This window comes from Rhyacophila brunnea, unplaced genomic scaffold (assembly GCF_057557595.1).
Source record: "Rhyacophila brunnea isolate RB1 unplaced genomic scaffold, BYU_Rbru_1.0 scaffold_11, whole genome shotgun sequence".
In the NCBI taxonomy this organism is placed as follows: Eukaryota; Metazoa; Arthropoda; class Insecta; order Trichoptera; family Rhyacophilidae; genus Rhyacophila; species Rhyacophila brunnea.
The window spans coordinates 2,752,677-3,041,034 of record NW_028232763.1 but is presented as its reverse complement, the minus strand read 5'-3'; the positions used below and the strand labels follow the sequence as shown (position 1 = coordinate 3,041,034).

The 288,358-nt window shown below is 33.5% G+C and overlaps 2 protein-coding genes across 4 annotated transcripts; both read right to left on the bottom strand.

Moving 5' to 3' along the window:
* Window positions 1-19,362: 19,362 nt before the first annotated feature.
* On the bottom strand, window positions 19,363-140,257 carry LOC147078282 (ATP-binding cassette subfamily G member 4). 3 transcript variants are annotated; one of them, XM_085958228.1, is made up of 13 exons: window positions 139,703-140,257; window positions 116,463-116,590; window positions 75,651-75,768; window positions 48,570-48,756; window positions 47,081-47,405; window positions 45,097-45,238; window positions 34,619-34,827; window positions 34,022-34,182; window positions 32,501-32,669; window positions 29,843-29,943; window positions 27,764-27,919; window positions 25,591-25,776; window positions 19,363-23,334 (listed from the first exon to the last, which is right to left on the bottom strand). In XM_085958228.1, exons 1-13 carry the CDS (start codon window positions 139,732-139,734, stop codon window positions 23,176-23,178), a joined length of 2,073 nt encoding a protein of 690 aa, XP_085814354.1. In that variant the 5' UTR covers window positions 139,735-140,257; the 3' UTR covers window positions 19,363-23,175. The 3 variants fall into 3 exon arrangements, with proteins under 3 accessions (XP_085814354.1, XP_085814338.1, XP_085814346.1); XM_085958212.1 differs by lacking the exon at window positions 139,703-140,257 and adding an exon at window positions 118,582-118,715 and having other exon boundaries at window positions 116,463-116,798; XM_085958220.1 differs by lacking the exon at window positions 139,703-140,257 and adding an exon at window positions 118,232-118,636 and having other exon boundaries at window positions 116,463-116,798.
* A 15,286-nt stretch (window positions 140,258-155,543) lies between these two features.
* On the bottom strand, window positions 155,544-275,236 carry Atet (ABC transporter expressed in trachea). Its single transcript, XM_085958196.1, has 8 exons — window positions 274,960-275,236; window positions 232,781-233,152; window positions 172,185-172,484; window positions 169,480-170,054; window positions 163,823-164,044; window positions 161,521-161,919; window positions 158,779-158,879; window positions 155,544-156,175 (listed from the first exon to the last, which is right to left on the bottom strand). Exons 2-8 carry the CDS (start codon window positions 232,927-232,929, stop codon window positions 155,675-155,677), a joined length of 2,247 nt encoding a protein of 748 aa, XP_085814322.1. The 5' UTR covers window positions 232,930-233,152; window positions 274,960-275,236; the 3' UTR covers window positions 155,544-155,674.
* Window positions 275,237-288,358: the final 13,122 nt, after the last annotated feature.

The window sequence follows — 288,358 nt, the reverse complement described above, 5'->3', positions numbered from 1 at the left end:
CGACATTACTGGAATCACGGTTGGCGACCGCACATCGACGCGAGAAATCGTGATTCGAAAAAAAAACAATCACACACCGTTCATACGACGCTCTCCAATATCCGCTAATTTTATGGAAAGGACAAGACGGATATTGCATAAACATTAAACAACGAGATCCTGTCACAGGTAATTCATTCATTATGAACATCATTACTCATTTTAAATTGAGAAAATGAATGGTTGGTGTTTTTTGTTTTTATCGGCGGTCATCGTCTACAGCGCTCCATTCCTCTTTCTGTCATACATCCCATCCCCACACACTTACGAAACATTCGTTATTTTTTATTTAGCAACCAAATATTCACTAGAAATAATTTATATGGCAGAACAACGTTTGCCGGGTCAGCTAGTATTTTATAAAATTGACTAGTATGTCAATAATTTTTATTGGTTTTAATAAATGGTTCAAACTCTTTTAATGAACCGTATAAATATTGTTTTATCATTGTCATAATGAACATTTTTATTAAATTCATATAATATAACATGTAATATTATCTTCTTCTTTTCTTTTGACCATGTCCGATCCTAATATGATCATAATAAGGGCGCCTCCACAGAGTGGAGGTTTGTATATTAACGGCCGACATGCTCAGCGTACGTCAAAATGGAGCTTTTATGCTATTTTTAAAACATGATCCTGGACATTCCTTAAACTTTGTACATGTTCAAACACGCGCGTTACCATGATCTTACTCCCTACTTCATTAATCGTTTGTCAATTTATGGCTACGGCCGTATGTTGTAGCTTAGCTACTGGGAAATGCCAATAGAATTGGCGTATTTCAAAAAAATACTACCTTATTCTTAGATCAATAATTATTATAAAGCAAACATTATTCGTAGAATGTTTATCGCATTTGAATGATCAAAGACATAGCTTATAATAGGTATTTTGAAATGTGTAAATCTTGCCCATTTTTTGAATAATAAAATACCTAATTCTTGTCAAATTTGGGATCACAGAGATTATCAACATAATTTTTTATTGTAAATATTTCACTACAATAATGTCGACATAAATTTTACTTACGGTTTTATAAATGCTTTTAAAACACCACTTCATAAGGACGTACTGAAATATGACTATATTCTAAAACAATAGAGCGAGAGGTTTAAAATAATACTAATTTATGTAATAAAAATACTTTATGCAGCCATCAAATGTTTAAAATAAATATATAGGATAATAAAATAAGGCTTCAAAATTATGTAAATAGATTATCTACAACGTTTAAGGAATGTCCAGGATCATGCTTTGAAAATAGCATAAAAGCTCTATTTTGACGTACCCTGAGCATGTCCCCCTTTAACAGATTTTTTTACGAGAAATGGATGATAGCCACTTGCTCAACCTATTATTTCCATTTCTTCTAGGTGCCAAACCACACGAGCCTTCGTGTACCAGAAACTATCTTAATAAACGAATGAAGATGGTTATTAGCTATTCACTTAATTCATTGGACCTTCCGAGGCAGCTGACAAATACACTAAACAAATCACGTTAGATAAAATACCTTAAATCCATACATACGTACCCTTAAGTTATACAAAAAAAGACAAAACTTATATAGCTATGGAACACCAGATATACAAATCCGTCACAGGATCAATAACACAAGAAATTATTCTAAAAATAATCTACACCGTTACCTACTCTTGCCAAGAACTTTAAAACATCACACGAACTCACACATATAACCGTTGAACTGTGTTACTATGACTGAATAAATAATTATGTCGCTAGATTTCAAAATCAGCCAAGTCCATAATAGATGAATAGGGAAAAAACAGCCTTTTGTTTTCTCAAATACAGAGTCACAAGGGTGAAAGTTTATATTATTTCGAGTAAAGAATATTTAAAATTAATAAATTCCACATTTTGATAATGCAGAAATGTTAGAGAGCAGTAGTTCTTCAGCAATTCATAAAAAAGTCAAAAATACCTAAAGGTGGACTTGGCTGATTTTGAAATGTAGCGACACTGATATCTATATGACGGCAACATAACTCAGTAATATGTCATTAACAACTGCCCAATATTATAAAAGAAGCGACTCTTGGAGCTCTGTGCAGACAACATAACTATGAAATTGACCTCGGACCACAAACTTGATATGATTGGTTTGTTCACTACTATCGTGGACAAAAATTAAAACACAAATACCTACCAATTAAATTAGTACAAGGTACTTCTTCTTCTTCGTCTTCTTCCACCCTGTCACGGCCCAACATTGGGGCATAGGGCAAGCACAAGTTGGCGCCACTTCCCTCAGTCCATCGCCAACTCTTGTGCCTCCCGCCATGTCAGACTTGCAGCACGTAGGTCGCTCTTGTAGCACCGCTACATGGTGAGGGAGGGCCGGCCACGGCGACCTTGAGGCTGTGCCACAAGGGTACGAAGTCCCGCACTCTTTGGCGGCATCCGGAATACGTGTCCCAGCCACGTAAAGCGTCTCGTCGTGATAACTTCAATCACCGAAGGCTGTTGTGTCTGCTCACGAACTCGGGTGTTTGTAACGCGGTCGTACCAATGTACCCCTAAGATTCGGCGGAGACATCGATTCTCAGAGACTCTTGAAGCTTAATAAAATGCCATGTCTCACAGCCATACAGGAGCACAGGTAGCACGTATGCGTTAAACAAACGACATTTGGTCCTCACAGAATACAGCCTTGACCTCCATGCGACTCCAAGTTGGTTGAACGCAGAGCCCGCCATACACATGCGGATTCCAAGCTCACTAGAAACACCACCATCAGTACAGGGTGCAGGTATCATTAATTTAATCCCGGTTGTATCTAATAGTGATATTATTGCTCCGACTCTTCATAACCAAAGCAATCGTACAGGGAACAAAATATGCCGCGAATCATGCCAAAATTTACTAACAACTATGCGTCTGAGTTTTATCTCAAAATCCGTTAATATTATCGTAATAATATTGATTTAATTTAATAAAAATCATCTTTTTAGTAGGTACTTATTCCACTATAATAAAATAATAAATAAGAATGGAAAACTGATAATTTTTGCGAAATATGATAATTTAGTATATTTGGTTTAGTGCCCTTAATTGTTATTAGCACAGTATTATTGGATGGGTAATTCAATGTAAATATTTGTAGATTATTTGTGTCACCTTATGAATTTGTTTTGATAAATGCCTGTTTTATAAAGAATATTCAGTTGAAAAAGTCCCTCTGAGGCGGACGAAACCGGTCCAGATTTATTTATTAAAAGTAGAGTAAGAACTAAAAATATTACGTTTTATTAAACTAAATTAATAATACAATGCATTCCCACCATGAATTGACAGTTACACAATAAAAGAAATTATCGTAATATATTTTTGGGTTATAACCACGTATTCTTCCTCCTTTCCACAGCGTTCCGGGATCGTTATAGAGGCCATTCTCAAGAGATATCTATATCGAGCCCGAAACGTCGAAAAAAGAATAAAAATAATGCACACAAATTAGTCATCACAGCCAACGTAAATAATAAAAAAAAGAAAATAATTTGTTCACAATTTCATGCTCAAGGTGAGATTTATTTTCAATTTGTTTCATACCTAGTCCTTTCTTTTTGCGGAACCTGTTTCCAAAATAATGTTTCTTGTAAAAAAAACTCTCGATTATAATGATTCTATATGACTCGCTTTTTATATACATCTGGGCCAATTTCTCACAAACTGGAATATTGAAAAAAAATCGCAAACAAGCTGTAATTTCATTTTATACTGTGTTAATGAGGATGACTCTTCATTGTCGAGTGAAAATAAGTATATTATCATACAAATATTCGATACTTAACGATAAATTTTATTAACGATTACCTCGACTTGTAAAAATAATGTGATTGCGAGAACTTACAATTCTTACATTTACATAATATTACATATACCTAATCATCATCAGCCGGGGTTGATCCATTGCTGGATGAAGGCCTCCCCCAGCTCCCTTCACTCTGATCGGTCTTTAGTTCTTTACTGCCACGTACACGCATTGAAGTTTTTGAGTTCGTCTATCCAGAGGGGCTTAGGGCATCCCTGTGGGCGTTTAGTACCCCCTGGGGGTTGTAACCGAGCGAGATGTTTTTAATACAATTGCTACTTTTGAATGTATTATTTAGAAGCCCAAATACTCTCCATGACTTGGTTATGTGAGCAATTTCGTCATTCATTCCATCATATCAATTAACTATCGCATAACGATGATAATAAACTACCTTTTTTAATCTATGAGTAGGTATAAAACAATGTACTATTCTCCAGTCAACAACTACGTCTATCTCTTACGACAAAATATGTCAATTGACGGTAGAGTTTGTTCGCAGAACTAAATCGGTATGGAGCGCATTTGGATGTCTGAATAGTCTTCAAAATATACGTCTTTCAAGTGTCTCTTAGGCATAAAGCTCATTGACGCAGCGAGTGCGGCGCTCGCGCAAAATTTCTACAAGTGGCGCGTAAATCATCAAAAATACAACGTAATCAAATACGCCAGCGCCCACTGGACTTGACGATGCCTTGCGCCCCGCTTGCCGCATGAGTCACCGTTTTTCGCTTCTCGGCGATACGATTTAATGAAAATACAAAGAAGTCCATTCATTGAACACGGCTACCAAAATTACGCTGCTCGAGGCGTCGTCGATCGACGGGCGAAAAGCAATTATTTAATAACAGGGAACTCTTTGTTCCGTGTCCTATATTTCGCTGGTTGAATAATGTCGTCGTAAATATTTATTACAAGCCCCGAAATAATATAATATTTTTATTGCTTTGTTATGAGAGACGCTGTAAAAATAATTATTTTGTGCTGCTTGGGCCGCTTATTACATAGGTGAAGGGTAATGCGCGGCGAGAGACGTGTGATTATGGTTATGAATAAACACTTAATACGCCGACTTCGCCCGCTCGACGCGTTCTATGGGCACCATCGCTTAAGCGTACATAAGTGTTCAACCAGTGCGTGCTGCCAGTGCCCGTGAATGCATCTGAAATATGACCGTTAATGTAAGAGACCTCCAAACATTACGAGCAGCGCAGCGTTTCATGGAAAGGTGCGTGTTGAAAGACCGCAAAATAAATCAACGTATAAAGAAGTAGACACGAGTGCGCGATGTAATAGAGGTCACTAAGCAGATGAAATAAATGGCAATATTCTGGACATTTTGCTTGGATAGACGAACTTATAGTGTTCGGTGGATTACATAGCAGCGAAGAACTGAGCTTGGGGCAGCCTTCATACAGCAGTGGATCGGCCACAGCTGGTGATAATGATGACTATAATTGCCAGAAACAGTGCAAAGACATATTTTTCTATCCGTAATATGGGAACGGGTGAATTTGACGTTGCCCATCAAGTAGGGATTGCAATACCCAACGAATATATCAATACCGGGATTCGTCAAAACATGTTTAAAAAATAAGTAAGTACCTATCGATAAATATAACTATTTCTATATTAGATTTATTTCCAACACTATTTTATAGCAACCTAAAGTACATACCTACATTTATCATCATATGAGGCATCTAATTACAAAAAGCGACAAGTCCACAATTCAATATTTTCGGGAAACAACGTTTTTATGTTTCAAGCTTCAATTATTTGTTTTAACGTGAGATTATTTTTTCCGTTGTATTCTATTTCGAAATTAGAACCAAATGGCAATTTGTTTCAGCCGATAAACTCTTAAATGTAATAAATATAGGCAAAATAAAATTGGAAGTAGCGCTATTTGTACCTCACTTTTTAATTTACTCCGCATAAGGCACATATTTCCGTGGCACTGTCATGAGTTTACCAGATGCTACAGCATGGGAGACGCCCTTTTCAATATTGAACGTTCACTTATTGGTTGATTTAAACACGCGCGAAATCAACCAAGCTTTAAATAATATTATGAAACACGGACTTGGCGCTTTTTGTAATAAATCGAGAAAAATATTTTTTTTCGTAGGGTTATGTCGCGTTTTGGAATTTATAGATCAATACATATTGTGTAAAATTATACAAAGAATACATGCGTATTTTTTTCTCGATTTTGACCAAATGTGGATTTATCGCTTTTTGGAATTAGACGCCGTATATTGGATCATAATATCATAGAACTGCTAATTTTTACAAATACTAATACTAATAATATAAAGTCTGAATCAGGAAAATCTCTCTCAAATTCAATGTTTGTTAGATGTACTACCAACGTTTGATCAATAGTTATAGAACAATTGGAAATATTTGCCACGAATGTTTTGTTTCGAAATATGTATGTCAATTCGTCGCGAAAAGTATATTTTGTTTTAATATTATTTCACTTTTGTTGGTTTACGTCAATATATTTGCGTTTTCACAGCATGAAACTTCTATACTAAATTTAATATACGTTCAATATTACTATATTATATAATACATAAGTAATGAAAAAATAACATTAAATGCATTTTATATTATACCGGTATTTCGGTATCGATAAATAATTGAATACCGGTTTTGAAATACCGGTATTGCAAACCTTACCATCAAGGTATCGCCATCGTATAAGCATATTGGCACCAGGGAAACTGGCGACGAAAAACATGAATAGCACACGTGAATACACTGGCGTTATAATTTGAAAGAACATGTAGTTAATAAGTTTTCTCTAGAAGAAATAGTAAATTATAATATACAGCGGACATATAGACGCGTTTCATAGACATCGAATATAGAAAAGGGATTTTATTACTTTTCATCTACAACGGGGGAAAATAGGTGGTCGATAGGTACCTAATCAGAAAATATTATCGAATTGTGTCGTCTATGGTAATTTTACAACGTTTTTCTTAGCTCGTATTCTTATTTGTCCGGTACAAATCTTGCAATCGATTTTTAACTAACTTCCCGACTAGCTAGACATTTTAAACTTTTAGACTATATCAGAACACGATAACAATGCATTTTTTGTAGCCATCTTTAAGTAGAATTGAATTAATTTTCAGTTAATTCTGTTTTGTATGAAACGTTATTTCGACACTATTATTGGTTGCTATATGTGTGGGGTCGTAGCAACTAAATTATTAATATATACGTGCGTTACTATATGGAAATCAATATGACAAGTCAAAATGACATTTCAGTATTATTTCTATCATGTACAATTTTTTTTGATCATTTAAGCTAGTCAAGTCAAGTTTATATGATTCAACAGAAAATTTAAAAACGTTGTAAGTATATAAAAAAATCTTTTTTTATCATATAATTATTATTATTTATGTGTTGAACCTTGGACCCCTTTGAAGAATTTTGAAGAAGAGCTCAATTTGAGTATATTCAGTGTCTATATTATGAATAACTGAGTTTTTGTCTATTAGAGAAAAAATGCAATGGAGATTTTTTACGTGTTATTTATGCAAAATGAAACTAGCCTTGAAAGCGAAAACAGTATTTCCATATTTTGAATTTTTTTCTAAAAGCTTTTTATCTTTTGATTTTTTTAGTCATAATATTAGTTTTTTATAATGTTTTTAATTAATTTCTCTATTTACTATTATTACATGTTTATAGTATGCATGTATGGTTTCGAAACGATGCCAGAAGCAATCATTTTGATGTATTACATTGAATTAAGATTCGACGAGAAAAAACCGGTTTTGAAACTGTTCATGTTGCTTGCATTTTTTTTTGTTAAGGTCAAGATCGATGCACTTGCATTATTTGGCACGGTGAGCCAAATTCATTAATCATTGTATTTTTGTTTGATTTACAATATAAGTTCAACAAATGACCTGAAGAATCGCATTCATAGATTTTAAATAATATTCATATTTGGTTATCATGACGTGTTTGTTGATTACTTGAAAGGCTTCATGTTTGAAGTTATCACCATTAACAGTTAGGTAGTTGCTGCTGATTTCAGGTATATAATATACCAGTGATTCCTAAAGTGGGGAAAATCGCTCCCATGGGTAGGTGATTCTATAGAAACTCAGGGGCTTCAAAAAAAAAAACAATTATAAGCATAATAATATTTTTGTATTCAATCAAAATCAATGGTTCTGACGATGTGTTTTAATAGCCCTAAACAGCTGTCGACTTATAATATATTATTACTTAAATATTGTGGAATTAGTAATAATATTGTTTAAAAAAATCGTTACAATGGAGTTTTACCACGTATACACTAGTGACTAGATCAATCCTAAGTATATATATATTAGGAAAATTTTATGGGAAAATATAAAATCAGTGGGTGAAGGAGAAAAACTAATTTCAACAGAAATATCATAAAATTAACAAAAAAACTTTGTTTTAAAACCGTTTTAATTGAATTCTCCTCCGTACATGCCAATTCGATTTTTTCCTATACCTACGTCTTTATGAATACCACTCAATTACTTTCTTTAAGAACTTTAACACCCAAACTACTCTACTTGCTTCTAATTTAAATGCAATTTGTGCCGGTTGAGAAACAATTGAGCCTCCGCACACTAGACGCTCGGATGGACGCGTTTGGCCCACAGCTGTGACAGACGCCGTTGCTCGCTGCTAGCGGCCAACCTAGGGGCGGGCGGTAGGTTATATGAAAGTATGGTGAAGCAGGCTAGTATGGTGAAAAAGTATGGTGAGGCGGGCTGGTAATCAATTTGTGGCAAAATTCGAACGTCAACATTATATTATATGGGTATGTTATAATGACCAAAGTAAATCCTCTGTGATGGCCTGAATTATTTTTATCGCGTCGCTATTTCTCGTAAGTTGTCAGCTATTGTTGGCCTGCTTCATTCAGCTGTATGTGAAAGCCGATTCCTTGCCCCTCTTTTAATTTAATACCTCTATGCGGCCAACACTGGTGGCCGAGTGCTTGCACACTCTAGGCAGAAACGCCGGTGATTCTCAGTCTACCTGTGAGAGTTGAAAAGCTTAGAAGTGATACGTTGTTCTCATTTGTGTGATCGTATATTATTGAAAGTAATTCATTCAATGAGCTCATACGCATTCTGAAGTGATGAAAGAATTTGTCTGGATGCAATTTGAACTCTTCAAAAATTGGTATAAACTGACCACGTTTCTGTGCAGAAGCTATAATTGGATGAACCCAATATCGACGATGAACTGGACGTCTTTGTTTTTGGCAGCATTCTCTTTGTCTTCGTAAAATCAGTACTAACGCAAGTGCATCCATTTTCATATACGTCCACCTTTTTCAATAGTCTCAAACGAATGAACTCAGCTAGTGACCACCACCGGTGGCTCATCCCAGTCGTTTGTAGCCCCTGTTGGTGGACGCCATTAGTGACTCGACCCGACCGCTAGTGGTCGTGTTTTGTGGCTATGTGTTGTGTGCGGTGGGGCTTACGCGTCGGGTATTGCTGATTTGGATTCGGCCAGGGCCTATGAAACCGATTTGCATAACCTAGAAAATTTCTTTGTGCCTCAAGGGGGTGTTGATTCTGATGAATATTTTGTCATATTTATTTTGAAATGTAAACTGTTTTCTCAAACCTTCGATTTATAGTCGCGTTGTTTGTAGTTTTCCCGTGGAAGAAATGCGTAGGACTAAACTGTTAAGATTATTATTGTACTGCACTGAAGCAATCACTGGGTCTGAAAAGCATGAATCATTTTTTTTGCATCGTTTTTTTTGTTTTTTTTTTATTACATTCATGCAGAAATTGAAAAGCGCATCTCTTCCGGTCTCGTTGGAATGGTCCCATGAAGGTCTCAGATGTCCGCGTTTGCCATCTGTGATATTATACGTAGGAAAATATAAACTATGATCGCCTGTGTTAATAAGGGGTATGGTACAACTGGGCGCCATGGCAATTGGGCGCCGCACTGTGGAATGAAATAAAAATACGTTTGTTACGATTTTATACGGAAAGTAGACGAGGAATTTTAATCAGTTTCTATCTACTACTTAGTAATTATAATTCTTTTCTCTTAACATAGGTAATGTTTTTCATTATATTATGCACAATTTAATCATTATTTACGTATGCATATTTAAATTCTAACCAGTGGCAGATAATATTATAATAATTTAAATATAAATAATAATATTTAATATGTATTTTTAAAGCGAAACGAATGCCAATTTATTTTTGAATTTCATTGGATTGCGTGGCGCCCAGTTGTACTGGCGCCGAATCGTCCTAGACCCGTTGATTGCGTTATATCAAGGAAGTAATAAGAATATTGTATATATTTGTATATTCATATGTAACTACTATAATATGTTCATATACAGGTAAGTATCGAAAATGATATTTTTTTATATTATGGTGAAGGCCAAACCACTAATCGTAAAGTCTCGTTGAAATAAATTTAAACAGAAAACGCAAACAAAAAATGTTATTTTGAAATGATGAATAGACATAAATAGGTAACTAACTAAATATTATAAAAAATAACCTCGGTCATATTGTAATTTTGTCACGAAAATCATCATTTTTCTCTATTAAACTTACATAATACAATATAGTAAGTATATTGAGAAATATGTACTAATTGCGCATAGAATTCTTCCTACGTATCTGTAGGTACCTAAGTACCTACAAGCCCTTGAATTTTGACTATACAAGTAGTATCTTAACTAAACTTACCTGTATTAACTTCACGTATGTACGAGTGCCTAGGTTTGATGTATTCGAGTATATTATAATATCGTGTCCGGAAACTTGTACGTATGCAGTATCCGTATCACACTTCACCGTGAAATATTGTATCGGAAATATATGGCCGTATTTTAAAGACCGTCCAACCTCTTTGGGTCGTATAGTAGGTACTGACTTAAAATTAATGTCTAAATAAAACACGGTTCTTGCCGGTGTACACTTTACAGGAAGCCAGCAGCACTACCAATAGCCGATATACTGAATTATTTCTTAGGTTAGGTTAGGTTTTCAGTCAATTCATGAATTTTGCTAAAATCAACTATGAAAATTGAATTAATGTTCATATTGAATCAAATAAAATCGGAGACCGTATAGTAAACAGTCATCTCTTTCCGATAAGAAAGCTCACGGCAAACAGTGCCACGATGAAATGTTTTACGTACAATTTACATGTACCTAATCATAATATTATAATATATTATATTGTATATGTGTTTACACTGTCAGCGTATTTTTCAGCGCCTTAAACTGATATGTACACGACATATTATATGCGGTGACAATACAGTATAATTCAAATTAAAGGAAGTTCTGAGGAGCCCACATGGACTATTGATCTTAACTATGTTAAAGATAATATCCATTTTCTCACCTTTTAGAGGCACTACACGTTTGATCAAACGATGTCACATTTTTTATACCGTCTGAAAAACAGTTTTTGCCGAACTCTGCAAGGACATCTCCGAATTGGCAATTGACTTTTTGGAAAGAAATTTAACAAACTTTTCAAACTACCCTGTTTTGTCATTATGAAAAAACTTTTAAATATAAATTATGTTCTACTTTGATTAACATATTATTAAATATTGTTTATAACTAGAGTGCTGGAAGGGCTATGAATGCTATGATCTATGGCCTCCAAATTAGTAGAGCCCCCAGAACCGGAACGGAAAAATATTTTGAAATAATTCGTAAAAAAATATATGCATTAAGCTTGATAACTAGATTTCAATTATTATTGTTTTAATTAACACAGTGACCTATCTAATTGCCGGTGTTATGTAAAACAGTCGCAATTATTATAAAGTAATTAACTGAAAATACTTACCTCGCGTCCTTGGCTCGTACCGAGACAAGATGCTGACCCAATGTCAGGGTTTCTTCTAGTCTTAATGAACATAATAAACATTAATAAACATTATTAATTCAACCAATTAAATAAATAGCTCAAAAGGGCGCCTTCATCTTTATTGCTAGGTAGCTACTCGTACTTTTCATGAAGCAGAGAAGACGGTCAGGAAGTACTAAAATCACAGAACTGATAATAAATAGAATTCCGATAGGCTATAATATAACAATACAGTAAATTTTGAAGCAGGGTTTTGAATATGTGAGTGTCCTACGAAAATGAACCACGATAAGAGGCGTCTAGTTCCAAAAAGCGATAAGTCCACATTTGGTCATAATCGCGAAAAAAATACGCACGTACTCTTTGTATAATTTTACACAATTACCTTTAATAATAATTAATTTACCCAAAAAGCGACAAAAAAATATTTTAAGTTTCGATTTATTACAAAAAGCGCCAAGTCCGTGTTTCATATTATTTAAAGCTTGGTTTATTTCGCACGTGTTTAAGTCAGCCAATAATGGAACGTTCAATATTGGAAATGGCGTCTCCCATGCTGTAGCATTCGGTAAATTCATGACAGTGCCACGGAAATATGTGCCTTAAGCAGGATAAATTAAAAAGTAAGGTTCAAGTAATTTTATTTTGCCTATATTTATTACATTCAAGAGTTTATCGGCTGAAACAAATTGCCATTTGGTTCTAATTTTGACATAGAATACAACGGAAAAAATAATCTCATGTTAAAACAAATAATTGAAGCTTGAAACATAAAAACGTTGTTTCCCGCAAATATCGAATTGTGGACTTGTCGCTTTTTGTAATTAGACGCCTCATATATAGACTTACTTCTATAAAGAAGTGCAATAGTGTGTGTAATACACCAATACAATGATTAATCCGAGAGAAGTTGTCAGTATCCGACGTATGACGTTTTCTTGACACATGTTTAAATTTATCCCATATTCTTCCTTACTCGAGATCGGTCGCCTGCTTCTCCTTACCCGGTAGATATTTCAGTTCCCATTATTTCTGAGTTCCCTGACTAAAATCTAAGAACGATTCTATTTTTTCACAATCTTTCACAAAGTGTAAAACACAATTCAATAGTTATAAACCACTGGAAAGTTTAGTGGCAACATAACTAATATTTTTAACACTAGCGCATCTATTCTGTACACAAGGCTGCTATCGGCGGCTATCGAGGGTAGTTTATCATATTTATGTAGGCATTGAGATATAAAGCTGGGTACTCATTACCGAGCCGTAACTGTAACCGTTCCAGATACTGTAACCAACTTTAGATGCGAAATAATTATTTATTAGGTTCGTGAACTAATTATTTGGCGTCCATACTTTTTATTGTATCTACAATAGTCACAGTTACAGCTCACTAATGAGTATCCGGCTAGTCTAAACTGTCAAAACTGTCTATCTCGCTCTAAAAGTTTACACAGTCAAGCATGGTCCCCACAAGAGGGAGCTGACAGGGCTCTAGCCTGCGGGCCCGGGCTCATGGGGGGCCCGGCGTGGCGAGTCGACCAAATAAGTGAGATAAACACACATCACAAATTTAATCTAATATTAAAAAAGTCGCCTGCGGCGCCATTTTCCTTATATTATAAAATATATGATTGTGCGATGTAATTTTAAATTGTGTCATTATTTGATATTAACTAAATAATTCAAGTGGATGTAAGTACCTATTAAATGTACACTTAATACCCTTAATTTTATCGTGAACGCCATTTGGAAAACGTTACTGTAGAGCGTCACACTGCCTTTAACCTTGGCGATAGGTAGAGGGGGGGGGGGCGACAAAGATCCTAGCCTTGGGGCCCGCATCAGGATGTGGGGGCCATGCAGTCAAGAGAGGGGCTGTTGAAACATAGCACTTTTTGACCGTTTAGACGGCTAACTTATTGTAACAATTAACCACCTCAATACGTAAATATGATTAACTACCCTTGAAGTGCCGTCTTGTATATACAATAGATCAGGGATGGCGAACCTTTTTATGTACGCGTGCCAAAATTTCCCAAATAATATATTTTTCAACTGTCCGACGTGCAATCGATTGGTAAACATAATATTATGAAAAACTGAAGAAAATAAGCATGGCTATATCGTCATTATTTTTTAATATTACATATAAGTAAGTACTTAATTATATATTTATTTGTAAAACTTTTCTATAAAAAAACATTTTTTAAATATAAGTATATAAAATACCTAGTAATATTTCTTTTCTCTTCAAAATGAAACATTCGCGTGCCACAAGTTCGGCATCCCTGGTATAGATGGATGGTTTATTGCAGGCATGTCAGCATGCACGATTTTGATCGATCGGCCATGGAATTGAGTTGAGGTTATTTTTTTATGAAACGATACGTACAGACTTCTATGCTTCATAAAAAACTGCCACTGCTCTCAAATGTAGTAATACCTGTATTCGTTTCTTTATGTTTAATATAATGTGCCGCCCCTATGTAATGTATGACTTGCCTACCCCACGGGACGACACTGGATGTAAGTGCGTAAAGACTACGATGGGGTGATATTGAAAGAATGTCAGACGACAGGACACCAAAAGATTCTGACTATGTGGATGTCGTAACGGAACGACGTAGAGGACGACTCCGAAAGAGGTCGATTGACTGTGCGGAGGAAGATTGTAACAGGATAGAAAGGTCGAATAACTGAAAAATATTGGTAAGAGATGGGAGCCAATGGAGGACACGTGTAAAAGTAGTCTACGGTCTGGGATTTAGTGTAAAAAAGAAAAATTTGTAAATAAATTAAAATTAACCTTGGAATAGATTGATTTTTCTGAATTATGCATTACAAATAATTACTAGGTACTTTTGTATTATGCAATACATGGAGTAAGGTATAAAAATAATCTAATTATTACCTCATTCCACCTGTGATTAGACAGTGTTAATAATATCTATGTAATTGTAACGCAATGCAAATTATTTTGATTGTGAAGGTTGTTTTTAATTGGGTAGGTATTGTTATTAAAGACATTATGTTATAATTGTTTGCACATACCGTTGGAAAATGTGCATAGACTAGAATACTTACTGCAGTTTTATAATGGTTAATAATAAATGGTTACCTTTATAATAACTGCCACTTATGTGGTTCATTTAATTTAATATTTATTTAAAACGCATTAATATGTGTCTTAGTTATTCAAATCTAAGTGCCAAGCGTAAAGTATTAATAATCATTATCTACTGAAAACCTACGGAGGAATTCAATTCAAGGATAATATTGAAGGTACCGGGAGGTAGTTTTTGTGCCATATTTTATACCTTTGATTATACATAACGATCTGTCACCATACAAAATGAAATATCAGACAACTGATCTAAAAGATGGTATGAGGTATCGTCAGTCATCCATCACAAATACTCATATCCTGTATATTATTATTATAAACACAAATAATAATATTACATTATTGAAAAAATAAGACATGTTAGTCAGAGTAATATTTTCTAATAAAATATGTTTTCTTTTTCCATTACACAATTTCCACATAGAAAAGCACATTTGCCAGAGGTACAACATCATCATCATCAGGGGCGCGACAACCCGGTGTGGGTCCTGGCCTCCTCCAACAGCTCCCTCCACCTGTCCCTATCCAGTGTGGCCCCGATTTCCAATTTGGTACCCCCAGAATACGGCAGTCACTGGCAGCTCCATCCAACCAGCGAATCTTTGGCCTCCCTCTTCTTCTACGTCCTATTGGATTGCTGGACATCACTCTCTTTGCTGGTTCGTTATCATTCATACGGTGCACATGACCTAGCCATCGCAGTCTCCCAATCTTAATTGATTGAACTGCGCTGCAATCTTCGTACAGCCCGTAGAGCTCAGCATTATAGAGGTACAACATTTCCTCCTAAAAAAAATCTGTTAATATAATCGTTACTCTGTGGAGGCCTACATTCTCAGAGGTTTTTCAAAATGGTGTCTTCAAGAAGTATTTTCTGATCATGTGTATGTTCAGTAGCAAATTAAAAAAGTGCCATTCGTCATATTTAATAAATATGGTCAACACTAGGGAATCCAATCCCGAGCCAAAATTCTGATCCCGGGATTTCGGGATTACAATTTTACAATCCCGGGATCCCGGGACTGGTCCCGGGATTGGCATTTTTTTCCATTGTTAATATAAAATTTTAATATTTACAAATAACATTGATAAAATCGGTCAAAAATAAATCTAGTATAATTTATACTATTTAAGACATTTATTGTTAATATTGTATACGTTCAATCTTGGAAATACACAAGTTTAATGGAGTAAATAATATTGTAATATAAATAATAATGTGAATTTAATATGAGATTGATGTTTCTGATAGTAAAGACATAATGAATGGATTAGCGAGTTTTAAAATAGTAAAGCAAATAATCATGGCGTACTTATGGCCTTTCCGCATCATAAATCAAATTAGTCAGCCAAATATGAAACTGCCGTAAAACGTATGATATCATGGTAGAATTACTTTGTTAAAAGTGCGAAGCATTGTTTTTTTCCAATCTTTCTCATTTTTAATAATTCATGTGAAAAAACAAAATGAATCGGCATCCTACACATGGGTTTAAATCAAACTTCATTCAAACTCAGTTTATTTTTAATGTATTTATTTTTTATGTTTTATTTTCGCTTTTATTTTATTTTCCATAAAAATTGATAAAAAAATCAATCCCGAAATCCCGGGATTCGGGATCCCGGGATTGGAATCCCTAGTCAACACCTATTGCCATCTATTATAAGTCATGTTAGTAATATCATTACCTACCTTGATTTAATCACAAACCTAGTTACCTTTCATTGGTGATGTTTGAAACACCTCCATCTGAAACAGTATAGTTATTAGAATTTATTTGCACGAGTCATAGATGGGTCGATAGCTCAACTCACCCTGACAGTGAGCGATGTGAGTTTTTGATTCAATTCATTTCAAGTTTTTTATAGGATTTTTTAAAATAGATTTTTGAAGTTTTTCAAGATGATATTGTATTTTTAATCTAAAAATCTTAACAGTATTGAATAAAAAAGTGAACATAATCTTATGACTACGTTTTTAATGTTCAAAACAGTCCTTTTTAGATGTGTTGGTTTAAAATTCAAACTATGCAGAACCGAGGGCATTAGACTGTAATATTCTTCTGTTAGTTTTAAAAATACATATGCCAAAGTCACACATAATATTTGCATAGTATCAAGTAAAAACCAAATATTTACACACTACAGACTAGCACATCTCTACTTTATATGTAAATATTGCTTTGGATGTATCTTAGAATATATTATAATATGAATAAATAAAATGGCCGCGCGCTTACGCTCCAGGCTTATAATGTTGTGGGTCTTGGGTTTGAATCCCGGGTCTGGAAAATTGTTTTTTAATGTGTGTTTGGACCTAATAGGTAGGGCAAGTGGCTAATATCCATTTCGCGTAAAAAAAAAAATGTGTGTCGTCTATCTAGTTTTCCAGATAATGAAACATAATCATAGCATTAGTGCACACCGCCCTTTAATGTGTGTTGTGAAGGGTTGATAGGAACTCTGCCGAAGGTGGCAAGAGGAGATATAATAATAATAAAAAAACTTATGCTGAAATTTTAAACGGTAAATGTTTTCGAACACATTAATCTATACTATAATTTGAGAATATATTTGGATGTGGCTATGTACCGTCGCTTCGGTTTTTCTTTATACAAATCCACGCACGCAGACGGATTTCGAAAGAATTTGGACAGTAGACGGAGGCCGACGAGCCGGACTGCGTGGTCGGGGTCTCAAATTTGAGATTTAACCCGTTGCACCCCGAGGACAGTTTTACGGTCATTGCGGAGAACGCCGCCGCGTACACGGTCTTTAAACGCGGAATTTAATGCTGCAACCCCCATTTTTTTGAAAATGTCGCTTGAATGTGTATATTTAAAAAATATTGGCATTTATTTCAGCCCGATCGGAGGTCAAATGGCAAAGTCAGATGCAAATAATTGTGTTATTAGAATCGCTAATCGGCAGGGAGCCAACCGAGCCGGCGCGGTGCGGGCGACGCAGTGCTGCCACATTAGATCGGAATGCTTCACTCACGGACAATTGTATGTAGCGGCATCAAGAGTGGGGAGTAGTAAAAATCCATATATTTTCGCACCAAATAAATGGAAAAGCCACAAATATTATATATCGAAAAGCCCTGGAATAATGGATTGGATATTTATATTATATAGAAAAGCCTTAACATAATAAATTGAATATGTAGGTACTACTTTTTAAGATATTTAAATGCAATACATTTACAAAAATATACTTACTATAGTATGTTAAAAATAAAAATCTCTAATATTATATTTATTTACTTTTTTAAATTCAATCCTTTGCACTCTACCAAAATAATATTAAACCATTCCACTCCTGGGCAACGCCGGGTGATACTGCTAATATCTTATAAGGATAAGTGAGTGTATTCTTTTATAGCCCATCTGTCACAATCTTTGCACACGAAAGTGGCGTAATAAAAATTTTCTTTTCGTTTGGTTTTGATTATTTTTATTAAGATTCAAAGAGTAGTTTTGGATGAGATTGAATTGGGCACTAGAACTTAAGGGCTGATTCAACATGAACAACTCAAATATTGTAAAATTAACAAAAATCCTCTTTCAAAGTGATAAAATATATTGTTTAGAGTAGAGCGGCAAACCATTCTATTAGATCACGTGACGTAGGACATTAAAATTAATTGTATCCATTTGAAACATAACAAACTTTTTTATACCACAGCCCCCGAAATCAGAAAAAAAATCCAAGACCCCCCCACAAAAATTTTAGTCTTTAGTGACCAATAGTACTTTATTTACCATTAATTGTTATATAGGTACACTAATTTTATTAAAAATAATAGAACATTTTTCATTTACTTGTTTATAAAGCAAAAATAGAAAAAAAAAACAAACAAAAATTAACTTACTTATTACAGTTACGGCCTACAAAAACAATTTAATATGAGGGGTGACTGCATATTTTTACATAATAAATTAATATCCAGTACAATGTTTGAAATGTTAATTCGCAGGGTTTGCTCCAAAGTCTACGTTGAAAGACACGGTCAGTGTTTATTTTTTATTTCCAGTAATGATGAAAATGCTGTTTCGCATAGGTATAATATTGTCTCAAAAGGAATTATGATTAACAATGCTGCTTTTGCGATTGATGGATATTCTTGCTGTCGCCTTATCCAAAATTCTGCAAGACTTCTTTCATTAAATTCGACTTCAAGGGAATTATCTGATCTAATAATATCAATCAATTCTTGAGCTGTCCAAGTAATATAATCATATTTTAAGAATTTAGCAAATGGTGTTCTTATCCAATAAAATTGTACCTTTGGTCTTCATTTAAGATTGGGAGATATTCTTTGTTGAAAAACTGAAATATTTAGCTGCTCCCTGGCAAGAGCTCCAGGCCCCAATAGGGAGCCGCGCCCCCCAGTTTGAGAAGTACTGATCTAGACAATTAGTGTATGGAAATGTATAAAGAAAAATAGCAGTTTTTATAGGATTTTTCGTTTTTATTTCCATGTCCAAGTCTTCCAAAAATTTTTCCCACATTTACAAAACTTACCAAGTAAAATTGCATATAATAATAAAAAAAACTACATCTCTTATAAGACCACGACATTACATTTATTAAAAATGAGATATATTATTCAATCTTTCATAACAATCATTCAATTAAAAATAAAACCGAATATGAAGGTAATCAAAATAGAACTCATTAGAAACGTGTAAAACGTACAACATTATCATCCTACAATTAAGTGCAATAAAAATCTTTGGATTTACAAAACTACAGATATTTTTACGGCTGATTAATGATTGATATTAAAATAAACTATTTTTTTGTAATGAATTAACTATGTTTTATTGAATGTAACAAATTAAGTAAATAATTAGTTTTTTTTTTTTTTTAAATAATTAGGCCTCATGAAATTATCAAAGATTTAATTAATTTTACATTAATTTATGTTTGTTTGAAATTTTAAAATTTTATCAATAAGGGAAGAATACAATTAAATGATTATTTTTTATCTAATAAATTTAATGGACAAATTGTATAATATGTTGGACCATAATTAAGACACATTTAATGGTAAAACTACTCTAAAAAATATATATTTAAATTCTATTAAACATAAATGTAATTTTGGCAAGATACATACATTTTGTATTTATTTTTAAATTAATTAAAATTGATATTTACAATGAACTTTATGTGATATCCGGGGCCGAACACGTTCACTTATGAAGTCAAGAGAATTTGAAGTTATTGTCAAGCACAGAAAAGCTGCATCAGACAATATGTCTTCCTAAGTGAGAAGTGTGACCTCTTCGAAGGAGGTTTTCTTAGATACACAAGCTCACACATGCTTCAATATTCGTAATGATGAAGAAATAATGTGACTGGACTCTCGAGAACAAGCAGATGTACTGCGATTCAGTCACCAGCCGTTGATAGATGACAGCACCACAGTAAGAAGAATAACAATAATGAAATCATTAACTCTAAAACATCATATTTATTTACTATATATTTTTTTAACAGTGTCTTAATAAACATTCCATTTGGGTAATATTATATTTAAATATGTAGTTGTTTTCGTACTATATAGAAGGTATTATAAAATGATTTTTGAATGGAAAAAAAATGTTGATATATTCACACATTCGTAACGTTAAATTTGATATATATCAGTTTTTAACAAATAATGTGATTGCTGTTCTTGTAATCTAATTAAAATTAAATCAGTTTGTGTTCGTAGTACAAAAAAAACGTATTGATTTCTATAATTTAAAAAATTTATACAGTCAACGCGCGAAGTGGTGTAAATTCAATTAAATGTGTTTAAAATTCCGCAAAGGCATAAACTATCTATGTATGTGATATATGGAAGACTCAATGAGGAAAGTAAACGCTATCTAGGAATGAATAGGAATATATGAGTTACATATTTTTATAAAACTCATTTTAAAATGTTTGTTCATGAGTTAGGTTACTTTTCCACCGACAACCACAATTGTTTACTTATAACAAAGAAAAATATAATTTTAAATTTATACAGTTATTTAGACATCCTTATAACAAATATAATATATATAATACATTAAAAATCAATTTACATCAAGATGAACGTTCAAGTTATCATTTAAAAATTATTGTATTCAATACTAGGGTATTAATTTAATACACCGGTTTTTAATACGTTTAGTTCGAACATTGTGCGAAGTTGCACGTTTTGGCAAACGAATTAATTCTTTTGATTTTGGCGAATTGATGTCGTAGTATGAATGAACGATCAGTCCTCATACAGCAAGGCACAAAGTTAGAACTTTTTTTGAAGAAACTGGGTAAAAGAAATATTTAGATGTTTTTTTTTACAAAGCTGCCAGCATTTAAGTAACTACTCTTTATTTCAACCCGAAAGGCACACCGTCAGACTTAATTTACTTTAAATCAGTTTGAAATTCAATGTTTTTAATCATTTTATTAATTTAAAAAAAAATTATATCATTTCTATATTGTCAGTCCATACTTCTTGGCCGAGATATGCAAAAATCTATAAAAATCAGTACAGAGTTATTTACCGATTTACGGTTTTTTTTCTATTAAAAGAGGAATTGAATCGAAATATCATATTTATGAAACGATTCGATTATCACATTCATTATAAAATTTTGAGCAAACACGTTTAAAAATACAATTTACTTAATACTAGAAGTGAAGTGGAAAAATTGAGGAGAGAATAAAAGAGACCCAAGTACATATCATTGAAGCATTCTGCTGAATTTTTTACATTCTTGATTCTGTCTTCACCGTATCACCAAACATCAATTCGATCTGACAGCTGCGTATGCCACTTAAGATCAAAGTGTCAACATTGTATTGATAAGCCTTATTCGTAAAACAAAACTTTTCACAAAACCGAAGTACTTTTTCTTTTACTCAATGACCTATTCGCAAGATTTGAGAATGTAACAAATTTGAAAAAACCTAAAAGAAATATATAATAACTATCATAATGTAATTAAAACTTTGATCTAAAATAATAAATCCGACTACCAAAATTAAAGGAATTTGTGAATGACTTCAGAAAGGCGTATAAAAAAAAACTACTAAATTTTGTAGCAATTAAATGGGACGCATGTAGCTTATTTCGTATAGCAAATTGGCACAGATTCAAATCCTGCTGGGTGTCGTATTTTTTCAAAAAGATTTTATATTTAGTTGTTTTCAAATTATGTATATAGTTTACTATTTACGGCCCTCTTCTATCCGGTTCCTCAACTGTAGAGAAGTTAGGAAGGAATGGATAATAAATCAGGGGGGGTGGTATTTAAAACTTACGGCTAGATGAAACATTAAAATAATAATATAATTAATTAGTCTAATAATTTTTTGTTCACATACATAACGTAATAAATCACCAATATCATATCAAGACTTAACCTAATAAACTTAACTGTGAAGAACACAGCAGTCCATTACGCACATTTGCAGAAATACATCAACTATTAACTATTATAAATTCGTACAAAAGCTACGTAAAAAAAAACATTTATAACAAATAGTACTGCTTAGTTTATCAGTAATAATATCAATAATTTTGAAAAATTTAAATTGTTTCACATCAGTACGTTTTTATTACACAAACAGTTATCATATTTTTTTTTGTTTCTTGGCAATTTTGAAAAAGGGGCACAACATTAATTAATATATTATTTACACAATGACATTACGTTACACTTACAACGATTATTTATTTTATGTAATAATTTGAATATAAAAAGCTTCCTGCGCTCTTTCTGTGTGGTTTTGAAATAAATTAAAATGAAATGAACAATTACTTCAATGATACTTTTAACCTGTGTTGACCGAACATTATTTAGTATAAAAGTTTTTGCTACGAAAAACGTTACATGTATAGAGTGTAGTTTTATAATAAATTTGTTCTCTCTATGTACACATAAATAATAATAATTATAACTAACATTTAAAAATTCTAAGACGTATTTCGAGACATACACTCAAAAAGTTGCTTTGATAATAACACAATTAATTAAAAAAAAAAACTACAAAATTAACTTAAAACATTTTCGAGTTTTTAAAATTAAACACTCAATATAAAATTGATTGTATTTTACTTATGCATTAACACGCAAGTAATTATTTAAATGAAAACGAAAACTGAGTGTCATTGAGCAACTTGTTAAGTGAATGATGTATGTGAATAATTGTCTTTTGCTACAATTAAATTAAAAAATGTCAAGACAGACACAGATATTGATATGCGAGTGTCTGCATGTAAAACAGTGTCTATCTGGTAGCGCGGAGCTTCCAACTGAGGAAGAGGAATGCGGAGATCCTCAGGACCACGAAGATGACGCAGAGAGCTGCAATGTCGAGGGTGAAGTCTGAGTTCAACATGTCCAGCTCTTCGAGAGTTGTCGTCGGCGCCTTGAAGTGGCAGTATGTCTGAAATATTAAAACAATATTGAAGGTTATTCGGTAGATATGAGTGCCGTCATCCAAACCACTAATTTGAAGATGAAATACCGCATTAAAAATAAATGAATTATGAATAACAAATTGCTTCTTTTTCAGAATTATCTAAGCATAATCGTACAATGCTGCAATTGCTACGAATGGTGTAAATCAGTTATAAATATGTATAAGTAACAAAATTACAACGTGAGAAACTAGTGACACCATTAAATGTTATGAAATTATTGAGTCTATAATGGTACCTACCTAATATTTGTAAGAATATATAGTAGGATTGTTCCATTGTTTGTTTTCCCAAGGTGCAGAATTAATTTGCCATTGGTAATACCAATTGGGAAAACAATACATAACTGTGTTTAATCAAATCGCTTCAGATATTTATATATTCCACTTATGTGAGGTGAGTGTAGGTGGACATTGTTTTTAAATTGGGTTTATTTAGTTCATTCGGAGTGTTTCCGTGTACTTTTTTATTCATATTACCATGTCATTTACGGTATTAAATATACACTTATTTTTCTTTGTTTTTTATGACATGTCGTAAACGCTTTTAAATTGTAATTTATCACATATGTCATTATATGTCGAATATACTGAACATAAATGCAGTCTGAAATTTTCTAGTTAAGTTAAATATGATAGAATGAATTATCATGCGTTACCGCAGGGTTTCCCAAACTTTTTCTGCAATGGAACACTTCCAAACCCAAATGCAAACCCGGAAATTTTAACGAAACACTTAGTTTATTTTGTAGGTTATTTATTAGCGCAGCTAACCGTTCTGCCAATTTTGGCAACTGTCGTTGAACTGACAAGACTTGTCAGCCGGTCAGTTAAAAACAATATACCCCATCTTTTTCATGCGCACGGTGTGAGAAAAGATGGTCCTCCGCTTTACCTAGATCATGGCCCCCGTATCCCGAAGCGGGGCCCCTACTTATCGCTAAGGTTAAAGGCAATGTGACGATCTACAGTTGCAAATTCTAAATGGTGTTCTAGGTAAAATTAAGGGTATTTTTAGCGATTTTTTGTATTTGTAATACACATACTTTTATGTTGATATGCACAATTAGAGGGCTCGCACATCAGAACTCGCCGCATGCGTCTTACGACGAATTCGTCGATGTGACGTCATCGTAAACCAAGAAACAAACGTTATCAAATGGACCTTCGCAGATTGGCCGATGCAACTGCAACTCTGCGACCCTGCGACATTCGTCTAGTTGCAATGGCCAAAGCGTGCATGTCGATCTCGGGAATGTCGCCTCCGCGCAAGCGCACAGCCTGCGGCCATCGGCCATTTCTGTTTCTGTCTCTGTCTACACTGTCATTGCTCGCTCATCGCGGTGAGCGTTTGACGTTTGTTCATACAATCAACACAATAAAAATGGCAGACGAGAGACTTCTCTTTTTTCGTGTTTGACGTTTGCCGCTGGGCAGATGTGCGAGGATGTATGATGCAACATTCATCGAAAGTCTTAGAACTTTTGATTTATGGCCGTTAAGCACACAAGGCGAATTGTGATGTGCGAGCCGGCTTATGGACATGTCAAATATCGACAATAATCAAAAATTGTAAGTATGACAAAACCACATATTATTAAATATTGGTATGCTTGAAGTGAAACAGCGCCGCAGGCGACATTTTTTTACTATTAGTGCATGTTTGTGATGTGTGTTTATCACACTTGGATGGACGATCTCTCAGCCGGGCTAGAGGCCTGTCAGCCCCCCCCTTGTGGGAGCCATACCTATCTAGATACTTGACGTCATAAACATCAGTGGAGATTGATCATCACTCGCCTTTCAATATGAAGTAGATTCTTTGATTATTTTAGTTTTACTTATTTTACTTCTACTTAGTAGAAGATCTTTAAATGTGTTGCAGTGTATAAAACCTTTCCAAATGGTCGCGGAACACCTATTCAGGTTCGGCGGAACGCTGGTGTTCCGCGGAACATAGTTTGGGAAACCCTGCATTACCGTATACTGCAGTTATACAATAACACATTTACCACCATCTAAGATCTGTAATTGTTATTCTTTTCCTTTGTTAAAATCATTTATCTCTGTTTAATAGGTATTCCTTGTCATAGATACACACCATTTACAATTGATCAAGGACAAACATTCAGAGTAAACAAAACGAAAACTAAAGTAAAATTATTAATAAAAAAACATTTCAATAAATATATTAACAGAATAAATAATCAAAAGGCCGTTTACCTGGGAGCACTTTAGCTTTCCTCGTCCATATCCATAGGTGGCCAGAGCTGTACCTTCAAATCCGTATCGGATATATGAGAGATAAGTGATCCAGCGGAGGTACACTGGAATTGCGTCAAACGAAACGAAGAATCCGGAGAAAAGCAGGAAAGGCACCGACATCACTGGCGCCAAGAATACTCCGTTCTAGAAACATTTACAATAAAATCATGAAATACAGATTATATACGAGAGATATAAGATAAATTTCTAGGTTGACATTTATCATTCTAAGGACAATTTGTTTTAATGAAGGTATTATGACGTATAACGAATATTTTTTTCGGCTAGCAGAGGTGCGGAAGTATAAAATTTATGATTTTGACTGCAATATAACTACAGTGTACTACGATGGCCAAGCAGTAATGTGTCGGCTTATAACAGGAGTTGACTATGGACCTAGTAGGATGAGCAAGTGGCTAAGATCCATTTGTCGTAAAAACAAAAATCTGTTAATACAATGGCGACTCTGATCAAACATAGTGATGTATGTAATGTAATTATGATTTTGACACATTTTGTGAATTTAAAGTTTGAATTTATTTTGTTAATTTTTGAAATAAGAAACCGCTTCCTGAGTGCTTTGAACATCATTCTCTAATTGGCTGAGTGACATAAGGTATTCTTTCTTTCGACCATGTCCGATCCTAATAGGATCATAATATATGGGCCTCCACAGAGTAGAGGTTTACAGATTTTGTTTTGTTACGAGAAATGGATGTCAGCCACATGCTCAACCTATTAGGTCCATACCCTGACAGACACAAATTGAAAAACAATATGTGTACTTGCCAGACCCAGGATTCGAACCTGGGACCCACGGTGTGATAGTCCATTCGAAATTTTGACATTTGACATTCGAAAAGTGCAGTCATGTGGAATATGATAAAACCGTTCAAAACGTCATGCAGGTGCCGATGCAGTGCAGTTCAAAGTGAAGTGCCTCATTGTTGTTTTAGTGACTACGGCAGATTTTGCCAACTGACAATGTTCGTTTAAAGGTTCAAAATGTGCTACGGGATGGTAGCATCAGTCTGATAACATTTTAAATACCAACAACATTACACACGTTTTTTCCCGTACCGGCAGCCCGTGACAGTAGGCGACAAGCACCGTGACATGCACCTCAATTTGGGTCGCGCTTAAGAGACATTTTGGTAAAAATAACTTATTTGGAGCGGTGTCAGAGTCCCAAACAGGGCTTCGAACAGTTATTTTTTTTGTTTCGGTTATCGTTCCGGTTCAAGTAAAAAAAAATATATCGGTTCAGTTCCAGTTTTCGTTCTGAAAAAATAACGATTTTTCCGGTTTAGCTCCGAGTGATTGATTTTTAAATGTTTTTATTTGTATTAAAAAATATCTTCAACCATAATTTCCAACATTTTATGGTACTTGGTGGCCCGGCGCCACGCTCCAAAATTAATGGTGGTCATAAATTTGTAAAATGCTATGATAGCTGAAGTGGAGAGAAGATCATGTCAACACGCATGTTAGAACATGTACCGAACTGAAAAACCGATATTTTTTTTTCAGTTCGGTTCCGGTTTTTGTTCCAACAAAAATAACGGTTTTTGGTTCAGTTCTAGTTCGAAGCCCTGGTCCCGAAAGTGCATCCGAAAAAACTATTCCATGATGAAGTAACAAATTATTGCCAAAAACCAGTTACATTTGATATATTTTTTTTTAAACCGTGTTCTTCGCTCCGAGTGTAGCATATTATGTGTGGTTATGTTAACAGATGTTTTTACAAGAAAGTTGTCAGCCATTCACCCAAACCAATAGGTCGTTGCACTGAATCAAACGTAACATGCATTTTTAACTAATCGTGGCTTCAGAGATGGCTGCTATACCAACTGGATGTAAATATAACAATGACAATATTGCAAATTCTCACTTAAACTATATTGGGTTGGGAAACCCAATATACCTACAAATTAGCCCTTGTTTTTATTTTCTTCATAGGATTCCTTATAGGGCCAATTTTTCTGCAATTTAACTTAGCCAAAAGTATTTTTTAGAGTGCTATTTCTATTGAGTCTATTAATACTTCAGCCCAATTTCTTGCGCATTAGATAAAATGGTATTTGTGCACTTTACTTTCGGTATGGCGTCACTACAATGTAGCAGTAGTTACCTGAACATTCATAGCAGCGCCCACCACAAGGCCTACGCTCTGCGCCACGAATGAGATGAGGAGGCAGGCTGACAGGAACATGGAGAAGCGGAACCACTCCAGCGGCTGTGACGTCAGCAGGTACACAATCACCACGTAGATTATGCAAAATATCGCCTAAAAACAACCATTATTCAATTATTTTCAATAAAAAGGAAGAATTTTCATGACCTTACATAATTCAAAATCAACTGTAGAAAGGAAAAAAGGAGTAACCCTCAGTTTTTTTAAAATAGGTTTTATTGCATAATAACACTGTGCACAACTAAATACACGTGTCTAAAGGATGTAAGCTGCAAATGCCGATTTATTATCTAAATTTAGCTAGCAATTTAAAAAAAAAAGAAGGACGTGACGTGGGAAAAACGACTTAACTATCATTTTTGTTGGTTTTTTTTTTAATTAACTCGATAAATAATATCAGATTAGGGATATAAAAACCAAAATATTAATTATCATGCACTTCAAGGGTGTCTATTTTGTATTTTAATTTTCACCGAAAACCAATGACATTAATATGGACGAATCATCTGGAAAAATAAATGACATTCACTTTATTGTCGGGTCTGCCGAATGGCATAATCTGTTCTAACGCCATTACAATAAAGGTGATATTGCTATAAATTCCTGATGCTTTTTGTTGGGTCTGTTGAATGGTTCGGTTCGAACGGGTTCTCTCAAATGAACATTGACATTAGAAACACTGCTCTAACGCCATTACAATAAAGGTCGTATTGCTATAAATTCCCGATGCGTGATATCGCATAATGGAAATTGCGTGACGTCTACCTGTACATGCGAATTTACTTGCTAGCTACTGTATTGAGTGCGTCGTCCATTAATAATGTCATTGCCGAAAACCATAACAAAAACGTTTTTGTGCCTATTGTAAAAATTGATTTGTGTGGATTACGTCCCATTATCTTTCCAAAGTTGAAACGACTAAAAATTGAATTCTCATTATCTGAACAGTTAAGGAATTGATTGGAAGATGTCAAAAGGCAAAACACATCTGAAAAATATATTGAAATACAAATTGAGGACTTGACCAAATTAAGTAATTTACTTCAAAGTTAAGTATGTATACTAGTAAATTCTACGTAATTATTGTCAATATTCTGTAAATGGAGTCTTGTTGTCCCTTATCCTTAATCCCTTATTACTCTTCCAGGGAAAAATATTGATATTATTGTTATTAGTGCTTAAAGGGGCAAAAACGTTATAATTAGATACGTGGGAACCTTTAAACACATGAGTTTATGAAAAGTAATCAAATTTTAGGAATCAAATGCTACATACATCAGTGGCAAAGGTGGAGGTAAGCTGTTAAGTCATACATATTTGTTTTCATTGAAATAAGACTACAATATGCAGACAATGTTGGTTGGCTTTTAAAATTTAATTTAAAATAAACTCTGCGTACACCAAGCCATAATAGATAATAGTCAAAAAATACTCGTCTATCTATAAAATATCTAAAATTATGCAATTAAATCATACATAATTTTGAATATTTTCAAGATAGAATAATATTTTTTATCTATTATAGTTTGGTTTAAGCAGGATTAATGAATTTAAAAAAAATGAACTAACAATATGTGTAATATGTATTCTTAATCCAATGAAAACAAATAAGTATCAATGAAAAAGTATGCACAATTTTGTCGTATCGCCCAAAATATACTAAAACTATTATGGTTTGGATTAAGCAGGGTTCAACTGATTTTTAAAAGCTAACCAATACCATAATATTATGTCAATTATAGTCTTAGTCACATAAATACATATGACAAGTTTAATGTGCATTATATAATAGCCTTTCTCCACCCTACTGACATACAAAATAACGTTTCATACCAAGGAATCTTGTACATGTTTGAATCCTATTTTATGCATAAAATGTGGTGATGTGAGAAATATGACTTGTAATCCTTTAATTTTCAGCACCTCAAGAATTTCATTTAAACATTTTAAACAAAACACAAAAAAATAAATATTCTGCAATACAAATTTAAATTGAAACATGGCAACAAATCTCACCTGGAAAGGAATGTCTGAAATGGTAATGGCCAAGTAGTACGACCGTAAAGAATACCATCTGTTGAAATTTTCTTTTAGTAGCACAGGCATTTCCAATGGAACTGAAATAATACAAATACATTGGTGATATTGTGGGTAATAAATTTACAGTGCAATATTGTTACAGTCTTGCCATTACAGGCATACACATACAGTATCAATTATTATCTTTGCGAAACTAAAAATATCGTTAGCTGAAAGAAACAGTGAGACAACATAAAAAATTCAATTCATTAATGACTTTATGCTTCATATTTTATAAATAGTTAATTCAAGTATTTTAAAAAAAAACTTACTAAGACTAATGAATAAATTATCTGCAAGTTATTTTGAATTAGAAATTCAATTCTAGTAAGCTTCTCACTTGTATTTTGAGATTTATTTGCAAGGGTCGCGTCGCACTGAGATAAACATTAGTGTTACAAGCTTAACCCTTTCTAAGCGTTACGAATCCCGACTTAGTACAACAGTGCGCGTTGTTATTTCAAGCATCAATAAATCTTAATAAATGTCAGTCAAACATACACAAATAGAGTAGTAAAAAATCGGAGTCAAGTTCAAAAATGATTATGACAGAACCTAATATTTTATGTGACTCTAAAAATAAACATTCGTCGCCTAAAACTGATAAGAAATCACGACCAAGATTTCTTCATTGAAAAAATGCCGGCTTACTCGAGCGGCGCCATGACACTTACGAAATGGTGCTGGACTAATGCGTCGATGACAGATTAACAAGTGTAAGAACAGTTCAGTATTATAGTCTACGGCTACGATTTCGACAAATATGTCATACACATAATGAATAATAATATGGTTTATGACTTTTATGAGCATTTTTGTTGAGTGTGTTAAAAAAATATCAGTCATAAATAGCTCATTTTTATAGCATCCAGGACATCTCAAACTGTGTAACTTTTATTTGAACTCCCATACACATTGCAGCACTGCAGGTCGAGTATAAATAAATCATCCTTGAGAACTACTGGCTATTTGAGAGTAATGTACTTACCACCAGTGCCTGGTTTGTACCTACCATTGACCCCGAACTGAATGGAATCGAATGACACATAGTTTATAACAAAACGGTTTATTTTTCGAATACCTATTAGGCTATTACAATTCGTAAAATATTAAATTTCAAACACTTTTTGCACTTCTAAATGCTTTATAGTCACCACAATTTTATTTTCAAGTTCATTTGTTTTTTTTTTTATTATATTACTTCAATAACCTGTGGGTCTATTCTATACTTATCGAACACTAAAGTGATAAATAGTATCAAACTTAGGGTAGGTTTGTATCAAAATATTAGCACTTATTGTAACAATTACACGAAGTTGGTTTTTATTGTTGCAATAAGTGCGATATTTCAACAGCAGCAAGATAGGTGCTGTTAAAATATAGCACTTATTGCAACAATAAAAACCAACTTCGTGTAATTGTTACAATAAGTGCTAACATTTTGATACAAACCTACCCTAAGTATGATAATATTTATTACTTTATCACTTTAGCGGTCGATAAGTATAGAATAGACCCACTGGTACTAGAATAGGTAATCTCTTATTTTATTATAATGACATGATAGTAAGTAACTCGAGTTATTTTCGACTATAAATATAAGAAGAATTCTCCATAAAAAAAAATAGTAGTCATGAATCAAACCCTTTTGAATAGTGTTACGAAAAAAATAATTCTCAAGTGTCTGTCTCACACCAGCAGACGATGATTTGCCGCGCAGTGTATAAAAATTCAGTAGCGCGGGACCTGGTGTAGCGTAATACGACAATTTCCGCATTTATGCGGGAACGGGCATCTGATTGTTTGTGTCTTTTCTTTATAAATGGCTGATAACTAGGGTAAATAAATAATTTTTGTCTGTTTCACCTAATTCTATAACCAGAAAATAGTATTTAAAAATGTTAATCAATGATAAACAAAGAGACATATTGAATCGCGGACTCCTAGGTATATTTAAATGACACCTTGTTCAAATTATTTTCCGAAACTATTTACTCGCGGATAATATAATAGCAGATAGGCGAATGAATGCAATCTCCAAAAGCATTCCTTTTGTAAAAATATTTTGTAAATTCACTTTGATCAATGTAAATTTCGAATATTCTATTTAACAGTTTACGCACCAAATAGTTTTTCAATCATTAAAAAACAATATAACTTATTATATCGCAAACTCGTATCGTTACAAACACGTCAGTCAAATGTCTTCGACGCACATGCACTAAGAAGCGATAAGACACTATATACGCGGCAAATTTGAATTGGCCCGATGACTGATATTTTTTTATTCAAGACACGCTCCCGAAAAATATTTATTTAAATTAGATAGAACAAAAGTTTAGGCTATCCATTGACAGATGTCAAGAGAAGGATGATTTCTGAATAAATTAAATCAATGTTCGAATTATTCGCGCCTGGCCGAAAGGAGTACTAGGCAAACGAAAATCGAAATGACTTTAGTCAGCTGACGCGCGGATGACTCGCGCGTATAGGCTGACTAAAGTCAGTTGCCGCGTTAGAAAGGTTAATAAAAGTTCTTTATACAGTGAACTATAATTATTCAAAATGTTACAATGGTATAAAAGAAGCACTCACAGCTGAGAATGGTGATGGTCATAGAAGTGTACATAAGGAACAGCATGTTGAAGAAGAGGAAACCCAAATTAGATAAGACTTTGGCACCATCGTTTCCAATATCGTAATAGAGAGCACCGATTAGGAATCCAACCAGGATGTGGGCTAGCAGTCGGAGATACATAAGAGTCTGGAAGAAGAAGAACACGAATTGATTATAATTTTATAATTTTTCTACACATATTATGTATAAATCAAAATGTGAATCTTGACCACACTTATATGTGATCAATGTGTATACATACTGCCTTTTTACTGGTTTAACCACAATGGACATTAACTTTGACAAATTAAAAATTGTGGAAAAAGCACAAAAAATCACTTTAATTTACTATTACATAATATTCAATTTATATTGTGCAGTTTTCATATTTCTATCATTGTATTTCAATTAAAAAATATTTTATTTATGGAAAATGGGAATTTAAAAAAAAATAGCAGCACTTTCTATCGCTAAAAGCGATGTTGCCATAATACAGTGGTCGGAAAACTCATTAGTCAACAGAGCCAAATATCAACAGTACAACGATTGAGATATCTTTTGAGAGCCAAATTTCTTAAACTCAAATTGTATATGTAGGTACACCGTTTATTAACTTAATAAAACTTGATATCATATGTAATAATGATCTTATTTATTGATAAAAATTAAATTGTAAGTATGATATCCATAAAATTAAATCATGACAATGACTGACAAACACTTAGTTAATGTGAATACATAATAGCCATGAAGTGAACCGATGAAGTCAAGTTTTCATCGTGTTGTTTTTAATTTTAAGCACGATTCCAGGTTCTCATCAATAAGGCGACTTCTTAATTTACTCTTGATTTCCTCTCATAGAAATTGCTTTACTAACCACAAAACTTGCAATATTGACATTGTTGGAAGATAGTAATTAAATACAGAACTTGATTTTTCTTGACTCTTCTAAAGTTCCTCAACTGTTCTCTTCCTTGCATCACCGACAGGATATTTAGTCCTAAATGACATGACAGGGCGTGTTTAGTTGTAAAGTGTCTCTTCAAATTTGACTTCTTGTTATGTGCCAATTTTTCCCGACAAATAATATAGGTCGGTAGGCCATTGAAGTTTTGAATAAACGTGAAAGTCTCAGTCATTCAACTTTAAATTCATGGTTTTCGTCTTCCGTTTTTCTTTGTAGCCATGTCAAATAGGGCAGAGAGCATTTGTGGCAGAGGGGGCACTCAAGGGGCCAAAGTGAAAAAACATGTGGCTCACGAGCCGCGGTTTGCCGACCACTGCCATAATATATTATTTATTGTTTTACTTAACCATCATATTATAGTACATTATAATTAGTTCGTTCAACATACTGTCAACATCTTTGCATTGTCTCTCTATATATTTGATAAATAGTTGTAATTTATTCTGCAATTGCTACTGTCGTAAATTTACCATTCATAATATTATTAGTTATCTTACAATTCAAAATATTAAATTATAAGCAAAATCATTACCCAATCTCTTCTACTGAACAGAAGAGTTCTCTTGAGAACAACCCAGAACTGTTTTAACTCGCTGATTGGATATCGTTTTAGAGATGTGGAGAGAGTGTCATCGAGCAGGGCAGAGCTTACGTTGTCAGGCTTTTCTAGTTCAATGGAGACAGCACCATCGCCTGCAATAAACACACAATCATAAATTATCTTTTAATATTCACAATTAATTCATATTACTATATATACCATTTATTTAATGACATGCCCTTGTCTACTTTAGGAAATAAGCAATGAGGTTGGCCTTACTGGAAATGGTTGAGCTTTGATAAACTATTTATTTTATTCAAGGAAAAAGACAAGATTTGAGAATGGAACATTCTATATATTGAACATACATAATGTGAAAACGTCTCATGCAAATATCCACTAGAAATAATCTTTTTTAGAAAAAAAATACGACAACTGACGGGACTTGAACCTGTAACCGCTGGATTCGCACCAGTGTGCTTTTTTCAATTAAGCTATGAGCATCCTACTAAATCATGACGATTTTAACTGGTAGTTCTTACATGAAATGCTTATCAAAATCTTTTAAAAAATATAAAAGAATGTTACCTTTTCCTTTGGCAATATCGTTAGTGGCGTACGCTAGGACTCCATTGGACGGTACAATAGCATTGTGCTCCTCATCAGAGAACTTCTCATACGGCAAGAGAGACATCTCATTCTTGGCAAGTCCATTGGTCTGCGGGTTGAGCGCGTTCTCCAGGGTCTTTTTATTGCTCAGTTCGAAACCTTTCAGAGCCGGTAATACCTTTCCATCCCTGCAACAACAATGTGAGGAGAAATTAAACAAAATATTGATATTATTGGATTCAATTAACGTGATATTAATGTGCATAAAACAAATTATTAAGATAGAAATGTAAAACCAATCGCCACGCACCAAGGTTTTGAAGCTCTACTACTCTACTTTATAACGGTCAAGTCATAAAACCTAAGTAAAACAAAGCTCGTCAACTTTCTTCGAATAATGAATGCGCGTTACATTTACATGACAAACTTTAATGCATATTATAATGATACAGATGTAATTATTGATAATAACGTAGTAGGTTTTTGGGTTTCCACCGTGTGTCCTTCCTTTACTTGACATTTCGGGCTCATTGCAGAGACCATTATCAAGAGATGATAATATGTTTTATGATGAAAATGTAGTGTAGGTATGTGAATGTAAACATTGCTCTAAGAATGTCAAAAGGAATCCGATTAGCTAAGAGCAAACGTTGCTCAGAGTAATCTGTCAATCGTTACGACCAGGGATACCAGCTCGAATATTGGATTTTGCTAATAATGCCGGAAGCCATGATGTTTTTAACCGTAATCCATCATCCCTATTAATATTTTCAGGGTTTCTATGGATTTCAATGGCCTCCTTTACCAATCGTGCGAAATATCCTTTATTCCGACCCAATATCCTGGTTTCAAAGTCAAATTTGTGTCCTGTATCCATCGAGTGCTCGGCAATTGCTGACATCGTGTAATGTTTAAGTCGGTATGCCCTCTCGTGTTCACTCACACGCTTCTTTACTGTTCTAGAAGTTTGGCCTATATACTTTTTTTGGGCATCCGCGACAGCTTAACTTCCTAATTTTCCTTCTGACATTCTTAGAGCAATGTTTACATTCACACACCTACACTACATTCTCATCATAGAACATATCATCTCTTGATAATGGCCTCTGCAACGAGCCCGAAACGTCGAGTAAAGAAGGAAGAAGGACACACGGTGGAAACCCAAAAATCTACTACTATAAAAAACAACCGTGAAAGCCTCAAACATTATATTGATAATAACGTATTCTTTAACATGTGTTGAAGATTATCCCATACTTTTCATACATACGACATCCGTAGCCTATTATCTATTTTTACTTTTAATCCTTGATGAAACACCATAGAAATTAAATAAACTGCACAATCCTGTATGCCTACATATAGTTTTTCCACTTCTTCCATGAAAATTGTAATCAATATCTCTTGAAAGAGAGGTCCCTGATGCCAATCACCAATAAATTCCCCTAAAGCATTCCACTTTGTATCGACGCAATAGTAGTACCATCCGTTACAACATTTCACCCCTTTTCTTAACAGTTTGATTCCGTGTATGAATGATGTGTAATAATATGTATACATTTTTCCAGTTTCAGTATGAAGTAATTGAGCAAAGTAATTTTTGCATATGACACATTTCAACTTTCATTACCCATGTATGAGGCTACCATTAATAAAATAAACAGCTCACCTTATTTATAGCTTGAAATTACAATATTTTACAATTCTGCCGGCAGTCAACATAATTTATTACCAATTTGGATAATCTCCTATATATTATTATCCTACAGATTTGCCCGTTTTTGCGAGCGATTGTGTGCCTTATTCGTCACGTCCGATGGGTTCAAACGCCAAACACACTAATTGAACGTTCGAAATTCAAATAGGTCATATAGAGTATGAAAGGAAGGGTTTTCCGAATTTAAGTTATCTTGCGATATAATATTGATGTTTCTCTAAAGCTTTCCGGCACATACGTCACATTATTGACAATATGGGAATTTATTTTTTCACAATGTTTGCAACACTCGAACCGACTAAACAAAAATGGCCGCTTTAAATTTAAAATGCGTTTTAACCGATATATACAATCAATTTTCACAAACTAATCGTAATAAGATTGATCGATAAACATATTAGAACTGATTTATTTAAATTTTTATAAATTAAGTTCTCTGTTTATGTTAAGTTTCTACACCTCTGACGGAAATCAAGTCTTTTGACACTATAAATTTATTACGCTATGTATACTAACATACGGTATTTCAATTGACTCACCACATATTTACTTATGAGATGCATTCGAGTGACTGTAAGTTGAAGTGAGCACAATTTTATATAACTTAACACAGTCACAAAAAAATCACTTTTAAAAACAAGGTAACATACGTCATTATTTGTTGTTTATGTAAAAAACGACAGGTGATATTATTTACGTCTCCTAATGATTTAAAAATGCACAGCACTATATAATAACTCACATTTATAACAAGCACCCATAGATAACTATAAATATTCAAATAAACAATAACATTTATACGAATTCCGATTAAAACTGATCATTTCATTGAAACGCGGGCGTACGACATATCGGCGTTTTACGACACCAAGGAAAATTTTAACCTTTTCCACTCGAAATTTTTTTTATAGGTACATACCACCCACTCGAGACTTTTTCCCGCACAAAGCATAATTTCAATATAAAACATTTAATTGGTGAAAAAAATGTAAAAAATTTTTTTTTTTTTTATTCTGTAAAATAAATTTATAATGAATATACTGTACTTATTTTTAGTTTATTTATAATTCTTGATTGTGTGGTATTTCACAAAGCAATCTCCAATATGTAATCCTGGCTTATCACAGAATCGTAATGAAATAGCGGTATGTAGAGAACTGGCTTAAAGTGTAAATCGTCCATTATGACTGTAAATATGATACAAATGAATTGCCTTCAAATACACTTGTAATATAAGCGGCTGTCTCGTAAATTTCCTAAATTAGTTTCGGGCTCATAACAACTCATTCCCAGTGCGGTACACATTATCAAAAGATTTCTCAAAAAATAATAAATCGATACGTAATAATTTTCATTTGACTCATTAGAGTATTTCACATTATATAGGTTCCGAATCGGCATAATATACTAGTAAGTATTGTCATCAAAAACAGTATTCAAATATAAAACTGTAAAATATACGAGACGCCCCTGCGCAAGCGAGAACCAATAAAAAATATAAACACACTTCAAAATCATGCGTGACAAACACTTCACTCTAGTCTGGGAACGTTCAATAAATAAAATTTATGTGACAAAAAACATTGCTTGCAAGCGACGACCTACGAATAAAAAAAGAGAAGATTCCGATAAAAATACTATGTTGAAATTAGGCACGCAGTATTCTTTTGCCGACTTTTTTCTCAGATAAATGTAATAACCTATTATTATTCATTCTAACTTGATTGAAATCACATTATAAAAATTTCTGAAAATATTACAAAAAATGACTTTATAGGCGATGCCGCCGCTACGGCGGCACTCGAGTAATACGGGAAACTTCTAATGCCGCCGATATGGCGGCACTCGAGTGTTAAGGGTTAAAATATGATGTCACTTTTTTTTTTTTTTTGTAAGGCTGTTGAATCAATTTTTATTTTGAACCAATGAAACTTATATACATTTAATTAGCTCATTATAACCCAAAAATATTTAAAAGGTATCAACCAGTGTTGCCAACTAACATTTTCAAAGTTCAGTAGATTTTTTGATTTTTTCTTCAAAATACCATTGATTGACAAAAATGTATGAAATTCAACGATTGTGTTTGGTGAAAGCGTGCATATTGACATAATCTCACAAGTGTCTTTTAAAAAATCATGTAAAAAGTGACTTTTGTTCATCACAAATATCATTATTTCTTCTTTTCCTGACAACAATTTCAGTAGATCTGAGGGTGGAAGTAGTCCGCAGACAGTGCAATGTGTAGATAGCAGTTAAAACCTAAAAATTACAACATTTTAATAATTCAATATTTTTAATAATCAGCAAAACACTGCCGTGAGAACGGACATATGATCACCTCCCGCCGGCTGAAGAAATGCTTAAGTGCCGGGTGTCAGTTGTCCATCACAGGAATGAACGAGTAAACAGTGCATTCCTGTCATTGTGTCGTGTGAAATCCATTGTTGGACTGATAACGTTTGTACCTTAATCAAATTTCGCAGACAAAATCCCAGGAATCTATCCGCAATGTGGGAACCAAACAATAAATTTACCCACGCTGTGGATAGCATTTCCTTTGTCTACTTTCAATATAAAAACAGACGTGGCAATCCAACAAGGAATCAGTACCTTAAATTCGCTCGTCTTAATAACACGCCGCTCGCTTCAACGTTAAAATAACTTTTATCACAAACACTATTGTCGTAATCTAATTTATAAACTTTGTATTATTCAAGCTGTAAATTGAATCTGTAATTTGTGTTAAGGGATAATAAATTTGGGGAATTACTTTTATACGCATCAAAACCTTCTGATTTTATTCATCACCTACCCCTCATCACACCATCCCTTGCCAAAGATCTAATGAAATTCCAGTAGACATGGCAACACTGACTATGCGATCAACCCAGTGTTGCCAAGTCAAAATTTAAAAATTCAGTAGATAGACATGGCAACACTGACTATGCGATCAACCCAGCAGTGTTGCCATGTCTACTGAAATTTGCCAATATACTGAATTTTTGATTTTTTTTTGAAATTCAAGAAATCTACTGATATTTGTGTTTCTCCATAATTGTAAATTAACTGATGATTCTTTCAATAATAAACTTGAAATGATTTACGCATGACCTTTTTTGATGTTATACACTTCTAAATTGACATAAAAAGCATTGTAACTCTACCCAAGAGCGCCATTATACCCATTAATATCATCATTGTTTACAGTAAATTAATATTATTAGTTATTGTTATTCTTATTAGTTTATATCATATCTAATAAACCACATTTTTCAAAATCTTCTGAAATTTTAAATTTTGACTTGGCAACACTGGGTTGCAGTGTTGCCAAGTCAAAATTTAAAAATTCAGTAGATCGACACCTCCTACGTATACTATTGTAACTAACAAAATGACGTTTTTCACTTTTTTTCATTTTTCGTATCCATAGTATGTATTACATATGATGCCATTTACAGAATTTCAAAATTTGTATTATAAGTGCGATTTTCAAGCATTGCACATTATTGTATCTCAAATATCTTGAATTTTTTCCGACGTGAAGTATGGTAAAGTATTTAGCAATAGTATACGCGGGAAACACACGGAGATCTTGCCGCGCGGGTGTATTGTTACTGCTAATTACGATACTTCACTTCGGACGGGAGGTGACACACCGCTACCAGTGTGAACTTTTGGTTATATTGTATTTTTTGTATGATTTGGTAAATATTAAATACCATAATGAAGAGATCTAGACAATGCCAATGAAAATTGCGCAATATGCCCGCCTCTACAGCACTTTAGTGTCAAGAATACAAAAATTGATAGAAAATCTATGCGTTCACAAAAATGTGTGATTAGGCCAGATGGGACAATTAATAGTACAGCGTATAATATTATAGAAACGGATAATAATAGTAAAACAACAATGGACGAAATAAATTCTACCCAGGGAAACTGTGACTTTAGAATTCAAGGTAAGTTAATATTTTTAATTTTTTTCTCGTACGACAACAAAAAGTATCGTAAGTAATACTTACCATTGTCTTCGTCGTTTCTTTGCTTGTAACTATTAGTGTATGTAATATTTACCATATTTTACGTCGGAAAAAACTGAAAAAAAATATTGTATCTATCACTTATGGTAATTTACGTCGTGCTTATTTTAGTAAAATAAATTGTATGTAGTACTTATCATATTATACGGCGACATACAATTTTAGTTGCAATAGTATACGTGTGATAACTTTTATAAATTCATGTTTATTTAGTTGTTTTGCTTTTTACAGAGTCACCACTGCCTCCAGGTGCTAATTAAAACATGATAATGGAACTTTTAGACATTATTTGTGACGATGATGAGACTAGTGCCAGCGTTGCTGATACAAACAGACTACATTCTCTCGAAAAGATTAATAGTAAAAGTAATTGGATAAATTATATAGAGCTATTATTGTGAAAAATCACCTGAAGAGGTACTGTTACCATAAGGCATGAGATTTATAATCCTTAAAAAAATCCCCCCATTTTTAATGGTTAAGGTTTTGGGTGATCGAAATAAAGTGGAAATATGTAGCTAAATTAGCGATAAATGAAAAGCAATGCAGAGTTTTTACTGAAACTCAGTCGTGGCGAAGTTTTACCATTAAATGTCATTTGACGAAATGAAAATAACATAGAATTGGTAAAAGTCTGCAAAAAAAGTTTCTAGCTACATTCTCTATTTGTAACCAATTCGTATGCACAGCTTTGGACAAGGTGGATAATGAAACTTGCGTTTTAATACCTGATCAACGAAGTCGATACAAACATTATAATGTTGTATTAACTTATGATATGAAAATCAGTGTTTCCGACCATGTTAAGTCCATCCAACCGGACGAATCATATTATGTTCGACAGCGATCAAGCAAATTTCACTTGGATGGCGACCTGGATTTTATCCCTCTGTTTAAACTATATAATGAATGGTATGAACCCACAATATACATACATAAAGCTCAAACAGAAAAGCAGTATCAATTATTCATAATCAATGAAAATTTTAAATTGTGTTGTGTAACTATGTCCCTAAAAAGGACCAGTGTGACCAATGTCACATTTTCAAAAACTTACAAGTAAGAGTAGCATCCACTGAGCAACTACCAGTTTATGGCAAGAACCTTGATCGTCAGTTCAAATTATTTGATAAACATGATGTTCAATCATCAAATGGCAGAATGCCCTTCACGGGAATTTGAGTATATTTTATTATAAACGTAAATTATCGGTTTTTAATTTCACTGTTTTTCAATTCATACAAATGGTTGCTACATTATACATGTAGCAGAAGGCTGAAGGCAAACGAGGTGCAAATGAGGACTCAAGTTGCGTACTTAATTTTGTAATCAAATATTGTGCCCAATGAGCAAAAGACTTCAGGTTTTGGTCTAACAAACAGAAATCGCATTAATTATGACTTTAACATGACTGTATGCGGTCCATAACTATAATGTTAATGTAAAGTACACATTTTTGGAATGGGGACATACGCAAAATGAAGAGGACTGCGCTCAAGCCCTGATTGAAAGATGTTCAAAAAACAAATAAATTTTTGCACCTCCAGAACGGTACTGTCTAGTTAGATGGGAAAAACAAGAGAGAAAACCCGAGGATGTGGTAGGGATCAATCACGTAGACATGTTTGATTTCAGAGCTCTATTAAAATATCATATATTATGGACTAATGCAAATTACTATAAATCACAATGATCCGTTTAAGATTAATTACAAGTGCGACTTGTCTAGCACTGTCTACTCAACCATGGTCGTGAAAAGTAACACCTAGCCCACGCAACGAGAAACTTCATTTTCTTTAATCACAAATATTGCCAATTCCAAAAGCTAAGACAGATGATTTACTGAATATGTGCAACAGTGGAATCATTCCTGGAGTTATATCGAGTTTTTCAGTAATTTCATATATGTCAATACCTACCACTGAAATTCCACCAGCAGATTCTGAGGAAGATTGATTTTATTATTTGTGAATACGAAAACCTATACCAAATTGTGTTCTCGTAGGATGAAAATAAAATCAGCTTAATAATTAATAATATGCCAGTGTAAACAATTTCTTTTTGGTTGGATGTTTTAAATTTTGCATGGTTCTTTTGTCACATCATATAATTGAAAATTAATTCCAAACTAAATATATAGTTGCATAATGATTTTTTTTCAGTTTCACGTATATTTTAACCTGAAGTGCACCCTTCCATCTAATCACCCATTGTTATTTATTCCCTTGTCTGATTTTACTTTGATATTATTGATTATATTAATTTACCAAGAATTCGTAAGAACTTTGGTTTGAAGTGATTGTAATTTTAATTTTTTGCTTTTAATTTTATTTCAATATTTACATACTTCCTTGAATTGGATTTTTGATTGAAATTGTTTCTTCTCTATTTTTGTCTGAATGTTTAATTTTTATCACGTCATGAAAGACTTAAATTTATATGTTTTATTAAGTAATTTTATTTAGAGAGTATTTTTTCCAACCTACCTGTCTGACGACCCATACCATAATTTTTAATTATTGTTATTACCGAATTATGATTTAAAATACGCAAAAAATCCTAGGTAACAAAATGTTTTTAGTATATACAATATATTTCAACAAAACTAGGACGACGTAAATTATGATAAGTATCACATACAACTAAATGCATGTAAGAGATTCCGCCGTAAACTATTGTATGTGCTTGATACAATATTTCGAACAAATTCTTTTCCGCAGTATAATGTTGTAACAGCATTTTCTGATAAACCACAAAAAATATTAGATATCCTTGAATGCAAAACAAATCTATTTATAATTGACAATAGACATCCCAAATTTGGTGCAAAACATTCAAAAGGTCGACTTACACCAAGCTTTTGTATCTTTAAACCGCTCTCCTGTAAAGTTGCGATTATGAAGTTACAATACTATACGTAGGAGGTGTCGAGATATACATGGCAACACTGACTATGCGATCAACCAGTGTTGCAAAGTCAAAATTTAAAAAAAAATCAGTAGATAGACATGGCAACACTGACTATGCGATCAACCCAGTGTTGCCAAGCCAAAATTTAAAAAAATCAGTAGATAGACATGGCGACACTGACTATGCGATCAACCCAGTGTTGCCAAGTCAAAATTTAAAATTTCAGTAGATTTTGACAAAAAATTCAGTAGATTTCATAAAATATCAGTAGATTTTGAAAAATGTGGTTTATTAGATATGATTTAAAACTAATAAGAATAACAATAACTAATAATATTAATTTTCTGTAAGCAATGATGATATTAATGGGTAAAATGGCGCTCTTGGGTAGAGTTACAATGCTTTTTATGTCAATTTAGAAGTGTATAACATCAAAAAAGGTCATGCGTAAATCATTTCAAGTTTATTATTGAAAGAATCATCAGTTAATTTACAATTATGGAGAAACACAAATATCAGTAGATTTCTTGAATTTCGAAAAAAAATCAAAAATTCAGTATATTGGCAAAAAATATCAGTTGATCTACTGAAATTTAAGTAGACATGGCAACACTGGATCAACCATAGAATATATGTCAGAATTTAATAACGTAACATTTTTTTTATGGCTGTTAAATGATAATTTTTTAAACCAATGAAACTTATAAACATTCAATTGAATTGGCTCATATAACCCAAAAATATTTAAAAGCTATTCAACAATAATTGGTGTTATACATATGAATAGGTGTATTAAATAAGGCTCTAAGTACCAAAAAGTAGTATTGCCTGTAGTTAGAAAATACCGAGTCATTGCAGTAAAATTTCATGAAGCAGACCTTTTGAAAAATGTAGTTTTACAGTGTGAAGCAATCACGGCAGCTTCTATAATTTTAGGTATTAAGAACTCGCAAGTGTCAACACACCATCGTCAGCTATTTTATATTGAATGCCGTTGACCACTGCAGTGCTACTTACACCATTATAAATAAAACACGCCAACGGACTTACAACGTCGACAGGTTTAATTATTTTGCTGTATTTTTTTGACTTGCTTGAGGCACTTAGACTATAGTTGAAGTTATTGGCGTTGGTATGTAGAACATGTTTTTATAAAAATGTCAGTTTTTATTATTTTGGTACTTAGCGCCTTAATTTATACACGTATTCATATTATTTAAATCATTATCAACTAGGATCAATCCACTGCTGGATGAAGGGTTCTCTAGCCTGATTCTATTCCTTTCTGTCATTTGAATTGCTGTATTTATCAAAATCGGTGATATTATATTTATCTACATATTAATATCGTCATCGTCACCATCGACCTGATCTAATCCACTGCTGGATGAAGGGTTTTCTAGCCTGATTCTATTCCTTTCTGTCATTTGAATTGCTGTATTTATCAAAATTGGTGATATTATATTTATCTACATACTCATATCGTTATCATCATCATCATCAACTAGGATCAATCCACTGCTGGATGAAGGATTCCGCAACCTCATTCTACTACTATCAGCGAAATGTCAAACTGACTTTGAATAAAAAATCCATCCCGAAGAGAAAACTATGGCGCCATCTATGCATACTTCACAATTATAATAAAATCCAACACCGCCAAGCCGTCTGCAAGACCTAGCGAGACAGACTGGCGAGAGCCAGCTGGCTCAGCTAGTTAATATGAATATATCAGTTAAATAATGCATATTATGATGTAGCAATGACGTGAAGAAAATATATCTCACCTAATGTCTTGCTTTCCATTTTCGATAGCGTTGACCAATTTTTTTGTGTTTTCTCCATATTCTCCGCAGGATACCTCAATGATGAATGAGGCGGGATTGTGGTACGGCGGACATTGAAGATTTAGACTACCGAGCCATTCGACTAGAAAAAATAAATACAAAATCATTAATGCATGAAAACATTTCCTACCATCGATAACCAACCATGTTCTATTATTTGAATTGTAGAACTATTTCATGATTATTTGATGATTTCATGATATTTCAAGTAATTATAAGTTGATATGGTGAGTTACAAATTTTTTTTTCAAGCACTACGATTCAGTATAGATTTGGTCTGTAGATCTTTAGTCCGTCAGATTACGCTTGGTCCAAGTTATGCAGCCATTTACTTGATCTAAATACAATTTGAAAAACGCTACGATATTAATATGCAGCCGCTGAATTAGAACCCCCCCACTGATGGTCGAGCATTTTGAAAATTGTTGTTTTTGGATAAGTATAGATTTGTGGATACTGTGCAAAGAGCAACCATTCCTTGTAACAAAGTTTGCAAATTAAAACATGACATCTGATTACCCTGTATAAGTACATATTATGGTTTTCTTTGTTCTGTAAAAAATATTATACAGTAATTATCATTTCTATGCCTCACGATATGACTATGGATGTATCTGAAAGGCTGCAGATTTTTACTGACACACGTTGAATGTAGAGCGAAGCTCTTACTACAATCGCAGCAACACCGATAATTTGTGGCAGAGTATTTCATAATTATTCAAACAGATGTCACGGTGTGTCTAATATTTTAGATTATGAAAATCAATTGACAGTGGCTAGTAATTTAAGGTTAAAGTCGGACGAGATAAGTCGTGAAATTTGTATGTACGGCATGTTGATCACGGCCTCACAGAGCGAGATAACTCGCTGAATGCATATAACAGGTTAATATTTATATATGTTACGCCGATTGTGCGAAATTGAATATTACATGAAATGGGCAAAATTTTGCCTAAATCATGAAAAATGCAAGCCCGTTACCTTATTCATGAATTAGACAAAATATCTGGAGAGTGCGTGAATTCGGCAGTAATTTTTCTGTCTAGTTCATGTCTTGGACAAATTAGATAGTAGCGCTACGGTGGTATTTTTTGCAACTAAACTAAATGTATCAAAATGCTCGTGCATTGGTCAAAATGTACATATATTATCTATGGTCAAAATAGATAATCGCGCTCCGGTGGTATTTTTTGCAACTAATCAAACTAAACAAATGTCATTGATTATAATATAAAAATATACCAATCAATATGTAACTGCAATGAATTTCATATCTATTTACTATGCGCAAAGAAATCTAGAACTATAATATGATAACGGAAGAATTTTATTGAAAAGTATTTTCGTGATTTGATTCGTGCTTGGTCGATTGAATGTTTGTGATAGTTTGTTGACACTTGATAGCTAACCTCAAAATGGACATTCAGTTGAATACATTAATTCAGAATTACAAAACCAAACCAAACCTAACCTAACCTAATAATAATAATATTATATTATGTCCAATTATAACTAATAAAACCATCCGTATTAAATTTACTTTTTCTTCTGTCATGTTGACAGTTCAAGAATTCCATACCCTGGCGAATTCATGTACCCAGCAGAAAATTTACCTAATTCATGAATAAGGCAACAGGCTTGACTGTTACATGAATTAGCCAAAATTTTGGCCATTTCATGTAATACTCAATTTCGCACATTCGGTGTAACATATATAAGTTCATCATAATAATATTATCTGTTGTTAAACTGTAAGTAATCATACTACTTATTTATATCTGATAGGTATGATATTATTAAAAATATAGATGACTGTCCATTTGCTTCCGGATTACGTTAGGTTAAACGTTAAACAAAGTGTGGATCAGAAGACATTTTTTAAATTACCATCTAATGGTATCTATACTAAATGATTTTCCCATACCTAGTCTTCCCGTGCTGCCTTGATAGACACACTGTCCTTCAGCCAACGTGTAGAGGTGATCAAACATCTCGAAAAGCCTCGCAGAAGGCTGGTGAATGGTGCAGACGATGGTACGACCCTCCTTGGCCAGTGCTTTCAATAGAGAAACGCATTGGAAACAAGAGGAACTGTCTAAACCGGAAGTGGGCTCGTCGAAGAACATGATCGGAGGATTGTTGACCAGCTCCAACGCAATTGAGAGTCGTTTTTTCTGGCCTCCGGATAAGTTCGATGTCATTGTGTTTCGATGCTCCGCCAAGCCTAAGGTGTCCAGGATTTCTTGAGTCTGAAGCATCCAAGATACATATATGATTAGTTATTTACTCTTATAACAATTCATGATAATGTGGGTAGTAATTAAGTGGGATATCGAGAATCCTAAACATATTATACAAGACCTAGCAAGACAGCTGGCTTAGCTAGTATATATAAATAGTTATACTTCGATAATTTTGTAAGGAATATCTAGAAATTTATGTGATGGATATAAAATATAAAATATTGTCGTATTAATATGCAATGTTGACCAATTGAAAATACTTATTAAAAATTAGTTAATAGTTTCAATTTTAAATGTTACTGAATATTGGAAATATAGATGAATAAGTAAAATTAATTATCTTTATCATTTATAACATTTCAATTAAACTCAAAATGGGCATTTGAGAAAGCAGTAGCGAAGGATGGAGGTAGGCTGTTAAGATCCGCCATAAACAATACACATTAAACTTTGTTAGTCATAGGTATTTGTTTTTATTGAACTAAGACTTTGATTTACAGATGGTATTGGTTAGTTTTTAAAAATCAATTAAACCCTGTCTAACCAAACCATAATAGTTTTGGTATATTTTGGGCGATATGACAAAATTGTGCACGCTTTTTCATTTATACTTATTTGCTTTCGTTGGATTAAAAAAACATTACACATATTGTTGGTTCATTTTTTTAAATTCATTAAGTCCTGCCTAAACCAAACTAAAATAGATAAAAAAATATTATTCTATCTATAAAATATCTAAAATTATGTATGATTTAATTGCAAAATTTTAGATATTTTATAGATAGATGAGTATTTTTTGACTATTATCTATTATGGCTTGGTTTTCGCAGGGTTTACTTGAATTTTAAAAACAAGGTTTATGGCGAATCTTAACAGCCCACCTCCACCCTTTGCCACTGTGAGAAAGAGATGAAGATACTATTTATTAGAAATAATAAACACTTTAAAATGTTTCACTATAAGTTTTATTAGCAAGTACTTATAATAATTAAACATTTGTAGTGTTTTTTTATTTCTAATAACAAGTCATTCCATAAAAGGAAAAAATAATATAATGACATAGTACTCCATAATAATAGTATGTTACTGATCTCGTGATTTCTGTAGTAAGTATTTGTAGTGCAGCATAAAAGCGCTTCGCAGAGGTGTATATCGCAAGTAGTTACTCACCACTTTCTCCTTATGTTTGGAGAGGTCAGAAGGCAACTTGAGGCTGGTGGCAACGGCCATGGCCTCACTGACGGTGAGATTGGCGTGCAACTGATTATCCTGCATGATGTAGCACGAAAGCTTCCTGAACTGGGACAAGTTGCGCTCCATCCCGTTCATCGTGATGCTCCCCTCAATTCCTGTCGTTCTGGAAATAGAAGAAAAGCATCCAATGAGACAAATACTTCAATGAATAACTGTTTTCATGTAATAGATTTAATTTAATTTAAGTCAGTATTAACATACTATCATGTTGAAATAATATTTTTATATCTATTACTACAGTCGAACTTTGTTAGTACGAGGAAGATGGGACCGACTGAATTTACTCATTATAAGCATTACTCGTTATATCGTTATATAACATTTTTCGCGCCACATTCTATTTAAGCATAGAACATAAAAAATCTGAAAACCATTGTAAAAATCCCTAAAACAAGCATGGCATTCACAAACTACAAAAGAAGTTGTTTATTGTAATGAAGTGCTGACCCGCCGGCGCTGGTCACACTTCACAACGCTTGGATTTTTTACATGCAATTTCAACCATATGCGCGGTTACTTTTTCAACATTGTCGGCGAAAACACCAATTAGGTACTTAGACACTTAACTAGTGTCACAAACGTAATCCGACCCCGGCGGCATCGGTCTAGTTAACTTCCCGGTCGGATTTTTTTGCTTAGGGTTGACAATGTTGTTTTTAAACGATTGACACATTAACAGTTTTGCTCAGAATACCCGAGAAGTAGCTCGTTATAAAAGTGAATAAATGTATGGACAAAATCATAAACTAAAATGTCAACGAATGTTTCCTCATTACATCTATTCTATCTATCTCTTCCTCATTGATCGTAATAACCAAGTTCGACATACACAATTATTTGTCTATGGACTCGTCTAGTCTTACCAACCGAATAAAGTAACCTGTCATTATTCTGAATTTTTGGAGGCTGATCATTACAAGCCGTTTTACTTTTACTTTTCATCCAACTATTTACAAATCCGAATTCTGGGTCTCAGATATCTTTTAGTTAGGACTCTCAGAAGAAGAATATTTGGGTAGGTTAAAAATTCCACAATGGGAAACACGTGTGATCCTATACCTTTGGTTGACTCTTAACTTAGAGAGACAGTAAAATGTTTTCTTCATTTAGGTACCTACTACACCATGGCCCCCAAATTTTGAAGCGGGGCCCCCTACCCATCGCTAGGGTTAAAGGCAATGGGACTTTTTACTTTTTACAGAATTGTTTTCTAAATGTTGTTACATGTAAAATGTTTTTTTTGTATTGTTGAATAAATCCACTTGAATTATTTGAATCACTTGAGTTGTCGAATATCGACACATAGTAATCAAAAATTGCATCACATAACTAGACATCTTAAAATTTTAAAACTCTTCAAATAAAATAGCGCCACGGGCGACTTTTTTCCCCATAATGCCAAATTTGTGATGTGTGTTTATCTCACTTATCAGGTCGAACCGCTACGTCGGATCCCCCCGTAGCACGGGCTCCCAGGCGAAAGCCCTGTCAGGTTTATCAAAATATGGTTTATCAAGAAGTGTCTGAGATAGTTACATACTTAGTAAAGGGCAGTGATCGGTCATGGCCCCCACAAAGCGGGGGCTGACAGGGCTCTAGCCTGGGGGCAAGGCGTGGTGAACCGACCAGATAAGTGATTTAAACACACATCACAAATTCTCTTGAACAGTAAAAAAAAGGCGCTATTTATCTTCAACATTATTATTATTTGAAATTATGTGGTTGTAACAATTTTTAGTTGTGTATCTATACTCGACAATTTCATAATTATATACAAAAAACACTATACACATTAATTTTACCGCGTAGGAGTAGAGTTTGGAGCTACTGTAGAGCGTCACACTGCCTTTATCTTTAGCGATAGGTAGGGGGCCCGTCAAAGATCCTAGCCTGGGGGCCCGTTTCAGGATGTGGGGACCATGTCGGTAACACAGCTGCGCGTACCGAGAGAGTTTTGGAGGACAAAGACATAAGGCCTCTATTGACAAAATTCAGTTAAAGGATATCAAAATTTAACAAAATTACAGTGTTCAACCCACTTAGGGTTTTCAAAGTATTAATAATATTACAATTAATAAGAAGTGTACAAATTCATAATATTGCTGGAACGAGTAAGAGAATGTATTCTGTCTCTATCTATACACGTGTAGTATTTAAGTAAGGGCAAGCGGCCTATCTGAATAGTCTTGATAATGGTGTTACAACCGAAATAGCTATCGACAAACCTTTTTTAAAAACCTGTAGAATTTAATATTAATTATATTTTCATTTCTTGTAAAATTCAGTTACATAATCTGCAGTAAAAAGAACTTATGAAAAAAATGTCATCGAATTAGTTCAATAATTGGTATCCCACTTTATTCGCTATTATTTGTCAACCATATTTTCCGATATTAAATACGTCCCATTAAAATTAACCGTATTTTTTGTATTATAGGTATATAAGCACATGCATATCCATATTTATGCACAAGCAATATTAAACTTCTGATTACGTTTCTAAACAATAAAAAAGGAAACAATCCAGAAGCGACCGTTTTAAAGAACAATCACATCGGTTGGATGCGCTCGCGTAAATTTGAATACACGTTACATAAAAAAGAAAATAAAATTTAGATGAAGTGTCTATAACCATCCACAATCTTGCAAAAATCTATTTTTTAAATATGTCAGTCTTCACTGTAAGATTTATGAGTTTGATAAACATGTAGGTAGAGTTAAAAATAATTGACAAGTATTATAGACGTAGGGATTCAAGCCCTGGATTTCTAATCCAAAATTTTCGTCAGGTCCCAGCAGCCTTATGTTCTAACTAGTGATATAAAGTCACCCGACGACATGACGTAATTGTGACGTCAGCCAATACACGCTCGAGGCAAGCCGCCCAACACACACTGCTCACCATAGATATTATTATGCTGAAACACCTATTTGTCTATGGGGACAATGAATAACGCCAGTATTTGACTAGCGTTATTTTCTCGAATACTATTATCACTCCGGTAGTACGTCACAATGATGTCATATGACGTCATATCGACCAGGCGACTACAACTCGCAAGTTCAAACATACGGCCCCAGGTCCTATAAATATCATGCTTTACTCCGATTTACGATTACTATATGATAACATGTAGCTACGTGATACGTAATTTTATAAAAGAAAATTTTAATCACGTGTCACAAATGCTGACGCCTGTCCATTGTGACATACAACTATTGACAATTACTTTGGATACAGAATAAAATTAGGCATTCCAATTTCAATATAATAATATAAATGGACACGTGTTAGCAGAATAATATCACAACAGTCTACAAAGATATGAACACGAATACCAATGTCATGGCCCCCACATACTGACGCGGGCCCCTAGGCTAGGATCTTTGGCGGACCCCCCCTACCTATCGCTAAGGATAAATGCAGTGTGACGCTCTACAGTAGCGTTTTTCAAATGGTGTACCTACGCGGTAAAAGTAATGTGTACCTATATTTAGTGTTTTGTTGTCTTATATTTTAATACATCCATTTGAATTATGGAGTTGTCGAGTATCGATACCAATGACATATTAAATGGACAACTCACTTCATACCCGGCGCGCACGAGAAATTGTGCATGAAAGTCATTTACAGATGTATAGGTAGATGTCACGTGACCATATGACGTATCCGTTTCCATTATGCGATACAAGCTTCGAGAATTTATAGTAATATAACCTTTATTGTGATGGCGTATTAGTGTCATGACTCATTGCGTTTGAAACAGATTCTCCTTACGACTTCTCGGAGATTAGACGCAAGTGAGCCCAGCGAATCACAGGCGACTGTCCAATGGTTTCTGTCATTCTATTGCATTGAATAAACATTCATCAATATCTTAAAATGGCATTTTATAAATAATAAATAATACTAACACATGAAAAGTGATATCCCATCTTTCTTGGAGTGTTTAGTAGATTTTTTTACAATTTTTAACTAGGCACATTGGCATTTTGTAACACAATAATAACGGTGGAGTCGAAACCTGACAGTCAGAATGTTCATTTGAGCGTAGGATACCGATATTAAAATATGACTTTCGCCATCCGGCAGACCCGACACAAAGTGAGTGTCATTTTATTTTCTAGATGCTTCGTCCATATTAATGTCATTGATCGATACACAATTAATAATGTTATCTAATAACATTGTTGAAGGAAAACAGCGCAGGCGACTTTTAAAGCGAATTTGTGATGTGCGTTTATCTCACTTATCTGGTCGACTCGCCTCGCCGGGTCCCTCCTGAGCCCGGGCCCCCAGGCTAGAGTCCTGTCAGCCCTACCCTTTCTGGGGCCATGATCAATGTACAATATACCATATTGGTAAGTCAGGTAAGTGTTAAATCTGAATTAGGTAGTATAGTTTTCAGTAGAAGCGCCTAGTTTCAAACGCCCCAAAAACGATTTTACGTAGTTCTGAGAAAAATGAGAAAAACGATTTTAGGTAGTTTTGAGAAAAATGAAAAAAAAACTCATCTAAAATCTGTGAGTTTATGTATTTATTTTTTAATTCGTACATTCTAAAGGGTAACTTGGCTTATCCATTTTAGGGATATTTGAAAGCACACGCAACCATTTTAGCGGGTTGTGAAATTTATCCTAATATTTGATCATACGTATTGACGGTTTTTGGCGTTTTTTAACGTTCAATAAGTCTATCATACAATTCCAATTTTCAAAAACCGTTTTAGAGGTATTTGAAACTAGGCGCTTCGTTGTTACTTTCAGCCACGAGTGTGGTTGTACTATTAGTCTAAGGATTGTACCTACGGTCTCTATGTAAGCATTCTAGTACCTAAGTAATGTACTCGTACTATGCATACCAGGGAACTCTGTTCTGTGATGCATACAATTTTAAACTTGAATATGCAACCGAAATACTCGAAACCGAAAAACCCAAAAACCACTGTTTCGATTAGAGAGTAGATTGTTTTATTTTTAGTTTCTTTTTTCAATTTATATGGACGTATTGCGTATTTTATATGATTTTAAAAGTGTTTTGTCAAATAATTGTTGGACGCTGATTGCGTAAAGTAATATTTAAAATGAAACACCCGACAGGGGTCGGGTGGGGTAGGTAAATTTCATAAAATAAGAAATAAGTAATCAATGAAAATATTTTAACATAAAGTATACTCAAAGTAAAAATAAACGTGATGAGAACTGATATAAAGAATTGGGTTTTTAAATAAATTGAACATACCGAACGAACAGCCATATGACTAGGGAATCCAATCCCGAGCCAAAATTCTGATCCCGGGATTTCGGGATTACAATTTGACAATCCCGGGATCCCGGGATTGGGATTTTTTTCCAATGTTAATATAAAATTTTTATATTTACAAATAACATTGATAAAATCGGTCAAAAATAAATCTAGTATAATTTATACTATTTAAGACATTTATTGTTAATATTGTATACGTTAAATCATGGAAATACACAAGTTTAATGGAGTAAATAATATTTTAATATAAATAATAATGTGAATTTAATATGAGATTGCTATTTCTGATAGTAAAGACATAATGAATAGATCAGCGAGATTTAAAATAGTAAAGCAAATAATCATGGCGTACTTATGGCCTTTCCGCTTCATAAATCTAATTAGTCAGCCAAATATGAAACTGCCGTAAAACGTATGATATCATGGTAGAATTACTTTGTTAAAAGTGCGAAGCATTGTTTTTTTACCAATCTTTCTCATTTTTAATAATCTATGTGAAAAAATTAAATGAATCGGCAACCTACACATCAAACTTCATTCAAACTCAGTTTATTTCTAATGTAGTTATTTTGTATTAAAAGTATTTTTTCTGTTATATTTTCCATAAAAATTGATAAAAAAATCAATCCCGAAATCCCGGGATTATGTTTATCAATCCCGGGATTCATAGGTATCGAAAATAGCTCGGGATCCCGGGATCCCGGGATTCGGGATCCCGGGATTGGATTCCCTACATATGACTAAACTGGGTGGATTTATAATATTATTAATATTAATCACAATATGTCGTATGTTTATTAATTATAGTACCTGGATACTCTGTAATTAGTAATTACTCAAGGTCAATGCGAATACTGCCACGTGGTAAAAATTAATTACACGTCATATAAACTAGAAACATGTTATAGTAATTTTTATAACATTAAAATTCGCTCAATTTAATATTGGGCAGGAACTACACGAATTTTATAATAATGCAATTATTTTCAGATAACCTCACTATTTTAACAATGAAAAGTAACATTTTATTACTTTTTACATTTGTGACGTTATTGCATTGTATAAAGCGTGTGAGTACAACAAAAACTCATCCTTTTCGCCTAGGTATGCGAATACCTATACCTATGTAGTTGTAATAATATTTTAATCTAATAGTAATGAGAGATAAATGTATGCCTGTGTATTATTTATTATTAGCTGCTGATTTGTATGTTGTGTTAGTAGGCAATCAATAAAATGTTTGGACTGGAATATAAAGAAAATGTCCCAGGTGCTAAAGCACGTGGAATGTGGATAAATTCCCATCACAAGGGGAAATTGAGTAAGTCTATCTATACTATCTTCCGTCCGAGACTAATATCTGGCCACACAATGAACATTGATGTCCTCGTGGGGAGAAGCGATTCACAGCTCTGCGATGAATGTGTTGTTCAGAAGGATATTGCACACATCGTGATTAATTAATGTATAAAATTTTAGTACAACTCGCAGATGTGTTTGAGAACTATAGTGCGAAAACTTTACGGTGATGGGCGGCGGCTTGGAGAACTAGATCCCCTCCTCTTGCGTTTCAGTATTCATTCCCCCCACCTTGAACGCATTTGACGTTTCTTATAAGTGCGCGGTATCAGTCATTTAGACGTGTTAATAATGGCAAAAGTTTTGAAAAGTGACAGCAGGAAGTTTATAAGTCATCTTATCTCCTGCTGTGAAGAAGAAAATCGACAAAATAACCTCATTCGGCTCTTCAACAACGTTGTCGAAAGAGTTGCCGCGATGACAGCTACAAAACACACTTAAAAATTTTGGGAAAAAAGTTATTGGGAAAAAATGTACACCATTATATGAAATTTGCGAAAATATGTATCTAATTAAGGAAGTGGGAAAAATATCTTCTAATCCTGGCAATACTCACGATACTTCTAAATCGAAAACCATAGATACGATCAACACGAGCGCCGCCGCCAGGCCTTATACTTCAAATACACTCTCTATGACGATCGGTCATATATATGTCGAAAAACCCGTTTCTTATGTTGGCGTCCTGTGTCACAGGGTGTCACAGAGTGTAAATACGATGTCATAGCTCTCATACAATATGTATGTATAATATGTCGGAATGGCATAGATTTGATCATAGACACTAAAACGCTCTTAGCATATATGTGCCCGCTCGTCATATAGTCTATTTGAACCTTAACGTTAGAGTTTTCGGTCTCTAATAGAGAAATAATAATATGCATTGGCATTGGGGCATCTCGGTAAAATTGTTAGGTTTTTTTAAACATAATCGGAGAGAGAGACAGAACAACGTATCCCCACTCAGATGAAAAGAGACCATTCAATTGAAATTGCTAGTTAATATTTACAGAAAATAAGGTAGACATTCAATTTTTGCAACCTTCAAATACACAATGAGCAATTGTCAGTATTTGACGTATTTTTGACGTGTTTAATTTTATCCCACATTCTTCCACAGTCGAGATCGGTTGCCTGTTACTCCACACCCGTTAGGTATTTCAGTTCCCATTATTTCTGAGTTCACTGATCTAGACCTAGACTCTAGCTAGAGGACCTTTTACTATTAGGTACCTACAATCGGTGAAGAGCGCTTTGAGCGAAATTGATTTTAGAATCAATTCGAATAGAGAATAATTTATTTATGGCTACACGCCTAGTACGCCCGGCAAGTGATAGTCTGATAGTCGAATTAAAAATAATTATAGATTAGGTATTTTAGAATGTTGATATGGCAACACAGGAGAGAATATAAAACCTCTATGTACAATAGGTATATAAATTTGAAATTCGAATAAGTTCACTATTACAGGGTTGGCGAACCTTATTACGTACGTACGCGTGCCAAAATTTCCCAAATATTATTTTACAACCAGTCTGACGTGCCAAGCAGTTATAACGAAAAAATATTTTTTTTAAAATTCTATTAAAAAATGATGATATTCTAGATACCACTCACAGAACATAGCACACATATAGTTTAATCACTTTTTTCAATTTCGAAACTGTTTGCCAGAAAAACTACTACTTATCTATTTCACCATTTTTTTTGTTTCTTAGTTGGTGCAGTCATTTTTTGTGGATAGTTATTTGTCAAAGTATTAATTAGTTTGGTTCTTTACGCACAAATTGGCACCAAAATCGCTCCGATCAGATGAGGCATTCTCTCGCTACATTGGTCTCAAGAATCTCAAGCATTGTAAATCGATCAAAATTAGAGGTTCGCTGCGCGGCAGTTCCCGTCGCCTGATGAGGTTAGTGCGATAATAGTATATGTAACGCATAACTTCTAAGGACCGACCTATGCAATTGTATATTTACATTAAACGTAGGTACCTGATGTTTATTTTGAAGAGTCTCCGCCTGCTATTTTTTATAAAATGTGATCTGTCATTTATTATTATTATAAGTATTTTTTCTCTTCAAAGCGTGCCATGCAAAATCATCTCGCGTGCCATAGGTTCGCGACCACTGCACTACAATCATAATAATACGCAGTCAAAACTTTCGCGGCGTCAGTTTGTTGAACCGAATGTTCAGCAAATAAATTTCAATTATTTTGGTTAGACATTTTACGTCTCATTACTTTCGTATGAACGAATTTATATGCGTCGTTTTGATACTTTTTTATACTTCCAGGTAAGCTCGCCCAACAGTTTGCAAAACTTTATAAACACAAAAATAAAATAATAAAATTGTATTTTTCTCAGAAAAGCTGAAAAGTGGAAACGATAAAAATGTCAACATGTGGATAAGTTTTCATTTAAATTCATTAATACCAATATCAATTTATTATCCCACCGCAAGAGATAAATAATATAGATCTTTTCCAAGATTTGTCGTATGTTTGCGTATTCGCAGTTCAATTAAATGTATATAAATTATATAAAATATTATATCGTCATACATAATCCAAAAGTTTGCGATCTTTATCGAATCAATCAACGGTCAATGATTGATGCGTTGAAAAAAACAAATTCTCAAAATACTTACCCACACATAATAAGAAAAATATACAAAACACAAATAAAAAATGGTTTTAGATAGAGTTATACTACAGTGTTTCCCAACATTTTTACACTTCCTGACCGGTGAAAATGGGAAAAATATTTGAGGGACCGCTAACGAAAAATAAATATTATTTATATAATATTGTATGTATGTGTTAGTTTTTAAATTGTATTTCACAACAGGTAGACATAACAAAACAAAACCAAAAACTAAGACGCGGCTCTATAAAACCGTCATACGCACAGTCGTTGCATACGGGTGCGAGTCATGGACGCTAAATGTGAAAGCAGCTGAAATGGTGGATTGCTTTGAGAGAAAGATCCTTAGGCGGATATACGGACTCATGAATGATGGTGAGGAGTGGAGAATTAGGTACAACACGGAACTATACCGCTTATACCAAGATTCAAAACTCTCCAACTTCATAAAACTCCAGAGGCTAAACTGGGCAGGCCATGTCCAGCGCATGCCTGAGTCACGGGTACCGAATAAGATCCTCGAAGAAAACACAGGGGGAAAAGGCCAGTGGGAAAGCCACGCACACGATGGAGTGACAACATTACAAAAGATACCAACCAGCTGCTAAAAATCATGAACTGGAAAAGACGTGCGGAGGACCGTTCCGGCTGGAGGATGGCGGTAGAGGAGGCCAGGGCTCGACTTGAGCTGTAGCGCCATCGAAGAAGAAGAAAAAGACATAACATAATATTGTACGATAGTCTGAATCCGAATTTAAAAAATCATGTGACATAAAAATTCTATTATTAATTGAAATAATCAGATCACGATAAGTAAATTAATAGCATTTTAAAACTTAAAAAAACTGTGAAATCTGAAGCTGCATTCTAGAATAATTTGTTTCGAAGAAACAAGCGCTGCATTGACAAAAATTAGGTTGTTATAGGTATTTAGTTTTTATTACTGAAAATGTTTATTTCATAATATGAATACGTATTGAGTCAAAAATCATATTGTCATATCAAAAACCGAGGCAATGTTTGTATTTCATGTTTGAACATCAGCGGGGTATTAGAAAAATAATAATATTTGTACTTACCTATAAGTATTTAATTTTTTTAATGACGATTTTCATGAAATTTTCATGGCATCGTATTTTAAAATGGGTGACAATACTATCTGCGGACCGACGATTGGGTAACACACACTAGTGATAAATAGTAGATAACGTAAATAATTATAATCTATGGATATCGCCAAAACCGTCAGCTTCTGAATACCAAAAGATGCAGTGATAACTTGATAAGAGGCTCAGCTGGTATTTAATCTTATTTATCATATCAAGAATGTTATCCATTATTATCAATTGAGTTAATATTGCAACATTGAAATTAACCTTGATACGCAATAATTAGGTATTATAACAATGTTATATGTAGCGATACACTCACGGTAGGATCGTAAAGCGCGAACCAAGTTGAGGTGCATGTCGCGGACTATCACGTGACGTCCCAATAAGGTGCCGCTACGGGTGTGTATAATGTCGCTAGTGTATAATGTCGTTTTTCTTGGTGTTTAAAATGTTACCAGACTGGTGCTCCCATCCCGTAGCACATTTTGAACCTTTAAACGAACATTGTCAGTTGGCAAAATCTGCCGAAATCACTAAGACAACAATGAGGTCATCTCACGTTGAACTCCACTACATCGACACCTGCATGACGTTTTGAACGTTTTTATCATATTCCATGTGCCTACACTTTTCGAATGTCATGTCAAAATCACGTTTTTTTGTTTTTAGCGGTTGGCACTATGTATTTTCGATAAGAATGTTGTCTATTATCTATGGTCTGCAGGTTGGGTTCTGTTCAAAATATTATCTATGGATGTCATGTTTTCAAATAATTTTAACGTACGCACACGTAGAAACTGTTAAAATTAGCACGAATATTAATTCAAATTACTAATACATTATAGTAGGCACTCTTCATCAGTGTCATTCTTCAGTGAATTTACAGAGATGGTGATGGTTCAAAATATTCTGCAAAATGACGAAACCATAGCCTAAATTTGTCGCCGCGACAGCGTGACAGTAGGCGACATGCACCTCAATTTGATTAGCGCTTCAGAATGGGTGCTTCATTATCGATCCTGATTCGAAAGAATCTTTACATATTATTATCATACCTAATTCACATAGTTATTAATTATTAGTATACAAAAGAAAACACAGGGGTTAAGTATTTTATATTCCCGCGTGGGTATACCTATTATATTTTTTTATTTGTATGACTCTTGGGTGACAAATGTGAGTGTTTGATTAAACAATTATTTCCAATATTTACTTTACTCCGAGATGTTAGTAATGTCATGTACTTCCCTATCCAAAATCCACGTTGGCGTTCAAATTTATCTATACAAATTAATGACACGATACGCCATGCGGTCACAATAGTATCTCAATAAAATGATTTCCACACAATACCCAACAAAAATACAATGTTCACAAATAAAAATATAAATATAGATATCGTAAATTTTGCCTGTTTTTAAATCTTTGAATTATTATTTAATTTACCACATTATTTGGATGTAGGAAATAGATCATATTATTTTTGCCTCTTATGTAAAATTTAACGGAAATTATTGATAAGTTTCATCATAATAATTGAGGACCTTGAAGGTTTTCCGTAAAAAGTCTCCAATTCACCATAATGCGTACATTATATTTTACAAGGATTTAGGTTGGGTAAACTTTTTCCCTGGGCACTGAAAAAGAAACTCGTCTCAAAATGTGCACTGAAAAAAAGCTTGTCTCAAAACGAACTTTAATATTAAGTAAGTACCTACCTGCATATAATGACAGGGATCGGGTATGTATACTATTCTACCCCCATAAGGAAAAAGGCAGCTTTTCGACAAAAATCATAAATGAAGTTAGTGTACCACTGGAAATTCTGAACCTTTTGACATAAAGTCAAAAGCAGTAAGTACTTGTAAAATTTATTTCAGTATAAAAATTGACATATTGTTTTTCATCTTTTTCACGAAAACGGTAGTTTAAAGACAGTATAAAGAGATTCATAAGCAAAAACACAGCATCGATTGAAAACATACTGGTTTTTGCTTGTACCATACATCAAAAGATTCATCCATATTCCACATTATTGATTTTTTAAAGAAAAGTTCAAAAAAACGTGAATGTCTCATTATCTCAAAATGTGACTTTGGCAAATAGCTGGCAAATAACGCATGGCAAATTTTTGCTGTTTTTATTAATTAATAGATAATAATATGTAACTATCAATTTTGAAAAAAAAATGTATTAAGAGAGTACTTAATGATTTCATTAAATTTTTGCTCACACTTCGAATACATGATTTATATTGTCATACATTCACATTATCCAAAACTAATGAGATTAAAAAATAGCATAAGTACATCAATCCTTTGCTGTACCTGTAATATCAACGTGCAAATTGTAATAGGCTTTATCACTCCCCTCCATTTTGGTAAGAGAATTTTCTCAACTGTCACTTTTATTTGTTTTCTTTTTTTATCGTCTGGGTTCGGGATTTGGAGGTAGATAATTGACACACCGGAATTGTGATGGAAGCGGCGAGTTTATTTACGTTTATTACACTATATGGTTACATTTTTTTAATAATATAATTCTACGGAGGGTGAAATGTACGCGTTCGCGATTTTGCTGCTTGTCGCGATCTCCGCGCCATCTTGTGATTTTTTCCAACGAAACCGTCGTCGAAAAGAAAGCGACGTTGCAAATCTCCAACGGTTTTACAAAATTTACGGCATTGCCGGCTGGGCTCTTTTATTATTATTTATTTTCGTAATCAGCGCCTTATTATTTGCTGGCTTCGATACCGATTCGGGCGTCTCCAGATACACAAAGACATCCCCAAATGGGGACCGTACGGGGGTGTCACAAGCGCACCTCTCCGGAAAGGCCCGAATGGGGATCGGGCCAACTAAGGGCTGATTACGATAGCGTGTGTAACTGGACAGTGCGGCGGCTTGATAAGGGGGGGTTGCATTTCTAGACGTTGAAGGATCGAAGCCCTCCCGGTACGTCGGCGGCTGGAGAGACTCGGATGCAGCACTGTAGCATAGTGGTTCGCGGTTCCCAGGCCTACCGTAAAGCTGCTGAGAGAGGAGGGCGTCGCGCCCAGCCCTCTCAACACCCTCGGACCGTCGGCAACCGGAGAGTTTCGGATGCAGCACTACGCCGCTTTGTGGGCGTAGTGGTTCGCGGCTCCCCATGTCTACCGTACGGGCGGGTGCTGAGAGAGGACGTCGCACCCAGCCTTCCCAACAGCGACCGTCCGAAAATCAGTCGATCCCTCACGAAAATGCATACCGGCGCATTACTCGACCCCCTTTTTTGCTCGCTTGCCCTGCCGCGGCTATCGAATTACACGCACTGCACTGATATTATACTAATATAATATGCGAAAACTTAATTTTATACTTAAAATGGCTTTAGAGTTTATAAAAATAATTTTAAAAATATATCAGGGCCCGAAATGGACCGGAACGCCATTCTGCCTCATACAACCGCTCCGGGTTGTAAAATTTTTCACTTCGAGCACTGAAATAACTTAAAATGCATCGCTTCCAAACACAAAACACTTAAAACTAACTAATCTATGATGCTAATGGCTGAGGATGCTGCTTGGCTGCTTTCCGCTGATGGAGGCTGCTTTGCTCAGCTGAAGAAGGCCGCTTTGTAGCTCTCTTCATCATGGTGCATCTGGGCCAGGGCTGATTGCAAGGCTCACAGACACGCTGCTGTTGACGAAGAGGGCTCAAGCGGCTGATGATGCAGGGCATTTGATGCCGTTTTCCCTCGTTGGAGCCAGGGTCTTCCTCGATACACTCGTCCGTGGGCCAAGTTCGCTGGCGGATGCAGTTGGTCGGGAGTACATCGGGAGCCATGACTTCGCAATCCGGGTGTTTCTGCTCTTTTCTTCACTGGCTTGGCTTTAGCAGCATCCTCTTTCTACTGCTTTTTTATTTTATTTTGTTGAGCGCCACCAGAGGCAAGCCTCTGGATGTTTCTTCCTCGCCGTTTCCTATTCCGGTGTTTGGATCTCAGGGTGTGTGTCCGGGTGAAAGAAATTTCACCTGCTTCTTGATTCCAGACGATCAAAATCAAGAAGCGTAGTCCCACGTTGATTGGGGCCACTTATCACTCCCCTCCATTTTGGTAAGAGAATTTTCTCAACTGTCACTTTTATTTGTTTTCTTTTTTTATCGTCTGGGTTCGGGATTTGGAGGTAGATAATTGACACACCGGAATTGTGATGGAAGCGGCGAGTTTATTTACGTTTATTACACTATATGGTTACATTTTTTTTAATAATATAATTCTACGGAGGGTGAAATGTACGCGTTCGCGATTTTGCTGCTTGTCGCGATCTCCGCGCCATCTTGTGATTTTTTCCAACGAAACCGTCGTCGAAAAGAAAGCGACGTTGCAAATCTCCAACGGTTTTACAAAATTTACGGCATTGCCGGCTGGGCTCTTTTATTATTATTTATTTTCGTAATCAGCGCCTTATTATTTGCTGGCTTCGATACCGATTCGGGCGTCTCCAGATACACAAAGACATCCCCAAATGGGGACCGTACGGGGGTGTCAGCTTGATAGAAACAAAATGAGCAGCACGTAGTAGGCGGTAACATTTAATAATGGCAACTAATATCTCATTTTTTATTCCTTCTTTCATCGTATTACAAAAATGTCCATCCACTAGCTACTTACTGCAATACTAACTATTGCGCAAAATCTAACATATAATTTCAAAATATTGTAGTGTTTTAGAATAGGCCACGTTAAACATTGTGATTTATTACTAAAAAGGTTTCAAGTTGTACTTTTTTCCGTAAGATTTTACGAATTTTCGCGGAGCCCCAGGGTTCCGCAGACACGGTTGGGAATCACTGGTCTACAGGATACACCATTCCATACAAATCTAAACAGAAAAATGGGTAATTTAAAAAAAAGGGAAATAGACGTCTGATAAAAACTATAAGAATCCCCTTAGTATAAATATATAAATGTAAAAAGCCTTTTTATTTCTTACAAACAAAAGTAAATGACAGTTAAATGACTATATCTAATGAATATATATATATATATATATATATAGCTAACCTATGAATATATATATTATGTATATACATCTGTAGTAGCGTATGTAGCGTTTTACAGAATATGTGTATGACACATCTCATAAACATAATATTATAATCACAATAATTAACTATAATAATATGTACTCATCATAAATAAAACATTATTCATCACGAACTGACACGTGATCGTGTGTAGAATTCTGGCGCTGAGTTGCTCTGTGTGAAATCATACTGTGGTTTACGATATCAACTATATTGAATTATACGCAGGACTTTGAGACTGCAAACAAAGTATAAAACAAAATTAAATAAATGAATATTTCAGATTTAATCAAGGTGAGTCGGCTTGATGTCTTGACGGCTAAACGAGATAACTCTTGACTCATTTGGCTGACCCGACTGAAAAGGTTTATTTTAATCACTTATCTGGATTGCATAGAATATTGCATAGACTACCGATTATAATTTTATATTTTAAGGCTATACCTCAGTTGAGGCATGGTCTAAAAAGATCGTGGCTAGGCGATGCGCGGATTGTGCAAATGACGCGTGCCGAACGAAATATAATTTGTCATATAACTCCAACATGCGTACATTTAATGTTCTGTTTATTGTTCTATTAGTAACAATAATAATATATTCATTGACATGTTTTCTTTTTCAAGTAAATGGGTAAAGTTTTTTAGTCATCTTTACACGATTTAAGAATTAATACCCCTGTCGCCATAACGAAACAAATTGACGTGTTCGCTCTTCGATTGCCAGCGAGTCCAAAATTTCGTCGCGCCTATAGTTGAAAATTATTTGCCGTTTTACTGAAGTACCGTCTTAAGTTTTTAAATTTTATATTATTAAATGCTATAAGTAGTTTTTTCTGGTAGATAATTATTTGATAAATAAAAGTAATTGAAATGTTATGAAATCAAGGTAAATTTATTGATTGGGGCTGTAAACCAGGTCTTCGAAGCGTTATTTTGTTTCGTTTCGGTTTTTCTTCCGGTCCTAGTAAAAATATATCGGTGCGGTTTCCATTCCGAAAATAATAACGGATTATCTGGTTTTCGGTCCAGTTCCGGTTCGAAGTTTTGCTGTTAACATACAAAACTTATATAATATAAAGGCAAGGTAACGATGTGAAGAATAAATATTTGTTAAAATTATCTTGACCATTGCTTTGAAAAACTAACTCACGTAAAACCAAAAAATCCTACAATGAAAACAGTTTACATAGTTTCAATTCCCAATTCGTTGCATTTATAATATAATTCCGGTCGGGCCTGACAAGTGAGACATTATGAATTACCTGCCAGGTAAAAACAATGGCGGATCAAGCCAAACAGAGACCAAAGGGCAAACAATACAATTACCAATGATAATTAAAAAGATTACAATAATTATTATTGACGTCGCTGGTGCCACGCGATCGAAATGCATTCACGATATCCATTCTGGTCCGTGAACTGTCACTATCCGATAACTGATATTTAACTAAACTTTAAGGCTATACCTATATACCTCAGTCGAGGCATGGTCTAAAAAGATCGTGGCTAGGCGATTCGCGGATTGTGCAAATGACGCGTGCCAAACGAAATATAATTTGTCATATAAATCCAACATGTGTCCATTTAATGTTCTGTTTATTGTTGTATTAGTAACCATGATAATATATTCATTGACATGTTTTCTTTTTCAAGTAAATGGGTAACGTTTCTAGTCATCTTTACAAGATTTAAGAATTAATACCCCCGTCGCCATCACGAAACAAATTGACGTGTTCGCACCTCGACGTTCACTCTCCGATTGCCAGCGAGTCCAAAATTTCGTCGCACCTATAGTTGAAAATTATTTGCCGTTTCACCGAAGTATCGTCTTAATAATATACCACCGCGTCTATTCTATACACGAGACTGCTTTTCGGCTTCTACGGCAGCTATCTAGGGTAGGTTTGTATCGAAATATTAACACTTATTGTAACAATTACAATAAATTAGTTGTAATTATTACAATAAGTGCTGTTTTAACAGCACCTCTCTAGGCTGTGTTAACTTTAGAGCGAGATAGACAGTTTTGACTGTTTAGACGGCTAACTTATTGTAGCAATAAAATTATAGTACCTACCTCAATACATAAATATGATAAAGTGATAATATTTATCACTTTATCACTTTAGCGGTCGATAAGTATAGAATAGAATTGACCCACTGGAATACCAAAAAAAAAATGTATCACTGTTATAAATACTTAGAGATCCGTTACATGTCGACGTCACGTTAAATTGAAATAACGTCGAAAGACGTGCATTAAATTAAGTATTATATCAAAATATAATAAAACTTAATGGAGGATTTCGGACACGGAAAATTTTAATCATCGACGAATTTTTGAAAAGGTCCAAAGGTAACAAGCATGGCCCCCACATCCTGAAGCGGGCCCTACCTATCGCTAAAGTTAAAGGCAGTGTGACTATTTCAATTCAATTTATTTATTTATTTAACATATTGCGGACATTACAAATTATAAGTTTAAAACGTTCACAACATGACATTTAGAAACAAAGATAATATATAAATATAACAGTATTACATAAAAAAGAGATAGATCAGTAGATAAATTAGATAGGTACAAGGAAGTACACCGGATGAGTTAAGCAGACCCTATTTTAAGAATTTCCAAATAGTGTTCGAGGAAAAAATGAGAGTATTTTAATAATTTTTAATGCACCCACTTGAATTATGGAGTTATCGAATATTGACAAACAATAATCAAAAATTGCATTGCACAACCACATAATTTAAAATTTTAATTATGGTATAAGTGAAATAGCGCCGCAGGCGTCATTTTTTTACAATTAATGGAATTTTGAGATGTGTGTTTTCTCACTTAGCTGGTCAATTCGCTAGGTCGGGCCCCCCTTAAGGCACGGCCCCCAGGCTAGAGCCCTGTCAGCCCCCCCCCCTTGTGGGGGCCATGGTAACAAGTGTATGTTTTTAATAAAATTTCCTTCAATATTCATTGCAGTATTACTGTATATACAATTTTAGTTTACAGTAGAAGTGACTCATGGAAAAAGTCGGGGGAGAAAGTGTCCTAAATATCTGATACAGAAACTGCTTAAAGCAAATAATTGAATTATCTTAAAGCACAAATAAAATTGAAAACATTCTTCGGTGCATTCTTACTGATAAATAAAATATGATAAAATTGATAAGATTTCCACTTTTTCAAGGTTCTGCGAAATAATTTAAAATTTATCAATCAACATAAATCATATCTCATAACAATATGATAATGCTTACTTAATGTGAGTTATATTGTTATATCCGGAATCCAGTGTTTCCATATCTAAACTTGATCCATAATCCAATCATCATTGATTATTTATTAATAATAAAAAAAAATATTCTTACACTTTTACACACCAACCGAGCTAATACCAGTAGTAATTATTATTGACTGCGTTTGTTCTCTGTCCATAATAATTAAGTGACCAACGCGCTACCGGCTAAACTCTTTACCAAACGCGACGTGTTTGAATCCCACGTATTTTTAAAAATAATTAACATTTTTTCCCCAATTTGCTGTACAATTCGGCGCGTATCTTGGCAGTCTCTAACGTATATTTGTAATTAGAAGAAATTGTTAGTCATACCCCTCTCCCCTGAATTTATCGGTTACATAGTTTGGATCAAATCATTGCCGACTCGAGAAGAAAGCCGATACATTCACAACGACTGGTCCTACCTTTTCCGCCCCTCCCGTTGTTGTCTATGGATGACCTGTCATTGTTCTATAATCTATAGAGTGCTCATTCATACTGACGCGTCTGTCGTGTTCACACAGGGAATGGTTTGATTTGGATAGGAAAGCAATACACTTTAGCATTTTGTATTGATTGCTACATATTTTTTGGAAATCGATATTACCACCGGTTTTTGTGTGAAGGACTAGTCTGTCTTTGACAGCTGATGAATAACAGGAATGTATAGTATTTATAAATAACACTAGATAATATATTTGATTTGCGAATTTTTTATAATTAAATTTGAAACGGGAAAGGGCGAATTAATACGTCATGCAATCAGGGATCTGATTTTGACAGCTGCACAGTGGACCACTCGTTGCTTGTGCAAAAAGATATGCTCAGGCTTTATTAATCTAAAGATGGCGCTGATCAAATACATAATATAGCAAAATGATATGAAAATTTGATATTAGTAACCGTATGTACCCAATAGAGTACTTAGTGGAGAAGGTTAGCCGATAGCCAAATCACCTGGGTCACGATCCTCAGTGACAAAGTCGTCACAGAAGAAAAACGGAAACGACCATGCCCTGTGGACTCGCAATACCTGAAGCCAAAGGGCTAGAAATAATAATTACATAAGTATTAATTAATTTACACGTTGAACTAATATTGTATTATTCACGTATAGCGCCATGTCTCTGAAATCGTGAGCGCGTGTTCAATTCTGCGATCCTCGCATCTGGCAAAAAATACTTACAACAGAGTTCTACGGGATTCGAATAATCAGTCTTGATAGGTGTTTTGGGCTACAAAGTATAAACCAATCTTCAGAACGACTACAAGACAGTCGATTAACTAAAACAAACCTTTAATATCAGCTTGTTAGTAACTAGTTTAATCTGTAAATGCGAAGCCATTATATAAGTACATAGAATATAACAAATTGAACCATACAATTTAACCAAAATAAAAAACGATATCCACTGATTTAAAGATACATACATTCTAGACTAGGGAATCCAATCACGAACCAAAATTTTGATCCCGGGATTTCGGGATTACAATTTGACAATCCCAGGATTGGCATTTTTTCCATAGTTAATATTTTTTTTTTATATATACAAATAACATTGATAAAATCGGTCAAAAATAAATCTAGTATAATTTATACTATTTAAGACATTTATTGTTAATATTGTATACGTTCAATCTTAGAAATACACAAGCTCAATGGAGCAAATATAATGTGATAAAAAAAATCAATCCCGAAAGTTTCGGGATTATGTTTACCAATCCTGGGATTCATAGGTATCGAAAATAGCTCAAGATCCCGGGATTGGAATCCCTATTCTAGACAACGTGCAAGAGTGTACTTGAACCAATAGTGTATATTTTAACCTATCGCGATAATAACTGTTTACACGTAAGAGTGCTGACCGTCTCGTCAATCTCATTCTTCAAGAGTAAGCGACACGCGATGTTGTCATATTATGATACTATTTGGCAGGTCGTTAAAATCGGTTAACCTCAAAATGAGTTTGCGCGATGTAGTTCGTTTTTTTACCGGAAGGTTCGCCACTATCGTTCTATTGCGCAGACGCAGATATCGCAGTCAATTGTCGCGTGACAAATAAGAAGCTTCAGAATTTTGTTAATCGTTAACCTACGTGTTTACACGTGCATTTTTTGTTATGGCGGCGATAATACGTACTATCAGCAGTAAATCCATGCACGTGTAAACGGGTATAATAGAGATAACGTGTTACATGTAATTGTCCAGTCTAATCTTCTTTTTTGATATAGGTAAGACTATTTAATCAAGTGAATAATTTCAATATTTAGATTCTAGACTTTATCCCTTTATCCTTTTCTAAGTAATGCGATATTATACCTAATGCGTAAAACCCACTTAACGCAGCGAGTGGGGCACTCGCGCAAAATTTCACAAGTGGCGCGTAAATCATCGAAAATACAACGTAATCAAATACGCCAGCGCACACTGAATTTGACGACGCAGTGTGCCCGCCCGCCCCATGATTCACCGTTGTGTGGCTTCTCAGCGGCACGAATTAACGAAAATACAACGTAGTCTATTCATTGAACACGGCAAGCAAAATCACGCTTCTGGAAGCGTCGTCGATAGACGGGCGAGAAGGCATTATTTAATAACAGTGAACTTATTGTTTAGTTATTGCGTGTCCGATATTTCGCTGGTAGAATGATGTCATCGTGAATATTAATTACAAGACCCGAGAAATTTAATAATATGTTTATTGCTTTGTTGTTATGAGAGACGCTGATAATAATTATAATTTTGTGCTTCTTGTGCCCCTTATTACATAGGTGAAGGGTAATGCGCGGGTGGGAGGGGGCCTACTTCGTAGTGAGCGCACCGAGCGCCGCTTTGGTGGGCTTTATGCCTAAGCGTGGAGGTACACTGACCAAATTTATACTACACGTCAATTTATTGAATACGTATACCTATTAGTAGGTGTCTACCTACCTATAAAAATTAACATTTTATTTTTGCTAGAGCGAACTTAACACGCTCTCAATTTGAAGTCATTAAGATTAATATCAGTAATCACTAATCACTAATCAGTAATCAGTGTAATCCTAATCACTAATATCACTATTCATGAAGAATGATAATGTTATAATAATTGCATCAAAAAATAGCTTCGTCTAAATAATATGACAACCAGACCAGAGAGGTAAGGCGAGCAAATACAGTGTGTAAGTGCCACTAGAAACATTTAGTAACGATATTACGAAACAATTTAAGTGGGTATATATGGTCAATATGATAGTGTGTCTATAAATATAGATGTTTAAACTTAAGGTTATACCTCAGTTGAGGCACTGCCTAAAAAGATCGTGGCTAGGCGATGCGCGGATTGCGGGACGCGGGTGCAAATGACGCATGCCAAACGAAATATAATTTGTCATATAAATCCAACATGTGTCCATTGAATTGTTTATTGTTCTATCAGTAACAATAATAATATATTCATTGACATGTTTTCTTTTTCAAGTAAATGGGTAACGTTTTTAGTCATCTTTACACGATTTAAGAATTAATACCCCCGTCGCCATCACGAAACATATTGACGTGTTCCCAGCTCGACGTTCTCTCTCCGAATGCTAGCGAGTCCAAAATTTCGTCGCGCCTATAGTTGAAAATTATTTGCCGTTTCACTGATGTATCGTCTTAAGTAGGTAGGTACTGGAAATTTACATTATCCAATCAATATGATAGTGTGTCTATAAACATATATGTTTTAACTTAACCCTTGAATGCATGATGGTAACCCTTTTATGTAGGTACATATTATTACGTGTCTAATCGACCACATATTATATTGTTTAATAGTAACATAAATTAACAGTGGCACTTGTGAATAAAAACTATAACTATTTTGTCAGTGTACTTTGTTCAATGCAGATAACAGCGTTTTTTTTTTAAATAAAATTTCATTCAAACAAAAAATATAAAGAACACACAAAAGAAAAGATACATGTACAATACAACAAATAAAATGACCGTTCGTTTTCATATAGATAGTCATATTTGATATTACACATGCTGTGTGATTGTTTTGCATCAGTTATTTTGAAGGTGCAGAATAAAATGTTGAACAATTCATAGAATAGAAAACAACTTTTTTTTAAAAACATAAATGGTTTAAATTTGAAATCTCTTTTCGGGAATTCGGGAATGAAATCTCTTTTTTGAAATCGGGCTTTGGAATGGTGACATTGCCATCAAATACCACAAATATAAATTATTTTAGATATTATTCTTTACATAATTAAAAAAATGTCCAAAGTTTTCAGTAAATTAAACTACATAGCAAGTTCTTTAATACGAGGGTGGGTCAATAATTCCTTAGAAAAAAGCATTAAAACAGTTTTTATTTTTGTATTTTTTTTTATTTCTCAACATAATCTCCTTGGAGCTCAATACACTTGGTTAGACGTTTCTCATTTTTTTTAAACCGTCAGAAAAATAAATTTTCGGAAGGTCCTCAAAATAAGCATTTGTCCGATCGACGACTTCTTCATTTGAAAAAAAACGTTGTCCACTTAGCCATTTTTTTAAGTTTGGGAAAAGGAAAAAGTCACTGGGGGCTAAATCTGGCGAATACGGTGGGTGGTCGACCAATTCGAACTTCAATTCTTCAATTTTAGCCATTGATCGTAAACATGTGTGAACACGGGCATTGTCCTGATGAAAGAGGATTTTTTTCCTGTTTAAATGAGGCCGTTTTTCTTCAATTTTGTTTTTTAGCTGGTCCAATAAAGATGCATAATAATCCCCTGTTATTGTTTTTCCTTTTTCCAAATAGTCAACGAAAATAATTCCACGTGCATCCCTAAATACAGTAGCCATAACCTTACCAGCTGATTTTACGGTTTTCGCCTTCTTTGGACATGGTTCGCCTTTCGCAATCCACTGCTTTGACTGTTCTTTCGTCTCGGGAGTATAGTGGTGTATCCATGTTTCATCTACAGTCACAAAGCGACGAAAAAATTCATCCGGATTGCGTTGCATGAGCGACAACAGGGCTTTAGAGGCCACCACCCTATTGCGTTTATTGTCGACTGTGAGCAAACGCGGCACCCATCTTGCAGAAACTTTTTTCATGCCCAATTTGTCATGTAAAATAGAAATGACGCTACCTTTTGAGATCCCTGTAACCTCAATTATCTCACTCAACTTTAATCTTCGGTCACTTAACACCATATCGTGGATTTTATTGATCATTTCTGGTGTAGTCACCTCTACAGGACGTCCTGAGCGTGGTTCATCCTTTGCTGATGTACGACCACGTTTAAATTCATTTAACCAGTTATAAATAGTTGCAAGTGAAGGAGCAGATATGCCGTGAACTAAATCCAACTCATTTTTTATTTCCTTTGCTGTTAACCCTTTTATATTAAAATGTTTAATAACAGCTCTAAACTCAATTTTCTCCATTTTTGTAAACAAGCAATTTTTTTTTTAAATATACGAAAATAAATAACAACAACCCGACCAATCTGATTGAAACTTCGTAGCATACTGAATCGGTAGTGCCGCTGCATGAAAACAAACCGCTTACAGTACTAGTCGCGCCACCTGTCGGCTTTTCTAAGGACTTATTGACCCACCCTCGTACCATCACAAGATGAACCTATAGGTATATATCATTATACCCCGTTTACATGTGCATGGATTTACTGCTGACAGTGCGTATTATTGCGGCCATAACAAGAAAATTTACGTGTAAACATATATTATCATGCAAGTTGCTAGATTGCATGCATGCATCAAAAAAGTTCGGAAGCTTCTAAATTTTCACGTGACAGTTGGTTTGTTTGATGTCTGCGCATGCATGCACAGTATAACGTTAGTAGCGAACCTGCCGGTAAAAAAACGAGCTACACCGCGCTGAGACTCATTTTGAGGTTAACCGATTTTCATTACCTGTCAAATAGCACTATAAAATAAAAACATCGCGTCTTGCTTACTTTTTAATGAGATTGGCGAAACAGTCAGCACTTTTATGTGTAAACAGTTATTGACAAGATAGCTTAAAATACGCACTATTGCTGCCAGTAAATCCATGCACGTGTACAGGCGCTAATAGATTGGATTGATTGTATGGGCCACGTATCAATTTTATTGAAGTACAGATTTATGAAGAAGGTTCAGAAGATATAACTGTTAAGACTTCTTCACTTGATGCCATGGCACCCACAAGGGGGGGAATGGCAGGACTCTTGCCTGGGGCCTTAATAAGATTGGCGAAACAGTCAGCACTTTTACTGGTTAACAATTATCGCGATAGTTCAAAATATGCACTATTGCTGCAAGTAAATCCATGCACGTGTACACGCGCTATTATAGTTGCGTTTCACTTCGTCATGAAAACACATCTTTTCAATAGGTGACGGAAAAACTAAATTCTGACATTCTTTTCGGTCACAATTTCTTAGTAAGTACATATTTCTGTTAAGAGCGCATTCGTTTCAAATAATAGATTTTCATATTTTTACTAATATACTAGTTAAGTATGTACCTACTACAAAATGTGCGTTTAGCACTTAACACATGTTACCTTTCGGGTCCAGATTAAATGATTATCCGTAGTTAATATCAACGGATACGTCATAATGTTTTTTTAAATGCTTGTTTCAGACTATTTATAAATTACTTTGGTAAGAATTTAATATAATTGAAAATGTCCTTACAATAAATTCCATGTAACATAATAAATAATTACATATGAAGACACACGTAGGTACAGAAAATAATTCAATTTTAATAATATTCGCAGTGAGTCAGTCGACATCATAATATTGTTATTAAAAAATGGTAACATTGTACTTTGACCTGATAATAAAATAACGTTATTAATTCAGATAAGCTATCAAACTGATTTTAATTACAAAATAATAGTCCTTGTTAAACAATGTTAATTAAAATATGAATAACTAAATCAGAAGACATTAATTATTACTCCGACTTAATATTCAATGTATTACTATGTAGACAATATTTCAAACTCTTTTTTATATATCATACTACTTACCACTATAATCTATATCAGTCTTTCTCAAAGTGGGCGATAACGCCCCCTTGTTGGCGCTGGAGGCTTTCAGCGAGGCAGTAGAAGGCTCAGAGAAAATTAGGGGGCGTTAAGGAAATCTAGAGGGGCGACGGCAGACAAATTCTATCTATAAAAATCCGACGTAATCTAGACACGACACCATTTAAAATGCGATTTACTAATCGAATGCTTGGAGTACCGTATCTTACGCATGTAATAATGTGGATGCAGCTTTATAATTCATGTACGTAGTCCATGGTTTTTCATACAACAAATTTCTGTCGATCGCGGCGATCCCATCCCTATCCGAAGATTAATCCTTCACATTAGATAAGTTTTAAATTCAAAGCCTTCTTTTAATGTTAATAAAAATACTTCTAAATATGATTAAGTATGAGTTTTATTTACTCGCATTGAAACATTGTTTGATCTCGGAAATAGGATATGGGTCACAACCTATCTATCCTATCCATATAATAAGATACGCAACAGATGGTAATGTAAAAACTAAAAAGGTAGATAAGTTAAAAAAAATATTGGGGCATTCGATTTTTTGTAAAATCCCAAAGTGGGAGGTAGTCGAAATAAGTTTGAGAACCTATGATCTATATGGAAGGATCGGGGAATTTATATTGCCACAAAAATGATGCTTGTGCAAATATTCGTGTTCTCGATATTTCTATACGGAGTCGAGTCGTGGACACTGAAGGCAAGGGAACGGAAGGCAATTGATGCTTTTGAGATGTAGTGTTGGCGCCGAATGCTTCGTATTTCTTGGACGAAGCACGAGACGAACCAGTCAATCATCCAGTACTGAAGATAGAGGAACGGCTCTCAACAATATGTCTGAGACGAATTCTGCAGTTTTTTGGAAATAGTGCAGGCGCGGACCGGACAACCTGGAGAGACTGGTGGTTTTACGTGGCCTTCAGGGAAGGCGAAGCAGAGGAAGAGCGTCTCCGCGCTGGAGCGAACAAGTGAAAGTGCTGACTGGGGGGCACCATCCATTCTGCCCAGAGAGAAGCGGAATATCGAGATGGACGGAAAGTCTTGGTCGCTCAAATGATGGCTAAATTCAAATGAGGGCACGATCCTCAGCCATGAGTGTACGACCAAGAAGAAGAAGATAGAAGATAGAAGATATATTTCATTGATTCAATAATGCATGCACAATATTTGAAAAAATCGAACCTAGAATATGTACATATTATAATGTGGCAATGCACAGTGATAAAATAGCTTACTTGTATCCCGTGAGGATGTTGAGCAGTGTCGATTTTCCTGCACCAGAAGGTCCCATGATGGCTGTCAGTTCTCCGGAGCGCAATCGCCCGGAGACTGACATCAGGATTTGTTTTTCAGCTGAAACAAAAAAAAAATACTACTTAGAAAAATAATCAATAAAAAAACCTGATCAAATTGGTTGATAGACAATATTTCGGCATTCGAAATATTGTCTATCAACCAAAGTATCCTCTTTATACATATTATAAACTGCATTCAATTTCAATGTCAAATTGGGTAGGCACTGTTATCTAGTTACTTATCTAAATAAACCTTCCATTATTAGCATCATTACCGAGGATAGTGACCACTGAGTTAAGTAAAACCAAGCAATAATATTGATCTCTATTCTAGAATAATTATATGCCTTGTAACGGGCAGAATTAAGAATATTATAATTTGTACACAATACTTATATTACATATATATATAACTAAATTTAAGAAGGTTTCTGAACATCCAAAATAATTAAAATGAATTAAGTATATACAACATATAATTCTTAATTTATTAGGAATGAATTTAGTGATTAATATTATTATGGTACGTATTATTTTTTTACAGCTAGTAAGTACCTACCTACCTACCTAAATAATATTTTTTAATAGCTTTGTCAATACATATTCAAATTTTGTTTTCAATAGTATTACAATGTTGGATATTCGATTTGATATTGCATTTATATTATAATTTTAGCATGATTTCAGTTACCCGCCATATATTATATGCATATTTCAGCAGGAAGCCAATTTTTGTTTGGTGTTTAGACTTTATCATTACATAACGCTGTAAAACTGAAGGCCGATTTCTCATTTTCACGGCCAGCCAGTGACCAAAACCTGCTCCGGTGTTCCCTGCTAATCTCGCTTTCGTTCAGCTACGGAGCAGTTTCACGAAATTGCCGCGATTTAATTCAGCGCTCTGCCAACAGTGTTAACCTTGTTACAAGCCTTACAAAATATACCGGATTGCCAGTATTTCACAAGTAATTTTGTTTTTAATTATAATATTATACTACACACGTTCTTGGTACGATACAGTTCGTATTTGCGAGGTCAGTCATAAAAAAAAACAACAACAAAAATGCAATATTCATTTGATGTTACGTTCTTGACAACGAACAAAACATTCAAAATTATCCATTTTTTTTTTTAATTTTAACAGATAATAAAAAATCAGCTAGAGTCATTGCCCTATACACCCCATCAAGCGCAGGAGGCTTGAGTATTTTGGACACGTGATATGCGCGGTGAAACATCCCATGTCCTACAACTGATTACACAGGGGGTGAAAAGTCTAAGTCAGTCTACGAACGTGGTTTCACAAGAGCAAGATATCTCAAAGAATGATTGTCAAGTTTCGCAGAGGAGACGGCATTTGAAGTAAAGAACAACCCTGTCTTCTGCCAGCCTTGCAGCGAATAGCCACGAGAGGTTTTTTTAGCGTTTACCATCCAACATCCTAGTTTTATTTTCACTGGTATTTATTTTAAGCATTTCTGACCGGAAATAAACAGTGTGCCAAAAAAACTGGATACAATAACATCGCATGTACACCCTAAGCAGGATACAGTTTATTTTGTGATGTTCAGCTTCTGCAGTATCGACATTGGTTAGTCTACAAAGTAATTTCGGAGCATGTCCGATCCTAATAGGATCATATGGGCCTCCACAGGGTAGAGGTTTGTATTAACAGATTTTGTTTTTACGAGAAATGGAAGTAAGCCACTTGCTCAACCTGTTAGGTCCATACTCTTGACTCATACACAAATTGAAAAACAATCAATGTGTACTTGCCAGACCCAGGATTCAAACCCGGGACCCACGACGCTATAGGACGACGCTTAAGCCGCGCGGCCATCGTGAGTGTGAGTGAAAGTAATGGATACTTACCACAAAATCTCATATATATCGATATAAAAAGCCTTATTGCTATATTATAAATAACTACAGTTCTTTTTTAAACATAGTCATAATTATGTATTGATCTGTTTACAGAATATAAATAGAACCTGGCAAGATTATGATGACCCGTAAGGCGAAGCCCGTTTCAGACGGGACACCGGTGTCGCGCTCGATATAATATAGGAGGCCATTGTATTCGAATAAACGAGCCTTTGTATTATCCCAGAGCTAATTAGTCAACGTCTAATTTCACGAAATAAATTACCACATAAAACTGGCTGCGGTTATAAAAACAAGTGTATCGGCGGCTCGAGAATGTAGCGGCCGACGGAAAAGTGTACCGGACACGCGTTGACTCATTAGCTCTGGGGCGTTCATAAACATAATACAAAAGCTCCTTTATTTGAATACAAAGGCCTCCTTATTATATACGAGCGCGACACCGGTGTCCCGTCTGAAACGGGCCTAAATCTTCAGACGCTGTATCCATTAGAAAGTAAATATTTATAATAAATGCTTATTGATTTAAGTTTACATCTTTCCATTAGAATCGATCTTATTGGAATAGACAATACACATTTACCTTTTGAATAGTACAAAACTTAAATCAAATGCAATTTAAATTCAACAGTCGATAGATAGTATTAGGTTGTAACAAAGTAAACTAAAGTAAGTGTGAGGCATTTCATGAAAATAGTATCCACTCGCTCGACGTTGCTGCATTGTATGCAAGCCATTTAATTGATAGACTCGAAAACGTGTTTCGCTTATCTCCGCAATAAAACATCTTTACTACCGTTAATTCTCGAAATTAATTTGCACAAAGCCGAGCCGGTAAATAAACTCAAAATAGAACAATCGATACAGTGAATAAACATTCTAGCATTTGTATCCACAAAACTCATTCTTTTCGAGAGATTCAGCGTATTGGTGGTAAATTATCACAACTTTAAAATACATACCCAACCATGAAGCACGTAATAGCAGTGGCGAGGGGAGAAGGTAAACTGTTAAGATTCAGCATACACAGTGCACACTAAACTTTGTCAGTCATACTTATTTGTTTTCATTGAACTAAGAATACAATTTGCAGATGGTGTTGGTAAGTTTTTAAAATTCAATTAAACCCTGCTTAAACCACATGAGTTTAAGTATGCTATGGGTAGGGAATCCAATCCCGAGCCAAAATTCTGATCCCGGGATTTCGGGATTACAATTTGATAATCCGGGGATCCCGGGACTGGTCCCGGGATTGACATTTTTTTCCATTGTTAATATAAAAATTTTATATTCACAAATAACATTGATAAAATCGGTCAAAAATAAATCTAGTATAATTTATACTATTTAAGACATTTATTTTTAATATTGTATACGTTCAATCTTGGAAATACATAAGTTTAATGGAGTAAATAATATTGTAATATAAATAATAATGTGAATTTAATATGAGATTGCTGTTTCTGATAGTAAAGACTAATCGAATGGATTAGCGAGGTTTAGAATAGTAAAGCAAATAATCATGGCGTACTTATGGCCTTTCCGCTTCATAAATCTAATTAGTCAGCCAAATATGAAACTGCCGTAAAACGTATGAGATCATGGTGGAATTACTTTGTTAAAAGTGCGAAGCATTGTTTTTTTCAATCTTTCTCATTTTTAATAAAGTATGTGAAAAAATAAAATAAATCGGCAACTTACACATGGGTATAAATCAAACTTCACTCAACTCAGCTTATTTCTAATGTAGTTATTCTGTTATATTTTTGCTTTTATTTTATGTTCTATAAAAATTGATAAAAAAAATTAATCCCGGGATTATGTTTATCAATCCCGGGATTCATAGGTATCGAAAATAGCCGGGATTGGAATCCCTAGCTATGGGCGATCCGACAATAATAGCGACCACCTTTTCAGTCATACTCATTTTACCTACTATCGACCGAGAGTACTTGATAGAATTTGGATTTAAATTATAATGGATTTAAGTTATGTACCTACTACTCCATCTTTTAAGACAATTTAAGTCCCGCTTACTATCTCGCCGAACTAAAAGCTCTCTTTACAAGACACTTGTAAAGCCAGTGCTCACCTACGCATCGGAAACCTGGACATTAACTCTGCGAAATGAAAGAGCCCTGAACATCTTTGAGAGGAAAATTCTCCGCCGTATATATGGACCGATCAGGGATGGCACCAATTGGAGGAGAAGATACAATGCTGAGCTCTACGGGCTGTACGAAGATTGCAGCGCAGTTCAATCAATTAAGATTGGGAGACTGCGATGGCTAGGTCATGTGCACCGTATGAATGACAATGAACCGGCAAAGAGAGTGATGTCCAGCAATCCAATAGGACGTAGAAGAAGAGGGAGGCCAAAGATACGCTGATTAGATGGAGCTGTCAGTGACTGCCGTATTCCGGGGGTACCAAATTGGAAAGTGGCCACACTGGATAGGGACAGGTGGAGGGAGCTGTTGGAGGAGGCCAGGCACACCGGGTTGTCGCGCCCCTGATGATGATGACTACTCCATTTGAAATATTACAGAAATCAAATACATTAGAATTTATTTATTTTCGTTGAATTAAGAATAATATATATAACACGTGGTGGTTAGTTTTTTTTAAATTCAGCCCAGCCTACCCAAACCATAATCGATAAAAAATATTCTTCTATCTATAAAATATCTAAAATTATGTTAGGTTTAATGGCATAACAGTATCTTATCTAAAATCTCCTGAATCCTGGAAATCATCAACGAAGACAAATGCTCAAAGACATTTTTATCCTTTGAATTGAAACCTATACAACACAGTAAAAATTAAGATAAAATGGCTCCCAATAGTTCTAATGTGAGAGTATTTTTTGTACTTGTATACTTAAATTCACGGAGCAATTACCTACTATTGTATTGCCATTATTGCAAAGAGGCATCGATCATCTGAGGCATTCGACCATTCATCACGAATGCCACAAAAACAATTCGGTAAGTGTGTCAAGAGTTGGAATAAGGCCACGCAAGTTGGCTGTAAACCAGCGATTTCCAAACGGGGAGGCGCGGAAGGTTGCAAAGGGAGGCGCGAAAAGTTTAACACAAGTAATGTAGCCACAGGTTTGCAGTTTGCAAATGTATATTTTGTAAAACGGCCGCTAGTTATAAACTACATAAAAAACGGTCCTATAAAAGGTTGTTTTTAAACCTGTCTGAACATATGGAGACTAATTTTATAATACCTCACTTCAATACTATTGTGAAGCGCACTGGCTATCTCGTGAAAACATGAAATAAAAGGGTCAAATCATAATGTTGAAATTTGAGGCAAATTTGTTTAGGAATGATAATTTTGTTGTTAAACTTGTCTATTTGGTTGAAATTTAAAAAAAATGAGTGAGTAAATCAATGCAAAAACCACTAATGCATTCACTGATTTAAAAGACAAAGTGAAGGCATTCAAAAAAATTGGAGCAAACAAAAATCTATTTACTGAGTTCTTGGTTAGTTTGCTAATGCACTCACTTTCCATATTATTTCATTAATAGTAAAAATAGTCTGTTGTTTCAGGACTATTAAATATTTTAAATATGTGGTTGTGCGTTGCAATTTAACGTGATACCTATACGATGATTGATATACTTAAATGATAACTCCCGTGTATAATTAAGGAAACACTACATTAGAGCACCATACTGCCATTAACCTCAGCGATAGGTAGGTGGGCCCGCCAAAGATCCTGGCCTGGAGGCCCGCTGTAGGATGTGGGGCCCATGATAGAATCCATTTGTCAATGAACGATGATGAATTTGGAATGACTACTATTGAAATTGTGCTAATAAACAAGCACATTAATCGCATGAAAAACAAATTAATATAAAAATGAATATAATATAAGTAGTAAAACCTTGTTTATTTTTATAATTATGTTTTTTTTTTCATTTTTGTATTAGTACATTGGTGACTATTTAAAAAGGTGTCTTGTATTATTTAATGAAATAAAGGAGGTGAGGCGCCAAGATTAGATTTTTTTTAAAGGGAGGCGTAGTAACATAAAGTTTGGAAACCACTGTAAACGAAGAAAATGTTAAACCATTATACAAAAAAAAAACATTAATTCGTAACTCGCCGTTTTACTCGCATCGGATTCATCAAAACAATATCTAATAAAATAGGCAGGCAATGGAAGGGATAATTTGCTAGAAGAGAATATAAGTTCATCCAGGATCAGTTTATACTTATTTTGTGACTCCGATAAGCATACAAATGATACGAGATATTAGTATAATAACATAACATAAAAAAGTGTTAATATGTTGAAATAAGTATGTGAAAATATCGCATAATAATATAAAAACGTATGCCGTATACAGATACCGCAATACAAACTGTTTTGATAGTTGCTAAAGGTCAGTCCGAGTCAAATGCAAGTTTACATACTACAACTTCAGGAGATTATAGGTAACTATAATCTCCGATATATGGGTGGTTCACAATAATTATGGATCAAGTCCAATTTTCATAAAATTCGATTTTTTTGGTTCAGTGGCTAGATAAAACAGATATCTATATTGTGTGTTGATATCACAATCGTACCTCTACAATTTTCCGCATGAATGGCAATACTAGTAATGATAAAACATCAAATTGAATATGAATCATGTCCATTTTGACAGTTTCTTCAGCAGTATAAAGAGGTATTTGCTCACATTAATTTGCTAATGTTAATAAAGCCTGAATATACCTACTTTACGTTTCAACTATTTATTTAAATTGATCCATGTCCTATCAGAATATCGTAAGTAAGTAAGTGTTGTCACCAGACAAAAAAAGAAAAGACTCCGGCGCGACAGTTTCAAATTCTAGATCAACAATTTAACATTAATATCGAAACGCCTCCCAACTAAAAGGTTGCACAGCCCTGCAGTACAAACGGAACGCTTCAAGCATTGTTGTTGCGAACGCATTTTTTTTACGCGAAGTCCCTTTGCAGATACCTGCATCCGACCTTGAGCAAGGCGGACGGACAGAAGTCCCGTTAGTCAGCCGAATAACTTCCCCTCACCCCACAGCCGTGGCGGTCGTCCCACGTCTCATTACCAACCAACAGGCTTTTTGGAAAAAGATAGCCAGTTGTCAACCGACCCCTAAATATATTGGAGGTAGGGAAATCGTCCCCAAAACGGACGCGCCGCTTCTGCGGGCAGCGGCGTGGTTGTTGATATAAGCCGGATAATATGTTCTCTAAATTGTGATCAGTATACCCTTTACCTATAATGTGGTAATATTAATTCCCATAATTATCGCGTCAAGTGCTCCGACGCCGACCTCTCCATTGTGTGAACACGTCCATGTGTAATAAAATGCAAAGTGAAATGTGATCCAGATGAATACCGTATGCACGCTAGCCATCGACATGAATTGTGTAACTTCGTCAATTTAACGTTACTTTATCTCACTCATGCTGAGCCCTTGTGTTCCAAACTTGTATAATTTAATGTAATTAAACGTATCCGCGGAGAATCTGTCAAATCGAAAGTTACTGTGTTATAATTTATCCTGATGTCCACACACATCTCCCAATCAAAATAATACTGAAGAAGATTCAACCACCGACATACATGTGAGTTCCTTCATTTTTCTTCTTCCTGGTATTATACTGGCGCCCAACGTGGGGCGCCAGAATGATACCGAGAAGAAGGAGAGAACTCACATGTAGGCTGATGGGATCCTTCATCAGCATCACTTAGACCAGGGGGAAAGGTGTGACATCATAGGACATAATTATAACACAGAAACTTCGATTCAAAACCTCCGCGCAGAGGATATATTTAATTACACTAAATTATACAAGCGTGGGTGGTAATAACATTAGGGTGGACATCAATTGGTTTACATTATTAATTACACTTAAAGGAGTCTTAGATTTAGCTATCGCACAGTCACTATGTGGGAGCACGTGTTTGAACACATTAGCCAAACTGGCGCGAAAACGTTTTATCGAGGACGCGACGCGTGGTTTTGAGGTGGTTATAGGGATTATTATTAACACAATAACGGGGAAAGAGATTCACTAATTTAACATATTGGGGCAAGCGTGGCTTTGCACTTCGCGTTGAGGAGGGCCGGCCAGGCCACGCTGAGCGCGTGGTCCTAGACACCTACCACTCTCCCGGGAGAATTTGTACTGCCAGCAATTATCTACGACGAACCTATGGGGGGTGAGACAGCGGGGGGGTGAAAAGGGAAGGCGTTCGGTCAAGTCAAAACCTAACGGTGATTTTTTTCTGTCACTCGGCCGAGCGACGATTTCGCCGGTAGGTACAGTTTTTTTCCGCCCATTGAGGGTGCTATTGTTTACTTAGCTTTGTCAGAGATTCTAAACATTCGTCAGGGGCAATGGTGTTTTTGATTAAATCGCTGATCTGGAATTTGAAACTGTCGGGCACCAGGGCCTTCCTTTTTCTTTTGGTGACAGTGTATACAGTAAAAACATCCCTGAAATTTACAAAACATTTTGACTTCACGTTCACATATCTCAGGATTCATTTTGATGGACTTGATCCATAATAATTACTGTGAGCCACCCATATATTAACTAATGTATCACATTTGTGTACAAAAATACCAAAAAGTAGTCTTTCTAAGTATCAATATGATGGGTCAGTCAGTGTCATACGGTAATAAGTGAAAAGTTTCTGCAAAAATATAATTCTTTGTTCGACAAAGGGTGCCAGAAAATTAACCGAGTCATAAAGGTACAACACTGAATGGCCAGAATTAGATATGTTGTGTAGTGTTCCTGTGTTATTTTGTTGTTTAGTATTTCGCGACTATGTTGTGTACAATACTCTGAGAGCCCATCGCTATTTTTCTAATATTGGGCAGTCGTTGATGACAAGCCACACTTAGACGTGTAGCCATTACATGTACAGCAGTCATCGTCCCTCAATTTAAATATGTATAATTTCAATGTTGCATTTTGTAAATACATACACGTCACAAAAAATCACGAGCGATGATGACTATGCTTGATCAAAGACAATCTGACACCTGATCGGCGAGATAAATAATGAAGTTGTTAATTACTACGTTTTTTTGCGATTCGGTACAGGTATACGAAAAAAGATAATTAAAATAAAGGTGGGTACTTAGTACAAAAAAAAAGCCAGTTGAACAGGTTTCTTAGCAAGTACTCAGCTAAACAAAAAAAACATAGGTAATTCGATAAGTATTTGATTATCGACAGCTCAAAATATGAGGCGACTGACATATTGTTTTTACAGATTAAATTCTGTATAGTAATTCAATAATAATATTCTTCAATAATATTGCCGCCTCACGAAGAGATGTATTAACATATTTTTATGACACATTTATATAGTAACCAGTAGCCACTTATTAAACCTATCAGGCCCATGCTCTGGATCCAGACACACATTGAATAACAACATATCAATTTTCCAGAGCCGGGATTCGAACCGAAAACCCACGACTACATAAGCGGACACGTTGCCACTCGTCCATCGCGGGTGCATAAATGATTTATTAATTTATTGTAAGTAATGAATAATAATGTATATTGTCGTAGGCATTAATTACATTAATGACAATATACTGGACTTGGAAACTGTATAATTTACATAAATATAAATTTATGTATGACGATCATGGCCCCCACATCTTGAAGCGGGCCCTCAGGTTAGAATCTTCGGCGGGCCCCCCTATCTATCGCTAATGTTAAAGGCAGTGTGACGATCTACAGTTGTGTATTCCAAATAGTGTTCGAGGTAAAATTTAGGTTATTTTATAGCGATTTTTTGTATTTTTTAATACACCCACTTGATTTATGGAGAAACAATAATCAGAAATTGCATCGCATAACTACATATTTTTTAATGTTAGTAAGTATCCCTACATTGTAATAGCGCCGCAGACGATTTTTTTTACTATTAGTGCAACTTTGTGATGTGTGATTATTTCACTTGGCTGGTCGATTCGCTACACCGGGCCCCCCCTTAAACTCGGGTCCCTAGGCTAGAGCCCTGTCAGCCCCCCTCTTGTGGGGGCCATGATGACGATTGTCGATATTCCCGAAAAGAATTATGTAGGTTGTTTAAAAAATAGTGGAATATTCAAAATTAACCAAAGTTAAAGTTTGAAAGGGACGAATCGACTCAACGCAATGAAATTAATAAATCTCATGCAAAAACTTCATAAATTCATAATATATAAAGGTGTCCTAATTGTTTGCATATCTACCCTTTCTTTTCCACGTCTAAATACGAGGTTAGTCATACGATGATTGTCTATTTTTTCTCAATTATTTGAATATGTCACAATATACTGGTGATTGTAGAATATAGGTGGATATTGTTTTATTTCAACCAAATAAAATTTAATAATTATTGGATACATAATTAATGTCAGGTAACACGTCAGGCGCACTAAAACAAAATAACACATAAGTAGTTAAGTTCAGAGGATATGAGAAAAATCTCATTTGAAATCTGTTAGAATTTAAAAAGTGTATTTTAATACAATTTTCTGTTTGACAAAATACCATTATTTTATCCTGAATACTTAAAACGTAAATTTAATATTGTATTCAATTGTATCATAATAAGCATTTTCAACAAAAGTGCAATAATTATCGCTGTGAACAAAGATTTAATAAATAAATATGTGCACTTTTTCAATGTACGCGGTTAACTTTACTTATTGACGTTACTATTATTATGGGCGAAGTGTGCAAATATTTTAGTCTAAAATACAGATGAAAGTGACGGAAAAATTAACACGACCTGCATAGCAATAAGGGACATTTTAATTTAAAATAAAATATACCATTTAAAATCTAAAGCGTCTTTTTAATGAGAATTGATATCCATTTATTGTATGCGTGGTGTATTCTGTAGACGATATTATACCCAGTACCTATTTCCCAACAAGTGTGTTGCGAGGATAACTAAGGTTTATCTAAAACTATAATAAGTACAAATGTGTTATTATTTCAAACAAAACTGTTAAATTTAACAACTTTGTGTGGCGCGAAATCCTAACTAGTTTCAAAGTAAGTATGTATGTCGCTAACTTAAAAAGGTTGAGAAACACTAGTTTAAACCATCAAATGTGTAAGTATAAAGTATACATAATTATATACGTAGCTTAGTTATCTATTATATATATATATATATATATTATGTAGTTACATTGTACCAGTTAGCAACAAACGAAAACTCTGCCACAATGACTACAAACATCAACAAAACTCCACATGATCATACTGGAATAATTTAAGCACGAGTGAGTGCAAAACACGTCATGTTACAATAATTTTAAATACAAATGCAGAAAGCAGATAACCTCTACAGTTTAACATGCTTCTTTGAAATGACGAAAGATGCAAAAATTCTGCATTGTATGCAATATTGTTTCGAGTAATCTTCTCTGTGTCGGTATACAATTCTGATGTTTCGTTAAAACAGACCTACCATGTCCAGTAGTGTGCAGTGTGATCAGTGTTATTTTTAAGACCATAATTAAAGCTGCCGGTGAACCAGAAATCAAAACACTTTACCTCAGAGTTGACATTTAACTGAGCAGGTATGTGCCAGCGTTTGAGACTCACGAGGAAGTGAGTCAGCCAGTCAGCTCTATCGGAAGATTAACAATAATTATTCATTGGAAAATGGCCTGGCGACACAGTTAATTTATTTAACGAGCAGTACGGTAGTCTAAAAATCAAGAACATCGTCGTCATTGGTTTAATTTTAAAGGAAGTGCAATTGGCAGCGAATGAAATGGCTTGTTTCCTTGAACTGTCATTTTTAAAGCCACTTCTAGTTGCCTTTGATTTATGAGTGAAAGAAAAAAACCACAGTTACCAGAAGTGAGAAGTAATATTATAATAATGAAATTTTTTATATCACACAAATTCGCAGTCAAAAATAAGCATGCGATTATATTAGTTTGTCAATCAAACAATATTTAAATAAATCCTTCTCTACAAGACAATATGAAGGTGAAACTGAAATAAGACTACTATGACTAATAATTAAATTAGCAATAAGTCCTTTCGCATTGCAAATTCATTTGTAGCATACTTCACACTATTACCATACATTACATAATATGCAATTTTAAAATCGCCGATTCAGTACATTCCATAAGTTATTAAATGTGCCGATTTCGCCATGATAATCCATGAAACGTGTTATAAACATACCACATAAGCGTGAAGTTCGATAATTTTGACATAACATATGACATAGTTAGAGCGATGCCGAGTTAGAGAAAACGATGCAATATGATTCATATAAGAGCAGTCGGAAATATTAATGGTAACAATATTAAAATTACCCTAGTATAATATATAATTCGTGCGCCGTAGAAGAAATCGAAATCTGAGCAAATTTCAAGATAAATAGCGTCTGTACACGTGCATGGATTTACTGGCAGCTATAGTGTGTATTTTAAACTGTCGTGCCAATAACTGTTTACGCGTAAAAGATCTGACTATCTCTCCAATCACATTCTTCAAGAGTAAGCGAGACGCGATGTTGTCAGTTTATGGTACTATTTGACAGGTCGTAAAAATCGGTTATCTTCAAAACGAGTCCCGAGTGCGCATGAAAATTTAGAAGCTCCGAAAAGTTATTTTTTTATTCATGCATGCAATCTTGCAACTGCAATATAATACATGTTTACATGTACATTTTCTTGTTGTGGGCACGATAATACGTACTGTCAGGACTCGGCAATAAATCCATGCACGTATAAACGGGGTAGAAGTTCCACTATATGACTATATGAACTGATGGTACCTACTGTTTTAATAATTGCTACGTACATCGATGATTTTCAACACGAAAAAACACGGTCAATTTGTACCGAAACCAAAACATTCACGTTATAATGCAAATGTTGATATAACTAAATGTGACGTGACAGCGTCAATTATTCTATACTTAACTATTCGAAATATTATAATGAACTCTCACAAAAACCACATGTACCTTCCATACACACATAACGACATAACACTGAAATGTCAAAACAGCTGGCGTAAAACTATTAACTGTTCTGTGACTGCCAATTCAATCATACAAAGAGATTGGAAAGTGCCCATAAAAGTTCATAAAGACTCATACTTGTTACCGTTTGGTATTGATTTTATTTAGAAATGATATCTGACATGAAAGTAGAATAGTTATAATTTATAATTTATATCATTCAAAATTTTCATTTTAATAACGCGATAAAACTCTACCAACGGGGATTCTAATTTACCAGAGTACTACGAAATAGCATCTTGTTTCACTGTGTAAACTTAAAAAATAAATAATTTTAATAATTAGGTACTTACTCCAATGTCTGAAATACATTTTACTGCAAATTGGTTTAGCTGGCAGATGTAAATAAATGTACACAAGATGTTTTTATTGCAAAAACAATTCAAAATCGATAGCTCGTTCTCAATACCGATATGAACATGTAGGATTATTATGTTTATAAAATAAAATTTAAATTAGCCAAGTCGACGATTTTTGTTTATAATAAAGTAAGTAGATACTTACGTCAATATTCCTCTTGGCGTTATTACAAAGCAAAAGTCGCTGACCGACCTCGCATTTTGACATTGATAAAATAAATGATTTTTCATTTGTTCAGTCCGAGTAATCATATTCATAATACCCATTGGCATTTTACGTAAATCGAAGAAATAATTCTATCCCGTTGATACAACCAAATTTGCAAAGTAATTGTATTCAAATTTGGCGTTTAGACTCGAAGAAAATGATACAATCAATAGGTAAGTATTTATTAATTGAGTTAGCATTTACTTGGTAGAATTCCATTTTACAAGAAATGAAAATATAATTAATATTAAATTCTACTGATTTTTAAAGAGGTTTGTCGATAGCTATTTCGGTTGTAACACCATTATCAAGCCTATTCAGATAGACCGTTTCCCTCTATCTACATGTATAGTATTTAAGCAAAGGCAAACGGCATATCTGAATAGTCTTGATAATGGTGTTACAACCGAAATAGCTATCGACAAACCTTTTTAAAAACCTCTAGAATTTAATATTAATTATATTTTCATTTCTTATTTATTAATTGTTTAATGTCGTACATACTATATGCATGGCCCAACATCCTGAAGTACCCTCCCCCCATATCTATCGCTAATGTTAAGAGCAGTGTGATGCTCTCTACAGTCTACACCTACAGTATCATCGTGAATAATTATAAGTCTATCACGAGATTCACATCTTCTCTTTCTCTCACTCCTGCGGCTTGACACAATATGAGTCAAGTGGTATCACACGAGCTTCCATATATTGAACTTGAAAAATGACTTGGTTATTAGGAATTGTTAATGCATTCACTTCAAAATCGTAACGAAATCTTTCTATACACTATATTAAAACTAAGTGTACACCAGGGGTAGTCAACCTGGTCCCTACCGCCTACTAGTGGGCGTTCCGGCTTCCAAGGTGGGCGATAGGGGTCATAAAAACATTTTCATTATTTTTTCATAAAATTCCCCATGCGAATTTAAATTTCAGACAACATACTATTTGAATCGCCCTCGCATAAGTTTAGTTCACGTTACGTAAGTGAAACTAAATGGCGCTATAGTGGGACCGCGAACAAAAGGGCCTCGTCCCAGAATCTTGTGGAACCAGGCTTTAGTGCTGTTTTTCATATTATGACCAAAGAAAGAAACCGCCTGAATATTTTCGAAAGAGTCCTTCGTTTGTTCCTCACAAAAATTGAGCCAGATATCCAGTATTTAGTTTCGCAGCATCTGGGATCTCATTAATAATTTAATTAATTAAATGTAATTTCACCAGACTTCATGCTTCTATGTATGCAAAGTATAAATAAAAAGATAGAGTTAACTGGAGTAAGTTGTTTTTTATAAAGACTTATTAAGTATTTTGTAAGTAATAATTATTATATGCCTTAACTTGCCGTACCTCTGCTTTATAAATTTTATAAAGTAAAGTTTATACCCCCTACTTTATAAATCACCATTGCTGTGGAACCGGTGGGCGGTTAGAAAAATGTACTAATAACAGAGATACAAAAGTGGGTGGTAGGTATAAAAAGGTTGACTACGCCTGGTGTACACGCTCTTTACACCAATTGTACGTCTCAATTCCTATGGGCCTATGATGCGATCGACCGGTTGTTGGGCATACCAGGTTTACATGCTCAATCGGGCACAACCACAATAACATTACGTAAGTAAGTAACCAAAGCAAGCCACCATGTTATTTTATTCTTTTCGAGCGAAGCATTCTGCAAGGTAAAATTCTACCAAACTAAAAAGTAAATGCGGTTTGGAATATGGAGTGGTGTAATACAAGAAGTTGGTGTTATTATACCCATTCAATCTCTTTGGAGATAACACTAAATTATATTATATTATGAATTATGACACAACACCGCATATTAACAGCAACGTGATAGATAATAAATTACATATGTAATTATGAGTTTTATGTATTATCGTAGACTCGCAACATAAAACAGGTTTTTTCGCTAATAATCAGTAAATTTTCCTATCAATCACGATGCGAGGGGTATCATTGTGCACTTAGTCGTCGATGAATATCACTATAAAATCTAGTTTTTATTATTATTTTAGATAATATGGAGGTTGCAGTCTAGTACCGTATAACACCGCCCACTTTAATGGCGCTAACCATCGATAATATTGTTAGTAGAATGTTACGTAGAGATGGGCGAATAAAATACATTCTTCGGGAAATAGATTTTTTGGTCTCGTTGTAATCGATATTTTAATTAAATATTAATATGTCGATTTCTTTTAAAAATGAAGAGAATCGAATCAGTTTTCAAATTCATTTACCCTTTTACTTGTTTCCCTGGTACAATAAAACTTTTCCTTTGCTTTTTGCAAAAAATATACAGCAAAGGCAAAAAACATAGGGAATTTAGATTATAGCATCTTTTATTTCAGTGTATACTGTATATTGTATGAAAAAAAACTTTCATTATTTCAGAACAGTCATTAAACTTAGCAATGCTTGTTTTGTAGAAAATACATAAGGTAACAATATGTTGGCCTGTTTTAAAGGCGCAGTGACGATACAACACATTTTTCAAGAAATCTTTATCAAATAATATGTACCTATATATTGTTTGGTAATTTAAAGAATCGATGCAATGTTGAATGGATTTTTCATTACGTGAATTGAAACGGTGACATTATATTTATAAATACTATAAAATAAAATATAACACAGAAATTATTCCACGTAATTGAATAACGATGATAAATGGTTTCATTCCGATAGCTGTTGTAATCAATTGAATCAATACAAAGTGTATGCAATATTAATACATTTTCTTCAAATGCATTTACTATCGCTATACCATATCGAGCAATGATACGAGATAGTGAATATAGGTGACGAATAGAGGTTAGGGTTTTAGGTTAGAGTCAGGAACCAGAGGAACTATAAACCTTCCAAGTTAAGGATCATGTAAAAACTAACAACTACGACTTGCAATAGTCATGAATCTAAGTATCAGACATACTTTGCTGCGGAGTTGTAAGTTTCTCACAATGTTACAATGTCACAAATTTCTCACAATTCGAGGACGTCAATGTTAAATTGTAATGACAAGACAAAATTCCTTCCGTTCGTTTCCACTGCTAGCCTGTTCCCTTCAACAAACGCGTGTATTCATTAGGGAATCCAATCCCAAGCCAAAATTCTGATCCCGGGATTTCGGGATTACAATTTGACAATCCCGGGATTGGCATTTTTTTCCATTGTATAAAAAAAATATATTTACAAATAACATTGATAAAATCGGTCAAAATTAAATCTAGTAAGTATAATTTATACTATTTAAGACATTTATTGTTAATATTGTATACGTTCAATCTTGGAAATACACAAGTTTAACGGAGTAAATAATATTGTAATTGAAATAATAATGTGAATTTAATATGGGATTGCTGTTTCTGTTAGTAAAGACTTAATGAATGGGTTAGCGAGATTTAAAATAGTAAAGCAAATCATGGTATACGTATGGCCTTTCCGCTTCATAAATCGAATTATAAGCCAAATATGAAACTGCCGGAATTACTTTGTTAATAGTGCTAAACATTGTTTTTTTTTCAACCTTTCTCATTTTTATTAATTTATGTGAAAAAATAAAATGAATCGGCTACTTACACATAGGTATAAATCAAACTTCATTCAAACTTAGTTTATTTTTAATGTAGTTATTTGTTATTAAAAGTATTTTTTCTGTTAAGTATATTTTATTTTCCATAAAAATTGATAAAAAAATCAATCCCGAAAGTTTCTGGATTATGTTTATCAATCCCGGGATTCATAGGTATCGAAAATAGCTCGGGATCCCGGGATTGGAATACCTAGTATTCATGTTGTCGCCATAAAATGTGATACACTCTTGTCCACGCAAATTCCTATATTTTCCAGGGATGTTGATCGATCGATCGATCGCTGATGTTTTGGCTCAGCATATTCATTTGGCAGATAACGTCAAGTCATTGACCATGTTTTTTCGGAAGTATTAAACCACTGGTCGATCTGTCTGCCAGTCAAAGTAGATCTTCTCATTTCAAAATAAGTATTAGCGAGTATGTTTCTCACTATTGTCGTAACCTTGGTTCTCGCAGTAGTTTGTTTACTGGCTATTTTTAGTCATATTAGGTATATGTCGAAGCATACTTTACTAGTATACTCAAATGATACGATTATTCTCCACATTATGCACCTAGAGCGGAATGCAGAAACATTTGTCATAACTAAAATTTCCTTAGCAGAAAACACTATGCAGAAACACTGTCCTTAGTTAAGATCATTTCTATTGAAAATAATACCATATTTAAAAATTCTCGTTAGGTAAATTAGGTAAATTATTTTATAATTGTTAAACGATGACAAAAATATGACAACTGCATTTTATAAATGCAATAACTATAAATACATATTAATATTTAATTATAATACTCTTATGTTTCCGTTATGTCATTATACGTGATTCCACAGGCACCACAAGATTTTTTTTAACATGGCGTCTAGTGTCATTCTTCATCTGGTATTTTGTATTTCTGCGGGCTGGCGTATAAAAATAAAATAATATTCTGCAAGTACATGCCAAACGAATTAACGCTATCAATATCCATATTGAGATACATTGTTAAATGAATTTGAGTGTATGGACTGTGTTATAGACATGCGAATTTATTTTGACAGCAGCTGTCAGTGGTAAATGGTAGTACAGAAGGGGGCGTGTTCATAACAAAAGTAGTCTATGGTTAAGGATTCCTTAACTCTATACTCAGGATTGTCTATAGTTAAGTCATGCTTTTCGGCGACTTATCCTTAGGAACGAAATCTTAGATTGTGCATTCCGCTCCTAGTCTGTTTTTTTGTTTTCAATATATACTTATTATTTGCTAAATAATAACAAAAAAATGCCCACAGCTATTTTACTGATAATACCAATTCGGTAGGTAGGTATACGATCTTCGGACATTGCGTAAACATACGATTATTGTATTTTTTTTAAATAATTAAAAATACACAATGAATAAGTGAGTGACGCGCTTATTTGACCAATGGCTGCCAGGCCGAATCGACTTTGACCAGATGACTACAAGCAAAATTATCTCTTTATGTAGTTGGTGTCACACAAAATAAAATTATTAACATGCGAACAGATTTCATCATAATTCTGTATTATCTTATCAATCATTTGTCACCATAGGGCATAGGCAATAAAACCCAATGAGTTGTGGCGACGCCTTGAATTGTCTCCACTCCCCTCTTTCTGCCGCAAGTTTCCATGTGTATTCATACCTTGTTTTAACCTTCAGGTCACTTTTGTATGAAATACAGATACTAGTCGTCAGGATCTCTTCACGAGGGAATGGGTGATAACTCATAATAGTTCACCACGGTTTTCTACACGTGGTAAGATACCACTGAATCGTATTTTTGTAAACGAATAATTTTACAGTAACCAAAAATATAGCATAAATTAAACTAAAAAATATATAATAATACAACTTTGAAATTTACAGGTATCCTTTTAATTAATAGGTAGGTACCGTAAGCCAGCAATTACGGGTAGTACATAATATTTAATTTCCTACAGTATTTACACAAATATAAATTTAATTTAATATCAGTGTTTTACTATCATATTTTTCCTTTCCAAACACACTTAAAATTTTCATAATATAATGATGTTTATGTATGTAGAATAATTTAACACTGTATTACAAGCGTAATGGTTTTTCCTGTGTTTTCCGCTTAAGTTATTTTGTTTCCAAAGACACTTATCTGGGTAATTTATACACATAAAATAGTTAATAGACAAAATATAATTGTATGTCATGGATTATATTAATCCTAAGTTCTATCAATTGTTACCTGTCAAATATTTCCACATATTTTGTGACATATTGTCAGTTGAAGTTTACCATAAACACAACACAATGGATAGTTTCTCCACCGCACAACGAACAAAAATATTTGTTGTGTTTTTGATCGCCCGATACTTGATTGATTTTTGATGATTTTTTTTTATATAGCAACTACTTTTCACAGTGCATGGAAAAAACACGTTTTTGTTGTGACTGGGAAAAAAAACTAACCCAATCGCCTTAATGACAACATCCGTAAGGTTATGGTCAAGATATAGCCCGAAATGTATGAACAAGTCATCGAAATTTGGCGTAAGCCGGTCGATATAATATCGAAATTATCGATAATAAATAAATATATTCGCAAAAAGTTAAGGTTGAGCCTCAGCTGAGGCATGGTCTAAAAAGATGCGCGGATTTCGGGTCGCGGGTGCAAATGACGCAAGCCAAACGAAATATAATTTGTCATAAAAGTTCAACATGCGTCCTTTTTATGATATGTTTATTATTATATTCGTAATAATAATAGTATATTCATCTTTTTCAAGTACATGCGGAACGTTTTTTAGTCATCTTTACACGATTTAAGAATATATTCATCTGACTCCATCACAAAAGAAATTGACGTGCGAACAGTACGACTATCCTCTCCGAATGGCAATGCGGCCAAAATTTCGTTCCACAGTGTTGAAAATTATTTGCCGTTTCACATGTCTGTTTTACTTTAAAAAAAAAACACCGGTGTGCCGCGGCGCATTTCTTAAAAAAAACACAAATAATTTTATATAAGTATAATACAATACGTACTTAATAGCCAAATTTGCGTACATGGCTGGTAATATATTTGAGCACCTGCATGAACTTAATAAAACAATGTAAGGTCAGAATAAAAATATATTGACGTACTCAGATAAATTAGGATTCAAAAATAAACTCGAACTTTGGCAGAAGAAGTGAAGACAAAGATCACTACAAATGTACTAAATGAACTACCAGACCACCAGTGAAAACAAGCAATTAATTTTGGATCCATCTCAAAAACATTTAACTTTGCTGGAAAAGAAATTTTATCATTAGGTACTTTCATACAATCAATACGACTGGATTCGAAACCTTTTGCAACCAATGCCGAACATTTTATTGTAGCGCTTTTCCATATAAATTCGACAGGAATTTGTTGAATTGAGAAACGACGGGACACTAAAACTGAACTTTGCCGATGTTCCATTGGCTATTTTCTGGATTTCGATTAATAAAGAAAATCCTCGGATTTCCGACAAGGCTACCGCATTCAACTCTCATTTTCTACGACATATCTAAGAGAACAAAGTTTTTCATCTGAAGTTATAATTAAAAATAATAAGCAGTCTCTCAGCTCTTTCAAATATCAAGTCAAAATATAGGTATAAAACTTTACGTTCATTGAAACAAGCTCAGGTATCACATTAATTGGTTATTATATTGACAATACAAATACATGGAAATATGTACATTTAGTTCTTCCTCGTGTGTCATTTATATTTAATTATTTATCGAATAAAAAACATAAACCTATGTAATTTTGGTGCATGGCAAGAGGGGTCTGGCAGGGCTCTAGGCTGCGGGCCCAGGCTCAGCGAAGGGCCCAGCGTGGCAGGTCAACCAGATAAATGAGATTAACACAAATTGAAAATTTGCTTTAATAGTGAAAAAAGTCGCCTGCGGAACTGTTTTACTACGCCAGTATTAATATTTTATAATAATATATACTTATATATATATATATTAATAAATGCGATTGTAGAATACAATTTATTATTATCGTGTCAATAGTCGACAAATAATTTATTATTATTAACAACAAACCTACACAACTAACCATAATCCATGTGGATATATTAATAAAAACAAAAAAATCGCTTGACATACAATCAATATGTACCATTAATTATACCTCAAACACCAATTTGAAAAACGCTATTTTAAAGTATCACACTGTCTTTTAATGTTAGCGATAGGTAGGGGGGCCGCCAAAGATCCTGGCCTGGGGATATGGGGTCCATGTTTTGGTGTATAAATTGTTTTACGTGTGGTGTGCCGCGGAATTCTGGTAAGACCTTTGGTGTGCCGAGGGTGAGAAAAAGTTGCGGAGCACTGGTACGATAATTCGGCTTCATATTATATACTTATATGATAAGTGATAACTTATTGTAGCTTTGAAACAGTACGTCTGACAAAACGATAGACGGAAGTTTCATTAATGCAATAAATCGATTGGTCTACAGATCAAAGGTGACATTTCAAGGCGACAGAAACGCTATGCGATCCAGGAAACTACTATTAATTGCACGTTTTATAAAATCGTAAAGAAAAACGGCTGTTGCGAAGTAATTGAATGCTATTTAAAAGATAATTATTGTTACATACGCAAAAATTTTCTTACTCAGAACAATGTATTTAAGATAATAGCCCTATTAAGTAAAAAAAAATGATAATATCGATAACTAACACGGTAAACGGTAAATAATATCTACATAGACGAAATTTATATTCATATTGATTCTTATAAAAAAATATAACAATCTTTGAATAAATTACAAAGTACCTACCTAAGTATTAGGTTTTCTTTGTAGATGGGAAATCCATAAGAGCAAAGATACTTATTTATGTACCTAATTTAGAATATTAAGTAGATGAATTTATTCAGAAACAATATTAGATTTCCCGCTATGAATGAGTTTATGAGTGTGTACATAATATATTATAATATGTATAATTATGTAGATTGTAGACGATTCCGTTCGAGCTCGTGATCAGATAAAATCATATTGTTTGTGACTTGGACATTGGTTAACTGTCCAGTAAAGTTTGTACTCTGAGGTAGGGAGCCAAAATTTGGCAAGAATATAGCCAAATTTGAACAAAAATATCCTCAACGAACTGAGTAGCGCGGGACCGATTATGGGGCAGTTCAGACCAAGGCCTGAACAAAAACGATGCATGAGTGCGAGTGAGAAAGTATTCGGCACCCTTACAATCTCTGCGACACGCGCTAGAGTAAGATAAAAGGTCTATATATCTGTAAGCTAGTTTCCAAAAATATCGCCATCAAATCGGGGCGAAACGCTTCACATAGCGTCGATAACTTGCGAGCTCGAGTTGCTAAAATTGATATTTTAAAGTCAATGGTAAATATTTTAGTTAATTAAGTAGAAAAGATGGTTCTGTGTGTTGTCTTAAAATGTGGTAGCCGTACTGATAAGCAAGAAGATGGTATTACGTTTCATAGGTAAGTTGATACATGTTCGTGATAATTTATTTGTATTTTATTATATATTTTAATATCAGTGACCTAGTGTTTCTTTAAAATAACTTAAATTATGGATATCTTTACCTAACGGTTGCATTTTGACCGCTTAAAAATACTATATAACGTAAAAAAAATAGAAAATTATATTTTAGTTCTGAGCGTCTAGTGCGAGCACTTTGGGCGAGCACTAGTGAAATGGTCTATGTTCTCGAACATTTGTAGACGAAAGCGTTCGCTCGCCCACAAACCAAACGCAAGGCACGCGGCTTCATTTAGCAATGCAACGGGTGGCGTCTAGATGTACTTATCTATAGTCTAAGGTTCAGACCCTTATTTGACGTTTACAAAATCTTACCTGATTCGGTCTGTAATCGTCCTATATATATACAGACAATCAATGTATCAAATAATTGACTTAATTTAAATGAAAATACGTTTATGTTTAGTAACAACAGAAAAAAATAATTTGGATAAGCAATTTCACGCATTCGATTTACGGCCTTTTTACATAGCAGGTTAGTATTTATTTTATGAGCACGGTATAGTTTAATGAATAATTCATTACAAAGTAGGAATCTAAAAATTGCCACTATGTAATATTTGGACTTCTATATAACGAATAATTACAAGATAAAAAGAACTTTTTATATACTTACAACATTTTTAAATTTTCTGTTGAATTATTATGCTCAATATGCTCAAACTTGTACTTGATATGAAGTAAATAAAAAACAAACAAACAAACAAATATATAAATACTGAATACTGAAATGTCATTTTGATTTCCATGGTAACGCATGTATATATTAATAATTTAGTTGCTAGGACCACCCCCTTAGCAACCAATAATAGTCTTTTACTTTTTACGGATTTTTCTGAAATAACTTTCCATGCAAAACAGAATTAACTGAAAATGAATTCAATTCTGCTTAAAGATGGCTAAAAATATTAAAAGAATGCATTGGTATCGTGTTCTGATATATTCTAAAAGTTTCAAATGTCTAGCTAGTCGGTAAGTTAGTTAAAATCGATTGCAAGATTTGTACTGGACAAACAACCACCGGACAAACAAGACTACGAGCTAATAAAAACGTTGTAAAAATACGTGAACATTTTAATACAACAAATGCGGCAAAAAGTTTTTTTAGATAGTTCTTTCGCGGGTATTGCACTTCAAACAATATAATATATTATTATAGGTACCTAATACGTAAGCAAGTCTTGTACAGTTAAATATAAGTATTTAATTTAAATTTAAACTCCATTAAGTATAATATTATGCAATATGCCATTTTAATAATTAAGCATAGCGAAAATATTACATGAAACAAAAATATTATTCATAACTTTCGAAAAGCTCGATTTCTCATGCGCAGGTTGAGACCTTCCCACCGACAATAGAATTCGACAAACAATGTAGGCCACGAGAATAATAAATCACTAATGCCTACTTAAGAAATCAATTTCAAATAACGACAGAGCACATGTACATTTGCAGAAGAGCACCACGCGCCATCAGTGGAAGAAAATTTAATAGACTTGAAAAACGATCGTGTTCACAAAGCCTCATTTTCTGATCTGAAGTTGTTAGCATATCTACGACAGCCATTAAAGCTCTGTTGCCATTGAATTTAGATCGTCATATCTTTGCAAATTAAGTTTCTCAAAGCTAATAGAAATTAAATTTTAAAAAAATCAGGAATGATTACAGATAGCACCTTCTCACAAGTATCTATTTTTCCTACCTTGGTATATATTATGTTGATGAAACAATATAATTGTATTGTTACCTATATGTTATTTTATTCATATTATATGGATGATTATTTAGTGTGCTACTGTGCTACGAAACAAATTCACTTTCCCCTGTGTTTCATCAGGTAACATAGTTTTTTACAGAATAAATAAAACACAGTATACCTATTGTATTTTACAGCAAAGATGTTTATCGTGAAAAGTTGGACAAGAACTTAGCAAATCTTGGTAGATATATTATGTACCTAAAACTCCTTGTTGGTCTAATGGTAACTAGACGAGGGCATCCGTTGATAAGGTGCAGAACTAACCCGCTATTGGTAATGCCAATTGGGAGGGAAATAACTCTGTTCAACCAAATCACTTCGGATATCGACATATTTCACCTGCGTGAGGATGAGTATAGGTGGGCATCTTGTGGGCATTGTTTTTGCTTAGCTCATTCGGTGTTACTTCATTATATACTTACTTACTTCTACTTCTTGTATACTTCATTGTATCTAATTTATATTTTTTTGTATTTACACTTTTCTACTGCTGATCAATTTTTTTATAAGTATAATGTTTTCTTAATATTTATTTGCTTCTAAATGACATGTTGTGAACGTCTTAAACCAATAATTTGTAATGTTCGCTATATGTAAAAATAAATACAATTTGAATTTGAATTTTTAGACATTAACGATCAACGTTATATTATATTGGTACGATTGACCACGTGTACCAATTTAATGGTCGAATTAAAAAATATATACCCTGATTAAAAGCGTAGAGGTAAAAGCATAGTCTCCAAAACCAAAACCTTAATAGATCAAAGATATCAATTGCTCGACAATGGTGCACTTCATTATTTTACAGAAGATGGTTGATGATTTAGTTTGGGTCTAGGACGTTTTGGCGCCGGGACAACTGGACGCCACGCAATTCGAAAATAAATAGACGTTAGGTACTTATAGATACTTTAAAAAAATATTTAATATTATTATTTATATTTAAATTATTATATTATAATTGAATAGTTGGTGAGAATTTAAATATGCACACGTAAATAATGATTTAATCGTGCATAATGTTTAAGTTCCAACGAAAAAGAGTTTTTTTATTTTTATATGAAGCCTTAGGCATCGTAATTCACAATCCGCAATAAAAAAAACATTATGTTAAGAGTAAAATGAATTAAAGCTACTAAGTAGTAGATATAAACTGATTAAAATTCCTCGTCTACTTTCTGTATACCTACGTATCTACGACAGTGCGGCGTCAAATTGTCCTGGCGTCCAGTTTTTCCCTTTAGTTCCTATATATTTTCCAGATCACGCTGAATCTGAACACCTATAAAAAATATCTTTATAGAAATCTGACCGGTATCCTAATGATATTGATTGATAGGTATACCAGAAAATTATGGAAATTACTTAATTTATTATTGATAGGCAAATAGCACTACATATTATGTAATTAGTCTAGGTCACTAATGGTAATTATGTCGACGGAACTATCTATGTTTCGGTGATACGCAATCAAAACTTGTTCTTGTGTAAACATGTTTTAATCTTACTTGAAATCAAGGTTTTATGTGTGTAGATTAAAGTCCCTACCAAAAAAGTCAATAAAAATGTATCACCTGTCAACATAACTACACGTCTTTTTTATAAGATCTTAATCGTTAAATAGAAGAGAAAAAATATCCTTATAATATAATATTGTGAGGAAAAATATAATATAAGTAGGTAGGTACCTAAGTAAATTTCTGAGTAAATTAAAGTACTTACCTAAATTTCTTAATAAATTAAGGTACACCGATCTGAAAGCATGCGGATGTGATCATTTCTTTATCTTTAAGTTAAAGTTTAAGTTTTAAACTTAAAACTTAATAATGAATACGTCGTAGGCATATATTATTAAAGTGTTATTTTATGTACGCCATTTTTTCAAAGAGTCACTTGTAGAATATGTTTAAGAAAATCAAGCTTTTGTCGATGCTTGAATGAACTTATCATAAATACATACATAAACCGTCTCGAAGCGGTACAAAACCGATTTCGTAAGTACATCAATTTTAAAGCTTACTGTTATGATTTATCTAATTCTATTTCGACCACTGCAACTTTTATGGTACCATCTTTGGAAAGTCGACGTTCTATATCTGATCATTTTTTTTCTTTTTAAAATTATCAATGGTTTTGTTGACTCGCCAAACCTACTCGAAATGGTGGGTTTCCATTGTCCAATATGTATTTCTCCACCGTTGATCCTTTTAATAATTCACATGTTTCATTTAAACGCGCTATCTCCAAAATTTTGTATAAATAGATATATATATATATATATTTTAAATGTTACTTTTTGTGTATAATTTAATTATTCAATACTATTCCTCATTTTCCTCGTGTAATTATCTTATGTAATTTCTTTATATTTATGTTATTCTTACTCTATATCTTGTTAGGCTTAACTGTATTATAATTTATACATGGAAACTTTGCTGGTTGCAATAACTTCCCATTATTATATTTTAAATTTTTGTTATCAATATGTAACTGTTTGTTTCCTTAATAAATAAATTTAAAAAAAATACTAAACGAAAAAAGTTTAACCTCTAATAAATAACAAACGTTAAAAAATATTCCAGGTCATCAAAGGACAACGATGGGTTGATGCTTTGACCAGACGCTTTAATTATTTTACTGTAGGTAGGGACACTTCCCAACCGGTTGGTAAGCGCTCAGGCTTATGTAAAAAAACGCTTATATTGTATCGGAATACTTTTATTAAAAACTTAGTTTTTAATAAAAGTTGTAGAAACTAATAATTGATAATATAATAAAAAATAGCGCGATGTTTAAATTTCATTGTCTCGAAAAGCAGATCGACGACACCAATTTTTTACATTTCTATGATGTGGAAACCGTTCACGAAGACTATTGGTTAAGATTTCAGATTAGAAATAATAGTTATATTTGTTAGAAAGCTGTAGGTATGTAGACACCAGTGGCGAAGGGTGGAGGTAGGCTGTTAAGATCTGACTTAAGTAGTGCATACATTTGTTTTCATTGAACTAATAATACAATTTGCAGATGGTGCTGATTAGTTTTTGAATTTCAATTAAACCTTGACTAACCAAACCAAAGTATGCTATGGGCGATCCGACAAAAACTGTGCACACTTTTTCTGTCATACTTATCTGTTTTCGTTATCATGTTGGCTTGTTATTTTAAATTCCTTAAACTCTGTCTAAGCCAAACCATAATAAATTTATCCATAAAATATCTAAATAATGATGTATGGTTTAATTGTATATTTGGATATTATTTTATAGATAAACTAATATTTTTTTACTATTATCTACTATGGCTTGGATTAGGCAAGGTTTAAATGAATTTAAAAAACTAACCAACACTATCTACACTTTGTCGTATAAGTTCAATGAAAACAAATACGTTTGACTGACAACGTTTAGTATGCACTATTTATGGTGGATCTTAACAGCCTACCTCCACCCTTCGCCACTGGTAGACACCACGTTCAGAGTGCCCTACTACCCCCAAATTTAATCAGAATGTGCTGTAACCGAATTACCCGGTATTATACCGGTATACGGAAAGTAAGCGAAATTTTAGCGTGTCAGAAAAAGTTCAGAGAAAAACGATTTTTCCTGGTTTTTATATTATTAGATAAACAAATCAATGTCAAAATGTTTAAACGCAGCTGCGGCCTGGTGATTTTTTTTTAATACGAATTGTGAAGAAAATACTCCACGTCGATTCGCGAGAGCAATTTGCCGGAGGGATATTCGACCGTAAACTGCCAATATCTGCAAATTCTTATTATCTATAAAGCAGTGTTTTTAATCACGTCTAGATAAATATTTCACTGTTATTAAAATACCTACATAATTTTCCGAAATATCCTAAGGCGAAGTGAAGTGCTACTATGGAAATCTAGTGCCGGAATTACGAAACATGTAATATAATAAAATCATACATAATATATTATTATTATTACTAATTACTACCATATTGAACTGGATTCGAAAGAAAATTGATGTTTTAAAATTAAATAAAAACACATTAAAACTTTGAATTATTCAATACATAATAATAATACTTACCTACATAATATATTATATTATTATTAAAAAAATATATGTTGAGAATTAACTAAAGGTGAGTAATTAATTGCTAATTATAAAGTTGCAAGGCAATTAATTCTGCAATTATTTTTAATCATTTAGTGTCATTAAATTGTTACGTCTAAACATGCTGACATTGGGAGAGATATTATGTCAATAGAGTCGATACTTATCCAATTAATAATAATAATAATAATAAAAGTATACATAGTAACTTCTTAATAGGTACCTACTGACTTCGATCTCTTTGGACTTTGTCAGCCGATATAAAAATATGCACTGTCAAATCTAATCAAGAATTGATAGTTGACATCATTAAAGGGTTGACGGTGATTAGCACATTCTATAACAATATTTTATCTGTTTAATCGGTATGGTAACTATAACCGTGATTACCCATATGACGTCAAATAATGTATGGAGAGCAATAGGTAATATGCATATTTAAATGCTTGCCTATTTCATAAGCAAAATGAAAGGAAGTCAGTACGACAGGTTAACATTGCGATAGAATAATTGATTTGCTATTAATATATATATGTATACCTATATGTAAACGAAAAAAATCAACGTGGTAAAATATTTAGTTACAAATGACACAAGAGGTTATTATTTTCCGCTCAAAAAACGGTTGACGCCCCCTCCCCAAAACACAGGTTACTAATTATTATTACTTAGAATTAGAAAAAATCTTTATGAAGAAATTACCGATTACATAACAATTTTACCTTGCAGTATAATATTATGATAATATTGTATAAGGAAATTACTTACATAATTAAAATGATATTTTCTTGCCTTGAAAATTTGTCATAATTAATTATTCAAAACATAAACTCCTAGAATCTACAATAACAGAAAATTGCAAAACAGCAAAATACTAGCTAATATAAACACACATAATTTGAAAACATCTCATGCATATATACCTACTCACTAGAAAAAATCATTTCGTGGAAAATATCTACCTTAATTTAATATACTAAAACCGATAGCCAACACTATAACGCAATTCGACAAGCATTTCATGCAACAACTGCTAGTTTAAATCGTCGTAATTTAGTAAGATGCCCGTAGCTCAGTTGGAAAACCATACTGGCGCGAATCCAGCAGATACCTCATTCGTATTTTTTCTACAAAATGATTTTTTCTAGTGAGTAGGTATATGCATGAGATGTTTTCAAATTATGTATGTTCAATATAATTATAGAATGTTACATTTCTTTTATTTTGTTAACTGTCAATTCATGGTGGAACTGCATTGTATTGTTGTTTTTATTTAATAAAACGCATTTTTTTTGCAGTACTTATTCCACTTTTAAACAAGAGATTAGGACCGGTTTCGTCCGCCTCAGAGGGACATTTTCAACTGAATATATTTTTTTAAAACAATATTTATCAAACAAAATCCAAAGCGATAGAAATAATATAACAATAGGTACATAAATAATTATCCGTCCAATAATACCTTCCCGATAACAGATTAATTTAAAACTAATGAGGTTGGGGCATTAAACAAATTATTTTAAATATTAACAAACCACAAAATATGAAACAATCTACACTTACAATAACATTAATATCAACAAATAATAATTATGATTAGTCAAAATTTACAATAAAAATTTATAAAAAATAATAAAATAAACAATATTATCGATTGTTACATTCTCAAATTGTATCGATGTTACATTCTCAAATCTTGTGTCTTATTCGTTGAATAAAAGAAATAATTTATGACAATATTGTTTTGTACTGCATCTTCTATGATGCTAATGAGTTTTATTTTAAACATATCGTATTCAGTTTTTCTCAAGAATTCTATGATTCTACTCACTACTGTATGTATGTTACGTTCTACATGTTTATTCAAATATTCGATAGCAATTAAAAACCAACTTTTTTATTTATTGCAAATTCGGTTCTAACTTACGAGGCCCGATTGAGCCCAATCAGTCAAATCACCTTACAACCGGGCCTGATTACGATATAGGTAGGCACACATAAAACTTAGTAAAGAAGTCGAAAAGTACCTACATGAGGGTGCTATTCGCTAAAAATAAACCCATGGAAGTTGGCGTATTGACGGTACTTAAAAGTCACCGACATTGGTGACAATTTCTTCACAGCAATCTTATCAAAATAGAACACAATATTGACAGACAATGTAATATATGCGCCCTCGGGGTACGGTATGATATAGATAGATACTAGTTAGTAATCATCATTATCACTATCCATTTAGGGACAACTGTGTCAAGTAATGTTTTTATGTTATTAGTAATTTAATAACCAAGTAAGTAAACTAAGAAAAACTAACAAGAATTTACTGTCGCAGTATTAGTTATCAGTGCACACATAAATAAAGAAAATACCTCCTAATGAATAAACCATAATAAAGTTAACTACTGGTTAGCACTATCAAAACGAAACAAATGATAATGTACCAACCAAATGGGACATTATATACAACAGACATAGTGCGGAACATCACTTAGTTTCTCTGGGCACATGTGTAGCCGACAAATTAAAACTTTGGACTTAAAATAGCAAGACAAACATACATATCCAGGCAAGACGAGGTTTGAAAGAATGTAAGCAAAACCAACAAAACGAAAATGTCCATTCAGTATATATCTTGTCTGTGTAAGTTGTCAAAAGATATACTCCACTCAGTAAAGAATTTAAAAGAAAAACACGATTGTTAACAGAGTTCTTAAGAGTATATTAGGTGGTGTCTAAAGCCTAGCTCAGACGATATTCGAGACTAGGGATTCCAATCCCGGGATCCCGAGCTATTTTCGATACCTATGAATCCCGGGATTGATAAACATAATCCCGGAATTTCGGGATTGATTTGTTTTATCAATTTTTATGGAAAATTATATAAAAACGAAAATATAACAAAAAAAATACTTTTAATAAAGAATAACTACATTATAAATAAACTGAGTTTGAATGAAGTTTGATTTATACCCATGTGTAGGTCGCCGATTCGTTTTATTTTTTCACATAAATTATTAAAAATAAGAAAGATTGGAAAAAAACAATGCTTCGCACTTTTAACAAAGTAATTCCGCCATGATATCATACGTTTAACGGCAGTTTCATATTTGGCTGACTAATTAAATTGATGAAGCGGAAAGGCCATAAGTACACCATGATTATTTGCTTTATTATTTTAAATCTCTCTAATCCATTCATTATGTCTTTACTATCAGAAACAGCAATCTCATATTAAATTCACATTATTATTTATATAACAATATTATTTACTCCATTAAACTTGTGTATTTCCAAGATTGAACGTATACAATATTAAAAATAAATGTCTCAAATAGTATAAATTATACTAGATTTATTTTTGACCAATTTTCTTAATGTTATTTGTAAATATAAAAATTTTATATTAACAATGGAAAAAAATGTCAATCCCGGGACCACTCCCGGGATCCCGGGATTGTCAACTTGTAATCCCGAAATCCCGGGATCAGAATTTTGGCTCGGGATTGGATTCTCTAGTCGAGACAGTCTTTCAAACAAATCAGTTTTGACTACTTAGCACATAACGCACACTAAGTCAGGTCAGTCTTTAGACTAAGATAACATTCTTGGTTAGCATGAAAATGGATGGTCACCGAGCATCGTAGTATTACATATACGTAAACGAGGACGACGCGATTATATTATATTATATATTATATCCTATGGCAAACTGCGGCTCTTTGCGTATTGGCGTGCGGCTCTTTGCCAAATTCCCAATTCACCATTTTTACAAAAACTTTTGCAAAATTAATAATTTTAATTTTTTGTCATTGATTTGTACACTTATTATATTATATTATAATGACAGTATCGCGAGCCTAATTTTTCCTTCGCGATGGTTGATGCAAAAAGGTATGATTGTTGTTGTTGTTTTAAATCCGCCCATTGCAAAAGTCGACAAATTAATTCTCCATTTGAAACAGCTCCAAATCTGTAGGTCTTGCCACCAACATTGAGGATTTGGAGAGAGAAAAAAATGCAACTTATTTCACAATACAAGTGGAGCGCTCTAAAAGATCTACATAACGTAGATACTACGATTTTTAATACATGTCCGAGTACATACATATTCGAGTCTATCTAATATGTATGTGAACAATCATTTTCAAACATGAACAATATAAATAGGTTTTAGAGAAGCCAAATATCCGATGAGAATTTGGATTCGCGCCTGAAATTAAAAACTATAAGTTAGGTACATACTAAACAATATACCTACAGAAACTCTCCGAAGAAATGCAAGAAAGGTCATTGTTCACATTAGTTTAAAGGAATGCGTGAAAATTTTATGTAATTCATATTCTGTAAAAAATATATTCGGAAAATCTTCTTCTTTTAATAAATAATTATAAAATGTGATTAATTAATTCAAAAAATTTTCTACTGGCTTATTTTCTCATGCGTGTTTTCAGAATTATGTATGTTCTGTAATTAATTTATTTAAATAAATCATATATTTAGACAAATATACGTATGGCTCTCGATTTTTTTTAAACCGTGTGCCACTCATATTTGGCTTATTTGGTCCTAGAGTTTCCCGACCCCTGTCCTATGCATTCAAATCAGGAACTTTCAAAAGACGTGCGGAGGACCGTTCCGGCTGGAGGAGGCCAGGGCTCAACTTGAGCTGTAGCGCCATCGAAGAAGAAGAAATCCTATGCATTCATTTGACATTTCACTACACTTCCCGACACCAAGTAATTTTATCCCGTTTGTTCCTTTTTGAAATTATGTCTGAATATTCTTTTTGCCATTTTATTGTAAAGAATATGCTGCTTTTCCACCTCATCGATCAATTTTATTTTTCTGTTAGTTCCTCTTCCGTAAATACAGTTCAGCAACTAGAGCAAGACAAAACAAGTGTTTTAACTTGTGGACGCTCAGACGATTCTGGCAGTAAGAAAGCGGGTCGCATACATTTATAAAATAAGCAAACATCAGTTAGACAGACCTGTCTAGGATCGGTTCGCATGGGCCTATTATCATTTTGTTTATGACACGTCCCATTGTCAGTGTGCGTATCTCCATTTTGTTCTCAAAATTCTGATGGGACACGTAGACTGTCTAATTACAGTTTTGACTATAATCTGGTGGACGACAATGCTACCAAAGTAGATTATATTTTAGTATAACCACGATAGCCAATATTTCAGACAATTTCGGGAAGCTGATGGTCATCGGTGGAAATTGGGAGCCCGTAATGCTTGAGTGACCGGAGAGAAGAACGCTAAATGATTCATTTTTCCAGTGGACCTCAAAACTGCGGATTGCATAGATATATAAACCGGTTCGCACATCAAAACTCGTCTCATCTGCAACGTGTTGAATACGTCGATGTGAAGTCATCGTTATTCACAAAACACACGTTGCAAAATGGAGATGCAAATGATCGAATGCTTTAAATAGTAAATAGCATGCCTTTCGGGCTTCGAGTCGAAGACGCCAGAACGCATACGAACATATACGAATTGGTCATTCCTAAACAAAATTCAAACCGCATCCAAATGGAGATGTTTCGAGAGGTTACGTGCGACTGTCGCTAGGTAGGTGTGCGTGGTCTTCATATGCAACATCGGATCGACGTTCCTAGAAGTTTTGATGTATGGCTGTGCGGCAGATGAGGCGAGTTTAGATGTGAGAGCCGGCTAACAATGGCGTACGATCATCGATGTGAAGATGGCGAAGTCCATTTGCTTAGCAGGATAAATGATTCCGAATAAAAACAGTGTAAAGTTGCGTAAATACTTATTTATTACTTAGTTACATTATTTTATTTCTCTGGTAATCTAATTTGACGATGTACGTGAGTATTGCAAAAACAAACTCTAATAGAATAGCAAAATACAACGACTAAGCGGATGTGATAAAGTCCGCTATCAATGTTCAACTCGCGATTGTTTTTATTAAAGTTTCTAATAAATTATATTCAATTTGCAGTACGTATTAATTTCTTCATTGTCCCATCCGATGAGTCATATAAGTCAGATAAGTTTTTTCCTGAATCACACAAAAAAACTAACAGATATTTTCATTTTAACCTCGGTACGGGTTTGTATGTAGTACTAAATTGTTAGATGCCCACATATATCGCAACTACGCTTCGAACAAAAGAACCACACTGAAAGTTCACGGTTGACAATTTTGCAGCTCTACCAGAGACCAAAATGTAAACAAGGAAAATACTCATAATATATCTAGAATCTTGAAACATTCTGCACATTTAAATGCATGTGAAAACGTTTAATAACGTTATTGGTAGAAAGCCTCAGCCAGAACGAGAGCTTTCTTTGTACACTGTATCATCATCTCTTTTTCTAAATCTTCTACAGTCCGACGACCATAGATATCAGTCACTTCCAATAGATTATTGTATAAAAGACTACCCAAAATTCTCTGTTATCGGTAAGTAATATTTAATTGATATGTCAATCGGATATTTTTATGCTGTCACCACATTGAGCGACTGATTATCTGTACATTATTAGTATATGTTTTTGCTTTCCTTGTTTCATTCTCATTTGATTATTTTAATTTAAGTATAGTTTTAAGAAAATCTTTTTCTAACTTCCTTTATCTACAGTACACTTAGGTATATCACTATAATATTAAGGGCATAAACTAAATTTAACACGAAATTCACGATACATCAAATGGGCCTGTTTTAATAGTCGTGTCAAGTGTCAAGCCTCGTGTCAAGCCTATCAGGCACCATTAGCGAGGGTTACAAGATTAGTAAATGCGCTCCCTAAAGACATAAACATTTTCAGTCATGTACTTTGCATTTTGTTTTTGAAACTTTATTTTTCTGTGTAAAATTGTATGTTTCTTCTTGTTTTTAAAATTTTATTTTTCTGTATTAAATTGTACTTAAGTATGTTTTGATTTAATCTGTTTTTCTGTTATTATTATTATTATATTCTATATTATAATAATTAATATAATGTAAATCTCATGTTGTGTACGTCTTGAATTTAGATTTGTTATGTCCACAATGTTTTGTATTCTTAAATAAATAAATAAATAATAATTCTTATTCTACATAATAAAATTTTATTTAAATAATTTACTGACGCAATAAAATACCTACTCTCCACAATTCGATTTCAATTTGGCGCCCAACGCGGGGTGTCTCAACAGTTTTTATTAATAATGCAATTGCATATTTTAAAGTAAATTAATATTACTTAATACAGTCGCCAAAATACGTATGAATTGATTATAAGAGGAGAGAATAAGAAAGACAAGTGAAGCAGAAAAGGACCACGTGTCTATTAATGTATTGTTATACAAACTTCAGAAACAAAAGAAGAAACTAATTGTGTTTTACATAATATAAAAATGGCACTTATTACAAACTGAAGCTTACTTCAGCGAGTTCGATACGGAAACCACAGAATACTATATAATATCATATTGTGTGCTACATCTTTCTTTGGTTGTGAGATATATTGTATCTACACATTGAATGCTATTGTTGCGGTTGTATAACATTCAATTTAATGTACTTTTCCTGTGCACAAATTTGAGGGTATATGAGCCACAGAGGAATAGTATTTTTTCTGAAAACAAAATATAAAAACCAATACGACTAATTAGACCCATAGGTATAATGTTGCACTTAGAGGGAAAACGTATTCCCGGCGATACACGCAGGTCTAAAGGTGGGTAAGTAAACACAAAGTAATAATTAAAATAAAGCGAATCCGAGATCTGTAAGAATTCCAAGGTGAACAACAGACATATTATTTATTATTAATTATAGCAGCGCAATTCTATTTTTATTTTATCATTTTTTTCTTCGTATTTTACTGACGAAAGCAATGGCCGCCACGATTTTTGCCCGGCTTAACAAATTAGATACCAACCTACCACAACGAGCAAAAACACACGTAACAATTAGATAATTTTGCAGCGATTTGCAGCGACACGAACAAATTAAAAAGCGGAAGGTATATATTCGTTATCTGGCCAAAAAACAGCGGCATGGCTAAGTACTTCAAGAGTATGCAATCCACCGGACAATGGTTACATGTGAATTGTACGTAAAACATTTCACCGTGGCATAATTCGCCGTGATCTTTCTATCGAAAAGAGATGACCGAATACTATACGGTCTCCAATTTTATTAGATTCAATAATATGAACATCAATTCAATGTTCATAGCTGATTTTGGCAAAATTCATGAATTCAAGAATGAAAACCTAACCTAACCTAACAAATAATCCAGTATATTGGCTATTTTCAAAATTTGTTTGCTGCTGGCTTCCTGTAAACTGTAAAGTGCGAACCGACAAGAACCCTGTTTTATTTAGATATGAACAAAGAGGTTGGACGATCTTTAATATACGGTCATATATTTCCGATATAACATTTCACGGTGAAGTGTGATACTGTGAACTGTATACGTACAAGTTTCTGGACACGCCGGACATGACGCCCTACATTAGTTTACTGCCTACGTTTTCCAAAATAAGTAAAAACCAACATAGTAGGTATATTAGAGATTTTAAAAAGATTTAACAAATGTATGCAAACAACTTCAAACAGCAAAATTAAATTTGACTTTCCAACAATCAATGCAAAGCCATCATATAACCTCAATTGAGACCTAAAATGAAGCCGAACCCATTAAAATTTACGCAATTACCATCGACAAAAAAAAATCTTAAGTAATTTTGACTCAGAAGACGAGGCTAAAGTAAAACCACGGAAATTGACAAACAAAAAATAGAACAAATACACATACAACAAAACGATTCCCAGCATTATAAAAAGAAATTGTCAAAATGTAAATATAACAGAGGAGAAAAATTAAGTAGGTTGTCAAAAAAGGCATAAAAATCTGAGAGCGGCGTTCGAATCCAAAGGACCGGGAGTAACATCCTTCAAAAGAAAACCAAAATTTGCTAAATATTCTTATATAGCTATTTTAATTTTTACAAATCTCGAAATGGAATCATTCTATTCACTTTTGTGTGTGATTGGAGCATCACGTATCGTGACTGGTCATTTGGATTTAATCTCACGGTTGCCCATTGAAATCGCCTCAATGATATTCCGAATGTTGGACAACCGCAGTCTTTACTCGGTATCCCAAGTTGACACTGTTTGGGAGAATGTTATTAAAGGCGACAAGGTTTTGAGGACCAAACTTCGCAAGCATGTCAGGACAGCGAGAGTAGATCCCTTGATCGCTAGATATGTCAAAACTTCGAAAGCTGTCGCGGGAGTCAAATCCCAGATTTCAGCTGGATTTACTGGGAAGACTTTTACTGCGGCCACATGTTTCCAGATAACATCTTCAACTGATAGAAGAACTTCAAAGAGGATGAGGTCTGATGACCGCATTTCTGCCCCCAAGAGGAAATTAATTAGATTTTAAGCTATGTTGTTATAATGTTTTTCTATTTGTATTTATTGTAAATAAAACAAGTCAAAAATAGCCAAGTTGCTTTTATATTATTAAATATCTATATCACCCCTGTTTCACATTTCTTTCGTAGATCATTATAATTTGTTTAAAGCTGAATATGTTACTAGATGCAGCAATTTGGTATCGCATATTATTGAAATTTCAACCCCTTCGCATCTGTTCTATACAGAAGACTGCTATCGAGGGTACGGATCCTGTCCGTGGCTTTATCCAACTGATTTTCTTTTAGGTGTGCTTGCATACTGCAGTCTGCAATTTAGAAGAGATCTTTATTTAGCTACGTATTTTTTTCGACTTATACGAGGTATAAATGAGAACTCTGTCATTCTGGGCAGTGTGTCCCTGATAACTATCTTAGAAATAGAGAGCGTCAGTTGTTTATTCTCCCAAGGTGCAGAACCAACCTGCCACTGGTAATGCCAATTGGGAGGGCGATAACTACGTTCAACCAAATTGCTTCGGGTGTTGACATATTCCAATTGCATGAGAGTGAGTTTAGGTGGTATAAATTCTTAAAATATGATCTCCTTAGCAAACTCGCTGTACTTCTTTGAACTTCTATACATGTATAATTGTATTTTCACTGCTTTTGTATGTTTATATTATGCTCTCTTTTTATATTTTCATTGTTATCGTTTTTATTACTTTTTTTCTTTATAATAATATTTCATGTCATGTTGTGAACGTCTTAAACTTATAATTTGTAATGTCCACAATATGTTAAAAAATAAATTGAAATTAAAATTACAACCCTTTCTCATGGCATTATCAGTATTGCATATTGATATTCTCACTCCAAAGACATATTTAATGATCTTTTATAAAACCATCAGTAACGATTGATTGATACATTTGTCTTATCCACATCCCATTAATCATTAAGTATGAAACTCTCTCCATCATAAAATATATATATATTTCAGTACGTATTTAATTATTTTTAATGTATTCTTTTAGTACAGCAAACAAACTACGTTCACGTTAGCGTTAATCGCGGCTAACTATAAGGCTCGTTTCAGACGGGACACCGGTGTCGCGCTCGTATATAATAAGGAGGCCTTTGTATTCGAATAAAGGGGCCTTTGTATTATGTTTATGAACGCCCCAGAGCTAATGAGTCAACGCGTGTCCGGCACACTTTTCCGTCGGCCGCTACATTCTCAAGCCGCCGATACACTTGTTTATATTACCGCAGCCAGTTTTATGTTCTAATTTATAACGTGAAATTGTGCGTTGACTCATTAGCTTTGGGGCCTTCATAAACATAATACAAAGACCCGTTTATTCGAATACAAAGACCTCCTATATTATATCGAGCGCGACACCGGTGTCCCGTCTGAAACGGGCCTAATACATCTGCATGTGAGCAATGTTACCCAATTGCCAGAAAGTAATTTGGTATATTGTATAACTGGTTATAAGACCTAAGTAATTGCTCGGTTAGACGTAATGTATGTAGGTATTTCGTCGATCAGGAAAACATCTAAGATTTGTTGTTCGAATCAATTTAAGTACATATTAGATAATCAATATATTTCTATAGGGAAACCCCGATGGGTTTACCAATGCACGCATTTGAAAATACATTCATTTATATCTCAAGAAAAATTGTGGATAGTTAATAAAACATTAAGTAGGTAATTAAGAAAACACTAGTCGTGCTAAGTAAGACAAGACAGAGAACATTTGATACTGATATAATGACTAGGTACTTAATTACTGGGTAGGTAGGCACGGTCGTCACAAGGGGGGGGGGCTGACATGGCTCTAGCCTGGGGGCCCAGCATGGCGGGTCGACAACACACAATGATTATCATTTTGAAATACGTGAGAGTGAGCTGCAATTTTTGATGTATGTATCGATACTCGAGCACTCGACAATTCAATTATTCAAGTGAATGTATTAAAAAATAAGTACTAAATATCGCTGAACATAAACTGGATAGGTACGAGTACTTTTAATTTTACCTCGAACACCATTTGGAACACGTTACTGTACTTAGCGATAGGTAGGGGGGGCAAAGATCCTGACCCGGAGGCCCGCTCCTGGATGTGGTGGCCATATAGGCCTTCAAATATATTTAGATCAAACGTCGGCAATAATTTTGAAGGATTCGAGTCAAAAAATGTTCCCTGTACTATAGTTTTTTTTCATAAATATTATATTTTTTACTTTTTTGTACTATAATCAACATAAGATGGAAGCACTGGTTGCACCTTTCGTGGCAATAAGATTTTCGACCACTCATTTAGATAGTTAGGAATTAATTATTATCAATAACCTGTATCTACATGTACAAAAATATGGCAAAATGTCCTCGCTCTATATCAAATTTATTACGAACGCATGAAAAAATATTATTCAAACCCGGATTCAAAAGTCGAATCCAAAGGTTTAAACTAATTATGTCAATCATTTCACAATATGAGAGTCCAGGGGTCAAATAATGGAATTGATCCTAAAATAGTCAGTATGAAAAGATAGGCGGCAATCACCGACAGAGAATTGGTAAATACATTAAAATATCTATATAAAACACAATAGGCATTAAAATATAAAAATGGTATAATTCGACGAACATTAAAACTTCATCCATTGACATTATTTGATTGTTGAAGTCTTAACTTACAGCCAAAATAAGGCTATAATCTTTCAATTAGATATTTTTTCTTCGAATTAAGTATATATTATGTAGACATCTCATTAAGATAATAACAACTGCTAGACACGAAAAAACATTTAATGAGAGTTAATAAGTACTCACTGTTTTTGCGCCCCTCCTGGACTTTGTACGTCAGGTCCGTGAAGGCCAAGTCCACCGGAGGCCTGCTGATGAGGTGAGTCAGCGCCTTGGGCTGGCTGGGGGTGATGGTGACCTTCACCGACCCCTTCCTGGAAGGCACAAGATTATCACTGGCATTTGTTGAATAGGATACGGCTCCCATCCCAGAGCTTTCAGCCTTGTCTGACACCATCTTGGCAAAAATTTATGGAGCTTCCAATTCACTATAGTATTAATTAATAGTTTAAATTATATCACAGTAACTGAGATCGGTGCACTGGTTTTTATGGGTTCAATTCAGTTTATTCTTTTATGTCCCTATAATAAATACAACACAATGAATACTATTTTTGAAACTAAGAATGAGGCGAACTTATTTTGCAGTTTCCATACAACATTCGAACATTCTAACAAAAATGTTTGTTTTCCAGTTGAAAATAAATATTTTCGCACGATAGTAATACTGTAATGCATTTATCACATACTAATATGTAATGAATACACGTATATGCGTCTTATAATACTCGTGTTTTAGCAAATATATTTAAAAAATGAGCGCGAAAAATATTGCTAAATAAAAATGACGTATGTTTTGGACAGGTGCTATATATTCTGCGTACAAGGAAAAACGACTAATTTTACAAAAAGAGATACATATAGTTATAGTAAAAATATAACATGATAATAAATGAAGAATATTTATTCTGAAGTACGGTTACGTCATGGCAACCTGCTATCAATTAATGTATCGTAAGGGGGCCTACTTATATGAAATTAAGTCTGCTATACTACATTTAAATGCGTCAGTACGTATTAGTACAGTCTTTTTTGTGACTTGAATTGATCCCAATTGTTGTTAAGTATATTGGAAAATATTTTAAAGAATAATATAGGTAGATTTGATGTAAACAATCGGCACCTATTTCTAATGAAACTCGGGTTCATTTCACTGTAGTATTAATAATAAGTATATTATATAATAACTTAATAAGTAACACCCACGATGGCCGCGCGGCTTAAGCGTTGGCCTATAGTGTCGTGGGTCCCAGATTCGAATCTTGGGTCTGGCAATTAAACATATTATTTTTAAATTTGCGTATGAGTCAGAGTATGGACCTAATAGGTTGAGCAAGTGGCTGACATCCATTTATCGTAAAAACAAAATCTGTTAATACAAACCTCCACTCTGTGGAGGCCCATACGATCCTATTAGGATCGGACATGGTTTAATAATAAAATAAAAATTAAGAGGCCGTAATTCCATTCTATTGTCATTAATTATATTTCTATATTAAATAATCTACATATTTAGTATTTTTAGATTGATTATTAATTCTGGTGTGAGAAAATTTTATTTAACAACTACTTCTTGTATGACACCGATATTTAAAAAAAATCGGCTGCTATTGTACAGGTTTCATGCGAAGTTGACTACTTAATTAACCTATAGCTGAAGTAATAAAATTAATAATTAATATACATTGGCAATTCTATTGCAAACTTTTAGCAAAAATTAAAACAATTAACGCAAACAAGTCACAATACATTTTTACACATTAACTATCGACACGAGATATTTTCAAAGTGAAACTTTATTTTTGCAATACAGTATATCTCAAGGTGTTTTAGTTTATCTTGGATATATATTTGTGTTGATTTTTAATTCGATAATAGATATTAATAAGTAGATAATTTTAGTCAGTTTTATCTCAACACAACATTCGACAAAACACTGAATATTATATACACACGAATGATTAAAGAATGTAATTAATATGCAATCGATGCACTTTTAATAAATAACTGAACTGATATTATGTACAAACAAAACAAAGGTTATTTTTGTTTTTCTGCGAGAGCACGTATGCGTGAATGTATCACAATACAAAAATGCACAATCACGTCGGTATATTATAATATTATATCGGTGTATGTAAAAAAAATCGAAAAGTGAAACACAAAAAGACTAAAAATGTAGATAATTATTATAATATTTATTTTTGATGTTGTAACAGCTGTTTAATCAGAATTTTAACACGTTATTTTTAGTATTAAAGTCGCTCATAGGATTGATTATTAATAAAATATGTGTAACAATCACAGGATTCTGGTGTCCTGGAAGGACGTGCGTCCTATCCGGTTGATAACTGTCGACTGGCGCAATTGCAATAAAAATAATGCTTCATTTGATCGGATCGGAGCAATAATTATTCAGGTGCTACAATGTCGGCTTGTGTAAAATAATGCTACGATCGACGTCACGGTGTGAACCAATGAAAAAAACGTTCAAAAGTCGCGTAGATAAAAAACAGGTTTTCGAGGCTCAGATATGAGGACCCACGATAAGACAAAGCGAAGATGATTAATCTATAACACGCAGGGTTATGTGTTAATTTGTGAAATCAATCGTTTACAAAATATTATGTACAGTTTTACAGAGGCAATGAAAATGAAAGACACATATTAATGACAATAAAAGTTTTACGAATGATTATCAAGAATTATGTGAAAGACATAGATATAAAAAAAAATATACTGGTTAATTCTAATGGATTCAAGCTCTGTACTATTCCATTTAAGTCGTTTTTTGCGACCCGGGTTTCGCCTTTCGGCATCTTCAGGCATCTTTGAATCCATTAGAATTTAAATTCAAATTCCATCAAGTACCTTCGGTCGAAAGTATTAATATATACTGGTTAATGATTAAATAAGGAGTGAGTACATTTATGATCACATGATCAGTATTTTCTTTTGTTTCAAAATTATCAATAGTTTTGTTTACTCGCCAAACCTACTCGAAAGGGTGGGTTTCCATCGTCCATGAAATTTACGCGAAACCAAGCTTTGTACCATGTCAGTCGTAGTGATTCTAATTATGTACCTACAAAACTCTTTTATTCGACGCTCTTGTTTAAATTACAATATGTATTTGTCCACCGTTGATCCTATCAATAATTCACTTGTTTCATTTAAACACGCTATTTCCAAAATTTTGTATAATATATTATATTGATCAAATTTTTAAATGTTATGTTTTTTTTCCTTTCTTATTATTCTCTTTTATCTTAGATCACCCATATTATGTATAAATTTCAATAATTCTTAACACAAATATAACATAGATATAATATATATACCTATTTATAGATTAGTATATTAAAAAAATGTTACTTTTTTGTCTATAATTAGTCATTATTCTTCCTCATTTTTCTTATGTAATTTCTTTATATTTTTATGTTCTTCTTACTTTCTATCTTGTTGGGTTTAACTATATTATAATTTATATATGGAAACTTTGTTGATTGCAATAACTTGTCACTATTCTTTTTTAAACATATTGTTGTAATAAAAATGTAACTGTTTGTTTCCTTAATAAATAAAATAAATAAATATTAATACAAATATGTTGAGCGATAGATTAAAATAAGTTTTGAGTATGCTGGATTTGCAGTGATTTTAAAACGGGAAAAACCATTTCCATCAAATACCTACCCGTCGAGTCGATAATATTTGTTTTAATTACCAACATAACTAGATCTAAATTAATATATCAGATTAGTCGCCATATATTATAGTATGTATATTATGTTATTACTAAGTCGTGTAATGTAGGTACAGGAAGGTTTCGGTCTAGTTGTTGTTTTAAATTGACCGAAAATTATGCTCCATCGGGGGATAATTCACCGGATGAAAATAAGTAAAAAATCATTAGGCTTATACTATACTTAATACAGTAAAAAATATTGTTATCGGATGTATAATAGTTTCACATCGGTGTCCATAGAAAGGTTAACCATTTTTGTGATTTTAGAAATTTAAATTACTTACCTAAGTAAGTAATACTTTGTTGTTTTTTTTTTATCGATTGTAGCACATGTTTTTTCTCTCAAATTCTAATTACTTTCACATGCATTTACCGTGTTACTATTCTATTACATAACCATTTGTTGTACGTAACCTACTGTAGTTTTTTACATACTGTGTTCATTAGAGCGCGGTGGCCAAAAACTGTAATGTTATATTTTACGAAATAGCTAAATATATCGATAATTTTCCATTGCTATGATTTACAATAATTAAATGGGTACCTATCTATTCCCGGACTAAATAAACGATTGATACAATTTAGAAAAGGAACTTTCTTGTCTTGACCTCTCGATAATAAAACCAGTACTTATATAATATATTTTAGATCTTTATGGTCGTGTATTCTGTTAAATATGAGGAAAAAATATGATGTAAATATTTATGCATAGCTACTTATAATAGATAAAGGTCCGTGTTTTTATGTTGATAAAATGTCGCCGCAATACATTTGTGATTGACATATTCATGTTTATGTGTCACATACACTAAATGTCATGATAAGTTATGAAAATGCACAAAAAAACCTTACAAATAACGAGATAGTCGTTAAAATAAATTGATTAAAAACTAGTGGGTAAATACTAAAAAAATTACACGTATGTTCGTTTTCCTATATTCCATTCGACAGCATTTCTATATGAAAACGAGGGACTTTGTATATTTACTTTTGTATGATTCAATATGTGGATAGGATATATTTATTATTGTTACCATTATTATTTCCGACTGCTCTTACACGAAGCCTATTGCATCGTTATCTCTCGCTCGGCGTCGCTCTACTACGTCATATTGTCTGTTAAAACTATCAAACTTCACTTTTTTGCGGTATGTTTAATACAAGACTAAAATAGTCTAGTAATATCATTCGTATTTCTAATTTATATATGTATTCTATTATGTTTCCTCAAAAAGGGAAATACATACAGATACTAGACGCGCTATTGTACTGGAGGGGGATGTTGAATTTCGTGTCGGTCGGAGAGGAAAAAGCTCCCCCCAGACGGACGAACCAAAAAGTGTCATGGATTTTCCACTGGCACCGCTTGTTCAGCGTGGCGCCGAAGAGGATCCAAGCCGCTGGGAAGGCTTTCAGACGACTAAATCATCCGAGCCATTATACTTATTCATGGAGACTTCATAGCTAATAAGAAGACAAGGGTATATTTCTTTAATTTTTATTAATAGCTTATTTGAAAAACGTCATCTCTGAAATAACCAAGCGATTCATGTTTACAACGACCAACCAATGCCTTCAATAAATATTATATGTAGACTGAACTTGATGAAAATATATCGAAATTACAATAAGTACCTACCTACATTTATACCGATTCTAAGTAGGATTATTTTTTTCAGTTAATTAATACGTGAGTATAATTGAATTCATTCGGTCTTCGAACAATATCGAGAGGGGATACAATCTGTATATTAACAATGTAGGTACACTTTAAAACTAAAATATTAGTCTAAAACTATCAAAAATAAATACCTACCTAACATTTGTTCAACGGTCCAACGATTCTTCCGGGGTCCAAAGTGTTTACACATTGGCATCTTATCTTAGTATGTACACAAGAAATTAAAATGATATAGGTAGGTACTCATTGAATGTATCATTATTCATTAGATTATATTTTCCGAAAAATCATAGGTAGATAGACCTGACCAAAGGTCAAAATAAATGTCTAATAATCATTAAATATACATCTTTGATAAACTAGAATGGACGAACAGTCAGTCATTTTTAATTTATTTAAGTATGTAGGTAGGTACCTGCATAAATCACTCGATTATTAAAATATGTTGAGAATGTCATATTGAAGCGAACTTGACTGGTTCTGGCCATTATTAAATTATGTGGAATAAGTATTATATTCAATTATTTTAATTAAAATCAACATTATTACATATTATGCAATTGTCTAATTTCCCAACTGTTGGGCCTATCGGGCCGTCCAACCTGGTCGTCACAAAGGCCAATTATATTGCATTAAAAAAAATTGCGGCGTCTTATTGCGGACGTGAAGATCTCTTCACATAGTTTTGTTTGTCCATATTTTTCAGCTTTTCATTAAATTCATTTATGTTTGTTAAGTCTCCGTGCCTTTCTCTCAGATGCCACTTTTTATTAAAATAAGTCTTTCAGTAAGTAAACTTAGTCTGAGCTCACTTGAGAGCGTGGCGATCTCAGTCTTGGGTATCTGGTCCTGAACATTTACAGGCGTAAACAACTACTAATGCTTCACATCAAAACGTAGGACGTCGTGATACGCTCGATTAACCGACCGATTGTGGTACTGGGTGGTTGGTTTGGAGGTCCATATTTGTGCTGTCTAATTTTCTTGCCGGCCTTTCTTGGTTTATTTCGGCATAATACTACAATTAAATTACCTGATTTTTTCTTTTCTTAGCTTTGATCAATGGTGCAAGGTTAAAATAAAAAAAATAATTATGAATATTGTCAATCAAGCCAATCAAGTGTAAATAACAAACCATAAAAAAAACAATTAATATAGATACCCGTTAGTTAAGTACATGTATTAAAATATTCAGCAACGAAAAAATGTTGACACTTCTCTACGACGGACTATTGGACATGAAATAAGTAAATAAATTGTGATTATTATAAATAACGATATATATTATATTAAATTTAGTGTGTAGTTTTAAGGATACAAAACCAATTTTTCAGGTAAGTACTAAGTAATATAGTAGATTCTCGAATCAAAATAATTAACTAAAGACGTCTGAAAAGACTTCTGACAGCTAACGATAATTTTTCAGATAACGTAAACAGTGTATGTATACCATATGCACATCGGGCAAATGGTCAGCATACTATAAACAAAATATTCATCTCGATAAACGACGTATGATGGACGTATTGAAGATACATTAATGATATTATTTTCCTGTTCAATATATATTTACTGACCACTACATATACATTGGTGATGTGTGCAATCGAGTAGAGCAGGGTTTCCAAAACTATGTTTCGCGGAACACCAGTGTTACGCCGAACCTGAATAAGTGTTCCGTGACCATTTGGAAATGTTTTATACACTGCAACACATTTAAAGATCTTCCACTAAGTAGAAGTAAAATAAGTAAAGCTAAAATAATTAAAGAATATACTTCATATTGAAAGGCGAGTGATGATCAATCTCCACTGATGTTTATGACGTCAAGTATCTAGATAGGTCATGGCTCCCAAAAGGGGGGGGGGCTAACAGGCCTCTAGCCTGGGGGCCTGGACTTAGAGAGATCGACCAGCCAAGTGAGATAAACACACATCATAAACATGCACTAATAGTAAAAAAATGTCGCCTGCGGCAATGTTTCACTTAAATCGTACTAACATTTAATAATATATGGTTTTACTCAAGCCCTCCGCATGAGCCGATTTTAGTGAGTAATGTTTCACCAAGTGCATAGCCAACACGCCAGTGTTGCCATACTATAATTTATAAAAACATCGCTTGTAAAATTATAACATTGGAATAAATATTCGATATCTGGCAACACTACGACACGCACACTGTCACACATATTTTCGAATAACCCAGGAAAGGGTCGCGGAGGAAGCGTGAAGGGGGCGAGGCATGTGCGTGAAAAGGTTCGTCATGTTTTGAAGGACAAACACTTGCAATAGCTCCATCCATATTTTTCTATAATCTAAGGTTTTACTATACTTACAATTTTTTATTATTGTCGATATTTGACATATTATAATTGTGCATATCAACATAAAAGTGGGTGTATTAAAAATACCATTAATTTTACCTCGAACACCATTTGGAATATGCAACGGTAGATCGTCACATTGCCTTTAACCTTAGCGGTAAGTAGGGGGCCCGCTTCGGGATGTAGGGGTCATGATCTAGGTACAGACGGAGGACCATCTTTTCTCACACCGTGCGCATGAAAAAGATGGGGTATATTGTTTTCAACTGACCGGCTGACAAGTCAGTTTAACGACAGTTGCCAATATTGGCAGAACGGTTAGCTGCGCTAATAAATAACCTACAAAATAAACTAAGTGTTCCGTTAAAATTTCCTGGTTTTCAAAGTGTTCCATTGCAGAAAAAGTTTGGCAAACTCTGGAGTAGAGTATTTATAACAGAGGCTGGCAACACGCAACAGTCCGTCCGTCGAGATATTACTTGAGCCCTCAATGGACCGCAATTTTCATCATCAATTGACCAAATTGTGGTATATGGAAAGGGCCTTAGGATTTCTTACAGTTTTCCTAATGAACTTAAGAAACTCAGAAAATCATAGTAATATGCAGTGATAAATAAAATTCACTATGAAAGCCTTCGCACACAATGTATGGATTGCAATACCGAATGAAAATACCAATATTACGATACTTATTCGTAAAATAATTGGAACTACCAATGTTGAATATATATACCTATATAAAGAAATCTCGTTAAAATATTAACATTTTATAGCATGTGTCTGGTCACTAAGGACGACGAAGAACCACTGAGGTAAACCAGACATCGCGTAACCCTACAAAAAATTACAGTCCTGTTAAGCTTTTTATGTTAATTAATACATTTTGTTTCCACTTTCAATGCCGAATATATCGGTATTGTCTGTTTTTTAAAATCGGTATTTCGGTATCCAAAAATACTGGGATACCGATATTGCAATCTCTACACACAGGGCCATACAATATAATTGGACAATGTATAGGCATTAAAAGTGGAACAACTTAATAAGGGAACAAATAAAGGTATCCGATGTACCTAATAAGAGTTTGGCAATGTGTAGGACACAACAAAGAGAAAATTGTTGGACAAATCTAGTCTGTCCAAACGACAGAGGTCACCAGATCGACGAAATAGTTAATCAGAGTAAGAAAGTGCGTGGTAGCGCAACGCAAAGCATTGAGAGGGATGGAATCATTATATAAAATTTTTCATCCAGGAGTGGATTGCTTCAGGCTAATGATGATACATATACTTACATGGAATATTATTTTGATTAAAGCGCGCGAATTTTTATGAAGAGGAACTGTCCAAACTACATTTAATTTGATAGCAATGTTTGCAAGTGTAGACATGTTTAAAAAATTTAAAAGTGCATTACTTTCTGGATGTGATTGTAACAAGGTACGCTTATCGAGTGTGGAGATATATGGGATACACTAAAACATGTAAGTATTAAAGAAAATGTTATTTTCAATATTTACGTCTGCATTAATTATAATATAGGTATATTAAAAATGAACACATAAACGTAACGCTATTTCATTATTGGTAAAAATATGAGAACATTCGGGCTTTTTGTGTTTGTTGCGTTTTATGGCTTTCCCCCCATTAAGTAATAACCCAAAACTACTGTCAAAGTCTTCAACTGGCTTTCGCATTTATTTCCTATTATCTGTTGAATTCTGTGGTCTGGACATAACGATGAAATTTCCTAATCGCGTGAAGGAAAAAAGCAAAAAATATCAGCCACGCTGCTTCTGCTTTCTTCTGCTTACATCTGCTTTCGGTCCGCTACGGCAGCTAAATAGGGTAGGAAAGTATCGAATTATTAACACTTATTGTGACAATTACAATAATTTAGTTATAATTGTTACAATAAGTACTATGTTTAAACATCACCTATGTTGGCTGTGATCAATTTTAGACCGAGATAGACAGTTTTGACAGTTCAGACGGTTAACTTATTGTAATTGTTACAATAAGTGTTAATTATTCGATACTTTCCTACCCTATTTAGCTGCCGTAGCGGACCGAAAGCAGGCTTGTGTATAGAATAGACCCGCTGCTCATCAAACAGTGAAAATATATAATTAGGTATTACTGATTAAATCAGATGACTTTCCCCGTATACCAAATTTATTCAAAACATAACCTAGTCTTCAGTATTTTCGTAAGTGTCAGGTCGTCAATATCAAAAAGTTCTTATTGAATTCAATTTGAACATTACTGTCTACAATGCTCCACGAGCAACGCGTCATATTTTATATTTGATCTCATTACTTACAAGTGCATGGATTTATTTGCAGCAATAATGTGTATTTTAAACTACATATCTCGATAATAACTGTTTACACGTAAAAGTGCCGACTGTCTCGCCAATCTCATTCTTGAAGAGTACGCGAGACGCGATGTTGTCATTTTATAGTACTATTTGACAGGTCATAAAAATCGGTTAACCTCAAAATGAGTCTTCGCGGTGTAATTCCTTTATTTTCCGGCAGGTTCGTCACTATCGTTCTACTGCGCAAGCTCAGATACAGTACAAATCCCAACTGTCGCGTGAAAATTCAGAAGTTTCCTAACTTTTTTCATTCATGCATGCAATCTTGCAACTTTCATGATAATGCATGTTTACACGTGCATTTTCTTATTATGGCCGCGAAAATACGTACTCTCAGCAGTAAATCCATGCACGTGTAAACGGGGTATAAAGTAATCTCTCTCCGCTACGACAGCTTATGGTAGACGTTGGTATGGCGAAATGTAATACATAAGTACCTACAATTTACAAGTAACCCCTCAATTATCAACGTATAGCCTTTATCATTCAATAAACATGGAAATAATTCGTTAATATTAATAACACACATGATTTAATAATAGTACGAATAAATTTTCCGTTATATCGCTGAGCACTACCCCGTACGAACGTAAAAATAAATTCTGTTTCGACAAGCGCAATTTTATGCAGGTAAGTTAGTAAGAACAACTACCAACGCAGCAAGGACGACCGGTCGCAGAAATCAACCAATGTGCAACAGCCATGAACGAAAACCACTCTTGCATTATTAGCTGCATACAAATGCATTTTACTAAATTGACTCAACCGTCTATGGTATAAGAAAACAGAGCTGACTCGAGGGATGGGCACATCAGTTACATTTCACGTTCTACGCGAATGATGTCCAACCTTTTTGGATCGAAGGACTACTTTGAAAATCGAAAACTACTTAACTATTCATTCCGAACATCTAAAAAATAGAAATTAATAATTCGAATAACGACAGATATAAATATAATTTGTATTTATATAGATACTAGGTAGTAGTGGCGAATCGTGGTAGGCTGTAAGATCTGACATAACTAGTGTAAACTAAATTTTGTCAGTTATTCTAATTAATTAATTGTTTTCATACAAAAAATACAAATTGCAGATGATGCTGGTTACTTTTTTAAATTCAATTAAGTAAATCCTACCTAAACCAAATAATGGTTAAGGTATGCTATGGGCCATCCGACATAAATAGTGCACACTTTTTCAGTTATACTGGACGTGCTCAGCGTGGGTCAAAATGGAGCTTTTTTTTTTAAACACGCGAGTTAACATCATTTTACTCCCTACTTCAATTATAGTTTGTCAATTTATGGCTACGGCCGTATGTTGTAGCTTAACCACTGGGGAATGCCAAAAGAAATGGCGTATTTCAAAAAAACACTACCTTATTCTTAGGTCAATAATTATTATAAAGCAATCATTATTCGTAGGATGTTTATCACATTTGAATGGTCAAAGACATAGCTTATAATGAGTAGCTTTAGAATTATCTTGAAATGTGTTAATCTTGCCCATTTTTTGAATAATAAAATGCCTAATTCTTGTCAAATTTGGTATCACAGAGATAATCAATATAATTTTTTATCGTAAATATTTCACTATAATAATGTCGATATAAATTATACTGATGGTTTTATAAATGCGTTTAAAAATTAATATATGTAAAAAATTTTAACACCACTGCACATTATTTATGTACTGAAATATGACTATATTCTAAAACATTAGAGCGAGAGGTTTAAAAGAATACTATTTTATGTAATAAAAATACTTTATGCAGTCATCAAATGTTTAAAATAAATATAACGGATAATAAGGCTTCAAAATTATATAAATAGATTATCTACAACGTTTAAGGTATATCCAGGATCATGCTTTGAAAATAGAACAAAAGCTCCATTTTGACCTACGCTGAGCATGTCCCCCCTTAAGTTGAATTAAGAATACATATTATTATTACAGATTTTACACCCAACACAATTTTGAAAATTAAAATATGAATCTTCACGCGTTTTATATTGTGTGAATCAAAATTCAACAAAATTGTGTCTTTTTTTAATAACTACTTATTATAGTTATAGTGAACGAAAATATTTTAATAGTTGTACCAACTATAAATTGTCTTAAGTCGTTTCCACTTCGGCCCAGTCATGCATAACGCGGTCCAATTGGTAATAAAGGGCAAGATTATAACATGACACACTTTCTCTCCTTAATAAAGAGCAAAATTACGATTATCTATTAAATATATGCACATTTGCTTATATACCACACAATTAATATTATGCTATGACTTTACTTAGGTATTAACTTCTTCGTAATAGTATGAACAGTTTCTGTTACCGCTAGTTGGTCATTATTATTCAACATAATTTTGTTTAATTCGCGTTTCTACAACTTTTTGCTCTAGTTAGTTAGTCTAGTTATAAACGGTAATTTGATTATTATGTTAAATAGAAACAATGTGTGAATGTTTTTAGCAGATCGTTCTATTTTAACGAATTAAATACTTACATATTAGTACATTTTAATAATATGTTATAATGGTGATGTTATTTCTCATGACGGCCCTGTTGCGATCTACAATATATTATTCAATTATTACATTGGCAATTTGTCGGGATGACGATAATGGTTTTAGCTTTAAGCTAAGAATCGGCCATTAACTCATTCCTCATACCAATTTCATCAATAATAATTGTAATGTAACCTTACATAAACAAATTAATGCATAGTTAATCAGGCCATTGGAAATACTTTAAAAAATGCGTTTACTGCTAAAGCAGAATTTAGAACCTACGTTCGCACTAGTGAAGTGTACTTTCAATGTTATACCTAAGCGAAACGCGATTCATATGTTTCACTACACCGATTTCTTTAGTTAAGAATATGTTTTAAATGTTTGATGACAGAAAACTACATTGGACATATTTTTAGAGGTAAGGTAATGTGTCAAGCTAAACGTTAAATTTTAAGGTAAGCACTGAATGATCTTTTAGTATCGGTCTTCGCCACTGGGACATACATACCTAATGGTAAATACCAACTTATTATTTATTGAGTTCACCTATTCAAGCATATAATAAAATAATAATTCTGACATTATAATACCTAATAGGTATATTCAGATAATCAGCTTAGCGATAAACCATACAAAAATAAGTACTTAGTATGTATACTCAAGTGTTTGAATAAAAAATAAACACGCCCAATTATATTGAATGACTTTCGTTATAAGTACTAAGAAAATACATAAGAAAATCGCGACCGATGACCTTTCAGAAAAGCCAAACAGTTACAACACTTTTATGCGAGTATACCAGCTAGCTGATGTGAATAAGTATGCTCGCCTTCGTCATAAAATAATATGTACTTCATCTAAATACAATGTTTACCATGTAAGAACAGCTGTATATAAGATAATATTTATTTTATAGTATTAATCAAAATAATATAGCTTCATTTAATCTTGCAAAATATTAGGAATGGAGAGAGTGAATCTCAACTGAGGTTCCGTGAGACCTGTCAGGGCTCCGCGAGAATTCGGAAAAGCTGCATCTTGAGTACATCTTGAAACCTTTTTGGTAAAAGGCTAATAAAAGACCTGCAATTAAGAAATGGAGTACCTATTTTTCAAGTTAAATTTAGTTAGGTTTAGATATCTTATATTGAAGTAGAGCGAATTTGCGAAGAGAAAATCAATTCACGGTGGTAATTCATTGTATTAATAATTACACAAAACACAATATTCCATACTATATCCATCTTTTATGTATTATTCTGGACCAATTTCTTCCGCTTCAGAGGGACATTGTCAACTGGTATTCGCGATTTTTTTACTGTTAGAACAAATGTGTGATGTATTGTCTCACTTATATGGTCGACCCGCCGCGCCGGGCACCCCTGAGCCTAGCCTCCCAGGCCCATAATAGACAGTTAACACCATAAAAGAAAAAATAAATTGTAGTTATGTCAAACCGACATAGGTACGACGATATCGAATGTTTAATACACAAAACCTAAAACAAACTAAATCCTAACACACACTTCCGAATCTTAGGAATATATACATACATACTTGGCCTTAGTGGCAGCGTTTTGGGGAGCGGGGCTTGCGGCGTGCACGTTAAACAAATTTAATGTACACAATATGCACGCTGCACGCTCCGCACTGCAAAACGCTGCCACTGAGGCCACTAGCAAGTGAATATGACAACTGCAATTTAATACATTTTAAATTTATAAACTACGCTTATAATTAAAAAAAACTTCTCCCAACCGCTTAATTCATACTTTACGTGTATTTAAAAAAAATGAAAATTTTCTAGAAGTTCAAATCTTTTTTTTATTGAAGTACCTACATCGATTCAACAAACGCACATATTAAATACATTATAACAGCCAACCATGCCACGCGTGATATAGGTTCGCAACCACTTATATAAACAATCGTTTATGTAGCTAGCATGTTTTAATGCACCAACGTACAGAATATAAAATTATATGTGGCCATCATTACAACCCAACTAAAAACGTCTCATCAAGCGTTGCAATACAAACAATTTATGAGGCTCCTTTTTGTCACAGTCCAAACTCTTTGATTATGTCTTAGGATACATATCTTAAATATTATAGTGTATTATTTAACTTTGGCTGACAATACTATCTAAATCAAGGAAATAACACGTTTCTGTGCTAATTCTAAACTGTTGTGTTTTTTTCTTATATGTTTTTAAACTGTTATCGCTTCTTCAGTTATCAATAAAACGAGTAAAAAGCAATGACCCGCTGGCCTACATTCGATGCATAATAAATTGTTGGACCAGAAATAATGAAGAATGACCCATGTGGCCCAGGGACCCAAGTTGTATTATTCCTTATCAATATGTATGTATTATTTTTAAAAACATAAGTAAGTAGTTAAAAATAAAACAATTACGTAGTAACACAAAGTTTCTATTACATTTTGATTGTATTTTAGAATACCTAGATACCAGTGGCGTGCGATCCATAGATGCTGCATACAGAAGCACCCCTTGAAATATTAGATGAATTACTTTATAAAATTTTATGGTAAATCTTACTTAACATTAGATACTTCTAACTAAAAATTCTATATTATACATTTCTTAAGATTTTCACGGTTGTTTATAAGGTATGTTAATTTTCCATAAATCATGAGTATTGTTTAAATATGTTTAGAATATCACAGAGCTGCCAAGATTCAATTAGTTACAAAACGCTAGATGCATAAATATGTAGCAAATAGTAGGTATGTAGGTAATATGATTTTTTTCAACAGAATCTCTATAAGGTAAAATCACCATACGCCAATGCTAGATAACCATTCCGATGGGGAAGAACAAGATCATAATATTATCTAGTATAATAAAAGCCAACCACCAAAATCAGTCGTCCTAGCTGTCAAAATGTACCAATTTTTAAATTCTAATTCCATCAAGTACCTTCGGTCGATAGTATTAATAGTAGGTACTAATTTTTATTGAAAATTATTCATTTTACCAGATGTTTATATTATTATTAAATCGTATGGAAGAAGCATAAAAATGAGAGTATGTTTTTAAAAGTGCATTATCTAAATTTTAACCTGATACTTAATTTAATTTATACTTAAAAAACAGAACTTTGTGTTGATTTTTGGAATAAATATGGATAAAATTGTAGGTATTGTAAGAAAAAAATAGGATAATAATAATATACACACGTAGTAATTTTCTGCTTTTGTTGTTCTATGGTCAGAACAGTTTTAGATCTTATCATCAATAACTACGATAAAACTAAGTAAGTTTTTCAGATAATCAAAAAATATGTTAATGATGTATCTATAGTCTAAGGTTAATACTAACGACTGAGAGTAGGTACTTGATAGCTGTTGATCGACGTAGAATTTGAATTAAATCAATTACTTATTGATTATGTACCTACTTTTGAAATCAAGTAATTAAATGCATTAAAAAAATAGAAGTAGGTAGGTACGTAGAGGTGTCACATATCTATTAAATTGCCTATGTATCTAGCCATCTTGTTTACAGAAGACTATACAAGTGCACTAAGTATAATACAGCGATTAAAAAATTATTGTTACAAACGAGTTACTCGTATGTAGAAGATTTTGCCCCTTGTTTTTGGTAAATTATCATGTAGAGATAAAACGTTTGTTTTTGTAGTAGAATGGAAAACAGGTTAGTAGAATTTATTATAATATAAAAAAGGTACTTGGTATTTTAAATCTTCGTCTTTATTAGTCTCGTGGAAACATTCAATAAAGTATTGCAGTGAACCGGTGCACCGCTAGCTTGTTGCAAGTGCACCGCGAAAAAAATGATAAAAGCAGAAAAATACGCGAAATTGTGAAAACCGAAAAAGTCCTTCGCGAAATTATGAAAGCCGACGAAAGATCTAATAAATGTGATTTCGATTTTGCCTAATCGTTCGCATGCGTCTTCCGTTGGCCTCACAGGCGCCACTTGTCTTGCCGGACCCTAGAATACCCCGCCAGACTATCCGCCTGTGAATTTTCGTACCAAGAAGAAGTATGCCACCTTGTCAACAGATCGTACTCTAAATATTATATTTTCTGAAATAACCATGGAGGAATTTTGGATTTCTGTATTGGACAAATATCCATCTCTCTACGTGAGGGCACTGAGAATCTTGTTACAGTTTTCAACATCATATTTGTGTGAGCTCGGTTTCTCAACAATAACTAATATAAAAACTAAAAAAACGAGAAAGACTTACGAATTTAGACGAAGAATTGGAGGTAGCTATTCTATATCAAATATTCGACCTAAATTTAGGAAATCTGCAAAATCCGACAAGCAAGCGGTGTTATTATATTAATTGATTTTCACATCAAATAAATTCCATTTTATTAAGGGTAATTTTAGTTACAGTTTTTCCATATACTATTTATATATTATCTTTTCTTTAATAATTTTTTTTCTTTAACTGTTATGTAATCTGTTTAATTTGTAATAAAACTTATGTCCGCTATTTTTCATTGTTTTCTGACCGTTTGATTTTGGTGCACCGCAATTTTTTCTTGTGATCAAAAAATGTACACCGTGACTTTCAAAAGGTTAAGAACCACTGAAGTATTGTATCGAGAATAGAATATGAGAATAACGATAGGGCTTTATCATGTCATTCACCTTGTACAGTTAACATAACACAAAGAACGTGCCTTACATGTGCCAATCATGTTCAAAATCGCTTATTCGAATCTGAATATTAAATTACATGTAACTTAACCTTATGAACCGTGTTTGTTTGAAAATTGTGATTTCCTTTATAAATATAATAATATGTAGGTGGTTGGCTACACAGATCACAGTGAATAATGTTGCAATTAGGTATATATTGAATATTACGAGAAAATGCTGGAAATAAAATAAATGAAGCTATTACAGAAGTACCTTAGTCGATTCAGGATTAATGCATGTGCCTACAATATGGTAAATGACATACATAACTGGGAAATGCCTCAGAACCGTGCAGAATAAAACAATCATATAAATTATAAAGTATCAAAATCACAAAAATTACAATTAGATTGTCCTAAATAAGTGAGATTCGAAAACACTCTTCTTTCGATTGCCAACGGTGAGTTCTGATTAAGTTACTATCTTTGCATAATGTTCTAATGCAAGGGTGCCCAGCCTTTTTGGGGTTGAAATTAATTTTCATATCGATCGACTTCTAATAAGAATCTTATAAGATCTTTTGTTGCTTTTTTTATTTTCGTATTTTTTATAGCAAGCTAGAAAGAATAAAAAAATCTTCATACAGTTTTTTATTAATTCAAATATACATATTAATATGTATCTATAATTAATTAAATATTTGACATTTGTATGTATCATTGGCAATCTTTAAATAATTTGGCTTATAATTTTTTTTTACGACCATGTCCGATCCCAATAGGATCATATGGGCCTCCACAGAGTAGAGGTTTGTATTAACAGATTTTGTTTTTTACGAGAAATGGATGTCAGCCACATGCTCAACCTATTAATATCCTATCGATATCATACCCTGACTCACACACAAATTGTGTACTTGCCAGACCCAGGATTCGAACCTGGGACCGACGGCGTGTTAGTCCAACGCTTAAGCCGCGCCGGCCACCGTGGGTGTTATTTGGGTGGGGTTTTTTTTATTACCTTTATTATTAAATAGCTATAAGTATTTCCACAATGTTGTAAAGTATGTAATGTCATGAATTGTAATGTTCACATCATAAAATCCATAGTTTATGAAGTTTTTGTTCTTACAAAACGTAAACAGTCATCAAGGTGATCATCCGTCAAATGTGTCCGATGTTACGATTATATAAATTTCACATGAGAAAATGAGGATTCACATAAAAAATATGTACTTCCAAAACATGATAAAATTCGAAGATTAGGAGTATTTTTCTGATTCAATACTTTCCATATAATATCAGAAGATTTCAATTGTGTCAACGTAACGTCATTTGGCAATATTCAATCAATTGTAATTCGAAATTCCTCACATTCATTGGAAATAGCATTGCGATGATTAATTGAGTTAGACTTTGCACATTATTTCATTCATATGAATTTAAAGGTACCTAATGATAAGAAACTGCAAATTTTATGACGCTCATTAAAATCAGTGATTTGAAACTTTTAGAATATATCAGAACACGATGCCGATGCATTTTTTTAATACGTTTAGCCATCTTTAAGTAGAATTGAATTCATTTTCAGTTAATTCTGTTTTGTATGAAAAGTTACTTCGACACCATTATTGGTCTGGGGTCCTAGCAACTAAATTATTAATATATACGTGCGTTATTATGGAAATCAATATGACATGCCAAAATGATAGTTCAGTATTATTTCTATTAAGTACAATTTTTTTTGATCGTTTAAGCTAGTCAAGTCAAGTTTATATGATTCAACAGAAAATTTAAAAACGTTGTAAGTATATAAAAAGTTCTTTTTATCTTGTAATTATTTCTTCTAATATGGTGATATTATAATCTTTGTCATTATAGTTTTTCGTGCACAGAACAAGACCATAAAACGGAATAAAACGTATTTCTAAAATCAGTCGTTACAATATACCTAGTTTATCACCGGAACACGTGTTGTGGATTAACAAATTTAAAATATGGACATCATTTTTATTTTCTAAATTCACAATCGTAATTATTGGGATCCACCAAATTTTGCTTCGCAATCGACCGGTTGGGAGCCCTTGTTCTAATGGTTACATGTAAATTGTACGTATTACATTTCACCGTAGCACAGTTCGCCGTGAGCTTTCTTATCGGAAAGAGATGACTATAAATAAACTATAATACTATAAATATGGTTTCCAATTTTATTAGATTCAATATGAACATTAATTCAACTGTCATAGCCGATTTAGGCAAAATTCATGAATTCAAGAATGAAAACCTAACCTAACTTAACAAATAATCCAGTTTAACGGTTATTTTCAAAATTTGTTTGCCGCTGGCTTTCACTAAACATACAAGAACCGTGTTTTATTTAGACATGATATGAATTTTATCTCAGTACTATACGACCCGACGACCCAAAAAGGTTGGACGATCTTTAATATACGACCATATATTTGAAGCGTGATACGGCGAACTGCATACGTAAAAATTTCCGGACACGTGTTCTAATGGGTTATCCATAAATGATCTGATTTTTTACCTTATCCACCTATCGTCACCACATCATTTACCTATTCGCCCATACAAAAAATTCGTTGAATATTGTCGATTCTACACTTCTACAATAACTCCTCAATTATATACATATTTCGAAATATCCATGTAGAATCAAATGTGCTTTATTAGCTGATAACGAATATATTACCGAAATAGTAGAATAAATAGTTTCATACATAATATGTACACATCTGTAGTTAGCATCATTTGCCTAAATTAGTAAGTAGAATACTTAGTATCTATTATTATACTGCTAGACAGGTCGAATAACTAAGTCCTACTCTACTGTCTTTAAGATACCTGTGTTATTGATAGCACAGACAAGCGGTGGTGTTGGAGGTAGAATCTTGCTAATAAATAATAAGTGAAAAATGTTTCCAATTTATTACACAATAGTTCTAACTAGTTAATAATTAGCGAGTAATAAGTAAGTATGGGCTATAAATTTATTGGCCACTTGTAAATTAATTACTGTCAGTATGTTACAAGCAATAAACATGTTTCTGAAATTACATTATGGTAGGTACTAGGTATGAACAGTATTTTGTAATATACAAGAATAATTAAGGCTAGTTCTATAAATTATAATATTATACATTGATATCATTTTGCAACTAATAAGTATCTAATTATTATTGTTTTTTAAATTGAGGGGTGACACAAAATAATAATAATATTGGTTTATTTCCCGTGTACAATTACGTAGGTATACATTTGAGTAGTCATGTTATAGGTATTTTGACGTCGAGTATTATTTTATACGCAATTTTATAACGCATCTTTTTAACATTTCGGTATAATTTAATAATGGTGAAAATGGTTTGAACCGTTTCGAGGCCCCTTTTAAATCTTCTAATGAATCGATTGCGTCATCTGCATCAAGAAAACGCGCCGGTGCAAATTGTACTGTCATCAATCGACTTATGTAAAAAAAAATGTATGTAGGAACTTAAGTAAGTATCTAAGTATATTTTTTTTATGTTTTAATGTACATAGGTGAGTACGTACCTATTGATTACCCAAGTAAAATACTTTAAGCTATTGCCGCTAGGTGCCTTAAACCAGCATTTTCTTAGATAGGGTGGTAAATAAAATAAACAGGTATATTACCACAAATATACAGCAAACTACTAATTCGCGTCATAGGGTAATTAATATAGGCAGTATTAGAAAAAAAATCAAACTGGGTAGACAAGTTGGCAGAGTAGTGTAGAAATAATGTTAATTATAATCATCATCCATTTTACATATTATGTACTATATCAAGCAGTATCCTACTTTGCTAATAAGCCCTTTAAATTAAATAATATACACTTATTTAAAAATCTAAACATAGATATAATATAATATGTACCAAAAGAGTTTCGAATACACCACAAAATGCATAATAATTATTAAATAAAGGACAAAGCATAAAGTAATATAAAATAATAGAATAACAGAACAGTGAAATGAAACTGAGTTTTAAAAATTGGTAAATTCAATTGTTGAACAATTCTTTCACTGTAGAAACATTTTTAATTCAAACAATAAATTTATTAGTTTTCCATAATTAATCCAAATGTTATAAATAGATGTTTTAAGGATGATATCAATATTTACCCTGCTTACCATAATGTCATATAAATGGTACTCCCTCGTGACAAACCTAGCCAATTATTTTAGATCTGTGAAATTATTACCCAATCGACTTATGCAGTTAATTTCTAGTCAACTACCTACCAATAATTATTATAAATAATATTGTTTACTACTGTTTATCCTTGATTGAAGGTCAAAATTATAACGAAACAAAATGTTTAATATTAGTTCCACATTTTTAATTTTTAAGGTCAGGAACTTATGTCAACGAAATATTATAAATTCATGTTAACAGAAAGAAGATTCAATAATAACCTAAATGGTGATATTGTGTATTAAGTATATACTTCGTTATATATACATAAAAGACAGTGGCATAGCTAGAAACATTAGGCCCCTATGTAATAATCAAAATAATCAAATAGACCCCCTCCCTTGTCAAGTTTCTAAAAATATGCCATAATTGGATGCAATCATTTGTTTTAATATGATTATTATTTAAAATTAAAGAACTGGCATTGAAATAAAATGAATTCATGTAACCAGCTTCATGCTGACATGTATAAATATTATGAGTGTGACTAAAACAAAGAACTAAAAACTGCTTATAATGTATATTATTATCAATTTTAAGTTGTACCTACTTATTGTCATAAAAGTATAATTGATTACAACCAATCATCGGACAGAGATTTAGGACCCTGTGTCCCTCTGGGGTAAAAATGTTTTGCATACTCTTATGATGACGCAGGCTGTTGTTAGCATTTACTTAGTAGAATCCATTTTACACAATTATATGACATTTTACAGGTTGGTTATTATAATTGGCAATTATTTATATTATCATTTTAGATACCTATTATAAACTTGCATTTTAGTATATTAGTAACGCCTACGATGGACGAGTGGCTTACGCGTCGGCTTATAATATCGTGGGTCCCAGGTTCGAATCCTGTGACTGGCAAGTACGCATATTATTTTTCAATTTATGTTCAGAGTCAGAGTATGGACCTAATAGATTAAGCAAATGGCTAACATCCCTTTTCTCGTAAAAACAAAAATCTGTTAATACAAAGCTCCACACTGTGGAGGTCCATATGATCATATATTAGGATCGGACATGGTCAAAAGAAAAATATAAAGAAGATATTATTATATGGTGGCTGCGGACATCTTAGTGACGATCTGTAAAACAATAAATCCTACCGCTCTTTCAAGTACGTACATATTTATACCCATACTCTTGCTTCTGCCCTTTACACTTCATACAGTAATACGATACTGCAGCCATGAAATTGTGGTTGTAAAATACCTAAGTACATATGTTAATATATAATACAAAGATTCAAGACAGTTATAGAATTTCAAAAATGTTTCTGTTGTATGACATTGTAATTATTTCTCAGTACAATATAATATTGGCTATGTAAATGTACGGTAATATTGAAGTAGATACTCCATGTCGTAGTTGTGGTTAAGGTCTTTTGAAACAAAAAAACCAAACCAAAACCTAATACAACCTACTTATTTTTGGGGTTACAGTAGGTTTGTGTTAGGTTTGTTTAGTTTGGTTTTTCATCTCATAAGACTATGATCACAAAAACAATATGGGGTACTATAAAATTACTATTGACTATACAAATACCTCCAAAAGTCTATGATAGGTTTTGATGGGTGTCACCTAATTCTATACTTATTTGAAAATAACCAATGTGTATGATTTGAAGTATTCTTTGAAAATATTGAAAATAGAACATTAAACCATTTGTTTTCTAGTAGGTACTTGTAGGTATACACCATATCTACAAATTGTCTATTTTAAAATATGTAAAGTACCATTTTTTCCTAAAAATTGAACCCATTGTAGTCATTAGGTGGTAAATTATTCTATATGGAAAGTTTTACCAGCAACATCATTGAAATCAAGGCTGTTTCAGCAGCATCAAAAGATAGATTACATTACACTGTTGTTGAATATAGTTACCTGTTGTTATTTAACATGTAAATGTTATCCATTTTGTGCGTAGATGAAGATCATGCAGCAAATCACTTTGTCACAACACTGAATAGGTTTTGTAACCCAGTTGACACTTCGGAATGAAAACAGTAGGGTTAGAAAATCATTTTGTCAATTATAGTTTTATTTGGCACAGATATTCGACAGCGTATTGCAATTTACCTGGCCCGCACGTCGCCAGCAATATTTGCTAAACGTTCAAACGACAATGATGGACCGCGAAGTACTTATTATAATACTTGGACATGACACAAATAATGTGAAAGAGAAATCTTCTGGAGGGGGCAATTAGATGTTTTTGCTTAGTTCTGTGAATTTTCGTATCACTTCATGTTATCGCAGAAGGGTCAATTCAAAGTTCACGATTGCCGTTTAACGTTTATTGCGTTTTCGTAAACATCGAACAACATTCTTCTGCGTGATAGAAAATAATATTATCTTTCACAAAGCAACAAAAACAATGTAATGTTTGACGTTTACATTTGTGACAGAAACCTACTACATCTGTTCGTACTTCGTAGTGACAGTAAATCTATGGTAAAGCAGGAAACTACTTTACTGCAAAAAAGTGACGTCTCTAAAATTATTATCCAAGAAAAATATATATAGGTATAGTAGGTATGTACCTAATATCTTTTCTAATAAATTTACGTCAATGGACAAATTAGTGACGCCTTCAATTATTGATTATAATGGTGACTTATATCGTCTTGAGATCATTTTACTGATTTATATTCATCGTTGAAATAAAAGATTTAGATTGTAGATTTGTAGAAAATAATATCCTATTTTTTAGAAAAAAATGCGAAAATATTACGTATTGACATCTAGCGTCCGTAATTTTAAGCTCAGTCGCAAGATATATATAAGAATAGAAAGAAAATAAGCTAGATGGCAGAAAAAAGCTAAATTTTGTCAAAATTGAAATTATCTAGAAACCAACATTTCAAAAAAATAATTATAAACTTCGTTTATTTAGTGTCATTTTTTATAGTGTATTAATTATTATAAGATAATATATATGTGTACCCCGGAGGCATAGGACATCATGTCCATTTTGACAACTTTACAGGAGAGCATAAAAACGATTTTTTTTGTGTTTTTTTTATATGTTTTTGAAATAAAACGCATTTGTTTAACTTTTTATTTTATTTACTTGTTCAATTAAGCCTACGAAGATGTTAAGAAATGAAAAATTTAAAAAAAATGTATAAAACAATTTATAATGGACATGGTGTTTTGTCCCTCTAAGTAAATATACATAACATTGTAGAAATATTGGACATGAGTAAACGAAATATAATTTTATTGTACTTCTGTAATAAAAAAAATGATTTACAATATAAGAGTTAATATGATTTGTTGTCATCAGGAATGTCACATTCAGGATAATCATGAGAATTGGCTTCATGTTTTAATTTTTTTTAATAATCATGACAATATGAAGGTCAGAAAGTCTTCTTCTTCGGCCATATCCGCCCCTTAGCTGAAGCATATGGACACCACGTGGCGCCTCCAAGAATCTTTGTCGCTCGCCAGTAGTTTTGCATTGTTCCAGCATCCCGTAGCTCCGCCATATACACTCTATAGATGGTATTTAGCGGCCTTCCAGGACGCCGAAATCCGGTTGGCTTGAAGAACACGCAAACCAGGTAGAAATTCTCTTCTGGCATCCGCAGCACGTGGCCGAGCCAGGTCCAACGCCACCTCTTCACTCTCAGCGTAATCAGAGGCTGCTTCGTGCGCTCTCTTATCTCCTCGTTGCTCCTAAAGTCATACTACAGCACACCCGCACACCCAGTATCCGTCGCAAACATCTGTTTTCGAAGCTCAGTATATGGTTGCTCTGAGCCTGCGTAAGGTGCCATGATTCGCTACCGTAAAGCAGCACCGTCAGAATGCAAGCGTCGAATAGGCAGCATTTGGTTTTGACCGACTACAATCGTGAGTCCCAGACATTCCGCATCGAGTTGAATCTTGCTCCAGCCATTCCCATTCGGGTAGCGAGCTCTCTCTCCAAAATGCCATCTTCCGTGATGTATACCCCCCAGGTATTTAAAGCTGTTGACGCTCTCGATACTTTGCCTCTCGCTAATCAGAGGGAAATCTGGATCAGGACAGGTGCTGTTGCATAAAAAGTTGGTTTTCTTCGCGTTGATTTTCAAACCAATGCGACACGAGTTGTCATGCAACATGTCGATTGTCTCCTGAATGCCCTCGATTGAGTTGTCGAATAGGACATTATACCATTATACTTTTTATTATTAATGGGTGTGGGGTATGACAATATCGATTATTACTTGTTTAGTCTTGTATGTTATGCAAAGGGTATCTTCTTCTTTTTATACCATGCCCTAGCGGAGGTCGGCCACCATCAAGGCGATCTTAGCTTTGCCATCTGCTATTCGGAATAGTTCAGTTGAGCAGCACTCGTACCAATCACGGAGGTTCTTAAGCCATGAAATGTGGTGTCAACCTCTGCTACGCTTACCATTGTTCTTTCCTTGAATGACAAGCTTGGGAATGCTGTACTTTTGTCCTCTCATAATGTGGCCGAGGTACTGTAGTTTCCTGGTTTTGATACTACGCCGAACTTCTTGGTCCTTTCCCATTCGATTGAAAACTTCAACATACCGTCGCTATAGGATTTGTTTCCCGAATATCCATTTTTGTCGAAATCGACATTTTAATGCAGTTCAATTTCTTTTATCGAACTCTACCGAAATCATTTATAAAAACAATATATTTTTATCTAGGAACATAGATATTTTTTTAAAAAACCCGAATACGCCATGTTAAGTTACAATTACTCCGTGGTGTTCTCCCGAATGTCCAACTATTCGTACCTGAATATCCAAGTTAATTTCGGTCGAAATATATCTCTGGCTGAGTGTTTATTTCCCGAATATGACTTTAGCCAATCAAACCGCGCTCACGCCGTGCATCTCGCTCCCACATTCACGCTGTCTAGCTCTAAAACAATCACGCCCACTTTCATATTTTTCGGCCGTCCGGAGACCTCTTTCAAATTTCGTCTTATTGATATTGTTTTTAACGTTACTATTGTTTTAATAGTGAATTCATCAAATTTGAAGAGATCATTTATAGCTGATATATCACCAGTTCGCCCTGAACTTACAGTAGAGTTGTGGAAGTGAGTATTTTAACCTAAATAACTGCATTTTGTTTTGATAACTGACACAAAATCCCAACGGTTATATGAATTCTACAGTATGACCCGGCAACTACTATGACGTAAAAAATAATTATTATTTCAAATTATTATTAATCAAACATTGTTTGTCTTTATTTTACTTTTAATCTAGGTATTTCTATGAAAATAAAGGCGATGCTATTATTTATTTTTGAATGCGCTGATAGTTAATTTAATTTAATATGTATGTTAGTTAGTAACTATTTATTTGGTGGATAATATATACTTAGGATATTGGTACCTACCTAATATTAGCAGCCAATGGTAATTAATTTATACATGCTATTATTTTGTGTTGTTATTCCTTACAATAGTAAATATATAATATTTATTTGGTGGTTTGTAATAAGTTTAATTGTCAATTATTATAGAAATATATAGATATAATAATATACAGATATATATAAATAGTTTTTTTTTTTTTTTTGGAAAAAGTATTAATATAAAATTGTTAGCAAGTCCGAGTAAGTACCATCATAAAATATTGGAGAAATAACCGTGACGTCGGTTAGTAATTGAAGTAGTAGATACCTTATAATATATTTTCTCAGAAGTGATTTTAAAAAATTATGTAAGTATGTTCAATTATTAGAATGGTACATTCTTAAATCTTGTGAATTATTCGTTCAATAAAAAAATAGTTATTTACTTAAAAACTATTTTATTACTTAATCCGAAAAAAAACCGAAAAAGCGATTGCCGCATGTTATTATTACATACGAACTTGGGTAATTACGATCATTAAGTATTTAAATAGTAGAGGTAATTATTAACAATTATCGTGTAAATCAATATAACATTTGAGGCGCGTACTTTTTGACCACTCAGTAATCTGTGGGCCGTGCAGCAATACGCTACGGTATTAAATCCCGAATGTCCATGTTTTGTCCCGAATATCCATTATTCTGAGAGAGCGCTAAAAATTTCCCGAATATCCACAGTGAGTACTTGTAAATAAAACGCATTTTCTGTGCATTTAATGATTTATACCAGTATATTATTCTTGGAATCTATTCTTAGATAATGTTGCAATCATACAGTATAGAAAGAATGATTGATACATCTACTGATATTAAAATATACGACAATGAAATTTGTTTTTCGTCTCCTGTAAAATTGACATTTGGTCTATTCGGGAAACAAATCCTATAGCGACGATATGTCACCCGGTCAGTCTAAAGAATTTTGAGATTGCGTCTATACAGCCACATCTCAAAAGCTACAACTCTCCGTGACATCTCTTCTTCAACAAGCTGTTGATCAAAGACTGATCGAAGCTCTCTGCATGTAACAATGTATTTCCCTCTATTGAAAAATTTCGGGTATCATTCAAATGTTCCCTAATCGTTACTGTAATAAAATAGTAATTGGTGGTAATAATAACATGTAAATTATGTATGGAGAAAAAACTTGTGTGAAATTATATATGGACTATAAATTTAAACCAAACTCATTCTAACACTTCAGTACTTACTTAAAAATATATCATTTCACAGAGCATATCTACTGTAGATAGGTTCATTATTAATGTAGACGTGAATATTTACCTGGTGGTAGACATTCTCTAGGATTTTGAGCTGATGTTGACGGCAACAATTTGCCATTCCATTTTGCACGCGAACTCATTATTTCCTTATAAACTTAAAAATGAAAAACTATAAAAATATAGTTCCCACACCAATAATACTAAATTACAAAAATATGGGTCTTTTATATGAAAGTAGCTGCTATATTTCGTGAAATTGACACTCAATAATCATCAAATATCAGTTACCATAGATTAAAAGTGAAAAAGTTCTTAGAGGCATACAACGATATGTGGATATGATGTCATTGGAAAAATAAATGATTAGAGGCATATAACTACATGTCCACATAGTGTTATATGCCCCGGAATGAAAATGGATATAGTGTTGTTTTATACACTACTATTTCTGTTAATATATCGAATTGGAGATACTGTTATATACCCCTAGATAGAGGAAAAATACTTAAGTATTCCTGTATTGAAAGTCATTTTTGGCAAAAATGGACATGATGTATTATGCCTCCCGGGTACAGATATTATATTTATATTTTTATTGACTTATCTGCTGCAGTGCAGGCAATACACACACTTATTCTGTCCTATTATAATTTACATAGAAATGCAGTTAAATGGACCAAAAAAATATTTTTTTGTTGAGCTTGTGTTACAGTCAATAAAAACCAATGACTTCCAACCAACATTGTTCGTGTTATTTGTGATAGCAGTGCTCGAAAAAGTGGCCCAAAACTGGACACCCAGAATGCGCTTGGTCAAGAACGGCCGCAGTGGCCATACACCCGAAATCATTTTCAAATGTTAATTTCATGTATTGATCTTTAAAATAAAAAAAAATGATTGAAAGTAAATTAAAGTAAAAAATACAGTTTATTAATCTTGTGTAAGTATCTAATGTACAACATTTCAAATATTCAAACCAAAAAATGTACTTGGCCCTTTACTTAGTAGGTACTAAGGTTTTTACCATTTATTGAATGAATTTATTATATAAGCAAGAATTAACTGTATTTAGTCACTGTGCATCAGACCCCCACATCCTGAAGCGGGCCCCCAGGCTAGGATCTTTGGAGGGACCCCCTACCTATCGCTTATTATAAAGGCAGTGTGACGCTCTACAGTAGCGTTTTCCAAATGGTGTCCGAGGTAAAATTAATGTGTATATTCAGGGTTTTTTTTTTATAGGTACTTTAATACATCTATTTGAATTATGTAGCTGGCGAGTATGGATACACAATTGTAAATTATATTGTACAACCACATAATTTTAAATAATAACATTATTGAAGGAAAGCGACTTTTTTTACTATTAGAGCAAATTTGTGATGTGTGTTTATCCCACTTATCTGGTCGACTCCTGAGCCCGGGCCCCCAGGCTTGAGCTCTGTCGGCCACTCCTTTGTGGGAGTCATAGTGTGCATAGTCCTGGAGATGCTGAAAGGTGAAACTCAGGTCGCATAAAACGATTCAAATGGAATAGTCCTAAACTTACAGAATTCGCGCTAAAAATATGTAATTAAATTCATGTATGTACGATCAAATTTTGACTTTTATGTTTCGAGAATTCAAATCCATTCTAACCTTTTAGAGTAAATCTGTATACATAATGCTACAACAACTTTACTGTAAATAAAACAAAAATAATTCAAACTATCTGCTTTAATAATAATATAATTCTACTTATTTCCATCTCGGTCAATGACCTTCGTACAAGTATATATACAGCAATTAACATGGGATGATTAAGTATCCCCCACAACCTCCGAGTAGTGAAACACCAGTTTTTGTTTAATTGTTTATTGAATGCAACAGTGGATGGATATTGATAGTTTGGCAATTGGACAAACACCTATCGAATACCCATCGAGTGCAATTATTATCACAAAGTTCGAACATTTGTATGTATATAAAATGTCCTACAAACTACAAGTACAATACACCTTAAATCTAATAACATTCGGTATTATAATATAAAATGAATATGAAAATGGCATGTGATTGAAATGTTTTGTTTAAGAATCATCGATTATGATTCCCAATTGTCAATTCTCTTACAAGCGGTCGTAATATTACATTTTATAAACATTTTAACTCTTGCCATTCCACTAAATATGATAAAACAGTCTTATTTATAAATGTTGCTAGTTTTTTCCCACATTTACATAAATACGTATCGTCCTCTTTCGGCAACACCAAACAAAACAAAACTGTCATCAAGATTGAGTTGCCAACGGCAACCATTATAACACACAAAGCTTCAAAATCTGCAATTAAAATTCAATAAAGGATTTATATTTGGTGAGTATTTACTTGAATAGGACAATATTTAATGTTTTGTATCTTTGTATTTAAGTTACTGTGTAATTTTTTAGCAACATTTACAATGAAGGCTTTTTTAATACAGCCCAAAACTAACATGTCACATTACATCTAGACTTCATAATTTTTAAAAAGAACACAACACACCAATGTAAAAATATTATACATACGGAAAATTTTAATAATAATACTGTAAATACGGAATCAATCACTTCCTCTCTCATTTGGATCTTTACAGTGTAGAGGTTGTAAGCCAACTCATTGTATCCATGACATAATTTCAAATACAGATATTGATTGATGAAATACTACGTGAATTTTACGCAACCGGGAGATTTGAATCCGCGATGATTCTTCAGCTCAAATTACCAACCAGTATGCGTATATTAATGTATTTCAATGGGGGTTCACAAATGGCATAACTATTTTCTTAACAGTTATCAATTCATCTGGGATTAGTGACCAGAGACACGAAATGCTAGTCGCCAGACTGCTGCAGCACTGAACTGAAAGCAACTCAAAATATCAGAACCAAACACTGAAGTATCAGTGACCAATTTTAACATATAAAATTTGCAGCACAAGTGGAGAAATACTCTTATCTGCATGATAATTATTGCACCTTGAGAATCTACTGTATTAAAATTATAAATATAATAATATGTTGTGTATAAAACAGCTCTGATATTCTGATTTCACGATTTTTTTAAAGTATGTAATAACACTTCTGTTACTGACCAGTGATACAATCAAAAACCAGTCACCTCACTTTTTGAGTATCTGCCCGTGGTCGGATGATTTAAAAGATAAGCATTTTAATAAACCACTATACAAATTCAAATGACTGCAAACATTCATTTTTACTTATATAGTAATAATATTAAAGACTCCGTTGTATTTATCAGTATTTTAATTTATTAATGTAAAAAGAATATTTAGAATAAATGAGCAAATATTTTTAGAAATTAACTTTTACATAGATGTGTTGAATAACCGATTAAAAATTTTCATATTATTAAATTTATAAAACTGCAAACAGGTGTTCTAAATTTTCGTAGAACTAATTCCAGCTGATCTAATTTTATTAATAATTGTTACAAATTCAATTTTATTTAAATTTGTCAATGTATTTTGTTATATTATAATAAAAATTATATCTGTCACAATACATAGTAAAATCGTTTTAATTTTTAAATCTGATAATAGTTATACAGTTAATTTTATATTATTCGGGGCGACTGCCCAGATTATCATAACGACGCATTTCGCCCATATCTTTTTCGTAAAATTACATTCATATTCTTTCACATACAAAGCGATAATAGTGAGACTTTTATATTCTGGCCGACACTGCCATCTAGGGAGTTAAAAAATAAAGTTAACAGTTAACAAAATAAAAGAAGTTAAAAAATCAATTCACACGTATTGGCCAAAATATAAAAGTCACACTGTATGCCATGCACTAATCTTGGCTATACATTGTAGCTTGCTACACTCAACGTGACAATAATGAAAATGATCCGTGTGACACAAACGTGAATAATGTAGGTATATAATATTATAGATCAATAAATAAAATAATCTGAAATAAATAAAAACAATACAATGTTTACTTCAGTAATAAGTATAAAAATAAGAAACATATCCCTATGAAGAATTATCATTGATATTTTGAATATTTTCAAAAAACTTAATCCTATATAAAACATAAAAAATAATAATTTATTATAATTCATTTTCTAGACGCTTTTTAACATTTTTTTTATTGTATTCAAATGTTAAAAATACTATACTTACAGAATTAAGTTTTATGTGATTGTTTAATTAGTATTTTAAGCGGGTATTTAGTCAAACTAAATTAGAAAATTCTTTAAAAAATCGTTGTAAAAGATCCAATACCGTTAACCTATATTCATATAAAATTCTAACAATACTGAATCTATTATCCAAATATTGTAATTTTTACCTGCTTGTGAAATTAAAAAAAAAACATTATTTATGCTTTATTTTTCACACTTAAGTGCAATAATTATTATGGAAAACAGAAAACTTAAGCGATGTAAAGCCTGGTCCACATTTGTCACTTGACCATGTCACACATTGCATTCTACTTTAGACCACGTCTATTTTGCTGACTGTCACTAAGAATGTCGGCGGTAGCAAGTAACACACGTCCAAAATTGTTCTAGATGTAATATGTCACTTCTTTTGAAACAGGTTACTTTACTGACAAATCACTGGAGCAGCCGAACTTGGTAACGAGCAATGGTATGAGGTAACAGGATACGTCTACATATTTTGTTATCAGATTACAGGGCTAAGAAATAGGAGCAGATAGCCGAGTGAGTTGTGGTAACAAATGTAGACTCAGGTTTAAATGTTATTTATCAACCAAGTTTATGTAATGTTTTCCACATTATATACAATGGTGTTTTACTTTTGTGTGTAATAATGCTGTCCAAAATTAATATTTTTAATAATGAGTCATATTAACAACACAAATTTGGTTTATATTTATATATTATGAAGGTGTGAAAGACACAAAATCAATTTATGAGATTACTAAGTTCATTGCGATATGTTCAAATAAATTATTATTAATGACGTCACGGAATTGTATTACTGTTATACAATCTCAGATTACCTACATCTGTTGAAAAATCTTATGAAACTAAATTCAATATGATTGTGATATAATAAAGGCAAACACTCATGATTTAGACAGAGTAAGAATATTATATATCGTCTCTGTTCTGGTAGAACACACTAACTGGAGAATACTAGTTTTTAGTAATTTGACTTTGAAGTTGTTAAAAAGTTTGAAATAACGGTCTATCATGTGAGTTTATTAAGTAATCGTAAAAAGGATGACTTTAAAATAAAGAACATTTGGATACTAACTCAATATGTCATTTTTTCGAATTAGTGTCTTCTGCCAGAACAGTGACAATATTACCTATGCGTAAAAGGGAGAATATTTCATTTGATTAATGAAGATGGTGTAATATTTATTTGCGACATGTAAAAACGAAACCATGAGATATTTTCTTTTAATTCAACACAATTTGAGGAAATATATGAATTATAAATTGCTTTATAAAAAAAAACGAATAGGGTATTATTAATAATTATCATTTATTAAATTTATAAAACTTTTCCAAAAATGATCATCGTCACAATAGCAACACTCAGATACATAGAAGAATATTAACGCAATTTGATAAGTATTTCATGTAAGAACTTCTAGTTAAATTCGCCATAATTAAGTAGGATGCCCGTAGCTTAATTGGAAAAAAACATTGCCACGAATCCAGTGGTTACGGGTTCAAGTCCCGTCAGGTATATTTTTTTTTCAAAAAAAATGTTTTCTAGTACTTGGTGTATATTAATATAATATACATGAGAAGTTTTCAAATAAATTATGTATGTTCAACATAGAAGAGATTTCAAGCTAAAAACATTTTTATTCCTCAGAAAACTTAATATTTATTTTTAAATAATAAAAAAAAATTAATACTATAAAAAATAAAAAAGTATTAGTTTTATGGAGTCAACTTATCAAACTACATTTCATGATTATAATAAATAACTAATAATTATATTTGAACATTTCTAATGAAACATCTTTTTTTAAACTGTCTTTGAATTTAATTGAATATTTCCATTGTTTTAACAGTAATTTACATGTCTCATAATTCTGTGGTTAGATGTCACTAGTAATTACTATAACACACACCTTAAAAAATCATCTTGTATTGTCAGTAACGATAATCAAAAATATAATAAAAAACCACATTAGTGTAGGTATATAAAAAGTAGTGATGTTTTTTACTGTAGCATGTACCTAGAGGTTGTACGATTAATCATGGCGTCCAGGTGATTTTGGAAACACAGGAGTGTTCGGCTACCAATCTTCAATTTTGTCAAAACCATTATAGTGCTGGTATGTGAGACAAACAGATTTGAGAATTTATTTCATGCGACGTCACTTGCCGAGGCAATCATTCACATATTTATGAAAAATCCCAGACAGCAGGACTACAGTATGTAGCTACTCTACCTTCATACACAAGAAAAGAAATTGTATGTACCATAGTGATATCAAACATGTGCTGAAAATGTTAAATTTGTGCAAATTGTGGTAAGCATGGTAATGAGACTGTAATTGGTTCATTTTAGATTTAAAAACATAGCTTCTGACTAAATAACAATTACATTATTCAATACAAAACTTGCTGTCCACTTGTGTTAAAATAAATAATTCTTTATCACAAAATAACTCTCACAGATGGGGTTGCTAGTATTATTAATAAAACTAATTGCACAATATGTAAAATACTAGAATCACGATGATGAGGATTGAACTAGTACAAATTACATATAATCGATTAGTTATAGTGGAACCATTTTAACCATGAATATCCGTAGAAATTACTACAGTTGCTATTAATTGTTGACTGTACTTACAACAAGCATATTGTAAGGCTTTCTCTCATTTGGCGCCCATTCGACTATGTCTTGTTGTGTCATGCCAAAAATATTGATCCTCACCGTAATTTGATAATATAATTATAGGAGCAGCTTTCACAACATTATACACAATTAATGTGTGTACAATTGCTATAATATATGAAAAGGTATAAACATTTTATTTCAAACATTCTATGCTGTATAAAATGGTGTTAATATTTTCATAACAATCGCTTTCAAATAAAAAATATCTTTTCAAGAGATTAAGTGTTTGCTTACAGTGATAAACATGTTTTAATAAAGAAACATCATTGTTTTTGCTTGGAATATTAATATTTAATCGTTTTCATTAATAAAACAGTTATTTACAATTGCATGTTTAAGTTAGCTCCTGTACATGTGCATGGATTTACTGGCAGCAATAGTGTGTATTTCAAATTATCGTGACAATAACTGTTTACACGTAAAAGTCCTGACTGTCTCTCCAACCTCATTCTTCAAGAATATGCGAGACGCGATGTTATTATTTTATGGTAGATACTATTTGACAGGTCGTAAAAATCGGTTAACCTCAAAATGAGTCTCTCCGCGGTGTAGTTGGTTTTTTGCAGGCAGGTTCGTCACTATCGTCCTACTGCGCAGGCACAAATCGAAAAAATCCCAACTGTCGCATGTAATCTTGCAACTGCAGGATAATACATGTTTACAAGTAGATTTTCTTATTATGGCCGCGATAATACGTACTGTCAGCAGTAAATCCATGCATGTGTAAACGGGGTATAAAGCCGATTTGTTCAACTTGGTTACCAGTACACTTGTATTCGTTCAATCCTCAGCAGCTTAGTATTAATCCAACGCAATGTCGATGAAACAGAAAATCAGATAATTTGATTCTATACCGCTTAAAACTAAAACTCTCAGTAATAGAAGCCGTAGGATTTTCTATCTGTTTTGGTTTGACTATATCTTTGTAGTTTAATGTAGATAATATATTAGTTTTTAACTAACATTGCATTGGACTTTTTTCTCATAAATAATAATAATTATCATGATTATATTAATTAGATAGGTGTCTATTTATTATAATGTTAGTGAATTAATTAATTTATTTATTACACAATCTGATATTGGTGAATATTTATTTTCTGAATACTTACTCGATTTATACAAATTAATACTTTATTTATTTAAGAATCCTTTGGTTCATTTTATGCAAAGAGATTAATTATTATTATGTAGGTGGTAATTTGATTATGATTTTGGTCATTTACGAAAATCAATTATTATTACGACAATATAATATTATGTATTAAAAATTATTGTATAATAGTAACGGCTTTCATTCCAGTGCAGCGCTATACTTTACAAATTACTCACACAATTGAATGCAAAATACTCAGTACCTACATAAATAATTCACCATATTACTTGAAGCAGTACTGCATGTATGACATGTTTTTCAAAAGTGACCCCCCTATTAGGATACTTAAAATTCTACCAGTGTGTACTTTTCATAACCACATAATATGCTGCTAAATATAGACCCTTACTATAAGTGATATTGAGAAACTTACGAGTAGCACAGTGTGGTATTGAGAGATGCATACTGGGCATAATGTGTAAGGACAAAAATAGAAGAATTGAACATGAGAATAAACAAAGTTTATTAAATAAGAAGCTGAGCACGTAGCTCAAAGAAATAATCAGTGAAAAGACAGTGGTACCAATAAAATAGAAAATATTCGAAAAGAGGATCTGAAGGCCACTGATTCAATGAAATAATTAAGGTCTGTGAAGGTAGGTAAAAATTCAATGAACAGGACAGCGAGATATAGAATCAGCTTGGAGAGATGTTCATCCAGCAGAATAAAGATTTTGGCTGATGCACATATAATACGCATAAGATTAAGAGAGCAAAACTGTGACAATATAGTCAAACAGTAAAAAAAAGGAGTTCATTGAATGTGTAATAAAAAGTTGCAGTGAATAAATCGAGTAAACACTTATTTGAAAACATCTCAGAAATATACTGACTAGAAAAAGTCTTTGAAAAAAAATACGTCGCCAGACAGGACTTGAACCTGCATCCATTTATCAATTGAGTCACCTGCGTCCCAAATAATTACGACGAAATTAACTAGCAGTTAGAAAATTGCGTTAATATTGGTAATGTAAGAATGGTAAATTCTCATTGAATAAAAAAAATAGTTTAGTGAATGGATGTTTATTGAATTAGTGATGAATTTAACACCATTCTCGATGATATTGTTGTATTTTGGCAATCTATACAGGTGGACAGGTGAGTATAATTCTAAAAGTTCAGTGCCGTACTGGAATGGAATCAGTTGTTAATAATAGTCCTAAAATGATTTATTTATTGCGTTTAGTTATAAGTAATAATTTTATAAAAACGTTTTCAGGCAACTAAATTTCCGTTTGTTTGAAGCAATGATTCAACATTATCTTGTAGTACGTAATTAGCGGAACCACCCGACTTTTAAAGGTTTCAAGTTACACATCAGTGCCTCCTTTGCATTTACATTAATAATACATTTCAGCACTAAACTTCAGACCTGAATGACACCGAATCTATTCATTGTGCTTAAACACTTAAAATCATTTATGTACCTAATTATTTTGTTCAACAAAATTAGGAAACCTATCTACTTTCTTATTTATAAATTTAAAATATTATTTAGACCCCCATGCTTTGCAAATTAATATTACATTAGATTTTATCTGTACCTAATGATTAAAATAATATCACCGAAGAAACATAACCTAACCGAACCAATATAATTTCTCACTTTGGTTATCAATTCGACACCTCCTACGTATAAAGCCGTAACTGCAAAATAGTACTTTTCAGTAGTACGATTTTAATAAATTTTAATGACACAACGTTAATTTTAAATGCTGAAATTGTAATTTTTTAGTTGATTGATTATTATATTGTTTGAATTTTTGTTATTATCTTTAAAATTATTTAATAAAAGGCAATCCAGTCAAAATAGTCAAGAACGTAGTTACGGACTTTTACGTATGAGGTTTCGAATTTTCGCGAAAGTATTGTTCCAAATATGGCAGCGTGTTTACAAATTTTGATTGCCGCTACCAGATTTTTCATAATATACTTACGTAGAGTTAAGAATAAACAAAAATGATAAAACGATTACGTTTTATGGTGTTTGTGTTTTGTGTCATAATCATAAAGTGTCACTGTTTCTTTTACCATTGATAACCTGTCGCTATATGTATCTTAATTACAAATAAATTTGTAAACATAAAGAGAGATATTACATTGGTTTGGTTTTGGTCTATTAAGTTCATTCTTACAAAGTACACACATTCATGAAGAGTGAAACTTTGATCTATCATTCTTCAAACAATTATATTTCAGTAGAATCATATTTAATTCACTGTATTTTTTTCTTGATAATATGGTAGTAATAGTGTTTCGTGGTATGTGTTTAAAAAAAATATTATTAAACCGCGAAATGTTCATTAAACGAAATAATGCTTCCACCATTTTGTTCATAATGTGGTCCCTTCAAAACTGATAGATCAAGGACACGGTGGAAAAGATACCAGGCATCTTCTATCAAAGACTGAATTTACTTACAAAAACGGTCAAGTCATTTTTATTACAAAAGCAGTCAAGTAACCGATTTCGTATGAAGAATAGTCAAGTCACATTTTAAAACAGGTTTTCTGACAATAAATTACTGAGCGTCTTTTGTTAAATATCAATTCGTGACTTGTATTTTAAAAACATGAAAGCGCAAAATGAAATACATTAAACTTTGTTAAAAGTTGGTCAAGTATTTTTTTGCATTCTGAAAAAAATAAGTAAAATATTGATAGTTCAATTAAAATGATTCAGAAATCATTTCTGAAAATAATGAGAGGTCAATATATAAATAGTAAATTAAATTTTATTAAATAATAATCATCATACTTAATTTTTAAATAAATAATTAATAGATTGATAGTTCATTGGAAAAAAAATCTTATTCATAGAACTAGAGCAGTCAATACTCTAAACTGGGTACAGCAAAGAGGGAAATAGTTCTTAATATTATTCATAATATCACTGTAAAAATTTATCCATTTAGCTTACTAAACTTATTGTTTAATTTTTAATAAGTTACAAATTAAATAAAATTGAGAATCATATCACCTTTGAATGGCAAGTATTGAAATAACTGAGCCACGCACTTGAGTATTGAAAACTATGCAATTTGCATAATATTCACTTAACGATAGAGTAATATTAAAACAGGTGTTATGCTAACCATTAATATTATATTATATTATTTTAATCTGTGTTTAAAAAATGAGTCAAGATACTGGTTATAATAAAAGGATATGAAAAATGATAATATTATAATTTTTATCGGATCATTCTGATCTTCCACCGTAGAACAAAGTACGATATTATTCTAATGAATATGAAAAATCCTGAAAGAGCCGCTACGTCAATCCAGAAGTTGGAATTATTCATGGATACCTCGTCGAGGTATTTCTTGGGACTTCTGAAATGGCAGTACGACTCCGAACAGTCCAACCTCGCCCGGTCGAACCCGTACACCGACAGCATCGCCCCTTCGTATCCGTAACGCACATAACTAACATAAGTCACCCATCGTAAATATCCAGGGATGGTATCGAACTTAACAAAGAATCCTGAGAAAAGCACTATTGGTATGGTGGTCACTGGGCCGAGGTACACGGCATTCTCGATTCGCATCGCCGCGCCCATCAGTAGGCCCAAGGATTGAGCCACGAGAGCCGTCAGGATGTTTATGCTGGTGAACATGACGACTCTGTCCACTTCCATCGGTTGACCCGTCATGTAGTATACTATCAAGACGTATACTCCGCTGAATACGATCTGAAATAAATAGAAATAATTAAAGATTATCATTAACAAAACTTTCGATTCATTTGCATTTTATCATTATTTCAGACTTAGATGGAGCCTAAATATATGAAAGTGAAGTTGAAACATGACTACTAAGGTTAAAGATTAATTTAGGTGCAAGTAATCTTGCGTTGCAGATTCATTTGTAGTAAACTTCAAACTAATATCATCTAAGTCTATTCTATAAATTATTAATTGTTCGGATATTGCCAAGATGAACCCCTGAAACTGAATTTATGAATCATTATAATACAGGATAATTAGAAATTTAGATGATCAATCACAAAAAAAATGAATCTAATACATAGATAATAATCGAGAAACAAAATTTTACAACTGCTAATAGTTCTATGGCTATCAATTCAAACACACTAATCGTGTAAAAAGACAAGCAGACTTGCAGTTTTGATGACTAATAATCAGTTGTCAACCTTAGATAGCAATTATAAGAAACAATTCAGATACCAATTTGGTCGTATTGACACTTAGTTTGATTGTTTCATAATATTCGTTATGTTGCTAGGTGTTAACAATAAAACCATCTATATTGTCCATGATTTGAGTTACCCATCTCTACCCGTCATAATATGTATGTTTGGTAGTTGGCAATACTGAAAAGTCTTTCCTCATAATATGAGGCGTCTAATTAGAAAAAGCGACAAGTCCACAATTCAATATTTTCGGGAAACAACGTTTTTATGTTTCAAGCTTCAATTATTTTTTTTAACGTGAGATTAGTTTTTGATTATGTCGAAATTAGAACCAAATGGCAATTTGTTTCAGCCGATAAACTCTTAAATGTAACAAATATAGGCAAAATAAAATTGGACGTAGTGCTACTTGTACCTCACTTTTTAATTTATTCCGCATAAGGCACATATTTCCGTGGCACTGTCATGAGTTTACCAGATGCTACAGCATGGGAGACGCCATTTCCAATATTGAACGTTCCCTTATTGGTTGATTTAAACACGCGCGAAATCAACCAAGCTTTAAATAATATGAAACACGGACTTGGCGCTTTTTGTAATAAATCGAGACTTAAAATATTTTTTTTCGTAGGGTTATGTCGCGTTTTGGAATTTATAGATCAATACATATTGTGTAAAATTATACAAAGAATACGTGCGTATTTTTTTCTCGATTTTTACCAAATGTGGACTTATCGCTTTTTGGAATTAGACGCCTCATATGATATTATTATGTTCTGACTTTAAATGTCACTGCAAACTATTGGAGATTACATTTTGCCAAGTATCACTTTGTTAATATTCAGAAGATCAGTATATTAGTCTATGTTCAAGGTAATCGCCTAGTCATGTCGTCATGGGAAGTCATTGTAATTGCACTTGTAAGTGTTATAATACAAAAAGTTCATAAGGCATGCTGCTAGTTTCAAAGTCTGTTGTCTGCCATTTTGAGATAATCGTAAAAAACTGTCAAGCACATTTAAATTTTTTTTTAACACATATTATTAATCAACTAGAAAAAAACAGTGAAATAAAAAAATGTTTTTAGTGTCATTAAAATTGATAAGAAATCATATTTAAAGTTTGTCGTGAAATATAAAAAATGGCAGCTGATGAATATAAACCACTTTGCAATCAACCTCCGGCATAATTCTATCTAACTAACAGATAAGTTGTAGTTAACATTATTATTTCACGAATATACCCTACATTTATAATAAAAAACGTATTTACAAAATCAGAATCAAGAGAAATATAGAGTAAATAATTACAAGATAAAAAGAATTTTTTATATAGGTACCACGTTTTTAAATTTTCTGTTGTATCATATAAACTTGACAATTCTGTGTATTTCAATTTAATAATTTAGGACAAATAAGGCAATAATTGTCAACAAATATTTTTTTTGCTATTTTGCAACAAACAAACAAATATAGAATACTGAAATGTCATTTTGATTTCCATAGTAACGCACGTATATATTAATAATTTAGTTGTTAGGACCACCACCTTAGCAACCAATAATAGTGGATTGAATTACGGATTTCTTCCGAAATAACTTGTCATACAAAACAGAATTAAGTGAAAATGAATTCAATTCTACTTAAAGATGGCTAAAAGTATTAAAAGAATGCATTGGCATCGTGTTCTGATATATTCTAAAAGTTTCAAATGTCTAGTTAGTCGGTAAGTTAGTTAAAAATCGATTGCAATATTTGTACTGGATAAACAACCACCGCACAAACAAGAATACGAGCTAAGAAAAACGTGGTAAAATGGAGGTTACTGACTTTGAAACTGTTTTCACAGCTGAATTATTGTTGTGGATACAGTGGAGTTTCATGATAATCTTTATTTAAAATGTTTTCAATGCCATTACTTGGAAAGGATATTATTATTTTAATAGTAAAGTTAACAATGGTTCAAGATACTGGTTATAAATACAAAACAATCAGTCTTAATCAAAAACAGGTGTTTAATTTGTTTGATAACAATCTGATAGTTTATACTTCGGTTAGGTACCTTTGCTTCATTATACAGGTAAATTTTAATCATGGCACGTGGCATGGTAACATAATAATTTTATTATAAAGAGAAACTTACCTGAAATGGTAAATCAGCTAACGTTTTCGCAAAGTAAAAGGCTTTTAACGAATACCAATAGTTAAGATGTTCTCTTATAAATACAGCCATTTCAGCGGGGACTGAAAACGAAAAGAAAAAACAATTAACATGGTTAGGCATCAATAGTATAATATCAGAAGTGAAGGGTGGAGGTAGGCTGTTAAGATTCGCCATAAATAGTGCACACTAAACTTTGTCAGTCATACGTATTTTGTTTTCATTGAAATACGACTACAATTTTATTTACAGATGGTGTTCATTTTTAAAATTCGATTAAACCCTACGAAACCAAGCCATAATAGATAATAGTCAAAAAAAACTCGTCTATCTATAAAATATCTAAAATTATGCAATTAAATTATACATAACTTTGAATATTTTATAGATAGAATAATATTTTTTATCTATTATAGGTTAGTTTAGGTAGGGCTTTAAAAATGAATCAACAATATCGCAAGTGGAGAACTACAAGGTTCTAAGTGTTTGTCCTTGGAGAAACAAAAGTAACAATGAGGCAGCTTAGAATACTACTTCATTGTTGGGTTTGTTTTTTCAAGGACGAACACTTAGAACCTTGTAGTATTCGGCTCGCGAATGTCTACATAATAATATGTATTCTTAATCTAACGAAAACAAATAAGTATGAATGATAAAGTGTGCACAATTTTGTCGTATCGCTCAAAATATACCAAAACTAATATGGTTTAGTTTAGGCTGGGTGTAATTGATTTTTAAAATCTAACCAACACCATCTGTAAAGAAAATTGTAGTCTTGGTACAATAAAAACAAATACGTATGACTAACAAAGTTTAATGTGCACTATTTATGGCGAATCTTAACAGCCTACCTCTACCCTTCGCTACTGGTATATATTATGTAATATTCTATATATATGGGGACAGCAACAATTGGAGATTGAGATATTACAGTTTGAATGAAAATTAAAGTGTGGTACGGATTGGAAAACAAAGATTAAGATAGTAGTGTGGAACGATTCCATAGAATGCAGAAGAAGCAGGCTGAAAGGTGACAGATAGAAAGCGTTTACTTTGGATAGGTATCTATGAACAGAACTGTGTTGAAGTAAGTAAGTAATCTCCTGATGACAATGATTTTAATAAATGATATGTCTGGAAACTGCATTTCGTATGAATATTGAAGTAAGATATATTTAAAGCAAGTTTTTTGATTTGCTCCGAATCAAGGTCCAATGGAAGAGATGTTGAAGCATGGACATTAACATTAGCCGGCTCTCACATTTAAACTCGTTTCGCCTAAAAACGTGTCGAATACGTAGATATGACGTCACCATTATTTAACACAAATAACAAAACACATATTGCCAAATGGAGCTCCGCAGATTGGTCGAGTGTGACTGTTTCGTTTGAAAAAAACAATGATATTGCAATCGACAAGTTGCATCCTTCTCGGGCTCTGAGTCGAAGGGTCGAAGTCACAAACAAACACCTACGAATTGGTCATTCTTATACCGGTTCGCCGATCACCGCATTCAAATATCAATACTTTTCGAAGGCTACGTGCGACTGTTGCTAGGTAGATGTGCGTGGTATTCACAAGCAACACTGGATCTCATCATTCTCAGAAGGTTTTTCGGCGGTTGAAGGGAGACGAGTTTTGATGTGAGAGCCGACTTAGAGTTAGAAATAGAAGACAGTAATAGTGGTTCCCTGAGATGTCATAATGGTAACTAGGGATTCCAATCCCGGGATCCCGAGCTTTTTTCGATACCTATGAATCCCGGGATTGATAAACATAATCCCGGGATTTCGGGATTGATTTTTTTATCAATTTTTATGGAAAATAAAATAAAAGCGAAAATATAACAGAAAAAATACTTTTAATAAAAAATAACTACATTAGAAATAAACTGAGTTTGAATGAAGTTTGATTTATACCCATGTGTAGGTTGGCGATTTATTTTATTTTTTCACGTAAATTATTAAAAATGGAAAGATTGGAAAAAAACAATGCTTCGCACTTTTAACAAAGTAATTCCACCATGATATCATACGTTTTACGGCAGTTTCATATTTGTCTGACTGATTAGATTTATGAAGTGGAAAAGCCATACGTACGCCATGATTATTTGCTTTAATATTTTAAATCTCGCTAATCCATTCATTAAGTCTTTACTATCAGAAACAGCAATCTCCTATTAAATTCACATTATTATTTAAATTACAATATTATTTATTCCGTTAAACTTGTGTATTTCCAAGATTGAACGTATACAATATTAACAATAAACATCTTAAATTGTATAAATTTTACTAGATTTATTTTTGACCGATTTTATCAATGTTATTTGTAAATATAACAATGGAAAAAATGCCAATCCCGGGATTGTCAAATTGTAATCCCGAAATCCCGGGATCAGAATTTTGGCTCGGGATTGGATTCCCTAATGGTAACGTATTGGCTAACAATGTGGTGCATCTCATGTTAGTTCTCAATGACAGATATGATCTTGAAGAGGTGCTCTAAATGCCACCTGAAAATATGATACTCCACGCCCTTGTGACTTAGCTGCACAGATTCCGTCACTGTGGCCAAACCTCCCTCACCTAGCAGCTATACTATAAAGTAATCTACATCCATAAGATACCATATGGCAGAAGGCGCGGCACTTGACTATGGATTGAGTCAAATAAAATAAATAAAAATTAAAATTAAATAATTTAAACAGTAGTACTACTTACATGTTAAGATTGTCGGCATCATCGCTGTGAACATGGTAAAAAGCACGGTGAAGAATACGCAGCCAGCATTACTCATAACCTTGGCTGCATCGTTACCGATATCATAGTAAATGAATCCAATGAGTAGACCGACCACTGCATGAGAAACCAATCGGAGGTGAGTGAGCGTCTGGTCTCTCATGATGCTGAGGAAAGTTCTCTTGAGCAGTATCCAGAATTGTTTGAAACCCGAGGTGGGGAAGCCGGGTTTGATGGGCTTCTGCATGACGCTCTCGTTGGAATCTAGTAATGATGTGGTGCAGGTGACAGGAGCTAGGCCGCCTATTCCTGGAACTGCCTTTTCGTTGCCGTTTTGGGGCCCTTGGTTGGGGATCTCGACCACAGAGAAATCTGCTTTACCTGTGGAGTATAAAATGAGATTAAAATAAAACTACATTACATATTTAAAACAAAAATGATATATTGAAGATATCAGGTTCAAATTAATAACAACATGCTATTTTGTATCACAAAAAAGGACAGGTTGATCAGAAAGATAAGATTCAGATGTTACACTATTTAAACATTGATTTTATAATCCAATACATAATTTGAAACAGGCTTTAGATTCGATTGATTGTTTAGGCCACGTCTCAATTTAATTGAAGTACAGCTTTATGAAGAAGGTTCAGAAGATATAATTGTTAAAACTTCTTTACTTGAGGCCGAGAGGGAACGACAGGACTCTAGCCTGGGGGCCCGGACTCAGGGGGGGGCGGCATGGCAGGTCAACCAGATAAGTGCGATAAACACACTACAAATTTCCTCTTATGCGCCAACTAGAGGGCAGCGACTTCCCTGCGCGGTACAGTTTGTGCAAAAAACACTTTTACAGCGCTTTTCGGCTTACGCGAGCTACAGTTTTCCCATCCATACACACGGGCTTCCTGGTACAAACCGGTTTGCGCAGGTAAACTTGTGGTAAGCATGAGCGTCTAGCCGGCACTTAATAGTAAAAAAAGTTGCCTATTTTATTTCAAGAGTTAAAATGTGGGATGGATTATTGTGTGTCCATAGTCGATAACTAATTATTCCCAAAAATCGCTAAAAATAGACTGAAAATCATTAATTTTACCTCGAACACGATTTGGAAAACACTATTGTATCACACTGTCTTTAACTTTAGCGATAGGTAGGGGGGCCCATTTCAGGATGCGGGGCCATGCTTGAGACTGTATAGATTTAGATACATACTATATGTGGCTTTATCTGACTGATTTTCTCTTGTCAATACTCATATAATATTGTAGTTTAAAAGTTAGAGGAGTTCTTAATGTGGCCATGACTTCTTTCTAACTTACGCATGTTGGAAATAGAAACTCTTGCCATTCTTCCCATTGTTAACCTGTGTATTAATGATAACTAGGGCCCGGATTTGTATGCAACAAAAAACGTGGTTATATGCATGCACGCATGCACTTAAAATCAATAAAATATGCACTAAAACCGAAGAAATATGCAGTTAAAAATTGTCATTTTATGTGGGAAAAAATTGTAAATACCCAATTTACCCAATATTACTAACAAAAAATCGAATAACTAGTTAATAATTTTTCAACATAATACGATATCAGAACAAAAAACACAAAAAAGAATATAAAGTTAATCAATTACAATTTTCAAAATAGTTTTTTCACAAGAACCTACAAATAATTGAATAATAAATGCAATGTAAACCAAACATAAGTTAAAAAACAAAAACGACACACTTAACTATTCCTAAATACTATTTTCTGTTTTTTGCCCGAAAAAAAATTACATTATTTTTTTCAATATTATGCATTAAATTTTTCCGCATAGGTATCTGTCAGTATTTTGTTTATATGCAGAAAATTACCTCTCAACGTCCACTTGGGCAAACTATAAATAATAGTGCCCGAGTTGACTTCACTTTTTCCACTGATAAATCTACAGCTCGGAGATGGCATTAAAATGCAAGTGCATCTAAACTATCTTTCTTCCTAAATTAGTTATATTTCGATAAAATAATTAAAAAAAACTAAAATTATACATTCAAAAGCTCTAAAATATGCATTTATTTATGAAATATGCACTAATGTCTCAAATATGCTCTAATGTCTCAAATATGCATTTATATGCACAATAAAATTTTATTTTTGGATTCTGTGTCTTTCAAAACAGATTTCTGTGCAACTCTCATAGCTGTGCATACACCCTAACAAAACATGCACTAGCATATAAATCCGGGCCCTAATGATAACTAATTATATCAGGAGCATCGAGAGTGTATTTATTTTCTTACCGGTATCGCTAGAGCTGCTATTTCTGTTGATTTTATCTTTGGCAATGTTGTTGGGCAAGACGGCAGGACCGTTTTGCTGGTTATTGGAATGAGCAGTGATGGCCAAGGCCTGCGTGTGATTATTCGACGCCGCCTGAACGAGATTATTGCATTTGCCATTGTTGACCGCCATCACTAGTTTGTGGACCCATTCACCGTGCTCACCACAAGCCACTTCAATCACTGCAAATGGAAGAAATATTATTGGTTACAAATAATTATGGTAGTAGAGAATGCTCATGTTGTTATTTGGAGTCTCTATGATCAATGTCATGGGTTGTCAGCCAGCCACCTTTTACCAAGAATTTTTTTTCTTTTTAGCATTACAACAATAATTCATGAGACCCAGTGACAGTAGTGTAATAGTAGTAGAGTAGCAGAAAAACAATAACAGAAACGTCTAGGCTTTGATTAAATTACTTAAATTACTATTATGACTAGGGACTATCTAAAGATAATGTACCGATCCCAGTGCATCTATTCTATACACAAGGCTGCTATTGAGGGTAGTTTATCATATTTATGTATTGAGGTATTATAATTATTGTTACTATAAGTTAGCCTTCTAAACTGTCAAAATTGTATATCTCACTCTAAAAGTTAACACAGCCAAGAGAGGGGCTGTTAAAACATAGCACTTTTTGAAAGTTCAGCAGGCTTATTCTAACATATCACTTAACATCTGAAAACAGCTAATTGTGATAAAATTATCACAATTATCACTTTACGTATTCCGACGGTTAATTGTGTACAAAAGTTAACAACACGCCAGTGTTGCCATAATATAATTTATAAAAACATCACTTGTAAAATTATAACATTGGAATAAATATTCGATATCTGGCAACACTACGGCACGCACACTGTCACACATATTTTCGAATAACCCAGGAAAGGGTCGCGGAGGAAGCGTGAAGGGGGCGAGGCAAGTGCATGAAAAAGTTCGTCATGTTTTGAAGGACAAACACATGCAATAGCTCCATCTATATTTTTCTATAATCTAAGCCGTCCGAGCTGTCAAAAGGTGATATCAGTTAACGGCGGGTCCATTTGCCGTGCTAACGCGAGAACAAGACAAAGTACGTCAATTTTACATATTGAGAATTGAGATGCAAGATGTTTCGAAATGTCACAGCGACTAGATAATTTATAGTCCCGCTTGCCGTGCTGTCATACGTCAAACATCGAGTAGTAACATATTGTTTTATTTAATATCTACCAACTGCAACAATGGAATTGTTTCTCGCGTTGACTGATAAAATTGTAGGTTTAATGAGAAATTTATCTGGAGAATTGATGGAGGAGCCGCAGTCGAAAACTAGCCAATCACGACTCACAACTGAACAGAATCTGACAGTGGAATGGCGTATTCAATATGGCGTCATTGTAATTCCATTTTTGTTCGCTCTACAGATAAGTTTGTAAGTGTAGTAGTGTTGAAGTGTCAATAACACTACATACCTACAATATGAAAAGAAAAAGTTACATTTATATGCATCGATCTTGTATACATTAATTATATTGAATAGGCATAGGTACTTCAATAGATTGCGACTATAGATTATAATATCATCGTCTCAAAACATAACCTCAATTCAATTTTTTTCAAATAATATCATAACTGTCAAATGCCCCTTGAAAGTTGAAAAGATTTTGTGCCTCAAAGAAGTTGGATAAAATAAATCAACTCTTGTAGCATTGGCAGTGATTTGGATTCTTACTTGTTGAGTAATTGTGAAGTGCTTTCAACGGTTCAATAAGTCCAAAGTGTGGGTACCTATTTCAAATAATCCTAAAAATAACTGAATAGCATTGGTATCATTGTGGTTGGGGTATGAAATGAAATGACTTTCCACTCTGACTACCCTTTAGAATAATTTAGATACTCGATGGTAACTTATAATAAAGATATTATTTGCCACTGTTATGAAATATTATTAGGTATCTATAAGATGTGAACCAATGTAATTATTTAATTATGATACAATTTAAGTCAATAACTGACCAGATTCCCACAGTAATATGTTATATTGTCAATATCGCAAGGGATGTTTTTCAATCAATAAATAAGGGAAACCTTTTAGAATAAGTACCGATTATAGTTAAGATTTATTGTGGGAGTTTATAGAGTAGGCATGTTCCCACAAAGTAATAATAAATTGTGATGTAATATCCTGGGGTCGACATTTAGGATGCTTTGTGTAAAAATCTATTGATGAGAAGGATCACCGCCATCTTTAGATTAATAAAGCCTGAGCATAACTTTTTGCACAATCAACGAGTGGTCTACTTTTCAGCTGTCAAAATCAGATCCCAGATTGCTTGACATATTGATTCGCCCTTTCTCGTTTCAAATTGAATTATAAAAAATTCTCAAATCAAATATATTAACTATCAGTGTTATTAATAAATAATATACATTCTTGTTATTCATCAGCACTGTCAAAGTTAGACTAGTCCTTCACACAAAAACCGGTGGTAATATCGATTTCCAAAAAATATGTAGCATTGATATATGCATTACATTTATTTTGTAGAAGGTGTGTTAATGCTAGTGTATTATTTATCATGTAAATTATCTATTCAAATCAAACCATTCCCTGTGTGAACACGACAGACGCGTCAGTATGAACACTCTACAGAACAATGACAGTTCATATATAGACAACAACGGGAGGGCCGGAAAAAGTAGGACCAGTCGTTGTGAATGTATCGGCTTTTTACTTGAGTCGGCAATGGTAGGATCCATTGAAGCATTGACCATATGAATATATCGCAAGTACAATAACATATTAAGTCTTTTGTGAAATTTACTATATAAGATGGTGTGCCGTGCCAATAGGACGGACTTTTCAGATGTCATACTGGTAACTTACGTATGTTAAATACCTGTTTATACAATTATTGTCAAATAAATGAATCAAATAAAGTATTTTAATAAGATAAAATCAATAAATACTTATTTTGAACTAATTATAGCAGCCCGGTCAAATCGTGCTATAACATCACCCTTCATACAGCTAATAATATTTATATGTGGTACCTAATTACAACCCAGGAGGAAAGATTGCTTATTCAGTTGCAATGAAACTGTAATATCGACATCTTTCGTAAAGACTGTACACACAATGTGTCATGTTATGATTAAATTAGCTGCAAGCCACTTCGTAAAGCAGATTCAATTGTAGCAAGCTTCGATATTGTGCATTGAGATTTATTTGATAATTTCTACGCTTGCCACATGATAAAAACGATTTGCATTATTGTTTAAAGAAACAGTGGTAGGTACTGTTAAATAAGTACTGTTCGCATAAAGTAAAACGTGTCATAAAATCACAAATAATAGATAACTTAAGCAAGATGTCTACATTTATTTTAGTCGGCTGCAAATTTATTTACAATGAATACATACTTACTGTAAAGCTGACAACGTAGAGAAAGTTAATTAATAACCATATACATATTATTACTAAAAACATTCTGATATCGTCATTAATTTTATTGTTATAATATTTACAAGAAAGTCACATTACTTTCTCCATTTTAGTTGTACAATCTCTTTTTTATATGTTTCTGACTAATTAACCAAACTATAATAATATACGATAATATTCCATATATTATCTATCTATATTAATACCTAAATTCATAAATTGACTCCGCTACTACATAATGAATTTTCGTGCAAGTAAGAATTATTTGACTGTCCTTTATTAAAAATGCTGAAGTCGTTTCACTAATATAAAAGAATTATTTTTATGTTAGCAGCAAACGCCATTATGGTTATTATCCTTGGTTACATGTAAATTGTACGTAAAACATTTCACCGTGGCACAGTTTGCCGTGAGCTTTCTTATCGAAAAGAGATGACCGTACACTATACGGTCTCCAATTTTATTAGATTCAATATGAAGCGCCTAGTTTCAAAAGCCCCTAAAATGGTTTTTGAAAATTTTTGAGTTAGATATGTATTTTGACCAGGGAACTCAGAAATAATGGGAACTGAAATACACAACGGGTAAGGCGATAACAGGTAACCGACTCGAGTAAGGAAGAATCCGGGTTAAACTTACACACGTGTCCAGAATACATTTACGTCGAATACTGAAAACTGCTCTCGGTTTATGCATTTACGCTCATTTAATGTTGGTGTAGTACACACACTATTGCACGTGCATAATGCGTGCTTCATTTTTGTAGGACACTCACACATTCATAAGCCTGCTTCACCATGCGGCGTATTGAATATAGCCTATCGGTATTCTATTTATTATCTGTTCTGTGATTTTGACGGATATTTTTGTTACCTATATGATGGCCAATGATTGAACTTTAAAAAATGCCAAAAACCATCAATACGTATGATCAAAAATTAGGGTAAATTTCAAAACCCGCTAAAATGGTTGGGTGTGCTTTTCAAATAGCCCTAAAATGGAAAGCCAAAATACTCTTTAGAATGTAACAAATTAAAAAATGAATACATAAAGTTCACAGATTTAATAGATATGAGTTTTTCTCATTTTTCTCAAAACTACCTAAAATCGTTTTAGGTGCTTTTGAAACTAGGCGCTTCATACGAACATTAATTCAATTTTCATAGCTGATTTTGGCAAGATTCGTGAATTCAAAAATGAAAACCTAACCTAATGAGATACCCGGGGTTCCAGCGGCTAGCTCAGGTGTCCATCGAACCCCGGATTCACAAAAAAAAATATTTTAAATTGAGGAGAAATTAAATGAAACCACGTCTGTCTCGTGCGTAACTTGGTATTATCTTATATTTTACATTTTCTTTACACGTTTACATAATTTGTTTTAACAATAAGTTTCGCAGGTCCGTACATGTTGGAAAAGGGACGCTCACTACTTTCTTTTTCTTTTTCAAACTTCGCGTACCCACGCCGTCCAACAAAAAGGACTCTCGTGATTGGCCAAATTTGCCTTTGAACGTTGCCGGCAAGCGCGGCAAAATTTATTATATATGAATAAGTACTTATATTTAATCTTAAAATTATCTCTTTCATCCATCATCATTTATACTTTAAAATCTATCTTAATTACACCTCCGCCCAGTAAGTGATTTTCACGCACCGGACGAAGGCCTTTACTCATGAATAAAAAAAAATAAAATTACGTAGTTGAGCAAGGAATCAGATTAGATGTTTTATGAAGCCGTTTCTAGAGGTCAGGGTTACGTTTCGACTTATGACTACTAAATGATTATTTTACACCGGGAGAAGCCCGCCTGTAACAGGGGTGTATCACTAACCTAACAAATAGTCCAGTATATCGGCTATTTTCAAAATTTGTTTGCTGCTGACTTCCTGTAAAGTGTAAATCGACAAGAACCGTGTTTTATTTAGAAATGAATTTTATGTCAGTACTATAAGAACCGTGTTTTATTTAGAAATGAATTTTATGTCAGTACTATACGACCCAAAGAGGTTGGACGGTCTTTAATATACGGCCATATTATTTCCGATACAACATTTTCACGGTGAAGTGTATACGTATACGTACAAGTTTCCGGACACTATTATTATCCTTTCAAGAGTCTAGTAAGAAGTACAGGATAAGTTTTAGATACAAATACGTAGGAAATTAAGATTTATATTTACCATAATCTGCAGGATTGTGATAAGCTGGACAATGTAGACCCATGGATGACAAAAACGGCACCAACCCCGATACACTTCCTTGGTAAATACACTGTCCTTCAGCAAGAGTGTACAGGGAGTCGAACATCTCAAATAGTCTAGCGGAAGGCTGGTGAATTGTGCAAATTATTGTCCTTCCACCTCTCGCTAGAGATTTCAACAAACAAATGCACTGGAAACAGGAGGAACTATCTAAACCTGACGTAGGCTCGTCAAAGAACATTACGGGCGGGTTGTTGACGAGCTCCAGAGCTATTGAAAGTCTTTTTCTTTGTCCGCCAGATAAATTTATTGTTTTAGTATCACTACACTCTTTCAAGCTTAGCGTTTCGATTATTTCTGCCACTACTATTTTCTTAGTCGCCGACGTCGTGTCCTTTCCCAGTTTTAGGTTAGCTGAAACTGTCATTGCTTCTTTGACGGTCAGATGCGGTAGCAGGCAGTCGTCCTGCATGATGTAGCATGACATCTTGCGGAAGCGTCGAAGACTTCTTTCTTTACCGTTGATCAATACTGAGCCACTTAAGTGAGAAGTCCTGTAATGAAAATTAAGTTATTGATTAGGGTATGAGGGCAGGGTACCAATGATGGAGACAAAGAAAACTGCACCTATATCATGATGATAGATACAAACACGAAATTAGAAACGAAAAATGTTAAAGAACCTCCTGCTCTGTCAGACTGAGCCTAATGTGGTTCCACTACCAAAAGCAAGTCAGTTTTACGTAATTGCCATTTTTCTGCAGCAACCCTTTTTAACTCGTCATAGTTTGTATGAAAATTAGTAGACCAGCGCTTTATTCTTATGCACCCACCGCAAGTGGAATGTATCGCATCGAGATACACTCCACTGGCGGTTCGTACACTGAAATAAAAGTGCTGGGGTACATTTTGTTACTTTGCTTTCACACATTTTAAGCTCCATCTTTATAGAAGAAGGTTTTCTTCAACATATTTGCGAGAAACATACTAGACAAGTGTGTTATCCCTAGATATATTATGTTAAGATAAGAAGGTGCAAATTAAGTACTCTTCAACCCATTGAAAAGGCTGTTCGACAGTTAATCGTCCGGGCCATAATCCTCAGTCATGAGGCCCTGATGAAGAAGAAATAATACTTCATTCACCTAAATATTTTGTTTTTCATTCCAAAATCCCGCTGGTGAGCGCGCCTGCTTTCTATGCATAATCGATCAGATATAATATGTAGTATTATATAGATACCTAGGTACTATGCATCTCAAAACATTTCAAATGTTAATACATTTCAAATGTTAACGTAGGAAAAAAATACCATTATTCTAATTGACTAAAATAACATAAATACAATATACCTAATTGTTATTTTAAACATACACATTGCGGAAAAAACATTTTTTTCCATAATGTTATAGCCAAAAAGTAGGTAGGTACAATGTCCAATGACTGTTCTAAGAACAACACAATGGTTTTTGTTACACAGGACAGGTTTATAAATAATTCAACAGTAAACTACGGAAATTGCCTCATTATTTTAATGAAGTGAGAATAGCAAGTGTGGGAAAAATGACATTTGTTGAAGTATTAGCATTTTGCATTTTCTATCACTGTAATAAAATGCTAATTGCATTTGGATCAATGAAAGAAATTGCAGAGAAACTATTATATATTATATAACTCAATAGAAAGATATTATGTATTGCATGACAGAAGACAGAATTATATTATGCATACAAAATACAATCACGATAGCTTTACGTTACATATTTGGCTTAGGCTTAGATTATGATGTTGAATTTCTAGATGGATCCATTTTTTTAAATTTCTAGATATCTCTAAATCTCATTAATAGTGTGTTTGGGCATTAATTTTTCTGGTATCCTGCATTTGTAACCCTAAAGTCAATCAAGGGCCTGGGATAAAATAGTATCCATGATCATTTTATTATTGTTATGAGAGTTGATACAGTGGCAATCACAAATACACAAGCGAAACACAAACGATTGTATTTTCTAGACAATTCTTTTCATGACAAACAGCTTATGAATAAAACAGAATCAAATATAAAAAATTGTTAAGGAATATTATTAGGTATACTTAATTAATTATATTAATTAATATGTAACAATGTAAGTTAATAATTGACCAGATTCCCACAGTAATAAATGTTTTATTGTCAATATTGCAAGGGATGTTTTTAAATCAATTAATAAAGAATACACTTACCTATTAGATTAAGTACCTATTAATTATAAGTTAAGATTTATTGTGAGATTTTACAGAATAGGCGTGTTCCCACAGTTTTGTTGTAGGAAATAATAATAAATTGTGATGTTATATCCTGGAGTAAATATTTAGGATGCTTGTGTGAAAATCTATTGATTAGAGGGGGATTCTCCCCTAACCATTGACGTGTGAATTTACCACAGATAAAATATGTCTATTAATTGTAAAACTTACTATATAATACGGTGCGTCCTGCCATACGAAAGATATTTTTGTTACAGATTTCATACCGACCATACATATGTTAAATACCTGTTAATACAATTGTCAAATAAATGAATAAAATAAAGTAATTTAATATGATAAATTCCTTAAGTAGTTACACTTTTTTTTTAAATAATTGTAGTAGCCTGGTCAACGCATGCTATAACAAAATAAGAAACAATAATTATTATACTTACTTATAGCCAGCAAGTATATTCATAAGTGTGCTCTTTCCAGCGCCCGATGGTCCCATAATAGCTGTCAGCTCTCCAGAAGTAAACTTTCCGTTGACTCCTTTGAGTAGGGTCTTGTATCCTCGTTTCCTTCCCTCCGATACGGAGTAGGACATGTCGGTGAACTGGATCTCCACTGGAGGCCTCTTGGGAAGATGTGTGAGGGCGGTGACAGGTCGCTTGTGGTTCTCGTCCGCAATGTTGGGAACCTTCCGCACAAGCACCCCGCTGACGGATCCATTGCAGATGTTGTTTTGAGAGCCGCTAGAAATAAAAAAAATGTTCTATTAATTATTTTATTTAATTACTGACGAGTCTAAATCAAGAGAACTGTAAATAAGTCATAATAAAACTTTACTTTGCATTTTTGCACGACACCACTCAATATGAGACCAACAAAAGCAGGGGTAGTCAAGCTTTTTATACCTACCGTCCACTTTTATATCTCTGTTAGTAGTAAAATTTTCTAACCGCCCACCGGTACCACAGTAATGGTGATTTATAAAGTAGGGAAATAACTTTACTTTATAAATGTTTTAAAGCAGAGTTACAGCAAGTTAAAGCATATTATAATAATAATTACTTACCAAATACTTTGTGTCAGACTTTCGTTAAGTTTTGCAGAATAAATCTTTTTAAAACAACTTACTGTAGTTAAATCTATCTTTTTATTTATAATTTGCATACATAGAAGCATGAAGTCTGATGAAATTGAATTTAATTAATTAAATTATTAATGAGATCCCTGAGGCTGATACTGCGAAACTAAAAACAGGAAATCTGGCTCAAATTTTGTGAGGAACAAGCGAAGGTCTCCTCTTTCGGAAATATTCAGGCGGTCTCTTTCTTTGGTCATAATATGATTAACAGCACTAAAGCCTGATTCCACAAGATATGTGGTAGGGAAAGGTATCAATAAACTGAATATCATTTTCCACATATTTGGATATAAGACAGGCATTGTTTTTATTTTGCCATCGGTCTTCATATCCACCACTATCGAATTTATGTTCATGTTTTCAAAACCCCTACCGCCCACAATGAAAGCTGGAACGCTCACTAGTGGCCGGTAGGGACCAGGTTGACTACCCCTGAACTAAAGCCTTCAAAAACGTATTAATATACTTTATCTTTCAATATGACGACCCTAAACGTACTTAATGATATAAGTAACACAATAGACCACAGTCAACAATTTTATTGTCATGGTTAATTTATTTATCTACATCGGTGTTGTTGACAAATAAAGCTATATTCCTTACAAATTGGTTGCCAATATAATAAAGTCATATTACGTCTTGTGGGTCTATTCTATACTTATCGAACACTAAATTGATAAATAGTATCAAACTTAGGGTAGGTGTGTATCAAAATATTAGCACTTATTGTAACAATTACACGAAGCCGGTTTTTATTGTTGCAATAAGTGCGATATTTTAACAGCAGCAAGATAGGTGCTGTTAAAATATAGCACTTATTGCAACAATAAAAACCGGCTTCGTGTAATTGTTACAATAAGTGCTAATATTTTGATACAAACCTACCCTAAGTTTGATAATATTTTTCACTTTATCACTTTAGCGGTCGATAAGCATAGAATAGACCCACTGGACCCCGTAAATAGAGTATCGATGCAACAGCAACTTATTCTGAACTGAGAAAGCCAACAAAAATGCTTTCCCGATGTCGCGCACAGACAAGAATTATTTCATAGAGTCAAAACAAAATCCAAATCATCAAACTGACTACCTGCACGTCATTGAATAAACAGTGAGTAAGCATCTATAATTTGAAAACATCTCATGCATATACCTACCAGTGGCGAAGGGTGGAGGTATGCTGTTAAGATGTGACATAAATAATGCACACTAAACTTTGTCAGTCATACTTATTTGTTTTCATTGAACTATGAATACAATTTTCAGATGGTGCTGGTTAGCTTTAGAAATTAAATTAAACCCTGCCTAAACCAAGCCATAATAGTTTAGCTATGAAATAAACGGTCCAACAAAATAGTGCATACTTTTTCAGTAATACTTATTAGTTTTCGTTGAATTAAGAATTTGTCATATTGCATATTGATGTTAGTTAGTTTTTTTTATTTATTTATTTATTAAGCCCTGCCTAAACCAACCCGTAATCGATAAAAAATATTATTCTACCTATAAAATATTATGTATGGTTTAATGCAGGGGGGGCAAACTGCGGTCCACGGGCCGCATTTGGCCCGCCGGGTATTTTTTTGCGGCCCGCCATCATTAATTGTACTTTAATACGAATAATTTTTTTATAATTTTTTAAACAATATTGACAATAGATTAAAATTTGAAGAATTTGTTGTTTCGTAAATGTATTATCTCAGTACGTCTTCCTTGCGTCTCGTCTCACATTATGTAACCATTATTTTCTGCGTTGAACATCGATTGGGAATGAATAGAAAAAAATTTCGGATTGTAATCTCGCTCTGGATGTAGATATTGTATGTAGATCAATAGATATTGATAGTATACTGACAGAGCTACAACTTGAGATTATTGATCTGCAGTGTGACACTGATTTAAGAAAATTGCATCATCGCGACGCGTCGTGAAGAAATCTCCAAATTTTACAATGCCCTTAATTCAGACAAATTCGACCAACTCAAAGATTATGCAAGAAAAATGTTCGTTATTTTTGGATCAACCTATAATATATGTGAACAAACATTTTCGATCATGAACCTCAATAAAAATTCTTTACGATCAAATATCTCCGATACCCATTTAGAAGCAGTTTTGAGAATATCAACTACAAAATTAACACCTGAATTTAAAAAAAAATGTACAACAGTTTCATTCTTCTCATTAATTTTTTTGTAATGTTTATTTTTCGTGATAATAAATAGTGTATATCTAAAAATGGTATTTTACTTGCGGCCCGCCGCTCATTTTGAATTGTTGAATCTGGCCCTCCATCCAGAAAGTTTGCCCCCCCCTGGTTTAATGGCATAATTTTAGATATTTCATAAATAAACGAATATTTTTTTTCTATTATCGACTATGACTTTTGATTAGGGAGGGAATTAATTGAATTTAAAAAAACTAACCAACACTGTCTATATATTACAGCCGTATATCATTGAAAACAAATACGTTTGACTGACAAAGTTTAGTATTTATTATTTATGTCGGATCTAAGCAGCCCATCTCCACCCTTCGCCACCGATACCTACCCACTAGAAATAAAAATCCATTTTATAAAAAAAAATACGATACCCGACAGGACTTGAACCTGTAACCGTTGGATTCGCGCTAGTTTGCTTTTCCAATTAAGCTACGGGCATCCTACTTAATTGCAACAATTTTAACTAGTAATTCTTGCTTATCAAATTGCAGGTTACGGGTTCAAATCTTGTCAGGTGTAGTATTTTTTGCATGCAATTTTTTCAAATCAAGTATGTTCAATATCGTGTCCGGAAATTTGTAAGTATACAATTGACCGTTGGACACTTCTTCGTGAGCCGTTGTCCATGAAACATGTGTTCGTATAGCATTTAGTCAAATGATGAGTTGTTCGTTGAATATTTCACCGTGGAGTATATTTGTACGTATGTTACAAGATGCGGCGCTAGTTTGCAACAGTAATATTATTCCAATTAGATTCAATACGAATTTTATGATACGTCTTTATTGGTTTTAAATAATTTAATGATGAAACTACATAAATATTATATACCTTATGGTTGTTATTTTAATTTAAAAAATCATATAGTTTATTAAACAGTGATTATGCAAAATAAGAATTTCGGAAATATTTGGTTCATCTGTGAATTAGAAATAATAAGATTGATGAAGTGTATCAATTTGTAGTGAAGGTATTTCGCAACACTTTGAAAGAAAAGACGTAGTACGATCTTCTGCCATTATCGTTATGAGTGTTTGACAGTATTCTGATGGCAAAGCAGCTACTTCTGGCGTCACCAGGCAATAATGGGAACTGAAATACTTAACTAGTAAAGTTATGCAGGCAACCGATCTCGAATGGTATACTATGGTATAAACCAGGGCTCAAAATGGACCGGAGCGCACCGGAGCGCCGTTCCGGTTCGTGGAATCTGTAAAGTTATCGCTCCGTCTCGTGGTTAAAATATTTTGACCGTCTGAGCTAGATATGCCATATAACAAAAAAACTAGCACACTTATGTTTATAAAATACCCATAAAATTTGATAACCATGTTAATATTCTTAGAAAATTTTCGAGCGCTCCGGTTCGTAAACTTTTCCATTTCGAGCGCTGGTATAAACTTAAACACTTGTTAAGAAAACGTCATTCTAAACTTGTGTTTCGGCCTGATAACTGCTCTCGGTTTTATGTTCATTAAAAATTTAAAATGACAATCTGCCCAGTAAAAGGTTGTGGCAATGATATGATTTGGATAATTTTCTTTAAATATTCCGCCGACTTATGCAAGTGTAGTGTCAACTAAATTGCATAACTAAAATTGACGAGTTGCGACTGCGACAGTTTTTATGTGCGAGCCCGCGAGCAATGATATCAAAATATAATGTAATTCAAACGTAGATTGTTAGTCAATTTAAAATGTGTTATATTGATAGATATTTGAGCAATGTATTATCAAAATAGGTCAATGTGGATGATAATTGAATCGATGGCGCGATTTTACAACAAAGGAATTAATATTTTAGATACTGCGATACCTACAAAATTATTTTGTGGAAAAAGTATAGGTGGTCATTATTATTATAACCTATTTATTCTAAATGCTTCGTTTTATTCTGATTTCTCTCTTTATATTTTTTTAATTAGATAAAATAGCGTAGGATGGCATAAGTAGTGGTGTATTTTATCTTCTCTTACTACCTCTTCTCCTACAGTGAAACCCCGGTTCTACGGTTTTCAAGGGACCCCTAAAATACGATAAATGCGGGATAATATATTATATATATTAAAAAAAACTCGTTTTTCTCCCGGATTTTTTTCGTTGTCTTGAATTATATTCAGTTTCACATCTAGAGTTCTAGTTATAAAAATTCGTGATACGAGATGCGAGACAAGCCTGAGCGCTGACCGATCTGTGCAAACAAAGCGACACGACTGAAAGGTCTGTATGTAACGAAAAGCGAAAGCGAAAACGGTCAATCGGGATAATATTTGTGACGGGACCATAATATTTAGACGATAGATCGAGGAAAACGATAAATCGGGGAACGGTTAATGCGGGATTATTTAACATTGTTCTTATGGGTGTTTGGCGGGACTTTCAAAAATGAACGATCCATGCGGGAAAACGATTTATGCGAGAACGGTAGATCAGGGTTCCACTGTACACAAACTAGAATAAGTTAAAATTACAAGGGAGACACAAATACACGTATTGCTTTAAATGGTCATCTTGTTCGATGTTGCTACAACCCAAACCGAACCCTGTAATCCGAGACACTCGGTTCTCCACCAGTCTCCCCTGAGGAGGTAACCTAATGCCGGTACTCAGAAGCGAGCCGTAACTGACTGTTGCAGATACAGCAACCAGTACGGACACCAAATAATTAGTTCGCGAGACTAATAGATAATTAATTCGCACCTAGAGTTGGTTACAGTAACGGCTCTCTAATGAGTACCCGGAGAACAATATATTTTACAACGTTTTTATTGGCTCGTATTCTTGTTTGCCCAGTAGAAATCTTGCATTCGATTTTTAACTATCTTCCCGACTAGCTAGACATTTGAAACTTTTAGAATATATCAGAACACGATGCCAATGCATTCTTTTAATTGGCCATCTTTAAGCAGAATTGAATTCATTTTCAGTTAATTCTGTTTTGTATGGAAAGTTATCTCAGAAAAATCCGTAAAAAGTAAAAGACTATTATTGGTTGCTAAGGGGGTGGTCCTAGCAACTAAATTATTAATATAAACGTGCGTTACTATGGAAATCAAAATGAAATGTAAAAATGACATTTCAGTATTCTATATTTGTTTGTTTGTTTGTTTGTTTTTTATTTACTTCATATCGAGTACAAGTTTGAGCATATTCAACAGAAAATTTAAAAACGTTCTTTTTATCTTGTAATTATTTTTAATGAGCTTGTGAAACTATCCGTACGTGCAATTTCCCGTACGGTCAATTGTCCGGCAATGAAATTATGCGATTCACATACCGTGTTTTGACCATAACTGGCACACAGGCTGCATTTGATATTTTTCGTCTCATTATATTATTATAGAGACAGTTTATTGCGCTTACGTGACATTTTTTCGCTTTTAAGAAATGGTAAAACAAAAAAGAAGCTGAAAATCGTTTAGCAGTAAGTCTCAGAGAGCAAGCTGTAAAAAATAAGCTTAAAAAGTCGAGTATTGCAGTGGCGTGCATTAAACAGATAAGAGGAATATATTACACCACACTAGACATGTGTTTATTAATAAATAAATTATCTGAAAAATAAAATGCCCCTCGTAACATATTGGGCTGCTTATACAAATTTCATTCTTCCGTAAACAGATGAAATATGTCATTGAAAATTAAAGTCCACTGACTGACTATCTTTCCACCATTGTTACCGTAATCTGCTATCGCGACACACAACAAAGCGCAATGAATCCGGACCGCCCCCAAAATTCAGATACTTGTATAGCTCCATCAATAAGTAAAGAGGTTGTGAATATCCTGATGGATTTTAACGTATGTCAGTGGGCGGATACAGCTAGCGTTGACAGTTGACTATAATAGTCCATTTTTACATTTGTAGTTATTTAATTAACGTATTTCGAGAAAGAAAACATTCGTGGGAAATATTTCCAATTAATCTATAACTATTGGTCGAACGTTGATTTTTTGAGAGATTTTCCTGTATCCGGACTTATAGTATTTTTTTAAATTGGCAGTTCTAAAATATTATGATCTATAGGTACATAATATTTATTTATGAAGGTCAACATAATAAATGTTGGTACGTACGGTTGCTATAACATAGTGTTTTGAATAGATTTTAATAGTTATATTTATTGATAGGTACTTCTTTTTTTCTATAATATGTTTTGACGAATACCGGTACCTATTCCATAAGAAATACCGAATACCGGTATTGATATATTCATTCGGTATTGCAATCCCTAATTAAGAGATACGTACTATAGATACCTACATGGTACGTATTAAATAATTACAAGATAAAAAGAACTTTTTATATACCACGTTTTTAATTTTTCTGTTGAATCATATAAACTTGACAATTTTATGTATTCATAATTTAGGACAAATAAGGCATTATAATACTATGTATAACCTATATACGGTTTGTATTTACTCATAATAATACCCCGTTTACACGTGCATAGATTTACTGGTGACAGTACGTATTATCGCGGCCATAACAAATATACACGTGTAAACACGTATTATCATGCAGATTGCAAGATTCCATACATAGATTAAATAATTACAAGATAAATGGAACTTTTTATATACCACGTTATTAAATTTTCTGTTGAATCATATAAACTTGACAATTCTATGTACTTATTAATAATTTAGAACAAATAAGGCAATTGTCAACAAATCATTTTTTTGCTATTTTGCAACAAACAAACAAATATAGAATACTGAAATGTCATTTTGATTTCCATAGTAACTATAAGTATATTAATAATTTAGTTGCTAGGACCACCCCCTTAGCAACCAATAATAGTCTTTTACTTTTTACGGATTTTTCTGAAATAACTTTCCATACAAAACAGAATTAACTGAAAATGAATTCAATTCTACTTAAAGATCAATACATATTGTGTAAAATTATACAAAGAATACGTGCGTATTTTTTTCTCGATTTTCACCAAATGTGGACATATCGCTTTTTGGAATTAGACGCCTCAAATATAGAATACTGAAATGTCATTTTGATTTCCATAGTAACGCACGTATATATTAATAATTTAGTTGCTAGGACCACCCCCTTAGCAACCAATAATAGTGGATTGGATTACGGATTTCTTGCGAAATAACTTTTCATACAAAACAGAATTAATTGAAAATGAATTCAATTCTACTTAAAGATGGCTAAAAGTATTAAAAGAATGCACTGGCATCGTGTTCTGATATATTCTAAAAGTTTCAAATGTCTAGCTAGTCGGGAAGTTAGTTAAAAATCGATTGCAAGATTTGTACTGGATAAACAACCACCGGACAAACAAGAATACGAGCTAAGAAAACCGTGGTAATAAAATAGGTAGGTACGCCGTACACTATGTTTTGTTAACTTTTTATGGTCTCAATGTAACGTGTGTGTCTATCTAACATCATATTATTATATTGTACAGAACACGCCACTGCAATTTATACAATACGTTCAGAGTGGGTATAATACAAATTTAAATTTATAATAAGATACTTCGGTACGCATAAAAAAATATGTAGAAACGCAAGAATGTAGAAAACATTGCTACAGCAAGAGATAAGCTGGAAAGGGGGATTCTATATATACCAACAGAGAACCTAGCGGAAAAATACGAAGCTTGCAATTTGAGATTGTTTTTTGATAATTTACAATTTCAACTGTATTAATTAATAAATATGTATCTGAAAACATTAAAGAGATTTTTTTCAAGTCAAAGATAAACTTACAATTGTAAAAAAATGTGAATTTGTTGCAGGGTCACATATTATTATTACATTATATTTTATGGTCATATTTATTATTAAATTTTTAGTTTATTAAGTTTTCAATTTTTTAACGTGTAGATTTTTGACTAATTCATTTAATATTAAATTTAATTTTACCAATATAATATTTTGAAAATTCAGTATATTGGAAAAAATAATATCAGTAGATCTACTGAAATTTCAGTAGGCATGGCAACGCTGCTCCGATTGGCGACGAGTGCGAAATTTCGTCCCACTTATTGTTGAAAATTATTTGCCGTTTCACTTATGTATGCTCTTTTTTCATCCTTTTTTAAGATACTATTTAGACATCCAAAAACATCCCATGTCAATTTGGTTCTGCGACCGATCTTGTAATATATTATGACCAGTTCGATTTGCCGTTGATAATGATTGATTGCTCTTGGGTCAACCGAGCAGGTCTTTTAGCAAGGATAGTATTCGGACATCTTTCAGTAGATAAATGTAATACCTAACTACTACATAACTACACTATTATATAATTATCATTAATATAAGATCGGACATCTCAGATGGTTGCGCCATGTTATAAAATATTATTAGATAAAGGTAAGACATTAATCAATAAGTAGATTTATGACTAACCGAATTCCCTCAGTATATTGTTAAATATTAAATATAACAAGGAATGTTTTTATATTAAAAATAAAGAATACCTTTAGATTATGTACTGTTAGAGTTGATTAAAATTTGTTGCGTAATTTTAAGAACTAGCTTTATTCTCACAATGTTGTACAGTGTATACCAGTGCTCCGCAACCTTTTTCAACCCATGGCACACCAAAGGTCTTCCCAGAATTCCGCGGCACACCACACGTAAAACAATCTATACAACATGGACTCCACATCCTAAAGCGGGACCCCAGCCCAAGATCTTTGGCGGCCCCCCCTATCGCTAAGGTTAAAGACAGTGTGATACTATAAAATAGCGTTTTCCAAATAGTATTCGAGGTAAAATTAATGGTATTGATTTTATGTTTATCGATTTTTTTTTTGGTTATATTCTATTAATATAATTATGGTTAGTTGTCGGGTTAGGAATAATTATTTGTCGAGTATTGATACAATAATAATACATTGTATCCTATAGCCTTGTCGGAAATCCGAGGATATTTTTTATTAACCAAAATCCAGAAAATATCCAGTGGACCATCGGCGAACTTCAGTTTTAGCGTCCCGTCGTTTATCAATTAAACAAATTCCTCTTGAATTTATAGGAAAAGCGCTTCTATAGAATTTTCGGCATTGGTTGCAAAAGGGTTTCGTATCCGGTCGGATTTATTGTATGAAAGTATTGATGAAATTTCTTTTGCAGCAAAGTTAAATGTTATTGAGACCGATATAAAATTAATTGTTTGTTTTCAATGGTGGTCTGGTAGTTCCTTTGGAATATTTGTAGAGATCCTTGTCTTAACTCCTTCTGCCAAAGTTCCATTTTATTTTTGACTTCTTCTAATTTATCAGAGCACGTCAATATATTTTCATTCTGACCTTGCATTGTTTTATTAAGTTTATGCAGGTGCTCAAATATATTACCAGCCATGTACAAAAATTTGGCTATTGCACCGCGGCCTACCTAGCGTCGTCTCGCGGCACACCGGTTGCGGAGCACTGGTGTATACTATCATGAATTGGGCGGCTTTCGTGGTGCAGTGTGTAAGGCGCTGGCCTTCCACCAGAGAGTTCCGTCGATTCCCGGTGAGGACATAATATTTATGTGATTTTCTCAAAGCCTGGGTGTTTGTAATTGTTCAAAATTACTAACAATTATCTGATACGAAAAAGCAAGGACATACCTAGTTAATAATAATTATAAAAAAATATCACGAATTGTAGGTAATATTCAAATCATAAAATCCATAGTTTATGAAGTTTTCGTGTAACATCTGCTATATAGATCCTAGTCCATGGGAAGATATCGCAAGTACACTGAATCCCTTTGCAGTATTCAACCTATATATTGAACATCTAGTTAATCTAAGGGCGGACTCTTGATTCAGATGCCATACCAGTAAGTTATGTTAAAGACCTGATTATATATTTGTCAATTAATTGAATCCAATAAAGTATTTTAATGAGATATAATCATTAATTACTAATTTTGGCAGGGCTCGAAATAGACCGGAACGCGCCGGAGCGCCGTTCCTGTTCGTGAAATTACAAAATATACCGTTCCGGCTCGTGGATTCTTTGAAAATTGCGTTCCGTTTTATGTTATTGAGATAATATTGCATGTAGGTATATAGTTTTTATAGTTGTAAGAACCGATTCGTGAGAATATGTAATGTTATTTATTAACGATTAGTCCTACAAGGTCTATAATATAATATAGGCTGTTCGGATTTCAGATGTGCTCCAAATTTGTAATTATTTACTCTTACAAGCAGGGCTGAATTTACAAAAAGGGCTACAGGTCCGGGACCCAAAATTAGTAGGTCTACAGAACCCGAAAAATAATGTGAAATCACAAAACAACCTTGCAGCGAAGGAATACAAAAATATACGAGCTTCTAGAATTTTGAAGATAAGAGCCCAATTCTAAGAAAATTGATGAAAAATAAGTGATTTTGCAAAAAATGAGTAGGTACCTTTTAAAAAAAAACTATATTTTAATGTTGTATTGCTGAGGGGGGGGGGGTAATGTGTATTAGCTGAGGGCTCCTTCAAGCATAAATGAAACCCTGATTACTAGGCATATCGCCCTTATAATATCCGAAAAATATTTAACCCACTTTCATATTTTAGAATAATTATTCAGCGCTCCGGTTCGTAAGATTTTCTATTTCGAGCACTGAATTTTGGACAATTATAGCAACCTGGTTAAGCCGTGCTATAGCACATGTACACAGAAGACAATAGATGAGTCACGCACAAAAAAAGTAACTAAAGCATGACAGCGAATCCTGAAGGAACCCAGGGGCCTTATGTTAGAACTTGCGAGTTGTAGTCGCCCGGTCGACATGACGTCATATGACATCATTGTGACGTACTACCGGAGTGATAATAGCATTCGAGAAAATAACGCTACTAAAATAGTGGCGTTATCTATTGTCCCCATATACAAATAGGTGTTTCAGCATAATAATATCTATGGTGTGCCGTTATCACTAGTTAGAACATAGGGCTGCAGAACCCACACAGGGTTGTGATGCCGGAAGAAAGTATAAAATTTACTATTGTTACGATTGTTTTCCTCGTCCATACTTTTGTCCATCCGCTTCCAAAATGGAGTAGGTACTCGCCTCCAAGATTTTATGTCAGTTGTCAATTGCAATATGACTAATATGAGTGATTAAACTGAAGTTTTCTGAATAAATGAGTTTTAAATATCAGCGAAAGAGAATTTAACCGAATTAAAAACGCTTTAACTGTGATGAATTGACGACGATTGGCAATTGACCTGTTTGATTTATTGACTTCCATTGACCTTTCATCTCCATTCGAAATTTCACTCACACCGTAAGTAGCACATTCAAGCCAATTATTGGGCACACTCACAATACCTAAATATATCTCCAATTCTATAATAAGATTAATAAACAAGTATAAAATATAAAATATACATATTAATATAAATTCTAATTGACTTAAGGCTATATTATATAATTCAGCTGAGGCACGGTCTAAAACGATCGTGACTACGCGACGCAAAGATTGTGCAAATGACGCGTGCAGAACAAAACATAATTTGTCATAAAAAGTCTACATGCGTCTATTTAATGTTATGTTTATTGTTCTATTACTAATAAAAATATTATATTCATTGACATGTTTTCTTTTTCAAGTAAATGGGTAACGTTTTTTAGTCATCTTTACGCGATTTAAGAATTAATTCCCCCGTCGCCATCACAAAAAAAATTGACGTGTTCACAGCTCGACTTTCGCTCTCCGATTGCCAGCCAGTCCGAAATTTCGTCGCACCTATAGTTGAAAATTATTTGCCGTTTCACTGAAGTACCGTCTTAAGTTTTTTACTATTTACTATGCATGCAGCATTAATCATTGGTGAGTGACACAGAAAAGTTCTGAGTTCCCTGGTGAGTACGTATTTCTAATTTACTTACCTACCTAAATTCTTCCGACTTTCCCTGATATTCTGGTGGTTTCTATTACGTATTATCTAGGTATTTTATTTATGCGATAATTTTATCCCAATGTTATTCGGCCATCGTTTTCCGGTTTACGTTGAACTGTGATATGACGAACTATGATATGGCGAACTGCATACTTACAATTTTCCAGACACGCCGTAACACCCGTTTACACGTACAATTTTATTTTCCGGACACGCCGTAGCACCTCGTTTACACATCTACTGCTGACGCTGACAGTATGTATTATCGCGGACATAGCACGAAGATGCATGTCTTGCAAGATTTCACGCATGGATCAAAAAAGATCAGCAGCTTCTGAATTTTCACGCAAAAATTGGAATTTGCATGGCGGATGGTAGAATGCGCATGTGGCGAACCTGCCGGAAATAATACGAACTACACCCCGCAAAAACGGTAACCAGACAAAACAGAACATGTTCTGTTTATTCATAGAACCACGCCAAACACTGTCTTACCAATTTTCACGACCTGTCAAATAGTACAATCCAATGACAACATTGTGCCTCGCTTACGATTGACTAATTATTGTATTGGCGAGACAGTCAACACTTTATTGGTGCCAGTGAATCTATGCAATGGTGTTAAAATATACCAATCATCATGGAAAAATTGTCATTTTGTGTGGCGAATTGGGCCAACAGTATGATAGTACAAAGAATGTAGCAAAGATATATTTAGAATAACTAAATAGAAACCATAAACGGTCACTTCCGGTCATGAACATCGTGATGGATGACAATGCATAATACGTGCTCTTTTATTCAGACGTATAAATTCAACACGCGATTAGCATATTATAATCAGAGCTGTTAGAGCCCCAATATTTTTAAAAGGTTCTGGTCCGGGTCCGGTTCCGTTGAATATAAATAATGAGATTCAGTTCCGTCAAATCAAAAATTAGAATCCTGGCTCCGGAGTTCGGTTCCGGTTCTTTAACAACCCAATATACCTAGTGACAAGGCCCCAAAATGTAGGCCCTCAGCCGGCATTTTTTCTTAATAAATTAGTGACGTCACAACTTTTCGATCCGATCGTGAATGTCGATTTTACCTGAAAAATACGTGCCCAATCCCTAAACAAAGCTATAGTTATTGTGTATTGAGTCCCGTAGTGCAGTCTGAGTGACATATAGCCCCTCAGAATGAACTACGGATGAATTTTTTTTAGGGGACCAAAAAATGGTCTTATAAGGTGGAATGTAAGTAATTGAAATGTATAGGATTAAGGTTAAAAATAGATAATAAATTGTAAACGACTTATGAGATATCATTTGCTAAACATTGTAAATAAATGTCCATTTCTATTTAATCTGATTTTGAATTATATAAAAATAAATTTTTTTCTTAGTGTTTTCCCCGCGGCCAAAGTAAAATAACTTAAATAAATAAATTATGATATCAAATATTGTCGTATTTAAAATCTAATGATTACGTTTTGTAAGTACTGATTACGCACACTTAATTTAAATAATAAATTAATATTTCGAATCGTAATAAAAAGGGTACCAATTTAAGTACCTACTTTTGTAAAAGTTAAATGAAGGAATTTCGAAAATAGAAATTCTGATAATGTAAGTCTGAGGACTCGGTTGCTCTCTTAATTTACGAATAAAAATTATTCTTTAGATCTGTCGATTAACCTCGACAGATCAATATTAAATTACCCAAAATAGGTAATTTTCAAACTCAATAAATAAAGACTTGTCATAGAAATTTTGATTGAAACTAATGTTATACCCTTAAGTTGGAGTGTTCCATAAATATGATTGAATAAATTTTAATCGCAACCCTTTCCGATCATCCATAATTAGCCCGCAAAAGTTCTGCATAAAAGAAACGGACAAGTTTGTTTTTCTGCCATTCTCTTTGCAAACACGTAGCCAGTCGGTAGTCTTAATGATTCACGCCTCTGTTGCGTATAATTTTTAGCGAAAATATTTTCATTTTTCTTTTCCGTTAGCTCGATAAATGAACTAACAGATATTTGGACAATTTGTGCCTAAAGCCCTATAAGGACTTTCACGATTGTTATCAAACTTGTACCGCCTATAGGTATTAATTAATTATATATTTTGATTCTATTGAATGATCATAATTTTCCGGAAAAGCCGGGAAATAAACAGCTTTTCTATGATTGGTCCGATACTCTGGCCATTAGCTCTGTGGAGGAGGTAGAACGATCTCCCATTGGTCCATATTTCGAATGACGTCAAAATCTCGGGTTTTTCCCGCCGGGAGTCTATATAACGATCCGTATTTTATGTACCGTAAGCAGTCGGTTTTTCAGTATTCCCGGAAGGTTGTGCCCGGAGGCGATCTGAGTTCGCTTAGTTTTTTGAATATTTCTCCGATATTCATTCGGGAGATATTTCGGCCGCGTCGCAATCTGACGTCACGGTGTGTCACGAGTTGAAACGTCATCGTGAACGACACGTGGCTCGAGCTGTCAGATGATATAGTAAACATATCGTCATAGTACACGTCATCTATTCGCGATCTATTATATATATAAAAGGAGCATAGTTTCTTAAAGTTTGCGGTCGGCAACTCTTAGTTATAAGTGTGTAATCGTACATTAATTAAACATAAAATAATTATAATTGATTAACTTTATTTAATAATTAATTTAAATAAGAGTATAAAATAATTATGTAATTATTCGAAATTAAACTAAAGTGTATAATTGTCGATGATAATTAATTAAGAAAAGGAATTAAATTTGTTATCGAGAATAATTTAATAAATAATTTGAATTGAATTACTAAAAGGAGTTTTCATTTTTATTTTGAAAAATAATCAACGAAACATTTCGTGAAAAGCATCTAATACTAAGAGAAGTGACAGATAGTCAGCTGTCTTTGACGCTTACGTAAACATTTATAAAAAATAAGTTCGATCTGAAAGACTATCGGATAACTAATGATCTAGGTGCTAACCTATCACTAGGTAGTGGCCCTAAATAATATAAAGTTAAATAATAATGATCAAGTGCATTCCAAAGGTGTCAATCGAGAACTTTAGTTGATCACCCTCTCCCCGAATAGTATCGAGCTAGCCGAACAAAGGTTCTTAATCGGTCCGAGGGCAGGACCGGTTGCAGACAAAGTACCTTTAGGACTATTCCCGGACCGGGGTGAACGTCAACTTGGCGCCCGCAACGCGGGACTTTTCGACGTCATATGGAGTCGAACGAACCCGCAGAAATATTGGAATTGTCCCAGTATATAAAAGAGTGAGTAACATGAAATATGAACAGTGAAAACTTATTATCAAGTCTTGAATCGACATCGGAATATATGCGCGATAATATTAAATCAAAATATTATCGAAAATGAAATATATAGTAATTACTAAGTAAATATAGTTTTACTTTTATGGAAATAAAGTAAAGAAATAGTGTCTAGGTATGATACCTGACGATACTAGATAAGAAAAATTAATAAAAATTATACTTAGTAAATTACTAAGTAAATTTTATTTCAATATTTTTAAGAAAAAAAATATAGAAATAGTATCTAGACATGATACCGGGAGGTATGGAATGAGAAAAATTGAAAAAACACTTATATAGTTTTTACTAAGTTTTTTTTTTATTTTCGCTTTTTATGGAAAAAAAGTCATTAGTTGGATGTCTAGAATAGATATTAATATGATTGGGGCGGTTCGGAACCCCGGAAAGTGGATTTAAAGTAATAAAACTGAAAATGATGATTCACCATTTCAGAAACTTTTAAATTAAGAATATTTTACGAAAATTTTTGGAATTGAAAAATTTGTGAATTTTTTTTAAATTTTCGAAATTTAAGTTTTGAACTATATACCTGGAGGTATCTATAGTCGATAGCAAGAAAAATTTTTTCGAAAATAAAATTTTTTATGACTTTTGAAAATTTTTCTTTAATGTTGGTTATGATTACCGCGACATCGTATACTGCAAGATACTCGTAAGCTGGTCTATAAACATGTTCACTTTGCGCGGCGAAGATCGGACGGTCTTTAACTAATATAGAGATTAAAACTGTTAAATCACTTAGCTGGATGATATGTTCCAACGACGATTGCAGCCGAACGGTTTGAGGTAGGAGATCCAAACAAAAGCCAATCGGAGGCCGGAATTTTTTTATGAATTTACGGTCGGGTGTTCGCTACTTTCAACTTCGAGGAACGGAGGAATTCGAAGAAATAATGCCGAACCCCATTCCTGGTCCTAGTGTCGAAGAGGACTTCGTATTGGAAGAAGGTTTGCAAAACGCGCAAGTTTTCTTGGAGGATAGCCCTCGCACAGACGAAAGTGCCATACATATAAGACGCCCGACGGTGACCCCGGATAAAAAGATGGACACACATTGCAGTTTTAAACCTGAACTCTTCGCTACATATGATGGAAACTTAAGGCAACGTGCCGATGTTTTTCTGAAACACTGTCAGGATTACTTTGAAGCGGTTAATTACCCACGAGAAAATTGGACAGAAAGAGCTTTAAAACAATTGACAGGTGAAGCCAAAGCCTGGGGAAGGAATATTAGCCCCTCGGATAGCTGGAAATCATTTAGTCTAGCTTTGACAGCATACTTCGAATCGTCCACTCGGAGACGTTGTCAAAGGATAGATTTGCAGGAGAGACCACAGAGACAAGATGAAGAGGCGTACTACTTTTTAGTACAAAAAGCTGAATTGGCGGAAATTCTTTTGCCAGGAATGCAGTCAGAGACGTTGGCTGCTACTTTCTTCGATTTGTTGACGGAGAGAGATCAATTTCGGATCGATCAAGGGACGTGGCGTACGTTGCCCGAACTCTTGAAGAAAGCTTCAATGTTACATCCCTTGAAGCAAACCCAACCTCCAGTAATGACGTCTTGGGGTAATCATGAAAGAGTATACGACGATAATTATAGGAATAACGACAGAAGGGTCGTCGAACCGAATAGGTGGCAAGGAAAGCCACGTGGGGAACAAAGACCCGAAGAACATTTCGGAAGAACACAAAATGTTGTGCAAGAGAGACCTCAATATGGGGGTAATAATATGAACCAACGTGGTGGTTCGGCTAATGGAACTAGAGGTGGACGTGGAGGCACGCAGCCGGGAGGCGCCCGACAATTCAGTGACAATCGTAAATGTCACTATTGTTCGGGACCACATGACAACAGAGATTGTCCAAACCAACAGCGCCCTCAACGGAATGGTGATCCCCGAACGTGAGGATGGTCAGCGGCCCCGGTGTCTCGTCAACGACTCTTTGATGGCGAACGCCGGCTTACCGCCGGTAAGAAGACTAGTGTGAAATCAGCGGACTCTCTTCAAGCAACTACTGGTGCTACTAGTGCTTCGATACGGACTCCCTTTTGGCGCCGTTCAAAATTAGTTTTAAGTGATGTGAACGCTCTTCCGGCGAGAAATTTTAGTGATAATAATAAAGTTAAAATGAACACTCTTCCAGTGAAGACATTTAATACTAATGTTAATTTTAAAGCCGAAGCTGGCATTGATAAGTCTGCTATTAATAGTGTTGTCTCTCTTGATAAGAGCATTAATAACGTAAGACCGGTAGAATATTGTAATGAAAATGTGGTAGAAACTACCAATGATTCGGTAGAAATACCGAACGTAAATATTAATAATGGGATATTGATTAATGCACCATCTGTGCAAAGTAAAGTAACTTCTAATTGTGGTAAGGTGAAAGGGGAGGAATTGCGAGGTATAAAATTTGCCTTGAAAATTGCCTCTTGTAATAAGAAAGTTGTTCATTCTAAAGGTAAAAATAAAATAAATCCCTTACACCATACGACATCTCAAATTAAACAACCGGCAGCCGAATTAGCCACAAAACAAGTTTTATTAGGGATAAGTTCCCAATTGAATTATTTAATATGTATGTTAACAAAACCAAAGTTAAAGGTTTATAAAAATAAACTTCGAAAGGTAGTTACCTGTGCCTTCGGTAGTTCCAGTTGTGCGGATGCCGCCCTTGCAGAGCCGAGAACTTCATTAAAGGTAGGTGCCAGTAATATCACTGAATCTAGTGACAGACATTGTGCATCCACTAACCATTTAATTAATCCTTATGCTCTTGCTAATTTGAATATGAATACTAACTCCATTAATAAATTTAATGTTGATTTAAATAATGCTAATAATAGTATTGGCGTATGTAAACGGGAAGTAAGGCCCGCGTCGAATTTGAACTTCAATGGTTTTCTGCAGTGTTTAAATTCAAGGATGGTGACTAGCCCTGAAGAGGTCGGGCCAAAAAGTGAACCTGAAGATTCTATTGGGCATTTGGCCCCAAAAAGGAGGAGTAAGGTTGCGTTTAAGTTAAATAAAATTAATGTTAAAACTATCGGTCGACTTAATCCAAGGAAGGTTAAAGAAGATCTGTTGCTATGTCAAGTGGAATATAACTACTTGAAGAAATTGAGTAAGGATAAGCCGGATACTATTAAGTGTGTTAGACGTAAATTGTGTAATCTTAGTGTTATTCTAACAAATATTAATAGTAATAAATATAGATTGCTTAATAATAAATGTAACTTTAATAAACGTGAACAGGAAATGGATCCTGAATTGGAATTTGAACCTGAGGGTTCTATCGAGCATTTGGCTCCTGTGCTAGCTGTTGACCCAGAGGAGGTCGGCCCTAGGCAGATTAAAGGGGAAAACGAGATCTCTTTAAAATCTAATAAAACCATTGTTAAAGTCGTTGGACGACTTGACAAAAATAAGATTAAAGAGGACGTCGTGGTATACCTCGAGGAGTATAACCACAAGAAGAGATTGAATAGGCTTAAGGTGAAATTAAATAAGTTTAGAATAAAGTGTGCTAATTATATTAGAGATAAAGTGATTATTAATTTTAATACCATTGATAGGTTATATCGTAAAATTAAATATCGGAGGAAATTATTGGATGTGATTTCTGTCGCTAGAAATCTATTGCCCTATAATGAGGGAGAAGTCGGTGCGAAACCGATTAATGATCATTTAAATGTTTATATGAAGAGCTATTGTAGAAGCGGTAGTATATTAAATTTAAATATATTAGATAACGTCCTACGAGATGTATGTGTTCGATGATTTGGCGATTTACTTGACTGTACCAGATTAAGTCGAAAGACTTAATTTGGCGATCTACTTGATTAATTAAATAAATTATGTAATTTGGATGCTGAGTCGTCTCCAAATTGCATTAATGTAAATGCCTTCGTTAAATTTAGTCTGAGGAACTAAAGAAGCGTTGCTGCAAGGTAAGTGACTGGATCACTACCTCAGCTAGTAATCAAGTAGGTGTAAGCCCATTAATAAGTTAGTTCGTAATCGTAGGTTAGCTAGTAATAACATTATTTAGTATAACATGTTATTGAGTTAATAGTAGTGGTGAGACCATACTATATAAGTTAGTTATAAGATAAAAGTTATGAGGTGTAATGACGATTGACCATAACTTACTACCCTCTTATGCAGGGAGAGTCGGTGTGAAAACCAGCTCAAAACAAAAACAAACGATTCTACGGATTTTTCTTGGCTTGTAAGGTGTAAAGTGAGGTCATTAATAATAGTGTTAATTAAGTGTTTCAAATATTAATAGTGTAGTATGTTATATTCGTATTGTGTGAATAATATACTGAATGTAATTGACGTTTAAGTAGTAAGTGATCAGTAAACAGGATTACTGTGAAATATATATGTTTTATGTGAAGTTCGGAGTGGTTATATGAACGTGTAGCTGGAAGAAGAAGTTTAAGCGAAACGAAGAAAGAGTTACTAGTGGCGGCATGGAGAAGTACGTTTACTTCTGCGCTAAGTCCCTACTAGTATTCGGAGCTGCGAGATGAAGAAGCTCATGAAGGAGCGGAGAATGAAGATGGATGGGTGAACAATTTAGTTACCACTCTAACACCACATACTGAGAGGTTTCCAGTCATATCGGTGAAACCTGCGAAAGAGAGAAAGTACCAGCAACTGGAACGAACCGCGTCGATGGCGGAACGAATTTCGGAACCACCGACGTCAACAGTGCCAGTAAGCGGTACGGAGACGGACTCGCGGAAATCTTACCGGTATACTTTGGATGTACCTGGATGTGCTCGAGTAAAAAAAAAATTTAACTAGTTCACCGTTAAAATAGTAGAAGGGAGAAAGGATCTTAGTGAGAGGTAGGGTGTTGCAGTCGCAGCCAAGGGCTCCTCCACCTAAACAGCGCCCCCTAAGTGAAACGTAGTGGATATATGGTTAAAATAGGACCAATGACCCTCAGAGAGAGGCAAGATGCGTTGGACGCAGTTTTACGTAACGCCCCCATCAAGACGAGGCCCCCTCAGAGGAGATATCTACGTGCAGGTCGGACGGGAAGGAGACGCATGGGTCGGTCTCTTCCTCCGGAGCTTGCGGAATAAAGAAAGTGTTGCTAAATGACGGCATGGGGAAGTACGTTTACTTCCACGCTAAGTCCTCATTAGTATTCGGAGCTGCGAAATGAAGAAAGTGTTGCTAAATGATGGCTTGGGGAAGCGTTTGCTTCCACGCTAAGTCCACATTAGCATTCGGAGCTGCGAAATGAAGAAAGTGTTGCTAAGTGATGGCATGGGGGAGTACGTTTACTTCCACGCTAAGTCCTCATTAGTATTCGGAGCTGCGTATAAGGATAAAAAGGAGGAGGATGAAGAAATGAATACTACGTTAATAATTTGTCATAAAGATCGTGGAGCGTGGGGAAGGGGACCCCTCTGGTCTTCTTATCCTACGTAAACGCTCACGAAGGGGAGGTTTAACAGTCTTCGCGTTAAGCTCTGTTGTTCTTAAATATTAAATTGAAAAATAATTAAGTTTACTAAGCGAAAGTTTATTAGTTATTGATGGTTTATGGGGCAGTTACCCCTTTAAAATGTTAGGATACTATGATTGTTCCTTAGCAAGGAGAGTGCAGCTTACAACGAAGAGGCCGGTTGTACTTCCTCTCTGATGACGAAGACAGCTTCGCGTTATGCAGCTTTCCATTTGAAGAAATGAAATATATAAAATCAAATTTTGTTTTGTATCAAAAAAAATTTTATTACTTTCTTTTAAGACTCGATGCTGGGTCGACTATGAATAAATGTAAATAAAGCAATCTATGTACATCCACCCATTTGTAGTGTGTACTTTATTATAGAAATTATACTAACTGCTTTTAACCGCTTTATATATAGTGAAGTTTAGAGGTGGGACGGACGTTATCGAGATCGGACACTCACAGTTGTGACTCTTTGAAGTAGGGACGTTTGACAAGGCCCCAAAATGTAGGCCCTCAGCCGGCATTTTTTCTTAATAAATTAGTGACGTCACAACTTTTCGATCCGATCGTGAATGTCGATTTTACCTGAAAAATACGTGCCCAATCCCTAAACAAAGCTATAGTTATTGTGTATTGAGTCCCGTAGTGCAGTCTGAGTGACATATAGCCCCTCAGAATGAACTACGGATGAATTTTTTTTAGGGGACCAAAAAATGGTCTTATAAGGTGGAATGTAAGTAATTGAAATGTATAGGATTAAGGTTAAAAATAGATAATAAATTGTAAACGACTTATGAGATATCATTTGCTAAACATTGTAAATAAATGTCCATTTCTATTTAATCTGATTTTGAATTATATAAAAATAAATTTTTTTCTTAGTGTTTTCCCCGCGGCCAAAGTAAAATAACTTAAATAAATAAATTATGATATCAAATATTGTCGTATTTAAAATCTAATGATTACGTTTTGTAAGTACTGATTACGCACACTTAATTTAAATAATAAATTAATATTTCGAATCGTAATAAAAAGGGTACCAATTTAAGTACCTACTTTTGTAAAAGTTAAATGAAGGAATTTCGAAAATAGAAATTCTGATAATGTAAGTCTGAGGACTCGGTTGCTCTCTTAATTTACGAATAAAAATTATTCTTTAGATCTGTCGATTAACCTCGACAGATCAATATTAAATTACCCAAAATAGGTAATTTTCAAACTCAATAAATAAAGACTTGTCATAGAAATTTTGATTGAAACTAATGTTATACCCTTAAGTTGGAGTGTTCCATAAATATGATTGAATAAATTTTAATCGCAACCCTTTCCGATCATCCATAATTAGCCCGCAAAAGTTCTGCATAAAAGAAACGGACAAGTTTGTTTTTCTGCCATTCTCTTTGCAAACACGTAGCCAGTCGGTAGTCTTAATGATTCACGCCTCTGTTGCGTATAATTTTTAGCGAAAATATTTTCATTTTTCTTTTCCGTTAGCTCGATAAATGAACTAACAGATATTTGGACAATTTGTGCCTAAAGCCCTATAAGGACTTTCACGATTGTTATCAAACTTGTACCGCCTATAGGTATTAATTAATTATATATTTTGATTCTATTGAATGATCATAATTTTCCGGAAAAGCCGGGAAATAAACAGCTTTTCTATGATTGGTCCGATACTCTGGCCATTAGCTCTGTGGAGGAGGTAGAACGATCTCCCATTGGTCCATATTTCGAATGACGTCAAAATCTCGGGTTTTTCCCGCCGGGAGTCTATATAACGATCCGTATTTTATGTACCGTAAGCAGTCGGTTTTTCAGTATTCCCGGAAGGTTGTGCCCGGAGGCGATCTGAGTTCGCTTAGTTTTTTGAATATTTCTCCGATATTCATTCGGGAGATATTTCGGCCGCGTCGCAATCTGACGTCACGGTGTGTCACGAGTTGAAACGTCATCGTGAACGACACGTGGCTCGAGCTGTCAGATGATATAGTAAACATATCGTCATAGTACACGTCATCTATTCGCGATCTATTATATATATAAAAGGAGCATAGTTTCTTAAAGTTTGCGGTCGGCAACTCTTAGTTATAAGTGTGTAATCGTACATTAATTAAACATAAAATAATTATAATTGATTAACTTTATTTAATAATTAATTTAAATAAGAGTATAAAATAATTATGTAATTATTCGAAATTAAACTAAAGTGTATAATTGTCGATGATAATTAATTAAGAAAAGGAATTAAATTTGTTATCGAGAATAATTTAATAAATAATTTGAATTGAATTACTAAAAGGAGTTTTCATTTTTATTTTGAAAAATAATCAACGAAACATTTCGTGAAAAGCATCTAATACTAAGAGAAGTGACAGATAGTCAGCTGTCTTTGACGCTTACGTAAACATTTATAAAAAATAAGTTCGATCTGAAAGACTATCGGATAACTAATGATCTAGGTGCTAACCTATCACTAGGTAGTGGCCCTAAATAATATAAAGTTAAATAATAATGATCAAGTGCATTCCAAAGGTGTCAATCGAGAACTTTAGTTGATCACCCTCTCCCCGAATAGTATCGAGCTAGCCGAACAAAGGTTCTTAATCGGTCCGAGGGCAGGACCGGTTGCAGACAAAGTACCTTTAGGACTATTCCCGGACCGGGGTGAACGTCACTAGCTACATAGGTGCCTACCTGACAGTGGCGAAAGGTGGAAGTTAGGTTTCTAAGATTCGACATAAATATTGCACAATAAACTTTGTCAGTCATTCGTATTTGTTTTTATTGACCTAAGACTACAATTTACAGGTGCTCGTTAGTTTTTAAAAATCAATTAAATAGTTTTGGTATGTTTTGGGTGATTCGACAAAATTGTGCACACTTATTCATTCATACTTATTTGTTTTCGTTGGATTAAGAATACATATTACACATATTGTTGGCTCATTTTTTAAATTCATGAAGCGCTGCCTAACCAAACTATAATAGATACAAAATATTATTCTATCTATAAAATATCCAAAGTTATGTATGGTTTAATGGCATAATTATAGATATAGACGATTATTTTTTGACTATTATCTATATTGTCTTGGTTTTCGTAGTGTTTAATTGAATTTTTTTAAACTAACCAACACCACCAGTTGTAAATTGTAGACTTAGTTCAGTGAAAAAAAATACGTATAACTGACAAAGTTTATTGTGGACTATTTATGTCAGATCTTAACAACCTACCGCCACCCTTCGCCACTGCTACCTAATTAGTATAGGTATAGTATGGACATCGTATTCCAATTTCAAAGCTCACAACAATATCCTAACTTTCCACAATATTCTTATTGTAGATATTCAACCATTTTAGTAAAAGAAACTCTTTTATAAAACATTACTTATTGGAGTAGGTATATAATTATTTTATTAAAGAGAATTTACTCCAGCAAAGACATAAAATAAAAAGTGGTTTCGTCCGCTTCAAAGCAATTTCCCTTCGTAGTGGTCGAAATCAGTCCTGACAAATATTAAAATAAGTGGAACTACTTCTACATATTGTGTTTTATTTTATTAACATATTATAACGGAACCTCGAGATTTTTAAGTAGTTCTGGTTCCGGTTCGAATTTCACAAGATTTAAAATTAAGGGTCCCGTTCCAGTTTCATTTCCAGCTCTGATTATAATACAATGTAAGTGATAGGTTCAGACCTGCTCCACAAGTAACAACTTGCATTGCGAAGAACGCATACAAGGGGCGTACATCATTAGGATCCTGTCGCCGATTTGATAAAATATAATATATTAAGTACCCAAGTGAAATTATCTTAGGAGGAACGATGCATATATAGGTCCAAATATGGACCTTCACAAAATAAATCTTTTATTATTTTTCAAATATACAGGTATTCTATGTTGTAGAGGTTTACTCAACTTTACAACTGGCGTAGTATTGTCTATGCTCATTTATATGGCATAGACAATAATACGAACAGGAAATGACAGTCGATAAAACAGTTTCATTTTCGCCTTTCAACAACGTAGTCAATATACGCGCGCAACTCCGCGTAACGTTCAATCTGAATTCAAAATTATAATGAAAACCTTCCAACCCAACATAAAACTAATGTGATAGTCCTTTATTAGTGCCGTGTTTATCCAAACTTTACATCTACAAAATAAAACCAAGAAAATATCACCACTGTGTAGATATTATTCATCACTGCCCGAATTTACCATATCACGCACACTCAACGCAACCTTCTAAAGAAGATAATCTTAACATCGGGGCTACATCAGCATCTACGATAACCCCCGATAAGTGGTGACACGCTTAAACCGCTGTATTATTATAATCGTGATTTATTGATCAAAGTAGAGCCAGCTTGATTTTTATTTAAAATTGGCGTCGTTTTAGCAATACGCGCTGTCTCCATGCGAAAGCCATAACATAAGCGCTTCGATTTCAGCATTTAACTATAACATGATTTAAAAAAAATACATGATATGTCATATTCAGGCAGTCAATTATTATCTCCGGAAGTTAACTGTCAGGCGTGACGTCTTACTTGATTCCAAATGCATCCGATAAGAATATCCAATTAGACAAAAAAGTTCAATTGGAGATTCTAATCGGATGAATTTGAAATCAAGTAGGTATATAAGACGCAGTGCATTGTGTTAATAATTATTGCAAATAATCGTGCTTATGGAATTGCTCCGAGTGATATCCGTGTTATTTTGGAGCAATAAAAATAACGGAAACGTGATACTGTGTTAACTATTTAGAATAGACCTGCAGCTATCCGAAAAAGGATCAGTTGCCATTACACCGTGTGCCGATTCAAAACGTAACTTTAATAGGCGTGTATTTTTTCCGGCCGAGTTGTAATTGTATAAAGTTAAAAATCGATTCTATAACGTCTATAATTACCATATAAATATGTTTGTAAGTTAATTTCCTATTGTCAATTACCGACCCCTCGAATCGTGACTATGTTCAGTTTCCTGCCATTCCCCGTAAAGTACCATAAGCCTTAGTATCACAGTACTTAAGTACCCCATAACAAAATTTACTTCGCTAATATTATGCAGCACATTTAGGTACCAATATACTCAATATAGTAACACCAACGCATCTATTCTATACACAAGACTGCTTTCGGTCCGCTGCAGCAGCTAAATAGGGTAGGAAAGTATCGAATTATTAACACTTATTGTAACAAATACAATAATTTAGTTATAATTGTTACAATAAATGCTATGTTTTAACAACACTTCTCTTGGCTGTGATAAATTTTAGACCGAGATAGACAGTTTTGACAGTTCGGCCGGCTAACTTATTGTAATTGTTGTACCCTATTTAGCTGCCGTAAGTGCCGAAAGCAGTCTTGGGTATAGAATAGATGCGCAAGTAGGTATACGGTAATTCATTCTATCACATTCGGATTAACTTAAAGATTAAATGAATTGAAAACGTACATAATATTTCTCCAAATTACGGCATATTATATGATGATTTACCTATACCAAGATTATTTAAGGTTGTAAACAAATAACTTTATAGTGTTTAAAGGTGTAGTTTTTCTCGTTTTAATTTCATTAATTAGATTATCTTTTTTTTTATTCAACGAATAATTCACAAGATTTAAGAATTCATTCAATAACATTCTTTTATTGAACATACAAAAGCCGATTGCCAATAGTAATTCAATTTGGAAAGCGCTTCAAAGAGTATTGTAAGAGCCATTGCTTAAAATTTATCGCAATTAGATAAGATGCCTATAGCATTGTGGTCGATGTGCGCGGGCGCGAATCCTGAGAGACGTAGGTTCGTTTCCTGCTGGGTGTCGAATTTTTCTTCAAAAAAGATTTTTTTCATTTGTTATAGGTATTTTTTCTCAGAAGTGTTTTCAAAATTATGTATGTTCAATAAAAGGAACCGTGTGAATTATTCGTTGAATATAAAAAAAGTTAAGAATTAAATTCAAGTAAGTTCCAACAAAAAAAATCTTGGAGTAATCCGTGACGTCAGTTATTAATTAAAGGTAATTAATAGGTACTTACCTACTTTGATTTAAAATACGAAAGCCGATTGCCAATAGTAACTCAATTTGGAATGCGCTTAAGAAAGTATTGTAAGAGCCATTTATCGTAATTAGATAAGATGCCTATAGCATTGTGGTCGATGTGCGTGGGCGCGAATCCCGAGAGCGGTAGGTTCGATTCCTGCTGGGTGTCGAATTTTTCTTCAAAAAAGATTTTTTTCATTTGTTATAGGTATTTTTTCTCAGAGGTGTTTTCAAAATTATGTATGTTCAATAAAAGGAATCGTGTGAATTATTCGTTGAATATAAAAAAAGTTAAGAATTAAATTCAAGTAAGTTCCAACAAAAAAAATCTTGGAGTAATCCGTGACGTCAGTTAGTAATTAAAGGTAATTAATAGGTACTTACCTACTTTGATTTAAAATACGAAAGCCGATTGCCAATAGTAACTCAATTTGGAATGCGCTTAAGAAAGTATTGTAAGAGCCATTAGTCGCAATTAGATAGGATGCCTATAGCATTGTGATCGATGTGCATGGGCGCGAATCCCGAGAGACGCAGATTCAATTCCTGCTGGGTGTCGTATTTTTTTCAAAAAAGATTTTCTTCTATTGGTTATATTATATTTGGTCAGAAGTGTTTTCAACCTAGGACTTTTCAGGACCTATGTTTATTAATTAGTTTTAATATAATAATATGAATTGGTGCTATTCATGGTTATAGCCATCATAAAGGTATTATGCTTAAAAAAATCCAGTATTTCAATTATTTACATAAGTCACAGAAAACTATAATTTTCACTAGTGGGTAGTTTTTGTATATAATAACAATGTTGTCAAAGATATTGTGTAGATTGTAGAAGGACGACTTGAATTGCCATTTGTATTTCTATCACAATCTGCCGCCCCCTCAAAATGTAGCACCCCCGGTTAGTGGTTTAATTGCTTAACCTTAAGAGACGTCGCCTGTTACTGCCCACGTATAAATATAATGTACTTTTCTACTATAAACGAGTTTTTAAATATAAAAAGCTCCTAAAAAGTTTTATTAAAAGATGGTTTTTCTCGGAAATTTCTTAGAAAAAATTGACAGAATTTTATTTTAAAAGTTCTCTGAATGAATTCTTGTAACTGGTGACTAAGGTCCGTGCTAATAATGATAAATTAAAAACATTATTAACGAGGTTTTTTGAATTAAGTAACCTATTGAAAGGCATTTCTAGGAAATATGATCCTATTATCTAATACCATGTCAAATAATCTCAATCCACTTTTCTTTGTTAAACATATTATTATAAAAACTACAATCACACCCTTTTCGTGAGGGTCTAGGACGATTTGGCGCCAGGACAACTGGACGCCACGCAATTCGAAAATAAATAGACGTTAGGTACTTAGAGGTACTTTAAAAAAAATATTTAATATTATTATTTATATTTAAATTATTATAATATTATGATTTAATAGTTGGTGAGAATTTAAATATGCACACGTAAATAATGATTTAATCGTGCATATGTTTAAGTTCCAACGAAAAAAGAGTTTTTTTTATTTTTATATAAAGCCTTAGTCATGATAATTCTCAATCAGCAATAAAAAAAAACATGTTAAGAGTAAAATGAATTAAAACTATTAAGTGGTAGATAGAAACTGATTAAAATTCCTCGTCTACGTTATGTTTACGTGTCTACTCCAGTGCGGCGTCCAATTGTCCTGGCGTCCAGTTGTCCCATTCCCTTTCGTGACTAATATTATTAAAGACTCGTTACTAAACGATTACATGTCATAATATATAAAAGACTATATGTACCAGTGGGGAAGGGTATAGGTAGGCTGTTAAGATCCTACATAAATATTGCACACTAAACTTTGTCAATCAAACGTATTTGTTGTCATTAAACTAAGTCGACTACAATGTGTAGATAGTGTTTGTTAGTTTTGAATGGTCAAAAAATATTCGTTTATTCCTGTATTTATAACAATAATTCTATGTTTATGCCATTAAACCATACACAATTTAAGATATTTTATAGATAGAAGAATATTTTTTATCGGTTATGGTTTTGTACAGGTAGGGTTTAATGAATTTAAAAAAAAACTCTAATCTCTAATATGTATTCTTAATTCAACGAAAACAAATAAGTATGACTGATTTTTTAGTTTTTAGCTTTTTTAAATTCATTTAAACCCTGCGAAACCAAGCCATAATAGATAATAGTCAAAAAATACTCGTATATCTATAAAATATTTCAAATTACGGAATTACATTATACCTAACTAGACCTAACCTATCTAAATAGATAGAATAATATTTTTTATCTATTATAGTTTGATTTAGGCAGAGATTAATGAATTAAAAAAAATGAACCAACAATATATGTAATATGGAAGTATTCTTAATCCAACGAAAACAAATAAATATGAATGGAAAAGTGTGCAAAATTTTGTCATATCGCCCAAAATATACCATAATTTTTATGGTTTGGTTTAGGCAGGGTTTAATTTATTTTTAAAAACTTAAGAATACCATCTATAAATAATTGCAGTCTTAGGTCAATAAAAACAAATATGTGTGACTAAGAAAGTTTGATGTGCTCTATTTATGGCGGATCTTAACAGCTTACTTCCACCCTTCGCTACTGATAGGTACACACTACAATCGGCAACATAAAAGCGGCAATCAGGCGTGAACACCTGTCGAGTTTCGGAATAAAACAATGAAATTGAAATGTTGTTTTCCCAACTACTCTCACTTGGTAAAATAAATTGTGATAACTCTATTAAATATTAAGTACATTTATGAGATTGTTAAGCTTTTCTGTATGTAACGATTAAAAATAAGAAAATACACTTAAAAATTAATAGCAGTTAATATAAACAATGATTTGTATGACGTATACTTTAAAATACCGCGATAACACTATCGACATCTATAATCTAATATTATAGTAATTTCGCCAGTCAAACAAGTTTTTTCTATCATTATATGAAATTATCGGGCAATAATTGAATTTAAATTTTAATGACACCACCTAGCGGATAACTACCAAAGCACCCTTTCAATGTACGAAGATTCACGAAGCATAGGTACTGTGGGAAACTGGATAATTTAACAATAATAATATTACGAAATAAACAGATTTTTCTAACATGTCAATTAACCGCCAAAATTTGAATGATTAAATTTAAGGGGGGTTCCTTATACCAGCAGAGGCACCTAGCGGGAAAATACAATATTTGCAATTTCAGACATTTTTTTGATAATTTACAATTTCAACTGTATTAATTAATAAATATGTATCTGAAAACATTAAAAACAAAAACAATTCTATATATATATATATAAATAAATAAAAAGGATAAGTAGGTAATACACATTTATATTTTTTATAAAAAACGATGTTTTCTAAAATAGACATAAAAATACTATTAACTATGAGTTTGTCAAAAATCTCTTAGGCGATGATTAGAAAACTTAATAAACTAAATTTTAATAATAAATATGACCATAAAATATATGTAATAATAAGATGTAGTCCGATTCAACACATTCACATTTTATTACATTTTTCACAACTGTAAGTTATCTTTGACTTAAAATAAGAAATATTTTTCTTTTTCATGTTTTCAGATACATACCTATTTATTAATTAATACAGTTTACATTGTAAATTATCAAAAAAATGTCTCGAATTGCAAGCTTCGTATTTTTCCGCTAGGTGCCTCTTTTAGAAAGGCTAGCAATTAATGCCTACACACCTTTCTAAAACATTAAAAAGATTTTTTTAATTCTAAGAAAAACTTATAAGTAAGTAAAAAAACTATTAAAAATGGTGAGGTTGTTTTTATCACTAAAATCGACTAAGAATTTTGATGGGATTGAAGAGAAAAAAAATCGATTTTTCCAGAAAATAAAAATGTGTAGTGTATCTTTTTATTCGTATCACAATATACCGATTCAAGGTACTGCATATTATATGATTACAGTCATAGTAAAACGTTTTTATTATTGAAGAAACTCCTTCTGTAAAAATATAAAACATAATAACAACGCTGTGAAACAAGAGTACAAAGCTTTTAAACTAATTTGATATAAATAAAGCAACATTTTCCTGACGTAGGCAAGAAATTTTGCGAGAAACCGTAACTCCCACGCCATCAAGTATTGCTTTTTAGGTCACCGTGGGAAAACTGAAAACATGTCAGCGTTTTTTGAAACCAGATTAAAATATCAAATATGCAAAGGTTTGCAGTCAATGAAAATGCTGACTTTCGACTAATTTATCGAAAATAGAGACAATTTCACAGGAAAGATAATTTTGTAATGCAGCGATTGTAAACCAGTGGCAGTCGTACTATTTTTTCCCAAATATTTATTCAATCATATTAATTATGGATCAAATTACATGTTTACCAAATTGATAAACTATGGAGCCCTAGCACCATACATGGGTATTACACAAATAATGAATATAAAAAATACTTGTGAGATACTAACTAAATAATGATAAATCGAAAACAAACTATTTTCAGTGGAAAATAATATTATTGTACTCAGTAAGAAATAAGTAGGTATCTGGTTAACATTTACAGATTAAATATGGTCTAAAATTTGGTGAACATTTACTATTTTTGGGAAACGAAAGTATTTTCTTGTCTGCATATTATTTTCATTAAATTCGGTAAGCAGTTAAACATATACAGTATTATGTTATACTGTATATATTGTGTTTGCATATACTACTAATTAGGAACAAATAATTACAAGATAAAAAGAACTTTTCATATACCACGTTTTTAAATTTTCTGTTGACTCGACTCGACAATTCTATGTATTAATAAATACTTTTTTTGTACTTGATAGAAATACTGAATAAATATAGAATACTGAAATGTCATTTTGACATTTCATATTGATTTCCATAGTAACGCACGTATATATTAATAATTTAGTTGCTACGACCCCCTTAGCAACCAATAAAAGTGTTTTACTTTTTACGGATTTTTTTCCGAAATAACTTTTCATACATAACAGAATTAACTGAAAAAGTATTCAATTCTGCTTAAAGATGGCTAAAAGTATTAAAAGAATGCATTGTCAGCGTGTTCTGATATATTATAAAAGTTTCAAATGTCTAGCTAGTCGGTAAGTTAGTTAAAAATCTTCAAATAATAATTATTACTGATTACAATAATTAGGTATCTACCAATTTGAAGGTTGACTTCTAAAATAATTAAATCGTTTCGAAACATTTTCGCAGAACCAGCAGCAGTTTGAAAGCAACTCCAACGGTCAACGTCAATAACTTGTTGTTTTCTTCAATATTAACAAAAACTATATTTGACCTTACAAAAATACTAATTACTTGCAAGATTAACAAAGAAACCAAACAAACGGGAATTTAATAAGAAACCTTTTTTCAATACTGAACAATGTCGTGGTTAAGCAAAAAATTTCCATAAATAGGCTCACCATAATATCTTATGTTTTTCAAACCGGGATAAAATAATATAATGATGGAAGTATATTAAATTTATGACTAGAGTTTTCCTTTTTTTGAGAGTTTTTTAAACCGAACATTGCTCAGGGTGGCGGACACCCTTTCCGGAAGAGGGCAGTAGATAATATAAAATAATATACTGTGACAAATCGACATAGATTTCGTTATTTTATTAAAATAAAACGCAATAAGTAAATAGTACTTACATACGAGGGTGGGTCAATAAGTCCTTAGAAAAGCCGACAGGTGGCGCGACTAGTACTGTAAGCGGTTTGTTTTCATGCAGCGGCACTATCGATTCAGTATGCTGCGAGGTTTCAATCAGATTGGTCGGGTTGTTGTGTGTTTCTCGTACATTTAAAAAAAAATTTGCTTGTGGAAAATGGAAAAATGGAAAATGGAGAAAATTGAGTTTAGAGCTGTTATTAAACATTTTAATATAAAAGGGTTAACAGCAAAGGAAATAAAAAATGAGTTGGATTTAGTTCACGGCATATCTGCTCCTTCACTTGCAACTATTTATAACTGGTTAAATGAATTTAAACGTGGTCGTACATCAACAAAGGATGAACCACGCTCAGGACGTCCTGTAGAGGTGACTACACCAGAAATGATCAATAAAATCCACGATATGGTGTTAAGTGACCGAAGATTAAAGTTGAGTGAGATAATTGAGGTTACAGGGATCTCAAAAGGTAGCGTCATTTCTATTTTACATGACAAATTGGGCATGAAAAAAATTTCTGCAAGATGGGTGCCGCGTTTGCTCACAGTCGACAATAAACGCAATAGGGTGGTGGCCTCTAAAGCCCTGTTGTCGCTCATGCAACGCAATCCGGATGAATTTTTTCATCGCTTTGTGACTGTAGATGAAACATGGATACACCACTATACTCCCGAGACGAAAGAACAGTCAAAGCAGTGGATTGCGAAAGGCAAACCATGTCCAAAGAAGGCGAAAACCGTAAAATCAGCTGGTAAGGTTATGGCTACTGCATTTTGGGATGCACGTGGAATTATTTTCGTTGACTATTTGGAAAAAGGAAAAACAATAACAGGGAATTATTATGCATCTTTATTGGACCAGCTAAAAAACAAAATTGAAGAAAAACGGCCTCATTTAAGCAGGAAAAAAATCCTCTTTCATCAGGACAATGCCCGTGTTCACACATGTTTACGATCAATGGCTAAAGTTGAAGAATTGAAGTTCGAATTGGTCGACCACCCACCGTATTCGCCAGATTTAGCCCCCAGTGACTTTTTCCTTTTCCCAAACTTAAAAAAATGGCTAAGTGGACAACGTTTTTTTTCAAATGAAGTCATCGATCGGACAAATGCTTATTTTGAGGACCTTCCGAAAACTTATTTTTCTGACGGTTTAAAAAAAATTGAGAAACGTCTAACCAAGTGTATTGAGCTCCAAGGAGATTATGTTGAGAAATAAAAAAAAAATACAAAAATAAAAACTGTTTTAATGCTTTTTTCTAAGGAATTATTGACCCACCCTCGTATTATATTTTATTTTATTTAATACAGTGTATTTCCTCCAAGAATTGACTATAATTGGCTATACTTAAGCTGTGGCACGGTCTAAAACAATCATGACTACGCGACGCGAAGATTGTGCAAACGACGCGTGCAGAACAAAACATAATTTGTCATAAAAATTCAACATGCGTCCATTTAATGTTATGTTTATTGTTGTATTAGTAATAATAATAATATATTCATTGACATGTTTTCTTTTTCAAGTAAATGGGTAACGTTTTTTAGTCATCTTTATATGATTTAATAATTAATTCCCCCGACGCCATCACAAAACAAATTGACGTGTTCACAGCTCGACTTTTGCTCTCTGATTGGCAGCGAGTCTGAAATTTCGTCGCACCTGTAGTTGAAAATTATTTGCTGTTTCACTGAAGTATGCTCTTAAATTCTCGACGAATTGGTTGAGATGCGTACTAAATTAACGGGGACATATTAGGTCCATCCACACAATTAAGTTGGATCGAGTCCACAATAAATTTCTTAGATTTCTCTACTTAAGAACATACGGGTTCTCTCCTTATGATAATGATAATAAAATGAATTTCCCGACTCGTTTTCTTCTGGGTATGCTATCAATGCAATCCCTGTCCACCCGAAGAGTGATTGTTCTTTTAAAGCATTTCTTTTTACTCCTTCGTCGGTTCATTTACAATCCGTATATACTGGCAAATATTAATTTTTATGTTCCCACCGATATCACTCGTAACTCTACGGTCTTCAAGATACCTCGTCGCAGGACAGATGTTATGTTTCATGATGCTGTGTATCGTGCAATTAGGTTATTTGATGGCACCATAAAGGTTGATTTATTTTTTATTAACTATATAATGTTTGTGGACGTGTTAAATAGGTTAAATTTATAATTATTGTATATATTATCATGTTTCTTTAATATTTACATATACACATGCTGTCTTTTCTACTTTCATGTTATATTAGTTGTTATTTGTAATTATGATATTTTTATAATTTTGTATTTATTATGTATTATGGCGCATTGGCCAATCGCTGTAATGCTGTAATACTCTTTTTCTAAATAAATAAATAAATATTGACAATCTGACAAGTCCGGTCAAACCCAGACGAATGGTAAGCCTGTGCATAAATAATATGTCGGCAAAGAAAAACTAGACTGCATCAACTATTTTCTTATGTGATTTTTTTGGTAGATATTTGTTACATAATAATATAATATTATATGTTTTATGTAATGGTGTTCATATTTTACGAATTGAATGTCGTGTACATTCAAATTATTAGTTATTTGACTTATACGATGATCGCACGTGAAATAACACAATCACTGCTGAATTTTTAATTACCTTTTAATTACCACATTTAAATAACACGTTAATTATATCTAATGGCCAAGTACTCCAAACGCTCCAGTCGCGGTGTTAGCACTAAATGAATTTTAAAATAAAATATAGTACCTACATCTTCTTTCACCATTGTTACCAATTTGCTGGTGATTGAGATTTAAATTAATCTATACATTCTTCTTCTTCCACCCTGTCACATTGGGGCATAGGGCAAGCACAAGTTGGCGCCACTTACCTCGGTCCATCGACAACTCTTGCGCCTCCCGCCATGTCAGACCTGCAGCATGTAGGTCGCTCTTGTAGCACCGCTGCAGGGTGAGGGAGGGCCGGCCACGGCGACGGAACCCTTGAGACTATGCCACAAGGGTACGAAGTGTCGCACTCTTTTGCGGTATCCGGAATACGTGTCCCAGCCACGTAAAGAGTCTCTTAGTGATAACTTAAGGCTGTTGTGTCTGCTCATGAACTCGGGTGTTTGTAACGCGGTCGTACCAATGTACCCCTAAGATTCGGCGGAGACATCGATTCTCAAAACTCAAATACCGAGACTCTTGAAGCTTAGTAAGATGCCATGGGTGTGAGACATGGCATCTATACATATTAATACTATATATTATGTTAGTTTTATGAATTTGTAATTTTTGGTAAAATCTCCAGGCAAAGAACACAAAAACTTTCTCGCATCCTACAGTAGATTCGGTCCGCTTCGTAACGTATGCTCAGGGGTTATAAATATGATCTTATTAGATCGGTACTCCACCTCATCCTTCCGTCTTCACAATACACGATCCTCCGTTACTCTCCGCATAATAACCAACATTCCTCATAAGATAAGTCTGTTTAGAAGACAAAGAAGGACAAGATCCACGTCGGAGTGAAGAGAAAATGATATTGATGATTGAATATGTATATTTTTAAGTTAAAATTTAACCCAACAAAGAAAAAGAATTAATTAAGAGTTAACCCTACGTTAACTCCGTAATTTTTATCTCACGATCTAACTCTAATTTTACAGCCAGTCAGCGTAGTCTGGCCCTTTTGAATTTTGATCATACCACACATGTTTTCTGTATTAAAACTAAGCACCTTACACTATCGAGATTCATTTCTAGTGTGAAGTGTGGTTATCTAGTTGTCAAATATGATACCTACCTGAACTGAACTAATTCATTGGCAAGTTCATCTGTTTATTTTGTCGAGCGAGTCATCTTATCTTGTTAATCTATTTTCATGTACCGTTTGAAGTATTCTCCGTTATTGTTGATTAATCTGGGAACACTAAATAAATATTAAAACCGGAAAAACAACTTACTTATAGATCTCAAAATTTTCTTTGCAAGAAAAAAATACTGTTAATTTAGACGCAAACTTGGAAAGATTTAAATTAATTTGTTTGCCACATAATTTTACTAAGTACATATTTTTAATTTTAAGATAAAATGTCTAAAAATAGATAACAATTATTATGTTACTGGTTGAAGTATTATTAATTTGGTATTTAACATTAAATATATTAGAAATACGACCTCCTGATTCAACGGCTCCATGATCAAGGAAGAATTCGAGATCTGATCGATTTGAGTTTAGTATAACCAAAACTACCGAACATAATTAATCATATGGCATAATATTATCCGTCGGTTACTAGATATACCTAAGTACTTATTTTTTGATAGACGTCTACATTCATTCTGAATAATTAATTCAATTACAAATAATCGCTTTGATCGATCACTGTCTCTTTCTTATAATAGTTGTCATTATCTAAAACGTCAAAATATTAAAAAAAAGTGTTGTTTACAGCAGAGATGGCGAACCCATGACATACGTGTGACTAAGTGACGTGGGCAAAGTTCGAATTTTGTATGCAAAGTTGAGTAACTACTTAGTTTTTTTTTTTTCATTTTTTTATATAAATTTAATACTAATCCGCGGTTTAAATTTTTCCAGTCTGATGAGTTCTAATGTATAAGAACGTTGTTTTGTCGAGCTTTTCTGGCAGAAAGAAACTGACTAGTAGCAAAAAAATTACTAAAGGCTTAATTACATTGGCAGACGCGCAGATCCAACCAGATCCAACGATTCACGCCGTCTGTCGTGACCAACATTTTTATACTACAGTAAAACCCCGATTCCACGATTTTCAAGGGACCCTATAAAAAAAACGATAAATGCGGGATATACAATTTTAAAAAAAAACTCGTTTTTCTCCTGGATTTTTTCGACGTCTTGAATTATTTTCAGTTTCTCATCTAGAGATCTAGTTTTCTTCATGGGGGGCATTTTAGTTGCGACTTTAAAAAATCGTGATACGATATTCAATTCAATTCATTTTACGTATTGTGGACATTACAAATTATAAGTTGAAGACGTTCACAACATGACATTTAGAAACAACGAAATATTATTAAAACAATATTAGGTACATAACAAAAGAGATAGATCAGTATTAAGTTATTCAACAGTATAAATGTGTAAATACAAAAAATTATATGGGCACAAGGAAGTAAACCGGATGAGTTAAGCAGACCCTATTTTAAGAATTTATAAAATAACGTCCACCTATACTCGTCCTCACGTGGATGGAATATATCAACATCTGAAGCGATTTGGTTGAACAGAGTTATTGCCCTCCCAATTGGCATCACCAATGGCAGGTTAGTTCTGCTCCTCGGGAGAACAAACAACTGATGCTCTCGATTTCTAAGATAGTTATCAGGGACACACAAGTCAATACTACCAAGAATGGCAGAGTTCTCATTCACACCACGTATAAGTCGAAAAAAATACGTGGCCAAATATTGATATCTTCTAGCACTTAAACTACAGTATGTAAGCATACCTAAGAGAAAGTCCGTTGGATAAAGCCACGGATAGTATCCATATAACCTCAAATAAAGGAGATTTAAAAATTTCTTCTGAACTCGCTCCACCATAAGGTCATATTTCAACTGATGCGAGGCCCAAACAATCGACCCACTCTCAAGCCGGCTTCTCACTAAGGCAATGCAAGGCAAGCCTGAGCGTCGACCGACCTGTGCAAATAAAGCGACGCGACTGAAAGGTCTGTAATAGTATGTGTCATAAATAATTCTACGAAAGCGAAATGAAAAATATTCAACCAAAACGGTCAATCGGGATAATATTTGTGACGGGACCATAATATTTAGATGATAGATCGAGGAAAACGATAAATTGGGGAACGGTTAATGCAGGACTATTTAACATTGTTCTTATGGGTGTTTGGCGGGACTTGAAAATGAACGATCTGCAGCCCTATGTTCTAACTGGTGATATAAAGTCACCCGACGACATGACGTAATTGTGACGTAAGCCAATACACGCTCCAGGCAAGCCGCCCAACACACACTGCTCACCATAGATATTATTATGCTGAAACACCTATTTGTGTATGGGGACAAAGGATAACGCCACTATTTTAGTAGCGTTATTTTCTCGAATGCTATTATCACTCCGGTAGTACGTCACAATGATATCATATTACGTCATGTCGACCGGGCGACTACAACCCGCAAGTTCTAACATAAGGCCTCTGTGCGGTATAACGATTTATACGAGAACGGTAGATCGGAGTTCCACTGTATAAGCAATTACACGCAACGATTCGATCGCGTTGGTCCTTGCTTCTGATTGGATTAAAATAAACATAGTGTTGCTATTTTTAAAAATATAGGTTGACCGAAAATTATTTCTACGTTAGATTTGTGGCTACACTGAACAGTTTTCCCTCGCAATTTTACGTCAAAACTCAGCTGTCAAACCTAACCTCGGAAGCGGGCGGTAGCTTCGGATATTTTCGTACGTTCTCGACAATTTTCGCTTGAATCTTCGTGAATCGTGGCAGATGGAAATAGGATTGGTTCCAATTTGCTCTCGATCGTTCACGATCCCGGAAAACCATAGATAATAAATTTTGTCAATCGTGGCAGACGATCTGGCCAGACGCAATCTGCCAATGTAATTTGAGCATAAGTACTGCATGTGTAAGATAAAAAAGCAATAATTATAAACTTCGATCAGAAAATTATCTTCAAATAAACAACAGCAGAATTCCCAATATGTTAGCCATTATTATTTTTTTGTCCAGCGATTTAATGTTTCAAACTAAATTTAATATTTACCCACTACTGGAAAAGGTTCGCAATTTCTGTAATAGACGTTGTGTCAGGTTGCAGGAAGTCGCAGACTATGTGATAATTGCATGGTAAGTTGAGCCCGCACATGCATTAGTTCGCAGCTATAGATATACCGTCATAAAGCGTCCGGTGTTCGAATTTTGAACTAAGCTCATTAATCATTATATTATAATAAAGTATTAAATGATTATATAATATGTCAAATTTTAGCATGTGACACCCTCACTCAGTGGACAACTTATACTGGTAGATCTATAGTACCCCCCATTATCGGTGCCTTTTTTTCTATTTCGGACGGACGCGCATGCGGAATTTACCCCTGTCTAGCGTGAAATCCCCATACTTTATCGTCCCTGTAATGGACACCTCGTTACTAGAATGCAGTATTATTCAAAGATTTTTTAGTAGAATTATTTGAAATAGCCTACATCAATTTTATCAACTGTAATCTTATACATGCATTTGTGTATTACAAATAAATACATGTATCAAATGACACTGGATAGTTTTGAAAATATTATGCTTACATTTTGTTTATTCAAATTATTTATAATTATTAAGGAATTGGTTTCAAAAAACTCTCCTGTATAATACTTAACTTTACTTTACTTTTACTGAGTGATAGTGAATAGTTATAGGTACTGTTACATTCCCAAATGGCCCCCATTTGGGGATGTTTCTGTGAATCTGGAGGCCCAAATTGGTATCAAACCAACAAATAGTAAGGGTTGATCACGAAAATAAATAATAATTAAGCCGGCAATGCTGCAAATCACGTCCGTTTAAAAATATCTTCAACGTCGCAATTGTCGCCGTTTGCGACAGCGCTTTCCGTTGAAAGCGAAACAAAATGGCGAATAATACGCTGCAGACGGCCAGACAGTAAACATTGTTAACTCGCGCTCCGCATAAAATAAATTTAAATAAAATGTAACCATTAGTATATATTAACCCAAATAAACCTTCGTCTCCACCACAATTCCGGTGTGTTATTTGCCCACCTCCAAGTCCTGAATTCAGACGAAAATCCATACAAAGAAACAAAGTGACAGCGTGTTTTTCACTTTCGAAAATGGAGGGAAGTGACAGTACCTACATTCACTACAGACCAGTGGCGAAGGGTGGAGGTAGGCTGTTAGGATTCGCCATAAATAATAGTGTACACTAAACTCTTGTCAGTCATATGTATTTGTTTTCATTGAAATAAGACTACAATTTACAGATGCTGTAGGTTAATTTTTAAAATTCAATTAAACCCTGCGAAAACCATGCCATAATATATTATAATAGTCAAAAAATACTCATCTATCTATAAAATATCTAAAATTATGCAATTAAATCATACATCATTTTGGATATTTTATAGATAGAATAATATTTTTGTATCTATTATAGTTTGGTTTAGGCGGGGCTTAATGAATTTAAAAAAAATGAACCAACAACATGCGTAATATGTATTCTTAATCCAACAAAAACAAATAAGTATGCATAAAAAAGTGTGCACAATTGTGTTGTATCGCCCAAAGTATACCAAAACTATCATGATTTGGTTTTAGCAAGGTTTAATTGATTTTTAAAAACTAACCAACACCATCTCGAAATTGTAGTCTTTAGTTAGTCCAATAAAAACTATTACGTATGAGTACCAAAGTTTAATGTGAACTATTTATGGCGGATCTTAACTGCCTACCTCCACCCTTCGCTACTGCTACAGACTTCATCATGTCATGTACTACGACATTTCACTACATACCTACTGTCATTGCGAATTATTTATATAAATGAAAATTAAAATGTCCAATCGATTGACGGAAATTGATCAAAATATATCGTGACCTTACAAGAAATAATAACAAAAAAACTTCACTAATGGCCCGATTAATTTAACCTGATTGTACGGAAAAGCATGTTGCCATTTGCGATAACTCATGGGGGCGTTTTCATCCCCCGGATATAGAATTGGACACGCCACTGTACATTTTATAACTATTACAAGAATATATAATTTGATAGTCTGTATTTCACAAAGTTGTTTTATTTCTGTATTGGTTTACTTGTTTGGACTCTTATTGGATAGTTTAGATCAGCGTTTCACAATAAAATTTTGTCGGGGAACAATATATTTATGTGATTTTATCAAAGCCTACGTGTTTGCGATTGTTTCACTTCGATTACTAAATACACTACTTTCATTGGGCCTCTAAGCCTGCTGGAGTGTTAAAAAGTATATATACGTATCAGTGGCGAGTGGTGGAATCAGGCTGTTAAGATCCAACATACATAGTGCACACTATACTTTGTCAGTCATACTTATTAATACAATTATTTGTAAATGGAGATGGTTAGTTTTTAAAATTCAATTATACTCAGTCTAAACCATGGGTGGCCAACCTTTTCAGCAGCCGGGCCAGATTCTAAAAATGAGATTTCCTACCGGGCCACACAACCGATTTTTTTTATTATACAAAACAAAAAAAAAATATTATATATTAATAAAATACAACAAATTACAATCAAATACAAAAATGTAGTCATCCAGTGGTATCCAAGAGGTACAGAACATTCGCAAGGTAGATCTAGAGGCCGCTGGATCAATTAAATGATAAATTTCTGCGTAAGTACATAGCAACGCAATGCACAGGACCGAGAGAAGTGGAATCAGTTAGGAGAGGCCTTTATCCAGCAGTAGATAGATTTAGGCTGATGTTTATGATTATGAGATATAGGTCACATAAAGTTAATGCGTTTAGTAAAAATATGATTGCCGCGATATTTACTACCCATTAGTCGATCGTAATAGGTCACAGATGGGGGGTGCTTTGGCTCCTTAAATGAAAAATGGTTCAGACCCCACGCAAAGCATCAAATTGTACAATAACGAGTCAAAATAGCGTATGTGACGCACGCGTTCGTGAAATGCGTCAGTTACCCTCGGTAAAACATTATCGATCGAATCGCAAATTTTCTAACTAAGTACCAGCTTTAAATAATCGAATAACATTGTATTTATAGGTATTTAATTGGAGCTGTTTTGACAAAACCAGGAATGATTTACGAACATATCATATCCATTTGTTCATTCAATCCACCTCTATCTAATCTAACTTAATCAGGTTACAAAAATATGTACACAATAATCTAATTTGGACCACTTAAATGCATGCACTTACATACAGATCAAACATGTATATTATCTAGCTGTAAACAAACACGGCTTGATTCATGAATGACAGCTGTCAGTAAATCCTAGTGACCTCTCTAGGCAAAGTTCTGCCAGTCAATTTCTACAATTTTTGATTATACGAGTTATAATACATTGACAGTATGGAAAAAACCTATAATTTTATTAAACCATTACACAACATTATTAATAAATTATATGAACAGGAATAGCACAAAGTACTTGGTATTATTTTAAAAAGGGTCTTTTATAATTAATAATTAGACCACATTTCGTTTCATAAGATATTCATGGTTGTTTTTCAAACTTATTATTTTTTGTCAACATGCAAGTTTAATTAAATGTTCACTTAATATCTTATGGGCAAACTATCTTTTTTATTCAACGAATAATTTAGTGGAACATTCTTTATAGAACATACCTACATAATTTTAAAATACATCCGATATATACTTACTTATCTACTATTATAGTGGAATAACTTAGCCTTAAAATTGCGCAGATTGCGATTTCTTCTACTGCGCATGATTTAAATGAGGTAAAGTTAATTATTGTTAAGTAAGTACAGTTATTATTTCCGACTGCTCTCGCATGACATCGTTTTCTCTCACTTGGCATCGCTCTAACTACGCCATATTTATTTAAAAACTATTGACTTTCACGCTTATTTTGTATGTTTATAGAACTGACTGACATCGGCTAGCAATTAAGGTAAGTACCTACCTATTATTGGAACCTTGATTCAATTTAACGCAATTCGTTAAACACTTGAGGGTGTAACTAAATACTAATACTTGTTAATTTCGTTATAATTATATAGGACGCACGTGGCTCAATAATTGGAAAAACATATTCCCGCGAATCCGGTGGATGGTGTTCAAGTCCCGATGGGCATCGTATTTTTTCTAGTTAAAAGTTCTAGTTGAATAGAAAAAATAGTTTACAATTAGTGTTGCCATTTAATTAGTAACGTCTCAGTCAAATATAATCTGTTCGATTGATGAAACATTAAGGTTCGGTGGAATTACGTGGCAGTCAAGAACAAGAACAATCGAGAAGAGTAGATTGAGCTTGACGAGGTCTTTATCTAGCATTATTGTAAAAATAAAAATAGTGATACAAAGAGTCAAACTGGATTATTTGTTTTATTTTAGCAATAACGAGAATAGGCCGAAATGATAACATTAATATCTCAAATTATTGCGGTAATACCATTTAACTTAACTATGAAAAAATTGTAAGATATCTTTTTTGTTTATAATTTTACGTTCTTTATTAAATTTCATCTCCGAATAAAATTTTGGGACAACGGTTAATGAAATATCACCCAAAAACTGTTTTCGGCTGCCTATTTACCAATATGGCGTCGTTTGTCCAAGGGCAAGAGAGTGGCATCCGGTAGATTCGTAATCAACGGAAAAACTGAGTCAGAATCAATCAAAAACCTTCTCTCTCGACAATACCAGCAGCCCTATGTTGTAACTTGTGACATGAAGTCACCCGACGACATGACGTAATTGTGACGTATGCTCAATACACGCATCGAGGCGAGCCGCCCAATGCACACGGCTCACCATAGATAGTATTATGCTGAAACACCTATTTGTGTATGGGGACAATGAATAACGCCAGTATTAGAGTAGCGTTAATTTCTCGAAGACTATTAACTCACTCCGGTAGTACGTCACAATGATGTCATATGACGTCATGTCGCCGGGTAACTTCATGTCACAAGTTACAACATAGGGTTGCAGGTGATTTTATCCTGGCGACCAGACTAAATTTAATAACAATGTGAAATGTGATAGGACTGATAAGTCACTGCTAGATTTGATATTGGATAGAAGTCTACAGTGACCGACACTAAATGAAGTAATATATCTTATTGAAATACTAAACACCTGTTAGTAAAAAGCACCTTGATATTGAAAAATGATAAAAAAAAAAACACGTATAAGCGATAGTGCCCATAGTACGCGTCGAGCGGGCGAAGTCGGCGTATGAAGCGTTTATTCATAACCATAATCACACGTCTCTTGCCGCGCATTACCCTTCACCCACCTATGTAATAAGCGGCCGAAGCAGCACAAAATAATTATTATTACAGCGTCTCTCATAACGAAGCAATAAAAATATTATATTATTTCGGGGCTTGTAATTAATATTTACGACGACATTATTCAACCAGCGAAATATAGGACACGGAATAAAATTAAACAAAGAGTTCTCTGTATTAAATAATTGCTTCTCGCCCGTCGATCGACGACGCCTCGAGCAGCGTGATTTTGGTAGCCGTGTTCAATGAATGGACTTCTTTGTATTTTCATTAAATCGTATCGCCGAGAAGCGAAAAACGGTGACTCATGCGGCAGGCGGGGCACAAGGCATCGTCAAGTCCAGTGTGCGCTGGCGTATTTGATTACGTTGTATTTTCGATGATTTACGCGCCACTTGTAGAAATTTTGCGCGAGCGCCGCACTCGCTGCGTCAATGGGCTTTATGCCTAAAAGGACATTGCCACTGCAATAAATGTAACCTTTGGTGATAATTTTAGCTTTTCGATTGTCAAAAAATGGTAGTATATTGACTGTAATCGATTGCCCGATAAAGGTAATAGGTACCTACAATGTAGTATTATAATAAATTTTCATATCTATACTTGAATGAATGTCAATGGATAATAAAGATTATGACAGGTCGGTACCTACTACCTACATTGATAACATGATAATTGATAATACATTTACGATAAACTACCGATTGTTATCCTGCAATAAACAATGCAATGGATAAGAGATGTATTTAAATCTAAAACCTGTATTTAAAACGATTATGCCCTGCATTTTTTCAACAAAATAATAAGATTTATGAAAATTTTAATTTAATCTTTTTTCTACACACACACACAAGTTGACAACATCATAAAAACGGCAACTCGGTTTGACTGGCTTATTAATTCTGGGAAAAAGTAATAAAAAGAAAACTGTCAATCGTATGGCGAAAGTGTGTATGTGACAGTACAGAAACAAACCAATAAATATACAAAACCACACCATCAGTTATCCAACTTATATTCAGTGTAAATAAGAACTCTACCATTCTTGGAAGTCGGGCAATTCGAGAGCATCAGTTATTAAATTTGTTTTCTCGCGGTAATGCAAATTGGGAAGGCAATAACTGTGCCAAATCAAACTGTTTTTGATATTGATATATGCATTACATGTGCAACGTTGGGAAAGTTGTTTTATATATATTTTTTTAAAATATGATCTACATGTACTTAGTTTACTCGGTGGCCTTCCACGTACTTTTTATAACGCTGTTTTTTATAATTCTACCGAGGCTTTGACTGCGACTCGCTGTCATATCGCCTCTTCTCATCTAGAAGAGGATCCGCCGATCAGGTCCTCAGTCCAATTCTGTTAAAGAACTTTACAATTCTGACAAACTCTTCTGCACTACCCACTGGGCACTTTTCAATTCGTCAACATTCTCAAAGATATCCGTAATGCGCAGCCGTATATTTAGGGCATTGTACTGCAATATGTACAATGTCCTCCAAAACATCACATTCTTCGCAGAGCTGCGAATCGTTTCTTTCCATGAGGACATCAAATCCTTTACCCATTTGTGTGTCCTGTTCTTAACCCCAGTATCAGCTTAAGCTCTATTACGCTGTTTAGAAACACTTATTTTCTATGTTAAGCTGCGTCCAACGCAGCTGGTGCGTTGGCCATCAGGTGGTCATTAGATATAATTATCATGTTATTTAAATGTGGTGATTAAATAGTAATTAAAAGGTCCACAGCGAATGGGTAAGCGTCTGTCTCGTAGAAAAATAAAAAAAATGCATGAAAGTTCGTTCCGATTTAGGTTTTTACTTTCGACATCTTTAGAGTCTGCGGATATATGTTTTGTAATATGATGTATGTTTTGGAATATGATATATGTTTTATAATATGTCATTACTAGAATAACTGTTTAAGCGATAGTACACAGCAGTGATATTCCGTGGGGTTGGTAAACCGTGCAGTGTTTCAGATAAAAGACGAAAAGGATATTATACAAATTTCGATACTATATTCCATTGAAATTTTTTTTTTCGCCTGCGGCACTAAGAGGTTATATCTACCTTAATCTTCAGTAATATGCATGTCAGAAGTTTATTACACTGTGTAAATATATAATGAATGGTTGTTAGAGGAATGACAGCTTCTTCTGGCATTGCGACCACTACGAAATCACTTTGGAACGGTGTCACTGTCATTTGAAAGTAACGACACCAACACATAAATTAGTTGCCTGCACTGCCACAAGAATCTGACACATTCTACACATATAACCAATAAATCGAATACATTTTAGTCAGAGAACTCAGAAATAATGGGAACTGAAATACCTAACGGGTAAGGAGAAGCAGGCAACCGATCTCGAGTAAGAAAGAATACGACATAAATTTAAATACGTATCAAGAATACGTCATACGACGAATACTGACAACTGCTTTCGGTTTATGCATTGAAGCTCATTTAATATTAGTGTATTACACACACTATTGTACGTGCATAATGCGTGTTTCATTTACGTATGACACTCACACATTCAAAACCCTGCATCAAAATGTTGCGTACTGAATATAGCCTATCGGAATTCTATTTATTATCAGGTTCTGTTCTGTAATTTTAGTATTTTCGTAAAGTTATCGAGTGCTCCGGTTCATATTTTTTTTTAATTTCGAGCGCTCATTCTGTGACAACCCATTTTTATAAATCATCACGAATTGCCTGAATTACCACGAAGTGAACGATGCATCCCTTGTAAAAATTGAATACGAATTGATTGTATTTGACCATATAGCAGATTTTTGTTTACTTATTTTATAATCCAAAGAGTTCTCAGCCGGTATGTCGGCCTGATTTCTGTAATCTACATCACATTATTCTAACTGGTCAGGAGAAAGACTAACATTTAGATTGAGTAGTGATAACTGAAGTCATTTTCCCCTCACAACATGTCAGAAACGAGATGATTAGTTACCGAAAGCAACAATAGGAGTTTTCCAGATGATACCGAAAAACAAGACATATCGATTTTTTATTTTTCAAGATGTTTTTTGCAATATTTACAATGCTAAGTTGGCACTAGTCATTCGGCGGCCGCGGGGCAAAGCAGGCCTCGAAAATACTCTCTGGTATTGATCGCGAGGGGTGCAAACGCCGAGTTAGGGCGGGTAGGGGGCCGGCTTCGGGGAAACACCCCTATCTCTCACAACTGGGTCAACTTTCTTCAGCCGAGCCTTACCCGCTTGGGTGTCGCGTGCCAAATGCACTTTGGCTGAAAGCGGTATGCAATTTTTAGGAGTTTAGTGTTGATGAGCGACGAATAAACGAACACTCAAAAATGGTCCCATTACGTAATTGTATACTTTTTATTTTGCAGTGTTTATTATTTAAATATTATGTATGTAAAAGAAAATAACCATTAACTTGATATTATTCCTATTAATTCCTATTCCTCTTCCTCTACTTGGTGTAGCAACCCTATAAGTTCTCTTTCATCATCTGCGAATCTTAATTTGTTTATTATGCAGAATGAAGATCATAGAATTTTCATAATTTGTAGAAAGCAGCCAACTATTTAAATACCAATATATCTTGAATAATTCATTTTATATCCTTCTGTCTTTAAGGTCTAGAAAATCATAGTTACATTATAATATTACACACTGAACTCCCTTTTTACACGATTTTTTTTACACGATTTCGAAATAACACAGTGCAAAGCCATCAACTCTGAATGCATGTTGGAGACCAATTTGGCCAGAATGTGTTAAAACAAAGTGAATAATTTTTGTTGCCTTTGATTTTTTAAAGTATTTTAGTGTATATTTTTTTACACGGTATCGCGTGGAACGTATCTACATATCATTCAAAAACTAAAATAGTAAATTTGAATTGTATAGGTATAATTAAATAATCACATGTAACACAAAAGTGCTTATATTTCAGTTTGTGGTTTGTGTGGACTGTCTGATTTCTGCATAGCTACGCTCAATTATACTTATTGCTATACCTATAATTAATTTAGGTATACATAATTCATAAGTAAAAATAAAGTTATTCCACGATTATGATAAGCATCACGAGCTTTTTATGACGTGTAGTTTTAAACTTTAGAGCCTGGTTTAATATATTTCTTCATTCAGTGATAGTTTGTTTATATGGTACATAGTAACCCCTGACACACATTGATTTTGAAGCATCAGATGAATTAAGCCAATCACAATAAAAAATATATAAGTAAGCTAATTTTAGTACAATTTTCGTAAACATATCGACGTACCGACGAATAGTATATTATGCACTCAGGCTCTAGGATGACAATGATGTACCTACATAATATACTCCAAAAATATTTTTTTACATAATATTATCTGTTTATTTATTTATTGCTACATATATTAATACAAGTACATATCATTTGATCTAGTTTTATGCGTGGTAATCAGGCAAAGAGGCGTATCAGTATAGTAAAGAGTGCAAAAAAGTGCAAAGTTATAAAACGTATACTCTACATACGAGAGGTTAAATAATATATAGGTACCCCATGTCTTATTTGTTGGTATTTTACGATATATTTTAGACGCCCTTGTGAAATTCTCCCTGTATGACAAACGGTCAGTAATTTTAAACCAGTACTAACTAGTAAATCACTTAAAATAAAAAATGATAATAAACAATCTGACTCACAATTATTAATGAGAGTATTGATTTTGAACTGGGTATCTAAAAACATTAATCCTTTAAGACACAGTAAGTATGGGAATGGGACAACTGGACGACAGGACAATTGGACGCCGCACTGTCGTAGACACGTATACAGAACGTAGACGAGGAATTTTAATCTTTTTCTATTGACTACTTAGTAGTTTTAATTCATTTTACTTTTAACATAATGTTTTTTATTGCGGATTGAGAATTACCATGCCTAAGGCTTTATATAACATACAAAACTCTTTTTTCGTTGGAACTTTAACATATGCACGATTAAATCATTATTTACGTGTGCATATTTAAATTATCATCAACTATTAAATCATAATATAATAATTTAAATATATTTATATAAATTGCGTGGCGTCCAGTTTTCCCGGCGCCAAATCGTCCTAGATCCGTAAGTATGCATCTAATAAGTCCACCCATTGTCTAAAGATGCAGTGACCTATCACTGTTAAAAAAATCTATGTCAGAGCACTTTTTACACCGTCAGTACTTACTATTTTTAAAATTAATAATTAATTGAGAATAATTACCTGCCTACCCACAGCAATGTAGCATTCGAGCCCTCCGCATGAGACGATTTTAGTGGGTAATGTTTTACCAAGTGCACAGCCAACACGCTAGTGTTGCCATAATATAATTCATAAAAAACATCGCTTGTAAAATTATAACATTGGAATAAATATTCGATATCTGGCAACACTACGGCACTCACAGTCACACATATTTTCGAATAACCCAGTAAAGGGTCGCGGAGGAAGCGTGAAGGGGCGAGGCAAGTGCGTGAAAAAGTTCGTCATGTTTTGAGGGACAAACACTTGCAATAGCTCTATCTATATTTTTCTATAATCTAAGGTAGCATTGTTACGTTTGTTATAAAATGTTAAATAATAGTTTAAATTTAATAATCAAAGAAATGTTTTAATTATACATATTATGTTAACCTATAATTTAATACAACCTGTATATTATTATAATAATGTTAAGCGCCTACTTAAAATAAGATTGAGATGCCAAATAAGATTTGGGTAAGATTCAGTTGTCAAGTCCGTGATGTTGCCTCGTGATAATTCAAGCAGAGACTGAGGGTTTAAGATACCGTACAACTTGTCAAGTTGTCACGGTATAATTAGTTACAGCACCCCAGGTGTAACTTAAATACATTGATATTTCCATAAGCCAAGTCTAATTTTAGGAACCGAATTCTAATAATGGATGCCTTTTACTCGGTAGTGCCACGGTTCAGATCAGTGACGTCCCGTGGGGGTAGGCAGATTGAGCGTCGCTTGGGGCGGCAGTTACTCGAAGGGCGGCAAAACGAGGAGAATCATTTGCTATATACAGTAATAGCTACCTAAACTTAGGAATAACGGAAATATCTTCCCATTAAAAAAATCAGCTCACTGGTTGGAAACAAACTGTATTATATAACCAAATTATTAAATAATTAAGGTTTGACAGGACTGTAATTTTTTGTCGAGTTCGCGATGTCTAGTTTACTTCCATTGCGCTTCGACATCCATGGTGACAAGAAACGACACGTGCACGGATGATACAAAATTCTTTTCTTTCGACCATGTCCGATCCTAATAGGATCATACGGACCTCCACAGAGTAGAGGTTTGTATTAACAGATTTTTGTTTTTTACGAGAAATGTATGTCAGCCACATGCTCAACCTATTAGGTCCATACCCTGACAGACACAAATTGAAAAACAATATGTGCACAGCAGGATTGGAACCTGGGACCCACGACGTTATAGTCCAACGCTTAAGCCGCGCGGCCACCGTGGGTGTGATACAAAATACTGTATAAAAATGGGGCGACATTTCGGCGCTGACCAGGGGCGGCATTTTGTCTAGGGACGTCACTGGTTCAGATCGACCCGTGGCCTCTCTTTCCTCCAACACATCAAGCTTAAAACTCCTCCAAATGTTATGTACGGATATTCTACACACCATCGTCCATGATTAATATAATGTATACTAAACACACTATTCAATTACTATGGAAGCATTTAAAAGGAACTCGCTTTGTTCCTTCAGTTATTAGCACATATCAGTACAAAGTGGAAAGTTCCTATTGGGGAGAATTAAGGCTATACTTCAGCTGGGGCACGGTCTAAAACGATCGTGACTACGCGACGCGAAGATTGTGCAAACGACACCTGCAGAACAAAACATAATTTGTCAAAAATTCAACTTGCGTCCATTTAATTTTCCGTTTATTGTTCTATTAGTAACAATAATAATATATTTACATGTTTTCTTTTTCAAGTAAATGGGTAACGTTTTTTAGTCGTCCGTACACGATTTAAGAATTAATACCCCCGTCGCCATCACGAAACAAATTGACGTGTTCACAGCTCGACTTTCGCTCTCCGATTGCCACCGAATTTCGTCGCACCTATGGTTGAAAATTATTTGCCGTTTCACTGAAGTATGCTCTTAAAAAAAAGTGCTCACTGACAGTCACCTTTATGAGACTTGCAACATGAATTTTATTTCAATGGTTCTAACTAAACCAAAGTTTCTTTTGGTATTTTTACTATGTCAGTAGATATATCACCAACCAGTATTTTTATAGTAAGTTTTTATTCATAATAATCCAAATATATTCAAATAATGATTTTAACTTAGTAAGCATATTTAGCTTCTAATTTTATTTTGATTTAAAAATAATACAGCAGAGTTTCAAACAAAACATTTACAACAGAAAAACAACACCGCCGTCAGCATGTTGTTATTTTCATATAAATTTCTCTTTGCAAACATGTCCCGTTTATTAAGTTGTGCAGCAAGGTGCTATAAATAAAATATTTTCAGGTTTTTAGCATAATTTTCCATATATACTTGTAGTAATTTTATTATAATGAATTGCATCTACATAAATACGAAAATATGTCCAAATAAAGCAATATTTCCAAACTTATTTAAAGATTAAACTTATTTTATATTTTTTTTAAATCTTGGCGATCCCCCTTTGTTCCAAATGGACCTACATAAATTTCGTCTAAAAAGTATACGCCCCTCAGTTTGGGAACCGCTGAAAATATTTTAAAAGTTTAATGAAACTTATGAAATCTGTATATTTATTTAGGTACATACCTATCCACTTTAAAATGGTTACATATAAATTGTATGTAAAACATTTCACCGTGGCACAGTTCACCGTGAGCTTTCTATCGGAAAGAGATGACCGTATACTATACGCTCTCCAATTTTATTATATTGAATATGAACATTAATTCAATTTTCATAGCTGGTTTTGGCAAAATTCATGGATTCAAGAATGAAAACCTAACCTAACATTACCTAAAAAATAATCCAGTATATTGGCTATTTTCATTTCTTTTGCTGCTGGCTTCCTGTTAAGTGTAAACTGACAAGAACCGTATTTTATGAATGTTATGTCAGTACTATACGACCCAGAGGTTGGAGGGTCTTTAATATACGGGTATATATTTCCAATACAACATTTCACGGTGAAGTGTGATACGACGAACTGCATACGTACAAGTTTCCGGATATGTTTTAAAATATTCAGTGTAACGCAAACGTATTGTTAATAGTGTGCTGTGACGCGAAAAATGGTTGGGAAGCATTGACATAACGAATTTAAGCACAAAAATAAAATAAAATCGTTACTTTGACATAACCCTTTCTTATCCCGGGTCTTCAAATAACACAATGGATTTATTCGATCACATTTGATTTGTAACTTGTATAAGTATAGAGCAAAACCGTCCCAAAAGTGTATCACCTTTTATTCAGATACCTCGTATAAAAGGGTAACTGCGACATTTCTCTGGAGATTACATCGGTACATTATTTTGGCACTAGCTCGGGTGGATGTAATAGATAGTACAGTAGGGTTAAAACCCCAACATAATTACTTTGGGAGCGTAAATTTAATCAAATAGAGTAGACGGTAGGCTATAAAAAGTTTCCGTGTAACCATGAAATGGAAATCCATATCAATTGCTTTAACATTTCACATTACTTTCAATTGTCTACTTCATTTCATTTTATTATGGAACAAATTTAAAATTAAGCGAAAATTAGGAGCGAGATTCTTATTCATACTTTAACTGCCACTTAACATTAGGCGGACAAAATCTTCCGTTTAGTAATTAACCACACCACTAAATAGTGGCAGAATTAAAAACTGTAAAAAATGGTAGCTGTCAAATTAATCAAGTTATCGTAGACAGTCTCAGGAAATAAAAACTAGAATTGAGATCGCAAGGAGCGCCTTTCTCAAAATGAGATGCCTCCTTAGCAATCGAGATCTTAACTTAGGTCTGAGTATGCGTATGGTACGTTGTTATGTTCTCTCATTTCTTTTCTATGGTATGGAAGGATGGACGCTAAACCAAGAGATGTCACGGAGACTTGAAGCTTTCGAGATGTGGCTGTATAGGCGCATCCTCAAAATTCCTTGGACTGACCGGGTGACAAATGTTATCGAATGGGGAAGGACCTAGAAGTTCTAAGTAGTATCAAAACCAGGAAACTACAGTACTTCGGCCACATTATGAGAGGACAAAAATACAGCATTCCCCAACTTGTCATTCAAGGAAAGATCAATGGGAAGCGTAGCAGAGGACGGCGCCGCATTTCGTGGCTTAAGAACCTCCGTGATTGGTACGAGTGCAGCTCCACTGAACTGTTCCAGGTAGCAGACGACAAAGATAAGATCGCCTTGATGGTGACCGACCTCCGCTAGGGGATGGCACAATAAGAAGAAGAAGATCGTAGACAGAATTCAAGAATGTGACATATTGTATGTCGTTTATTTGTATGTACGATTAAAGAATTAACCTGAATTTCGATTGCAATTCAAACGAAATGTAACTACTTTCTATAATTGCTTGAAATAGTAAGAAAACAGCATTCCTGTAGGTCAGAAACAAAAGGTCATATGAAAAAAACAGTATTCCAGTAGGTGTAAAGCAAAAGGTCTTCTCTCCATCACACATTGATACGCATAAAAATGACACAGTTTGTATGTAAGTACATTATAAGTTTTATTGAATTATATTAATAAAGTGATCACGCATCAGCAGTGCTTTGAATAAAAATAAAACAAGTAGTCTGAGATTCCATCCCTCTCTTCTACGATTCCTCCTCGCCAAAGGGCGGTTTGTTAGTAGATATTGATAGAAAATGGAAAATGAAATGTACGATTTGTATTAGATACATAAATACCATATCCACGAAGTTTTATTATATTAGTTCGATGTAATATTAAAACTATTAGAGACAATTTATTTGTATGTGAAGTATTTGTATTGTGCAATTTTCCCAATGTTTTTTCATGACCCATATATATAATATTCTATACTAGATGTAGATAGGATCAGCTATCTGGGACCGCCGGTTCCAGAAACGCGCAATTTTTTATTACACCGTCTGGCTCTCATATAATACAACCAAACGCGTTGAATTACATGGGTACAATCTACATACAACAATACGTTGAGTTATTGAGTTATTTAGAATCCTAACTAAATAGTTTCGTCACTGTACCTACAGGGCAATTGCCGTAACCCTCACTTTTCACTAAATTGACATTTTGATGGTAATGGACTGATTGCATAATATCATTCTTACACAAACTGGCCAAGTATCATAAATCCCAAAAAATTGTTTCATAACAAAATAATTCAAAACTATTTTTTAAGGTCATGCATTAGTTGAGGCACGGTCTAAAAAGATCGTTGCTAGGCGATGCGCGGATTGCGGGTGGCGGGTGAAAATGACGCCTGTCAAACGAAATATTATTTGTCATATAAATCCAACATACGTCCATTTTATGTTCTGTTTATTGTTCTATTAGTAACAATAATAATATATTCATTGACATGTTTTCTTTTTAAAGTAAATGGGTAACGTTTTTAGTCATCTTTACACGATTTTAGAATTAATTGACCCGTCGCCATCACGCAGCAAAGTGACGTGTTCCTGGGTCAACATTCTCTCACTGAATGGCAGCGAGTCCAAAATTTCGTCGCGCGTACAGTTGAAAATTATTTGGCGTTTCACTGATGCGTCACCTTAAGCCATTTGTATCTTGACAAAAAATATTCAAGCCAAATGCTGTAACCCCTCTAAACGTAAGCCACAGGGTACGTACAGAGTAAGCCACTCAATTTGTAATAAAATAATATATATAAAATAATAAGTAAATCCAATGCCCACAGTTTTTTTCACTTCATGAACAATTATTTGATATTTGAGGGTTACGCTACTTTGCCTGTAAAGTGACGGGATACTATTAATAATATTATGCATGTTTTTTTTTTTTTTTTTCGACCATGTCCGATCCTAATAGGATCATATGGGCCTCCACAGAGTAGAGGTTTTGTATTAACAGATTTTTTTTACGAGAAATGGATGTCAGCCACTTGCTCAACCTATTAGGTCCATACCCTGACTCACACACATATTGAAAAACAATATGTGTACTTGCCAGACCCAGGATTCGAACCTGGGACCCACGGCATGATAGTCCAACGCTTATGACTCAGTAGTTTCATTTAGGGGCGAATTATTTCTTGGTAAGTGGTAAAATCGCCCATTTGTGTCAGTCAGAATGTGGGGGCAATGTATATTCCCGCCTAGGACCATAAAATATAATTATTAAAACATAAAACACAATTCACGAATATGTCAAGAATTTTAAGTGACAATCGGAGGCGTGTGATTTACTAAATCAGCGCGAAAAACTATTCGTTTAAAACATGAGTTTCCAACCCATGTATTACGACCCCCATAGAGATCACTGACATGAAACAACATGTGCTTCGCTCACTTGGTGAGCTATTAAAAGTATATATATATATATATTATTTTGATGGATACCAAGTGATACATTTTATAAATTATCACGAATTACCACTAGAGGCTGTGATCGAGAAATAATCAGAAAACGCCAGTCTTCTTTAAGTAAAAAAACTCGACTTTGATTTTGAAACCGATTGTTTTGAATCCCTGAGTTAAAAAATATTTTGGTCGAAATGGGTAAAAAAAAAATTTCGACTGAGCGGAGTTTGTTAAAATTTCTCGAGAATTCTCGGAAAATCAAAACACCAAACTCGAATTCTCGAGAAAATAAGTATTCTTGATTTCAAGAATTCTCGAATCTGGAGAAAGGAAAAAAGTCAAGAAATCACATGCTCTAATTACCACCGGCTTCACCACGGAACTCAGAAATAAGTGGAACTGAAATACCTAACGGGTAAGGAGAAGCAGGCAACCGATCTCGAGTAAGGAAGAATACGGGATAAATTTTAACACGTGTCAAGAATACGTCATACGTCGAATACTGACAACTGCTCTCGGTTTATGCATTAACACTCATTTAATATTTGTGTATTACACACTCTATTGCACGTCTATAATTCGTGATTCATTTTCGTAAAAAACGCACACATTCAAAACCCTGCATCAAAATGTAATGTATTGGTATAATTATAGCCTATCGAAATTCTATTTATTATCTGTTCTGTGGGCTTCACAGTTTGGCTGAATTTACGGGAAGTGCACCGTACTACGAATGAAATATATCCAATTAGGCTTCTTTGACTGACAGTAGAAAGTTGTGATGATTAAAAGTGCACATGGAAACAAGTAACGAGAAAGAAATTTTCGAATAATTCACAGTTAAACAAACTAAGAGAAAATGTGAAGATCGATATACCTACTTACTTAAGTTTTTATCATGATTTTTCGCAAATGCATTTTTTTCGTACTATTGATGCAAAATTGCTAGGGGTTCGAGATTACTTACTAACATAGATGAGATATTATTAAAAGAATCAACAAAAATTCACAACTTAATAAAGTTTCTAAACTCTGTACCACGAATTCCGACCTAATTCAGTTCAATTTGATTACATCATCGTTTAACCAACTTGCCAGCGTTCATTGCGTGAAGCGAAATTAATACTTTGTGGTGTCTGGTGAGTGTCCATCTCCACATTGTCACCGCACACCGCAACGAGTGTTCATCGCTGACTGCCAACCAGTGTTGCCATATTTTGAAAGTGGAATTATAGTACAGTGACTTCAAAATTATAGTATTTCGGAAAAAAATATAGTACGCTTTGAGTGACCAATAATTTGCTGCATTTTCAAAAAATTAAACGTGGGGTAATTAACGTCTTGTTTTTTTAGACAAAATATCCATGAAGGGTAATAATTAACGTCTCGTTTTTTTAGACAAAATTCAAATGTTAAGTCAGTGGTTTCCAAACTTTATGTTACTACGCCTCCCTTTAAAAAAAATCTAATCTAGCCGCCTCCCCCCCCTTATTTCATTAAATAATACAGACACCTTTTTAAAAAGTCAACAATGTACCTACTTACGAATACAAAAATGAAAAAAAAAACAAGATTTAACTACTTACATTACATTAATTTTTGACGAATGTTTGATTAATTTTTGGCGAATGACTTGTTTATTAACACAATCATTTTCAATAGTAGTCAATCCAAATTCATCTTCGTTCATTGACAAATGGATTCTATCATGGACCCCACATCCCGAAGCGGAACCTCTTTAATAAAATAATGTGAAAAGTTCATTACCAAACTAACCAAGAACTCAGTAAATAGATTCTTGGTTGCTTCAATATATCTGGCGTAGAAATCATTTAAAAGTGGAGACATGCAGAATTTTTTTTTGTCATTTTGATTTCCTAAGCTCCAATTTTTTATGAATGCCTTCACTTTGTCGTTTTAAATCAGTGAATGCATTAGTGATCCTTGGATTGATTTATTCACTCATTTTTTTTTAAATTTTAACCAAATAGACCAGTTTAACAACAAAATTATCGTTCCTAAACAAATTTGCCTCAAATTTCAACATTATGATTAATTTGACACTTTTATTTCATTTTTTACGAGATAGCCATTGCGCACAATAGTATAGAAGTGAGGGATTATAAAATTAGTTAGTCTCCATATTTGCAGAAAGGTTTTCAAACAACCTTTTATAGGACTGTGTTTTTGTGTAGTTTATAACAAGCGGCCGTTTTATAAACTATGCATTTGCAAACTGCAAACCTGTGGCTACATTAATTGTGTTAAACTTTTCGCGCCTCCCTTTGCAACACTCCCCGCCTCCCAGTTTGGAAATCGCTGTGTTAGGTAATTAACGTCACCTTTTTTATACATGGGGATTTTTTTTTGCTTCTTACGGATTATTTTGGCGTTGTTTTTCTTCTATTGGCAACTTTTTTTCCGATTTCTCAAAATTATAGTATTTTAGGCGTACTATCCTGTTTTATATCGTACATAGTACGTAGACGAAAATTATAGTACAAATACTATAATTATAGTAAGGTTGGCAACACTACGTCGTCACTGGGCTCTCGTCCAGTGTTGCCATATTTTCAAAGTGGACTTATAGTACTGAGCCTCCAAAATTATAGTATTTCGGCAAAAAATATAGTACGCGTTGAATGACGAATACTTTTCTGCATTTTCCAAAAATTACGCGTAAACTAATTAGCGTCACCTTTTTTTTTAGACAAAAATTCAAATGTAAAGTAATAAATGTCTGGTTTTCTTAAACAAAAATTCAAATGTAAAGTGATTAACGTCTCCTTTTTTTAGACAAACAATCAAATAGAAGGTGATTAACGTCTCGTCTTTTAGACAAAAGTTCAAAAGTTAGGTATTTTAGTCCTCCCGAACAGCTTTAGCGCTATTTTTTATCTATTTTTCCGAATTTTCAAAATTATAGTATTTTAGGCGTACTATACCTGTTTTATATCGTACATAGTACGTGGGCTAAAATTATAGTACCTACAAATACTATAATTATAGTACGGTTGGCATCACTGCTGCCAACTGGTTATCAAGAGCCAGCCGCCAAGAGCGTTAATCCAATATACCTACCTACATGAATATGTATGTCTATACGTTTTGTGGATACAAGGTCATTGTTCATCAGCTGCTATTTTTTGATTGTTGCTAGCTGAATCATCAATTTATATTCATTTAAATTGTTTTTAAACATATATTTTTCACTAGTTATTAAGTTAATAATCGTTTAGTCTCAATGATTTTGATAGACAAACCGCCATTCATAAATTATTTATGAAGTTACCACTTTTTTATCTATAAGCATCTCTGCACACGACAGACTTTTAACTTTTAGTAATAGACAGTTAACTTTCACTTTAAAACAATGAATCTCGATACTTCAACGTTTTGTCGAAGGTACCGTTTTGCACAGAAAGGATTAATAAGATAAAAATGCGAAAGTCAGCCGCCATATACCAAGACTTTGGAGGCAATTTTGGTGTATGACTTAATGACGGTCGGGCCGTTAAGGCTATACCTCAGCTGTTGAGGCATGGTCTAAAAAGATCGTGGCTATCGTGGATATATAACAGTATCTAACCAAAGAGTTATTCTCATAAAAATAAGTGTAGAAAAAATAACTGATTACTTACTGCAATAGCGATCCATTATTCAAGGGTTCTAAAGGTGGTGGCGACCTCAGATGAGGAGCATATGATACTCGAGATCCTCTGTCTCCATCTTCTTCGGCTCCATCCGTTAGGGTAATCTGAACATCCTTAACTTCCGCCATCGTCAACATTTTAAACGCTCACGTCACTTTAATTCACGAGTCACTTTATTTAATAACAGATATATTTAAAATTCTCCTACGTCTGATATTGATAGAATGCTATAAAAAGCATAGAGTCTTTAGATTCATTTTGATTTTTTTCTTTAGTTTAATTCACATGCGTCACTTGTATATTTTCTATTTATTTTGAGTAGTCGTTTATGATCTTTCGTCAGTTGAACAAATTCTGCAGCTGAAAAAAAAATAAAAACAAAAGTTAGTACATATTGTAAAATCGGAAATTTATAAGTCGGTACCTATCTAAAATGTCACTATTATCATTTATTATCCCGACTGGCAAATGAATACAATATGTTGGATGTATTTTTATTTCGGCTTCTCCCACGGCTTCATAGACCACCGTTTTACTGACTCGGCTACACGTGCTGTAAAAATCATGTGAGATAACTAAACATTTATTGAAACCGAACTAAATACAAATAATACAGTACACGGATCAAATTAGCAGAAAGATAAAACCGCAGTCGGTAGATCGTTTTTTATTATAATACCGTATCTTTATTTAAAAAAAATACAGTTTTATTTTGACGGTAGCCGTAAGGAGTGGCGTCCCTAGACAAAATGCCGCTCCATTTTTATACAGTATTTTTTATCATCCGTGTTGTTTATGTTCACAATAGACGTCGAAAGGCGATGGATGTAAACTAGACGTCGCGAACCCGACAAAAAAATGCAGTCTTGTTAAACCTTTTATGTTAATTAATACATCATTTTTTTTCCAACTATTGAGTTGAATTTTTTAATGGAAAGATATTTTCGTTATTACTATTTCTCTATGATCCAAATGATTCTCCTCGATTTGCCGCCCTTCGAGTAACTGCCGCCCCCAAGCGACGCTCAATCTGCCTACCCCCACGGGACGTCACTGGCCGTAAATGAGATAATTACAGATCACAAATTTAATTTGGTCTAATACAAAAAAAAAAATTTGCTTTAGACATATTATTAACATTTAAATATATGTGATTGTGCAATGTAATTTTTGAGTATTGTGTGTCCATACTCGACAACTCCATAATCCAAGTGGATGTATTTAAAAAAACAAAAAAAATCTCTAAAAATACATTGAATAGCGTTAATTTTATCTCGAGCACCATTTGGAGAGCGTCACACAGCCTTTAACCTTTCTTTTAACCGCTAAAGATTCTAGCCAGGGGGCCCGCCCGCTTCTGGATGATTATAATAGATGTAAGATAAACTGATATGCCTCATGCCTACGACGATATAAAGCAGGGGTAGTCAACCTGGACCCTAGCGCCCACCAGTGGGCGTTCCAGCTTTAATGGTGGGAGGTAGGGGTTTTAAAAACATTTTAATTAGGTTTTCATTAAATTCCCCGTGAAAATTTAAATTTCAGATAATATACTATTTGTATCGCTCTTATATCCAAATATGTAGAAAATTATATTCAGTTTATTGATACCTTTTCCTACCTCATATCCTACGGTATCTGGCTTTAGTGATGTTATTCATAGTATGACCAAAGACCAGAGACCTTCGTTTGTTCCTCACAAAAAAATTGCCAGATATCCTGTATTTAATTTCGCAGCATCAGCCTCAGGGATCTCATAAATAATTTAATTAATTAAGAGCGTACTTCAGTGAAACGGCAAATAATTTTCAACAGTAGGTGCGACGAAATTTCTCACTCGTCGCCTGGACTCTCCAATCGGAGACTGACAGTCGAAGTGTGCGCACGTCGATTTGTTTTGTCATGGCGCCGGACGAAAATATTCTTAAATCATGTAAAGATGACTTAAAAAACTTTACGTATGTACTTAAAAAAGAAAACATGTCAATGAATATACTATTATTATTAGTAATATAACAATAAACATAAAATTAATGGACGCATGTTGGATTTTTACGACAAATTATATTTCGTTCGGCACGCGTCATTTGCACAATCCGCGCATCGCCTAGCCACGATATTTTTAGACCATGCCTCAACTGAGGTATAGCCTTAAATGTAATTTCATCAGACTTCATGCTTGTATGCAAAGTGTAAAAATAAAGAGATAGATCTAACAACAGTAAGTTGTTTTAAAAAGATTTATTCTGCCAACTCTCTACTTTATAAATTACCATTACTGTAGAACCGGTGGGCGGTTAGAAAATTTGACTACTAACATAGACACAACACTGGGCGGTAGGTATAAAAAGGTTGACTATCCCTGATACAAAGTATTATTAGTATTATTATACATCTTAACAGAATCAGACTTTAAAAATAATCATGAATACGTTGAAAATTCTATATATGTATTATAAAACAACCCAAAACTCTAAAATTCTCGGTGAGCGACCATGACTTTGACTTCATACAATGCCGAAGTATATTGTGATCTTTTTTACGATTTTAAAATATCGGTTTACTACTATGTAGGTACTAGGTGGTTTTAATTAGTTGTAAGCAATAAATTTGATAACTTACTTATTTATGTCGTAGATAAAAATGAATGTAAGTGCCACTTACATTCATTTTTATTTATTTTATAATTTTTATTTATTTTAAAACAGTATTTTCATATATTATGTACTTGACAGTTAGTTGTATTCAAACCTGTTTTGGAGGCAGTTACTCAGTAGGCCAATAATTCGATAATGGTGATTTAAGTAAGATGGTGAATTATTAAATTAAAATCACTAGCGAAGATGTTTGCAATTTAGAATTATGAAACAATAGAATAGAAACAGAAGAAAGGATACAATACAATTTTACGCGTTGTATGTGAGTTTCATTTAAACTAGTCTATATTTAAACTTAAATAATAATAATTATACTTATGTGATAAACGGTGGGTATATTTTTCAAAAGCTTTGTAGTTTTGTATGTATGTATTAAAAATATGGAGTATTAAAACGCTGTAAAAGCTTTCAATATGATTTTTTGAAAGACAGGTAAAAGCTCGTGAAAAAGTGTAATTGCGTAGATAATTAGATTTCTATCGCGACCCCCAATATAGACATAATAATAAATTAACGTGAAAGCAGTGGCTAAGAGTGGAGGTAGGCTATAAAGATCTGTCATAAACAGTCCACACTAAATTTTGTTAGTCATACTTATTAGTTGTTACACAAATTGCAGATGGTGCTGATTGATTTTTACACTTCAATTAAACCCTGTCTAAATCAACCCATCATGGTGAAGGTATGCTGTGACGAAAATAGTGGACACTTCATTGGATTAAGAGTACAAATTTTAGATGATTTTGGTTAGATTTTTAAAATTCGCGTCCCCCCTGTCTAACCCAAACCATAATAGATAAAAAATATTCATATATCTATAAAGTTATGTATATTTCACTGGCAAAATCTTAAGATATTTAGTCGATACACGAATATTTTTAGACTATCATCTATTATGACTTGGTTTACAAACGGTTTAATTGTATAAACTAACCAACACTATATGCAATTTGTAGTCTTAGTTCAGTGAAAACAAATACACATGACTAAAAAAGTTTAGTGTGCCCTCAGTTGAGGCACGGTCTAAAAAGATCGTGGCTAGGCGATGCGCGGATTGCGGGTCGCGGGTGCAAATGACGCATGCCAAACGAAATATAATTTGTCATATAAATCCAACATACGTCCATTTTATGTTCTGTTTATTGTTCTATACGGTGCATGGTTGCAGCATCAGTCCCGTGCGGCTCCGTCTCGGGACGGAATGAGCACTTAAAATCACTTCTTTCAGACACGTTTAAAGCGTCATAGAAAGCGGCCGTGCATATCCACGGTTGTGCATATATGACGGGTGGTGGTGGGCACTTTAACGTATTGTTCTATTAGTAACAATAATAATATATTCATTGACATGTTTTCTTTTTCAAGTAAATGGGTAACGTTTTTAGTCATCTTTACACGATTTAAGAATTAATACGTCCGTCGCCATCACGAAACAAAGTGACGTGTTTCCAGCTCGACGTTCTCTCTCAGAATGCTAGCGAGTTCAAAATTTCGTCGCGCCTATAGTTGAAAATTATTTGCCGTTTCACTGATGTATCGCCTTTACAGCCTACATCTACGCTTCGTGACTGCGTGATATTGTAAAATAATTAACTAAAATAGCCGTAGATAATTAGAACTTTTGTGATGTAAAAATGAAATTTTAGACAACAACTCGTTTTCGCTAAAATATTTCTTACACCATAAGTAAAAATACTAAGTGAAGTTAGTAGTAGGATTTAGCTACTCTTTTACATAGGATACTGTATTACATAGGATACTGTATAGCCTCTGGAATTTAGTTGATAGACATACACACAACATGTATTCCTTTAACCGTAAGTAAGCGGGTACTTATAATAATATAATGTATAGTATGTAATAATATTGTACGTATCAATGTTGAGATAGTAAATATCATTTCTGCAAGGTGAAAATTATATGTAATTGAATGAATTAGCTTCATACACGCGATATAAGTTTTAATTACGCTATAGTATTATGGCAAAATTATTATCCATTGCTATGTTATTGAAGTCAGCAGAGCGATGATAATACTTGAATAATTATTTTTAATAGTGCACAATAAAATAATTTATTCATAAAACAATGTCATAGGTAATATCTCACTCAATATCAAACGTGTAAGGCATAAAGCCCATTGACGCAGCGAGTGCGGCGCTCGCGCAAAATTTCTACAAGTGGCGCGTAAATCATCAAAAATACAACGTAATCATAATCAAATACGCCAGCGCCCACTGGACTTGACGATGCCTTGCGCCCCGCCTGCCGCATGAGTCACCGTTTTTCGCTTCTCGGCGATACGATTTAATGAAAATACAAAGAAGTCCATTCATTGAACACGGCTACCAAAATTACGCTGCTCGAGGCGTCGTCGATCGACGGGCGAAAAGCAATTATTTAATAACAGGGAACTCTTTGTTCCGTGTCCTATATTTCGCTGGTTGAATAATGTCGTCGTAAATATTAATTACAAGCTCCGAAATAATATAATATTTGTATTGCTTTGTTATGAGAGACGCTGTAAAAATAATTATTTTGTGCTGCTTGGGCCGCTTATTACATAGGTGAAGGGTAATGCGCGGGAAGAGACGTGTGATTATGGTTATGAATAAACGCTTCATACGCCGACTTCGCCCGCTCGACGCGTTCTATGAGCACTATCGCTTAGGCCCGTTTGAGACGAGACACCGGTGTCGTGCTCGATAATTATACCGGATTATACGAGGCCTTTGTATTCGAATAAATGGGCTTTTGTATTATGTATATGAACACCCCAGAGCTAATGAGTCAACGCATAATTTCGAGTTATAAATTAGAACATAAAACTGACTGCGGTAATAAAAACAAGTGTATCGGCTGCTTGAGAATGTAGCGGCCGACGGAAAAGTGTACCGGACACGCGTTAACTCATTAGCTCTGGGGCGTTTATAAACATAATACAAAGGGCCCTTTATTCGAATACGAAGGCCTCCTATATTATATCGAGCGCGACACCGGTGTTCCGTCTGAAACGGGCCTTACAGTCGTTACAGTATTAAATCTATTAGGTTACCCGTTTAATGTACCTATGAATGATTCAGTAAAAAAAATGTAAAAAAAACAGGCATGCCAATATGTTGAAACTTTGTGACAATATTATTTTATTACACAATCGATTAGCCCATAGACATTCTAACAGATTATTACTATGTAGGCTGAGACCTAAATTATTATTCAATCAATCCAAATGTCAGGTATATGATTAGGTAACTTAACTTAAAATAAAATATTATTAACTTCATCGTTTGACGAACATGTAACCGTAACCAATACTTGCTTTCCATGTAGGTACATATTATTCGAAAAATTTACTAAATATACTAATACTAATGGAGAGATAAAACTTGGAGGATCATTGGTTGTGCAGCCGGTAGCATGGATCCAAATCAGTGTAGCCAACCGTAATATAATTTTGATTCCGCTAACAATGTAAAATACTACGATTCTACGCGAAATAATATGCCAAAATACTATAATTTTGAATAATTCAAAACGATAAAAATGTGCATGTACTATAGCTTTTTTCAGAAATACGTTATGTTTTACAATTTTACACATTTGTACTATATAATCATCATAGCGATGTTCTAACATTTACACATCATATCTGATATTCAATATATTGGACAGGGGGGAATCAAAATGATATACAAAAACTATTAAGAAATGAAATATAAACAAATATACGCTTAGTGCCAAAATAATTTAGTTTATTTAATTTGATAACCTGCTTTTTAAAAACATTTTAATTCCCCCTATCGAAATTATTGAAATGTCAGATACGAGGTGTCAATGTTAGAACATCGACAGAAAAAGATGGCAACTTTACTGTAGAGTGTAGACAGTCGACATTGTCTGAAGAAAATACTGCACGTAATTTACAATTGTTCATGTGAGGGTTTGTGTAAACTATAAATAATAGTATGTACGTGTAAAAAGGGGCATTATTGCAGAAACATATAAAAGTAACCATAGCTGTTACTGCAAGAGAAGAGAAAAAAAATATTTCGCCCTGAATTTCGAGGGAAAATTTTCAGTTACAGACCTACAAACTTATCTAAAGAATGGATGGGGGAGACACTGTCGAAAACTACCCAATCAAGACTCGCAACTGGACAGAATCTCACGTTCGAATGACGCATTCAAAATGGCGTCCACATGGTAGTTCGTAGTTCAATTTTTGATCGTTCTTTAGATAATTTTGTAGGACTGTAGCTGCTTCGGAACATACTATTTTCAGGACGTAATAAATGGAAAGTATGAATTCCACTATTGCACAGCAAGACTAGCTACTAAACTTTATCATATCTATCCATTTGCTAGCCTTGGATTGTACAATTCTACCAAAACATTTAAAATGATAACGACAACTGGTTTACATTTCAATATGCATTCGTAAGTCATAATAATAAATGCCTGTTAGTGATGCATGCATACAATAAAAATGCATCGTGTCGTACCTCTATAAAAATATGATCATTCGATTAGAGCATAATACGTAATTATAATTACATCAATTAAATTCCATGACAAACAACTGACTACCTACCCATTTCTTCAATGTCATATAAATACGTTATCATAAATAATTAGTGATTATACCATTTATGACTGTAGGTATATAATATACAATGCAAATCTGTAATCTTTAAATTTAAAACCTTTTAGTAAAGTATATATTACATAAGAAGGTAATGATGGCAAAGTTGTAATAATAGGAAAAAAAGATGGTGAGACACATTTACAAATTTTTACCACGATATTATTGTGATTTCTTAAATTGAAAAACAAGTAAATCTTAGACTTTTTTAGGATCAGCATTATAATACTAGGTATAACCTATAGACCAGTGGTACACAAACGGTTGCTGCGGCCCAAAATAACAAGTAGTTCATCACCAAATTTTTCATTGAATATGATAAAAATCTCTGTTCGATATGTGAACAAATTATGCAGTAGCAACGGTATAATATAATCTGAATCATCACTGATAGAAAACTTAATGCATTTTTTTATTATTTAATATGATTATATTTTCATTCATCTTTTTACAATGAGTCATACCGTCTGTGGTGCAGGTGCAGTCTATTTTTAGATTATTGTTTTCAAAACGTGCATTTTAGTGTTAGTCCTCCAGGAATTTTGTCAGTGCACGATGTATGTGAATCGATATCAAAAAATCGCTTGTCTTAGCAGAAAAAATACAGTTCGATTATGAAACATTTGTTTGTGTACATATGTATGTAGGTATAGTGCGTGATTAAAGTTCTTTATGTTCTTTTATTGTTTTCTAACAAATTAATCGTTTCTGAACTAATTTTCTTCGTGCAAATATATACGTAATGCGGAGTGGAGAGTGATTGAAGTTGCTGATAAAATTATGTACCTATTAGATTAAAAATAAAACATAAAATGTACCTATATATCATCTAGTATTCTTACCCTTTGCGGCCTGTGAAAATTTAGAAAATGGACAAATTGGCCCTTCTTTCAAAAAGGTTGTGCACCACTGCTATATAAGTTTTCAATTTACTCATAATAATACCCCGTTTACACGTGCATAGATTTACTGATGCGGTGAGTGATGTGATGACTTATGACAGTACGTGTTATCGCGGCCATAACAAAGATACACGTGTAAACACGTATTATCATGCAAATTGCAAGATTCCATGCATAGATTAAAAAAGGTCAGAAGTTTCTGAACTTTCACGCGACAATTGGACTGTGCGATATATGCGCCTGCGAACCTGTCGGTAAAAAAACGAACTACTCCGCGCAGAGACTCACTTCGAGGTTAACCGATTTTTACGACCCGTCAAATAGTACCACCAAATGACAACATCGCGTCTCGCTTACTCTTGAAGAATGAGATTGGCGAGAAAGTCAGTAAGTACTTTTACGTGTAAACTGTTATTATCGCGATAGTTTAAAATGCACACTATTGGCGCAGGTAAATCCATACACGTGTGCAAGCGCTATATGACTGAGTTCTGTTGACGGAAAATTTACGGCAGAGGAAAAAGTAAAATCTATTATCTAATTCCGTTATTTCTTTTACTAATTCCTTGATTATCTTGTGGTTGTTGTATTATTCAGAAATTATAAAGAAAAATCCAATGGTGTAACTCTGTAACTCATTCAATTCGAATTATCAAAATTTCTAAAAGAAGCACTCTAATTCGTGTTATGAAATGTTATTGTTATTATGCCGGTGAATCTGTTTTACATGTTACACCCATAGTTTTAAACTATGACAAGTCAAAAAATAGAATTCTAATATAATTGGATTCAACGATACAAACTATCTTAACTACGTAAATATAAAAATGCATTTAGGTGCTAAACCAATTTTCTTTCGCAACGTGTATCAGAATTTGTATTTTTGAATGAAATAATTCATAATTAATAATACATTGAAAAAATCATACAGAAAATATAAGTAGGTAGATACCTACATATTTTTAGTGTTTATTTGAAATGTCTGTTAAAAATTTCATCTTTTGAGTAATTTTGAGGTTATATACACATTAAAAATATTATTATAAATTTAACTAGTTTAGACTTATCGTTGTCTAGGTGCCTAGAAATGCGATTTATTGCATTAGTATAATATAATTACGAAAAAAACACCCTGGTTGAGCACTTTTTTAGGTTTATAGTGGGGGGTCTCTGACAACATTATTCAGGCGACAATATGCAAATTTGTTATAAATATTTATTTTAATTTAATTTATCACAGCTTATACCTACATGATGGCCATTTAGGTTTGAGATGAAGGAAAAAGTAAATTATCATATTAGCTCCTTAGCGGAGTCATTCATCAGACCCATTCGTTCCTTTCAAGCATGCATTGAGAAAACAGCATGAATTTTTGTACTAAGCAGCGAGATCGAACCCACGACTTCGGTAACTACCGTTCTACCAACCAAGCCACCATACATAGGTACAACATTTGTGAAGTATCCACCTATTTTTGTAGCTTGATTGTATTCCTCTGAGGAAACCTCTAGGGTCCAAAAGGTTTCCCATAAATGTATGAAGTAGTAACATGGAATTAGTGGTATTGCCATTAATGCCAAGAGTAAATTAAATTGACCCGAGTTGTGTTTAAATTGAAATGATAAATTTAAATGGATCGTCATGGCGGTCATGTCCTTGCATTCTAGTGCACCGAAGCACTTTTCATTATCATCATTAAAAGGTTATTTTACTAAGTAAGGAGAACATTTGCAATGCGATTAATCAGATTGAAGACTATAGAGCATTACTTACATAAACACCTCTAATTCACTGACCTCTAGGGAAGTAGATAATCCAATCCCGGGATCCCGGACAATTTTCCATACCTATGAATCCCGGGATTAGTAAACGTAATCCCGAAACCTTCGGGATTAATTTTTTTATTGATCACAATCGATTAGTATGCATACAAAATTATGTTCGTCAAGTGTATGTACCTGCACATGTCACAGGGGGAATCACCGGATGCTCACGGATAATAAATAATATTCTATATAATATATAATAATTAATATATAAGTTCATTTAACCAGCCAAACGCCACTGACGTTCTGGCACGTAAACGGCGTCTAATCGCCAGTGCCACGGACGTTCAGACAGGCACTTGTTTCTACGCTAAATTTTATGAATGTTATCTTTTCTTAAGTGAATAAAAATAAAAACTGTTTTAATTTCACATTATTATGTATATTACAATATTATTTACTCCATTAAACCCATGTACTTCCAAGATTAAACGTACACAATATTAAAAGTCTTAAATAGTATAAATTATACTAGGCATTTTTGACCGATCTTATCAATGCTATTTGTATAAATAAAAAAAATATTATTATAGGTATATCGAAAAAACTCCAATCCCGGAATCTTCAAATTGTAATCCCGAAATCCTGAGATCAAAATTTGGCTCGGGATTGAATTCACTACTCTCGAGTGACTACGGCCATGCTAAGCATCTCTCGATCCAGATCGATTGATAATATCGTAAATATATATATATACCTACTCCATACCAAACACGATTTTTGGAATTAACAGTCTACCAATAATTAATTGATACTGGAACTGAAGAGGGTGCATTTCTAATTTAAAAAAATACAACAAAGTACATATTAAATACTTTTTTATTAAAACAACAATTTCTACAGTAATATTATTTTCTTTGACAGATCTGAAATATTGTGTTGACGTTTCGCGCAATGGCGTGACGTTGTCGCAGATTGCCAAGGACTATTTTCGCTTCGTGAATTTCGTCCTCGTTGTTGCAAAATATTGTTGTGTGACTAGTAGCCATAATTAGGTTTACCTATATTTTTTAAATGCGATAATATGTTACTTTTGTATGGTATTAACACAGAACAGAATAATAAATAGAATAATTCCGATAGGCAATATTCAATACACCACATTTTGATGCAGGGTTTTGAATGTGTGAGTGTCCTACTAAAATGAAACACGCATCATGCACGTGCAATAGTGTCTGTAATATACCAATATTAAATGACCGTCAATGCATAAACCGAGAGCAGTTGTCAGTATTCGACGTATGACGTGTTGTTGACACGTGTTTAAGTTTGTCCCAGATTATTCCTTACTCGAGATCGGTTACTGCTACTCCTTATCCGTCAGGTATTTCAGTTCCCATTATTTCTGAGTTCCCTGGGTATTATCTATTGTAAAACTGTTTTAAAAATCTTTAACTTTTTTTATTGCTGTGAATTTCGACCATCGTAATGCGCGATTGATTCCCCTAGCGTGCATTTTTTTTGTGAACTTTCGATTTCGAAGTTATTTCAAAACCAGTTTTAAACAAGTATCAAATCCTTGGGTGACGTATTTAAGATTAGAAAAGACACTTTTTATAGTTTTGTCTTCCGATCACTTTTAAGCTGTTATTAATAAACCAGTAGTTCTCAAACTTATTCGGTTCACAGTGACTTTTGTTCATAAGGATTTCTCGAAGTCGCCCAAAGTCAGAACATACCTAACCTAAAAAATATTGAAAATTCCAGTCTCATTTCTTTTATCGCGTTCATTGCCTCATGACTTTTTTTTTTATCACAGCATACGCGTGGGGATTTTATTTTAAGGCTATACTTCAGCTGGGACATGGTCTAAAACGATCGGGACTACGCGACGCGAAGATTGTGCAAATGACGCGTGCAGAACAAAACATAATTTGTCATAAAAAGTCAACATGCGTCCATTTAATGTTATGTTTATTGTTCTATTAGTAATAATAATAATAATATATTCATTGACATGTTTTCTTTTTCAAGTAAATGGGTAACGTTTTTTAGTCATCTTTACACGATTTAAGAATTAATTCCCCGTCGCCATCACAAAACAAATTGACGTGTTCACAGCTCGACTTTCGCTCTCCGATTGCCAGCCAGTCCGAAATTTCGTCGCACCTATAGTTGAAAATTATGTGCCGTTTCACTGAAGTACCGTCTTAACGAAAGCAACTGAACCTGAAATTCTACGTATAAAAGGATGAGCATTAAAGTGGTTAAAAACCGTGTGGATCTCGTTTTGGTGAAAATATTAGAATATTCCGTGGTAGGTACCCCTGTATGTCAGTAGTGGTACACGGTTTTGGAACCGCAGTCATAAGATATTAATGATATTATCATGGAAACAAAAAAATTGTAATAATGAAATACCTACCAATTCCTAGAAATAAATTAAACTCCCAGGAATGGTATAGGTACATACATTTCGTAGAAACGATGTTTTGATTTCTTTGCCAACATCAGTCAAACATGAGGTTTGTACCTACCAGAGGCACCTAGCGGAAAAATACGAAGCTTGCAATTTGAGACATTTTTTTTTGATAATTTATAATTTCAACTGTATTAATTAATACCCACTTAATTACTAATTACCACCCACGGTGGCCGCGCGGCTTAAGCGTTGGACTATCACGCCGTCGGGTCCCAGGTTCGAATCCTGGGTCTGGCAAGTACACATATTGTTTTTCAATTTGTGTCTGTCAGGTTATGGACCTAATAGGTTGAGTAAGTGGCTGACATCAATTTCTCGTAAAAAACAAAAAAATCTGTTCATACAAACCTCTACTCTGTGGAGGCCCATATGATCCTATTAGGATCGGACATGGTCGAATAAATAATAGAATAATAGTAATTAATAAATATGTACCTATCTGAAAACATTACAAAGATAATTTTTTTAAAGTCATATATAAACTTACAATTGTAAAAAAATCTGAATTTGTTACATATTTATGTCCACATTATATTTTATGGTCATATTAATTTATTATTAAAATTTAGTTTATCAAGTTTTCTATGTTTTGGCATAGAGATTTCAGACTAATTCATAGTTTTAATATTTTTTAATTCATTTTAAAAAACATTGATTTTTATAAAAATATAAATGTGTATAACTTGAAATCTATATAGAATATAGGTCTAATTACTCTAATACGTCATTCATAATATTATCATATAAGATTACTATATTTAGATACCTTGGCTAAATGCCAAAATTCTCAACAAAAAATATTCTGCCAAAATTAAGCAATATTAATTTTCTTTGAGATGTGTAGTCAACAATTGAATACAAAACAAAAGTCAAACATATTATAATATTATCCTGTTATGTCTCATCTTTATGACTTATTGCAAAAGTCAATCAACTGCCATACGTCATTTATTATTTTTATTATGCTTACCTGTCATTTTCATTTAGAACGAATATAAAAAAAAAACATTTTGATTATTAAATTGGATATCTAGGTAAATGGTAAACACATATTTTTTTACAGATGTGAATAAAAATACAGTGGGTAAAATTAATGAGATAAGTAATACACATTTTTTTCCTTTTCTTCTTCTTTTACTTCTCACGACGCCATCTTTAATCAAAGTTTAGCAACCAAAATGCAATCAATGACATTATTAATGGACAACGCACTCAATACAGTAGCTAGCAAGTAAATTCGTGCATAGTGACATTCGCACATGTATAGGTAGACGTCACGCAATTTCCATTATGCGATATCACGCATCGGGAATTTACAGCAATATCACCTTTATTGTAATGGCGTTAGAACAGTGTTTCTAGTGTCAATGTTAATTTGAGCGAACCCGTTCGAACCGAACCATTCGGCAGACCCGACAAAAAGCATCGGGAATTTATAGCAATATCACCTTTACTGTAATGGCGTTAGAACAGATTATGCCATTCGGCAGACCCTACAAAAAAATGAGTGTCATTTTTTTTCCAGATGCTTCGTCCATATTAATGTCATTGATTGCAATGCATCTCACTAACATGGGTCAGTCGTATCACTTCATAAAAAAATCGATGTACTATTTATAAACATTTCCTTGTTTACTTTATGGTTGCTGCATTATTGGCCAACTCATTAACTCGTTTGAATTGTTAAAAATTATATTATAAATGAAATTATTTATTTGTTTTGTCATGCATGTGTTTTTTTTTTTGGCTGATTATTATTTTTTTTCCATTGACGCAATGAATGGGTAATAGTTTTTTTGAATACGCTTGTAAATCTATCCACGCAAACACTCGTTCTCGCTTTAAATTGGTTTCGGTCGTATCAGTTCGCCAACGTTTTGGACGTTGAGTCAATCAAATCCCTTTCAACCTGCTAAAATGATAAATTGGGAGTATCAATAAATATTCAAATATTTATGTAGATAGATACCTACTCATGCTTTTCACACTTGATACACAAATGATAAAATACAGGTAGACGAAAGGTAACATAACAATACTATTAACTGTTGACCACAGGTAGGTATACATTCTTTTTAGTGCATCTTTTTATTAATACAAATAAAAAATTTTAAAAAAAAGTTTTTTTTTTGAAGATCCTCTTCAAAAGTAAAAAAAATACATATCGTCTCACTTCAATACTACAACTAGATAGCTTGATTTTCACTGTTTTTGAGATAGCTATTGAATATGATCATACATTAAATTATTTCCTTCTCTACAAAATGATAAAACAATGTAAGTTAATGGGATTTGTATCAATTTTGTGTTTGAAAATATTAGATAACTTTAAAACCATAAATTCATAAAATAAATAAAATATTAATAGGATATCAAACATATTTTTTCATACAATTGATTAATTGTTGCCAATTAGGCTAGCACACTTTTCCATTTGCATTTTGAATAATAATAATAACCTATATGTATGTACTTAAGTCAAGTAAAGTTTAAATTTCATTTTCCCAATAATGACCAAATCAGAGTTATCTAGTTGTAGTATATTGAGGTGACGATATGGATGAACAGGAATGATTCAAAAAAGATTATTTAAAAATTATGCTATGTGTATAGTCTGTAAAAAAATATTTGATCAGCTGACAAAATGTGTCATACCATAATAAAAAAAAAATAGAGACAATAAGTCACATACCTAATTCAAGAATGTTAACCTTTTTACTTATTTATTGATTGATTGTGATAAATGAAAAAAAATGTTCACTGAAACCTCAGTTGTTGATCAAAACGATAAAATGATCATAATATCTAAATACAATGTCTAATTTCCGAAAATCGTCTGCCAATTTTTTTTATTTATTCAAAGATGAAAAATGTTGTATATATATATATATGATTTACACATACCACGTGTGTTCAGGCCTGAACAACAAAAGATATGGACGACTACTATTTATTTAAGATTTTACTTTAAGTATATATATGTATAGTGATAACTGATAACAATATTTACCGAAGTATGTATGTACATTAAAAAAGTTACTGCATTTTTCAGGGATGCAAAATGTTATCTTAAATTCTTATTATAAAGTAGCATTTTCGTTATAAAGTGAAACATGTACGGTCTCACAAGAGCGAGTAAAGGCATTTTCATAGGTGCGGTGCGCACACAGAAAATGGTTGGGGGGTCAATTTTGAATTTTTTTTTATAGATGATGATGAGAAGATGGGGTTAATAAAATCTACTACTTATAGTTTCTCGACACTTCAATCGCTGATTCTCGTACTTTTCCACGTATATTCCCTATACCCAGACACTATATACTGGTCATAAACACCTGCGCAACTATTCTATACACAAGGCGGTTATCGAGGGTAGTTTATCATATTTATGTATTGAGCAAGGTACTTATTATAATTGTTACATTAATTATTATAATAATAATAATAAATATAATAATTATTAATTATTTTACTTTTATTTACTCCACTGGGGAATGCCAAAAGAAATGGCGTATTTCAAAAAAATACTACCTTATTATTAGGTCAATAATTATTATAAAGCAATCATTATTCGTAGGATGTTTATCACACTTGAATGGTCAAAGACATAGCTTATAATGAGTATCTTTAGGATTATCTTCAAATGTGTTAATCTTGCCCATTTTTTGAATAATTAAGGCTTCAAAATTATATACATAGATTATCTACAACGTTTAAGGTATGTCCAGGATCATGCTTTGAAAATAGAACAAAAGCTTCATTTTGACCTACGCTGAGCATGTCCCCCCTTAACGTGCAATGTGGCCACATAACAGTAATTAGTATAACACTAGCATGAAACAATCGCAAAAACAGATAATGCATTATGAGAATCGACTCCAGAATCTCTGGACGCGGACACTTGTGTATATAACGTACACATACATGATAATATAATATTTACATGAAAAATACATTAGACAACAAAAATACATAAATGTAAAACATAACACACCACTGAATATGTCAATATTGTCTGGCCGTGGGTAGAACAGAGCTTTCAACTGGCATTTCATAAGCTTGGCAAGTAGAACCAGTAGACAGTTATATAATAATATAAGCCAATGCTTTTAATTACATAATGTAGCATTCATTTTTCTTTGTAGGAAATCACTGATTCACTTGATCGTAAATCTGTTTAATGTTTATTGGATACCTGATGATATTTATCAATCATTTTCAAAAATAATATTTAATCTTAATCTTAACCCAATGCTTACGGGCCGCACAAAATTGTGTTTTTGCTAATTAATTTTCAAATGCAAATTAACACGTTAATTACAAAATTAATTAAAAGGGCCCGTAAGCATTGTGTTAAGATTATAATCGCAATACATGAATAAAAAATAAATTAGCATGCTAATCTTGTACTATCTAAATTATTGATAAAACAATGAACTTAATCAGTTGTCATCAATACAAAATAACACATGCTCGTAAGCAATAATAACACAGTAGTTGGAAGGAGATAGTACTAAAATAATGATTCAAAGATAATAATATCAGCTGTAGATGATTCATGAAATTTGCCCTGATTTTTTTTATCAACACCGGTTGTTTTAAGAAGCCCTGTAGGAACATAATATTATACTATTTTCATAACATTTGACAAAACATTTTAAACTATAAGCGATGGTGCCCACAGAACGCGTCGAGCGGGCGAAGTCGGCGTATTCATAACCATAATCACACGTCTCTCGCCGCGCATTACCCTTCACCTATGTAATAAGCGGCCCAAGCAGCACAAAACAATTATTTTTACATCGTCTCTCATAACAAAGCAATAAAAATATTATATTATTTCGGGGCTTGTAATAAATATTTACGACGACATTATTCAACCAGCGAAATATAATGACACGGAATAAAATAAAACAATGGGTTCTCTGTTATTAAATAATTGCTTTTGGCCCGTCGATCGACGACGCCTCAAGCAGCGTAATATTGGTAGCCGTGTTCAATGAATGGACTTCTTTGTATTTTCATTAAATCGTATCGCCGAGAAGCGAAAAACGATGACTCATGCGGCAGGCGGCGCGCAAGGCATCGTTAAGTCCAGTGGGCGCTGGCGTATTTGATTACGTTGTATTTTTGATGATTTACGCGCCACTTGTAGAAATTTTGCGCGAACGCCGCACTCGCTGCGTCAATGGGCTTTATGCCTAACACACCAACAACACAAGTTGAACCGATTGATAGTGTGAACATGGGTCAATGAAAAATGGAACCAGTCCCAAGAAATAAAATAAAAACATCGATTAACATAGGAAGGAGTGCCTTCCTCGTTTTGACGTTCGTGACGATTATATTGTATTAAAATAATTTATTAGATTCATTTAATTGACATAAATAGTATAATCGTGTATTTAACATACATAACTTATCAGTAGGGAGCGGATTTATATACAACAAAAAACATGATTATATGCATGCACATATGCACTTAAAATCATTGACATATGCACTAAAACCAATGAAATATGCAGTTAAAAATCGACATTTTTATGGAAAAATATTGTAAATACCCACTTCACCCAATATTACCGATAAAAAATCGAATAACAAATGAATAATCCTAAAGAATAACAAAAAGACACAAATAATCAATATAAAGTTAATCAATTACAATTTTCAAAATAGTTTGTTTACAAGTAGGTACAAATAATTGAACAAGAAATGTAAAATGTAAATGTAAACTATGGAAACTAAACACAATTTAAAAAAAAACTAAAATCACACACTTAACTATTCCTAAATACTATTTGCTGTTTTTTTGTCCCAAAAATAAGTTACAATATTTTTTTCAATATTCTCTGGCATTCAATTTTCCGCATATCTTGTCAGTATTTTGTTTATATTATGCGGAAAATGATCTCTCAACGTCCACAGAGGTGATAGCGCAAAATTTATATAAAGGTGCCCGAGTTGACTTCACTTTTTATAAATAAATGATAAATTAATGAAATGCTCGGGGATGCCATTAAAAATGCAAGTGCATCTACCTGATTTAGTTATGTTTCGATAAAATTATAAATGCAAAAGACCTAAAATATGCATATATTAATGAAATATGCACTAACGTCTCAAATATGCTCTAACGTCTCAAATATGCATTTATATACACAATAGAATTTTATTTTTGGATTCTGCGTCTTTCGAAACGGATTTCTGTGCAACTCCCATAGCTGTGCATACACCCTAACAAAACATGCAGTAGCATATAAATCCGGGCCCTACTTATCAGTATGGTGTCTGAAGCAAGAGTCTTCTTTACATTCATTAGATGCTTAATATATAGCTTGAATACTGAATAGAGATTTATTGTAGGTACTTTTGTTGTTCCCATGGACAAGGGTCAATCAAGGAGAGAATATCTAGGGGAATAACAATCTGTATAGGGGATACAGCAGAACACAAAAACATAATAGACTATCGATTTTATGATGTGAAAATTTACAATTCATATTACTACATCCTCTATAATATTGTGTTCCAGTGTGCCAGTTCTTAAAATTACACAATAAATCTAGTCTAATCCGTATTTAATCTAAAAGGTACCCCTTATTTATTCATATCAAAATATCCCTTGCTATAAATATTTAACAATATTATTACATAACATAATACTGTGGAAATTCGGTCACACCACATAAGATTGTAGAGCCAATTAAAAAAACGTGTACCTACATAATATATTTTCGTTGATATCGTAATTATCGATATTTCAGGCCAGCATACCAATTGTTATTATACATACAGTTAACTTGGAACGTGATAGTTAGACGGAAAAAATCGTATAAAATTCGCATTAGCGAAAAAACTTTTAGCAATTTTATTCCACTTTGAAAGAGTTAATGATGATTTTTTGCACTCTGTCGTGTTCACATTCATCAACCCAATTGTATGTCCGATTATAAATTAGTATACATATCAGTGTGGGTATTTACTATTATAGGAACTCCAGTGTGCCTAGTAATAATAATAATATATTATGTAACCTAATACCTACGAGTATATTAAATTAAGGCAAAAATTTATTAAGAAAATGAGGGAAAAAAATTCTGAAACCTCTAATTTTCATACAAAAAATAGCACTTGATTCAGTAGTAAAAATCAGTTAAAATCTGTAATTTCAACCAATATAAACATATTATAATAGATTGAACAGAATGATATACTACGTTTATTATAAATAACTGTATATTACAATAGGTCTATATAAACGAAACAACAAAAAAATACGTAGGTTTGGTTCTCTAAATCAGAGTTTCCCAAACAAATGTGAATAGGTGTTCCGCGAAACTTTGAAATTGTTTTATATATAAAATTTATATGCTGAAATGGTTACAACAAACACGTTTGACTTCATATTGACAGGCAAGTGAGATAGAAGGACTATCATTACTTTTTTACTCAACTTCATATTGTTTTCCCGCCTTAGATGAATGTTTGACTGAATTATTTTTTAAGTAAAAAGAAACTTCTAAAGTATTTTTAGAACACTTACATAACTTAACAACAACTACTTTGCAATATAAGCCAGTACCCAGTCGGATTAAGTGCAAGTGATTATTAAAATCTAATTGATTTAATCAGGGACTCTGATGTAAAACAAAAATACAAGATCAGCCATTAAATGATTTCTGGGCGAATTTACCAGAATAAAAACAAGCTAATATTGTTTTACTTCCCTTTATCACGACATATTATTGCAGGATTTTCTTATTATGTTACAACGAAGTCAAAGTCTAGGAACAAGCTCGACGCCACACCAGATATAAAAATTCAACTTTCTAATGTTGTGTCTGATAACAAAAAGGTTTGCAATTCAAGGATCCAAAATCATCGATGTCATTAAGATCTTCACTCTCTTATATTATTGTGTTATGTTTTAAAAATAAGAAGTAATTGTTGTTTTTTCTCATTTAAAAAATCATTTAGTATAAGTATATTATTTACCTTCCCACAGTAAACAATATTGAACAAGAAGTGTTCCATCGCAGGAAAAGTCTAGGAAACCTAACGAGTCTAAATTAATGAAATAAAAGCAAAAACCGTACATAACCGAATCTTTAATAACGTTATACTTAATAAAAATGAACTATTTTTTTTATGTATCTGGAGATAATTTTACTGCGTTGATGCTTATTATCATGCATTGCTAAATAAATATCAGCCATTTATTACTACACAACATAACTATAAGCATAAAAAATAATGTTTTATTTCGTTTACTTGTAGGAAGGTAGCTCGACTCGTTAGAACTATTGAAACTGTTTTGTTCTCATGCCTCTTTCAAAATAAATAAGTTAAGCGGTAATAAGTTTCTCTGACGCAAATAACGCAACCGATTCATCAGAAAAATAATACATCCGAATAGTTAAAACCAGTTACAAAGTCATTAAATTATACTTACTGAAATTTAATAAAAAAGATGCGAATTTCTCACAAACTACAGTGTAATATTATATAACCAAAAGCTTTACAAAATTCCTGAAATTATTATTTGGAAAATAAAAATTGATTGTTAATTTTATCGTAGGGGGCCTCTATGTCACTAAACGCGCCACTGATAACTCCAAAGCTTTATACTATTTATATATATTTAAGTATATTTATAACGAATGGTTAACTGTATTTTTTCTTATATTTACCGTTATTTTTTATTTTTAATTCTTTGAAGTGTTTTTTGTGCTCATTTTTAATTTATCTATCCATTGTTACTATTTGATTATTAGTAATTTAATTACTAAACTGCTATTGCTTTTTATGTCCGCCTGTTATTAGGACCACCAATCATTTTTTTTATTATCTTATACTCATCAACATTATAATTCTGTGTTGGGCCTTAATAAATAAAAATTTAAAACATCTAAGTGTCCAATTATTATGTATAATTATTTTAGATATTAGATATTATATTTATAGAATATGTTGACTTAGGTAGGTACTTATTCGAGTAGCTTTTGGCCACCTGAATAATGTCTTTAAAAGTGACCTCCCACTGTGCCTAAAGCGCAAAGTGCTAAACCAGTATATGCTTCCCGTAATCACAAATGCGTGTGAAACATGGACCATAAGTAAAAGAGAAATCAAGAAACTTGGTATGAAGAGGTGCATGCTGGGCATCACGCGAAATGAGAAAAAGAGGAATGAGTGGATAAGGGAAGAGACAAGGGACTGCGTTGTAATAGAGTTTGCTAAAAGCCTCAAATGGAAATGGGCTGGATACAACGCTCGAAGAAAGGACAATCGTTTCACAAATTTAGTCATCCAGTGGTATGCAAGAGGTACAAAACATCTGCAAGATATACCTAGAGGCCGCTTGATCGATAAAATGATAAAGTTCTGCGGAAGTACGTGGCAACGCAATGCATAGTACCGAGAGAAGTGGAATCAGCTTTGAGAGGTCTTCATCCAGTAGTGGACAGATTTAGGCTGATGATGATGATTATTAGGTACGTATGCCCCATACAACTAGAATAAAAGCGATTCAGATGATCAAACAAGAATTAATTTATTCACTTGTCTAAAATATATTACAAGGCTATAAAGGTGTGGTCCTCAAATTGTATACAACTTTTATTGTCTTCGATGTCCTGCAACAAAGCAACAGTTCCAAAGGGTCAATGAACTAACTCAAAGTGTCATAGCGTCTGACTCACTCACCATGCGGTCGGTTTGTACCTACTCCACTCTTTGCTGCCACTACATTGTTAATTTACAATATCAATTCGATTGCTCGAACAAAACCGGATTTCGTATGTAGACAGTAAAGTTGATATACGAGTACCTAGGTAAACTCTTCATTGCAATATTTAGCCATATGTAAGTTACAATGGAACAAATTAAAAATAAATGTTCACTTTTACATTTCCGTAATATAAATTATTTAAGGGCGGACGTGCTCAGCGTGGGTCAAAATGGAGCTTTTCTTCTATTTTCAAAGCATGATCCTGGACATTCCTTAAACGTTGTAGATAATCTATTTATATAATTTTGAAACCTTATTATCCTTTATATTTATTTTAAACATTTGATGACAGCATAAAGTATTTTTATTACATAAAATAGTATTCTTTTACACCTTTCGCTCTAATGCTTTAGAATATAGTCATATTTCAGTACATACATGTGCAGTGGTGTTAAGATTTTTTTACATTTATTAATTTTTAAACGCATTTATAAAACATGTACCTAACCGAATTTTTTTTAAATTTTTTAAAACGGTACATGTTCAAACACGCGCGTTAACATGATCTTACTCCCTACTTGTCAAATTTGGGATCACAGAGATTATCAATATAATTTTTTATCGTAAATATTTCACTATAATAATGTCGACATAAATTATACTGATGGTTTTATAAATGCGTTTAAAAATTAATAAATATAAAAAATCTTAACACTACTTCACATAGACGTACTGAAATATGACTATATTCTAAAACATTAGAGCGAGAGGTTTAAAAGAATACTATTTTATGTAATAAAAATACTTTATGCAGTCATCAAATGCTTAAAATAAATATAAAGGATAATACGGCTTCAAAATTATGTAAATAGATTATCTACAACGTTTAAGGAATGTCCAGGATCATGCTTTGAAAATAGCATAAAAGCTCCATTTTGACGTACGCTGAGCATGTGGGCCGTTAAAGAGGTGACGAATTACAGTTTACGCTTATTGATAGTCTGAGATTTATTTTTATGAGATGTATTGATAATTTATTATACTCGTATTATTATTATGATACGTGACCTATTATGAAAATATGTAAAAGTTTAAATTTATTGTTTCGCTGTTCGGTGGTTGTATGTGGCAGCAAAGATCTAGGGATATATAAAAGTGGATGGAGATAGGGGAGGCCTTCATCCAGCAGTGAATCGACCCCGGCTGATGATGATCATGCTGATGATAATATTAGCAGCAAGCCCGTGTAACCAATCCTTAATTTATATCATTGATGGGAGATGACACCATTAAGAATTGAAACGTCATCTTTATTTATTTTTTCATTTGGGAAAAATGAGTAGGTAACTCTCTCAAGCAGATATTAAAAAGTTGAGTTCTGTTTAAAAAGCGCAAGTATCTCATTACAATACGAAAAAATATGTAAATTTCACAAGAGTTTTAAAAAGTTAAGTATAGATCCGTAGTGTTCTTCAGTGTGCCGCACCACGAAAAATGTAAGGAAGCACTGAATTTATATTAATTTAATATTTCAACATAAAAATACGATGATTTCTATAAAGAATGCAATTTTATTTAGTTGTACTAATTTTAAATTTATAAAAAAATAGGGTCAATGTACGAACAAAATCTAAAAATAATATATGCATTTAAACTCCGTTACTCCTACACTGTTAGTTTGTAGTGCCGGAGGAATCCGTCATCACGAAATCCACAATCACAGAACAGAGAGTTCTGTCCACAATGCGAGTTTTTTCGTAGTAATAAAATTATTTCATGTTGCATGATGCATATTAATCGGTCATCAGTCTATCGAATCAAAACTGATGGTTGTACATATATGTACGAAATTGTTGAAATACAGTTGGAAAATTCTAATCAATTACAATGTACTCACAGATTATATTTACGGTATTATATAGGTCGTGTTTACATTGTTTCAATTTGTCATTCTGTGGTCAACATAGTCACTAATCAATGTTTTACTGGACAAAGGATTTTTACTAAAATGCTTCGTAACTCCAGGATGTTTGCAAATATACAATAAATTATCGTTTGTCGCTTTTGTATGATTACATTGTTTTTTTTTTCAGAAGAAACTACTAAAATTTTGATTTTCATTATAATAATTATTTTATCGTTATATTAAATTGTATATTTATTTACCTATATAACAATATTTTATTAAGTAATCATATTTTATTTTAAATAAAATATTAAACATCTGACATTATTTAACTTATTGAAAGGCCCAGCCCACATGATTTTTGAAGTAGGTACCTGAATGATTGATCACTAATGCAGAACTGATGGGTCGATTTGGTTACCAAAAGGTCGACGCGTTTTAATATGCGAATAATCAATAGGTCAGACTGCTCGATGTCTGTCCATAGTTAATTCAAAGGGTTCCCCAGAGAATATGTTTGAACCATGGTAAATATTGCTTGATAAGTAAGTTCAAGTATTTCTTTAAAGTGACAGTATTATAGTAAGTAGTTCAGTATTGTAGAATAAATAGCATGAATATTTTTTTCAGTCACTCTCACAAAGTTAAATTAAATTGAAATTTGGATATAACGGGTAAACGAAATATGTACAAAATGATCCCTTTAATTCATAACTAGCACACTGGTTAAAATCCCGACAGCTGGGTTATTAATAGGCTTACCATAATTATTTTAAGCAACCCGGACAATAATATAAAATAAAAAAAATAAGAATTATTTAAAGAATAAAAAAACAAATAATAATTAATAATTACCCATGTCAAAGTAGGTATTTATTTTTATTTATATATGTTTATTTTACCATTTTTTAAACGATATTCACGAAACAATGACAATAGGCGCTAAAATAGATAGTGATAAAAATAGCCGTTAGGCTTAAATACATAGAGCCTCGGGTCACGTGATAGTATGACAGTGTTTTTTTAAATTTTGTAATCGTATGTATGTGTTGTATTCATTTCGTGAAAACTTTCGAAATCACTTTTTATTGTATCAGTGCCAAAGCTGGTTACGTATTAGTGCCACGTACGCGCAAGCAAACAATCAATTCATAATACATACATACAGACACCCACGATGGCCGCGCGGCTTAAGCGTCGGCCTATAACGTCATGGGTTCCAGGTTCGAATCCTGGGTCTGGCAAGTACACATATTGTTTTTCAATTTGTGTATGAGTCAGAATATGGACCTAATAGGTCGGGCAAGTGGCTAACATCCATTTCTGGTAAAAAAACAAATCTGTTAATACAAACCTCCACTCTGTGGAGGCCTATATATGATATTATCAGGATCGGACATGGTTAAAAAAAACATGCAGACATATTATGGCATTGCCAAATTATTATATTGTTTTTGTAGAATATAAAAGAATGAAGATATTATTTAAATAGGTATGTCAAAATACAATTAATAAATAAGGCTTTAAAATAGCCTAGTATGGAGTATTCGCCAGAGACATGTACTTAAGTTCAGCTCCTTTTGGACGTCAGGAAAAAGAATACGTGCGCAATATTTAAAAGTGACAAATAATATAGTATTCTTTCTTTTGCAGGGCTTCATTTATTTTCCACTAATTCGATTATCAATTCGGCAACAAAGTTTTTCCTGTACAGGAAGTTGGCCAACCTAATTATTGCACAATACAACGAATGTGCAGGCGTTTATTCGAGCATGAAAATAAAGTTTTTAAAGGCGAAACTTATTGGGTCACAAACTTTATCCGTAGCTATCCTTTCACTTTTCCATACAATCACTTTAGTACAAATGCATACAATGCTGTAATAATATAAAAATAACAGCGAGTATCAATATTTACACGTGTTGGAGTTAGGGTTGCCAACTGTTCCGGATTGACTATAGTGCCAACAAACCTTGTTTAGGTCCCGTTATCACATTATGGACTATTTTTATGATACTCCACTGTTAACTATTCACAGAACTAGAAATAATAGAAAATGGTGGGAGAGACCGTAGCTCAGAACCCATTAATCGGGTGTAATAGATCATATATTCACTTAGAACAGAGTTGGCGAACCTTTTTACGTACGCGTGCCAAAATTTCTCAAATATTATATTTCGACTGTCTGGCGTGCCGAGCATGGGGAGCATTTCATGGGGAAAACATAGTTTTTTTTTTAATGATTTTCTAGAATCTAGATACCACTCAAAGAACATAGCACACATGATTTTTTGTTAATGTATTAAATACTTTGGTTCTTAACGCACTTATGGACACCAGAATTTCTACGATCAGATGAGGAATTCTCTCGCTACAGTGGACTCAAGCATTGTAAATCGATCAAAACTAGAGCTTCTCGCACGGCATCCCACGCCACCTGATGAGGTTAGTGCAATAATATTATATGTGACACATAAAGCTTAAATACCAAACTATGCAATTATATATTTACAATAAACGTAATGTTTACGCTTGAAGAGTATTTGTCTGCTCTTTTTTATACAGTGCGATCTGTCATTTGTTATTATTATAGGTATTTTTTCACTTCAAACGTGTGCCATGCAAAATCATCTCGCTTGCCATAGGTTTACCACCACTGACTTAGAATACAGAAATGGACATGCAGGTAATTGCTGTATGTAAACGCAGTATGTGAATAATAATCCTTTGATGAATGAGGTATATTTCAACATGTAAATACAATACTCATGATGCTAACCTAATTACCTGTACCTAATTGAACTTAATGATATATAATGTTTGCTTTGTATTTCTTGGACAGAGGACAGGATGAACCAGTCAATCATCCAAAGACTACATGTAAAAGAACGAATCTCGGCAATATAATATCTGAGACGCATTTTGCGATCTTTTTGACATAGAGTTCGGTGCGCAAAAAAGCAGAGTAAAGAAAAAGTGTCGGCGCAACCAAGGCCTGAACAAAAACGATGCATAAGTGCGACTGAGAAAGTATTCGGCACCCCTATAATCTCTGCGACACGCGCTAGAGTAAGATAAAAGGTTTACAGATGTGGAAAATGGTTTGCTTAAGAGTAGCCGCCAAATCTTAGTTTGTTGCTTAACTAAGCGTCGATAACCGTGTTGATAAAATTGCTATTTTTTGTGTTAAACATAAAGTCAGTGGTAAATATTTTTAGTTAATTAAGTAGAAAAGATGGTTCTGTGTGTTGTATTACAATGTGTTAGCCGTACTGATAAGCAAGAAGGTGGTATTACGTTTCATAGTAAATTGATACATGCTCGTGATAATTTATTTGTATATTATTATATATTTTAATATCAGTCACCTAGTGTTTCTTTAAAAAAACCTAAATTATGGATATCTTTACTTAATGGTTGCATTTTGACCGCTTAAAAATACTATATAACGTAAAAAAATAGAAAATTATATTTTAATTCTGAACGTCTAATGCAAGCACTTTGGGCGAGCACTAGCGAAATGGTCTATGGTCTCGAAAATTTGTGTACGAATGCGTTCGCTCGCCCACAAACCAAACGCACGGCACGCAGCTTCATTTACCAATGCAATGGGTGGCGTCTAGATGTATATATAGTCTAAGGGTGCAGCCTTCACTCTGGCCGGAGACAAGCAATGGATCGATATATGTGGAAAGCCTTAGTGGTTGAGAAGACGGGATTTTAGGATGGTCACGATCCGCGATCCTCAATCAATGACGGAACGACCAAGAAGAAATCTACGTAATATACGAAAAAGCATGGACATAGTGCAGAATATATTTTGTTTAAATAGGCAACCCTAGTTGGGCAAGTTTATTCAATGAATTGTTTACTATATGTGAGTACTTTGTTGCACAACGACCTTAATTAATAAATATACCTTTGAGACGAAGACATGAGAATGACGCAGATTGTGCACAAAAGAATCTTTAGTCAACAAAGACAGGGAGATAAAGCACGTTAACATTGTTAGTAAGCAGTGAGAATGAACTCAGTCGATAACACGAAAATAATATCACGATAAAGGACCCCGTTTTAGCGATTCGATAGAAATCAGCAAAAATCACTGTATAGTGTAGATACCTAAATATTATGTACTTTTTAGGGCATGTTAACCACACGATGTCAACAACATAATACTTACGGTCTAGGTTTAATTTGACAAAAATCAGTTGATTTATAAAATTTATATTTTGCATAGGTCTGTATTACATATATTATAAAAAGTTCATAAAATTCCTGTAGGGTGAGTACTTTGTTGCACAACGACCTTAATTAATAAATATACCTTTGAGACGAACACATGAGAATGACGCAGATTGTGCACAAAAGAATCTTTAGTCAACAAAGACAGGGAGATAAAGCACGTTAACATTGTTAGTAAGCAGTGAGAATGAACTCAGTCGATAACACGAAAATAATATCACGATAAAGGACCCCGTTTTAGCGATTCGATAGAAATCAGCAAAAATCACTGTATAGTGTAGATACCTAAATATTATGTACTTTTTAGGGCATGTTAACCACACGATGTCAACAACATAATACTTACGGTCTAGGTTTAATTTGACAAAAATCGGTTGATTTTTAAAATTTATATTTTGCATAGGTCTGTATTACATATATAAAAAGTTCATAAAATTCCTGTAGGTGTCTGTACGGACCGGGGAACTGAAATACCCAACGGGTAAGGAGAAGCAGGAAACGGATCTTGAGTGCAGAAGAATCGGGATAAAGTTAAACACGTGTCAGGAATACGTCATACGTGGAATACTGACAACTGCTCTCGGTTTATTTATGCATTAACACTCATTTAATATTGGTGTATTACACATACTATTGCACTCCATAATGCGTGGTTCATTTTTGTGGGACACATTCAAAACCCTGTGTATATGGCAGTGGCGAAGGGTGGAGGTAGGCTGTTAAGATCCGTCATAAATAGTGCACATTAACCTTTTTCAGTCAAATGTATATGTTTTTATTGAAATAAGACTACAATTTACAGATGGTATTGGTTGGGTTTTAAAAATCAATTAAACCCTGCGAAAACCAAGCCATAATAGTATTGGTATATTTTAGGCGATATGACAAAATTGTGCACATTTTTTCATTCTTACTTATTTGTTTTCGTTAGATTAAGAATACGTTATTATTAATTATTATTATTAAAAGTTATTATTCTATATATAAAATATCCAAATTTATGTATGATTTAATTACATAATTTTAGATATTTTATAGATATACGAGTATTTTTTGACTATTATCTATTATGGCTTGGTTTTTGCAGGGTTTAATTGAATATTAAAAACTAACCAACACCATCTGTAAAATGTAGTCTTATTTCAATGAAAACAAGTATGTATGACTGACAAAGTTTAGTGAGCAATATTTGTGGCGGATCTTAACAGCTGTAATATTAGCTATAAAATGGATTATTAATATTGAATAAAATAGAGGAGAGAATGTGTGAATAAAAATGTAAGTTGGAGAAATTGCAAGTTAAAGGTAGAGCATGATTAGATTTAAGCGTAAATAGTAAAATCGGATAATTAAATTATTCAGGGCCATGAGATCGCGCTGACAATTGTATGTGATTAACAGAGAACTAGCATCTATAAAATATGTAAAAAAAGGAATTTAAATAGACTGAGAAAACTATGTATAAAAGAGACTTATAAGTGTGTGATAAAATTGAATTGATAAAAAGGGCGCCAAGTGCTGTCTAAGTGTGTACCATAATTAAATACCATGTAAATAAAGAAAACACTAGATTTAGAGATAACAATAGTTGTTTATTATAGGCAAAAAAAACATTAAATTTATTTTGACAAGTATGACAATTGAAATTAAGGAGACTCGGTGATCTTTGTTATGCGAAGACATGCTATTCTACAAAAAAAACATTATAAATAAAAATAATAGGGTACTCATCTGCTCTGCATCCCTTCAAATTGTAGACACTGAATTTTAGAAATTAATGTTAATAAAAGTTCAATAAAGTGAAAGAAAAACTGATTTTTATGTGGCCGGCGTCCGTCCGGCCATGTACAAAAAGTAGGTTAAGTTGAAAGATCCATCCAGTTGAGAAGTCAGGGTAAAAGTGAACGAGATCGATAAAGGTGCAACCCTCCTGTCCGCCAAAGTACAAGTAGGAATCAGCAACGGCCGCAGGGTGGGGGTTTGTGTGAAAGAGAATCGATCTTGCTTCTTCTTCTATCGGTGAGAATTTACCTACTCTCAAATTACGTATAGGTACGTATCCACAACGTGACACAGCCTACCTCCACCCTTCGCCACTGACTATATGGAATATAGCATATCGGAATTTTATTTACTAGTCTGTTCTGTGGTACGGACTAATGAGGTTCAATTTTTTTGGTGCGCTGTGGAAAATGGTACAGAATCCACTTTGCAACATAATAAATACATGATACGAGTTATGCCTTTGAATTTTATACTATACTTATGTGAAATTGAAAATATAAGACAATTTTTCGTTGTTAAGTCATTTTGTTCATGTCATTAAAATAAACAGTAACAGTTTATAACCATTTAGTATAAAAGTGAGTGTTCTTCATTCACGGTATAAAATTTTGGATTCTGAAAGCAATAGAGCACAAGGAGCAACTCCGAAACGAGTTGCATCAAGTCAACACACGTTACAAAGTTTATGCGGACATCCCATCAAAGCCTGTTGTACTCGTATATTATAGTCCACAGTAGGGAATCCAATCCCGAGCCAAAATTCTGATCCCGGGATTTCGGGAATACAATTTGACAATCCCGGGATTGGCATTTTTACCATTGTTAATATTATAAAAAAAATATATTTACAAATAACATTGATAAAATCGGTCTAAAATAAATCTAGTATAATAATTTATACTATTTAAGACATATATTGTTAATATCCCTTTACTGCATAGTGTCGCAAATTTGCGACATTTCAAACTATTTTGATATAGCCAATGCCATCTGTGTAAATTATCAAATAATATCCTTTTTCGCTGCCTAGAAAACTGTTTTACCATAAACATACTACTTTACCGATTTTGTTTGGACATTTCAAGAAATAAAGCATTTCTGCATTATAGTCTCTGCATTTCTGCTTTGACAGTTGACGAATTCGTATGTACGCGAAAATCCGCATTTGTAAATAAATAAAAAAAAATATACGGAAGATCGAAATTGGTTGAATAAAAATATCTACACATCAAATAAGGTGTGTACATTAGTTTTTTATAATTGTTTTCATTTGGTTTTGTATTTTGTCATACTAAAATGTAAGTTTTCAAAATGTCGTAAATCTGCGACACCACGCAGTAACATACAAAATTTAATGAAATTTTCAAAAAATATTTTTTTTATTATTTTTCCTTCATTCACAAGGCATTTTGACACCAAGAAAAAATAAAAATTTTCAAAAAAAAAAAATCATGCAGTAAAGGGATATTATATATTATCTACGTTCAATCTTGAAAGTACATAAATTATATTGTAATATAAATAATAATGTGAATTTAATATGAGATTTCTCTTTCTGATAGTAAAGACTTAATAAATGGATTAGCAAGATTTAAAATAGTAAAGCAAATAATTATGGTGTCCTTACGGCCTTTCTGCTTCATAAATCTAATTAGTCAGCCAAATATGAAACTGCCGTAAAACGTATGAGATCATGGTGGAATCACTTTGTTAAAAGTGCGAAGCATTGTTTTTTTCCAATCTTTCTCATTTTTTTAAATTTGTGTGAAAAAATAAAATGAATCGGCAACTTACACAATATGGGTATAAAAATCCAACTTCATTCAAACTCAGTTTATTTCTAATGTAGTTATTTGTTATTAAAAGTATGTTTTCTGTTATATTTTCGTTTTTATTTTATTTTTCATAAAATTGATAAAAAGAATCAATCCCGAAAGTTTCGGGATTATTTTTAACAAGCTATTTGGCAAGAAAAAAGCTAGATTTTTAAGTAAATTTACTTACTTAGTATACCCCCACATACGGTACATACTAAGTACATAATAACCAATATTATTGTATAAATTGTATGGGACGTACAGTAATAATAGCATTGTTTGCCCACCACCACTGTGGAGTAGAGGTTAGTTAGGTAACAATAAACTTTACTATAAGATGCTGAGTATCTTGATAAAGCTTAATAAGTAAGTATTACAATAAAATCCCAGTTCCTTTACGTGAATTGATCTGTCATCGCTTTGTATTTCAACCGTGTTCTTCCACCGAAGCTCGCAAAGGCGATATTATTTATGTGAGCTTAAAAGCTCTGAGCGCAAAAAAGCACGCAACCCAGGAATAAAATAATATTAACGATTCACGCGATGAAATAGCCTCAAACACGCAATCACTGGAAGCACAGACGATACGGAACCTTTGATTTTTTTATATAATTTTTCCACCTTCAACTGTCACGGCGCGGTTTGATACAAGCGTAAAATCAGAAAGTTTACTCAAAAAATAATACAATACTAATGGGCAACTTCACAAGTTTAGCGAAGTATATTTTTTATCAGTTCAAGGTTAACTGTAGATCTTATTTCGGTACAGCCAGCACGTGAATTTTTAAGTGGTCTATTTTAACGTATCGATTATACATGAAATTATCACACGCAATAGGGTTAGCTTTTAATTTATGGATTTATATTTAGAATAATATAGATCATTGTCAGTAGTTACGGAGAAATAGAAATATTTTGTATTGATATAAACCATTGCATACTACATAATATACCAGCCGATACTCATGGATACTTGCCGATAACGATTGGTCCTGCCTCTCCTAGCCTTTATGCTGCTGTCTATTATCATACTATAGAGCAGGGGGGGGGCAAACTTTTTGGATGGAGGGCCAAATTCAAGAATTCAAAATGAGTGGCGGGCCGCAAGTAAAATACCATTTTTAGATATACACTATTTATTATCACGAAAAATAAACATTACAAAAAAATTAATTAGAAGAACGAAACTGTTTTTTTTAACATTTTTTAAATTCAGGTGTTAATTTTGTAGTTGATATTCTCAAAACTGCTTGTAAATGGGCATCGGAGATATTTGATCGTAAAGAATTTTTATTGAGGTTCATGATCGAAAATGTTTGTTCACATATATAGGTTGATCCAAAAATAACGAACATTTTTCTTGCATAATCTTTAAGTTGGTCGAATTTGTCTGAATTAAGGGCTTTGTAAAATTTGGAGATTTCTTCACGACGATGCAATTCTCTTAAATCAGTGTCACACTGCAGATCAATAATCTTAAGTTGTAGCTCTGTCGGTACACCATGCCCCCACATCTTGACGCGGGCCCCGAAGCCAGGGTCTTGGGCGGGCCCCCTACCTATCGCTATGGTTAAAGGCAGTCTGACGCTCTCCAGTATTGTTTTTCAAATGGTGTTCGAGGTCAAATAAAATTCAGTGTAATTTAGCGATTTTTTAACACAGTATTTCTCAACACGTCCCAACAACTATATGTTTTAAAATGGTAATAAGTTAGAAGTAAGCTAGCGCCGCAGGCGACTTTTTTTTGCTATTAGAGCAAAATTAAGATGTGTGTTTATCTCATTTATCTGGTCGACCCGTCACGCTGGGCCCCACCTGAGCCCGGGCCCCTAGGCTATAGCCCTGTCAGCTCCCCCCTTGTGGGGGCCATGCGGTACACTATCAATATCTATTGAAAATGGATTGCGTACTATTGCTAAACTTGTCTCAATTTTTTGGAAGTCACCAAATCTTTGTGAAAAATCGTCATTCAGAGCTTTAATAATTTTTCCATATTATTCAAATTTATATTCTGGTATATTCAGCAACTTCAAAGTTGGAAAGTGGTCCACGTGTTTATTCGATATTTGTCGAAGGATTAACTTGAGTTTTAATTGAAATCCAATCAAACTTTTTACCATATCATGGGCATATATTTTTTTTCCTTGCAACGCGGAGTTAAAAGTATTTAAATATGTCACGATGTTCAACGTCGAAAATATTGGTTACATAGTGTGAGACGAGACGCAAGGAAGACGTACCTACTGAGATAACACATTTACGAAACAACAAATTCTTCAAATTTTAATCTATTGTCAATATTTCTTAAAAAATTATAAAAAAGTTATTCGTAATTAGAAGTACAAGTAATGATGGCGGGCCGCAAAAAAATACCCGGCGGGCCACATGCGGCCCGCGGGCCGCAGTTTGCCCCCCCCTGCTATAGAGTGCCCGTTAGTGACGTGTTCACTTGTAGGAGCATTTTTTTCATTGTTATCGTTAAAAAAATTATTATTTTAATGTATCTTGGAGACCTCCTAGTTCTTCTGATTTAGTGTACGAAATACAAATTTTAAAATCTTACAAATTGATATTTCCAGCTGTATTGACATAGAGAATTGTTTTATTTTGATGGATGAGTTTCATGATAAATACAATAATATTAACACACCTTTCACGAACGTAATGTATAGCTCAATGCTGCATAAGACAATTTTTCGAAATCAATATCACCACCGGTTTTTGTATGAAGGAATAGTTTGACTTTGATTGCTGATGAATAACAGGAATTTATATAACACTGATAATATATTCGATTATTTAATTTGCGTAATTTGTATAATTCAATGCGAAACGAGAGAAGGCTTATAATTAAGTGGTTTTGCAAATCAATATGTCAACCGATCTGGGATCTGATGTTGATAGCCAAACAGTAGGACCACTCGTTTGAGAAATATGCTTGTGCAAAATATAGGTTCAGGCTTTGTATCAAGAAGGCAATGAATAAACTAAAAAAAAAACAGTCGATTGCACAATAACTATGTACACATTTCAAGATATTATGAACATTGCAGGCGGTTTAGTTTATTTTGAATCTTGCATCACAATATGTACCTATCGGAAGTTGCTAAATCAAATTCAAAATTATTATGAAGTGACATTGATGCAGTCGTCGGAGCAAAGCTTGCTCAATACCATTTTTCTTTTAAATGTTTACATGTAGGTTAATAGCTTCACACCTAGCTGGGCTTCATTGTTAGTTAAAGCATTCGCAAAGATCTGAACATCAAACTGATCTCCGGAAATCTGAATCATCACTGGGGTAATTTCTGGGAAATGAATCGGAATGTTGAATATTCACCATTTTCATTCATTTGAATGCAAAATTCTTACAAATAGAAACAGTTGTATGGTGTGCATGGCCCCCACATCCTGAAGTGGTCCCCCAGGCCAGGATCTTTGGCGGGCCTCCTACCTATCACTAAGGTTAAAGACAGTCTGAAGCTCTACAGTTGGGTTTTCTAAATGGAGTTCGAGGTCAAAAAAAATTCAGTGTATCACTAGCGATTTTTAACACATCGAATTATGGGGTTGTCGAGTATCAACACATAATAACCAAAAATTGCATCGCATAACTATATATTTTTAAATGGTGATAATCCTGAGGTAAAATAGCGCCGCAGGCGACTTTTTAAGCTATCAGAGCATATATTTTAAGATGAGTGTTTATCTCAATTATGTGGTCGACCCGCCACGCCGGGCCCCTAGGCTAGAGCCCTGTCAGCCCTTACCTTATGGGGGCCATGATGGTGTGTTTGCAGCATGGCTTCCACAAGGGGAGGCTGACAGTGACAGGGCTCTAGCTTGGGGGATCGGGCTTAAGGGGGCTGTAGTAGGTCGACCAGTTAAGTGAGATTAACACACATCATGAATTTGTTCTAATAGCAAAAAAGTCGCTTGCGCGCTATTTCACTTGAATGATATTAACATTTTAAAATATGTGACTGCGTGATGCAATTTGATGTGGTATCATATTGATAATGATAATTCACGTGTAGACTTGTATTTTATGATTATTTTTAGTGTATTTCCAGACTAAAAAATAAATATTTATCCAATATGGTGAAGGGTTGTATGTTACTTGAATACCATAAAAAGGGGGTAGCGATCAGTGCTTCTTAATTTAATGCTATACATCGTGGCCTGGGGGCCCGCTTTAGGGTGTGGTGACCATGGTTTGCAGACAAATATAATATCTTGCCCAAGACTAAGCATAACTCAACTGGAAATAATTATTAACACATGCATTGTAATAGTCACAAATTTCTTGGAGAAAAACATCTAACAAGTAATACAATGATTCAATTCTACCGAAAACTAGCCAGATCCAGACATATTTCTCAGAATACAAAAAACGGTCTTAATCATGACGTCACTATCTCTTATTTTATGTATATAAAACCCGAGCGTTGCACAAACGCGTCTAACCTATTGCTTCCCAACCTTTTTCGCATTACGGCACGCCATTAGAATTGTAAAAGATCCACAGCACTTTACTTAAAGCAGTTTGAACACTTGACTTGTTGTTTCTTTTTTTTAATAAAAATATGTACATCGTGTGGTTAGTGGTTGTCGTTATTTAATTTATTCACCTACCTCTATATGCAACCTACACTGTTTCTGGAGTAACCATAATACTAAAAATAATGTCAAATGCATAGATATAGTAAAGAAACCAATCTGGGTGATTTTATACAAAAATGCTACTAAATAAAATAATTTAAGCCAAGGAGGATCCTAAGAATCGATAATTTTGATCACATTGCACTACCCGCTATTTTTATTTTTTCAAATGGGACGAACCGTTCTACGACCATGCCAATGGCATGGTACAATTATTGCATTTTCAATCAATCCCTGATTCGGTCACGGTTTTATTGAAGAATTCAGAACAATTTTTGGTGGGTTATAAGAAAAAAAATTAAAACCTCAATAAAAAAAACTTTACCATTAATATCGCCTGGCAACATCGACATTATATATCTTGGTGACCCCTAAAACCTATTCCAATTGTCAGAATGCGTTCCGCATATTATGTATACGAGAAGTCTATGGGATCCTGCACTAATAGCTGATAATATATACTCACAATGCTGTAGTTTTACACATTAGAATATTGTTTGATGTCCACCAATAAAGTATCGAGTACCTACTTAGATTGATGAATGAAAATTTATTGATTCAATAAGTAATCTGGTTACCTATATGGAAAATACATAATTGTCATAAACATAACAAACAATGCTTACTTATATGGCAATTGACATTGACCTTGATTCAAATACAACGGGTCTAATATAGTAATGTAAGTATCTAATAAACGATCGTATATAAAACGGCTATCAATAAAATCAATCTATCTAAGTAAAACAACTCTTCAATAATTTGATTGGGAAATTTTTAAAATATCAAACTGTAAAATAGAACTATTGAATAGTAACTTTAGCAATTAAAGAGACTTTACCTTGATTTATTATGGCGCTAATATTCTATTAATTCTACTAATAATTCGAATCCTAGGTCTAGCAAGTACACATATTGTTTTTCAATTTGTGTGTGAGTCAGGGTATAGACCTAATAGATTGAGCAAGTGGCTGACATCTATTTCTCGTAAAAAAAACAAAATCTGTTAATACAAACCTAAATACTCTGTGGAGGCCCATATGATCCTATTAGGATCGGAAATTGTCGGAAAAAAAATCTACTTGGCAGTGGCGAAGGGTGGAGGTAGGCTGTTAAGATCCGCCATAAATAGTGCACACTAAAATATCTAAAATTATGCAATTAAATTATATACATAACTTCGGATATTTTATAGATATTTTTTTTTATCTATTACAGTTTGGTTTTAGGCAGGTCTTAATGAATTAAAAAAAATAAACCAACAATATGTGTAATATGTATTCTTAATCCAACGAAAACAAATAAGTATGAATGATAAAGTGTGCACAATTTTGTCGTTCGCCCAAAATATACCAAAACTATTATGGTTTGGTTTAAGCAGGGTTTAATTGGTTCTTAAAAACTAACTAATACCATCTGTAAATTGTAGTCTAAGTTCAATAAAAACAGATACGTATGACTAACAGAGTTTAACGTGTACTATTTATGGCGCATCTTAACAGCCTACCTCCACTCTTCACTACCGCTACTTAGTAATAGTGATACGTGATGCATATGACCACGGATCTCCAAAGACAAGAGTGAAGGTTATATTAACATAATATTAATTGTACGAAGAATGTTTGCCACCTATTTGTGCAACCCAGTTGTTCTTTACAGGGCCTGATTGAACCAGTCTGAAACCCTACTCATGCTACCAATGGAGCCGCCCGTAGAAAACATAATATATTGTAGGCATACATATTTAAATTTTAATTGAAACCTACTCACAAAAATTGCGAAGGACATGAAAACTTTAAACTAGGTATCTTTCTTAATAATTTATAAGTATTCTAAGTTTCACTTGCGTTAAAATAAAAGGGAATATGAAATATTTCTTAAGCGACTATTTTTGCTTAATATCAATGACATTAATATGGACGAAGCATCTGTAAAAAAAAATGACACTCACTTTTTTGTCGGGTCTGCCGAATGGCATAATCTGTTCTAACGCCATTACAATAAAGGTGATATTGCTATAAATTCCCGATGATTTTTGTCGGGTCTGCCGAATGGTTCGGTTCAATATCGTTTGCTCAAATGAACATTGATACTAAAAACACTGTTCTAATGCCATTACAATAAAGGTGATATTGCTATAAATTCCTGATGCGTGATATCGCATAATGGAAATTGCGTGACGTCTACCTATACATGTGCGAATATCGCTATGCGCGAATTTACTTGTTAGCTACTATATTGAGTGCATTGTCCATTAAGGCCATGCATTAGTTGAGGCACGGTCTAAAAAGATCGTCGCTAGGCGATGCGCGGATTGCGGGTGGCGGGTGAAAATGACGCCTGTCAAACGAAATATTAATTGTCATATAAATCCAACATACGTCCATTTTATGTTCTGTTTATTGTTCTATTAGTAACAATAATAATATATTCATTGACATGTTTTCTTTTTAAAGTAAATGGGTAACGTTTTTAGTCATCTTTACACGATTTTAGAATTAATTGACCCGTCGCCATCACGCAGCAAAGTGACGTGTTCCTGGGTCAACATTCTCTCAGTGAATGGCAGCGAGTCCAAAATTTCGTCGCCCGTACAGTTGAAAATTATTTGGCGTTTCACTGATGCGTCACCTTAATAATGTCATTGCTTAATATTTTTTGAGATCTGCGGATTCCCTGTTAGCGCAGGACCCTGCTCATTGCCATACTCAGGGTGTGGGTAAATCCACCCCTGGGTCTTTGCCTTGAACCGAATACATAGAAAAACAAGTAATTTTTCTTCGAACCTGCACCCACGGTCGCAGAGACAAGTGGTCTGCCACCACCCCATCGTGGGAAATTAATATCAATACAATATATTATTGTACAGCCAAGTGTTTTATAAAAATGTTTCTTAACAATATACCTAGTTACATATAATTTGATTTGTCATACAATCGTTTCATTAATGGGGATTGCAGTATTATCTAACCTCAATGCCACCCGATTCAAGGATATGTTGAAACGTATAGAGAATTGATAAAGGTATCAATCCGGTATCCATTATGTAAACACTGAACATAATTACCATAATAAATTTGCTTAATTACCCCTATTTAACTAACAATGTAAAAAAAACTTAGTTTTACGAATTGGCATAATTTGCCGATGTCATTGTTTTTATCAACGAACGCCAGATTCGAGACTCGTCAGTTTTTTGATGAAATAGTTCGCAGAGAAGATTACGACCTCGAAAATCTCTTGATGATCTGTTGGGTCGAAGATCGGAGGATGCGAGGAAGAGCTTCGTCAGCTGGACAAATCAAATCAAGAGTGCCACAGGTTTCACATTGACAAATGCCCTGCTGCCTGCGTGCGCGGGAATCGAGAATTAGAAATAGGGAGCATCAGTTGTTTGTTCTCCCAATGAGCAGAAGTAACCTGCCAATTGGGAGGGCAATAACTCTGTTCAACCAAATCGCTTCGGATGTTGATAAATTCCACCTACGTGAGCATGATTATTGGTGGACGTTGTTTTATTAATTCTTAAAATGGGGTCCGCTTAGCTCATTCGGTGTACTTCCTTGTATCTAATTTATATATTTTTTTGTATTTACACTTTTCTACTGTTTAATAACTTAATACTGATCTATTTCTTTTTTACATAATACTATTTTAATATTATTTCTTTGTTTCTAAATGTCATGTTGTGAACGTCTTAAAATAATAATTTGTAATGTTTACTGTGTTAAAAAAAAAAAAAAAAAAAAAAAAAATGGAATTTGAAAAATTTGTGCCGTGGTCAAATCGTCTGGACCACAATCCTCAGTCATGAGGTCCCGAGTCCCGACGAAGAATGTTGTTTGTAATGACATGTATTAGTACCTCTACTACGAATTTTATATCGAATCCTGGAAAGAACAGTTACGGTTTTGAAGTCTCGACATGCTGAGCGGTTTGAAGCCCCCCCCTATCTAAAATATTGCCTGTGCGATAAACTGTCATTTAATGTTATTATAACACTTTTTTGTATTTAATTAATAGGCGCGCATATTTTCAAAAATGTTATACATATTATAATTTATAATATTCTGTCGAAGCGACCCTACATAGGTACTTCATGAAAAACTGTCGCCGACAAAGAAACGAATAAACTATGTAGGCATCGTTTGTTTAAAATCGTATTCATAACCACGTAGGTAATAATATTATGTAATTCATTCCTTTTTTCAAAAAATTAAACGTTTATTTGGTGGCAGGTACCACTACAAAATTTATTTATCGCTTAGCATTGACCACACATAAAATGAAACACGTGTCGTAAAACAATTGTTAAGTAAGTATATACTTAATATGACATACCACTTTGTGGTCAATGAATACCAAAAGTGATAAAGATATTTTTAAAAAGGCTAGGTACGTACTCATCGATCTTTGCATATTATTATATAAACACATCACAGAATATCTAGGTATACAAAATAATAAATAATGCAAGGATTGTTTATGATATTCATTTTAATTTCTTATAAAATAACACATTAACGTAAAAAAAGATAATAAGAATAGGTATGTAGCTACTGTTGTTTTCGGGAGCTGTGTGCTCAATGTCAATTGATGTTGAATTAACAATTAGGATTAATTTCTGAAATATGTAACCGAAAGTATACCATAACTATTGTGGTTTGGTTTAGGCAGGGCTTAATTTACTTTTAAAAACTAACTAAACACCGTCTATAAATTGTAGTCTTAGTTCAATAAAGACAAATACGTATGACTAACAAAGTTTAATGTGCACTATTTATGGCGGATCTTAACAGCCTACCTCCACCCTTCGCCACTGCTAGACCTAGACCTGGTTCTACGAAATAGGTATGTGGCAGTACGTGGCGACGTACTGGACTGATAGAAATACAGTCAACTTGGAGAAGCCTTCATCTAGCAGTAGATATATCCAACCTTTTTTTATTCATACCAGGGTTATTTCGCGTACAATCAAAAATAATATGCGTTGGACAAAACCTGGATCGCGAATAATAATATTAATAATATATAAAGTAAGTTTATATTAAAAAAAGTATACTTACAAATTTGGTATATTATTATAGTTTAATTATTTATTTTAAATACTTATAAAAATCAATTGTTATCATCCAGAATCTTTCATACCATTGTAATCAACAGAATAGAATAATAATTGGAATCTACTATAGGTATAAAAATGTTAATATCATTATATCGTAATTATAATAATATGGACTTACCCATATATTACGACGCAAAGTTTACCCCAATGTCTAGATAAATGGACTGTCATGTTTTAAAAACGTAGTTATTTTATTTAATATTAGACTAGTGTTTTATTCTAATACATATTAACGTAAGTCTTTCATAAACATGCATTGTTTTATTATGTATTATAAAAAAAAACAACAAGTGTAAATTATATCTATAAAATCAATACGCATATTAAAGAGGAGCAATGCTATTACTCATATTAGTGATAAATACATTATTGGATACTATGATGTAGGTAAGTATTAAATTCATCCTGGCAGACTTTAGCGAATCGTTTGTAGCGATCAATTACCTCATCTCCTCAGACACTCAGATGAAAGTCATTCCTCTGGGTTTTTATAAATGAAACACAAACACACCTGACGTTTTCCAAAGCCAGCAGACAATAAATCCAAAATCACCAGCCAAAAAACTTCGCCCGAAATAGATACACGGGTCTACAAATCTTCCAACAGGCGAACTCGTCTGATTTGATTACAACATTGATCACAAAGACATGACGTTGTGGAGAATACAGAGCGCGGACCCACAGCAACACGACCGAACGACACGAAAGTCGTGGAAACACTGACAGCCAGAGTTGCCAGGCGTTGTTAATAAATATGACGCCAGATGAAGAAAGAAAATAAAACAATAAAAATTATTGAATTTGTCAAAAAAAAAATGTGCTTTCAACATCATAATAATATGTTAAGAGTGGTTAGACGAATGACGCGCGGCTTGGGCGTCGGCCCATATACCGTCGTGGGTCCCAGGCTCGAATCCTAGGTCTGGCAAGTACACGTCATATTGTTTTTCAATTTGTGTGTGAGTCAGAGAATGGATCTAATAGGTTGAGCAAGTGGCTGACATCCATTTCTCGTAAAAACAAATCTGTTAATACAAACCTTCACTCTGTGGAGGCCCATTATGATCTTATTAGGATCGGACATGGTCAGGGGGGATCATAACGAGGCGCTTCGCGTCCAGATGGATTACAGGGATGATACAAGAACGATTTACGCTATGCAGGTCTGACGTGACAAAACTCGTGCGAAAGGGCCCTGGCTTGAATAAATTGTCACGACCTTGTGCTTGCTCTATGCTCGCTTTAGTTTTATTGGTTAAGTAGGTACCAATAGATATAAAATAAAATTTAAACACTGAACAAAATTGGTTAACTATTTCACCAATATTTAATTTACGTTACTATTAAAATACAAGGTAAAGAAAGACTGACATTTATAGTTTCATTGTCAACTTATATTTTCTTATAAACTATTTAAATTTATTTTTAGTGTCGGTTGGATTGTTCGGAATATAGTCGCTTATTTAAAAATACTATGTATGGTGAGAAGTAATGACTGGCAACACTGACGACAGCTGCGCGTAAAATGTACGAAATTCTGTGAATAAAAACTGTGGGCATTTTCAACATCGAAGGAAAATCGGCCTTGCTGGAAAAATGGACTGATTTTCATCGAGAAAACTGTTACATACAAAACTAATAAATGTGTTGTTTTGTAATATATTTACACGGCTAACATTACGGTTAGTCCTTATTGTTGTGTTGTGTGTAGCTACTTGCGTAAGTACTATTTATTTATAATCGATATGTTTTCAATACCTAAGTAAATATTATTATTATTAACTGTTTTCCCGCCACAGTATTTTTATTTAAAAAACAACTGTTTTATAATTATTCTTTTTAATCAAAATATTTATAAATATTTTGAGAGGCAGATGATGATTTTAGAACGTCTTCTATCGAAGGTTGGTGATAAACATACAGTACACCTCCCTAAGCTGGGTCAGTCATATCTAAACGCTTTAGAAATAATTATGTCACTTACAGACAGATCACGGAGCACTGGAGCAATGGGATTTTACCCGGTGCCCGAGCACCGAAAATTTTTAGTGCTCCACTGCTCCGGATGTTTTTTTATTATCGCATTTTCGTCCTAAAATCCAATGAAAATAGTATATTTTGATACGTCTTTGCGACACTGGAATCAATTGAAATACGGCAACACTGCCGAGTGATAAATAACCTAACTTTTTTGACAGAAGAGGCAAATAATGAGAGACGATTTGCTGTAGTTTGCAATTTTGTTTAATATAATTAATAATGAAAATGGCGACTATTTTAAAACTACTTACTTATTTTTTTATTTTTTTAAACATTTTTATATATACAACACTTATTAAAACTTTTTACCCGGAGCTGAGCATACCCTGGAGCGGAGCCGGAGCAAGTATTAGGTCCCGGAGCGGAGCAACTCAAAAAAGGTCCCCTCCAACGCTCTGCTTACGGAGGCTTCGTCGCCGATATAATCTATTTCTACCCACGCTTCTGCTGCCCTCTATCTTCCCATGTATTATGAGTAAATAGTAGCTATAAGTTCTCTTGCCTCATTGATGTAAGCACTAATATTTTTGTAAAATATGAAAATATAATCTAATATTTTGAACAAGCTTTTCTACCTGTGTTGCAATCTATTATATTTATTAAACCAAAACATATTATTATGTCAGCGTTCGAAATAGAAAAGTTAACGAACCGGAGCGCTCGACAATTTTCTGAAGATATTTACATAGTTATCAAGTGTATTTTATAAAAATGTGTTAGATATTCTATTATATTGCCTATCTAGCTCAGACGGTAAAATTATTTTTCCACGAGACGCTCAGGTCCATTTCGAGGCCTGATTATGTAGATAAATTATTGCTACTTTTTTATTATTTACCGTGTATATATATAACCGTGAAGTGCATGATAATTAATAATTTGGTTTTTATATTCCCAGTTTAATATTAATTATTGAGCTAATTACATAAATGCCATCAAAAATGATGGTTAAGTCGTTTTTACCCACTTCACTCCAATTCAATTGCTAGCTACATTTAGATAATACATCGGCATTTTCAGCTTACATCCTTTGAACACAACGTGTATTTAGTCGTGTTCAACGTTATTATCCAATAAAACTTATTTTGAAATAACTGAGGTTACATCCTTTTTCCTTTCTACAGTCGATATGTAATATTATAATACAATGAAAGTGACAGTGACACTGTAGAAATTAAAGAAATCTATTTAAAATGCGATATTTTTATGTACATGACTAAATAACGTCAATTTTTTTTGTTCATGTTATTTAAAGATTTTTGGTAACGCCTGTTCTAATTAATTAATATTGTTACAATTTATACGACATTATGTGATGTCAACCTGGAAAACTCGTGGTATTTGGTCAGATGACGAGGTAGAGCTTCCTGCAGAACAAATGAAGATGTTAGGTCCACGTGTCGATTAAAGCCTAGCTCGAGGTCCCGACGAAGAATACATACCTGTTTTTAATCTACCTCCCCAGATATCAAATTTTGCATTTTGTAATACTAAAAATATGAACTGAAAATTTTTTTATGGTCATTTTTCAAATAGTGCCCGAGGAAAATTAATGGTCCGGCCTTCGCGTGTTTCAATACATTTTCTCTGCACGGTTTTAAACAGGCAAAATACATGAAAAACAAAAACAACCATAGGTACCTACTGCTAAAAATGCGGAAAGTAACAAACCGTAGTTAACTTTTGTCATAGCATAGCGGAAGTGATTTTACACTTTAACTTAAAAAAAAAATACATTTGGTACCTACATATTATTTAAAAAAAAATACGTTATTCACATTACTGCGATAGTTACATATTTATTTAAACATACTAATATATAATAAATCTTTATTTATATAATATGTATAATATGGTTAGGATATCCACTATCAAGTTGACTGTTCTTACAATGACTTCTCAAAAGCCTTTGTCGATCACGACATCCTTTTGGAAAAACTCCAACTAATTGGATTGTCGGATCGATTTTTGATGTTATTCGGAAGTTATTTTAAGAATCGCCAACAACACATTCAATACATTTTCTGGTGTCCCTCACGGCTTAAACTTGGGGTCATTGTTGTTTACGACTTTTATAAATGACAAAAAAATGATCCACTAAATAATTACAAGATAAAAAAAAACTTTTTATATACAACGTTAAATTCTGTTGAATCATATAAACTTGACTTAACTAGCTTAAACGATCAAAAAAAAATGTACTTGATAGAAATACAGAATAAATATAGAATACTGTCATTTTGACATTTCATATTGATTTCCATAGTAACGCACGTATATATTAATAATTTAGTTGCTAGGACCCCGGACCCCTAGCAACCAATAATAGTATTTTACTTTTTACGGATTTCTTCCGAAATAACTTTTCATACAAAACAGAATTAACTGAAAATGAATTCAATTCTACTTAAAGATGACTAAAAGTATTAAAAGAATGCATTGGCATCGTGTTCTGATATATTCTAAAAGCTTCAAATATCTAACTAGTCGGGAAGTGAGTTAAAAATGGATTGCAAGATTTGTACTGGATAAACAACCACCGGACAAACAAGAATACGACCTAATAAAAACGTTGTAAAATACTATTCTTTTGTTGTTCGCTGATGACTTGAAACTCTTCTTGGAAGTTGTCACCTTGGATGATTGTCATTAACTCCAACTTGATATAGATAATAGATTGGGCAGGCGTAACAAACAGGACATCAATATCGTAAAATGCAATGCGCTTCAGAGAGTATTGTAAGACCCATTAGTTAACATATTTTGTCGCAATTAGATAAGGTGCCTATAGCATTGTGTTCAATGTGTGTGGGCGCGAATCCCGAGAGACACAGGTCTAATTCTGTGTTTTCAAATTATGTATGTTCAATAAAAATAATGTTACAATCTAAAATCTTGTGAATTATTCGTTGACAAAATAAAATAGTTTAATTAATAAATTATTGGCAAAGTAAAGTTCAAGTAAGTTAACAAAAATCTTGGAGTGATCCGTGACATCGGTTAGCAATTAAGGTGATTAATACCTACTTTGATTTATATACTGTATGTAGTTTAAACGCTAGAAGATACATAGGTACCTATCTTTATTTGGACACGTATTTTTTCCGATTTCTACGCGGTGTAAATGAGAACTCTGCTATTTTGGTAGTATTGATTGACTTATAAATCGGGAGCATCAGTTGTTTGTTATCCCATGGTGCAGAACTAACCTACTATTGGTGATACCAATTGGAAAGGCAATAGCTCTGTTCAACCAAATTGCTTCGCTTGCTTAACACAAAATAAAAAGAACGCTAAAAACACATGGAATACCCTTAGTTTTACCTCGCAGAACTCTGAAGCTCCGCGGAATATCATTTGGGAAACGCTGTCCTTAACCTTAGCGATAGATTGACGGTCTCTACGTAAACTCGGACATCTACAAAAACGTAATTTTACAGGAGAACTATTTGAAGTAAAAATAGTTTGTTTTCTACTGAACTTCTATGTTTTTATTACTAGACACCTGAAATTCAGGGAATATTATGAATACTATACACAGTTTGTTTACTCATTATTACTTTCTTTCTAAATTATATTCTTTTGGTATTCAATTCAATTCAATTCAATTTATTTATTTTTTTAACATATTGTGGACATAACAAATTATAAGTTTAAGACGTTCACAGCATGACATTTAGAAACAAAGATAAGTATATAAATATAACAGTATTACATAAAAAAAGAGATAGATGAGTAAATAAATTAGATAGTTACAAGGAAGTATACCGGATGAGTTAAGCAGACCCTATTTTAAGAATTTATAAAACAACGTCCACCTAAACTCATTCTCACGTAGGTGGAATATATCAACACCCGAAGCAATTTCGTTGAACATAGTTATCGCCCTCCCAATTGGCATTACCAGTGGCAGGTTGGTTCTGCACCTTGGGAGAATAAACAACTGATGCTCTTTATTTTTATAAGATAGTTATCAGAGACATACAGGTCAACACTGCCCAGAATGGCAGAGTTCTGCTAGAACTGTAGTTGTCCGACTTTACGTCGACTTACGAAAATCCGTTAATGAGACATCTACCACATGTCTCACTTTACGTGGGAAAGAATTCATATCAGTTATTAGCAACTGTACTTATTACTATTGAAATCCTCATAATTTTAACTATTTAGAAGCATATTATCTTCCTATTAACTAACATTTTTTATTTAAAAAATCTTTTTTATCAATAATAATGTAGATGTTTATCTGTTCTATCATCATTTCTTAATTCAATTCAATTTATTTATTTTTTTAACATATTGTGGACATAACAAATTATAAGTTTAAGACGTTCACAGCATGACATTTAGAAACAAAGATAAGTATATAAATATAACAGTATTACATAAAAAAAGAGATAGATGAGTAAATAAATTAGATAGTTACAAGGAAGTATACCGGATGAGTTAAGCAGACCCTATTTTAAGAATTTATAAAACAACGTCCACCTAAACTCATTCTCACGTAGGTGGAATATATCAACACCCGAAGCAATTTCGTTGAACATAGTTATCGCCCTCCCAATTGGCATTACCAGTGGCAGGTTGGTTCTGCACCTTGGGAGAATAAACAACTGATGCTCTTTATTTTTATAAGATAGTTATCAGAGACATACAGGTCAACACTGCCCAGAATGGCAGAGTTCTGCTAGAACTGTAGTTGTCCGACTTTACGTCGACTTACGAAAATCCGTTAATGAGACATCTACCACATGTCTCACTTTACGTGGGAAAGAATTCATATCAGTTATTAGCAACTGTACTTATTACTATTGAAATCCTCATAATTTTAACTATTTAGAAGCATATTATCTTCCTATTAACTAACATTTTTTATTTAAAAAATCTTTTTTATCAATAATAATGTAGATGTTTATCTGTTCTATCATCATTTCTTAATTGGCGAGTGTTTTCTTTATTCTGAAGATGACTATTAAATAATTTGGACTGTTCCTCAGTGGGAATGGTATCATTCAGCGAATAAAACAATAATAATACTACAGTCGAACTCGGTTATTACGATCTCTGACATGGCGACATCTTGGATGTAATGAGGAAACATTCGTTGACATTTTGGTTTATGATTTTCTCCATACATTTATTCACTGTTTTAACCAGCAACTTATCGGATATACCTAGCTAAAATACTGTTAATGTGTCGATCGTTTAAAAACATTTCGACCCTAAGCAATAAAATCCGATCGGACAGGATGCCGCCGGAGACGGATTACGTTTATGTCACTACTTAAGTATCTAAGTACCTACCTTATTGTTGTTTTCGCCGACAATAATGAAAATTATCCACGCATATGGTTGACAAATACAAGGTTTGTGAAGTCCGTAGGTACCTACCAGCGTTCATTACAATAAACAACATCTTTTGTAGTTTATGAAGGCCATGCTTGTTTTGGGGATTTTTACGATGGTTTTCAGATTTTTTATTTTCGACTTTTTTTCAACATTTATTTTTTCAACATTATGTGACCGTTCATTTAAAAATACCTATTCTCTTATATAACGAACTAAAACAGTCAAAATAATACACGTGCGTTTCTAACGTACTTTGTTAATGGCTACCTTCACGTAGTATATAAAGACAACTGGCCACCTGCACGACGTACATAAACACAACTGGCATTTATCTGTTTATGTGAACGGAAGTGATTGTTTGGTGTCCGATGTAAATACGGACATATTAACATATCCGTGTTTACGCGGTTCATTTAATAAAATTACAGTATTTGTCCGTTTTTACGTACTTTTTTCCCGAAATTAAGTGAGATTTTTTTCCCTCTTAATTTTATATCAAGGGGGAAGTTGTTTTAAGTATTTTGGTAGAAAATAGTTTAAAAAGTGCTTTTTTGTTAGATGTCAGAGTTTACGTAGGGATCGTCGAGATTATCGGGCATTTGCCAAAGATCCTGTCCTTCGGTCCGGCCCGCTTCAGGATATTGACGTGCTTAATACTTACGTAGGTACTATAAATAAATAATAATACATAATGTTTTTTGTTTTAAATTATTCAATGGCTTTCCAATTATAGTTAAAACCATTAATAATTATTAATGGTAGAAAATGACAATGAGCAAAACGTATTTCATATTTGACGCAAACCATACAAGAGTGTTGTACCTATAAGCCGGGTTAATTTGTTGATTCTGGTTAAGTGTTTTTTGGTCAACTGTGCGATTAATCACCAAATTGCCAGAATTAAAAAAAAATATCTGGATTTTTCAATCTATCAATCATGTAATCAAATTGTAATTTTGATGAGTGAGTTATTACAGAATGATAATCATACTTACAATGTAATCGTCGTATATGTAGGCATGTATAATGTATGATACACATATAATACTTACTGTGTATACATGTTTAACAAAAGAGTTTAAATGAGATTTCGATACATTGTTTCAATAAAGAAACAATTCAAAAAACCTTGTCCTACGGTGATAGTGTATGACAGTAGTGGCGAACCTAAACACGCGTGCCACCTGTGGCACGTGAGATGATTTTGCATAGCAAGCGTTTAAAGAGAAAAAAATACATAATAATAATAAATGACAGATCGCATTGCATAAAAAATAGCAGGGAAATACTCTTCAAGAATAAACATTACGTTTAATGTAAATATATAATTACATTGGTCGGTCCTTAGGCGTTATGCGTCACATATAATATTATCGCGTTAACCTCATCAGGCGACGGGGGATGCCGCATCGCAAACCTCAAATTTTGATCGATTTAAAATACTTGAGACCACTGTAGCGAGAGAATATCTCATCTGATCGGAGCAATTCTTTTGTCAATTTGTGTGTAAAGAACCAAACTAATTAATACATTAATAAACAATGTCATTCTACCCACAAAAATTACTGCACCAAATAAGAAACCAAAACTTGGTGAAGCTGGTAGTAGTAATTCTAGCCCGTAAAAACTACTCGGGACGTTAGACAGTCGAAAAATAATATTTAGGAATTTTTGGCACGCGTACGTAAAAAGGTTCGCCAACCCTGGTGTATGATAATATTGCACATTTTTTGGGTGGGGTGTGGTTTTTGAAGTTATACTTCCAAAACAGATCAGAGTGTATTTTTGGCGTGTGACGCGCGCAAATGTAACGCATTAATTTGGCGTGGGACGGAAGTTTTGCCCGGCGATGCAACATAATTTATTTTGCGCGGCGACGTTCGGGTGTTCCAAATAATGTTGCAACTTTTATTATATTATTATGATTATTCATTAAGATTTGAGGCTATATTTATGTAAGTTTATTTATGAGTAAAATTATATATAAATAAATAAATAAATAAATAAATAAATTTTGTGAATGTTGAGTTGGTAATTAATTCAATCAATGGTATGTTGTAAATTTACAATATTTAGACACTTCATACACAAAAATACATATTCTTGCAGTTTAGGATATTAATATTTGTCCCATATCCCATGTCAATTTATTCATTAGAGGTTTATAATAATTGAAGACAATAATAATTATTATGTTTCATCACAAAAGCCATTATCACGTTTCAGTTAAACCATTAAATAGGGCATATGCTATGTTTTACTTTTGATTTGTAATAAATTATTATTGTTAACGAAAATAGTTGGACAGTCATCTGTTTAAGCAAAGATGGTCGAAATAGCGATTTACTAAATTTTTCAAACGCAGGTTTTGATCGCCCAAAGTATACCAGAACTAGTACCTATGGTTTTGTTTAGGCAGGGTTTAATTAATTTTTAAAAAACTAACCATCACCATCTGTAAATTATTGTGCTTAATCTTACTTCAATGAAAGCAAATACGTATGACTCAAAAAATGTAATGTGCGCTGTTATGTCAGATCTTGACAGCTTACCTCCATACTTCGCCACTGATATACATTGGCAGTGGCGCACCCAAAATATGAAATTCATCAGAATGATTTTACACATTGAAATCGAAAGCCAATAAACTATACCTTGGGCTTAGACAAATAACACGGCAAAAATGATTTGTAATTCTCCAGCACTCTTTTTAGTAAAATTTATTAGATTTTAATTTCTAACACGAAAATTTAGAAACACTAATGTCAGTTTTTTTAGAAACCCGTTTCCTAATGAACTGTCAAAAAATTCTCGGTGTCCACCCGAATTCCGGAGTGGTATACGTCATGACTGGGGAGGGTTGACAGGGCTCTAGCCTGGAGGCCCGGGCTGTGGGGGGGCCAGCGTGTCGGGTTCACCAGATAAGTGAGATAAACACACATCATAAATTAGCTTTAATAGTAAAAAAAGTCGCCTGTGGCGCTACTATACTTCATGACTATGAACATTTTAAATAATATAATTGTCCAATATAATTTCTGATTATTATGTATCGATACTCGACAGCTCCATTATTAAAGTAGATATTGAAAATCGCCAATAATTCACTGTATAAGTACCCTTAATTTGAAATAAAACACAATTTGAAAAACGTTAATGTAGTGTTTCACACTGCCTTTAATCTAAGCGGTGGATAGGGGGCCCGCCAAATACCCTAGCCCAGTGGTCGGCAAACTCATTGGTCAATAGAGCCAGATATCAACAGTACAACGATTGAGATTTCTTTTGAGAGCCAAATTTCTTAAACTTAAATTATATACGTAGGTAGTAAGTAGGTACACTGCTAATTTACTTAATAAACTGTAGTTAAAGTTTTAAGTCCTAATTAAATTATAGGTAGGTACACTGAATAAAACTGAATATCATACGTAATAATGATCTTATTTATTAATAAAAATTAAATCGTAAGTCAGGTATCCATAAAATTGAATCATGACAATGACTGACAAACTCAATGTGAATAATGGCCTTGCATCTCCTTGTAAAGTTTGGGTTAGTCAGGTTTGTATGTTGTTGATTTAATTTTAAGCACGATTCCAGGTTCTTGTCAATAAATCGATTTCTCAATTTACTCTTGATTTCCTCTCTTGGAAATCTTTTTATTAACCACAAAACTTGCAATATTAACATTGTTGAAAGATTTTATTCAGTACCTAATTAAATACAGAACTTGGTTTTTCTTGACTCTTCTCCTCAGCTGCTTTCTTCCTTGCATCATCGACAGAATATTTAGCGCGAAACTACGGGTTTTTAGTCGTAAGATCTCTCTAAATTTGAATGCGCACACATAAACACAGGTCGGTAAGCCATTTAAGTTTTGAATAAACGCGAAGTCTCGGTCTATTCAACATTACATTTACGGTTATCCTCTTCCATTTTCTTTGCTTCTTCTTTGTAGCCATGTCAAATATGGCAGAGAGCATCTGTGGCAGAACCGCACTCAAGGGGCCAAAGAGCCGCAGTTTGCCGATCACTGCCCTAGCCTGAGGGCTCGTTTCAGGATGTGGGGGCCTTGGTGTAGGTACACCGAGTGCAATAGACAAAAGACCGATAAACGAGATATTAGACTATGATATTGAGTAGGTTGTGTATAATTTAAATGCAATAATACTTTTTTTGTCCATTTTCAATTAATATTTTGGAACCTCAATATTAAAAAACCAAAAATCTACGATAAACATTCGGCGAAAAGAACGACTACACCTACTACAGTCGGTGGTGGTGTACATCAAAAGAACATTTTTTTCGGTGGAATTCGGCATAAATATTGTAGCTCTCTAGACCAGTGTTCCCCAAACTTTCGACATCTGTGTACCTCTTCTATAATTTTCGTAACACTGACTACTCCTCGTCAAAGAAAAATGCATTTAAGTACTTTAATAACAATCAAAATTTATTTATATATTCCTTTTTATGTACATAAACAAAATAATAATAAATGAAAAATAAAATTCATTCATAATAAAATATAAATAAAAGTTATATTATAAAAAATAACATTCATTATAAACCATGAGAAGGATGAAATTATTTATGTTGAAACGATAGTTCATCATAATTTGGTTCCCTGGTTATTAATTTTAATCTGAGATGCGGTTCCACACCCAAACGGCTGTTCCTTTTTTTTGACTGAATGTCTACAATTAATGCTGAAAAAGCAACATCACATAGATATGAAGTTGGAAAAGGCAAGATGTATTTCAGGAATTTCTCTCTTAAAACTGGATACACATGTTGCATTTGCAACCAAAATGATGTTTAAGTACACTCCTTATATTTATTTTGCAAGAATTCGTCTGAAGCTAATAATTCCAACAATTGCTCTACTTCCGCATGCGATAAACCTTCTAGCATGGATGTTGTATTAATGGTTGTTGCACCAGGCGTAGCCATAACCCGGTGCAGCGCGTACCCCCACCAAACTCTTCCCGTACCCCAGGGGGTACGCGTACCACACTTTGGGAAACACTGCTCTAGACCAAGCGGGTAGCACAGCCGATATTATTTAAGTAATGTTTGAGCATACTAGGTACACATGTCCAGCATGGTCGCTGTTAGTCACTTCCAATCCGCCAGTCGCTGATGACACGCTCAACGGTTACCACCACTATGCCTCCAATTTAATAAAAAAATATCGTCGTGTATTGTGAAAATATGTAAAAATATTTATATGAAGAAGAAAAGAGCCTATGGGACTAATTTACATTGTCTTCCTTGCCCCCCCCCCAATAATAAATCCTGGGTGCGCCACTGTACATTGATGTCACGAAGTGAACCTTGGCCCGGGTTTCCATCACCCAATGGTCATCATTAGGAGTATTAGGACATATGAAAATGGCAGAGGATCTCGAGAAACGTTACACGCGACCCTACCAATGTTAACATAATCGTGACCAAAAGCCTTCTTTTTTATAGCAACAACAATTATTACATAATATGTTTAAATACCAAATCACGGTGTACAAGTGAAATATTTTAAATTAAAAAAACTGAACTTTGGACAAAGTGTTATTTTAATATTTACAAACGTGACATAAATAAACAGGAAAATATTATGAGCATTAACTATACAGATAATAAATTGTAATCACACACCGGTGTTAAAAGGCAGTACCTTTTAAAAAAATAGCATACACAGTCCATCACTTAAAATTTATGTAAATTATTATTCTAATGGATTTAAGTCTTGTACTATTCAATTTTAGTAGTTTTTTTGCGACCAGGGTTTCGCCTTTCGGCATTTTCAGGCACTATGCACACTCACCAATAGTAAATAGACACTGACAACGAATACAGTTAATTCCAACTTATTTAGTAAATGAATAGAATACAGAATAAACTTTATCACATAGGTACCTATTAAGTCAAGGAACACAATAAAAATATAACAAACTAATAATAATTATGAATAGTTGAAGTGTTTTTAAAAAAACCTTACCTAATAAATCATTTTCATTTGATAATTAATCACTAATAATACATTACACACCCACACCCACGGTGGCCGCGCGGCTTAAGCGTTGGACTATCACGCCGTGGGTCTCAGGTTCGAATCCTGGGTCTGGCATGTACACATATTGTTTTTCAATTTGTGTGTGAGTCGGGGTATGGACCTAATAGGTTGAGCAAGTGGCTGACATCCATTTATCGTAAAAAACAAAATCTGTTAATACAAAACCTCTACTCTGTGGAGGCCCATAATATGATCCTATTGGGATCGGACATGGTCGAAAAAGGAGGACCATCTTTCCTCACACCGTGCGCATGAAAAATATGGGGTACGTATATTGTTTTTACGTGACCGGCTGATAAGTCTTGTCAGTTTAATAACAGTTGCCAAAATTGACAGAACGGTTAGCCGTGCTCATAAATAACCTAAAAAATAAACTAAGTG

Excerpts from the sequence above, each read along its gene's own strand:
- LOC147078282 (XM_085958212.1), bottom strand. The coding sequence starts at position 116,673 with ATGGTGTCAGACAAGGCTGAAAGCTCTGGGATGGGAGCCGTATCCTAT. Across the intron at positions 45,239-47,080 it reads AGGCAGCACGGGAAGACTAG|TCGAATGGCTCGGTAGTCTA; the intron begins GTATGGGAAAAT and ends TATTTTTTCTAG. Across the intron at positions 23,335-25,590 it reads GAAAGCTAAAGTGCTCCCAG|ACATACTGCCACTTCAAGGC; the intron begins GTAAACGGCCTT and ends TTAATATTTCAG.
- Atet (XM_085958196.1), bottom strand. The coding sequence starts at position 232,929 with ATGTTGACGATGGCGGAAGTTAAGGATGTTCAGATTACCCTAACGGAT. Across the intron at positions 161,920-163,822 it reads TAGCAGCTCTAGCGATACCG|GTAAAGCAGATTTCTCTGTG; the intron begins GTAAGAAAATAA and ends TATACTCCACAG. Across the intron at positions 156,176-158,778 it reads TAGCTGATTTACCATTTCAG|ATCGTATTCAGCGGAGTATA; the intron begins GTAAGTTTCTCT and ends TATTTATTTCAG.